At 45.7% G+C, this 288,358-nt stretch overlaps 1 long non-coding RNA gene across 1 annotated transcript; it reads left to right on the forward strand.

Moving 5' to 3' along the window:
- Positions 1-67,808: 67,808 nt before the first annotated feature.
- Positions 67,809-217,521, forward strand: LOC147725105 (uncharacterized). The gene is made up of 3 exons (XR_015310126.1): positions 67,809-67,954; positions 164,495-164,548; positions 217,287-217,521. It is a non-coding gene; the product is annotated as an uncharacterized LOC147725105 (long non-coding RNA).
- Positions 217,522-288,358: the final 70,837 nt, after the last annotated feature.

Here is a 288,358-nt window from a genome sequence, read left to right on the forward strand (position 1 = left end):
AATGTAGGCCGAAAAGAAGGAAGTAATGTGGCTCTCCAGGATTTTACCTAAGTAAGGGAGAAGGGAAATGGGCCTAAAGTTAGCAGGGAGAGTAGGGTCAGAGCCAGGTTTTTTCAAAATGGGGATAATTGTGGCTGATTTAAAGAGGGACGGAACTATGCCCTGAGAAATGGATGCATTGAGAAGGGATAGGGGGGATTGGGCAGCCAGAGAATAGCTCTCTTAAGAAGTGCCTACTTTGAGTGACGTTGCCTCTGATATGTTTGAAGAGATAACGGAGGAGAACTGGTAAGAGAGTGAGGGGAAGGATGATTTGTGAAGAACTTTGAGCAGTTATGTTTTAGATGGGTGGCCGAGGTAAGAGTTAGTTGCTCCAGAGTCTTTTTAGATGATAGTAGTAGTAATTTATTGTTCAGTTAATTAAAACTTCCTTTTAGAAGAAAAACATTACATTAAAACCACATACAATCCATCTAACTCTTTTGATTTATGCACCATGTGCGGTTTGCACCAAAATATAAGGTTGTTAACAGGGAGTTCACTAATAATGCAGCATGAGCGGAGGTCCACATTTGAGTCTCGATCCTAATATCTTGTTAGGCACAGGGAATAATGCCAAATTAAAGTGCTGATGCATCTAGATGTAAACATAAACAGTGCAGTTTAGCCAATCAATATACCTAATTGAACGTGCCAGATTAAAGTGCCACTGTATCAAATTATAACATAACCAGTGCTATTTAGCCAATCACTGTTCACTTTGGGACTTGCGAATTAGTCTCTTTTCCACTATATTGAAGAACTGCTCTGTTTAAAAGTTGGATGAAGTAGAGTGCGTCTTATGTCCATTAAACTTGAGCAAATACATATGACATGCACAAGATCCTTACTTCCCATTCCACAGAAGCAGCAAGTAGGCTCTCCTGAAGTCCATTTCCGGGGGGTAGGTGCGCGATATCGGTAAAATGTCAAACATAGCCTTGCAAATTTTTCAGTACATATTTGACATATCTAGGACATTTTAGTCACTACCGCAAGATGCCAGGTTTGCGTTGGTGTTAGGAGATTACCACTCCAAGTGGCTGGAGGTCATGTTTGTACCACAGGAAACCACAAGGGTGGTCATTGAGTTTTTTTTACAGAGGTGTTTGCCAGAGAATATTTTCCAGATGTGTCATGGCAAATAACAATATCCAACTTAAATCATGGGAAATGGAGAATATTCTCATACATTGCAGTATTAGGCATCTCACTACAGCCTTGTGTACACCTCAAGGGAATGGTCAAGTTGAGAGGTTGAATCGAGTTTTGAAGGATGGTATTGTGTGGGCACGGAAATTTGGAAGTGAATGGAAGGATTGTGGAGATATCGCATTATACCTCATACTATTATGGTAGCAAGTCACTTCAAATTACTTAAAGGGAGGGACATGTTCGAAGCTGTGTCTGGAGAGGTTTAATCAAGTTTTTAAGGTTGGCATTGTGTGGGCTCGGAAATTTGGAAGTGAATGAAAGGATATTTTAAGAGAACGATTGTAGAGATATCGCATTACACCTCATACCATTATGGAAGTAAGTCCCTTCAAATTACTCAAAGGGAGGGATGTGTTTCGGAGCTATGTACATGGTCAATCAGAAAAAAAAATTGTGGTGAGGGAACTGAGTTGGACCAAGTAGCTGTGAGAGTAAAAGGGAAACAAGAGAAGAATATATTTGGAAGAGCTAAAAAAGTGATTAAAGGAAACATGAATAGTGTTGTTGCTCAGGATGGTAAGGTGTGTAATGCAAGGAGAGTGGTGGGGTGTAGATGTAGAAGTGGAGTGAAGGAGGGGCACAGTGGTCTAGAATAGGATGAGTTCCTAGTCAGGTTTGATCAGAATGTTTTGCATGGATGTCAAGATGGTGGCACAGATCAATTTTGTCAGAACACGTCAAGGAGATGACTTTGATCACCATGGGTTTGATGTTGTTGTGCGTGATTCTGATTTTGTAGCAAGTGGAGTAAAGGGGTCAAGGCGTTTAAGACGTCTTCCTGTCATGTATGGAGATTATGTGGGAAGAACTAATTATATTAGCTGTTAGGGAAGAAATGTGTGGCACTCTTTTATATGTCTTTGTTCCTTCGAGTCATGTTGTATGTTCACAAGGATTGTGTTGATAATGGAATGTGGAATCCACTAGGATCAGTTGGGATTTAGTTCAGCATACCAGCAGGAGTGTATGCTCAGAGCTGTTCATTAAAAGATTATAAGTGGAGTGGTGTGGCTCACTGGTTAGAGGTGGCAGACCCAGAAGCAGGAGTCGGCCCAGGACCAGGGTTCAATTCCCGACGCGGCAGGGTCGTGGACCAGGGTCAGCGGACTCGATAATGCTCGCCTCGGTGCCTACTCTAACCAGGGGTCCCACTCGGCAACTCTGGGCATTAGCTTGCCTAATCTCCACAATGGCCCCTCACATACGCCGGGGATGCCTGGCTCCACCTTGGGGACTCCCAGTAGGGACCATCCCACAGGGAAAGCCAGGACGGGTTCCCCCGCGGTATACCGCGCCAGAATACTCCGGTAGTAGTTGTGCACATTACAAAACAGCATATAACATAACATCACCACATACTCATCGGGATTCTTGATTTCAACAAATGCAAAATCTGGTATCCATTCCTCAAGGTCTGTTACTGGTAATCTTCACTCTTGGTTGGACTGTTGCTGCAACACGATATGAGGACCTTACCATTGGTTTCCTCTTTCTTCTTATTTGTGGTTGTGTTGTGGTTAAAATACACATATGAGAAACTCTACCTAAACAAATTTTCAAATATGCTAAACGTCATATGTTTTTATTGACCACTCTTGCTAGACCATCAAACTAAATATTCACGTCATACAGAAAAGTGTAGTCATTGCTTAATTTATTATTTTTGGACTTTTAAATACAAATATTTTAGTACATTCATAGATACATAACCTAACTACAAAAATTGTTTTAGGAACCTCAGATTCCATTGCACAACTTCCGCTCAACAACATACATTCACCTTCATACCCAAACATCCTCACGCGAAACCGCAATACATGCATCACATATATACCAAGGAAGCATAATATGCACTAAGTCCTCTCACAGTATATACCAATGCACAATAAAGATTTTCCCTCAACTGGTGAATACAATAACCCACAGGTTTATTTTACAATTAATATGACGTCATTACAAAAGAGTCTTCAGAATAAATGTAAATAGACAGAAATATTTTCAAATCAATGGAAGACTTTATAACATAATAAATCAGTTTTCAAAACAGGTAAACCAGGTGTGTTCATGGAAAGAACTAATTCACAGCGCCGACACGCGTTTTGGTGAAACACCCTTTTTTTGGGTATCACAACAGAAAAGGCAATGGGACCTATCCTGTCTGAATAGGAGGATGCTGATTAAAAAACAGCTTTCCTGTTGTGGTTAAAGACAGACTGACAGCTTCATGTCGGACAGTTGTGATGTGCATGGACGCTTGCTCTATTTTAATTGTGCTGTCCCACAAGGAAGCATTTTAGTAGTTTGTTCTTGAGGGTTTTCTCTTCCTTTCTCTCTCACTCTGCCTCTCTTTGTGCACCGCCTGTCTCTCCCTCTACAGTTCCACAGATATTGAAAACTGCAGCTATTGTACAGAGAACAACACATCTGCATTCACTGTAAGAAGTAGAAACGCAGCAGCAGCAGTCCTAAAACTTAGTGTATAGTAGTGACACACCTCTACAGTCACCACAAAGGGTAGAAACACGTCACCAGCACTACTACAATCTTCTATACAATAACGACATAAATATGCACTCAGAGCAAGGAACAGAAATATGTGTCACTTGCACTCCTACAATCTACAGTATAGTAGTGGCACACATCTACATTCACCACAAAGAGAAGAAACACATTACCAACAGTCCTACAATCTTCTGTACAGCAGAGACACACATCTGCACTCACACCAAGGAGCAGAAATACATTCACCAGCAGACCTCTCTTCTACTGTACACCGGTGGTGAACTGCCTCTCTCAGATCTCTCTTTCTTTCTTTGAGCCACTCTGTCTTACACTGCCTCTGTCTTTCAGTCCCTCTTAATCTCAGGTTCCAAAGTAAACGTTTTGACTGTCTCCCTCTAAGCCTGTCTGTTGTTGACTATTTCTTTATGTACACTTTTTCTCTGCTTCTCTTACTCTCTCTGTCATCTTACCTCTCACTCTGACTCTACTTCACTCTTTCTCACTCCCTCACTCCTGTCTGTCTCTTCTTTTTATTTCTGTAATTTTTTATTGTAGAAAAATATATATTTACAAGGAGCATAACATATACATGGGTGGAGGAAAGAGAAAAGGGTGAGAGAAAAAGAAAAAGAGAAAAAAACTTCTTTCTGTGATTCTCACTAAAGTTTCTTCTACTTCTGTTTGACATATTCCGCAGTGTCCCTGTTCCTCTCGTTAACGCTCTCAGCTAAACCCCTGTCACTTTCACAAATGGACCCATCTGGGCTTTTGAGAAGCCCTTGTTAAACGGGCTACTCGGCCATTCTAGGGCACGTGGCTACTGGACACTGCTTCTACGTCGGTTTCCAGCTGTGCTGATGTGGCCTGTCCATGATGTAGTGGACTGGGTAATAGTTACTGTCGTATGTCGCCCTTCAAATCTCATAGTGCCCACACCGCCAGCGCTCGCTCCGCACTGCGCACGTTAACACTTATTTACCAAGGAAACTCATGAGACATATTTATGGGAAAGCAGTGATGCAGGTTTATTTCGTACAACAGGTAGCTGATAAGGTGGGTCATCTTACAGGGGATCCAATGCGGCAGCCCCTCGCTGATCCGCATGCCTAAGGAGCCATCTTGCACGACGAGGCAATGCTCTGGCGGTGCAGTAAATTATCACTTTATTTCATTATACTCCTGCCCCCCCTGTCAGGGCGGAGCGATGAGGCACACCCCCGGTCGGTTCAGGCCCCCCGACCGCCCAAAGGACTAACGGGGCGCCGACGCTGTTTCCTGGAACCCCCTCGGCTCCAGGTTCTTGGCTCAGGCACCCTTACTGTGCCAGGCAGAGGTATTTAGACTGTATCCTTCTACCGCAAAGGTACCCCTACTGTCCATCTGCTTCCAGATCGCCCTGTACTCCGCCACAGCTCTGGAGGAGGCCCACGTCGATGACAGAGCCCCCCCTATTGGCTGTTGGCGAGGAGGGCGGCTCAGGGGGGTTTGCGCGATGCAGGCTCCGCTCGCCCGTCGTGTGGGACTAAGGCGCTCTCCCGCCCATGCTCCCCTCCGTGTCGCGCGGCCAGCGGCAAAACCAGTTTTTAACGTAGTCCACCTGAGTGAGAGGGTTAATTGTAAGTGCAGGTATGCCCAGGGGTCTCTTAGTGCTAGGACAGGAAGAAGTACAGAATAAAGTGCTGTAAAAGAGAATGAAGCTAACAGATTTAATGTGATTTGAGCTCCTTGAAGATGGTTAATAGGGCAGGCTTAGGCTCCCATGACTGACAAACCAAAGGCTGGCTGTTCACCAGCTGCGGGGTGACCATTGAAAGAGCCCCAATGCTGATGAAGGGACACTTGAAGCAAGGAACAATAGCAGACCGAATCATGACGGTGGAGTCTTGGCCACAAATCAAGGGGCCAAAACACTCTTGCAGCGCTAAAGGGTTCCATATTCTAAAGTCGCTGCAGCTTCAACATCATCCCCAGGGGCCTCAGATGGCTCATGCTGCTTCCATAGAGTGCTCTGGATAGAATCCCTGCCCCCTCCCCTGGAGCACGCACATGCCAGGGACAAAGAGGAGGAGCCAGAGATGGCACAGGCTGCTTTCATGGAGTGCTCTGGGTAGAATCCCTGCCCCCTCCCCTGGAGCCCGCACATGCCAGGGACTAAGAGGAGGAGCCAGAGATGGCACAGGCTGCTTCTGCTGAGTACTCTGGGTAGAATCCCTGCCCCCTCCCCTGGAGCACGCACATGCCAGGGACAAAGAGGAGGAGCCAGAGATGGCACAGGCTGCTTCCATGGAGTGCTCTGGGTAGAATCTCTGCCCCCTCCCCTGGAGCCCGCACACGCCAGGGACTAAGAGGAGGAGCCAGAGATGGCACAGGCTGCTTTCATAGAGTGCTCTGGGTAGAATCCCTGCCCTCTCCCCTGGAGCCCGTACACGCCAGGGACTAAGAGGAGGAGCCAGAGATGGCACAGGCTGCTTTCATAGAGTGCTCTGGGTAGAATACCTGCCCCCTCCCCTGGAGCTCATACATGCCAGGGTCTAAGAGGAGGAGCCAGAGATGGCTCATGCTGCTTCGATAGAGTGCTCTGGGTAGAATCCCTGCCCCCTCCCCTGGAGCCCGCACATGCCAGGGACTAAGAGGAGGAGCCAGAGATGGCACAGGCTGCTTCCATAGAGTGCTCTGGGTAGAATCCCTGCCCTCTCCCCTGGAGCCCATACATGCCAGGGACTAAGAGGAGGAGCCAGAGATGGCTCATGCTGCTTCGATAGAGTGCTCTGGGTAGAATCCCTGCCCCCTCCCCTGGAGCCCGTACATGCCAGGGACAAAGAGGAGGAGCCAGAGATGGCACAGGCTGCTTCCATAGAGTGCTCTGGGTAGAATCCCCGCCCTCTCCCCTGGAGTCCGCACACGCCAGGGACCAAGAGGAGGAGCCAGAGATGGCACAGGCTGCTTTCATAGAGTGCTCTGGGTAGAATCCCTGCCCTCTCCCCTGGAGCCCATACATGCCAGGGACTAAGAGGAGGAGCCAGAGATGGCTCATGCTGCTTCCATAGAGTGCTCTGGGTAGAATCCCTGCCCTCTCCCCTGGAGCCCGCACACGCCAGGGACCAAGAGGAGGAGTAGAGATGGCTCATGCTGCTTCCATAGAGTGCTCTGGGTAGAATCCCTGCCCTCTCCCCTGGAGCCCGCACACGCCAGGGACTAAGAGGAGGAGCCAGAGATGGCTCATGCTGCTTCCATAGAGTGCTCTGGGTAGAATCCCTGCCCCCTCCCCTGGAGCCCATACACGCCAGGGACTAAGAGGAGGAGCCAGAGATGGCACAGGCTGCTTTCATAGAGTGCTCTGGGTAGAATCCCTGCCCTCTCCCCTGGAGCCCGTACACGCCAGGGACTAAGAGGAGGAGCCAGAGATGGCACAGGCTGCTTCCATGGAGTGCTCTGGGTAGAATACCTGCCCCCTCCCCTGGAGCTCATACATGCCAGGGTCTAAGAGGAGGAGCCAGAGATGGCTCATGCTGCTTCGATAGAGTGCTCTGGGTAGAATCCCTGCCCCCTCCCCTGGAGCCCGCACATGCCAGGGACTAAGAGGAGGAGCCAGAGATGGCACAGGCTGCTTTCATGGAGTGCTCTGGGTAGAATCCCTGCCCCCTCCCCTGGAGCCCGTACATGCCAGGGACAAAGAGGAGGAGCCAGAGATGGCTCATGCTGCTTCCATGGAGTGCTCTGGGTAGAATCCCTGCCCCCTCCCCTGGAGCCCGTACATGCCAGGGACAAAGAGGAGGAGCCAGAGATGGCACAGGCTGCTTCCATAGAGTGCTCTGGGTAGAATCCCTGCCCTCTCCCCTGGAGCCCATACATGCCAGGGACTAAGAGGAGGAGCCAGAGATGGCTCATGCTGCTTCCATAGAGTGCTCTGGGTAGAATCCCTGCCCTCTCCCCTGGAGCCCATACATGCCAGGGTCTAAGAGGAGGAGCCAGAGATGGCTCATGCTGCTTCGATAGAGTGCTCTGGGTAGAATCCCTGCCCCCTCCCCTGGAGCCCGTACATGCCAGGGACAAAGAGGAGGAGCCAGATATGGCACAGGCTGCTTCCATAGAGTGCTCTGGGTAGAATCCCTGCCCCCTCCCCTGGAGCCCGTACATGCCAGGGACAAAGAGGAGGAGCCAGAGATGGCACAGGCTGCTTCCATAGAGTGCTCTGGGTAGAATCCCCGCCCTCTCCTCAGGAGTCCGCACACGCCAGGGACCAAGAGGAGGAGCCAGAGATGGCACAGGCTGCTTTCATAGAGTGCTCTGGGTAGAATCCCTGCCCTCTCCCCTGGAGCCCATACATGCCAGGGTCTAAGAGGAGGAGCCAGAGATGGCTCATGCTGCTTCCATAGAGTGCTCTGGGTAGAATCCCTGCCCCCTCCCCTGGAGCCCGCACACGCCAGGGACCAAGAGGAGGAGTAGAGATGGCTCATGCTGCTTCCATGGAGTGCTCTGGGTAGAATCCCTGCCCCCTCCCCTGGAGCCCATACACGCCAGGGACTAAGAGGAGGAGCCAGAGATGGCTCATGCTGCTTCCATAGAGTGCTCTGGGTAGAATCCCTGCCCTCTCCCCTGGAGCCCGCACATGCCAAGGATCAAAGTGGAGGAGCCAGAGATGGCACATGCTGCTTCCATAGAGTGCTCTGGGTAGAATCCCTGCCCCCTCCCCTGGAGCCCGCACACGCCAGGGACCAAGAGGAGGAGTAGAGATGGCTCATGCTGCTTCCATGGAGTGCTCTGGGTAGAATCCCTGCCCCCTCCCCTGGAGCCCATACACGCCAGGGACTAAGAGGAGGAGCCAGAGATGGCTCATGCTGCTTCCATAGAGTGCTCTGGGTAGAATCCCCGCCCTCCCCCCTGGAGCCCGTACATGCCAGGGACCAAGAGGAGGAGCCAGAGATGGCACAGGCTGCTTCCATGGAGTGCTCTGGGTAGAATCCCTGCCCCCTCCCCTGGAGCCCATACACGCCAGGGACCAAGAGGAGGAGCCAGAGATGGCACATGCTACTTCCATAGAGTGCTCTGGGTAGAATCCCTGCCCCCTCCCCTGGAGCCCGCACACGCCAGGGACCAAGAGGCGGAGCCAGAGATGGCACAGGCTGCTTTCATGGAGTGCTCTGGGTAGAATCCCTGCCCCCTCCCCTGGAGCCCGCACACGCCAGGGACCAAGAGGCGGAGCCAGAGATGGCACAGGCTGCTTTCATGGAGTGCTCTGGGTAGAATCCCTGCCCCCTCCCCTGGAGCCCGCACACGCCAGGGACCAAGAGGCGGAGCCAGAGATGGCACAGGCTGCTTTCATGGAGTGCTCTGGGTAGAATCCCTGCCCCCTCCCCTGGAGCCCGCACACGCCAGGGACCAAGAGGCGGAGCCAGAGATGGCACAGGCTGCTTCCATGGAGTGCTCTGGGTAGAATCTCTGCCCCCTCCCCTGGAGCCCATACATGCCAGGGACTAAGAGGAGGAGCCAGAGATGGCACAGGCTGCTTCCATGGAGTGCTCTGGGTAGACTCTCTGCCCCCTCCCCTGGAGCCCGCACACGCCAGGGACTAAGAGGAGGAGCCAGAGAAGGCACATGCTGCTTCTGTGGACTACTCTGGGTAGAATCCCTGCTCCCGCCCCTGGAACCTGCAGATCCTGAGGAATAAGTGGAATGATCGTCTTGAATGTAGGTATACAATTGATTTATATGTTGTGTTTAAAAACGTTTTTTGAAAACAATTACATTTCTGGATATGTACTGCTAGAGCTTCATAGGTTGTTTGGGCCATATTTATAAGGCATTTGAGTGTCTATGATGTTATTTTTCCCATTTTAATTGAAGAGCTTTCTCCATGGGACAAGTTTCTTGTAAATATGCTCCCACCTGTGCTTGGCAAATTTAGATTTTTAAAAAAATTAATCATAAACATATAAAATATAATTTGGGATATAAAGAAAAAGACATTTTACAGCTACAGATATAAGCTTTTAAAAAACCATTGAAATTCACCGAAAAAAACCATAGGTTATAGACCATATATAGTTAGGAATTAGCATTTACAAAACCATATTTTACTCACACAAAACCATTGAAATTTCATATATAGTTAGTTGCCCTAACTATATATCGCGCACCCGCAATCCACTGCTGATGATGTCACATATTACATCATTCATGACATGGTCAGTGACATCACTGAGTAGTATGTGCCATTTATGTATTAGTGACCAACTGTTAGCACTATATAATTGCGATATTTGCACATTGTCTCAGTCACATGTTTTTTATAAAAATGTATATATATTTTTATAGATTACAATATATTTATTCTTTTAATCATAAAATAAATTGTATTCTGATTGTGATTTCAATAACGCATTTATGCTGTTATCTTAACCATGTAAATATCTTTCATGGCACTGGTTTAGAGGAAAGACTGCTTTAGCCTAAGTTATGTAGTGTGTCTTTTATGTTAATTTGTCACGTGGTTGTGAAAAAAATGCCCGGGAAAAACTTTTTGCATTTAAGCCATTGTGAACTTACTGACTAATGATCTGTGAACAAGGGCGGACGCCCGAAACGCGTAAGATCTGGTGGCCTTGAACGCTTAATAAATCGTTTTCAGCCCATAACGAACGTTGGAGTGGCGTGGCTTTTCTTTCCAATATTGCTGTGGCGGCTGCTGCGTTAGTTTGGTGAGAGAGCCTCATTTGTGCATTCTACATCGGAAGGAGGTTGCTTCCGAAGCCGCTTCACTCCCCGCAAGATTGGCTGCAGCTGTTCAACCAAAACGTGGTATCTTTTTCTAAGGAAATTATCAAGCTGCAACCCCCGATCTGGCTCTGGATTTCACTTCGCCAAGTGTCTGCGGTAACGGACCTGCATGGTTGTCGTTCAACGCGTGATTGACCTCGGCGGTGAGTGACTGTGAGCGAGCTGACGGAGGGGAGGAGTTGCTGGGCTTGGGCGTTCAGTGATCGGGAACTAACTGTGTTCGACACTGAACTGCATCAACTGTTTTTTGCGTAATTTCAAGGCACCGCGAAAATGTCAGCAGAGACTTTGAAAGACAGGGAGGCGGCGGCAGATATGCTTTATTCAAATCTCCCTACTATAACCAATAAACAAAGGGGAGTCAACAAACCTATGACGAATCCTATTGAAAATACAGATGAAGACAAAATCAGGGCGGCCATGAAACGCTTAGAGAAATGTATGCGGCAGGAACTCACTAAGTGGTGGGAACATAAATCGCTCACCAAGTATCTGGAGGAGGGGCGGGTGCGCCGTGGCCTTCGCATCCTCCTGGCTCCGAGTTATGAAAATCCCAATCCGGAGATGTTAAAGGAATGGGGGCAAATCAACCTCGATTCTTCGAGCAAGCTGATACAACTACTTGTAAAATACGCCGTAATTGATAGAGACGCCATAATGAAGGAAATAGAATCTATCAATGAATTCCTTGGTACGTTTGAACCCAACGATCTAATTGAAAAATTACGCAAAGAGATCGATGAGCGTCTTAAACAACAAGAAGAAAAGATCAAAAATCGTAAAATCTACAAATGTGCCCGTGATAAGGAGGACTACGCTCAAGGGCGAATATTCACATTCGCAAAAAAATACGAAAATGCAAAGAAAACAAGATTAGCGCAACAGGCATCCAAAAAGCCTGCTTCCTCCACTGAAACCCCAGCGGCGGCTTCCACCTCAGCTGGTATGGGCACAACGCTGGAAAACATCGACAACGAATCTCTTACAAGTAGCTCATCATGGGAAAATAGGAGCGATCAATCAGCTACAACTGAAATGGCGATTTTAAATCTTGGGGAAGAGTTTGATTTTTTATGCTCGGATCGGCTGCAAACATTGAGACCCAGAAATCGGAAACAGCAGCCTCAGAACAAGGCAACAAAGCAAGACGAAACAAACGCCGAAGAGAACGCCGCAAAAAACAAAAAATCTCCAAAAAAACAAAAGAGGCAGTATTGGTGAAAAAAGAAACAATGAAGAACGCAATCATCAATTTATCCACCGTTGTACTAACTGAGGCAGAAAAACAGCTTTTGAGCTTGGGACTTACCTATTGTCCTGTGTCAGACTTCAGCTATACAAAAACACGTGTGGATATTTTTCTTTACATTCGAAAACTAAAACTTATGAAATTTTTCAACATTAAAGATGGCAACAAGATCAACCCTTCCAAACAGTCTGGAATTGTAGCAAGCTCTCTCAATGTCCCGGCTGGAGACACTAGAGCCTTTCTAGCAATGCACCAACTGGCAATGAACGATGCACCGGCTGCTGAGGAGATGGCAACTCAGGACGAACTTCAAGCAGCACAAATATCACAGGTAGGAATGAATTTAAGTCCATTCAAACCTAAGTCTACCTTCATTCCAGTTATGCCTCGTGACTCAATAGACACATTTCATGATATGGTCATTGAGGACCTAAAACAACTGTACCATAAAGTAAAACATAAGAAAAGATACAGAAGCAACCAAGAACAAGCTTACACTACATTGGTCAAAAAGCTAAGCAAAGACCAGAGTATCATAGTGACCACGGCAGACAAAGGTGGCAACGTGGTCATCTGGCCACAGAGAGACTATCTCGCCGAAGCTTTGCGACAATTAAATAATGGGACTTGTTACAATAAATCCAATATGAAATCATATATTGAGTCAAAAGAGACCCTCAAAAAACTTTTGTTCAAATGGAAGAGGGAAAACATGCTTTCCAAAGAGGAATTTGATTTTCTTAATGTTGAAAACCCAGTACTACCTAAACTATACTTATTGCCCAAAGTGCATAAAATGGTGAGCCCTACCCCTGGGAGGCCAATTATCTCTGCTATCTCCAGTGTGGCTGAGCACATTGGGGAATACATTGATTATTTCCTTCAAAATCTAGTGCAAGCTCTGCCATCTTATATTAAGGATACTGGCCATTTCTTGAACAAAATCAAAAATGTTCCTTGGAGTGATGATTTGTTGTTAATCACTCTTGATATAGAATCACTCTATACCAGCATCAACCATCACGCTGGACTAAGAGCACTTGAACACTTTTTGGGAACCAGATCCATCAACTGCTACAATCATAATAAGATGTTGATAGAACTGACAAATTGGTGCTTGCATCACAACTATTTTATGTTTGGCAAGGAAATATACCTACAACAGAGAGGAGTGGCTATGGGTGCCTGCTTCTCCCCCAGCTACGCGTGTTTACACGTTGGCTGGTGGGAGGAGCGGGTACTCAATGTCACTTACAGTGACATCATGGCCAACAATATATTGCATTGGATGCGTTTCATTGATGATGTTTTTATTGTTTGGAGGGGGGACCAGATAAGTGCAGAAAACTTTATACAATCAATCAACATCAATAATGAGAATTTGCATTTTACATCACACATTGACAAATTAGAGGCAGAGTTCCTTGATGTTAAGATCTTTGTGAGAAACTCGAAGTTATGCACCAAACTGCATCGCAAGAGTACTGCTGGAAACAGCACACTCCATGCCAGCAGCTCCCACCCCCGTCATATCATTGACAATATCCCCTTTGGAGAACTATTGAGGCTTAAACGTATCTGTAGCACCGATGAGGACTATCAACTCTGTGCTGCTGAAGCCCTCAGCAGATTCAGAGAAAGGGGATACAAAGAATCGGTTTTGAAACAATCCATTGCCAAAGCCAACTGTAGACCCAGGGAGTCCCTTCTATCTAGTTCAGACTCCAGCTCTGAAGTAATTACAGAATCAAGCGGCAGTCCACCCAGATTGATTCTGACTTTCAATAGACAGGAACGCAAAATACGGTCCATCATCAACCAAAGATGGCAAGCCTTAAAAACTGATTTGGTGCTGGCCCCTAGAATAGCGGATAGACCTAATATCACTTACAGGAAAGGATTGAGCATGAGAACCCAGCTCAGTCGTGATTTTCCAGAATTGACCAAACAAGATAATTGGATGGCTAGGCCTGGTTTTACTCGTTGTTCTAGTTGTAGAGCATGCAAATTTGGGGTAAACACCACCAAATACTCCACACCCTTCAAACCTGACCCTGTGGAAATTAGGGGGAAACACAACTGCAAAACTGACTTTGCAGTATATGTTCTGACATGCACCTGTGGCCTAAGATATGTGGGTAGTACCGGCAAACAGGTGCATGTCAGAATTCTACAACATCTGCAAGCCATCGTGAACAACGACAGCACATACCCTGTGGCCCGTCATTTTAAAGCCATCCACCAGAATAATCTTGACTGCTTAACATACTTTGTCATAGCCTCCGTACCCAAACCTATCAGGGGGGGAGATAGGGATCTCATGCTCAGGAGATTGGAATCTCAGTTCATCCTCGAACTGGATAGTCGTTTCCCTAACGGTCTTAATACTACGGAAGACCTTCATGTATTCCTGTAATGTCCTTTTGTTGACCAGCTTATACTTACTTTAAGTGTCCCTGTCAGTACCTGCCTCTTTTGTCCCTTTCAAGGTCTCTTTTTAGAATTATATTCACTGAATCAATCCCTTTCATCATGGCACATATGTTGGATAGTGGTAAGGAGTTTTACTCCCATCCACATTGAAAATTAACAAAAAAAGAAAACAAAACTTTCCCAAAATTTTTTTTCCCTTTTTTATTCCCTTTTTTTGGGGGGGCACACACATTTCCAAAACCTCTCGAGCACTTTTATTCGGACACAGACAAAGGGGGCATGATTATAGGCAGTCATTAAACTCTTTCGTATTGCACGATTCACTCCAGTAACCATGCAATATAAAATAAATCACAATCAATACACTGAGCATTCATGCTGATATTATATTAGATAAGTTTCTTATCCAATAGATTTGAGACAGCACATTGTCACACATTGGTATTAGGTTCTAATGAATCAATATTATTATCTTTTTGTACATAGTGTGCCATTTATGTATTAGTGACCAACTGTTAGCACTATATAATTGCGATATTTGCACATTGTCTCAGTCACATGTTTTTTATAAAAATGTATATATATTTTTATAGATTACAATATATTTATTCTTTTAATCATAAAATAAATTGTATTCTGATTGTGATTTCAATAACGCATTTATGCTGTTATCTTAACCATGTAAATATCTTTCATGGCACTGGTTTAGAGGAAAGACTGCTTTAGCCTAAGTTATGTAGTGTGTCTTTTATGTTAATTTGTCACGTGGTTGTGAAAAAAATGCCCGGGAAAAACTTTTTGCATTTAAGCCATTGTGAACTTACTGACTAATGATCTGTGAACAAGGGCGGACGCCCGAAACGCGTAAGATCTGGTGGCCTTGAACGCTTAATAAATCGTTTTCAGCCCATAACGAACGTTGGAGTGGCGTGGCTTTTCTTTACAATATTGCTGTGGCGGCTGCTGCGTTAGTTTGGTGAGAGAGCCTCATTTGTGCATATATATATATATATATATATATATATATATTTTGCTGGCTTGGAATTATCACCGGGCAAAGCAACATCTTCTGACAACGATGCTTCTTATACAGCCGTGAAGAAGTCACAGGATACTTCCCATGTGTGACAAAACACGTGTTGGCTGGTTGTGTTCGTAAAAAATTTCATATCTGAGACACAATTGTGTGGATACTAATTGTCAGACCTTGTGAAATACAAGTGACTTTTTTAATAATACGGAATTTACCTAGCTTACCTGTGCCCGGGACTTCGGTTTTGTTGTTCCTGAGTGTACTTAAGGGCTTAACTGGGTGTAGGTTCCTAGATTCATCGTTGGACAAGATTAAATTCCAATACCACTTCAACTTTGAACGTCTGGATACGGTGGACTTTGCTGGACTTCGTAAGGGCCCAGCTTCATACCCCTATTTGTCTGCTGCATCATCTGCTTCATACAGAAACCCTACAAGGCCTGTGGGGCATCAAAGACACTTGAAGGAATCTCCCTTAAAGTGTAGTACTCACTTCGCTGCATTTGCAGGCACCTCAACACTGCTGACTGGTCAGCTGATCCCGAGTTCCTGCAGCCTCCGAAGGGTTCAACAACACAGGTGGTGGTGTTCTACATTCTTAAGGCTTGAGCTGGCCTCTCACTGAGTTTGAGGCCAGTATCCCTCGTGGGGGCTGCAATAACTGAAACCCTGTGTACTGAGTACTTGTGCAAGTGCAAAGGCTTGTTGGCAACTTTGCAACAAATGCAACAGACTTCAAGTAGCCCCAACATCTTCAGCCACATTGCATTGTGTGCACCATGGCCTGCTGCTTTGTTAAGCTGGCAGAGGTCCTCCTGCAACTCCAGTGCCTTCACACTGTAGGTCCTGTGGAGGGTCATCTACAACTTCTTTGAGCTCCCCTAATTGCTCAGGCCTGCCCTGACTCCATTGCTTTTAATGAGACAATGACCCTTCAGCACTCAACATCTGTCGTGGGACAGCTCGTATCCGGCTACTGGTCATCCTCAGCATCACCTGGTCCCCACAGCTATAGAGTCAAGGTCATTGACATCATCCCTGAAGCACTCGCAATCAGAGGGCCTTTGTCTTCAAAGTATCCTGGTCACTCCTGAGTGACATAGACTCTGTCCCCTCTGCTTTCAGGTGATCTACTTCAAGAATCAACATTTCTGACTCCCACAGACATTATCTCCTCTTCCATCAGCAGCTCTTACCTGAAGTCCTCCATTAGGTTCAACGGCGGTTTCCGAAACCACTTCACACCTATGCCCGGCTCCTGTTTTGTAGGTAACATGGGTACTAGGATATCCACTGGTGGGGTGGCTCTCCAACCTTCTGTCTTCCACAGGGTTTCTTCAGGGTCCACTGGGAAGGGTCCTTAATCTTTAAAAATCCAACTGTGACGTACACGTAGAGTTGTGCAGAGTCTATGGTTGTGTTCCCACACTGCGATCGCTCTCCTTGGAGTTTCTATCTACTTACCTTGGGTGGTTCCTTGGGTCCCCAGCATTTCTACATCCTCTCTATTTTGTCCTGACTGGAGTTGTGGTTCTTATACCACTTTCTTAGTATATCGTTTGGCCCCCCCTGGGGCTCACTGTGTCTTAGTGCCATTTACTGTGATTTCTGTCCTAAAGTATCGTGTGCTTTGTGTCTATCTCCATGTGGGAGATACTGTACAGTTCTAGAAGGTGTTATATAATAAACACATATTTTTATAAATACTCTGGTGGTTCTTTTTCATTTAATCTGTACTATAAGATTGCATTCTGGTAAAACAAGCTGCTTTACACTCCTTCTTGACTAAGCCTGAAGGCTGCTATCCACAGCTATCACTTCTATCACTTAGTGAACTGTCTAAGGTTATCTAAGACCTCTTAAATCACCATAAGGGTTGACTGGACTGGTGCAAGGTGCTCACTTACATTATTGGACATCATACACCAGGCCCGCTTCTCACAGAATTTATCACAGTAATCTAATTGCGAGGTAATATCTGCCCTAACAACTGCAGCCTCAATTTTTCTAAGACAGTTTGAGAATGAATTTCCCGTAATTCTTTCATATGGTAATAACAGACACAGACAGATCTACTTACCTGAGGCAAATAAATCAAGAAGCAAGCAAAGGGAAGAAAACCTTCATCAATAAATGCAAATGAAAGCTAATATTGAATGGGAGATCAAATCTGAGGATGCCCTAGCAAAGACTGAAACTGCAGAAGAATATTTCTAGACCTTAAACAATACGGGATTGGTGGAAATAGGTCAGATCCTAGTTAAGAGAAAACAAAGATACTTTACGTACCCAGACCTTTTCTAGCAACCTGGGAAAGTGATACTCATGTGAATATGTTGTTGAGCTGGCAGACCAAAGGAGCAGACAGGGAGGTGTCCTGCCCTTGGGGCCAGGCAGGGACTAGTCTTTTGCAGCAAGAGTTGTCTTTTCATGAGAAAACATGGAGCAGACTTCATCGACCACAGCTTCTTTCAGAAGGAAAGCAGGTATCTTAGGAGAGGCAAGGTTCCTACGCAAGCAGCAGTCAGAACTAACCAGTGGCTAGTTAGCAGTCACAGCAATTGTCAATTAAATGTATTTACCTATTTCTCAAGAAAAGAAGAAATATAAGTAATCGAGCTAATCATAAATACTCTCGATTCATATTTGAGGGGACCCTTGTGAATTGATTGACACTGGTCACCCCTTCCCAATATAGTGTTGTGTCGCTGATTTCACATCATTGACGTGATGTCCCCCTACCCAATACAGTGTTGTGTCGCTGATTTCATGTCATTGACATGTTGTTGGGGCATTTATTGGAACAAGTCCTAGCAAAACAGCAAGTCGTATCTATGTTGCCGATTTGGTAGGCTTGGATTGTCCTAATGGCTGGTGGAATGGCGGTTTGGGCATTGGGTGCAAACACAGAAAAAGAGACCCAGGTCAACCATCTCTAGACCAGGACACTGACAAACCAGCCCCAAGCTCAAACCACCCAGCCCCAATCGCAGACTTGAGCTAAACAGAAAAAACACACTGGCTCAAACCCCCGATGCCCTGTGTGAACCTGCAAAAGTTGCAGCAAATATGAAGCAGCCCTGGAGACACAGTGATAACCTAATTGGAGTCTAAGTTGTGGCCACAACTCACAAGAGGTCTCCAGGTCTTGAGAGTAGCCGCCCACTTGGGCATTGCCTGATATTGAAGTTGTGTCCATCCCCTTGTTGTTGAAGATTCTGGAGAGGAAGCTTCCTTCACAGCACACTTCACAGCTACTTACTATGGTCCTCTGATTTATATTCTGGACTCTTCGGCCATTGTCCCTCTTTAGTCTTTAGAGCCGCGTGACCTCCCGGAACAAGGCCTGCATCAGTACTGGACCTGAAGGAAACATATATGGAAGAAAGAATGAGGCAACGAGAGAAGATACTTCAATAAGGACATAAGCACCAATTTCCATATTCACCTTGGATTCAGACTGCTGTGCATTATAGGGCCGTCTGTTCTTAGTAAATCACCTAGAAAATAAAGTCACTCATTACTATTATTGATTGGCTGCGGGTGGAAGGCTTAGCCCAACAATTAACATCTCAAAAGCATCTGGACACTTTCATGAAACAAATGCAGACTTGTTTACTGGTTCTACTGAACTGAAAATGTTTCTGTGGAAGAACAAGTGTTCAAGGTTGTTAGGAAGCATGGTACTTCAATGACAGCTGGCTAATCGTGTACATTTCCTCCACACTGCAAGCATTCAGGAAGAGCTTTAAGATCTGGCTTTTCAGATGAGCCAGAGCTGCCCAAAAGCCCCACCCCAATGCCTTGAGACCCTCATGGGTGAGTAGTGCGCTTTACAAATTGATTGATTGATTTGTTTTTTTAAAAACAGCAACTTTATTGCTTCAACCATTCCATATTCATTAGAAAAAGGAGATATTTATCATGTTTTATTAAATGGTCACATCATTCTTAAATAAACTACAGTTCGATATTTTCTGGATATACTTCTGCAGGTTTTTGGAAAGTAGCATAATATTAAGCATGGGTGAATTTTGCAAATTCGCAATTCGCGAATTTGTGAATTTTCAAATTCGCGATCTGCAAAATCCGCGAATTTGCGGATTCGCGGATTTTGCGGATTGTGTAATAAAGGCCGGGCGGGAAAACTGTGCACATCGCTAGTGTGAGGGGCAGGGCCAAACGGGTGAGGCTTATATGCGAGTTAAAATATATAAGGCACCCCTAGGATGAAACATGGGCAGCCCAGAGGTTAGGGCTCAGTGTATTTGAAAAATAGGATAGGTGCGTTCAAGTTTTAAATGTCTTGGTAGAGAAAAACTAATATTTATTATTTAATTATTTTTAAATTACTTTTAAGACATTTAAAAAAATTCGATATTTTAACTAACTATATTTTTACAACAATATTTTTGATTCGATATTTTTCTACTTACCTGTTTGTAGATAGGAATTCGATATTTTTGCATTCTATATTTTGTCATTGATATTTTTGTAAGTCTATATTTTTGTATTTGATATTATGTCAGTGATCCGGTAAATATATGGCTGTGCCTCTGGGTGGGATGATAGGGGGGGGGAGTATGGGCGAGAAATGGATGCTCAGTTCTGACAAGTGATCTCATCAGTGATGTCATCAGTGATGTCACTGACCATGTCATTAGTAATGTCATAAGCAGTGCATTGCGAGGGAGTGAGTTATAGTTAACTCAGGTAATAACGGCTAGATTTCTCTGGTTTTCTATGATTAAAATCGGAACCTAACAATAACATCCCTGTAACCTTTTTTTCTTAACCACATGGCTGCTAGGCGTTTTCCCGTTCTGTGCTGAAGTACCAAAATACCCATTATTCATGACGAGCTGGCCTTGTCATCCGCGCACGGCAGGTAAGCGCCATGACGAGCCCAGCTCGTCATTAGCTTCGAAGGGGTTAAGTGAATTTCTAAGTTTTTTTTAATTCTATTTGCTAACTATATCATGCTTGTAACCTTTGTTTTTTCAGTGAATTTCTAAGTTTTTTTAAATGCAAATTCCTAATATAATGTCCCTATAACTTTTGTTTTTTTAGTGCATTTCTAAGTTTTTTTTAACTAGCAGTCCCGTTTGCAGAGTGGTGGGGAAAGGGGGGTGGTCCTCTGAGCAGTTCTCAGGAATTCCGCTGCAAAGGACTTACAGGAGGTAGCAGGAGGATTTCTTGCCTCCAAGGTCCCTTAGTTGTAAAGTGGACTTCATCCCCCAATGAGTAGTGCGTTTAGAGAGTGGTGGAGAAAGGGGGAGTTGGCTCTGACAGCATCTCAGTAATCCTGCTGTGTGGGACTTACTGGAGGCAACAGGAGGACTGCCAGTAGGTAATAAACAACTGTCTTCACCATGGAAGTTACAGGACATGGTTTATGTGCTAATAGTCACTGAATTGTGAATATTCCTGAAATGTTGTCAGTCTCACATGAGAAGAGAGGACACCCTTGAAATGTAAGAACACAGGACTGCAATAATGCCAAAGAGGCCCTGTGATAGGGCACTCAATTGCATGGATGGATGAGTGGATGGATTCATGGATGGTTTGACCTGCTTTAAGCCATGCCACTAGAGATTTTTTGATGTGAACATCTGATTTTTGGACCTCACTATTGGCGAGTTATAGCACTAAAATGTCACTCAGAGTATGCTCTGGGAAAAAAGGTCTAACTTACAGTGGTCACCTGTATGAAATTGGATTACATTTTGGGGCGGATATCCCCTGAACTGACTTTCATTAATAAAATGATACTACAATGATAAAAATAAAAGAAGGTAAATAGAAGATGCTTTTTAACAATTTTGGGGAAGATGTGAAAGAACTAATGGAATTCAATGAATGCAGTACTACATGTCCTAGGCATGATTTCAGGATGATGGCACTGGAGCATTGCTCAGATACTCCAAGCATGGTTTGACCAAGTCAAATGTTTTTCTTTGGGACTTAGGGACTCCTTTATATTTTATATTCTGGAGGACAGCCTTTGGATCTGACAGGGAAAGGGAGTAAATTATTCCATTGCCATGGTGTTAGTACTGCCCACCAGATTTATAAATGACCACAAAGAAGGTGAACATTTATGAAAGCATTGCTAGCAACAACCATCACAATGGCTCCTGTCAATGCATGTTTTTACTGTTTGCTGCAGGGGGGACACAGCCCTGTAATGAACTGTATTTTTTTTATTCTAAATATTTTATTATATGTTTAGAAACAGTGTGAAACGTAAAGCATGCAATACATACATACATGAAATCTACTAGAACATGCGAAATAATGTCAGGAAATATATACATTGCTTTCGCCTAGGACCTTGTACAAGGGGGAATATAGATAAATGGAGTGACATTTAAACTTGTCTGCAGACAAAAAGGATGTGTCACAACAGCAAGAGCACTGAGTTTTGCTACATAGAGCATATACAAGAGTAGTGCATCGCCCTGACAAATACAGATGTGGATGAGGGCTACAATAGACATACCCAAAATAAACTATAACGCTCCGCTCGCAATGGGAATCTTCTCCCATGACGGGGCAGCAGTACAATGATTTGACTATTCCTTACCGCCAGATTTATCCTAGAGGTAAGGATCAGAAAAAAATGACTACAAGTCCGCCTATCCAAATTGGGTGGGCGGACATGGAAGCATTTCTTAGGCAGCTTTTGCTCCTTGGGCCATTGGAGGGTGTGAATCAGACAGTCGTCACCGTGATTAACCTAAAGTTGTTGCAACAGAGCATACCTAGCGCCAATTTATAAATAAGACCATTAGTCTAAAAAATGAAGTAAATATCCATCAATCAATCAATCAATCATAGGCATTTATAGAGCGCTCTACTTACCCGGAGGGTCTCAAGGCGCTAGGGAGGGGGGGGTGCAGCTGCTACCCGAACAGCCAGGTCTTGAGCTTCTTCCTGAAGGCGAGGTGGTGTTGGGTCAGGCGCAGGTCGGTCGGGAGGGAGTTCCAGGTCTTGGCGGCCAGGTAGGAGAAGGACCTTCCTCCTGTTGTCGCTCTTCGGATGCGGGGGACGGCGGCGCGGGCGTGACTGGCTGATCGGAGGTGTCGTTTGGGAGCGTAGAAGTTGATGCGGTTGTTGAGGTAGCTCGGGCCTTGGTCGTGGAGAGCTTTGTGTGCGTGGGTAAGGAGACGGAAGGTCATTCTCTTGTTGACCGGGAGCCAGTGCAGGTCTCTTAGGTGTCCGGAAATGTGGCTGTGTCGTGGGATGTCGAGGATGAGTCTGGCTGAGGCGTTCTGGATCCGTTGGAGTCTCTTCTGGAGCTTGGCGGTGGTTCCGGCGTAGAGGGCGTTGCCGTAGTCCAGTCGGCTGGTGACGAGTGCCTGGGTGACAGTCTTCCTGGTCACGATGGGGATCCACCGGAAGATCTTCCGTAGCATGCGCAGGATGTTGAAGCACGACGAGGAGACGGCGTTGACTTGTCTGGTCATGGAGAGGGAGGAGTCCAGGATGAAGCCCAGGTTGCGTGCGTGGTCTGTCGGTTTGGGTGCGGTGCCCAGGGCGGGGGGCCACCAGGAGTCGTCCCAGGCGGAGGGCGAGGATCCCAGGATGAGGACTTCCGTCTTGTCCGAGTTCAGCTTCAGGCGGCTGGTCGACATCCACTCGGCTACCTCTTTCATTCCTTCGTGAAGGTTGGCTCTGGCGGGGTTGTTGGTCAGGGAGAGGATCAGCTGGGTATCGTCGGCATAGGAGATGATGTTGAGGTTGTGTTGGCGTGCGATGGCCGCGAGGGGGCTCATGTAGACGTTGAAGAGGGTTGGGCTCAGCGAGGATCCTTGAGGGACGCCGCAGATGACTTCGGTGGCCTCTGACTTGTACGGTGGTAGACGGACTCTCTGTGTTCTTCCATCGAGGAAGGAGATGATCCATTCCAGCGCCTTCTCCTGGATTCCAACGTTGCTGAGGCGCTGCACTAGGGTGCGGTGGCAGACGGTGTCGAAGGCCGCGGAGAGGTCTAGTAGGATGAGGGCCGCTGTTTCTCCGTTGTCCATCAAGGTTCGGATGTCATCGGTGGCAGCGATGAGGGCGGTCTCGGTGCTGTGGTTGGCTCGGAAGCCAGACTGTGAGGGGTCGAGGGATCCGTTCGTCTCGAGGAAGGCGGCCAGCTGCTTGTTGACGGTCTTCTCGATGACTTTGGCTGGGAACGGGAGCAGCGAGATGGGGCGGTAATTCTTGAGTTCGGTGGGGTCCGCTGTTGGTTTCTTGAGTAGAGCGCTGAGTTCGGCATGCTTCCAGCTCTCAGGGAAGGTGGCGGTGGTGAAGGAGGTGTTGATGATGTCCTGCAGGTGGGGTGCGATGACGGCGTCGGCCTTGTTGAAGACGTGGTGAGGGCAGGGGTCGGTCGGAGATCCGGAGTAGATGGAGTTCATGATGCGGACGGTTTCTTCGGTGCAGATCGGAGTCCAGGCGCGGAGGGTGGTGGTGGGGGGCGGTGGTTCGGTCGGGTTGGACGTGGCGTTCGTCGGTTGGGTGTTGAAGCTGTTGTGTATGTCCGCGATCTTGTTGTGGAAGTAGGAGGCGAGGGAGTTGCAGAGTTCTTGCGATTGGGTGATGTCGTTGTTTCCGGCGTTGGGGTTGGAGAGCTCTTTCACGATGTTGAAGAGTTCCTTGCTGTTGTGTGCGTTGTTATCCAACCGGTCCTTGAATGCAGTTTTCTTGGTGTCACGGATCAGTTGGTGATGCTTCCGGGTGGCAAGCTTGAGGGTGGTCATGTTGTCCGGTGTTGGCTCCCTTCTCCAGGCTCTCTCGAGGGCTCAGCAGTTCTTCTTGGAGCTCTTAAGTTCGTCGGTGAACCACGGGGCCATCTTGCTGCCGGGTCTGCTGGGCGGGGTCCTCAGTGGGGCGAGTTCGTCCGGTGGGGCAAGGCAGCAGGCTGCATCCAAAGACGTCTTCGAAAAGTCAGATAGCATTTGATAAGGTCCTGCTGAAGCGATTGGTTGTGCAAGAAATGCTCAAAAGACATTTGAATTTGGCACCCAGGCAAGTCCGATTCTGGACTGGATACTTTTGGCACTTTTGCCTGGTCAAGATATTTACCTTCAGACTTACTTGCTTTTTCGTGCACTGATTCTTCCAACACAAAAAGGTGGCAGGCTGTATCTGGCACTGAGATTCATGAGGCCAGATATCATATCAGCCAGGGCACGGGGAACCAGCGGTGGTGCTGGGGAAAGCTCTAAGTTGGAGAAACCTGTTTTCTTTGCTCAGCAAGGTCATGCCTTGGGTGGACATGCTGGGGGAGTGGCTTGGTTACAATCCTCTGGAAGGCTTGAAGTACAATAGAGTTTTATGTACCAGATTTCGAGTAGTGGTATGAGTCCTGTTAGACACAACCAATGATCCCAGAAACTTAGAAACAACACCTGGGGTCAGAACTCAGTCCCGCAGAGGCCAATAGCAAAGTCCAGGCAGGACCAGTTGGTACTGGTCTGCTGGGCACTTGATGAAAAAGGCCTCTTTCTTTTTGTGTGCCTCTAGCAAACTTAAGCGTCCACGTTCTTAGCCTGCATGCAAGAGGGATCAAGCCCAGTCCTTCAGGCTGACTCTCAGGTCACAGGTTGAAGGTCCAGTTCTCTCTTGTTTTTTCACAGGTCCATAAAGTGTTCTAAAGTGGGTGCCAGCTGGTGTCACATTTATACCTGACACTAGGTGGTGGGTGGGGGTGTTTCTGGCCCTCCCTAAACAATGGGGTAAAGGTTCCAGAGGTAAACATAACCAATTTTCAGCAGTTTCTGTTTGCCCTACTGCTAACTGTTCTACATTGTATCCCATTCTCAAAATCCAAAGAGGGGAAGATCTTTTTCTCTTGTGCATAGCCTGTATGCCTCTCAATTGTGTGGCCAGGGTAATGAGCAATTCCATCGGGTGTGGTTACTATAAAACCAGTTCTGAGGGAAGCTTTCCCTCTATTGGGTTTGGCTCCTGCCATTGGGAGGACAAATGATGGAGATTTTCCCGTGTCACCACTAACATGTGTTATGCTATCCCATGCTTTAAAAGAAATTGGGCCTGCCAATGGGCTGCTCCTTGCAAATGTGTCAGGTTTGGAGGTGTGGTGTGACATGTTTAGACTGGGTGATATATCACCTTCTAGAACTCTCTACCTCCCATTTATATTCCTGCAGAAGGGAGACACTCTGACAAGCACTGGGAACTACCGAAGAAAAGAACATATAGACCGCTTGTCAATGGACGCCGATTCATCAGGAGGGATACTCAGGAATTGTGCATTTTTTGCACTCTGTTGGACCATGTCTCCAAGGCCAGTGGCACTGCCCTCCCTAATCACCCCCATTAGAGTCCCTGAAGGAAATGATTTCTCTTGAACTTATGTGGGCCAGTTCTGGCTGGAGGTGCACTCACCAAGGGTGTAAAAATATCCTCAAAGACACACAAGTATCTTGCAAGTGCTTGGGAACCATTAGAAACTCGATGATGACAGGTCTGTCTAAAACGGGCAAAACAATCAGAGATAACCTAACTTTCAACTACTGCTTGGAATCAGTATCTTCACCTCTGCAGGCAGAAAAACTGACATTCTGCACCCAGCAGCCAAGGATTTTTTCCATATGTGAGGGCCAGTGACCCGGGATTATTTGGCTTAGCAAGAATATATAGTTGCATGCCATTCAATCCCTTTATTTACACAGTTTTGTACAGCACTGGCTAGACCCAAAGGTATGAGAGCACTTTACATAAGGTCAACAATGTTACAGCACAGAAAACAATTGCACGATACATCAAATATATGTGACACCATAAAGGGAGAGAAGGAGAGACCAGAGGGGAGAGGGGGTGAGGGGAGTGAAAGGGGACAGGACAGGGGGGAAGAAGGAATGAGAGTCGGGGGAAAGTCAGCCCAGAAACCGAGTGGGTAGGTGATGGCACGAGGAGGTAATCGACAGCCAGTCTCCCCTATAGCACGCAAAGTAGCTCCAATGGTCATTGGGCAGAGGATATAAGGAAAAAGCAAAAATGCAGAAATACGAAGAGGAGGGGGTGAGTGTGAGACAGGGAGATGGAGAGAAACTGTGCCCAAAGTGCTACTGGGCAGGTGACGGCCAAGGAATGAACCAAGTCCAATCTCCTCTTTAGCTGAATAGAGCAGCTCCACCGGGCTTCGGACATGGTGCTCGGACTCCGCAGTCGAGATAGAACTAATGTGCACTCAGGTACTCAGGGATAGATAGCTTAGTGCGGGGGAGAAAGAGCCATGGTCCCAGAGAATTACAGACGTTGTCATGAGGTCAGGCATAGTCCTGGATGGGGTTATGCAGGGATGAAGATCAGGAGGAGGAAAAAAAGAAAGTCACCACTGGCGGCCATGTTTGGGTCAGGCATCCTGGGACCCTTTTACAAACCATGAGAGTGCGCAAGAACTTCACAGGGAAGGAAGTGCCAGTCTCTCTTAGGTCTTAAAAAAGATACAAGACTTCCCGGGCGCTTGGGAGTAGCGCTGTCTCGGTAAGCGCAGTTGGGACGCATCTACAAGACAGGAAGCAGCACGGTAGGAGCCACCATATAGCTTCACGCTGGGGAAGCGGGCGGGGGGGAACCCTAACCTCAATCCTAGGCAACAAGTGTCTCCAAGGTCCAGGAAAATTCTACGATAGCTGCGGCCTCCAGATGCCTTCACACCCAGCTTTTGGACCACACAAGTGGAAGGAGGCTCACAACATGCCTGGATCGAACTGGGTGCAGGTCCACTGTACAGGACTGCGCCTACGGTGCAGTAGAACAAATTCCGTTGCGGGAACCCATCAGAGAGGCGGGTAGGCAGGATCCCAGGATTCAGCTCACCGATGTCGCAGTCCCAGCTTGAAAACATTAAAACACCAGATTGTTCTATCACAGGCGCCAACTTCAGGCGAGATTGTACGGCAAGACTTTAGACAAAATCCCAGTGAAGCAGGGTGTAGATGGGACAGCGGTCACAAGGATAGACGCTTCCACAACTTCCGATGACAGGGAATGGTTTGTTCCATCAGCTGGTTTGGTGGAGTTTAAGCACTGCGCTAGGTTGTATAACACAGGGCTTCTACAGAGCAAAGGCTTTGAGCAGCCATGTTCCCTGCCAGGAATATATGATGACTTGTGTCCCATGGGTAAACCAGAACAGTCTATTGATTTGCAGACTTTTCAAAATGTTCAAAATACAGACTGACATTTCACCGCCTGCCCTGCAGCACCTAATTAAACTGTCCTGCATTTTGAAGGGGTGGAATGGCTGTGGGCCGGATGCTGGGGTACACCAGTAAAAAAGAATTAAAAATGCATTTACCACTGGATAAACACCCACCTGGAGGGTGAGTCATCATTTCTCTCATAGTGAAAAGTTCTCAAATACTCTCAATTACATCGTAGTTTGAAATGATATTGAGCCCAGACCTAGCTGGATGCCCTCGAGTTGACGGCATCCAGCTATCCATCCATTGGTATCCCACCTGCTCCTAAAACTGTTATCTTGTAGCATTGAGAGAGACGCAACACTTACAAAGACAAAAGCGAGTCACTCTCAGTGAGTAGGATGCAAGATAGGTGGCATCACCAACCAATTCTCTGTTAACAAGCCATCAGCCACATGGCTGTCGAGCTGCTGCCCAAAGTGCTCATGCCTACCAGAGCTACTGACTAGAATCTCCTCTGCCTCTGGTGGTGCCCAGCCAGGTCATGCTGATCTGCAAAGGTAGTGGACCCCAACTCAGAGGAACAGGGCATGTTGGGAAGATCATGTGCCACATGGCACTTGGAGGAAGATTGCCATGGACCATACCCCATTCCTCATGCTAACAGCAGCAAAGCACATGCGCAGACATGTGCAGCTACAAAGCATGACTCAGAGAAAGACTTCCAATACATCAAAGTAAGACAGCTGCTCTGTTATTTTCCATGCACTGAACCAGAATCAGGTCAACTATGAATGATTTAGCACATGGTGACCGTGAGAAAGCAGTGCACTTAAGGTGATGGAATTCCTCGTTCATGGGAAACAATTGCAATTCCCAATTCCTCTTACAAAAGGGGTTCCATCGGGGTGCATGCACCTGTCAGTGAAGGGTAGACACATGCTAATCTATTCAGTGACCACTTGTGCAACCTGGAAAACTGGAGATATCTCATACCTGTATTTGCTTTATCTTGAGTGGCTGAAAGAATTGGTGCGTCTACGAATATGAATGACGACCACCGTGGCTAACGTAAGAAGCTAGCTATCACAGATAAGTCTAATTTATTATTATAAATATCCAGTCAAATGCCTCCCTCATGTATGAACAGCCGTGCACCTCCACCAACACAGTTGAGAAAGACCTTTCAATATTTCAATGTATTCCAAATCTGTGGTGAGTGAGGTTTCCCTTTACTGTATCAAAATAAGCCACACACTCCTCTCCTGGTGGTGCCCTTCTGTTATTCCTTCAGGTTTCAGCTCTGCAAATATGTTCTCCCAGAGTTTGGTTTCCCTGAGCCAGCTTTGTGGGTTATGGGAAATATGTCACTAGATCATTGGGTAAAATGGGTATTGTTGAAAGTACAAGGCTACCTGAATCTTGTTTGTGTTCCAACCTTCATTATAAATCAATGAAATCATTCTTGCTTTTGCTGACATTTGTCTCTTACTGGGCCAATATTTTCACCGCTAACAACAAAAAACGAATCCCCTCTGCCATAATTTTAAATCATTGCTTCTGTTTGAGAAAACCAACAGAACCAAAATCCTATCACACTTTATCTAGCTGAGGTTTCTTGCCTACAAATAACACTCATATGAACAAATTTTTTCAAAGTAAATGATTACAACTTCCAAAATAATCAGTCAAGAGCGCAAAGGTGCTGCTGAGAAGCAGGTGCTTGAGAGACCATAGATCACATTGCAGCAGTCCCCACCCCGATCTCAAAATTCAATTATGAACTGCAGAAGCCTTATTATATGCATTTGGAACTGGTGTTACTGTGACTGTTGGGACCATAGTTGCCTTTCAATCCATCCATGTTAAAGGACTCAACATGCATTAATTCCAATTACATGTTTTTGAAAGAGTCCTGTAGTTACTCTTTGCCTCTATGTACCTGAGTCAGAAGTGGGTAATTTGAATGCATGCTATCTTCATTGTATGTTGTGGTCATTTCTCATGCTTACTTTCTGAAATCATACCATATTACTCTATCACCAGTGGTTAACATAGAAGGTACAGAACCTTGATAGGGCAGACATCGAAATGTACTGTGACCATCACAGGGACGTATGATTGGCCCAAGACTATCTAGAGTCACAAAAGCCACCAGGCAAGCCCAGATTAGTCTTGGGCTGATAAACTCACATGTCCTTGGAGGTCAGCATTCATTGTCTTGTACTAGCTGTAGAATACCCATGGTTATCTCAGGAACAGTTACATTAATGGATTTAACATAACTGGTTTGAAGAGCTATTTGCAATTTCACTGTATAGACTATATGTACTGACACATGCATGACCCAATCTTTGAGAAAAGCAAATGCTACTAACAGGGTCAACCAGGTAGCCTCATAGACTATTCTGCCCATCATGTACCTACACTCGCACCCAGAGAGCCTTCAGCTTGATGGGCTGGGAGGAGTGGACAATCAGGTGGACACTATCAGCTAGAACATCCTGGTTAGAGCTATCAGCCTTAGGGTGGTCTTGTCTCAAACTTTTTGTGTTCCTCCTCCTTTTTTGCTGATCTTGTTTTGCTGGCACTTCACTAGGCATGGGCGGATTTTGCGGATTGGCAATCCGCGAATTTGCGGATTTGCGAATTTGCTTATTGCGAAAATCCGCAAAATCCGCGAATCCTCGCGGATTTTTTTTTTTTATGTTCGCACGGGTTTCTGCAAGTTTGCGAGGGTTTTGTACAATTTCGCAAATTGCGAAACTGTACAAAACGCTCGCGACCTTGCAGAAACCCTTGCGAACACAATGTGCCCAGTAGGGTATGTGCCTCTTGTGTGTATAAAAGGTCAGAGAAAGATCAGTTCAGCAGATGAAGAGAAAGAAGCTCCTGGTCACAGGAACAGCACGGGTATTGCGCTCATGAAAGTCAAGGATGCAAAGCCTATCCAGCATCACAGCTGATTTTCCACGGTAGATTTGGGAAGAAGGCACACCTGTCCAGCCTCGACGACGCTCACGATTGTTTTTGGGCTAATGAATGAGTCACTGAATTTGAGCATCAACTAGTTTGAGCGACCATGTGTGTGTTACTATGCAATCGCCCCGAATGGCGCAGGGGTCCCTTGAGTGAGCTGTGAGCTGTAACTATTTTACAATGGCGCCAGCAAGCTGCCAGCGCCGTTGTAAAATAGTTACAAAGTTAGCTTGCACAGGAAGCAATTAGATAAAATAAAGCAGCACCTGCTTCGTTTTATCTAGTGGTTCCTGTGCAAGCTAACTTTGTAACTATTTTACAACGGCGCTGGCAGCTTGCTGGCGCCATTGTAAAATAGTTCCATGAGTGGGGGTTCAACTTTTGAACCCGTTACGTCCGCGGATTTTTTTTTGCGGATTTTGCGGGAAAACCGCAAATTTCGCGGATTGCGGATTTCCCAAAAATCCGCAAAATCCGCGGGCGTAACGGATTTCCTGCTCACCCGTACACTTCACCACTGCTAACAAGTGCTAAAAGGCATGTGTGATCTTGACTTATCCCCAAAAGGCATATTTAATGTATGTATAAGTCCCTGGTAACATAGAACTATGTTTATCTAGGTCCTGTAAATTACATGCTGCTAGTGGACCTGCAGCACGGATTGTGCCATCCACTTAAGTAGCCCTTGGAAACATGTCTCAGACCTGTCATAGCATCCTGAGTGTTCAGTTTAAATTGCTATTTTGACCTGGCAAAATAAACCTTTTGCCAGCCCTAAACCTTACTTTTTAAAATATATAAGGCCCCCCTAGGATGAAACATGGGCAGCCCAGAGGTTAGGGCTCAGTGTATTTGAAAAATAGGATACGTGCGTTCAAGTTTTAAATGTCTTGGTAGAGAAAAACTCTTAAATTAGATTTTCACTATTGTAAAGCCTACCTCCTCCATAGGATAACATTGGAGTTACCTTATTGCTTTTAATAAGTGATAACTTCCAAGTAGGAACAGGTAACGTTTTATGTTATCTTATGGTAAAGTCAGAGATTAAATTACAATTTTGAAAATGCCACTTTGGAAAGTCTCATGCTGATCAGACAAGTAGTGCCAATAAGGAGGCCCTCAGTGACTCACGATTAATACTCGAGTTGCCCATCATGAAGCAATCCTTGCTAAATTCCAGAGACGTTGCTGGTTAAAACAAGAACCATTTGGTGAGCACTTGCCATTAGTAGTTTACTACCATATGATTTCTGAAACATGGAGTACCTTTAATTTGCAGCAGCTGCATTTAATTGCTCCTTGCCAACATAAGATCCTTTTGTGGGGTCTTTAGTCCACAAAAGAACAATGCATCCTCAAGATGGTCTTATAGATGTTTTCACACCAAAGACCGAAACATCGACCACCCAACCCATTTCCTTTGTAAACCATCATTTCAGGAATTGCTCATTTTAAAACTATTGATGATTTACCTGTTTTCTAATATGTGAAATATGTGATCTCAAAAGTGCTCATGAGAAAAGAGGTGCATAACATGTCCCTCTCAAACACTTTTGTTCATATTTGAATTGTACTGTGTACCCTTTTTATAACACAGCCTTTTGTACATAAATTTGAACTTTAACAAGCATACACCTGTCTTGTATTACTCATTTCAGTTAGGTTGTTGGTTTTGTGATTGATTCGCGTTAAGGTGTAATAATTCATTTTGAAAAGTAATTGGAATAAGCTACTAATCAGGGCTTACGTTAATTCATTTCTGAAATCACTAAAGATCATGATATAAAAAAAAATCCCTTGTAGGCACCATTACCTGACACTGAGTCTATATTGCCCAAGCCTCAAAGTGTCTATTGGGTTACCCATTTTCCTGTTGAACTTTTAGAAAACCAGCATTTTCCTTTCTTAGCTATTTAGTACCAGCAGCATCTCTCTGGGTCACATGATCGGGTGAAGTTGGCAGTTGGGCTTTGAGATTCCCTCCTAGCCAGCCACACAATAGAGCACTTGGGAGTGCCTGGATGGGCCATCACTGGGAGGATGGGAAGGCCGAGCGGCGCAAAGCCCTATTTATACATGAAAAGGCTGTGCCCTGACTTCATTCAAAGGGTTGCACACCATGTGTAGTTAGTCTGGAGCGAGGTCAGTAGAGGCAAGACACCTGTGCACTTCAAAGAGAATCCTCTAGAACTTTCTCCCACTTTAAGGAAGGTACCAGGTATGAATATTGGATCTCAGACACTTCTGGTCATGTGGAAGACTCTGCTGGAAGAAGGACTGCTGTGCTGCTGCAAGGATAGTCATTCTATTGAACTGCTGCCATGAAGGGCTCCCTTCCCCACTGTGCTGACCTGCTTTCTGTTACCCTCCTGCCTGGTTGAGAAGGACTGGACTTTAATCCAGGGCCACCAGACTGCAAGGGCCAGGTCTCTTGTAAACTCCACCTTAACTCTGCAAATGTGAATCCTAACCTGCTAAGTCATTCCATCCCAGTCCTGGACCCTTGGAAGAGGTCCTGAAGGTGCTGTTCAGGCCCCTCTGTAGATCTAGCAAAACTGAACCATCTCCTCTGCTGCACGGGGAAATCCCAAGCGGCATAACATGGGAACCGACTAATCGCTTTGGCTACATGACGCATCCTCAAAGTCGGACCTCCCAACGATTCGGAACCAGAATTTAAGGTACTCTTGTTTAGCAGGCCTAAGTAGGTCCCTCTAGCCTGCCTGTGCTCCATCATGGTTGGCCTGAGCCTCTGACTTTGTCCCAGCCTGGCGTGGCCAGATATCCACGGTGGCACATTGTACTTGTTGACACTATTTTTACTGACATCTTTAACATTGCATATTTCTGGTTTTACTGATTAGATTTGTGTCTGGTTGGTCTTGTTTTATTTACTCTAATTTTCCAAGCTAGTGTGGGATTTTTCTTGTGTTGTGTATTCACCTTATTACTGTTTAAAGTGCTGTTGTGTAGTTTCCACTAAACAGTAGAAACTGCATGTTTGTGGACAACATAAACTTAGGATGGTGCCAGACTGATTCCACCCACCCCTGCAGGATACGCTGTCCCTTAGATCAGCCACCTCACAGTGCCACCTTCAGCCTCCCTAATTTTAGCCAAGTGTGAACAGCTCCGGCAAATACTGAACATGACAACCCTGTTTCCTCAGGACCTGTGGGGACAGACCTAGAACTTTTCGCTCAGTCACTCGTGCTTTCTTCTGCTCAGAGAAATATGCAAAGAATGCACGAAGTGGCATTTTCAATATTTATTAAACCGAAAAGATTCTTATATAGAAAAGATGTGTTTTATTAATCAATAGACGGAAGTAGAAAAAAGTAATAATAAGTGTCATGACAGTGAATAAAATGAAGAGTTCCACCATCTTGCTGAGACAGCAGACGCAGGGCTGTCGGGCGCCATGACAGGGCCAGACTGGGAACCAAAACTGGCCCTGGAAAAGTGCTCAGCCGGCCCTCTCCCCTCCCCCCCCCCACCACCCCGGGGGTCGGGGGGGGGGGGGGGAGGTGCTGCTGAACCCTTTGCCTGGGCCGGTTTTCAGCCGATTTTGCAGCTATGCTGCAAAAACGGCCCTGTAACAAAAACGGCCCCCAGGGGCCAAAAACCATCCCACACCTGTGCCGCGTACCAGGGGATTGCTCAGTGTCCGCTAGCGCCAGGAATGCGCTGACAGAGCGAGGAGGCGGACTGATGTAAAATAAAGTTTCAATGAACTCAAAGACGAGAAAGGACAAACTTTCGGCGGTTAAAGGTTGCCCAGAATGCCAAGGGTCCTGGAAGTGACACCGTACAGTCTCTGATCTCTGACATCATGGCTCTAACCCCCTCACCCCTTCCCCCCCCCCCACACACACACACACACATACCACCAATGGCATCCTAAGAGCCACCTGTTTGTTGCAGAATGACAGGAGCAGGACCAGAGACCACAAACGGTAGCTGGCTCTCCGAGTTCTGTCATGACCCTTGAACTAGGGGCGAGAGAGATGGCGGCAGCCCCAACAGGGCTAGCCTTCCTCTGGGTACACTGGTTAACCTCTGTTGTGCCAGGGCCTAACCTTTATTCCTGAATGTTTCCATTCCAAACATGCTGGGAGGGTTCTAGGCGTTGTGGTGTCCAGGGGGCGAACTTCTCACCCCTTTCCTTTGGCCTCATCTGCTCCGGAGACAGGAAACCTCAGGTAAATGCTGGCCACCCTCCTCTGGGCACCCCGAGATGGCTGGCATTCCCAGCACCCCCCAGTCTCTGCTAAGCACTTGTTGAAGGCACAGATAGCGAGTGAGGAATGGAAACAGGAGGGTGAACATTAATATTAAGTAATGAGAATGTGTCATCCTAGTGAGAGATGATGGATCCGCAGCTACATGCGGAATTATGACCTTCAACTCCTGACCTCGGCTCAACATTCTGTGATTTTCGGAAACTCACTTAAGTTTCCTGCCTCCAGTGCTATAAAGCGCTTTATTGCCAGAGTGAACTGTAGAAATGGGGTTCCCTTTGTTTGATAAGCTGCGGGTCAGTGAGATGCTCTGGAAGAATGAACAAGAATTGCTCTTTTTGTTTCTTAACTCAATTTTAATTTTTAATAAAAAACATTTTTTGTCCTGTTGTCCTGTTGTGTGACTGATGACGCAAATGACCTGTATACCTCTGCGACTGAAGCTGCGTTACTGACCTGCGGCCACCAACACCTGTCTACGTTAGCAGAGCAGACTGTGGCAAGTAGCCCAAAAGGCCAGTTCATGGCATACACACATGACTCCAGCCGGTGCTCCACGCGCTGAGCTTTCTTGCTGCGAACAGCGGTCCGTCAGTTGTAGGAGACAGAGATGAGAGAGCGCAAACTGACCAAAATGTAGAAATGCATCACACTTACACGTAGTAAGCACAAATCATGAAGAGAAATGCCATGAGTGCTGATAGTAGCCACAGTTATATTCTGATGTGTAGTTAATATAGAAGTTTAAATAGAAGTGGAACTAATACAGAAATGTGTGAAGTAATAAGGCTTATTAAACTTGATTATTCCTGAATCCATGTTGTGTAGCTGCTAAAATGTAAGATGGCATACGGAAACGTTGAACGTGGTAGGCCTCAGGGCCAGAGCTAGGAGGGAGGGGGAAGGCGATTAAATTGCATAATATGGATTGCACTAATGTTTAGTAATAATGAGTAGGGTTTGATTTATAGATGTGTTTACTTAATCAGTAGAATAAGAGTATTAACATGCTAGCAATTAAAGAAGAAGTTGAATATTATAAAACTGTTGTAGAGCTGGAAAGCCTTAAACGTTGATTTACACATATTAGTCTGGGCCGGGGAATGTTGCAACGCGGTTGGAAAACCATGAGAATTGGGATTTGGCTCCAAATGTCTGTCTGGAAGAGAAAAGGGGGTATTCAATTATTAATAATGAATAGAAGCCTGTTCATGAAATGGACCAGACATGGAGGAGGGTTCCGGAATGTTTAAGGGGTATCAGCGGGCCGGAGAAGAGTCTGAGAAGCAAGGTCGACGCTAACCACAAGGCCTCATCATGGAAAAAGCCAGAAGCTACACCACGTGAGGGGCGTCTCACGAGGGGCGTCCTAAATGTTGTTGTATTTTTGTATTAGGGACAGCACCCCTGGGGGGAGTTAGAGCAGAAGCCTGAGGACCCTTTAGAGAGCGGATGGGTAGGCAGAGAGGGGCCATGACTGGAGGACTTTAGGTTTTCACCAAGAGTTTAGAGTGAGTGACTTCCCTCGGGAGTCATTCACTGCTGACACCTTTTTGTTAGGTTGAGACCTGGTTAAGTAGGGATACCATCTAGATCAGGGTAGGGAAAGCCTAACCTGTATTTTCCCTCCGCCTGTAATGACCGATAGATTTCAATATGTGTCTATGCTAATAGCACTATTGTTTTTAGAACTGGTATTGGTAATTTCCGTTGTTCGTCTGAGGGCTTTCAGAGAACACATGTACGTAGTTGGGCCTGTGTATCTGGTTAATCTCATTTTGAGATGCTTGTATCTGCAACTTATCTTGACTTTATAATAAACCTTTGAAAGCTAGAAGTTGTTTGTGATCCTTTGAGCAGAGTCCTTTATTGGGAGAACTAACTTGGTAAGAGATGCACTTTCTTTCCTCAAAGACAGGCAATAAAGGTTCAGTCGACCAGACCGGGGTTTTAGATCGATAGTGATAAGGTATTGATCAAAATCTCACCCTTCCAGTTGGTAGCAGAGGATGGTTGCCTTCTTGAGGAAGGTGATCTAGGCCAGGTTAGATTACCCCCAGGCCCCTAGAGATCGATGATCGGAAGAACCGCCCGCGGAAGAAGGACCGGATGACGTGAGACAGAAAAGCAGCAGTATCGGTCGAGAGTGAGTATAAAGGGTCATGCGTGTTAAGATTGCGGTGTTTTGTATTGTATCTATGTTGTAATGTCTGGCGGAGTTGAATGACTGTAGAGAGACTGTGGAACAGGTTGTGAGCGCGCGCAACCGGTGGAAATCTTAAGCTCAAGGAGAGCTTAAGTGGTTCGGGTGTATCGGACACTCAGAGTAATTGTTAACCAGTGTGAAGGGGGTCATGAGGTACCAATGATCACCTGAAGGACCAGATAGGGGGAACGTAAGAGTGAGTGCGTGAGTAACGGACGCTGGTCGGAAGTTACTGTGTGTGTAAAGAACCTATCAGAGAGACGATAGACATCTCGTCAGTTGGGTTGACAATTACAGATAGACTGTGGACGTACAGTCGAGGGAAGTGACCGCTTGGTCGGAAGTAGTCATTTTTCGGTGTATGAATGGGACGCATGCATGACCGCGAGGAGAGCTGAGAAAGGAGGGGTGCTGCTGCGAAGCGGAGACTAGTGACGTCAGGAAGTGCCGCGCTGGGATTGGCCGGCCGGTGAAAGACCGCACTGCGATAGGCCAGCTAGCAAAGCCGCGCTAGGATTGGTGGATTGTCATCAGGAAGTAAACAAAGTATTCAAGCTGGAAAGTTTGCGCATAATTATGAAGTGTTTTAAATGGTTAAGAGCGCTGTTTAAAAGAGAGCGCAGGGGATCGTATGAAGGGGAAGAAGCCCCGCCGGAGGGTACGCCAGCGCGTTTCATGGGGACAAATGTTGGGCTGCACACGATTCTGTGGATCTCAGAGTGGAGTAGGATGACAGATGGAAATGAGGAACTTACGTTCCCGAAATACGGGACGTTCAGATTAGAGGTGTTGCACAGATTAAAAGCAATTATGACCGCAACTAGACCCTTGCCTAGACCAACTCAGTTTGAAGCCCTTAATGCATGGATTAGGGCAGCGCATGAAAAGAACATGAACAGACGGCAAGAAAGAGTGAAACGTTCGGTAAGGGCAGTACAGGATGCCAAGTGGGATGAGGATGCTAAAAGATGGAGGGCGCATAACATGGAAGTAAATAAATTATATCCAGTGTTAGAGATGCCCGGGAACAAAAGCCCCCTAGAAGAGGATGACGAGAGCGAGACAGAGGACAGCCTGATAAACAGATTATTGACAGACAGGCCACCCCCGTATAACAGAGCCGGGGGAGATGCCGAGAACGGCGGGAAGGGGGGGGGCAATGCAGGAGAGCATGGGCCGCTTCCCAGTTCCGATTGGGATCCCGCTGCAAAGAAAGAACTGTCCCAGCCTAGCCAAGTGCAACAGGTGGTCGGGAGGTTTGTGGTACAAAGAGCGCCAGAAACGGCGTGTGCCACATCCTACGCATTACCTGATGCACTAAAGGTACCTGTTACCATAGGTCCTATAGTGTCGGTATATGACCCAGACAGGACTAGAGGGGAAGAACGGGTACGAAGGGACAGAGAAAGAGCAGAGATGGCAAGAAGGAAAGATACGATCAACTCCCCAAGTCAGTTGCCGATACCAAGAGATTGGAGCACCCCAGTACACACAACAGGAGATCTGGGGGACATTAGATGGCCAGAGGATATGAGGGGACCAGGACGGAAATCTTTTCAAGAGTTCAACGAGTACATGAGGAAATGGGATGAGGCAGTCGAGGCTCAAAAGAACATCATAGCGGCAGAAGCTGAAAGGGAAAGTCAGGACAGCAGAGCCCGGACTCACTGCGGGGCTGAAGAGAGCAGTCCGGAGTGGGACGGGAGGGAGAAGGACAGTAGGAGATTCACCCATTGGGCCCGGAGTGGAGATAGATCCGACCTGGAAAATGGGGGCCCAGAGAACGGGGGGGTGTCTCGCCCGATACATAATGAAGAAGACAGGAGGGCTCGGGAGTACAGGGACAGCTTTAAGTGCATCCACTGTGTGCCCGGCAGGAGAGAACAGAGTGGGGGTTGCATGAGACCACACCATAGTCCTTGTGACGACGGACATGAGCGCAGCCCAGGGAATACGGGAAACCAGGAAGGATCGTATCAGATACTGAGTGATACGAGGCCAAGGGAGAATGGAGACCGAAGGGAGAGTAGCAGAGAGACTTACTGTGAGAAGAGAGGAGAGAATGGGCAAGGTGAGAAGGGGGGTAACAGGCCCGTGTTCCATCACCTTCCAAGATCGGATGGCCGAGCATGGGATCTGGAGAGATGGGAACAAGAGAGAGCACTCCCCAACTCTCCAGAACCCAAACGTAGGGCCCGGAGTTGGGATGGGAGAGACACCTGTCAACCTCCCTCGAAGGAATTATTGCGGGCAGAAATAAAAGCCAAAAGACTCGATGTCTCCAGCTTAAAGTCAGATCTGGATGACATGGTAGACGGTACCCTGCCCTTAGAAAGAATGGACATGTATGAGCAGGATGAAATTCTGTTCATGGCAAAGGACGTAACTCGAAAGGCGAGAGCAATCCATGAGAAATTAGTCGAACTAGCAGGCAAATATAGGGTAGACTTGTCAAGAACCAAAGCGTTACAGGGCAACCACAGGCTACATTACACAGACCGAGATCTAGATGAGAGGAGGACCATCGGATTGAAAACACACATAAGGGAACTGATCACTGGAATAAGGACATGGAGGGCCCTAGATAAGTGGGAAGAGAGGTGGTCCAAGAGAGGGACCGTTAGGAGAAGTACACTTGGGATGACACCAGGAGGACAGCAGGGAGTAGAGACGTACCCTTTGAGGGAAGTCGCCAATGGGACCTATGTCCACGTCCCTTGGAGTAGGGGGGATTTAGCTGCTTTTACCACCTCTTTCCCCAAACTGCGGGAAAACCCTGTGGAGTGGTATAAGCAAGTTGAGAGATTCGTAAAAATCTCAAAGGTCCTATGGATAGATTTGAACACGCTGTTTGACATACTGGTGCCAGGAGATTTGTGGACCGCATGCAAGGTTAGCGCTGAGTGGCCCATCATAGAGCCAGAGAGAGATGCTAGGACTAATGGGCCGTCCGAGAGTGTGATGGCAAAATTCGAAAGAGTAATGACGTGGCTGAAAGAGAAAGTGCCAATGCAAGACATAGATTGGGTAAAAATTGACCGAACGAGACAGGAACCCAAAGAGACAGTACACGAATACTATGAGAGATTGCTGAAGGCGTTTAAACAGTATAGCGGTCTGGATGTCATGGATCCGAGGGACATAGGGCAATTTGTGTCCAAATTTGTCCTAGGCCTGAGACCGGATATTAGTTTAATGAATCAGCAACACTTGATTTGTTGGCAAAATAAACCCCTGGACGAAATACTGAGGTATGCCAGGTACTGCTGTGATGAGATAGATTCTAAGGCTAAGAAACTAAAGGAGAAACTGATGGTGGTACAGATGCAGGCAGCAGGGAAGGGGGGACAGCAGCAACAACAACCAGGAACCGGTACTGGAGGAAGGAAACAATACAGCCAGAACAAGGGCAATGAGGAGAACTCCACCTTTAGACCCAGGATAGATATAGCTACCTTAAAGAAAACGACTAGGTGCCACCAGTGTAACGAGGTGGGGCATTGGAAACGCGAGTGTCCCTATAATGTTGAGATAGGAGACCAAGAGGTGGAAGAGGAAGAGACCCAGAGTGCGCCTACGAGAGGGATAACGCAATACCAGGGAAAGGTGCTCAAAGGGGGGCCTCCTCCCCGAGCCCAGTTCCCGCAGGCACCCAGAGTAGGGACTATGGGTAAGACATATAGACAGATGCCCCTGTTTGTAGGAGGAGAGGAATGCTATTATGTGGACCCACTAACTGGACAGAGAGTGGAAAGAGATGACTGCATCCTCGGGGCAGCTCTGGAGGTAGACCAAAGGGGACCCTATGTTGAGGCCGAAGTGGCAGGGTTCCCCACGACATTTCTAGTGGACACAGGAGCCACTCGATCCACGATCAGATCAGCCGCAGTTCCAGGCCTGCCCATGTCGGGGGAGACCATACAAGTGGTGGGGGTCGCTAACAAGAGAATGACCAGTCCTTTGACTGAGCCCGTGCAGGTGAAAATAGGGAAGTACAGTGAGGAGCACCAGTTTGTGGTTTGCGATTCTAGTCCTGTATGTCTGCTAGGAAGAGACCTTTTGTGCAAATTGAACTGCACTATATACTGCACACCGCAAGGAGTGGAGGTACTGACAAATGATGATGATGCAGACTTTAAAGTCGCGAATTCCAGAATATGTGTGGAACTGTATCCCACTCTGACGGTAGACGAGCTTCCCTGGGATTTGAGGGAGACAGTTGCTCCAGAAGTGTGGGATTTCACTGGGGAAGAGATTGGGTTGGTGAAAGGGGTAGACCCAGTGAAAATTGTAGTGAAACCACATGCTGAGTTTCCAAGAACACCTCAGTATAAATTGACTCCAGAAACGATTGCAGGCATAAAACCCGTGATCGAGTCCATGATTAAGCAGGGAATACTGAAGGAAATCGTGGGTAGCCCATGTAACTCCCCGATTATGGGTTTGCAGAAACCTAATGGGAAATTTCGGATAGTGCAGGACCTCAGAAAGATTAATAACATAGTCGTTTCGTGTTGTCCAGTGGTACCGAATCCATCAGTGATACTGTTTCAGATACCGTTCCAAGCAGAATGGTTCACTGTGATTGATCTTTGCCAGGCTTTCTTTTCGATCCCTTTGGACGAAGAAAGCCATTTTCTTTTCGCATTTAAGCTGGAAGGTCGCGTCCTAACATGGTGTCGTATTCCTCAGGGGTATACAGAAAGCCCATCGATCTTCAACCAGCTCCTAAAGAAAAATCTTGAAAGTCTAGTGCTGCCCCAGAGGTCAGTTCTGGTCCAGTACATAGACGACCTCCTTGTGGCGTCAGAAACAGAAGAAGCTTGCAGGGAAGACTCTATTGCTTTGTTAAATCACCTAGCTGAAAATGGGCATAAGGTGTCCCCGGGGAAATTGCAGTACTGCCTGACAGAGGTACAGTACTTGGGACACAGAATTGAGAAAGGTAAGCGAAAGGTGTCACCAGACAGGATAGAGGCCATCATGAAAATGAATGCGCCTAAAACACAGAGAGAAGTCAGAATGTTCCTAGGAATGGTGGGATATTGCCGACAGTGGATTGCAAACTTTTCACTGAAAGCAAAGCCCTTGCAAAAACTGACGCACAAGGAAGTGAGTGATCCGGTACCATGGGACAAAGACTGTTTGATGGCGTTCCTGCAGCTGAGAGAGGACTTGTGTCGTGCTCCGGCTTTGGGAATGCCGGATTACGATAAACCATTCTTGCTCTACTGCTGCGAGAGAGAGGGATGCGCGCTGTCTGTGTTAGTCCAAATCCATGGGAATGCCCGTAGACCAGTCGCTTATTTCTCGGCTACTTTAGACCCAGTAGCCGCAGCGTTGCCCGGATGTCTCAAATCCGTTGCCGCAACAGGTGTCAGCATTGAGAGGTGTGAGAATATTGTTATGGGGCACCCGTTAGAGGTACATGTGCCCCACTCTGTTGAACTGTTGATGACCAGGACCAAAACACAGCATCTGACAAACAGCAGGCTCACGCGCTATGAGCAAGTCATTCTTGCTGCAGAGAACGTGACCCTAAGGAGATGCTCTGTTTTAAATCCTGCTACCTTGATGCCACTTCCAAACGATATTGAAGATGATGATGAATGTACAGACCATGACTGCCTCGATGTGACTGAACTATGCACCAAACCAAGACCCGACATCGTAGATGAGCCACTGACCGACCCAGATGAAATTTTCTTTGTCGATGGCTCATGTGTAAGAGACGAAGTCGGGCAGTTGAGAGCAGCTTACGCTGTTTGTACAATTACTGGAGTAGTGGAAGCTGGATGCCTGGAAGGAGTACACTCCGCTCAGGTAGCCGAGATTATTGCCCTGACGCGTGCCTGCCTGGCAAGCAATCAAATTCGAGTCACCATATACACTGACAGTCAATATGGTTACGGGGTAGTTCATGATTACGGGCAGTTGTGGTCTCAAAGAGGTTTCATGACCTCTTCAGGCTCTCCCATTCGCAATGGAGAGTTTGTGCGCCTGTTGTTAGAGGCATTGCAATGTCCAGCAGGTATCGCAGTTGTGAAGTGTACCGCCCACACCAGAAATATGGACTTCGTGTCACAAGGCAATAGATATGCAGACGAAGTCGCACGGTATTGTGCGGAAACAGGATACTCTTTCACAGAGGTGGAAGTGGGTGGAATAAATGTAAGGACTGAATTAGCCATGATTTTGGAAACTGTTGATACTTGGGACGAACTGAAGGAGATGCAAGAGAATGCTCCTGACTGTGAAAAAGAAACATGGCTAAAGGCAGGATGTGTGGTGGGTGAGGCCCATTTCTGGGTCTCAGCAGATGGCAGAGCAGTGTTGCCCAATGAGATGGTGAGCCCAATGGCCCGACACATACATGGTCCTGTCCACTTAGGAAGAGATGCTATGCTGAGAGTGTTTAGACAGACCTGGTACAACCCCAAGTTCAGAGTAGCAGCCGAAGCAGTGTGCCAGCGTTGTGTGACGTGCCAGCAGTTGAATGTAGGGAAAAAGACACCAGTTGCACTGAGCCACATAGGGAGGTCAGGAGGTCCATTCAATAGAATGCAGATAGATTTTATCGAAATGCCAAGGTGCAGCCGCCTCCGTTATATCCTGGTGGTTGTCTGCGTTTTCTCCAGATGGGTTGAGGCATATCCTACACGCAGGTGCGACACCCTCACAGTGGCTAAGTTACTGCTTAGGGAGCTTATACCGCGCTTCGGGGTGCCGGCCTCTTTGGAATCAGATAGGGGAACGCATTTCAACAGCTCGCTTGTGAAAATGATTTGTGCCGCTTTAAATATAGACCAAAAACTACATTGCAGTTATCGACCAGAAGCTTCAGGAATTGTGGAGCAAATAAATGGCACCATCAAGGCCAGAATTGCAAAGGTGTGTTCATCAACATCCTTGAGTTGGCCTGATGCATTGCCATTGGTTCTTATGAGCCTCCGCAGTACCCCAGACAGAAGAACGGGGCTGTCACCACATGAGGTGTTAATGGGAAGAGCAATGAGGTTACCATCTGTCCCAACTGCTGCACTGATTAGCATCACAGATGATATGATCCTGGACTATTGTAAGGGGCTGTCTGACGCCATTCATTCTGTGTCCCTTCAGGTGCAGGCTGCCGAGGTACCATCGTGCCAGGACCCTTGTCACGACTTGCTTCCTGGGGATTGGGTCCTGGTGAAAAAGCACGTGAGAAACAGCTGCCTGGATGTTCGTTGGCGTGGGCCTTTCCAGATCATCCTGACCACAAATACGGCAGTGAAGGTGGGAAGCCTGCCCAACTGGATCCACGCGTCGCACACGCGGAGAGTTCCAGCACCTCTGGAAGAAACAGCTCCTCTCTCGGATAGACGTCCAGCTGCGGACCGAGAAGCCATAGAGGGGGCTAGCCAAGCTGTAGAGGTGCCAGCGGAAGCAGGGAACGAATCTGACCAAGCTGAGGACGGTCAGTACAACAGCGAGACAGACGACGCTACTGAAGGGGAAAGTAGCTGGGAGTACGAGTCAGACGCTGACAGGTCTGACAGAGAGCGGGAAAGGACAAGAAGAAGACGGAGTAGAAGGGTACGTGGAGAAGCTGATTGGCCGCAAAGAAGGAGCTCTAGCCTAAGGTCAACTCCGGAGAGAACCCTTCCTCCGATATCAGAAGACTCAGACCCCGAAGAAGGTGCTCAGGGCGCTGAAGCACCGGAGTTGAGGAGGTCAAGAAGAGTGCGGGTGCCTAACAGAAGATACTCCACCCCTGAGTGGACATACCTGGCGACAGATGGCTTCGAAGCCAGTGACAGGGAGGATCCGAGCGGTGGTGGTGTCCAGTTCTGAGCCCATCGTAACAGTGGAGATACGACTGTTAGTACCCGGAATTGAACAAGAAGGGTCACTGACATTTATGCTTCCCCGACCTCCCCGCCTCAGCAAGATAAAGGACATGTTTCTCACAGAATTGCAATTCCCCGATTTTGGTACAAAGATATCAGCTGCAGAAGAGCACAATCTTCGTCTGGAAATATTGAATTTTGCTGTTGAAGCTGCAGGCGAGCGCCTGATAGTGGATGCTTAAAAGACTTTGTAAATAAGCGTGAAGAAAAGAAGATTACCTAGCGCCTAGGAAGCAGAGATTCTTAGGGACACTCCCTGAGATGATGGAGAAGGGCTAGGGTTGTCTGTATATGAACTAAAAAGAACTTTGGCGGAAAGGGTTGTCAGCTTCCAGTTGCGTGGTTCTCAGGACAAAGGGAGAAAAAGAGACAGTAAAGGAACGAAAAAGAAAGGAACTTTGTGCTGAGTTGGGAGAGAACCACACTGTCTGACGAAATGGAGGCCGGTACCCAGAACCGCAGAGCGAAATGTATAATAGGTACACTAATAGTAGGAGTGATAATACTAATAGCTTTAGTGGTAACAGTCTCTTATGTCAAGGGACGTGAGGAGGAGGCAAAGGTAACTGATGTGGCATCTGTAGAAGCGCTTACACCCACCATTGCTGGTGAGAAAGGGGAAAACACACACGAGAAAGCGTTATTGGCTGCAGAAGCCCGCAGGTTACACGTGGATGAGTCCCAAGGTGACTTTAGGTCAAATGCTTATGCTAAATTATTGTATGAATACGTGGATGCCATGGAGGTCAAGGACTGTTACGTCTGCATGCAGTTGCCGGCGTCTGTAGATGAAGGCATTCGATATCATCACCTCCCGCTGACATATGGCATTACATGTAGCTTGTTGCTTAGTATATTTTATGGGAGAGATAGTTTTGACTATTATTTCTCCAATTATGATGCAGTGTTACCAGAAGTCCCCAATTATAAACAAATGAATAAATGGGACTACTGGAAGAGTGAAGATAGGTTGGCAAAGTTTTTCATTCCTTGGATTACTTTAGATACTTCACATGCCCGCAGAAATAACCTGACATGCAAGGTGTCGGAAGTCGAGAAAAAGTTTATAGGGCAGGTGGATGATCGGAATAGGAGACAAAAGATTTTGAAGAAATCGGGACAATGGAAAACAGATTGGACCGAAGAAGAAAAGGCACACAAGAGAAAGGGTAGTAGTGGTCCAATAGCTTTAGATAGAACGCAGAGGGGAAAGTTATGTCTTCATAGAGCCAAAACGTATTATGAAAATGTATATGTGGGGGAGGTTAGCTGTGAACATGCTTTCAATTTGGAGTACTACACCAAAGACTTCCTGAAGGGAATGCAAGTGATTCCTAACGTATATTTTGTATGTGGGAGAAATGCCTACGTGAGGCTACCTGATAATTGGTATGGCTCATGTTACTTGGCAATTATCTTCCCTAAAATATATCATGCCCAAGACTTAGAGATCATTGAGGGCAAGACATCATCGAGGGGAAGGAGAGATGTGGGTGCAGAAATGGTTGGAGATGTCTTTGGAGCTGTGTTCCCACTTCTGGGATTAGCTCTTAATGATGTTAAAATTAGACGACTAGCAACAGTCGTAGACAGGTTGTCTGCCAGCACTGCTCAGTCCTTAATGCTAGTGGAGGGAGAGATGCAATCGATAAGGGCTATGGTTCTTCAAAACCGCCTTGCGTTAGATGTCCTATTAGCAAAAGAGGGCGGAGTCTGTAAGGCTTTGAAGGTCCAAGAATGTTGTACTTACATTCCAGACAATTCAAAGCCCCTTGAGAAAGTTATTAGAAATATAACTGATATTCACAAGGAGATTGAAGACCTGAGCAGAGAAAATGTCTGGGAAAAGGTGGGCCAAGGAATGAGTGAAGCTGGAAGCTGGCTCACCGCCTTAGGCAAAAGCTTTGTGTGGAAAATACTAAAACCTATCATCATAATATTGATCTGTGGAATCGTGTTATGGGGTTTGGTGAGGGTATTTAAATGGAACAGAGCCAGAAGGTCAGCGAGGGCTCAGAGAAAACAGCTGCAGAGATTGGCTGCCATACAAGATAGTCAGTACCGGAGTCTGAGGGCTCTGGAAACACAGAAGCGAGTTATGCTAGCAATCACCGCAGTTTAAATATTTAGTGATGACCCCGAGAGGTCATCAAAGGGGGGAACTGAGAGAGCGCAAACTGACCAAAATGTAGAAATGCATCACACTTACACGTAGTAAGCACAAATCATGAAGAGAAATGCCATGAGTGCTGATAGTAGCCACAGTTATATTCTGATGTGTAGTTAATATAGAAGTTTAAATAGAAGTGGAACTAATACAGAAATGTGTGAAGTAATAAGGCTTATTAAACTTGATTATTCCTGAATCCATGTTGTGTAGCTGCTAAAATGTAAGATGGCATACGGAAACGTTGAACGTGGTAGGCCTCAGGGCCAGAGCTAGGAGGGAGGGGGAAGGCGATTAAATTGCATAATATGGATTGCACTAATGTTTAGTAATAATGAGTAGGGTTTGATTTATAGATGTGTTTACTTAATCAGTAGAATAAGAGTATTAACATGCTAGCAATTAAAGAAGAAGTTGAATATTATAAAACTGTTGTAGAGCTGGAAAGCCTTAAACGTTGATTTACACATATTAGTCTGGGCCGGGGAATGTTGCAACGCGGTTGGAAAACCATGAGAATTGGGATTTGGCTCCAAATGTCTGTCTGGAAGAGAAAAGGGGGTATTCAATTATTAATAATGAATAGAAGCCTGTTCATGAAATGGACCAGACATGGAGGAGGGTTCCGGAATGTTTAAGGGGTATCAGCGGGCCGGAGAAGAGTCTGAGAAGCAAGGTCGACGCTAACCACAAGGCCTCATCATGGAAAAAGCCAGAAGCTACACCACGTGAGGGGCGTCTCACGAGGGGCGTCCTAAATGTTGTTGTATTTTTGTATTAGGGACAGCACCCCTGGGGGGAGTTAGAGCAGAAGCCTGAGGACCCTTTAGAGAGCGGATGGGTAGGCAGAGAGGGGCCATGACTGGAGGACTTTAGGTTTTCACCAAGAGTTTAGAGTGAGTGACTTCCCTCGGGAGTCATTCACTGCTGACACCTTTTTGTTAGGTTGAGACCTGGTTAAGTAGGGATACCATCTAGATCAGGGTAGGGAAAGCCTAACCTGTATTTTCCCTCCGCCTGTAATGACCGATAGATTTCAATATGTGTCTATGCTAATAGCACTATTGTTTTTAGAACTGGTATTGGTAATTTCCGTTGTTCGTCTGAGGGCTTTCAGAGAACACATGTACGTAGTTGGGCCTGTGTATCTGGTTAATCTCATTTTGAGATGCTTGTATCTGCAACTTATCTTGACTTTATAATAAACCTTTGAAAGCTAGAAGTTGTTTGTGATCCTTTGAGCAGAGTCTTTTATTGGGAGAACTAACTTGGTAAGAGATGCACTTTCTTTCCTCAAAGACAGGCAATAAAGGTTCAGTCGACCAGACCGGGGTTTTAGATCGATAGTGATAAGGTATTGATCAAAATCTCACCCTTCCAGAGACAATTCCTCTGGATGAAGCAGAAGGAAATTGGAAAACACATTTTGCAATTTTCTACTATTCTTAGGAATTTCTCACTAAAATCATGGAAGAAAGTCTGATTCCGTGCTGCTTATGGGAACTAAGGCCACTGAACTGTTTAGTAACTTCTCGTGATCGCTGAAAAGCATCTGCAGAGATCTTAGGTGTCTGGGGAGATTTTAGGCACGTGTGGCTCCCAGCACCCCCTCCCCAAAACATATGGACTTTAACAGTATATAGTAGTTTATTTTATAATGCAAATGCCAATCTTTTGCTTCCAGTAAGTATCATCCTTTGTATTTCAAGGCATGTGTGTTTCCAGATGTGCGCTGAACTTTAATGACGTATTTCCTCTGGAAGGCTGGTTAATATCATGGTTACACATTTGTTTAATAGTACAACCAGGTTAAAAGGGACTAGGTTCGAGATCAACAATGACACTGACCCGTGAGAATCCGGCGCATATCTATCTACTCGGTTGGAACGAGACTTGAAGCGCCCCCCTGCAAAAAAAGCCGTGGGTTATGCAGTGCTCACCTGCAGCAGTTCCTCTCAGCTCCGTCTCCTCGGATGTGGTTGTGGCAATGAACACTCACTGGCTGCAGGGAATAAATACCAGACCCGGCGCCGCCCTCTATCCAGAAAGATGCATTTAAACACGACGCAGGCCCGTTTCTCACCACAAGAGGGAACCAAATGCCCACACAACATTTTCACGTCCGGCGTCTCCGATACCCCAAAGTGGAACTTTCCGCAACATGCGATATATAATAAATCCACCCGTAATGTTGCATGAATATGTGTATACATAAAGATGTACACAAATGTCGGTAGCTTCAGCTGTGCTGGGATAAGTCTGTTATCACTAGTGCAGTCAGTGTAAACTGCAGGTCTACACCCTCTACAGACATGTAAACATGGGAGAGGAGTTGGCCTAACGGCAAGAGCGTCCGCCCTCCAATCTGGGGGTCCTGGTTTATACAGAGTTTATCAAATCGGTGAACCTTCTTGTGGATCTCCTTTGAGACCTTACAAAACAAGTTATCCTTGATCTCCAATACGATCAGCTCAAAGGTCGCAGGGTGATCCACATGGGGGGTATTTAGATCCAGACAGGTCATAATCTCATAATCCATTTTGCCACAATTCTGCCAGTGAACCCTTTAGAACCCACTCTTTCCCACTTCAAAACAGCCCTGTTTTCCTTGCTAGAGAGAGTTTTGATATCATTTCCCTGATGTTTTGCGCCTTTGAGCTATTGTTGTGTGTTAGGTAAGCGCGGCATGACCACTAAAAGCATTAACTTGGGTCTCGATGTTAGTAAAAAAGGATTTCATGCATTCTGTAAATAGAATATAGTCTATGGTCAAAACATAGGAGCCAGTAGAAAAAGTGGGCACTGCCTGGCCAGTCATAGTATTACATAAGTTAATTATCTTGAGGCTATTAGCCATTAAAACACTATGTAGGATATTTCCATAATCGTTCTGAGATCCTCATAACATCTGTCAGGCCAAATCCTGTCCCTCATAAACTATGAGCATTAAAATCGCCCATCCAGACGGTATCACAAAGTTTACGTGATTTGTTCCAAAATATCAGTAATTTCTGTTTCCAGGAGGTCCGAGACCATCGCCTGGTTGCCTTAGAAGTTATTATTTAAAATATTAACAATGATCCAATTACGTATTAGTCAGTAATGTTACTAGCCCTATACGTCCAGCCCTGGACCATAATGCGAGTGTTACAGAGGACCGATAACCATCTATATCAATCTGGTCAATTTCCCATGCTTCCTGGAAACATAAGGGTCTATTATAATGGCGGGAGGATCGCTACTGCCCGTATGGTGGTGGCGATCCACCCGCCATTATTCACTGCCCGCCTCCCATTTCACCCCGCCATATAAGGGACCCCGGCGGACGGAAAGACCGTCCACCGGTTTTCTGCCGGTCAAACAGGTGACCAGGCAGAAAAAGGGCTTGATATGGTGGCGTTGTCGGAAAGACACCGCCATCCAAATCAAGACGCAAGCAGAGTCCGAATGTGGGTGCCCTTTGCGGGTCCCCAGGGTGTTGTGGGGGTTGCACATGGGGGTACCAATGCATTTGCATGTATAACATGGCAGGTACTGTGCAGTGCCTGCCACGTAGTGCATGAAAATGCACAAATGCCTTTTTTACATTGCGGCAGGTGCTGCTAAAAGCACCACCTGCCGCATTGTAAAAAATGTGGGATGCACTCACCAGTGTGGCAGGGGCATCCTAATTGGAATTGCGGGACCGCCGCACACATAGTGGGCTTTCCCATTTGCCGATACGGCCATTGTAATAGACCCCTTAGTATATCAAATTGGGTCACCAAGGTCAGCCAGTTGGGAATAGACTTCTTCTGATTGGTGCCTCTCTACCTAATCTCTCCCACAGAGGTTCCAAAGAAATTTAGACAAGCAGAGGTTCTTGAGCACTAGAAAGGGAAGGAGTGGGGGTATCTTTTTTCTTTGGGGTTACCTGGTGCCGATTTTCCCAGTCAATCGCATGCATCAATATACCCTAATAAAGCAAATCTGTTAGAAAAAGGAACTGAAGCACATTTTTGTTTGTTATAAGTGCTCAAGATGGTGCAAGAATAGCAAGGGTAGCTCCTCTTCAAATTTACGGTTGTGTATAGCCTAGGATGTTTATAGAAGAAATCCAGAGGAAGGGCGCAAATATCCATGTCAAGGGAAGGAACATTTGGCAATGTAAATGTACATGTATTTATATAGCGCAAATTACCCACATCGCAGGCATCTAAGCGCTTGCTTAGGGAACCCGTCCTGGTATTCCCCTGTGAGATAACCCCGGCAGGGTATCCACAAAGTGAAAGCCAGGCATCCCACCGCGAGGGGCCGTTGTGGAGATTAAGCAAGCTATTGCCCAGAGTCGCAGAGTGTGAGCCCGTGAGTCGAGTAGGCACCGGAGCGAGAATTATCGAGTCCGTGGAATTATTGAGCCCAACCCCCGTCGAGGCGGGGAATTGAACCTTGGTCCAGGGCCGATCTCAGCTTCCGGGTCTGCCGCCTCTAACCCCTGAGCCACACTTCTCCACTATAATATATAATAATAATCTCAGCAAATCGCCTACAAGTTGATGGTCATTAAAATTCACAACTATGCAATCCCCTCCTATGACCTTTGCTGTAGGACCCGCCCAATGGACTCTTCTACACATAAATCAGATGTTGGTATAGCTCAAACCGTCCTTTTGAAAATATTAGAAGCCAAAACAAGGCCTTATACATCAGCTGCCCAGTAGACTCCCTCTGGTCAGATTTTAATATAAGGATTTTGACTAAGACAATGACAAAAGGGCAAGCAGCCGGGGGTGATGCAACCTTTCTCCTTGCACAAATGCCATGACCTCCTCATGCCTTAGATTACCTTGGCCATGCCCTGGAGGGGGCTCAACTGTACCCCTTTCACCAACTCGTTCAGTAACTAGGGTTGGGTCAATGCTGGTATCTACCTCCCCCAGTTGAGCGCTTTCATTAGTTACAATGGGGGGGTGAGCTCTCAGTATAACAAATCAACAATTCCCCTATGTTGCACAGTTACAGATCTCATTCAAACATTGTCCTAAAATTATAATAAATGTAAACAATTTCTAAATACTTTTTATCATCAACAATGATGTATCAATAAACATTAACCTGTATACTGTGGCAAACATTCCGCTGTGGTGAGGGCGTTTCGTTGAGTGGGCGGGGCTGCGCCGGCCAACGGTCGTGCGCAGCACCAGGGAGGGAGTGCGCGCGTCGGCCAACGGCCGGGTTAAGCCTGAGGAGAAATACAATGAACTATCTCCCATGCCCTGACTCACACTGTCAAAAACAAAAGTGTACACATGGGCTGCATGAACGCCATTGTAGAGTCAAGGGTTATTTATAGTGGCCATGAATCACAAGAAACGTAGGCACAAGCAACAATTCATGTATTGCAAGGTTCATCTACTGCCTGTTTACTAAGTTTCAATACTTCTGCTGAGACGAGACTAATATCTGTGAATTACAACATGAATGCACATCACAAGATTGTAAATCAAATGCCATATTTATTTCATGGCTTTTAAAAACTAAGAAAAATGAAAGTACTTGTACTTGTGTGAGAGCTTTATCATGTTCAATGTGTGTGGCCCCAAATATTATATCTTCAATGTAATTGAATGCATTTGCGCAAGGTTACATCTACTGATTGAAACATTTCAGCAGCTGATGGCACTGTGAAACTGAATTGTTTATATCCAAAGAAACTAAAATGTTTAGAAAAGATAGTATTGTACTTTCAATTCTCTTCTAGTTCCACATAATGATATTCTTTGTCCAGATCAAAGCAAGAAAACACGTTGGCACCATTCAGCTCTGTAACCATGTTGGTAATTTATTCTTGTTTAATCGCTTTGTTTGATTGCTGCATATCAACACAGATTCACACAGTACTTCAACTGTCCTTTGTGGGTATTACCACTATGTGCGAAACCCATGGCGTCGGACCAGTAGAACGCTCAATATTTTCATGATTTAGATGTGATTTAACTTCTTTTTCAACAGCGTTCTGTAAATGAAATGTAATTAATTCTCATTTATGTGCAATTGCTTGCTTAGCAGCAAGTAAAAAGTGGGGGTAACCATACTGAAGGATCCTTCCTTCCTACACATGCCATTTGTATGCCAGGGATTTTGAGGCTAGGTTAATGTGCATGGGTCCAGGTGAGACAGACGGGCATCTTTCATAGACATGTGGTGCAGCGCAAGGAACCATCTTGCTCTACCAAGCTGTGTGAATAGAAAAGCGCAGGCTTGCTCTATGTTTACAAGCAAACAACGCATCCCTTTGCTTTCCTCTATGCTGGTCACATTTGGCCTGCTAGCACCAATGCAAGTACCCGTGAACCATGGTGCAGGGGTGTCTGCTTGTAGAAATGGCACATTGCAGCCCTTTCCATTTGACATAGGCTAGCACAGCTAGAAGGCTTGTGATGAAGCCTATGCCAACAAATGAACCTTCCATTGATGACATTACTAACCAGAGATGAGCCAGGTGCCTACCATTTGTCCTGCAGACAGTGCCGCAGAGCGCAGGGACATAGCTGCCTGGACTGCAGATTTCGTAGTTCCCCACATTGGCCTTCATTGAAAGTTACTCTGTTGCTGATGTAGTTCATCATCGGCAGCACTGTCCTGTGCTGCTGTACCTCGCATCAACAAAACCACCATGGGAGGAAGATCCTTCTCCTACCTGGCGGCTAAAACCTGGAACTCACTCCCCACTCACCTTCGCCTTACCCAGAACCACCTAGCATTCAGAAAGCAACTTAAAACGTGGATATTCGACAAGTAATTCCCCACCCTTCTCAAAGCGCCTTGAGACCCTCTGGGTATGTAGCGCGCTATATAAATTACTTGAATTGAATTGAACTCCTCAGAGATGACTGTGGACATCTGCACCTCAAGGCTGCCTGGAGATTGTTGTTTAGCATCGTGCCAGCGCTCCTTACTGTCAATCACTGTCCTTTTGACTTCAGCAGCGCTGTTCACCTTGTTTACTATGAACAGCAATATGGTCTTTTACCTGCCCGCTTTGGAGCTGATGAAGAGCTTGAGTTGGTGCTCCGTCACCTCCGTGATCAAGATCTCATTCTCCCCTTGACCGAAGTTGAAATTCCTCTTCCTCTTCCCCTGGGACTCTGGCTGGTCATCCTATCTGGTATTGGGGTTGGTGTCCTGTCCTGTGCTTACTCTTGGCTGCTCCACAGATGCTTTCAGGTAAGGGCAAAGTATTATTTTTTTCACATAGTCATGTTTTTTTTTCAAAAGTGATGCTAGAATGGATAGTGTCTGTTTTTCTAGTTGTTAATAGGCTGAACGTCACTTTTTCTACCTCCACATGTATTTCTTTGTGACACAGCTCAGAGATCAGCATCAGATGTCCAACGCCAGACTCTTCCTAATGCCAATGAGGGCTGTATTGTAAATACTACGCTTACATGCGTTAGAAACTGGTGCAAAGCAGCAATAAAATTGTTGGCACTCCGCTGTGGCAAAACAGTGGAGCGCCATTTTTTATAAATATATCCTATAGTCCTACACCTCTAGTAGTATGAGAGACTACACCAACGAAACAAAGATACAGCCACAGGAGGGAACCAAACATCTGCACATTGTTCATGTGCTTGCGTGACATGGGCATGTGAACTTTAAAACAAACTGAAAGAGAAACGATTTCTGCTTAGTTGTGGCCATTCTTAGCATTCTTATCATATCAAAAGATAACAAAACAAGTCCTGTGGCATTCTTAGTATTTCTACACGTAGCAAATCAAAGACAGGCTGTGTCAAAGCCGGTTAGCGCCTTAGAGCACAGTGACACCAATGACTGACACCTCAGTGCATGGAGCATGAGGGAAGCTGCAACACATGAACTGCTGACATTGTCACAGCACTGGCCCCTGCATATAAATGCTACCCAGGAAGAACCACCTAAACACACAAGTCAATCATGAAGAGATATTAATCCTTTCCAGAAGGTGAGATTTCACTGCCTTGTTCAGAAATGCTGCAGAGCTGATAACAACCCAATGGGCAGATTCATCAAGAGTTTCCATTGCCACAAAGAGGGGCTAACTTTTGAAATTTGTTTTAAATAGTGCCCTTTTTTCAGACTAAATATCATTTTGAACTGCTCTCCACAAAGAGAGTGTAACACTGGTGGAAGCTTGTAGTTACAGAATAAGCGCCCAAGGCTTTTGATACAACACAATAGCTAAAAAGATTGTGAGACTTGGCTTTGCTTAATAAAATAACACCTCATGGAGGTAGGAAGAAAGTTGGAGGTAAGTTTATAATAAGGATAAACTAAAACACTATTCCTCATTACACCTGCATGGAGGAGGAGTAAGGCTTTAGTGTAAAATCTTGTCTACAAATGTTAGTAGACAGATGTGGGTCCCATGCTTATGAGACACTGGATCCAAGCTTGGAATAAGTCTAGGCACTGGCATAAGTTAGGGGAGCACTCATCATTCTTTTGCTCACCTTGCCCCTCAGTTTGGACCCAGCCATATACAAGTCAGTCTTGAACCTGCTCCTCCTAGAAACAGTCCAGACTAAACTGCCATGTTAGGTGCTCCTAAGTACTTCCCAGTTATTTAGTTGAAGTTTTACCCTGAGTAATGGACAATAATTAGTCTTAGTGCATGCCGCCTCTCATCGCTATTTTGTGTCTTTCATGTACCACACATAGTGGCCTGGGTTTACCCAGATGTAGGCCTCATGGTCACTTTGTCACTGGAACCAAGACGTACATGGCTGATAAGCCCACAATTGGGGTAAAACTGTTCCTGCGTTGCTTGTGTTCTAGTTCAAGAAGCATCTGGCTTGGCCGTTCATGCAGCCCGCTGACTCGAACCTTCATCCTGCAAAGGACGGTAGCCTGCTCTACACCAGATCGGCTGCATGATACATCAGACACAGGTATGGGTGTTCAATCAGGGAATTGTAAGCTTGCTACTCACCCCTGAGGGTCTCAAGGCACTGTGGGGAGTGGGGAGGGGGGCCGCAGGTCTGTTTAGCCAAAGAGCCAGGTCTTGTGGGTCTTCCTGAAGGTAGCTCGTTCCAGGTCTTGGCTGCAATGTGAGAGAAGCATCTTCCACCTGTTCTGACTCTGTAGATGCGTCGGATTTAGGCCAGTACGAGGTTGGAAGATCAAAGGTTTCTTTTGGGTACGTGGAAGTTGATTCTAACGTTGAGGTATTTGGGTCCGTTGTTGTGTAGGCATTTGTAGGCATGAGGGAGGATTTTTAAAGTAAAACTTTTCTCCATGGGGAGCCAGTGGAGACTTCGTAGGTGTTGAATGATGTGTTTGGTTCGGGGGATGGTGCAGATAAAAAGAGGCATCAAGTGTGGGAAGAATGTCACATTAAATCTTTGTGTTGAGAGAAAAAATGCAGCAAGTCTGTCCCTATTACATGCATAAATGCTTTTCTTGTTGATTGTAAAGGTGCGCCACAAAATGGCGGCCGCAGCATGTCTCCACATAAGTTCCAGAAGGATGGAATGAGGCTGGAATGCTGCGCAACAACAGATCTTAACCAAGTAGGAATATCAAAACCATTCTATGCTGGAGAATTTGGTGTGCACTGAGAAGGAATTCATACCGCCACTGAGTGAGGAAAGATAAGTGCTCACATCGCGCTGCAAGTGCACAAAATGGCCGACGTCAAAACGCGACTTTGCAAGCAAATGAAGCTGTCAGATATAGCGGAGAAACGGAGAGAGGGCTCATATCCTTGTGAGCGGTATCTTACATGGGAAAACCTCAGAGCAGCTTTACAATTGCAGGTCCCTGAGCGCATTGTTGAAAGTAGAACTCAGGAAGCAGGAAGTTAAACTGCGATTAAGTTTATTCAAATAACAGCCCCACACCAGGTCAGTGCGTGGTCAGGAAGATTATCAATAATGTGACAGTTAGGCAGTTCCTTGGGATAGAGGGAGAGGTGGAACGTTGGGGAACCAATGGGAAGGGGAAAGGTGACAATGGGTGCTCTCGCGCCAGAGAGATAACCAGGCCACAGGGGAGAACAGGGTTAAGATATAACACATCTTCCCCTTTGAGAGTTTTAAAGGATTAAACACTGGGTGGTGAAACATACAGTCATACGGGAAGAACAGTGAACATTAATCATATACAAAGTCTTCATAACGTTTTGGCTTACGAATGGTTCTACCAAACCTCCCCATGACACGGTGAGGAGAAGGAACACATTTGGTGTCAGAGTGAGGATCATTACTGGTTCTGCCTGACCTACCACTGAAGCTATGACTGTCAGACATGACTTCAGAGTCAGAGTGTGAGTCGCCATGACAACCCCGCATTGGTATCGGAGTGTGAGGACTGACATCAACAGACCGGTCTGATGAGTGACAATCAGCAAAGTCAGAGACAGGTGGGAGAACATGTGAAGTCTCATTGCTGGGCATGCAACTATGTTCAGAACTAGTCATATCATAATCAACCCGCAATTCTTTGCTATGCACATTGGGTTGCAATTGACTTGGAGCTTTGCCTTCCAGATGACATTTTGCCAATCTACTCATGTGCCACACTTTCCTATCGCTGAGCCTAGCGGCATTGTTATAAAGTTCATCGATGCGAAGAGGAGAGGTGAATCTGCTTTATCCTTTCCTTACTTTTTTTTCTAAACAAACTTTCACAAGATCCCCTACCTTGAATGAGTGTTCTTTTGCACTATGTTTCGAGTCATACCATTCTTTGTAGTATTTTTGCGCCTTGATTATGTTGTTCCTAATGACATCTGGCGACCATTCAAGTTGCTTTGAAACAGGCATCCATCCTAGGTCAATGCTCCGGGGCTGTCTGCTTCTCATGAGAACGAAAGGTGCATTGCGGGTGCTGGTACAAGGAGAAATTCTGAAAGCCCAGATGAGTTTGAACACTTCTTCTTCCCAGTTAAGGTTGGCATTTCTTGACAATTGTATGTGTCCCTTCAGGACATGGTTGAAGCGTTCCGTAAGGCCATTACCTTCTGGATGGTATAATGAAGTAGTGTGGTGGGTGATACAGTTCCTTTCAAGGAATGATTTGAACGTCATTGAGCAAAATTGAGGACCATTGTCTGTGAGAATAAATTTGGGTTCACAGCAACGTCGCCATGTTCGCTGGGTGCCAGGCCACGCCCCCATGTCCAAACTTCTAATGGCATTTTACATTTTGCTAACAGTTCACATTCATGCACACCTTTTAATGTATTAGTAATCAGCAGGCACCGTGTTTTAGAGTGTTTTTTTCGCTGGGCATTCACACTTCCGAGTAATTAAAACTTTTTTTTCCCTTCCTTTAAGGCTAGTGCTTCTAGAATGGAGGGATATTTTGGGGGTGTGCACTTCTTAATCTCAATACCCTGTTCCAAAACGTTTATTGACTATTTATTTGGAATTCCAAGCAGTAATAGTGAACTCACAGGCTAAATGTAGATGATTTGTTTAAATTAGACTGAAACATGATACGTCGACGTATAGAGGTTATTCCAGAAATTGTTGACGTGAGTTTAAGAATTGAACTCCGATTCAAACTGTCGTAGCTACCGCTTGATTTGTATAGGAGTGAAAAATTAGCTGAAGGTTGCTTTTCGGCTGGGTCCTTGTAAAAATAGCCAAGTATACTTCATTCATTAAATGGTTATATTAATGTCCTCCAATAAATGATGGACTGTGGGTAACCCCAGACCTAATCCCATCAGCCAAAAAGGCCCCAGGTAGTCTCTGATTATCACCTGCCTGTGGGGATTGATGCCAGATGGTGACTCCTCACCGTTCTGGAAAATTCAATATGTAAATTCTTTGCAATTCAAACAATTTCTTCAACGTTAACCATCTGTAATTGTCAGCAGTGAGACAGTAGTGAGACTTTTTCACCTAGGAATTGCAAAGAATGTACATATTGTACGAAAAATACGAATTTGATGGAGGAGCATCTGTGTTTGGCTCGCTAGTAGAGCAGTGCAGGGCTGTTCTGCTGTGGTTGTGGCTGTGTAGGTGTCCCATTTTTCAAAGGAAGAGCAACTCTGCAAAACTCCAAAGGTTCAAAGAATTAGCAAATAGATAGAACCTGAGCATAGAGATCAAGTAGTCGTTGTATTCTGCAAACTTGTCTTTAGTATAATCTAAACTTGTCTGTGCACTGTCAAAAAAATCCTCCAGCCTCTGAAGGTTCCCAGTATGTTGGATTGAACTGCAAGCTTTTCTTACATAGTCTAATTGTAAATATGTTCTGCCTGTCTTCTAGGGGTAGGGTCACGTAGTTTCCAAAAAGTTGATTTGACTGACCAATAATGGCTGAGTAAGTGGGTAACTAAACCAACTTCACAATTGGCAATAAGGTAACTGTTGATTATCTTAAAGTGAACTTAGAAATTGTTGAAAGTGTTTTCCTATCTTGCAGTTGTTATGGGAAACATGTCCAGGTAGACAATCCCAGAGTTTATGTACTTTATTCCCTTTAGGTGCCTTTTGAAGTTATGAGGCCTTCTGTGCCTGTTAGTTAAAAGTCCAGACCTCTTTCCCCACAACTAATCCTCTCAAAATCATTCAATGAACAAGATAGTTTTCATTTCTTTCTTTTTTTTTCACCACTTTTCTTCCCTTCTTTCGATGTTTCTGTCCTTATTTCCTATGATTCCCCTTCATTGCTCATCTCATTTATCTTTCTTTCTCTTCTGCTTTTTCATGTTTTTTAAATCTTTCATTCTTTGTTTCATCTTTCCTCTTCATTATAGTTGGTTGTAAAATGTATTCAATTCTTTCCAAAAGGACAATAAATGACAACTACAACCTGCAAAGGTGTGGCTTCCTTTGACCCACCAAAAGTAGATGCCTTCTAAAAACTGAGCAGTTTCCCCCTCCTTTTGCATTTCTGGAGTACTCTTCCAATAACTTCTTTGCTTATTCCCTGAGTATATTTGTTCAGCTGTATCCTTGCCTTTGTGTTGAAATTTTTTATTGGGTTATTCAATAAAATACAGAAATAGCAACAAAGCAATAAAATATCATAGGAAAAAGAGAAAATACAAGTAATAGTAAATTTTATGCAAAGTAGATCAAATATGAGAAAAAGAAAGAAAAAAAAAACAAGAAAAATGTATCAGCATATATTCCTTGACCAAATACAAAGTAATGTAAAAAAAGGTGTGGACATAGCTTGGTATCTAAGATTAGAGTAAATGAAAAGAAAAGAAAATATAGAGCAAAAAAGAAAAAGAAAAGAAAAAAGAAAGTAAGAAAGAAAGTAAGAAAATACCAGACTAACAGAAGGGGGAAAGGAGTAAGGGCAAGGAGGGAAAAATAACCAGAGCAAAGTAATATAAAAGTAGACACTGAAGGAAATAAGTTAAGTAGATATAAGTAGGTATAGCATGTGTTGGAGAAGAGGAAGTATATGCAGAATCATCATCTACCGTAGCTTCCAGAAATGGGGACCAGGTTTGAAGAAAGATGGCAGCTTGATCCTGAAGATTGTAAATTGTGCGTTCATGAAGAGCCGTTTGCATCATAGCCACTAACCATTCTTCCTGAGAAGGAGCCGAGGAAGATTTCCAGTGACGTAAAATACAAATCTTGGCTGTAGCCAAAGCAGTATGAAGAAGAAGTTTTGGGCAACTACGAAAATCATGTAGAATAATGGTGGCAGGTGTAAGAGGTAAGGTTAGGGACATTGTAGAATGCAATGTCTGTCCCACAAAGAGCCAAAAGGGTCTAGTACGTGGACATTCGCCAATATTGTGTGTTATGTCACAACCAGGAGCAGAACATCTCCAGCAAGAAGTATGCGATAATAACTTAGCTTGATGTAACTTAACAGGAGACCAATGCCATTCATGAAGGATTTTAAAGATACAGAATTTAGGACGGGCTTCCCGAACACCTTTATGCAATCCCTCTAAAATTTGATCCCATTGAGTGTTGGAGAACATAACAGATAAACGGGATTGCCATTTGATCTGAAGGGTATGTGAAAGAGGCTGTGAGAAGAGACGATGTAAAAACGTTTTATAGAGACCAGAAGTCACTCCTTTATCCTTTAGAATTCCCCCAGAACTGTAAATAAGACAAAATGGTAGATACTTGAAGCAGACATGGAGGAGAACCTGAGTGTTTTTTAATACATTGTTGAAGTTGGATGTATTTAGAGGATTGTAAAAGTGGGAGGTGAAATTCCTCACATAGTTGGGGAAAGGTTTTGAAATCTCCGTCATGGAGAAGTTGATCTACGGAATAAATACCAGCCTCTTCCCATAAAGGCCAAGACAAGATACGGCCACTAATGCGAATAGCTGAATTATGCCATAGGGGAGCTTTAACGTCAATTCGTGGGTTGGAGTTTAATATGCGATGACCCCTCTGCCAAGATTTATGCATGGCAGATAAGATAGGATTTTTATGATCAGAAGAACTGGTCCCAGTACCGTATAAGAGGGATAATCCCAAATCTTGAGTTAAAAGGCGACGTTCAATTGATACCCATTGAGGAATATCTTTAGAATTGGGTAGAAAAAATTAGAGTTGAGAAATATGAAGGGCAAGTGAATAATGCTCAATAGAGGTAAGACCCATACCCCCATATAACTGATGGGCTTTTAATTTAGCAATGGCGAGATGCGGTTTAGCCGTACCCCAAATAAAGAGTTTTATTTTGGAGTCAATGGATCTAAGAGTAGCTAAAGGAATGTTGAGAGGAAGCATACCTAAAACATAAAGGAATCTCGGTAAAGTGACCATCCTAACCGCTTGAACCCTTCCCCAAAGAGATAATCCCAAAGCTTTCCATTTGTCAAAGTCCCTCTGCATTTGGTTAAATAAAGGAGTCAAATTATCTGTGACCATATCGTCCAAGCCTCTGTTAATCTATATGCCTAGATACTTAAGACGTGACGGTTGCCAATGAAAAGGGAATCCAGAAATTGCTGTCTTCGTAGTACCAATTGAGATGGGTAACGCTTCACTCTTATCCCAATTTATTTTATATCCTGAGAAGGAGGAGAAATCAGTGATAATTTGAAGAAGGGCAGGGAGGGAACGGGGGAGGTCAGTAAGAGTAAGAAGAATATCATCTGCATACAGGTAAATTTTGGAATGACCAATTGGAAGAGGAACGCCTACAACTTCATTAGATTGTCGAATTGCCGCAGCCTGAGGTTCCATTGCTAAAAGAAAGAGAAGAGGGGATAACGGACATCCTTGACGGGTACCCCTGCGAATAGGAAATGAAGTAGATAGGAAACCTCCACAATTGACCTGAGCTAGTGGACTATCATATAGTAAACGCACTTTATTAATAAATTGGTCACCTAAGCCAAAGCGTTGCATGATTGTAAAGAGGTATTCCCATTCAATGCGATCAAATGCTTTTTCAGCATCAAGTGAGAGAACCAGAGCATCTTCTGTCATAGACTTAGCCAACCATAAAGTATGGGACAAAGTGCGAAGGTGATTCCGGGATGAGCGGCCCGGAACAAAACCCACTTGAGAATTATGGATTAAAGAAGGTAAAACTTTGCGAAGAAGGGATGCAAGAATACTAGCTACTATCTTAATATCAGAATTCAGGAGAGATATAGGCCGATAACTGCCGCACAGTAAAGGATCTTTGCCGGGTTTGGGCAAGACAGCTATAATTGCCTTGTTAGAAAGGGAGCCTAAAGAGGATTCTTTATCAGCTTCTAGGAACGCAGCATGTAAAGTATCTATCATACCCTGACCGGTCCATCTATAGAATTCGGGAGGGAAACCATCCTCCCCTGGGGCCTTATGATATGGCAAAGCAGTAATAGCCGAAGAGATCTCGTCTCTTGTAATATTACCATCAAGTAAAGCTCTGCCATCATCAGAAAGTTGTGGGAGATTAATCTGATCTAAAAAGATGGACATTTTATTTTTATATATTTGTTCACTTGGATAGTAAAGAGATCTGTAGAAGGAAGCAAATTCTTCAACTATGTCTTGAGGTCTAGTAAGTATGTCACCGTGGCTAGACTTGATAGCTGGGATTGCCATAGCAGCTTCCCTCTGGCGCAATTGTGCAGCCAGTAAACGACCAGCTTTTTCCCCTTGTTCGTAATGTCTCCCTTTCATTCTTTGCAAGGCATATTCAGCCGTAGATGTAAAAAGACTATTAAGAGACATTCGTGCTTGTTCCAGCATTGTGCGATTCTGTAAGGTAGGATGCGAAATATACAAATGAGAATAATTTTGAATGTCCTGTTCAAGGTCCGTTTGTTTAGCCGCATTGTTTTTGTTAATGAGAGCAGCATCGCGCATTAGTTGTCCCCTGATAGTAGCTTTAGCTGCTGCCCAAACTGTTCTCTTGGAAGAGACAGAGTTCTTATTAATAGTGAGGTAATCTTGAAGATGAGATTGTAAAAGAAGTTTACCTCCAGGCGTCTTGTAGTTGTGTAAACTCATTCTCCATGGTTTACGCCCTGGTCTAGAGAGACCTAAATCAAGAGAAATAAGAACAGGGGAGTGATCAGATATGGCAGCTTCTAAGATTATTGAATCTGTAACCAATTGAACTGTGTTTTGTGAAAGAAGGAAATAATCTAGACGGGAAAATGTACCACGCATGGAAGAAAAGAATGTATACTCCTTATCCTGTGGATGACTCAATGATCAACAAGACCATTGTCAGCGAGAATGTCTTGTAATATGGCCCTATCAGCAGCATTGGCATTATCAAAGCGACCAGTTTTGTCAAGGATAGGATCTTGAACCAAATTCCAGTCCCCTCCGATGAGGTACTGAGAGGCATTAATCTCTGTAAGAAGACGATTCAATTGGAGGAAAAATTGTTTTTTAGCACCAATTGGGGCATATATAGAACCAAGACAAATGAAAGAATTCCCGATTTTCAATTTAGCGAAAACATAGCGACCCTCCGGGTCAGACCATGTCTTAGAGATTGTGAAGGGAAGTGATTTTCGGACAAGAATGGCTACACCGCATTTACGCACAGGATTAGGATTGGTTGGATCAGTCTTGGAAACACTACTATGGATAACCTTCCCAACCCAGTCTCTACTGAGTTTATTAGATTCAATGTCATCTAAGTGTGTTTCCTGCAGTAGAGCTATATCCAGTTGTTTAGAGTGCAAATATGAGAGAACCTTCTTTCTTTTGATATAATGGGTGAGACCATGAACATTCCAGGAAACCACTGATAGAGAATGATTATGAAACATGATAGAAGAATTCAAGAACAAAACAGAGAAGAGGACGAGGAGTAAGAGTACAGGGAAAAATGGAAAAGGATGTTACTCTGGATATCAAATGGCAAAAGCTGAAAAAGTACAAGAAGCTGATGAAAGAGAAATAGGAAGGAAGAAATAGGAATAAAAGGATGTGAGAAAATTGGAAAAGTAAATAAAAAGATAAAAAATAAAAAAGAAGTGGATAGAGAAATAAGAGAATAGGAGAGTTAGAAAAACCTAGACTGTGAACTGCGGGTCCGGGCGCACCAAATCAACGTCGTGGGACAGGACCCCATCCGAGAAAAGCAAAACGCGGATCAAATAACCAGAGGGCAATATGAAATATATGAGAAATGTCATAAATATCAAATATTGAATGCAATACTATAATAAACCTAATAAACCTTAACATACAACTTCGCATTGTAAAGCAGTGACATAGGAACAATCAGAAGTACATAATGATATAACTTATAAGAATAAAGTAAGAGAATATTGCAATAGATGAAGACAAGAATTAAAAAAGTAAGAAAGCAACCGCATAAGATAAAAGAAAGATGAAAAAGAAAACAAACACGAACATCCATAAATAAATGAAGACAAAAGAATGAGATAGAGTAGCAGTTGATGAACAGGCTAGAGAAATATAAGAGATAACAATACAATAAAAAAGAATAAGATGTAGAATGAAAGAAATAGAGAAGAAAGAAGAAGGAGGGTTAAAAGAAGAGGAAAACATGTACGATAAAAAATATAAAGAAAGGAGACATCATAGCTTACCATAACAAGGAATAAAATTAAGTGGTGTTCAATTCGGAGGAAAAGGTCAAAATAGACTTAACATGTCACAAAGAAACTAATAACAAGAAAGAAACATACTATGTGTTAAGAGAAGAAGGAAGAGTATATATAGTAAAAACATTTGAACATGGAAAGCAAGTGAATATCCATATTAACTACACGCTTTGAGATAACTAAGAATAATAAAATGCAATACAAATAACGTTAATGCCTCCAAGGGGATGACCAATAATGAAGAAAAAATATGCGAAATGCTAGGTACTATATCAAAATATGCAATTAACATTTGAGTATTGTGAAAACATGTATCTCTTCTTTAAGAGAAAAGAAAAATAGTGCTGAGTACAAAATTACATATTAACTTTAGAGCAGATATTGCAACCTGAAAAAGGAAACAGAATTAAATACAATATATGAGCGAAGAAATAAGAAAGCACAAAAATGAACAAGTGAACAATAAAGAAGAATTCAGTCAGCATCTGAGGGTGTTTTAAGAGGCGATCTAGATTTGTCTCTCTGCAAATCCTTAGTAAAAGTAGAAACAGAGTGCAGGGCTGACACCCTATCATCCTGTGAGCGAGGAAGACGATTCAGATCTCTACCCCGCTGCCTGGAAGTACTAACATTGTGTGAATGTTGCAATGGCATATGTGAGGAGGAAGAAGAAGACGATTGAGACTGATCACATTGAGAAGAGTGTTTTTCCATGTTTTGAGTTGTGATGTCATCCAGAAATTGTTGCAGAAGGGCAGGATCATAGAAATCTTTGGATTCTCCATTCCTGGTAATACGGAAGCGTAGAGGTTTAAATAAACCGTACTTGATGTCTAGCTGACGTAATTGAGGTCTCATTGAAAGAAATGCCTTTCGTCGTTCATTCGTCTCTTTGGAGAAATCTGCAGCTATATGAATAGTATGACCTTGAAAGAGAAAGGGACCTCGTGAGCGGGCTGCAGACAAAATTTGTCTAGTTTGTTCGTGCCTAAGAAAACAAGCAATAATTGGCCTGGGACGCGCAGAAGGATCTGGACGTGGAGGGCCAAGTCTGTGGGCACGTTTAATTTCAAGAGGTGGAGCAAAAGAAATACCAGACATTAGCGGAAGAGTATCATAGAGGAACCGTTTCATGTCATTCTTTTCAATGTTCTCCGGAAATCCAAAAAAACGGACATTGTCTCTCCGACTGCGGTCTTCCAGGTCGACGATTTTACTGTGGAGAAAGAGAAGATCCTGATCCGAGGTTTGAACTAGATCTAAACGGTTCTCCATGGCCAGTATTTTAGAATCAAGAGTTTCAATTCTTGTATGAAAAGTGGTGAGGTCTGCCCTAATCGATTTGGTTTCTTCAGCTAAGGTTGTGATTGTGATGTCCAGCCCTTCCAATCGACGATTGACCCCAGAAATCTCTTGCAATAATTTTTGCATGGTGTCAGATACTGTCTGGTCAACGTGAGACAGCGAACCTTGGGTAGCAGTTGATGGCGAAGACAAGGTCCCTTTCGTTGATAAATTAACAGATTGCTTCGCAACTTCAGTAAAGAGTGGTTGTTTAGGTATTTTACTACCGTTCCTGTGGTTTGACATTGTCACTTTCCGCTTCGTAGATGTTCTACAGAAGCGAATTGATGTGGGAGCTCTGTACGAAGCAATGATGAGAGCAACTTCGTATTGAATGACAGGAGGTAAAGAGAGAATCACAATATGAAGTGCAATGACGTAAAGCTGTGTACATATCACTCAATAAAGAAAAAGTTAAATTCCATACAAGAAAAATACTGAGGGGAATTATGCACCATCAAAGAGAAAATCAGCAAGTACTCCGGTTTGTAACAAAGAATCATATGCAAATTGTAGCAAGTCAATAAAGAAAAGGCCTGCAATAAGAGAAGGGTTAGTGTCAGTATCAAATATCACATAACATCAGGCCTGGTGCTGTAATTCATAACGTATATATAAATGATACACGTCTAAAAAACAATAAGCTTGAAGCAAAGAACGCTGCAACATGTGAAAGACGTCAACCCCATGTCTGACGGAATGGGTGAACACCTCAACCATATTTTAGGAAAAATTGGCCCCTTCATATATACAGGCTGGTTATAGTAATAGAAATCATTGTACACTACAAAGCGTCATGGGGAAATGATAGCATACATAACAAGAGTTAATTAAGGCAAAAAAATAATAATATGTTTATGACAAATGAGGATAGTTGTGAAATTCCTGCATAAAGAAGGAAACGTTGTCATAAAGAGGCGCAATGTGAGCTTGAGGACACACAAAGAATGAGGGAGCGCGCTCTTGTGAGGTAATAAAAGCTAAGTGTTACGTGGCAGAATATCTCATAAAAGCAATATACATAACAAAGTTATCTTCCTCATAAGACTATGTCGTAAGTAACAGGCTGAAGTCAGTGGAGCCGGAATATGTATCAAAATAGCACAGGAAGAAGTGACTGAGAAAATAAGCACATTGCCAACAGTAGTTAATTGCTCTGCTCATTAATCATGAGGAGACTGCCCACGGCATAATGTGTGAGGAGAAAGTAATATGGTTAGTAATATTTCCCTTTTTCCAGAAAAGGCCATGTAGAGTTAAAGTATTTTAAGAGGCAAGAAGTAAAAACCCCCATAAGCTGTGAGGTTCCGTTGTGCAGAGGGGTACTGAATAAGAAAATTTCGCTTTTAGTTTAATTTCTCCATCTCCTTTATTGTTCCTCCTCTTTGTTGGTTTATATTGAAAAAGAAGAAAAGGCCCTTGCCGATAATGCAGAACCCTCTCCTACGACCGCAGTGTGAGGCACTTCAATGCCGGTACATGCACAATATTGGAAGAGGCGCTGCCTGACAGACGCGAGGAGGCACGGCCCTGTAGTAGAGAAGGCGCGGCCTTACAGTGCGAGGAGGCGCGGCCTCAGACGGCGAGCATATCCGGAGTGCGTGAACAGAACGGGCGGTCACCTCACCGGCAAGGAATGAGGGAGAAGCAGCGCCGCTCCGACGAGAATGAAAACACCAGGACTGCCACCATGCTCTCCGGGGACTATGGAGCACCGAATGGTAAGTCCGGCGGTCCAGGTGCGGGAAAGCAGCTCGTCTGGAGTCCGTCCCACAACGGAGCTCTGTCCTCAGGCGGCCATCTTCCTGCATGGCCAGACCACGCCCCCCATGACCCCTCGTTTTGATGTATAAATGATGAGCATCCCATTATCCCTATGGGCAGACTGGTGTAGAGCAGATGTCTGTATGTTGAGTTCCTATTATAATTATACTAAACGAGAGCCAGCAATAACTTTATAAAAGCCATCTCTGATTTCCTTATTGCAGACGACTTTTGTTACCAATAGTCACCTGTAAAAAAGAAACTACATAGACATTTTATTGTAATAACGTATTACAACTGATTTCTAACTTGACAACACCCTCTGCTAGAGCTAGCAGCAAGGGTGAAAGACAGGTCATAGGCCACAAGTACACCTGAGGTTCCAAGCAGGAAAACAGGAAGTAATTTTCCTTCAGCTGATACTTTTTCCTAAAGTAAAAATGTTTATCATAAAGGATATAGGTATGGAAATACTTTTATGCTTACTAATCTGCTATAGGTCATTTCAATATGTTTTAAATCTGCCTTAAATGGGGCTCTTCCTAATATTTTCTTTGCATAAACCACAAATTGCTATTTGATCATTTCTTTGTGTCTTCCATTGAACATAAAATACTTTAAGAATTTAAGAGGTTTGTGTGAAGGGTGTTGGTGTGACCGTGTGTTTGTAAGGAGTAAAATATCCTCTGCTGTACATCCAAAGGCTATTGCAATTCACCGCAGGATTGGGCCAAGGACTAAGAGATGGCTTAATGACCCTCATGTCCAACATTTTGGCAACTTCCACCTTAACATAACCCTAAACCTGGTCAGACATCCTGTACATCCTGTCCTTTACTAGCAGACTCCTTGCCTGCCTGTACCTGTTGCCACGCCCACAGCGCACCGACTGGGTAAAACCTGCATCATCCTCTGGCTCCAGTGGGATACTCCTTGCCTGCCTGTACTTCTGGAGAAGCGGAGCTGCGGTCAGCAAATCTACTGCTGGGATTAGTGTGGTGCACAACGCTACAGTTCGCCGGACCCGCTTCGCGGGTCCCGCTTCATCTGCATACTCTGTGGGGGCTTGTGGTAATTGCAGGGCTGCGAGCGTGAAGGCAGGGACTCAAACTTCCAGGAGTCCCTGCGAGGCCAATTGCTATCACCTGGCTCGCTCTCCCTGTTGCCACGCCCACAGCGCACCGACTGGGTAAAACCTGCATCATCCTCTGGCTCCAGTGGGATACTCCTTGCCTGCCTGTACTTCTGGAGAAGCGGAGCTGTGGTCAGCAAATCTACTGCTGGGATTAGCGTGGTGCACAACGCTACAGTTCGCCGGACCCGCTTCGCGGGTCCCGCTTCATCTGCATACTCTGTGGGGGCTTGTGGTAATTGCAGGGCTGCGAGCGTGAAGGCAGGGACTCGAACTTCCAGGAGTCCCTGCGAGGCCAATTGCTATCACCTGGCCCGCTCTCCCTGTTGCCACGCCCACAGCGCACCGACTGGGTAAAACCTGCATCATCCTCTGGCTCCAGTGGGATACTCCTTGCCTGCCTGTACTTCTGGAGAAGCGGAGCTGCGGTCAGCAAATCTACTGCTGGGATTAGCGTGGTGCACAAGGCTACAGTTCGCCGGACCCGCTTTGCGGGTCCCGCTTCATCTGCATACTCTGTGGGGGCTTGTGGTAATTGCAGGGCTGCGAGCGTGAAGGCAGGGACTGGAACTTCCAGGAGTCCCTGCGAGGCCAATTGCTATCACCTGGCCTGCTCTCCCTGTTGCCATGCCCACAGTGCACATCTATATAATCAGCACATTACCGACGTACGCGGGACGCGTGCGGGACAAAGCGCGGAGCGAAACCTGGGCAAAGGGCGGGCCGTTTGAGGCCGTTCGAGGACCTGAGAGACCGGACCGGGCCATCGCTCTAACTCATCAACTCTGATATATCTTTTTGACTATTTGTAAGTACTGGTCATACATTTAGCCAACACCTGTAACCTTCCAAAAAAGCCAGCCTCACCGATCGTTGCCTAGACAAGTAATTAACCTCACTGCATCTGCTTACCAAGTACAATGGTACTAACTAGAGGAATTAGGAGTAAAAGTAAGGCCACAGGGGGCGGGGGCAAACTACTAGGACCCATGGACGACTTTATCACCAAGGCTAACTTATTTATTGATCAGAGTATCACCTTGATAGAAGGCACGGTGTCCCTGGACCTAGAACACGCTAAGAGATCCTCCATGGGTCACCTAGCGAATGCAAGATCCCCTGCAATAGATAGTAATCCGGGGGAAGGGTTCCTTCATGAGGGTAGGCTTAGCCTTCCAAATAATGTGGACCTGTCGGTCTCCCAGCTCTCAGATTCCCAGATATCAGACGCCCAGATTACCTCAGATTTAGAAAGGACCCCAGAGCTCCCTCCCCAAATCACACCAGATGAAACAAGACAAGCAGAGGGAGGAGGGAGGGTGCAATAAGCAAAAGAAAAAATGACCGGAAAATCACCAATACCACTGAGATTGGAGATATGGCTACTATGATAGAGACTGTACTTCCTAGGCCAGAACAGATATTAGTCACTGCAATTGTAAACCATTCTGTACATGACTCATCCAACCTTATTAGCCCAGAATCTCCTATCCCTCTATCCTGTAGCAATGACACAATTGTCAGTAATAACCTACAGCTTTTAAATAACATCAAAGATATATTGAAATCTCTATTTGAGCCAGTAGAAGCAAGACTGGTGCATATAGAGAATCAGTTAACTAATCTTGCAAAATATATAAAACTGACGCAAGTCTCGGAGGAACAAAAAAAGGGGGGAAATAAGGTTAACAAACAGATTCTTCCCAACCACGCAGTCACACAAGACAATGTACCCACATCGTTAAACCTAACATCTAAACCAACAGTCCCCGAAAGGACAAATAAAAACAGATCAACAAAACTCCCCACTAACACTGTTATAACCATCCCACAGACTAATTCTCCGGTGGTGTTAGTAGCGACGCCCAAAACACCAGCGCCCAAGACATCTGTGCCTAAAAAACTGGCGCTAAAAACTACGGCACCTAAAACGCCGGTAGGCAAAACACCGGGCTGTAAACCACAAGCAAAAAAAAATCTGGCCTCAGTATCAAACAGAGGCGGCCCTAGAGGATCGCCCGAAGGTAGATTCCCTGTTGAGATGCCACCAGAAGCATCTCCCTTTGTGGTGGTAATGACAGGTGTCCCTGAACTAGTGGATCACAGAACAGAACCTACATGGTCACTGCAAAATAAGGCCCAGCATTGGTTAAATAATAATCACCCTATCCCACCATCCTGGCCTTCCAGGATTTTGATGGTTCGTAGGACTACTTGGGTGGGAAATGGTAGAAAGAGGATTCCGGGAGATTGTATTGTCATCACATTCGAGGACCCCCGAGTAGTAGATTATATCTGCTCTTGGGAGCACTCGAGTGTAAATGGGGGCATAAGCACGAAACCACTCTCCTTCTTTTACCCCGCAAGACAATGCAATGGCTTTTTTAACAATCATGAAACTCCCTGGGAAGTAACAGCACCACGGCCTTTTGAATATGGTAACATAAGACAAACAGTGGCCCCTCGCCGTCAGGAGTATGATAGCTCCTGGCACACAGTAGGACCACGCCATAGGAGGGGGGGATGGGATGATCAGGGCCTATACTCGCAGAGAATGATCTATAGTGAGCAACCCCGCTGGGACACTTGGTTTAACATCCCGATGAGGAATAGATTCAGTGGCCTCGAAATGGTCGATTGACCACTAGAGGTGATTGAAACAACTAGTTCCATTTCACCTCAAGCAATAAACTCACCGCCCCCAGAAAATGATGAAGTGGCGATAAATTCAGTCTCGCCACCTTTATCTATCTTCTTCTGGAATGTGGCGGGCCTCCGCCCTAAAATTGAGGACGGGACGGCTCTGTACTTTTTGGAACAGGGGAAAATAATCTGTCTACAGGAGACATGGTCCACAGTGGAACTTCACCTCCTAGGATATAAAACTTATTTTATCCCAGCTCTGACCTGCAACGCAGGCAGACCGAAGGGAGGGATCATCACGTATATCGCAAACACTGTGAACCACCTAAAAGTGACGATAGTTGGGTCTGACCAAAATTTCCAAATATTATTCCTGGCCTTTAAGAACAAGGACCCCATTCTTCTAATTAACCTTTATAACAACTTAGAAGAGGGACAATTTCTGACCCTCCTCTCTAACATACAGTAGAAAATAATCCAGTTCCGTCAATCTAGGACAGGAAAAGGGGCAATCCATCTTCTTTGGGGAGGGGACTTTAACTTACACCCATGCCCACACGTTGAGAAAAATCAATGTGGGATAGTGGATGAGCACGATACCCCTTTGATGCATTTTGTGCATACTAAAGTGGGGGCTGCCATGAATAACTTACTATTGGGTCTATTTCTCGAAATAGCCAACAGCATAAGTCCAGACACAAACTCCTACAGCCAACTTATGTCAGCAGAGGATCCCAAACGACAGTTGACTATATCCTCCTCTCACCTGGATTGACATGTAGAGCTAGATCTTTCGAGGTTAGGAATAACACCTTAAGTGATCATTCCGCCTTGAGGATAGATCTCCACTTAAATCAGACCAAACCCTCAATCACAATTATACAGGAAACCCTCGCCCAGGATAAATTGGAGATGGGAAAACAAAATGGATACACACTGAAATGGGAGAAGCTAAATCCGGCTGAAATTACTGGAAAACTGGTAAAAGCGGCCTATTCAAACATAATCAAATGTTTGGACTTGCAAGAAACGGATGAGGCTGTGTTAAACAATTTCACCCAAATACTGGAGAAAACTAAGAGTCTTCTCACAGCCAATCCAAAGGCTCGAATACATCCATTAAAGGATGGTTTAACCATAGCTGTACAGCGGCCCTAACCAATTTAAAGTTGGCCCTAAAAAATACTCCTAGAGACTCGGTTCAGATCCAACTCTGTAGACAACAATATAGTAGGGCACGCAAATTAAGAATACAAGAACTAAAGCAGAAGCTATGGGAAGATCTCCACACTAGTGCTCTTTCCAAAAACAGCTAGGCATTTTGGCGAACAGTTAGATCACCTTATCTAATAGACGATAACAGTCCCAGGATAGAAGTGGCTATAGGGGAAGACATATGGGTGTCCCACTTCTCAAAAATCTTTAAAAACACAGTAACATCTGAAGGGACAGAAAACACTCTCCCAACGGTTGAGTACCCAATATCTCTGCAGTTTGACATCTCTGAGGTACTAGTTGCACTAGAAGCCAGCACAAATGGGAAAGCCCCGGGCCCAGATGGGGTCCCTGTGGATCTCTTCAAATATAATTTAGATCTCTGGGCCCCTATCCTCACTAGAGTGTGTAGCGCAGCAGCAAAAGTGGGACTGATATAATCTTGGACTAATTCTATCATTGTCCCAATTTTTAAGAAAGGGGATTGCCAGGATGTTACATGCTATCGCCCCATCTCACTGCTGGACTCCTTGGGCAAAGTTGTAGGTAGGGTGATCCTCGAGAGACTCCAGCTTTGGGCTGAGGTGAAAGGCATTATTTCCGATCTCCAGTTTGGATTTCGAGAGGGGTTTGGTACGGTGGAGCAGGCCCTTAATCTTAGTCTGTTAATAGGCAAATACACTCAGGCAAAGAAGGACACGGTCTACATGGTGTACGTAGACCTGTCCGCGGCATTTGATTGTGTCTCGCATGCAAAACTCTGGACAATCTTGAGATTAATGGGAGTGGATTCTATCCTCTTAGATTTCCTGAGAGAATTATATTCTAGAGCTACTGCGAGGGTGCTTTTTGGCTTAAGGGGGAGTTGACGGCATCGTTTGGTGTGGAGCGTGGAGGCAGGCAGGGATGTGTCCTGGCCCCCTTCTTATTCTCTTTGTATACCAACGGCCTTGAGGAAGAGATGTTGAGGGGGGCACAGGACTTGCCACGGGTAAAAAAGTGTCTGATTCCCGCTCTGCTTTATGCAGACGCCGCCGCCATCTTGGCGCGCACTCCGCGCGAACTACAGAAGTCCCTGAACAGGTATACTGACTATATGGGCAAGCTGGACTTACATGTGAACGTTAAAAAAACGTTCGTCATGATAGCAGACAGTGGGAAAAAACAAGTGAGGAGCATTTATCTCAAAGGTCAAAAACTTGAGGTAACTGCCCAGTACCCGTACCTAGGTATTATGATTGATAGAAAACTGAACTGGCGGCCCGCAGTGGACGCAAGGTGTCATCTCTTTAAAAGAGCCACAGCGGCCTTGATGAGCTTTTCACAGAGACTGGGGAGAAGGGCTCCAGTAGAGCTACTAAAAATCTATAGCGCAATGTGTCAGGCGACTGCATTATATGGGGCGGGCCTCTGGGGTCATGTAGACGTAAGTACCCTTCAGGTCGCAGAAAACTCTTTTTTTAGATTCCTCCTAGCAACACCAAGATCCACTTCTATCTATGCAACTCATCTGGAACTTGGTGTTCCCTATTTAGAGGATCTTATAAAGATTCAGCCGCTACTGCTTTGGAGGCGTATTTGGACTTCCGATAAAAACACACTGACAAAGACAATTGCAGCAGAGTCAATGACTCTTAATCGAACTAATAATATATCATTGCTTCGATATATTAGAAACTTCCTTAAAGATCTAGGTAAGGAGAAGTACTATCTCCAACCCGAAAACATCATTGACTTACCAAAGAGAGCATTGAAACAACTGGCACTAAGTCATCTTGAGTCATTGAGGCTGACCTCTGAGTCCTCGAAACCTTCGGTTCTCCACGCTAATATGGTCCAGGCCACAGACTTCATCCAGCCCTATCTAACGCTGCAGATCAGTACCTATGAGAGGATGTTGCTGACAAGATTCAGGCTAGACCTTTTCTTCAGGCTAGTAGCCTTCTACGATGGAAATAGGTGGGACCTAACTCTCCCTGTTTGTCCTTGCGATGCAAAATCAAAACAAACTAATCTACACACAATACTGTTTTGCAAATTCCACCTCTCACATCGCAAAATATGGCTACTACCATTGTTAAGGCAATGGGGACTGAGACAATGTCGCCCTGCAATGCTTCGTCTCCAATTGCTAGAATCTGAATCCGCTTGTTATCATGTCCTGAACTTTTTAAAATGTGTCATGAGGCATAGGAAAAATCTGTAAAAATGTATTCTGGATGTGTCTTTAGACAACGCAATGAAATAATACCCTCCATCATTTTCTATGTAGTAGCTTGACTTCGCCCGAATTTTAGCATGTAACGCGTTTATTTTTTATTCTCTAAGATATGAAACTGTATTTTCAAAATGTTACTTTTATGGTTTGCCAATGTGTAAAACCGAATAAAGGAATTTATATATATAGTAGCAGACTATCTTCCCTGACTATGGCATGCAAACTGACTGGTGTCAAACCTGGAGTCAGCGAGAAGAGGTTGTCCAAGCGTCTCAACACCTTTACACTCTCTCGGCTGCTCATCCATTAACTCAACTGAACCTTTTCCATCTCTCCTGTCATGGTGTAGTAAGTCAAGAAGAGTCTCACTGTCTTCCTCAACTTACTATGTTGTAGCCATGACTTTCACTGTGTAACCTCTCAGCCTTCAGCCTGTTCACATGGAACCAGCTCTTGGGTTCTGGTGTGGAACCTGAGTCCCCAAGTAGGTAAAGTCAGAAATCTTCTGAAGTATGCCTTCTATGTCTCACACATCTTGACCACCAAAGTCCTGGGGAAATTAGAATTTATACCCAAACCCCCTGACCCTCCTAATTCCCAGTCAGTTTTGAGAGAAGAGCTAAGGTCAGTGAAAACCAAGTATAGAGTAGAGAATCTTATGTGAGTAATCAAAAGCTGAAAATAAAGACAGTCATCATACCGCCACTCTCCCCAGCAGTTGTTCCGGAGGTTGTGAATTCTGAGCCTTTGATACCTGAAGGGGACACCACAGCAGGTGCTGAGTGTGGCCCGCATAACTCGAAAGTCCTTCAGAAGCTGAGAAGTTCAAATGAAGCCAAACAAGTTCAGATTGACCATTCCATCCCTAAAGGAAGCATGTCGCAAGGACTTATTGATGGTAAATTGGTGCAAGTACAGGTGAACAGGATATACTTTTTACATCACTAAGAATAAAAGCTTGCTAAGTATGCAAAGGCTGCGGGAAAGAGAACCATTTTCTAGAGCGACATAAGATATCTTGGGAAGACAAAATGACTGCCAGAAGATTCTAGATGCGATGTTCTACATGTTTCAGCCAGGCCAAATGACAACGTTACCTGAAGGAAATCAACACAAAACACAGTTGATTGTCCCCTAAGTCCTCATCTAAGAGTTCTTCAAGATCATTATCAAGCAAGAGTGGGAAAGATGAATGTGCAATAATGATATTTATCTCAGAGAAACGTGCGCATGTCAGACGGGTTGTATGCAAAAACACATATGAATCAAAGAAAAGTTTACAAGTAAAATGAAAGGTGTCATTTAAACACTGTCCTAAAGTTACTATAATGTAAACAATTGCTTAACACCTTTTATCATCAACATTATTCCTTATCACCCCACCAGGCGGAGCTTCCCATACCATGGTTACTGATCAGTGGTGATTATCAAAACATTTCCAACGTAGCCTGAAAACAAAAACATTGCCTTTCTAACTAAAAACCATACCTCAGCGTATGGGTAAGCAGGTCAGCACCATCATACAAAAAAGAAATGACCGGTCCAATGTGTGTTGCTGTACTAGTAACCTACAAAACAGGACTCATGCAAAAAAGTGTGGATGAGTTACAACTGGCTGAGATACTCCCAACTCTAGACAGAATGTTACTCAGGGGGTAGTGCTAAAGGTGTGTAGTGCAGTGCTGTAGTGAAGTGAAATTAAAATTAACGACTTAGACCAAAAAATGTGTTTAATGAGGATTGTCTAATAGGATTAAGACCTAATCTACTTCTTCCAGTGAACATTGGGGCTCCATGTTCCTGAAAGATATAAACATTTATATATAGTTTAAACACCTATTTTTGTTACTATTTTGCACATTTCACGTCTTTTCATGTTGCAGTAGCTTGTTATCATCTAGGTCCTGGCGAAAGCCGGATAGATTTCCAATTAGGCTAAAACATGTTGACCGTCCTGCACAACGCCACAGTGTAGTTATAAGTTCAGACTACCTGGCGGGGTTTTAACCTTGACACTTAGACAATCCTCATTAAACAATTTTTTTGTCTAAGTCGTTAATTTTAATTTCACTTCACTACAGCACTGCACTACACACCTTTAGCACTACCCTCTGAGTAACATTCTGGCTAGAGTTTCTACTTTACATCCATAGCCGCACCGTCACTTGATGGTTTGGGCGGCTGTTTGGATGGATTAACAAATCCCACATGATGAGAATCCGCCAGAAGGGTGGGCTGATGGGAGTATCTCAGCCAGTTGTAACTTATCCACACTGTTTTGCATGAGTCCTGTTTTGTAGGTTACTAGTACAGCAACACACAGTGGACTGGTCATTTCTTTTTTGTATGATGATTATGCTTAGGGAAGTGAAATGACAGGTCGGTAAAGATATTCCCTTGACCCTCTTAAAATTCTGTTTTTCCTAAGCAGGTCAGCACTCCACATGAGAGTAGTACAAATACAACTGAAGAATGCTGTAACACCCATTGCTAATGAGTTTTTAATCAACCTCCAGGTACTTTGAAGGGACCTGATTACTAATTAGAAATCTTCATTGTTTGTTGGGCGCTGGGATTGCCGCTTTCCCTGACGCGGCCGGGCTTTGCTCCTCCCCTGTTTCCTCGACCGGCCGGACTTGGCTCCACCGGTCTCACCCCTGCTAAACGCCTACAAGCCCCAGGAACCTCAGGGGCAGGACGCGCTGTTTCTACGCGCCAGGAGGCGCATAAAGACTTGACCGGTGCAGAGTCCCTGGTGTTTGTTGGGCGCTGGGCTTGCCACTTTCCCTGACGCGGCCGGGCTTTGCTCCGCCCCCTGTTTCCTCGACCGGCCGAGCTTGGCTCCGCCGGTCTCACCGCTGCTAAACGCCTACAAGCCCCAGGATCCTCAGGGGCAGGACGCACTGTTTCTACACGCCAGGAGGCGCATAAAGACTTGACCGGTGCAGAGTCCCTGGTGTTTGTTGGGCGCTGGGATTGCCGCTTTCCCTGACTCGGCCGGGCTTTGCTCCGCCCCCTGTTTCCTCAACTGGCCGGGCTTGGCTCCGCCGGTCTCACCGTTGCGAAACGCCTACAAGCCCCAGGATCCGCAGGGGCAGGATGCGCTGTTTCTACACGCCAGGAGGCGCATAAAGACTTGACCGGTGCAGAGTCCCTGGTGTTTGTTGGGCGCTGGGATTGCCGCTTTCCCTGACTCGGCCGGGCTTTGCTCCGCCCCCTGTTTCCTCAACTGGCCGGGCTTGGCTCCGCCGGTCTCACCGTTGCGAAACGCCTACAAGCCCCAGGATCCGCAGGGGCAGGATGCGCTGTTTCTACACGCCAGGAGGCGCATAAAGACTTGACCGGTGCAGAGTCCCTGGTGTTTGTTGGGCGCTGGGCTTGCCACTTTCCCTGACGCGGCCGGGCTTTGCTCCGCCCCCTGTTTCCTCGGCCGGCCGGGCTTGGCTCCGCCGGTCTCACCGCTGCCAAACGCCTACAAGCCCCAGGATCCTCAGGGGCAGGACGCGCTGTTTCTACGCACCATGAGGCGCATAAAGACTTGACCGGTCCTTCGTCCCACGAGGACGCGCGCGGCACGCGCCGGGAGAAGCCCGGGACAAGGCCGGGCCCTCTTAGGCCCTCTGAGGTAATCAGTGGTCGGGCGGGCCACCCCCCTAAGTTGTTACACAAGGTGAGCCCGAAACATTCACAAACATAATGGGGAAACGAAACACTAGTACTGTGGCACAGGCACCCGAGGGATCTTCTGTTCTCCCGCCTTCCTTAGAAAGCATGCTGGAAAATGCTTTCAATATGGTAACAAATGAAATTGCCTACACCGAGAGGAGAATGTCAATGGGCCTCACAAACACACATCCAGAGTCATCTCAAGCAAATTGTAATAATGTTTTGCCGCTCTCCCCTGTGGTTACAGTTATGAAACCTACCCCACTTGTTCATCCATTGGTACCATTGCCTGGGGGTAGCTGCTCTACAATCATTATTGACTCTTTACCTGACCCTGTTGTACAAACTGTTACTGCCCCCTCGACCCCGAGCAACAAGTCTGGAGGTGAGAAAAGAAAAAGAGGCACCTCCAAATTAACAGTAAGCAAGAGGAAACAACCCCCCCTGCAATAAGAGCCAACCGACCCCACAGAGTATGTGGTCTAGAGGGAACAATCAACTACCTGGGGGTGGCACTGATATCAATGAGTCCACGCAACCTGACGATGTGGCTCCTGTTGCATCGCCAAAAATTTTATTAAATGAAGGACATAACTGCCTGCACACAGACTGAGTTGTTATTTGAAAATATCATCCAACCAAAGACTAATTGGAACCTTATTGAGACTATTGTTGATACAATTTTTAAACAAATGGAAAGTCAAATGATCAAACAGTTTAATTCTTTTTTTAAAAGACTGGATAGATTGGAAAACCTTGTAAAAAAGGAAGACGTAAAAAGAAAAGGGGTGATTAGCCTTGATCTAATGAGGGGAGATCACCTATTGAAAGATCTGGAGTCTGCCAGTAAGGTCATCTTGGGTGGTGGGCCTAATATCATTAACAGCAGTATACCAACATCTAATGCTGCACCTAAGAACAATACCACTGGGAAAATCCAAACTGCCACGAAACCACAGCACACCCCGGTTGTAGCAGCTGGACCCTCCCGTCCCATCAGTCCGGCTAGCGGCTTGCCTAAGGGTGGCCCTACACCAGCCAACACAAAATCAGGAGTACCAACTAACACTGGTTTAGATAAGGGGCAAGCTGCTGCTATTAGGCCCACAAAACTCCAGGGACCTGCCCTTCACCTACCCCCGGACGCATGCCCTTATGTTTTAATCTTAGCAGGCGTACCTCCACTTAAGGAGGGTCAAGGAGAGCCCTGGGTCCAGCTGAATAACAAATGCATTGACTGTCTGTGTAAACATAAAGGGGTAGGTCATGATATCTCGAATGAAATCTTGTCAGCACGTCGAGTAAGCTGGGTTGGCCCCTTACTTAAGAATATTAACAGTGATTGCATCGTAATTAATTTTAGACACCCTGGTACAGCTAAATATATACTCAGCAATAACAACATCTACCCCGGCCCATCAACTGTTATAACTCCTCTACCATTGGATTATTTTTATAGGCCCCCTCAGAGATCATTTAGCCAAGCCCCACCACCATATCCATTATTTAATAGATTCAGTGTACTATCTGAGCTTGATACCTTAGACTGACGATCACCACCTATCCTCCCCGATATAGCAGACAATGATCGCCTGAATGTAATTGATCCTATGGAGGAATTGCAAATCTGCCCCAATGTATTGGTACCTAATGAGCCTAGAGTTCCAGTGTTACCATCTATTCACCCAACATCACCCCTGGGCACCATTACTCCCATACCATCCGATGACCTGACCATTTTGAGTTGGAACATCGCCGGCCTTAACGCAAAAATGATAATCAAGGAGTGGATAGATTGGGTTACTAACTTCGATGTCTTAATGCTCCAGGAAACCTGGTGTACTAGCCCTCTGCTCCAAGAAGGATATAGTTGTTATAACCAAATTTTACCCATCCCGGCCATGGGCCGTCCTAGTGGGGGATTATCTATTTGGGTCAAGATCACGGCAGGAGTCAAAACTGAAACACTGTTCACTAACGATAAGAATTTTCAGGCGTTGATATATACTAGCAGGATAAAGCTATGCCTAATTAATTTTTATAATATTGACTTCACAACTCATCCCAATGCTAATTTTATAAGATTATTTGATTTTATTGATGAAATTGTTGATGGTCACAAATATGGTAAATTTGATGGTATTTGTATAGGAGGCGATTTTAATGCACACATTCACTCAAGAACTCCTAGCTGCAAAAGAGGAGAAGAATTGCTTAACTATTTAGCTACACGCGACCTAGTTAATGTTATGGAGAAGGCAAACATGACCGTGAACAAAGGATCTGAGGCCACCTACGTAGGGCGTGGTAGTTTAACTACAATAGATTATGTATTTATATCCTCTCTGTTAGGTGACCTCCTATTAAAGGGCGAGGTTATCAGTGCCTCATACACTGATCACTACCCGATCTTAATTAGACTTAAATCCATTAAAAAACAGGGGAACCATAGAGAAATCGGGGCAAAAAATCTGGTGACTTCCACAGACAAATTGAGGGTGATCTGGAGGGGGATAGATAATAAGGGGGTTTCAACTCGCATCATTAAAAAGCACCCCTTATTAGTGTCTGTTTGTCTATCCACCGATTGTTCTGAACATGCCATCGTTGATGCCTTCTCGGGTCTTTGTAAGGCCACAAAAAAGGAGATTTCTAAATCAGCCACAGACAGCAACCATAAAAACCCAAGGTGGTTCGACACCTCATGTTTCAAAGCAAATCGGTAACTTAGGGCTGCCCTCATAGCAGATCCACGGAATCAGTCTGCAGTGAGGAGACTGAGGTCTAGCTACAAACGCACTCTAAAAATAAGATCAGAGGAGTTACTAAAAGACCATTGGGAGTCCCTTGTGCGCACAGCGTTGTTGAGAGACGTCACCGGGTTCTGGAGCGAGGTTAAGACATTGAGATCAATGGGATCGAATATCACCCCCATAAATTGCAACTTATCAGGGGATGTGTGGGTGGACCATTTTTCAAAAATCTATGAGGCACCTCTTAACTCCATGGGTACTGCCCCCCCTTTAACCACACTGAACATCACCATAATGGAGGTGGAAGTTGCTATCTCAGAAAGCGCTGGGAATAAAGCTCCAGGGCCCGATGGTTTATCCATCGACCTGATTAAATCGGAACCTGACTTCTGGGCACCGTTATTGTGTAACATCTTCAATAATTTATCACATACCCCAATCCCAGTAACATGGTCAAATAGCATTATCGTGCCTATCTTTAAGAAAGGCGATAGATTGGACCCAGGCTGTCATCGCCCTATATCTTTAATAGATAACACTTTGAAGATCTTAGGTAGGGTCATTTTCAGCAGGATTAGAACCTGGGCAGAGGATAATGCTATTTTACACCCGTGCCAGTTAGGTTTTAGAAGTTACGTGGGAACTGTGGAGCAATGCCTAAATTTAAACTTATTATTGGCCACCAAAATCACCAAAAAATCTCCTTTTTATTTAGGTTTTATGGATTTAAGTTCTGTCTTTGATTTTGTTAACCACTCTCGTTTATGGTCAGTTTTGTTGAATTACGGTTTAGATGAACCCTTGGTTTATTTTTTGGCCCACCTACACAGCGATTTGAGAGCACGAGTTCGATTGAATAATGACGGTGAAGTCTCCAGTGATATTTTAATCGGCAGGGGGGTCAGACAGGGCTGCGTCCTGACCCCCTTGCTTTTTATCTTGTACATAAATGAATTAAGTATTTTTGTGTGTAAGCTAACAAGTGATGTCCCGCATGTAAATGGCAAACCACTTCCTGCCCTTCTTTATGCGGATGATGCGGTCCTTATGGGCCGCACACCCAATGCACTGTGCACTTTAGTATCAGGATTTGTCACGTACATGGCAGATCCTGGCCTTTGCACTAATTCTAATAAATCATTTATGATGTGCTGTGGCCCAAAAAAACATAAAATTAACCAAATTTTGTCAGGGAATAATGTTTTAAAAAGCACTCGCACTTTTCCTTACCTAGGCCTGTTGTTCTCTGACTCTGGATCATGGCAACCTCATGTTGACTTGGGGAGGAACAAACTGGGCAAAGCTATCAATTCTATAACCTCCCTCCGCCAACCTAAACATGCAGAGGTTATCTCACCATTACTACAAGTCTATAAGACCCAATGTTTACCCACTGGAACCTATGGTGCTGAGGTGTGGGGATACTCGAACTTTACTAATATACAGTCCGAGGAGAACAGATTTTGTAGGAAGGTTTTGGGGGGGGTTATTTCTGCCCCAACTTATGTGTGCCATAGGGAATTGAATCTCCCCTACACAGAGGACTTCATAAGAGCTAGACCGGCCCTGTTTTGGCTGAAAATATTGCAGAACTCAGCGGCTTCTCTGACCCGTGATATTATCTTGGACTGTCTAAAAAGTGAGCGGGCCAATTATATACCTTGGCTCAGGGCTGTGGAGAAAAGCCTAGTAAGTGTGGAGCAGGGGCATTTATTTACAGCTCCCCAAACTATCGACCACTCGCACAAGAACTCAGTAAAAAGGGCTCTATATGATCTTTACAGAAATGAGAGGGAAAAGAGCAGTTTGCGAAACCGGCCATTATAAGGTACATACCTCTTTTGGTACCATGCGACAGGCCATATGATATGCACCAAGGCTATTGGTGTAAAAAGTTGGACAAATGGAACAGGAGCCTACTGTTCCGGTTCAGGGATGGGAGCATTAAAAATCTATTATGCTTCCCATTAGGCTTTAACAAAAATTTGGAAAACCTAAGTTGTCCCTGTAACCTAGGCGGGAAAGAAAGCCTTTTACATTTTACGCTTTTTTGTGGATTTTATGTAAAATACACTAAACATTATTTAATCCCATATTTTCGAAAGTTTGCCCTGATGAATTTTAATTTAGCTTTTGGAGATTTACTGATGTTAAGCTCTGACGAAGTAATTTTCAGAGTCATTTGCTTTCTCAAAGCTGCTGTTCGATCACGAGCATCATTGAACATGGACTGATATGTTTTGCACTATTTCTTGCCTAGTTTGCACACTGCTTATTTGCACCAGTGGTTGTTCTCCTGTACATATTATAGCCATTGATTCCGCATTGTTTTTAATTGTGCGTATTTGATTTTAAGCTTTGTATACTTTCTGAAATCACCATCTCTGCTTGATATCTGCATTTTATGTAATGTATATTGATGGTTAACCATGTCATTTTTATTAGTTTTTAATGACTGTCTTACTGTGTTTTATGGATGATTGTTGTGATTCACATGTACTTTTATGGATGTTGCTTATATCCGAAAAAAGATCTTTGACTGACTGACTGAAATCTTTATTAATCCAAGTCCAACCTTCTTTGCCACAACCTTTGCACAGTGTGGTAAATGCCCTTGTGACAGGTACTCTTTATATCCATATAATAGAGAAAAACAGGCCTATATCTTTACATAGTGTGAGAGACTTCCCCAACAAAACATGGCTTTAGCCACAGGGGGGCACCAAATATCTGCACATTGTTCATGTGCTTGTGTGACCCCGTGGTGTGAACTTTAACACAAACTGAAAGAGAAACAATCTTTGCCCAGAGGTGGCCATTCTTAGCATTCTGAGCATACTAAAGAGAAACAAATCAAAGACAGGCTGTGAAAAGGTAAGTTAGCGCCTTAGGGCACAGTCACACCACAGTGACAACTCAATTCATGGAATCTGAGGCGGCTGCAATGCATGAACTGCCAACAATGTCGCAGCACTGGCTCCACAAATTCCCCAACATAAACACTGCCCAGGAGGCATCGAGAAGAATCACATGTCAATCATGAAGAGACATGAAACTTTTCCTGATGGCAAGATTTCACTGCCTTATTCAAAAACGCTTTATTTAACAACAAGGGGTGGTGATGGACAGAGTTTCTGAATTAAGCAGAATACTCTCACCCAGTCAAGAGATCAGGGCTAGATCCAACACCGTTTTTTAGCTCACTGCACCATCCCAGCTCAGAACCTGGCTATATGCAAATTAGTCTGTTCCTGTCCCAGTGCATGATGGGAACAGGGCAAACCAAACTACCAAGCCAATTCTTACACTGGGAAGGAAACAAGCTTCCGGGGACCGGTTTCTGAATTTCAGCCATCGTCGGCCCGGCTTGCTTGAATCCTGATGGTGCAATGAGCAAGGGACTCACATCTGAGTATGCCCTTCCACGCTTATGGTGGACAAAATATTTACCAACAAGGGGTGGTGATGGACAGAGTTTCTGAATTAAGTAGAATACTCTCACCCAGTCAAGAGATCAGGGCTAGATCCAACACCGTTTTTTAGCTCACTGCACCATCCCAGCTCAGAACCTGGCTATATGCAAATTAGTCTGTTCCTGTCCCAGTGCATGATGGGAACAGGGCAAACCAAACTACTAAGCCAATTCTTACACTGGGAAGGAAACAAGCTTCCGGGGACCAGTTTCTGTCATTTCAGCTGTCGTCGTCCCGGCTTGCTTGAATCCTGATGGTGCAATGAGCAAGGGACTCACATCTGAGTATACCCTTCCACGCTTATGGTGGACAAAATATTTAACAACAAGGGGTGGTGATGGACAGAGTTTCTGATTTAAGCAGAATACTCTCACCCAATCAAGAGATCAGGGCTAGATCCAACACCATTTTTTAGCTCACTGCACCATCCCAGCTCAGAACCTGGCTATATGCAAATTAGTCTTTTCCTGTCCCAGTGCATGATGGGAACAGGGCAAACCAAACTACCAAGTCAATTCTTACACTGGGAAGGAAACAAGCTTCCAGGGACCGGTTTCTGGCATTTCAGCCGTCGTCGGCCCGGCTTGCTTGAATCCTGATGGTGCAATGAGCAAGGGACTCACATCTGAGTATACCCTTCCACGCTTATGGTGGACAAAATATTTAACAACAAGGGGTGGTGATGGACAGAGTTTCTGAATTAAGCAGAATACTCTCACCCAGTCAAGAGATCAGGGCTAGATCCAACACCGTTTTTTAGCTCACTGCACCATCCCAGCTCAGAACCTGGCTATATGCAAATTAGTCTGTTCCTTTACCAGTGCATGATGGGAACAGGGCAAACCAAACTACCAAGCCAATTCTTACACTGGGAAAGAAACAAGCTTCTGGGGACCGGTTTCTGGCATTTCAGCCGTCGTCGGCCCGGCTTGCTTGAATCCTGATGGTGCAATGAGCAAGGGACACACATCTGAGTATACCCTTCCACGCTTTTGGTGGACAAACTATTTAACAACAAGGGATGGTGATGGACAGAGTTTCTGAATTAAGCGGAATACTCTCACCCAGTCAAGAGATCAGGGCTAGATCCAACACCGTTTTTTAGCTCACTGCACCATCCCAGCTCAGAACCTGGCTATATGCAAATGAGTCTGTTCCTGTCCCAGTGGATGATGGGAACAGGGCAAACCAAACTACCAAGCCAATTCTTACACTGGGAAGGAAACAAGCTTCCGGGGACCGTTTTCTGGCATTTCAGCCGTCGTCGGCCCGGCTTGCTTGAATCCTGATGGTGCAAGAATTGGCTTGGTAGTTTAGTCTGCCCTGTTCCCATGATGCACTGGGCCAGGGACAGACTGATTTGCATATAGCCAGGTTCTGAGCTGGGATGGTGCAGTGAGATAAATAACGGTGATGGATCAAGCCCTGATCTTTGGACTGGGTAAGAGTGGTCTGCTTAATTCAGACACTCTGTTCATCACCACCCCCTTTTCTGAATCGTTTTTGGCCACTATAGGTGTGGCAGGGTATACTCAGACATCAGTCCCTTTCTCACTGCACCATCAGAATTCAAGTAAGCCGGGCCGAAGAAGGCTGAAATGCCAGAAACCGGTCCCCGGTAGCTTGTCTCCTTTCTGGTGAAGAATTGGCTTGGTAGTTTAGTCTGCCCTGTTCCCATAATGCACTGGGCCTGACTGATTTGCATATAGCCAGGTTCTGAGCTGGGATGGTGCAGTGAGATAAATAACGGTGATGGATCAAGCCCTGATCTTTGGACTGGGTAAGAGTGGTCTGCTTAATTCAGACACTCTGTTCATCACCACCCCCTTTTCTGAATCGTTTTTGGCCACTATAGGTGTGGCAGGGTATACCCAGACATGAGTCCCTTTCTCACTGCACCATCAGGATTCAAGCAAGCCGGGCGGAAGAAGGCTGAAATGCCAGAAACCGGTCCCCGGTAGCTTGTCTCCTTTCTGGTGAAGAATTGGCTTGGTAGTTTAGTCTGCCCTGTTTCCATGATGCACTGGGCCAGGGACAGACTGATTTGCATATAGCCAGGTTCTGAGCTGGGTTGGTGCAGTGAGATAAATAACGGTGATGGATCAAGCCCTGATCTTTGGACTGGGTAAGAGTGGTCTGCTTAATTCAGACACTCTGTTCATCACCACCTCCTTTTCTGAATCATTTTTGGCCACTATAGGTGTGGCACGGTATACTCAGACATGAGTCCCTTTCTCACTGCACCATCAGGATTCAAGCAAGCCGGGCCGAAGAAGGCTGAAATGCCAGAAACTGGTCCCCGGTAGCTTGTCTCCTTTCTGGTGAAGAATTGGCTTGGTAGTTTAGTCCGCCCTGTTCCCATGATGCACTGGGCCAGGGACAGACTGATTTGCACATAGCCAGGTTCTGAGCTGGGATGGTGCAGTGAGATAAATAACGGTGATGGATCAAGCCCTGATCTTTGGACTGGGTAAGAGTGGTCTGTTTAATTCAGACACTCTGTTCATCACCACCCCCTTTTCTGAATAGTTTTTGGCCACTACAGGTGTGGCAGGGTATACTCAGACATGAGTCCCTTTCTCACTGCACCATCAGGATTCAAGCAAGCCGGGCCGAAGAAGGCTGAAATGCCAGAAACCGGTCCCCGGTAGCTTGTCTCCTTTCAGGTGAAGAATTGGCTTGGTAGTTTAGTCTGCCCTGTTCCCATGATGCACTGGGCCAGGGACAGACTGATTTGCATATAGCCAGGTTCTGAGCTGGGATGGTGCAGTGAGATAAATAACGGTGATGGATCAAGCCCTTATCTTTGGACTGGATAAGAGTGGTCTGCTTAATTCAGACACTTTGTTCATCACCACCCCCTTTTCTGAATCGTTTTTGGCCACTATAGGTGTGGCAGGGTATACTCAGACATCAGTCCCTTTCTCACTGCACCATCAGGATTCAAGCAAGCCGGGCCGAAGAAGGCTGAAATGCCAGAAACCGGTCCGAGGTAGCTTGTCTCCTTTCTGGTGAAGAATTGGCTTGGTAGTTTAGTCTGCCCTGTTCCCATGATGCACTGGGCCAGGGACAGACTGATTTGCATATAGCCAGGTTCTGAGCTGGGATGGTGCAGTGAGATAAATAACGGTGATGGATCAAGCCCTGATCTTTGGACTGGGTAAGAGTGGTCTGCTTAATTCAGACACTCTGTTCATCACCACCCCCTTTTCTGAATCGTTTTTGGCCACTATAGGTGTGGCATGGTATACTCAGACATGAGTCCCTTTCTCACTGCACCATCAGGATTCAAGCAAGCCGGGCCGAAGAAGGCTGAAATGCCAGAAACCGGTCCCCGGTAGCTTGTCTCCTTTCTGGTGAAGAATTGGCTTGGTAGTTTAGTCTGCCCTGTTCCCATGATGCACTGGGCCAGGGACAGACTGATTTGCACATAGCCAGGTTCTGAGCTGGGATGGTGCAGTGAGATAAATAACGGTGATGGATCAAGCCCTAATCTTTGGACTGGGTAAGAGTGGTCTGCTTAATTCAGACACTCTGTTCATCACCACCCCCTTTTCTGAATCGTTTTTGGCCACTATAGGTGTGGCAGGGTATACTCAGACATGAGTCCCTTTCTCACTGCACCATCAGGATTCAAGCAAGCCGGGCCGAAGAAGGCTGAAATGCCAGAAACCGGTCCCCGGTAGCTTGTCTCCTTTCAGGTGAAGAATTGGCTTGGTAGTTTAGTCTGCCCTGTTCCCATGATGCACTGGGCCAGGGACAGACTGATTTGCATATAGCCAGGTTCTGAGCTGGGATGGTGCAGTGAGATAAATAACGGTGATGGATCAAGCCCTGATCTTTGGACTGGGTAAGAGTGGTCTGCTTAATTCAGACACTCTGTTCATCATCACCCCCTTTTCTGGATCGTTTTTGGCCACTATAGGTGTGGCAGGGTATACTCAGACATCAGTCCCTTTCTCACTGCACCATCAGGATTCAAGCAAGCCGGGCCGAAGAAGGCTGAAATGCCAGAAACCGGTCCCCGGTAGCTTGTCTCCTTTCTGGTGAAGAATTGGCTTGGTAGTTTAGTCTGCCCTGTTCCCATGATGCACTGGGCCAGGGACAGACTGATTTGCATATAGCCAGGTTCTGAGCTGGGATGGTGCAGTGAGATAAATAACGGTGATGGATCAAGCCCTGATCTTTGGACTGGGTAAGAGTGGTCTGCTTAATTCAGACACTCTGTTCATCACCACCCCCTTTTCTGAATCGTTTTTGGCCACTATAGGTGTGGCAGGGTAAACTCAGACATGAGTCCCTTTCTCACTGCACCATCAGGATTCAAGCAAGCCGGGCCGAAGAAGGCTGAAATGCCAGACACCGGTCCCCGGTAGCTTGTCTCTTTTCTGGTGAAGAATTGGCTTGGTAGTTTAGTCTGCCCTGTTCCCATGATGCACTGGGCCAGGGACAGACTGATTTGCACATAGCCAGGTTCTGAGCTGGGATGGTGCAGTGAGATAAATAACGGTGATGGATCAAGCCCTAATCTTTGGACTGGGTAAGAGTGGTCTGCTTAATTCAGACACTCTGTTCATCACCACCCCCTTTTCTGAATCGTTTTTGGCCACTATAGGTGTGGCAGGGTATACTCAGACATGAGTCCCTTTCTCACTGCACCATCATGATTCAAGCAAGCCGGGCCGAAGAAGGCTGAAATGCCAGAAACTGGTCCCCGGTAGCTTGTCTCCTTTCTGGTGAAGAATTGGCTTGGTAGTTTAGTCTGCCCTGTTCCCATGATGCACTGGGCCAGAGACAGACTTATTTGCATATAGCCAGGTTCTGAGCTGGGATGGTGCAGTGAGATAAATTACGGTGATGGATCAAGCCCTGATCTTTGGACTTGGTAAGAGTGGTCTGCTTAATTCAGACACTCTGTTCATCACCACCCCCTTTTCTGAATCATTTTTGGCCACTATAGGTGTGGCAGGGTATACTCAGACATGAGTCCCTTTCTCACTGCACCATCAGGATTCAAGCAAGCCGGGCCGAAGAAGTCTGAAATGCCAGAAACTGGTCCCTTGTAGCTTGTCTCCTTTCTGGTGAAGAATTGGCTTGGTAGTTTAGTCTGCCCTGTTCCCATGATGCACTGGGCCAGGGACAGACTGATTTGCATATAGCCAGGTTCTGAGCTGGGATGGTGCAGTGAGATAAATAACGGTGATGGATCAAGCCCTGATCTTTGGACTGGGTAAGAGTGGTCTGCTTAATTCAGACACTCTGTTCATCACCACCCCCTTTTCTGAATCGTTTTTGGCCACTATAGGTGTGGCAGGGTATACTCAGACATAAGTCCCTTTCTCACTGCACCATCAGGATTCAAGCAAGCCGGGCCGAAGAAGGCTGAAATGCCAGAAACCGGTCCCCGGTAGCTTGTCTCCTTTCTGGTGAAGAATTGACTTGGTAGTTTAGTCTGCCATGTTCCCATGATGCACTGGGCCAGGGACAGACTGATTTGCATATAGCCAGGTTCTGAGCTGGGATGGTGCAGTGAGATAAATAACGGTGATGGATCAAGCCCTGATCTTTGGACTGGGTAAGAGTGGTCTGTTTAATTCAGACACTCTGTTCATCACCACCCCCTTTTCTGAATAGTTTTTGGCCACTACAGGTGTGGCAGGGTATACTCAGACATGAGTCCCTTTCTCACTGCACCATCAGGATTCAAGCAAGCCGGGCCGAAGAAGGCTGAAATGCCAGAAACCGGTCCCCGGTAGCTTGTTTCCTTTCAGGTGAAGAATTGGCTTGGTAGTTTAGTCTGCCCTGTTCCCATGATGCACTGGGCCAGGGAAAGACTGATTTGCATATAGCCAGGTTCTGAGCTGGGATGGTGCAGTGAGATAAATAACGGTGATGGATCAAGCCCTTATCTTTGGACTGGGTAAGAGTGGTCTGCTTAATTCAGACACTTTGTTCATCACTACCCCCTTTTCTGAATCGTTTTTGGCCACTATAGGTATGGCAGGGTATACTCAGACATCAGTCCCTTTCTCACTGCACCATCAGGATTCAAGCAAGCCGGGCCGAAGAAGGCTGAAATGCCAGAAACCGGTCCGAGGTAGCTTGTCTCCTTTCTGGTGAAGAATTGGCTTGGTAGTTTAGTCTGCCCTGTTCCCATGATGCACTGGGCCAGGGACAGACTGATTTGCATATAGCCAGGTTCTGAGCTGGGATGGTGCAGTGAGATAAATAACGGTGATGGATCAAGCCCTGATCTTTGGACTGGGTAAGAGTGGTCTGCTTAATTCAGACACTCTGTTCATCACCACCCCCTTTTCTGAATCGTTTTTGGCCACTATAGGTGTGGCAGGGTATACTCAGACATGAGTCCCTTTCTCACTGCACCATCAGGATTCAAGCAAGCCGGGCCGAAGAAGGCTGAAATGCCAGAAACCGGTCCCCGGTAGCTTGTCTCCTTTCTGGTGAAGAATTGGCTTGGTAGTTTAGTCTGCCCTGTTCCCATGATGCACTGGGCCAGGGACAGACTGATTTGCACATAGCCAGGTTCTGAGCTGGGATGGTGCAGTGAGATAAATAACGGTGATGGATCAAGCCCTAATCTTTGGACTGGGTAAGAGTGGTCTGCTTAATTCAGACACTCTGTTCATCACCACCCCCTTTTCTGAATCGTTTTTGGCCACTATAGGTGTGGCAGGGTATACTCAGACATGAGTCCCTTTCTCACTGCACCATCAGGATTCAAGCAAGCCGGGCCGAAGAAGACTGAAATGCCAGAAACCGGTCCCCGGTAGCTTGTCCTCTTTCAGGTGAAGAATTGGCTTGGTAGTTTAGTCTGCCCTGTTCCCATGATGCACTGGGCCAGGGACAGACTGATTTGCATATAGCCAGGTTCTGAGCTGGGATGGTGCAGTGAGATAAATAACGGTGATGGATCAAGCCCTGATCTTTGGACTGGGTAAGAGTGGTCTGCTTAATTCAGACACTCTGTTCATCACCACCCCCTTTTCTGGATCGTTTTTGGCCACTATAGGTGTGGCAGGGTATACTCAGACATCAGTCCCTTTCTCACTGCACCATCAGGATTCAAGCAAGTCGGGCCGAAGAAGGCTGAAATGCCAGAAACCGGTCCCCGGTAGCTTGTCTCCTTTCTGGTGAAGAATTGGCTTGGTAGTTTAGTCTGCCCTGTTCCCATGATGCACTGGGCCAGGGACAGACTGATTTGCATATAGCCAGGTTCTGAGCTGGGATGGTGCAGTGAGATAAATAACGGTGATGGATCAAGCCCTGATCTTTGGACTGGGTAAGAGTGGTCTGCTTAATTCAGACACTCTGTTCATCACCACCCCCTTTTCTGAATCGTTTTTGGCCACTATAGGTGTGGCAGGGTATACTCAGACATGAGTCCCTTTCTCACTGCACCATCAGGATTCAAGCAAGCCGGGCCGAAGAAGGCTGAAATGCCAGAAACTGGTCCCCGGTAGCTTGTCTCCTTTCTGGTGAAGAATTGGCTTGGTAGTTTAGTCTGCCCTGTTCCCATGATGCACTGGGCCAGGGACAGACTGATTTGCACATAGCCAGGTTCTGAGCTGGGATGGTGCAGTGAGATAAATAACGGTGATGGATCAAGCCCTAATCTTTGGACTGGGTAAGAGTGGTCTGCTTAATTCAGACACTCTGTTCATCACCACCCCCTTTTCTGAATCGTTTTTGGCCACTATAGGTGTGGCAGGGTATACTCAGACATGAGTCCCTTTCTCACTGCACCATCAGGATTCAAGCAAGCCGGGCCGAAGAAGGCTGAAATGCCAGAAACCGGTCCCCGGTAGCTTGTCTCCTTTCTGGTGAAGAATTGGCTTGGTAGTTTAGTCTGCCCTGTTCCCATGATGCACTGGGCCAGGGACAGACTGATTTGCACATAGCCAGGTTCTGAGCTGGGATGGTGCAGTGAGATAAATAACGGTGATGGATCAAGCCCTAATCTTTGGACTGGGTAAGAGTGGTCTGCTTAATTCAGACACTCTGTTCATCACCACCCCCTTTTCTGAATCGTTTTTGGCCACTATAGGTGTGGCAGGGTATACTCAGACATGAGTCCCTTTCTCACTGCACCATCAGGATTCAAGCAAGCCGGGCCGAAGAAGACTGAAATGCCAGAAACCGGTCCCCGGTAGCTTGTCCTCTTTCAGGTGAAGAATTGGCTTGGTAGTTTAGTCTGCCCTGTTCCCATGATGCACTGGGCCAGGGACAGACTGATTTGCATATAGCCAGGTTCTGAGCTGGGATGGTGCAGTGAGATAAATAACGGTGATGGATCAAGCCCTGATCTTTGGACTGGGTAAGAGTGGTCTGCTTAATTCAGACACTCTGTTCATCACCACCCCCTTTTCTGGATCGTTTTTGGCCACTATAGGTGTGGCAGGGTATACTCAGACATCAGTCCCTTTCTCACTGCACCATCAGGATTCAAGCAAGCCGGGCCGAAGAAGGCTGAAATGCCAGAAACCGGTCCCCGGTAGCTTGTCTCCTTTCTGGTGAAGAATTGGCTTGGTAGTTTAGTCTGCCCTGTTCCCATGATGCACTGGGCCAGGGACAGACTGATTTGCATATAGCCAGGTTCTGAGCTGGGATGGTGCAGTGAGATAAATAACGGTGATGGATCAAGCCCTAATCTTTGGACTGGGTAAGAGTGGTCTGCTTAATTCAGACACTCTGTTCATCACCACCCCCTTTTCTGAATCATTTTTGGCCACTATAGGTGTGGCAGGGTATACTCAGACATGAGTCCCTTTCTCACTGCACCATCAGGATTCAAGCAAGCCGGGCCGAAGAAGTCTGAAATGCCAGAAACTGGTCCCTTGTAGCTTGTCTCCTTTCTGGTGAAGAATTGGCTTGGTAGTTTAGTCTGCCCTGTTCCCATGATGCACTGGGCCAGGGACAGACTGATTTGCATATAGCCAGGTTCTGAGCTGGGATGGTGCAGTGAGATAAATAACGGTGATGGATCAAGCCCTAATCTTTGGACTGGGTAAGAGTGGTCTGCTTAATTCAGACACTCTGTTCATCACCACCCCCTTTTCTGAATCATTTTTGGCCACTATAGTTGTGGCAGGGTATACTCAGACATGAGTCCCTTTCTCACTGCACCATCAGGATTCAAGCAAGCCGGGCCGAAGAAGGCTGAAATGCCAGAAACTGGTCCCCGGTAGCTTGTCTCCTTTCTGGTGAAGAATTGGCTTGGTAGTTTAGTCTGCCCTGTTTCCATGATGCACTGGGCCAGGGACAGACTCATTTGCATATAGCCAGGTTCTGAGCTGGGATGGTGCAGTGAGATAAATAACAGTGATGGATCAAGCCCTGATCTTTGGACTGGGTAAGGGTGGTCTGCTTAATTCAGACACTCTGTTCATCACCACCCCCTTTTCTGAATCGTTTTTGGCCACTATAGGTCTGGCAGGGTATACTCAGACATGAGTCCCTTTCTCACTGCACCATCAGGATTCAAGCAAGCTGGGCCGAAGAAGGCTGAAATGCCAGAAACCGGTCCCCGGTAGCTTGTCTCCTTTCTGGTGTAGAATTGGCTTGATAGTTTAGTCTGCCATGTTCCCATGATGCACTGGGCCAGGGACAGACTGATTTGCATATAGCCAGGTTCTGAGCTGGGATGGTGCAGTGAGATAAATAACGGTGATGGATCAAGCCCTGATCTTTGGACTGGGTAAGAGTGGTCTGTTTAATTCAGACACTCTGTTCATCACCACCCCCTTTTCTGAATAGTTTTTGGCCACTACAGGTGTGGCAGGGTATACTCAGACATGAGTCCCTTTCTCACTGCACCATCAGGATTCAAGCAAGCCGGGCCGAAGAAGGCTGAAATGCCAGAAACCGGTCCCCGGTAGCTTGTTTCCTTTCAGGTGAAGAATTGGCTTGGTAGTTTAGTCTGCCCTGTTCCCATGATGCACTGGGCCAGGGAAAGACTGATTTGCATATAGCCAGGTTCTGAGCTGGGATGGTGCAGTGAGATAAATAACGGTGATGGATCAAGCCCTTATCTTTGGACTGGGTAAGAGTGGTCTGCTTAATTCAGACACTTTGTTCATCACTACCCCCTTTTCTGAATCGTTTTTGGCCACTATAGGTATGGCAGGGTATACTCAGACATCAGTCCCTTTCTCACTGCACCATCAGGATTCAAGCAAGCCGGGCCGAAGAAGGCTGAAATGCCAGAAACCGGTCCGAGGTAGCTTGTCTCCTTTCTGGTGAAGAATTGGCTTGGTAGTTTAGTCTGCCCTGTTCCCATGATGCACTGGGCCAGGGACAGACTGATTTGCATATAGCCAGGTTCTGAGCTGGGATGGTGCAGTGAGATAAATAACGGTGATGGATCAAGCCCTGATCTTTGGACTGGGTAAGAGTGGTCTGCTTAATTCAGACACTCTGTTCATCACCACCCCCTTTTCTGAATCGTTTTTGGCCACTATAGGTGTGGCAGGGTATACTCAGACATGAGTCCCTTTCTCACTGCACCATCAGGATTCAAGCAAGCCGAGCCGAAGAAGGCTGAAATGCCAGAAACCGGTCCCCGGTAGCTTGTCTCCTTTCTGGTGAAGAATTGGCTTGGTAGTTTAGTCTGCCCTGTTCCCATGATGCACTGGGCCAGGGACAGACTGATTTGCACATAGCCAGGTTCTGAGCTGGGATGGTGCAGTGAGATAAATAACGGTGATGGATCAAGCCCTAATCTTTGGACTGGGTAAGAGTGGTCTGCTTAATTCAGACACTCTGTTCATCACCACCCCCTTTTCTGAATCGTTTTTGGCCACTATAGGTGTGGCAGGGTATACTCAGACATGAGTCCCTTTCTCACTGCACCATCAGGATTCAAGCAAGCCGAGCCGAAGAAGACTGAAATGCCAGAAACCGGTCCCCGGTAGCTTGTCCTCTTTCAGGTGAAGAATTGGCTTGGTAGTTTAGTCTGCCCTGTTCCCATGATGCACTGGGCCAGGGACAGACTGATTTGCATATAGCCAGGTTCTGAGCTGGGATGGTGCAGTGAGATAAATAACGGTGATGGATCAAGCCCTGATCTTTGGACTGGGTAAGAGTGGTCTGCTTAATTCAGACACTCTGTTCATCACCACCCCCTTTTCTGGATCGTTTTTGGCCACTATAGGTGTGGCAGGGTATACTCAGACATCAGTCCCTTTCTCACTGCACCATCAGGATTCAAGCAAGCCGGGCCGAAGAAGGCTGAAATGCCAGAAACCGGTCCCCGGTAGCTTGTCTCCTTTCTGGTGAAGAATTGGCTTGGTAGTTTAGTCTGCCCTGTTCCCATGATGCACTGGGCCAGGGACAGACTGATTTGCATTTAGCCAGGTTCTGAGCTGGGATGGTGCAGTGAGATAAATAACGGTGATGGATCAAGCCCTGATCTTTGGACTGGGTAAGAGTGGTCTGCTTAATTCAGACACTCTGTTCATCACCACCCCCTTTTCTGAATCGTTTTTGGCCACTATAGGTGTGGCAGGGTATACTCAGACATGAGTCCCTTTCTCACTGCACCATCAGGATTCAAGCAAGCCGGGCCGAAGAAGGCTGAAATGCCAGAAACTGGTCCCCGGTAGCTTGTCTCCTTTCTGGTGAAGAATTGGCTTGGTAGTTTAGTCTGCCCTGTTCCCATGATGCACTGGGCCAGGGACAGACTGATTTGCACATAGCCAGGTTCTGAGCTGGGATGGTGCAGTGAGATAAATAACGGTGATGGATCAAGCCCTAATCTTTGGACTGGGTAAGAGTGGTCTGCTTAATTCAGACACTCTGTTCATCACCACCCCCTTTTCTGAATCGTTTTTGGCCACTATAGGTGTGGCAGGGTATACTCAGACATGAGTCCCTTTCTCACTGCACCATCAGGATTCAAGCAAGCCAGGCCGAAGAAGGCTGAAATGCCAGAAACTGGTCCCCGGTAGCTTGTCTCCTTTCTGGTGAAGAATTGGCTTGGTAGTTTAGTCTGCCCTGTTCCCATGATGCACTGGGCCAGAGACAAACTTATTTGCATATAGCCAGGTTCTGAGCTGGGATGGTGCAGTGAGATAAATTACGGTGATGGATCAAGCCCTGATCTTTGGACTGGGTAAGAGTGGTCTGCTTAATTCAGACACTCTGTTCATCACCACCCCCTTTTCTGAATCATTTTTGGCCACTATAGGTGTGGCAGGGTATACTCAGACATGAGTCCCTTTCTCACTGCACCATCAGGATTCAAGCAAGCCGGGCAGAAGAAGTCTGAAATGCCAGAAACTGGTCCCTTGTAGCTTGTCTCCTTTCTGGTGAAGAATTGGCTTGGTAGTTTAGTCTGCCCTGTTCCCATGATGCACTGGGCCAGGGACAGACTGATTTGCATATAGCCAGGTTCTGAGCTGGGATGGTGCAGTGAGATAAATAACGGTGATGGATCAAGCCCTGATCTTTGGACTGGGTAAGAGTGGTCTGCTTAATTCAGACACTCTGTTCATCACCACCCCCTTTTCTGAATCGTTTTTGGCCACTATAGGTGTGGCAGGGTATACTCAGACATGAGTCCCTTTCTCACTGCACCATCAGGATTCAAGCAAGCCGGGCCGAAGAAGGCTGAAATGCCAGAAACTGGTCCCCGGTAGCTTGTCTCCTTTCTGGTGAAGAATTGGCTTGGTAGTTTAGTCTGCCCTGTTCCCATGATGCACTGGGCCAGGGACAGACTGATTTGCATATAGCCAGGTTCTGAGCTGGGATGGTGCAGTGAGATAAATAACGGTGATGGATCAAGCCCTAATCTTTGGACTGGGTAAGAGTGGTCTGCTTAATTCAGACACTCTGTTCATCACCACCCCCTTTTCTGAATCATTTTTGGCCACTATAGGTGTGGCAGGGTATACTCAGACATGAGTCCCTTTCTCACTGCACCATCAGGATTCAAGCAAGCCGGGCCGAAGAAGGCTGAAATGCCAGAAACTGGTCCCCGGTAGCTTGTCTCCTTTCTGGTGAAGAATTGGCTTGGTAGTTTAGTCTGCCCTGTTCCCATGATGCACTGGGCCAGGGACAGACTCATTTGCATATAGCCAGGTTCTGACCTGGGATGGTGCAGTGAGATAAATAACGGTGATGGATCAAGCCCTGATCTTTGGACTGGGTAAGAGTGGTCTGCTTAATTCAGACACTCTGTTCATCACCACCCCCTTTTCTGAATCATTTTTGGCCACTATAGGTGTGGCAGGGTATACTCAGACATGAGTCCCTTTCTCACTGCACCATCAAGATTCAAGAAAGCCGGGCCGAAGAAGGCTGAAATGCCAGAAACTGGTCCCTTGTAGCTTGTCTCCTTTCTGGTGAAGAATTGGCTTGGTAGTTTAGTCTGCCCTGTTCCCATATGCACTGGGCCAGGGACAGACTTATTTGCATATAGCCAGGTTCTGAGCTGGGATGGTGCAGTGAGATAAATAACGGTGATGGATCAAGCCCTGATCTTTGGACTGGGTAAGAGTGGTCTGCTTAATTCAGACACTCTGTTCATCACCACCCCCTTTTCTGAATATTTTTTGGCCACTATAGGTGTGGCAGGGTATACTCAGACATGAGTCCCTTTCTCACTGCACCATCAGGATTCAAGCAAGCCGGGCCGAAGAAGGCTGAAATTTCCTGAATCCGGTCCCTGGTAGCTTGTCTCCTTTCTGGTGAAGAATTGGCTTGGTAGTTTAGTCTGCCCTGTTCCCATGATGCACCGGGCCAGGGGCAGACTGATTTGCATATAGCCAGGTTCTGAGCTGGGATGGTGCAGTGAGATAAATAACGGTGATGGATCAAGCCCTGATCTTTGGACTGGTTAAGAGTGGTCTGCTTAATTCAGACACTCTGTTCATCACCACCCCCTTTTCTGAATCGTTTTTGGCCACTATAGGTGTGGCAGGGTATACTCAGACATGAGCCCCTTTCTCACTGCACCATCAGGATTCAAGCAAGCCGGGCCGAAGAAGGCTGAAATGCCAGAAACCGGTCCCCGGTAGCTTGTCTCCTTTCTGGTGAAGAATTGGCTTGGTAGTTTAGTCTGCCCTGTTCCCATGATGCACTGAGCCAGGGACAGACTGATTTGCATATAGCCAGGTTCTGAGCTGGGATGGTGCAGTGAGATAAATAACAGTGATGGATCAAGCCCTGATCTTTGGACTGGGTAAGAGTGGTCTGCTTAATTCAGACACTCTGTTCATCACCACCCCCTTTTCTGAATCATTCAGAAACGCTGCGCAGCTGATAACAAACCAAGGTACAGATGCATCAAGAATTTGCACTGGCACAAATGGGCGCATTGTGGTGCAAACTCTTGAAATGGATTTAAAAGGTGACCTATTTTCAGAGCTGATAGCGCTTTGAGCTGCATGTAGGAAGAAGGTTGGAGAAATGTTTTTATTTCTCCAAATATTTCCCTTACTGGGGCTTAGGTTTACAGTGCCACATCATAGTAGAGCAACCAAAGTTGCATTAACGGGAAAGAGGAAAGAACACTCTGTCTGCCAAAATATGGTGTCTCTCTTTCTCTTCCCCTGCGCTGGTGCACATTTGGGTGCCATGCGCTAATGTACACACCCTTGCACCATAATGCATTAATACTTGACACAATGCAAAGGTGTGCTTTTCCCCAGTAATGCATTTATCTCTATGGGACCGTCTAATTGTTGGCTTTGTATAGGAATACTCTTGTACCTGTAGGTGTGACCACTTCCTCCACCACACAATACAAAAGTCTACTTTTCCTCAATAATTTATTTTTCCCACTAAAGTGTCCGACTAATCGAGCAGCCCAGACATTGTAGACTCTGTCTGAAGTATTCTTGCGCGTATTGCTTATAGGATGCCCTATTGAAGGTCCCAAGATTCCACATCTTTGAGGGAAATTTTGTCAGATGACTTTTGTTCTTAGGACATCTGAAGACTAACTACATGTAGAAATGTGAACACCGCCCCCTCTAAGTTGCTTTCAAAACATGTTATCATTGACCAGGAGGTACCATATATGAACAGACAGGATGCCAGCTTGATTTTGGTTTATATCAAATCCTAGGTAACCTTGGAATCTGTTCAGAGTCTTTTTCTACATACTTGTTCATAGTCTGAGCACTGTGTTATCTGCACTAATTTGGATACATAAGGAAAAGTGTGGCTCGCTGGTTAGAGGAGGCAGACCTGGAAGCAGAGGTCAGCCCGGGACCAGGGTTCAATTCCAGGCTTGGCGGGGTCTTGAGTCCTAAAAATGTCCATGGACTCGACAATTCTCGCTTCCGTGCCTACTCGATTCACGGGTTCACACTCTGCGACTCTGGGCAATAGCTTGCTTAATCTCCACAATGGCCCCTCACGGCGGGATGCCTGGCTTTCACCTTGCGGATACCCTGCCGGGGTTATCTCACAGGGGAATACCAGGACGGGTTCCCTAAGCAAGCACTTAGAAACCGCTCGGTGATTTGCGCTATATAAATTCCTGTACATTTACATTTACATTTATATTGTCCATGAACAAAAGATGTGAAAGCAATATTCATACAAGATAATGTATCCTGTACCCATTTTCAATAACAAAAATGATGTAAGTTACTTATTAAGTTTGCACACTTTCAAAGCAAATCGAAATGTTGGTTAATAAGGCACATGGGACATTTGTTTGACCTGTCTCCTCTTATTACACCCCTAAATTCAGTATTGTGGTGGCACCTCAAGACCTGAACATCAGATGTTTTGGACAAGACAAGACCAGGACAAATAAGACCTGCTGTTTGAGAAATGAAGCCCTGCTGCAGAAGAAAAAGTCAACATCCCCTGCCTGCTGCTGCCAGGTCTCGACATTCACTGATGCTGTGTCTTCCTTAAACCATAAAGGACTCCTAGAAACCCAGAGCATGCCAGCCTTTGAGAAATCACTGGGAAGCTCCCTTGAAGGTATCACTTCCCTGCACACCGTAGGCACTAATCCCATGAAGTCAGGTTTGTTGATGTGCTTCTCCAACACAACCTGGATGCAGCATTGAAGCGAGAAAAGGTACAACAGCTCTGGAGGGTCTGATCTGTTCCACAACCATGAATGTAGGTGCCAGGACCTACTGGAGCCACGGTGTACTAATACCCAGTGTACCAAATACCCATGGCACACACCTAGAGGAAGATTGCACTCCAGACTCCCAAAGCGCTAGAAGCAAGCAGCCATTGAGGGACATCAATGCACCTGAGACCCACTTCCTGAGTGGCCTAGCTGTCATGTGATTGCCTCTCCAGAGCGGCTGTCAAAAAGTGCCTCGGAGGCTCTTCAGTCCAACTGTCCTGCAAGGAAATAAAACTTTGCAATATAGTGGCAAAAGTACTTGAGAAGAACGAGTGTTGAAGCGAACTTTACAATATAGAATTGCTTTGTTTATCGATTCAAGATCAAGCTGCTCAAATCTTCTCAGCACTTGCACTTTATAATACCCTGGATTTTTATTCAATTTCCCCAGAAGTTTGTTTTATTTTACATAAATGCATCTTCATTTACTTCTTTTTTGTAATTTGAACTTTATAGTTTTTTTTGATATTTTTGTACCCTGGTGGTTCGCTTTAAAGAAGTCAAATATAAGTATTTTTTACTCGTGCCTCCCTAAGTTGTCTGATCCTGACCATGAGGACCTTAAGAAGCCTGGATGACCTGTTTGCTCTGCACTCACCCCCACCGGCACGAGCACTGACCAGCCAGCCCACCTACTGTGGTCCCCAGGCCCTTTTCACTTCATCCTTCTAAGGAGACCCACCTGACTTTCATGTCTCTCTGTGCAGTGCTTTTTCAAGTTGTGCCTTTGTCTTTGTGTACCAGCTTCCAAGACCTCTGCACCCCTGATCCTGGTAGATCTGGGACGCTCCTGAATTTCTCCTGCTGGAACTTAAGCCCTGGTCCTGCCTTCAACCTACAATCAGAGGGTGACCTTTGTGAAAGCATTACCTGAATTTCTATGCATAATTGTGCGTGTTCCCTATTGTGTCTTATGGTGTGTAATTATGCATAGAAGTGATATATTTATCGAACTTTACAAAATTGTATCTCCAAAAGTACTTACCCTAGAATTGTGGTCTTATACATTTTATAAAAACCATTGTTGTTTTTATAAATTGGATTGAGTCTTGAGTGTGTGTCTCATTTATTGCATCTCTTAGTACAACAAATGCTTAGCACTGTGCTCTGATAAGCCTAACTGCTCGCCCCCACTACCACAAAAGAGAGCATTAGTATAATCTCGTTTTACCCCTCCAACTACCTTTTGGGGATTTATCACACTCTCTACATAGTACACAGTACAGAGTGGTGGTTTCCTGCAAGTGACTTGGGTGATGACCAGAGAGATCGTACTATAGAGTTACAATTACCTGCATTTAAGCAAGGAGTAGGGAGAAGAGGAATGACAGCTACAATTGTTTAAACTTACATAGCGTCATTATGTATGTTTGGATGGGCATGGGTTTGAAGTGTGGCCTAAGTAATTCATGTTTTGGTATTGTGCCTAATGAGAAGAGGGCTTCTCTTGTCTACGATAGTGTGGCTACCATACAGTGGTAAGACGTGGAGCTTTCAGAACTGGTAGTGAAGTGAAATGATTAGAGTCTTTGCTAATGGGAAGGGCCACAGTCTTGTATCTTCACAGAGAAGGATTCCACTGATGCATGAAGTCTTAGAGGGAGAACAGTAAGTAGGAGCGATAATCCAGAGTGCAAGATTTTGTTATAAATGAAAGAGTGAATCTTTATTGTATGAATACTTATAATCCTATACAAAACATTAGCATAAAGGCACAATAGATATAACAGCTAATAGATAGCATAAGCTATGCCATAAAATTGTTTGATATCAAATTAAAAAAACGTGTTAACTTTATTGCCTGGCAAAATTAACAACTCCCGGGGTACACGGTTGAAGGTGGTTTATATGGTGAGTGTGAGGTGAGACGACGCTTGCACAAAGCCCAAACTATGAGGTGTACAAGCATGCAATGTTATAACGTGTAAACATGCAGAAGGTTAAGATATGCAGAGCAGGGGTCGAAGATTGGTTCGACCAATAAAAAGCGGTGCTCTACCCGGCTTAATAAAAAACGAGTGGTAAAATTGCCAATTCCATGCTCAGTAGAGTGTCGGTCTGTTTGGTGCACCAACAGAGAGATTATGTAGGGTTGGTAGTGCGGACTCCTAGAGTGGTAAGATCTTTACCCACGTAGGTATGTGCCAGTGCACTTCCTGTGTGGTGTTGGACTTATTTGGTGGGAAAGGGCCTCGCCAAAGGTAGTGTGGGAAGCTTCATAGAAATTCTCAACCATGTGCGGGCCCTTAGGGTAATCTGTCCTTCATGCAGGCCACTGTACACCATGGGTATCAGAAGTGCATTGTGCGTAGCTTAGGCCGTCGTAACCAGTTCATGTAGGGTGCATCTCCATTTGATGGTGCCATGCCTATTAGTGGGCTGTGGCTTGCGGGTTATGGGCTTTTGTCTTTGTTGCTTAGGCAGTTCTTAGGGTCCTTGCTGCTTCTGCGTGGAACTTGCCAATTCATGCGAGGGCCGCCTGCTCCGTGATGGTGAAAATAAGTCTTATTGCCTCTTTGCACGTTCTCACGCCATTTTGCAAGAACAGAGATCTTAGATATAGTGGCCTTTGACCCTGTAACACTAGGCAACAGCAAATGATGTGCTCTGCTGATTCTCTATGGTAGTGAGTTAGGCGACACACCTCGTTTCCAGGCACACTGTGTTTCCAATGGGTCCTATAGTCCTGGATTGGCAATGTGAGGAGCCTAGTTTTCAATATGTTTTGTAGGGCTGTTCCCCCCAGCCCTGCTTTCAAATAAGGTTGACTTACTGTGATTTTGTAGGACTGGACGAGGCCCTCAGCTCCAGGGATGTAGCTAATTTGTTCGAGATCCTGTAGCCTTGAGATACATTTGCCCTGTTTCTTTAACAGGCCTTTCAGGCTGGCCTTTGTGAGCGGTGTGTCAGTTATAGTCTCTGGTGGTCAGCTCAGGGTCTTATTAGCCTTTAGCCTTTGGGAGATACCTGGTTCTAGCACTGTTGCTGTCTTGGAAGACTAGTTTTAGTGCTTTTCTAATTTTATCAGGGTCCCCCTTGGTCACCCTGTGGTGCAGTTTGATGATGTCTTTTTTACATTCAATGTTCATCGCTGGAATATTGAACTCCAACCAAATCATTGTGCACCAGGTTGAGTAGGGAAGGTTAAATACCTTTCGGTATGCCTTTATGTGTAGTCGCTCCCTTTTATCAGTTACTTGGCCTGGGAAAACAAGAGGGCCGTAGCTCAGTGTAGGTATCAGTTTAGTTTGCATGACCCATCGGATACACTCTGCAGAGTGACTTTGGAGCTTATAGTTTAATTTACATAGCCCGTATGTGACCTTAGCTGCCTTTGCTTTAACTGCCTTAGCCTGCAAGTTCAACCTCCTATTTACTGTAATTAATATTCCCAAGTAGTTCTAATTGTTGGTTGGTGGGGGTGAGCCTTAATGGTCCCAGATGCCAGCTCTAGCAGGAGCTTTTTGGGATTGTGGCCGAAGACCAGGACCTTCGTTTTTGAGGCGTTGGCGAGGAGTATGTTATCCATATTTTACAGATATAGTGCCTCCAGTGCCCTTTTCATGCCAATTCTAGTATAGTCTGGGGGGCCCAGGATTCGCGATCTTCATTGAAGATACCACCCAGTAAGCCATTAGGTCATGGTGCCCCATTCTTCCAGATGCCCTTACTGGCTGCCTCAGGTTCGCCTGGGTGATTACCCTCTTCCTTCATGGGGTCATCCAATGTTTTTTCTAGGTTGACATAGAGCTTTGTTGCAAGAGTTACCCGTTCATTGGCGGGTGCAGCTTTCTCTATGGGGCTGCACTGTGGAGGCTGTTAACGTAGCTCCAGAGTTCCATATTTTTGTCACGTGTAGATATGTTTTAATTTCTCCTATATGTCATTCTGTTTCAGATGCCAGATTGTTTTTTTGTGCAATGTTCTAGCGGTTTGCAGTTTTGTTTTGTTAGTGCACACTTTCTCATCCTATATTGTGACACTGACTGACTGAGCCTCCTTTTGTTCTGTCAAGCTCTTTACTGTGTTGAAGGGGGGTGGACCCTTTTCCAGTAGGTCTTCCTTTGTGTAGTGGTACCCAACCTGCTGTCACCGCTTTGAATAGTGAGGCCATTATTTCTGTCCAACTGGTCCCAATGCCCGTTGTAAATATAGCCTGCTTCCATTGGCTATATATCATACCCATTTGGATATTTTATTGGCACCAAGGCATTGGTTGCTGCGAGCATTTGGCCAGCCGGAAGATCGGCCTAGTGCATTGTGGCACTTACTTTCACATGAATGGATAATGGATGGTGGTCACTCGCTGTAGAATGGTGCACCCTATATTCCTCACACCATATCAGCATGACTTTGCCCAGAAAGTTGTAATCGAGTGTTGCGATGTCTTTAAAGGTGGGTTGTGTTTTCATGTTCGGCTGTCTTGTTTGACTCGCCCTCCCCAGCTTACATTTGTTGATGCAGGCCTACATGATTCCCCGCCACCTCCCCCCTTTTTCATCTAAGCAGAGGAGGTCTCTCAAGTTAAAGTCCCCCTTCATGATGCATTCATGGTCCGGATGCGCAAAGAGATACTCTCAGATCTGGTCTGTGATTCTCTTAATGTTCTTGGATGTTTCCTTCTTATTTGGATTAACATAGTGATTGATTACTACAACTGTGGTCGGTGTTCCTTTTAGGGTTAATACGGTTATACTTATGATCTGTACGTTGGGTGAGTGCGTGGGCCAATCCTTAGCTCTGACTTGCAGGTTGACTTTTATGTGAGTCGAAATCCCGCCAGTTGGTCTTCCAAAAAGGTCTTTCTTGTGTGCCGGGGTGTGAAACGCCTGAAAGCCAATGATCGAGCTTGGTGTTGTCAGCCATGTTTCTTGAAGAATGTAAAGAAGGATAGATCCAAAATAGTATTTCCAAGTATGTTTATTGGAAGGCAAGCAGGTACACCTTATCCTGTCCAGCTGTACTCATTAACTGACTACAGTCCCCCCATTCTAGAGTCTAGCTGCGTGCATCTTCCATCACCATGGTACCAGGAGAATGCACTACACCAAGACACCACATCTTCCCTCTTTATTTTAATAACACAATTAAAGCAAAACACTCTACATGAGTTAGCAATTCAAAACAATTCATTAACCATTCAAAACAATTCAGTAACGGCTACACAGTGGTAAACTTAAGTTAGCAATTCAAAACAATTTATTAACCATTCAAAACAGTTCAGTAATGGCTACACAATGGTAAACCCACATCTTCCCCCTCAAATTAACAACCAAAAGAGAGAAAAAAATTTTTTTTTTTAGAATACACATTCAATTTTGCATTGCACAATTCCTGAGACAAGCAGGAATTCATTTATCAACAAGTGCATGTGGCGTTTAAATAAGATTAGAACTGTGTAGATGGTGTAAAAGCAGATAATTTGCAATAATATAATTCAGCTATAGTGCTAATTCCATAGACATTTAACAAGGTAGAAAGAACACAACTCCAACAAGGGTATGGAAGCACACAATATGTCATTACCCAACTATATTTGTACCAAAATCATTAACATACGCACGACTCAGAATAAAGGTCCAATGGAAGACAAGTTTGGAAGCAACACCAATTTTACAATTAAATCTTTGCATATGAATCTTCCCACATCTTATTCCTTATTAGATGTAACACATGACTATTCGTATTATTCTCATGTGAGATGACTACGTCCAACCTCATAATACGTGTCCAAAGTCATCATTTAGACTCTTTTCCCCATTAATAACAATACCTAAATTGGTTTGATCAACCCTACCCAAGATTGAGTGGCCAACCAAGGAAACATATAGTTTTCCAACACACTTCCTGCCTTGAAATTCAAAAATCATCTCTATGAACCCAACCATTGGAATCCTTTCCCCAGAAAAGCTGAAAAGTTGAATATCAGGGGGCAGCAACTCTTTCCATAAGGTATCAGCAAAAAGTTCCTTCCAAACCTCAATATTGATAATTGTGTAGGGTGTGCCAGAATCAAGTATAAAGTTAACCTCGACTCCCCCTATAACAATGTTAGAACAGGGCCCCATTTTTGATCTAGGATTTACATTTGACACCAAATTATTCGTGTCAAAATAATCATTGCAAGAAGAATCAGAGCTGACAGCGTTAGCAACATTAGATCCTTCAATATATTTGACCGACTCTACTCCTACACTACAGCAGTATTTGCACATAGCTTTTAAGGATGGACATATCCTATAATTTGCACAATGCTTAATGTGTCCACATCTATTACAAATAGGAATCACATCAGACATATTTAAAGAGGACACTGGCAAAAATTATATGATAAATATCGCAACGTCACTCAATACTCTAAGAAGAAAAAAAAATATTCACCAAGCTCGAAGAATTACAGTTGAGGTATGAACATCACAGTGTTAAAAATACATTTGAAAGAATGAAATTTCATCCTCAACACCGTGTTAACCTGTATAAAACCTATATAAAAAATGATAACAACATCTAGTTTTAAGGTGTGCACATCACTGTGTTAAGGTGCGTCAAAATGGATAATTTAATTCAGGTACCTTGTTAAACTGTAAAATATAGTAACAATCAACAATTTTCAAAGTAAGCACATCACTGTGTTAGAATGCATTAAAATGAATAAATTGTATCCGCCTCACTTGAGTTAAACAATTTTTAAGCTACCACTGTTGTCAACAGTTCAATAGTTGTTAAAATAACAAACTAATGGCAAGTCAGTGCAGGTGTGTAACTTACCCACATTTATAACAGATAAAATCTTATCTTAATAGGATATAGCAACAACAACAAAAATAATTCTTGATAAATATCATAGCATTACTCTCATAACATCAACTCCCAGTGAAAATATGCAATTTATAAGGTGTGCCCACGACTGTGTCAGGAAGTGCTAACCTAAAATTGCACACAATGTCAAATAATGTAAAACAAGAACGATCTATAATTTTAAAAATGAGCACTTCACTGTGCCAAATGCATTTAAAATGGAGAGCACTTTCTCCACACCACCAAGTTAACTAATCAAACTAAAATATTCTCAGATGACTACACAAAAATGTGCACGTCATTTTAAAAATGTGCACATCACCGTGCCAAATGCATTTAAAACGGAGAACACTTTCTCCACACCACCATGTTAACTCTTCAAACTATAATATTCTCAAATGACTACACAGAAATGTGCACGTCATCATGTTAAATGTATTAAATGGATGAGTTGTATCCACACTACCGTGTCAAACTATTTAAAATATATCAATGACCATCAGTTTTAAAGAATGCACTTCACAGTGCTAAATGCATTAAAATGGAGACATTCCATCCACACCTCTGTGTTAATTATTCAAACTACGATATTCTCAAATGAACTACTCAAAAACGTGCACAACACCATGTAAAAATGTATAAAAAGGATGAATTATCCATACCATCGTGTTAACCAATTTGAAATGTAACAACGACCTATAATTTTAAAGTGTGCATCTCATCGTGTTAAATCCATTAAATGTATAGAATAGAGAAATTCCATCCAAATTACTATGTTAACTATTTGAAATATAATACCCTTAGTAACCTACTTAAAGAATAAGTAAGTACCATGCGATTCTTGGATGTAACACACTACTGTAAATAGTGAGTTCAAAGAAAAGTTCTCAGGGGCAAGGCGAACCACTCCTGAAACTTAATTTTTAACAGGTGCGTCAAATAAACAGTGAACAAGTCACCAAGTAAAGATGACTAAATGTGCCAAATTTATGATGCACCATTCCAAAGGACTAAATAAATACAACATAAGCAAGAGTTGATATGCAAATTAGTTACCGAGTGCACAACACCATGGTAATTCCAATGTTGAACAGAATAAGGTAAAGAATGAGGTTATATTGTATACTTAAATTATGAATTCAATAAATTGTCAAAATTAACTCTCATGTGATGCCTTAATATATACTTATTTAAAAATATATTACTATTGTGTGGTATACTTATACAAAGTCAGGAAAACAAAATTATGCTTTTAAATAATGTAATACATTTAAACACCAATAAAGATGTTTAACGTCACAGTGGATCAGTATTATCACAATTGATGTTTCCTAACAACTGTCAGAGAAGAATAGAAGTATGGTGTGCACATCACCAATAATCGTTTGCACCACCGACGAACTTGTGATAATAAGTGTCAAGATGTGCAAAATATAATATGTACTTTGCTAACAACCTGTGATAATAAATGTCAAGATGTGCAAAATATAGTATGTACTTTGCTAACAACCTGTGATAAAGTGATCCTTTTTTTTTAAACAAGTGAGAAAAAAGAAATGCAGGTTCACGATGCTTTTTTAAAATTTTAAGTACCCTAAAGGCGATCGGCAATGCTCTCCGTGGCTGTAAGTCTTCCTCAAACAACACAAAACGGAGACACGTTGCGTGACGACGTTCAAATAATCTTATACTTGACGTCACTTCCGCAGAGAAGTTCATAGATCCACAGACTCAGTTCTAGAAAACTTCTTACTCTTGAGTGATGTAACAACTCAAGGAACCCAAGTCATGTGATCCTTGATGTGCAGTTGATCTTTGATGTGTACTTTGGTAGATAATACCATACCAGATTAAATCACGACTCCATATTTTCATACTTAGTCTTGCACATCACGCAAAGAAGTAGTGTATCGTATCATATAAATCACTTGAACTTCCTATTTAACATAAAGTTGAACAACATGCTGTTACACCAGGTGTGCACGTCACCGTTAAAAACAGGAATCCTGTAACATGCGCAATAAGATTGGCAAATGTTAGGTAGCGGTGTGATGAATTGGACGACTAGTCCAAATCTAAAATGGAGGCACGTAGCGTGACCCGCGTCAAATGATGACGTTAAACGCTGCGTGATGTAAGTTCCAGTCCGTCGTTTCTCAACAATCTGGGAAAGACGTCATGGTTGAAGATCAAAGCATTCTCAGCGCGATCATGGATCTTGGGGAAAGAACACTCAACCCCACTTGAAGAATGCGCGGAGAAACGGACGTTGTTCAGGTATCGTTATTGAATTGGATGGTAGAAGTAAAAATCGATCATTTAATCCATATACTGATTGCAAGGATAACGATGCAGCAGCATTTGACTCTTTTTACAATCCAGGCTTCATTCACGAGTGTTCAAACTGCTTAATGCTGGAATATCCGACTATCACAGGAACTTCCAATTTAAAAATCAAGAGTCACACGAAGTTCATTACGCAACGTCGGATATGTTCATTAAGCATTCCTTAAACATAACGTTTCCCAACCATCAAGTAAATGAAAAGGATACAGAGTAATATTTCCTCCTTAACTCACAGAGCACGGTAAAGTCCAGAAAAGTTCTGCCTTTGTTATTTATCATGAAAAGTTTTTTCAATTCTTTACTCACGGAGTATTGCAAAGTCCAGAGTGGTTCTTCCTCCGTTTATTTTTTAAAACAAAGTTTCTTCTTCAAAAGAATGTTCAAAACCAGGAAAGGAGTTCGCTTTAAATATTAAAAAAATTTTTTGCGTAGGTTCTTTAATCTTCCTGCTTGCTGCTGTTCAATCCCGACCTCAGTCGCCAAAATGTAAAGAAGGATCGATCCAAAATAGTATTTCCAAGTATGTTTATTGGAAGGCAAGCAGGTACACCTTATCCTGTCCAGCTGTACTCATTAACTGACTACAGTCCCCCCATTCTAGAGTCTAGCTGCAGTGCATCTTCCATCACCATGGTACCAGGAGAATGCACTACACCAAGACACCACAAAGACAAACGATGGCTCCTGATTGGAGAAGTTCCATTGCGTCATTGTTGGCTGCTGTTCTGAACCCAGCAACGTTCCACCTTATTATTCGAATCCCGGGTCTTATTTTCTCTTCCATTTGGCCTCTAGTGCCAGATGTCTTCGCTTCCCTCCGCATCTGATGACGTTGATGCGCACGAACGCTCAGATACTTTCATGTGCTAGTACTGTCTTCTCCCTTTTGTATGCAAAGCAGCTGGGATCCAGGCCCAGTCATCTGGCGTCCTTACGACATTGGTTGCGTATGCCTCTGTACAATATCTAATTCCACCACTCTTGTTCAGATGGATTTTGATGTTATTCTCACAGCTGTAGTTTGGGATGTGTTTAGTGTCTTTTAATACACATTTCCATCATTGTAGTGCCTCTTCTGTTTGTGACCTCTGCAGTAGGATGTTGGGGTATTTCTCCGATGTGCAAATGTCTACACGTATCCCCCTCTCCTTAAGTGTGTCTTTTATGCCATGATGTTTTGAGCATCCACCTGGGTTGTCCACTTTGTCAGAGTTGACTCTCTGTGTGTCTTATCCAGGTTTAGGTCTTGAGGTGCACAGATGCTAAATGTGTGGTTGTTATGTAGGCCAATGAGGGTTTGCTCGTCAAGAGATATAACATATTTGACCGATTAAGGGTATCACTTATCACCTGGACCGCTTGTTTCACATTCAGGAGTGATAATCAGTGCAAGCGGTGAGTTGGCTGTTGGGACATCATCCATTCTATTTTTTTATTTTATTTGTATGCAAGGTCGTTGTTCGTGTGTCTTTGTTCTAGAGTCCCCATCTTGATGTTACGCTGTCTCTGCCCCTCTTGTGCTGTTTTATCCGTATTAGCTTTGGGGAGTCGTTTGACCATCCATACATTTTTTTTTGGGGGGGGGGGGGCGGGGGGTGTCATCGCCCATGCTGATGCTGTTTGCGATGAGGGGCTGTGTCCAAGTCTTTGTATTTTGTTTTTTATGGATGATGTTTGCGTCATTCCTGTGCCAGTTGACCCTTTAGATGCGGGGGACGGCAGCACGGGCTGTGCGCATTGTGGTGAATCTTCAGGCATATGAGCAGTTGCATTGGCTGACGGGCTATTCCTGACATTGGGAAGTCCATGTGGTTGCCCTTGAGGTTCCATGCATGCTGCTCCTTTCGGTGTGCTATCACTGGTAGACATTACTGCCTCCGAATGTAGTTTTACCTGAGGGTTGGTGTCAGAATGTGAGGAAAGAGGGGTTGGGCTCACCTATTTTTGCCATCTGTGTGTGATGGAATAAGGCTGTTAGGTTTAATTCATCATCATCAAAAATGTTTCATTCGGTTGAAACAAACCATGAAATATACATAAACAGATATATAATTGTTAAAGCCAGGATTGCTAGACTATTTAAAATTTTCAAGACCCTTTTTACAGTCAATTAATCATAATTTCGCTCTATAAAAGGTAATTGTAGTAGTTTAATGGATTCCTGGTGTTTTTTGCCTGTCCCACTTCATTCAAGGTTTTGGAGTTTGTTCGAAAGATTGGATAGTTTGCTGTGCCCCTAGAGGTACTGTCTGCTCTGATCGTTGAGGGGTTATGGGCTGCATTTGGAGGTTTTTCAAGCTTCTTTTGTGCATGCGCCAGGCTCTTATTCCTTTTGCTTGTTCCGTAGTTTTTTCTTTTGACATCTAGAGAGCCTTTTTTTTCTCTTTGGGCCCACATGTCGATTTTTGAATTGAGCATATCCACTTTTTTATTGATCGTAAGTACGCTTTGTGCCAGCATGTGTATTCGTTCCACTTGTATCTTTAATTTATGAGATTGCCAGCAGGGAAGAGTTTATTGTATTCAAAATATGTGTTGGGCCGTTCTTGTCATTGGAATCTAGGTTTTGGGGCTGGTGCCGGTAAGTTGGCCCGTTGGTGCTCCTTTACGGATGTATGATGGTACAACGCGTGGTATTACCACGCGTACCGTTACCACGCAGGTTTTACAACGCAAGTCGTTACAACGACTTGCGTTGGGGGGCGAATAGTTACATTTACTATTCCAACTCCAGTCCCTGTGGATAGTAGGGAAGGTTTTGGATAGTAAATTAAACTATTCCCTATCCTACAGCGCCCTCCAGCGCAAGTCGTTCTTACGACTTTCGTTGTAAAACCTGCGTGGTAACGGTACCGGGTTGTAAAAGTTCCGTTGTAAAGATGTTCCCCTCCTTTACCTGCATCTGTCCTGTTGTTGCGATTAAGCTTCTTCTGATTTGAGTGCGGGGCTAGAGCAAGTCTGGGTGATCCCTGGATGCTTAGGTTGATAGGGTTGACAGGTTTGACAGAATTGTCTGAAGGGTCAAGTTCCTGGTTGTTGATATGATAGACAAGGGCCTCAATTTCAAATGCATTCTCTATTTGAGAGGAGTCCATGAGTTTTTTGTCCTGGATTTTAGCTGAAATGCTGCCCTCATTTATTGTTGATGATACCTCGGTGATGTTGGTTGCGGCTGATGGCACTATGGAAGTTTCCCGAATGCTGGATTACATTGATTGTTGGTAGTGCTTTGGGCGCTGAAGCTGAAACTGTCCGCGGGCAGGCCTGCCCTATCTGCCATGTCTACAAGTGATGGGTCTTCAGGGCTGCTACAGGCTGCATTAGTAGGGGCGCTGGTGGACACTTCTCTCTGTGGTGTAGTGGCTTGGACAATCATTGCTAGGCCAGGGCCTGGACTTGAGTCTTCCTTGGATCTCACAAACCCCGTGTGCAGCCTCCCTCTGTTCCTGCCTCCAATCTTGTGAAGTATTGATGAATCTGGATACCTGTTAAGGTTGGGGGCTGGCGACCTCTTGCAGGACTTTGTCCCCTCCGTCCGTTACTCTGCACTTGTGATGCTCTTTGTGGTCTGTCATAGTCCACCTGGGCTTGCTTCCCTGTCCTCTTTGTATTTCATCTTGGGGTCTTGTGCTTGAACCTGATGTTCCTGGTTGTATTCCAGGCGTTGTTGGACGCACTCGGTGCCTGCCCTCCTCATTGCTCTCGCTGCTCTGATTATACTTTTCCTATGGACCTCGAATGCCCTGTGTGATTACTTCCATTTAGTGTGAGATGCAGAGGCCTGCTGTCTCAGACTGTCAGCTCACTCTATTGACTGAACTCTAGACTTTAGCCGCCTGGTTTGGCTGTGCTGGTTGTACTGGTCGGTTATGCAGGCTGTTGATACAGGCGCAGGCGCGAGCTGTTCTGCCACTGGCATCAGCCTCATTGATAGGTCGACCAGTGGTTTCCTTTAGTGTGCTTACGTTTTGATATCCTATGCCTCGTGACTAGGTGGCTGACTGGACTAGGTGACTGGACGCTGAAGGCGTCGGCGGGGCAGGGTACAGCAGAGGCCGGCCCCCAAAGGGGGCCTCAAGGGCCGGCGCCTTAACAGCCGCCGAGGCCCACAAGGAACAAAACCGGTTGGCGCAGGTTAGCGCCACCAGGAATGGCCGCGTGGCAAAGAGTTTTAGGCTCTGCTTTCTGGCCTCTCCAGGGCTGTGCTGAAAATACCTATAACCACACCTTGTGAACTTCCTCAGAGTTTGAAGTATAGACACAGACTGCTAAGTCAGTTCAGCCGGGGCGGGAAAGGAAGGGGACAGCAGGGAGGGAGATCTGCAATGACAAACAACAGGTATTTAGAAGACACCCCTCCCATGACCTTCAATGCTGACCCTCCCACTGTAGTCCCTTAAGTCAAACAATACAAAGGAGCCCCCTCGTACCTGTAAAGGAAAATACAATGGCCTTGTTCTAAGGAGACTTAAAGCGAGGAGATACCAGGGACTCTACCCAACTGTAGATACAAAACAGAAAGACATGCAATGAAGCCTGAAACCTAAGCGTGTTGTGTGCTATTGTTAACGTGGATTTCCTCACGTACCCTAGTCCTGAATAAACACACTTAAATGGGTATGAAACAATCCCTCTGATGTGGTACCCCTCTTGTCTCCTACTTTGAATGAAAAAAGGCAGACAATGTTGTGGAAGGAATTCGGGAGAATATAACAGCAGACAAGAATACTCTGACTGTTCCAATATGTCTGCTTATGCTGGTTGTGCAATTTCCAAGGGTGTTACCATCACACCATCATCATCGCACACGCAACCAATAACCCTGGAAGCCTGCCTTCATTTGCACAGAGAGTCTGTGGCAAACAGGGCAGTTTGAGAGTTTCACCAAAGTTAAGGAACGTCTTTCACTAGCGGAATGAGCTTCGCTATAAGAACACAAATGTCCGCTAATAAAAGCGGCTGCAGCGTTTCCCTCTCAGCCGAGTGGAAATTCAACACCTCACAGTGTCATTCACGTTGTTGGGACCATGACACTGAACACCAAGTATATCCGCGAGAGATGTCAACTCAATTAACGGGGCTCCGTAGGGGCAAGAGAATACAATCGTACCGCTACTCCAGGATACAAACCGACAGCCAGGAACTGGAACAAATTATCGGCGCCGCCCATCCTCATCGGCGTCTATTTGTTTCCGGGGATTTGTGCGCACCTTGCGTCGCCTACGTTATGCGTCTCCTAGCATGTTGGGCGTTGTAGTTTCATCGTAGGGGCGCGCACCAGTTGATTCACCGCGCCATACCATAGCGGATTATGACAAAGAGTGCCCGAGGCCCTCCCCCTCCCCAAGAACAAAGGGAAGGGGAAAAGGGGGATATAAGGGGTGCTCCCCCTGGCCAGCTCACTCTTTTTGCATCAGGGAGTTGGGGGAGCGGCACCAATGAATTTTGAGTGCTGCAGAGGAGAGTCGTAAGAAATCATCACCCCCCAAGCAGCTGCAACCAACAGCAACGGGTCAGCAAAACTGCCTGTGTTCTCCGCAACTTACTGCATTGACCCAGGAAGCTGATGGCCAGGTTCCCCTGCAACACGACGCAAGATACCTCACCAGACGGAGTGGAAGGAGCGAGGAGGTCAGCTTCAGCCCGAGATATCGATCGGGAACTAAGGAACCGGGACTGTCACCAGCAATGGCGCAATGACCAAGGGCATCCGACTTTTGTTGGCTGACGCCCGAGTTGCAGGTAGATGGAGGTGACAATCATCGTCGAGGCCCACATCTGCGTGGCACTGAGAGAGCCTGAGGAGGTCACTGGGAGACTTCGGCATGGTAAGGTGAGCATGGCCCGGAAGTGTGAGTAAGGCTCTAAAAATCCAATCACTTAAACAGGGAGCATGGTATATAGAGGGTGTTGCGGGTGAGCACCGAACATGTGCGTATGGATATTTGCTAAAAAGGCGAAAAGAGAGTGTGCCCAGTTGAATAACCCCAGCTAGGTAACGTTGGTAAGGTTGTCGCATAGCGCCGAGAACTGTGCTGGCCTTGTGAGTTCGATAAAGCCGGCGCGGTGGAGGAGCCACCATCAGGGGGCATAAGGAAAGTGTGCATACAGTGCTTATGGTCATTTGCGCTATTTCCAGCCCAGGCCCCCACGCACCCCAGCCGAGCCATAAGGTTACTGTTCAAAACCACCAGCACAGAGCGCGCGGCTCTGCATGTGCCTGGTGCCCAGGGTATTGTGAATATGGTGAAGTAGGTGCTGGCCGGCATCCGACTTGCGCAAGGGCGTAGGGAAAGCGAGCACTGAGAAGCTGCAGACAGCGGCAAATTTGATAAACCCCCCGTTTTGCGGTATGATATGACCCAGAGTACCCCAAAAACGTGGAACACGCTTAAGGTCACGTTTCTGGGAGGACCTGGGCTCCAAAAGCCGATCTGGTAAACAGCAGACATAGCGTAATGAGGGTGCGTAGGGGGGCGGCGTGCAGCTCTCCGGGACGAAGTGGCGCAATGTTACGGAAGCTCATTTGAAGTGCTGCTAAGAAATAGGAAACGAGTCAGCGGCCAAAATAACTCCGCCGGGAGAGCTCCAGGGCGAAGTGGTGCAATGTCGCTTATTGTGAAGCACTGCACAGAAATAGAAAACAAGTCAGCAGCAAAAAATAGCTCAATTGGGAGATCGTTAGGCGGAACAGTTAAGGGCCCCCGGTTCGATCCTGGGTTGCGGCGAATGACTTATAAAAAATAAAATAAATTACATCATCCAGGGCGCCCCTTAAGAAACGGAAACATTAAAATGTTAATTTATCGACAATAACCTTTTGCAAAATATTCTCATCACTGGGGTGCAAAGAAAAAGGCAGTATCAGAGGCGTGAAAGCAACGGTGTGCTTTGTACCCCTGAGTGGTGACGGTTTCAATTTCACGAAATTCTCCCCCCTTTACTCATATCCACCTGGCGTGTGGGTACTGTGCTTACTGATTATGGTCGGCCTTATCCGCTGGGGTCAGTAAGTGCGGTGACCCCCCCGCCCAACCACGGCAGGTTTCAGCATTATCCTGCGTAGGGATTATTTGCCGCCATTTTCTTTCCCCCATCATAGCGAAACAGATATTGTAGCCCCCGTTGTCTTATTGTGCGCAAAAAGCACAGAGAGCGGTTTTCAAGGTACAGGGAAATAGATACTAAATGACCACAAATTCGATTGGGTGGCTAACCTGTTACATGTATCTTAGAAACGTCTGGAAATGCTAAGTATTGCCACATGCCTGCAAAGGGGACACCAAAAGGGCATGGGGTGACGGGCATAATGATCACGGGCTTCTCCAGAGGTAAATTAAACGGAGAAGTGCTTGTGGCCTTAAGGTCACAGCTCCCGACGGTGGAGCAGGGGAACAGAGTTCAATCCCCAATGCAAAACAACAGTTGATGGACAGAATGCATAGCAATGTCATACATTCACCCCAGTACAGAGATCTGGGCCTAAATCCATTGTTTTTTTTGCACTCCACACCACCCCAGTTCAGACATGGCCATATGCAAATCAGCCTTGACCCTGTGCCTCATGGGAACAGACCTGCACGAACTGCCAAGCCATGTCTTTCCTGGACCGGAATCAAGCATCCTAGGACCGGTTTCTGGCTATCAGCCGTCTTCAGCCAGGATAGCTTAACTCCAGTGGTGTGGAGAGCATGGGACTCTCGTCTGAGCATACCCATCCCACTCGGGGTGACACATGCAAAAAACAACAGTTGATGGACAGAATGCAGAACAATGACATACATTCACCCCAGTACAGAGATCTGGGCCTAAATCCATCGTTTTTTTCTGTTAGCCAGAAACAGCATCAAACCAGCATCCCTGACACATTTTCTAATTTCATTAGTCACGTTTTTACGGAAAGCATGCGCGATACACTGGCTCAAGGGGTTGAGCCCTGTTGCCAAGTCTTTGTTCTATCGTACAGCACAAAAATGAGGGCCAGCAAAACGACCTGCTTTGTTTATCGTTCCAGTAGTTAAGATAAGGAATAAATAACACAGCAAACAGTTGCTTTAGGATACTAATAAGCAGAAAGTCATGCATAACTATTTTTACACAACGAGCTTCACCAGCCGGCGAACAATTAGCAAGAGTGCCTGCCACAGAAGATTGGTGTGATGAGTGGCACCTGGTGACGCTGGTCAAAGCAGTTACATCCCCCAACCCCGCCTACTGTCCAGCTCTCCGTAGAGCGTGATCCAGTTATGGGTACTTCAAGAATCAGTACATTCAATGGGTAGCAATAAACTTCTGTTATGCAGCGCTAACGCCCCCCTTGGGTCCCGATTTCAAGAGGGGAGGACAAAGCCAGTTTCCCGGGGCCGCCTTCCCGGGGACAAGGGCTGAGAGCGCCACCTGGGGCGGCCAGGTTACTAGAGGGACTAGCACAGGCGACTACTGCGCCAATGCGGAGAGAAGGGAAGTGGTATTTAAAAAAAAAAAATAATAATAATAATAATAATATATATAATAAATAAATAAATAAATAAAATAAATGAATAAAAAGAGCATCGTAGTAGGCTTACAAGCAGGCTGGCGGGCTTCACAAGTAGCCTCCCAGAGTGGAGCAGACCGGTACATACCGGGGCAGCCTGCCAGGACAGGGACAAAGTAGAAGGAGTAATTAAACAATGTATGTGTACCATGCCTCCACGAGTGGTATCTGACTATCTCCCAATTTTGTTTTGATTGCATGGAGGACACAAGCATGCCACGCTAGAATGACAAGGACGGAGCAGAGCACATCATGACGTTTGGGGGAAGATTGCCGTCAGACCTTACTAGATGTCAACCTCCCGGAAGACACAGCAAGAGGTGGGTGTCCTAGAGCTCAAGGGGTACAGCAGCAGAGCAGCGGAGGCGCTAAGAGACGACACGGGGTAGGGGGAGCCGCAGTAAGACGGAAGTCTCTCTGGCAGCGTGGCGGAAAAAAAAGGTTATTGTTTTGGTTATGGAGACACACCGACAGGGCGGTGTGGACATGGAGGGCCACTCACTCTCGGATGCCTCACGGCTGGGTGAGTACGCCCGATGAAAAATCGGGGTAGCAAACGGAGACGGCACTCGCAGCCCAGCCCCGGCAGACGGCAGGGCGCAGGAGAGACTAGCAAGGTAGCGAGTTGGGCCTGGCTCTGGGAAACGGCTACTCCCCACATGCAAAGGGTCGTGGAAAACAACAAAGAACAATCTTCAAGCTGTCAGGGTGATTTACGACCATAGGATATGCCAATGAGCAAATGACAAACCAGTGATTTATGGTCAGCCGATAATTTATGGCTGATGATTTATGATGCCCATGCAGAATCATTTGTGATAACAAAATGATGACAGATTTGTGACCAAATGATTTATGATAACCCGATGATTTATGACCATGATTTATGGCAACAGATTTACGACGATCAGGTAGAGCGATTTATGATAACAAGATAATGACCGATTTATGACAGAATGATTTATGATACCCGATGACTTATGACCCATGATTTATGATGTCCAGATGACACTGAGCGATAACACATTATGATATGTATGATAATGATTTATGACACCGGCCTGAGAAGGTACCCAGGGGAGTTGTACAAATATGGCGTGGGGCATGAGTAATGAAACTGCGGCCAACAACCACCACAAAAACAATGTTTGTTGGCTGTGTGTAGTTATACATGTAACGGGTATAGTACAGTTCCGGGAATGGGGCAGTGCGGCCGTTATGTGGGCTGTGTTAGCTGGCCCCCTTAACGCTTGCCTCAGCTTGTCTTCTGCACCACACCACAGCCACACGCCCCCTCCTACACCAAGACGCCCTTAGGTGCCCACAAGCCCACTGAGTTAGATACATCAGCTCTAGAGGCTGGTTCGGTCTAGTCGCTCCCCATTGCAGTGATGCATCTGTTCTCCCTTACCCTGTCTGGTGAGCTTGGACCTGGATTGGACCTCTGCGGCCTCTGCGCCCTGGCACCCTTCTACTCACTGCTTCTGCTTCTTCCGGGCAGCAGTGTCCTGCTGCAAGCACTCAATGCACGTTGTTGCATGACTGGAGTGCTGATCTGCTGCAATCTCTTAGCCCTGGCCTCCATAGGCTGTTTAACGGGGTGCTGGGGACCTAGGAGGCGGGCCGCCGGTTGGGGGACCCGGACCAGGATGTGGTGCCTGTTCTTAGGTGGCAGGTGAGCAGCAGATTGGCGTTCGTATTCGTGCGTTTGTGTGTCCGCCGCTGTCTGGTGTGAGGATCGGCGTGGTGGGATCTTTCGCAAAAACCTTTGATTATGTAAACCTTTTAACTTACACTTGAATAGGGGATTATTCTGTTTCATAAACAACACTACGGCAAACTGAGGACTTTGATGGAGGAGCATGTGTCTTTGGATAGCCAGTAAAACGGCGCAGGGCTGTGCTGGTGTGGTGCTGATTTGAAGTTGTTGGTTTTTGCTAAACAAGAGACGCTCTGCAAAAACTGTTTGGGTTTGAAGAATTAGCAAAATAATTGAACCTAAACATAGAAACCAAGGAGTCGTCGCCGTCTTGATGGAGGCCTTTGCATCCTTGACTTTCACGAGCTCTATCCCCGGGCAGTTCCTGTGACCACAAGCTTCTTTCTCCTCATCTGCTGCTCTGATCGGTGCCTGTCCTTTTATACACACAAGAGGCATGTGAACTCGCATAGAAGCCTCCCCCGTTTGCTCCCCCCACACACACTAGCGGTGGTGCAAAATCGCAAAAAAATCAGCGATTTCGTGGGGAAATCCGCAAATTCGCAGATTTTTTTGTGATTTCGCGCGAATTCGCGAACCGCTGATTCGCAAAATTCGCCCATACTTACTTTAAATGAGTCCCCGGCTAATTCCCATGTTAGCGGGCACGATTCACAGAACTAACTTAAGACAAAATCCTAAGCTTTCTACCATTTTGGTATTCACAGAAGGCACTTACTCATTTTGCTAATCACAGAAGTTAGGAGTCCGAACTTTACTACTCCTAAACTGAGAAAAATCTTAACTTTTAGACTTTCGGTATTCAGAGAGGGAATTTAGGAGTCTTAAAATTAGGACTCATAACTTCTGTGAATACCGAAATGAGTAAGTGCCTTCTGTGAATAGTAAAATGGTAGTAAGTTTAGGATTTTGTCTTAAGTTAGTTCTGTGAATCTGGCCCAGCATTTCTAACCATTGCCTTTTTCTCATTCCTTTACTCATATGGAACCACTCATGGCTATAGCTGTTGCATGTTCTCATTACTGAGCCTTCTCTGATGAACGCTCTTTTTGCTGTTGTGCAGTTGTCTGTATGTTTAGTTCCTATTATAATTCTACTTAACGAGAGCCTGTAATAACTTTATAAAAATCCATCGCTGATTTCCTTTTTACTGACGACTTTTTTCATCAATAGTCACCTGTAATGATGATATTGCATAGCCACTCGATTGTAATAACATATTACAACTGAATTCCTACATGAAAATACCTTATTCTGGAGCTAGCAGCAAGGGTGAAAAGCAGGTAATGGAACCCAAGTTTAGCTGAGGTTCCAAGAAGGAAGAACTGATTTTCCTTCATCTGAAATGTATTCCTAAAATAAAACATTTTCAACATAAAGTAGATAGTGGCAATATTATTATGTTTACTTGTGCTATAGATAATTTCAGGAACGATAGAATCTAGCCATGTTTCAACACAGTATTTTCAAAATCTGCCCTACATGGAACCATTCCTAAAATCTTTTACCATAAACCACTAATTGCGTTTTAATGTTCCTAATGCAATACCGAAATTGTGATTCTTTGAGTGCCATTTTCCTAAATGAAGTTATGTGGTTTGTGTAGTTGGTGATGGTGTGACTGTGTATTTGTAAGGAGTGAAATATCCTCTGCTTTGCATTATAAGGATATTGCAAGTCACCTCGAAAATACCTGATTGCTCATTGCTGATCTTCATTGTTCCAAGTCCAACCTTCCTCGCCGCAGTCTTTGCACAGTGAGGCAAACTGCCTTGTGGCAATCACTCTCTGGGCATAGCGCAACCAGAACATCACTTTTAGCGACATTCTGGTGGTGCTGTGTCCTTCTCCATATTTACAAAAGAGTGTTAAGGCAATATTGTGGCTTAACAAATCCTTATGAATACAGCCCATTTACACGCATCAGTTAGCGTGAAAGGGTTGTGGAATGGATGTTGTTGTGGGGAGTACACCGAAACACCCAGTGCTTTATGGCGCTGCCCCAGATTTTCAAGCATATGTAATTCTGAGACAGCGGCAATAACTAATGCCATGGCAGGCGTTAGATTGGCGCAACAAGGAAAAATACTTTTATTTCACCTTGTTTTTGCTTTTTCTATATCTGCTGTATTGTACAGCACACATAGAAAAAGAAAAACACCATTAACCATTGTTTATGTGCAGCAAGGTGCCCCTTAGGAGTGAGCTGTAAGGTAAATATGGTGCAGCCCTGCATTTAATGGCAGAGCGTGACACTGCCAAATTTGGCACAGCTCTGTGCTCCGATATTTCCTTGTAAATATGCCTCTGTATATCTATATATTGGAGAAAAATGAAATGAAATGAAATAAAATGGGTTTTTGTAGAGCGCAGTAGCTACCCTGAGGTGTCCTAGGGCTATGGACAGAGCGGATGTGAAGAGGAGGCAGATAACTATTTGAAGAGGAAGGTTTTCAGAAGTTTGCAGAAAGAGAGTAGGTTGGGCTCTGCTCGCAAGGGAAGGGGAAGTGAGTTACACTGCTTGGCTACATTGTAGAAAAAGGATCGGCCACCACATCTTGCTCTCTTGATCTTGGGAACGAGGGCCAGATGTGATGAAGCCCATCGAAGCTGTCTTGAGGGCTGGTAGGGTGTGAGGAGTGATTGGCAGATGGCCGGGCCGATTTACCGGAGGGTCATGTGAGCAATGCACATGGCCTTAAACTGGATTCGTTCCATGACTGGGAGCCAGTGGAGGTCTTTTAGTCCAGAGCTGATAGGGTGTCATCGGGGGATTTGAAGAAGGGTGCGAGCAGCACAGTTTTGAATGATCTGGAGCGTGTGGATAGTGGATTGGGGGGGGGCTCCAAAATACAGGGCGTTCCCGTAGTCAAGACAAGACAAAATGAGGCCCTGGACCATAATCTGTCTTGCCTGAAAAGGGAGCAAAGGGAGAATTTTGCGTAGTAGCCTGAGTAGTTCATAGCAGGAGGCAGATAGCACCACTGCTTGATGGTTGAAGCTAAGGGACTGGTCCAGCCGGATGCCCAAGCTTTTTATTGTATTTTTGGGGGGTGGTGGCAGGCCAAGACAGGCGGGCCAAGGTAGGTTGGCTTTGAACGAGGGGGTGTGTCCCAAGAGCATGAGCTCAGTTTTTTCCCTGTTCAATGTTAAGCAGGAGCAAGTTATCCAGTTGGTCACCTCCACGAGACAGCCACTCAGGTTGGGTGAAGAGGCGATCTGCTGGTTAAGAGCCACCACTAGTGTCATCGGCATAGGTGACTATTTTTATGCCGTAAGGATGGACGATCTCAGCTAGGGGGCTCATGTATATGTACCGGCGTACCTCAGGGCTCAAGGAGGAGCCCTGAGGTACGCCGCATCTGAGTGGCAGGTCGGGGGAGATGAAAGTCGCCTTCAAAGACCTGAAAGGAGCGGTCCGCCAAAAACGATTGGTACCAGGTGATAGCTGGTCCAGTGACACCTAGGTTGGTGAGTCGGTGAAGTAGAATGTCATGGTTTACAGTGTCGAAAGCGGCACTTAGGTCGAGGAGAATAATTGCGGCGGAGCCTCCATGGTCTAGCTTCCTCTGTTACTGTGAGGAGGGCTGTGTCAGTTCCATGTTTGGGATGGAACCCTGTTTGAGAGGGATCGAGTAGGTAGTTGGACTCCAGAAATGTGACCAGTGATGAGTTAATGTGTTTCTCTACAATCTTGCTTAACCACTAGCATATCTATATATTGGTGAAAATAGGGGCATATATACAAGGAGAAAACACCACTGCAGCGTCACATTTTTGAATCTACAGCCTTTTTTCTTTTTTAGCTTTCCTATTTACAAAGTGACGCTAGTGCCCTTTAGCTTTACTTTTCTATCGCTAGTGCCTAGCTTTTTTCAACGGAAGATGTGCTGATGAAATTTGCCGGTAATGATATGCGAGGTAGGTGTTCCCTCAGAAAATCCATCGTAAAACTGATGTGCCGTATGTACAAGGATTTTCCAAATTGGCGCAACTTTTGAAAAACAGGACCTGAGCCCCATTAGCTTTATTGGTTTTAATACTAAGGAAAAGATGGTCTTTAAAATGACACTAATAAACTGGAATAAAAGGAGAATAGACCCAAATAATTTTTATAAGCTCAACTACATCATGGATCTAATGCCGCTCGGAGGCAGAACTTCTGTGAGACTCTTCTGGGGCATTTTCTGGAGCACCGGCGGGACTGCGAGGACCGGCAGCCCGCGCGGCAGCGCTCCGTCCTCTTCCCGACCCCACCACACCTGGCAGGTCAAAACAGCACCTCGCGGCCCCCGCTTCGCGGGAGCTGTTTGGAGGCAGAACTTCTGTGAGACTCTTCTGGGGCATTGTCTGGAGCACTGGCGGGACTGCGAGGACCGGCAGCCCGCGCGGCAGCGCTCTATCCTCTTCCCGCCCCCACCACACCTGGCAGGTCTAAACAGTGCCTAGCGGCCCCCGCTTCGTGGGAGCCGCTCGGAGGCAGAACTTCTGTGAGACTCTTCTGGGGCATTGTCTGGAGCACCGGCGGGACTGCAAGGACCGACAGCCCGCGCGGCAGCGCTCCGTCCTCTTCCCTCCCCCACCGCTATTTCCCTATATTATTGGCTCAGCATCCTGCGACGCGGGACACGCGCGGGCACGCGCCGGGCAAAGCCCGGGCCAAGGGCGGCCCGTTTTAGCCCCTTCGAGACCGGCAGAGACCGGACCGGGCCATACCTCTTGGCTTCCACATTCATCTATCTGAGGGGGACGCTATAAGAACTGTAAGTGTAAGCCTTTTTACTTGACTGGGGGTTCCTGCCCTACAAGATGGCTGGCCGCGAGCTCAGGAGTAAAACCATACCTGGATCAGCAACACAGCAGGAACTCTGGATAACTATATTACTAGAACTACCTCACTCATATCCAATGAAATTTCCATCCTGGAAAAGCGCTTATCCAAAGAACTGTTAAATACCAAAAGATCTTCACTGGGAAATATTAGGAATGCTAAGTCACCAGTTAAGGGTGTGGTTACAATTAGCAGCTGTATTGAAATGTTGGATAATGTGGTAAACAAGGGGGCAGGTGACTTGGGGGAGACCCCCTCGCAGTGTAGTAACAGTAACGATCGAAGCATTTCGGAACTCAACCTCGCACCTATTGTTAGCATTGACCCTGTAAAGACAATTCAGGGGACACAGAATGATAACAACCCAAGGGGACAGCGAGAGGGGGCCATACCTAAAAGGAAACACACTGACCTCAAATTAGGCAGCCGCAAGGCCAACATTGCTAAACAAGCTGGTGGTCTAGATCCCCCCGGAGATAGAACCCCTACGTGCAATACGGTCAATTTAAATAGTGAAAATTCTTTTATACAAGAAGAAGATCCAATGTTTACTAAATAAAGCATGATATGTAAAGCTTTGTTAGACCCCCTTGTAGCCAGACTAGCCCAGATAGAGCTAAGGCTGTCTAGTATCGAGAAGGCTACTGCCCTGGTTGGAGATGGTATGGATAGGGTCAAAATGATGTTGAGGGAGGGTGAGAATGGTGTTAAGGAAGCTCAGAGGGGGACTCACGCTGATACCATTAATGCCCTAGGAAGTGTGGGACACACAGTACAAATGTCATCTAGTAAAACCAGTACCATTGCACCGAGACGTTCAGAAGCAGGGGTCACCATGACAGAAAAAGAAACCGACTCTGCACCAGTTGTCCAGAGTAAGGCAAGCCCGGTTGGCCGACAGCACAATAAGTTGGTAATCAATTTACCCCCAGAATCAAGCCCCTTTGTTGTTGTATTAACAGGGGTAGCTGTACTGGAGGACCCAGTGCGGGAATCTTATCATTCTCTAAAAAATAAAGTTACTAACTGGTTGAATAGGAATAGGCCTCTGCCTCCCCAATGTTTCAGTGAGATTTTGATGGTACGAAGGATACACTGGATAGGTAACACCACTAAAAGTATCAATGGGGATTGTGTTCTGGTTAACTTTCGAGACCCGAGAACAGTCAGGCATATATGTTCCTGGCCCTACCGAGTCCTTGAAACTACTATCCAGTCTTTCCCTCTGTCTTTTTTCTACCGGCCTGCCCCCCAGACTTCCAATGGGGAGCTAGAGGATGGTTGGACGAGGGTGGGTTCCAGGGGAGGGAGAATTGGCACTGGGTTAGGGAAGGCCAATATGGATCACTGAAATAATATCGAGGGACAGAATATCGACTAACAAAAATATTGTTGACAAAATATCGACAGACAGAATATTGAGTTTGTATCTACAAACAGGTAAATACAAAAATATTGAGTACAAAATATCGTTTACAAAAATATAGTTTTAAAAAATATCGACTTTATTAAAAACAGTGTTAAATTAAATTAATATTAAAATGTAATTACTAAAACATACTTAGAAATACTTAAATTAACTTATAATAATTAAATAATTAATTAAATTAATAAAAATATTTTTTTACAATCATATTTGTTAAAACATATATATATAGTAACATAATATAATTAAATAATATACAATATTATTACTGTACGATAGCAGAAGTGTAAAAAATACTATTCCCACTCCAATCTATATTCTGTCCTGTCGATATTTTGTCCAGTCTATATTTAAAACTCGATATTATGTCCAGTCGATATTTTGGAGTCGATATTATGTCTGTGCACCGGCCAATATTAATCCCCCGGGCCCTTGTTTGACCTGTAATCGTTTCAGCCCCTTGGACATGGTTGATTGACTCCCCCCACATTTGTTCCGAGAGGGCGCCGAGCGACTGGCCTGTTCCAGGCCTACAAGATATACTGGGCCCTCTACAATGAACTTTGACGAGGATTGCTGCTCATCCAAGGAATCCATTGGGTTGGACGCAAGTACTAACACAGTAGCCCCAAATTGTATAGTCACTCCTCCTTGTACTTTAACTCTCCAGTCCACAGTGCTGGGAAGCTTAGTTCCTTGCGATGTGGTACAGGAGACTATGGAACCCATCACGAGAGAATATAATAGGGAGGGAGGAGTGCTTCTAACCCTGACAGCCACGGCATTTTAACAATCTTGTCATGGAATTGGGCTGGCCTTGGTAACAAGATCGACTGCCCAGAATTGGGAACATTCATAGATGGGAATGATGTGTGTCTTTTCCAAGAAACATGGGCCAGAGAGGACAAGACACGCACTGGTTATGCTGCCTATTCTGTACTAGCGAGATGGGGTGGGAGGGGACGCCCCTCGGGGGCCTTGCAATCTGGGTGGGTTCCCACCTAGGCTGCACGGTCAAGACCCTGAACACATCATCAGATGATGTGTAATGTGTGGTCCTGGAATGGCCTAATGGCACTAAGCTTGCACTGGTGAATGTATACTCTAGACCGGTAAGTTCCACCGCAGAGTCTAACAGAGTAGAGGAACTCTCTTATTTTATAAGTTCCATACCCAGGGGCACCCAGTTTGTGATTGGGGGACGACCTAAATTGCAACTTCGAGCCGCTGGCAGGGCTTGCAGATGGAGGTTTCCTCAAGGAGGACGCTTGTTGGGCTATACCAACTCTGGAGTCCTCGCCCCCCAGGCCTTGGACATCATTGGCGGTACAAATCACGTCCTTAACACTTAAGCACTCTATTAGGGCGTGCAATGGCAGGGTTAACTTAGACAGACCCCCTAAATGCACTTTTAATAAGCAGGGCCAAGAGACCCGGTTGGATTACATATTTGTGGAAACTAGGTCGTGGGCCACAATAAGGGACTTCTGTGTAATACCACGGGTTGACAGTGATCATAACGCCTTAAGCTTAAAAATAACTATGCCTAGTGTTGCTAGGGGGACTCTGGATGCGAATGTCTACCCAGACTCGAGAATGATCCTACCCAATGATAGGAGAAGAATAAAGTGGACAAAAATAGTAGAAAGACCAGAGCGAGTCTCGGAGCTTTATGCTCTTACCCTGCCCATTTTAGAGGAAATTAGTGTTGCACTAAATGATGGATCCATCTATGACAGTTCATGTAAGGCAGGAATCCTGCATGAACAGTTAATAAATACCTTGTCAGATGTAAGTATGGGCAAATTTTGCGAATCTCGCGTTCGCAAATTTTGCGGATTTGCGAACTCGCAATCTGCAAAATCCGAGAATTCTCGCAAATTTGCGGATTTTTTTTTTTGTGTTCGCAAGGATTTCTGCCAGTTCGCGAGGGTTTCGTACCAGTTCACAATTGCGAACTTACATTTCGGCTCGCAACGGTCGCGATTATGTTGTTTCTACGTCTGGTTCATCATCACAGGTTTCCAGCACCCTCTGTTTCACCACTGCCACCCTCTGTTACATCAATGCCACCCTCTGGTTCATCATCACTGTAGATTATGGGGGGGAAAGCAAGCACACCAGCCCTTCTTCAACTGACATGAATTAATTTGGGGTTAGTTTATTAATGTGTCACTGTTTTAAAATTCCAGTCTGGCACCTGCTTCCTTATCTGTAATTTGCTTTCTGTTGCAGTGAATTTTTTTTTTCCAGGACCTTTGTGGCCTACTTGTAGCTATTCTATGAGCCTGGTGTGAGGGTCAGAGCAGGGTCATACAATTGTTGCAACTAGCAACTGAATTCTGGAGGGGCCCCAGTCAGGAAGCACTACAGGGAATTGTTACTAATGATGAGTTTGAACTCTTGCACCTGCCGAGTGCTTTCAGTTTTGCAAAACTCGTTTTACTGCAATTTCGCGGGATTTGCGGGGCGCGAACACTCGTGAGATCGGATTCGGAAGCCGCGAATTCGTGCGAATATGCAATTTGTTTTTTTGCGGCGTGTTAGTTCGCAAGGTTTTGTGCGTTTTTGCGAGCCGCTCGTAGCGCAAGGCGCGAAGTTACCCTCGCGGTCGTTCAAGGGCGCGGCCATCTTGTTTGCCTGACGTATTTCCGTTTCCGGGCGCGAAGTGTAATCTCGCAAAGTGTGCGGCTCACCAGTACAGTTTCGCGAGTGTTCGCAAGGAAAATCTCGCGCGAACTTACCCGCGCGGTCGTGAACGGGCGCGGCCATCTTGTTTCTCATTCATTGCTATGGTTCTGGGCATGGTCTTTGTATCCTCTCTAAATCTCTGCCATCCTTTGCTTGTTTGAAGTTTTTTTTGATCTATTTTACTTATTATCTATCCCTCTATTTTTCTAGCCCTATATTTTTGTGTTTACTGCTACTTTTGGTTAATTTTAAACTACTTTTTTAAACTCTTTTCTTTTCTTCTCTTCCCTATTCTATTTTCTTTATTCCTTTCCGCCCAGACCATGGTGAAAGGGAGCCGGGAAGCATCCCGAGAAGGGGAAGGGTCCCGCACCCCGTGTCCGGCTCCCGTGCGGGCGTTTGAGGGGGGAGGAGGTCGTACCCAGGGAGATCTTTAGCCCGGAGGAGGTGGGCCAACTCATTTTTTATGTTCAGCGCCGCCTCCCCAGGACCATCATGGGAGGCGGCAGGATCAGTGCCGGGTACGGGATCCGGGAGCACCGGAAGCGGTGGGAGAAGGTGTGCCAGGCCATTTACCACCACTCTCGGGTCTGGCGCACCTACAACCAGGCCACCCACCGCTGGACGGATGTCCTGACCCGTGAGCGAGATCTGCTCGACCTCCTTGGCCTTGAGATCCCCGGGCATGGTGAGTAGTAGTAGCTATTTCTTTACTACTATGTTTTCTCCTGCTGTGTTATTATATTGCAAATTTGTGTTTTTTACCAAGAGCAATAATGCTGCTCATTACATTGTAGGTAAATTATATTTCAAAATCTTCTGTGCATTTCAGGTACACTGCTCTCCTTCTTCTCAGTAGTGTTGCTACTATGCTTATTTGTTTTAGATTTTGTGTTCATTTCATTGGCCTGTGAAATTATGTATGAGTGTAGTTTAAAGAACTGCGTAATGATACACACAAAGGTTCAGATTTTTAATTACCGGCGCATCCCTGCAAAGTAGCAGGGATGCGCCAGTAATTGAGCGTCACGCCACCATCACCCATGGTGCGCCGTATTTACAATGCGGCGCACCATGGGCCCAAAACGTCACCAAAGAGTTACGCATCTGTGCCGTAAAGGCGGCGCATTGCTGGAGTTGCGTCGCAACGATGGTGCAGCTCCATCAATGCTCTGAGGTGCCCTATCTCCCCAATGCTGCGTCAAGCCGTACGTCTGCTTCAAGCAGGCGCAGGGTTTGAGTCAACCATCATTGTCCTCAAAGTGACTGATTGAAATCTTGTAGATTTCCCTCAGCCACTTTTAGGATGCGTTCCTGCGCAGGAACGCCCTCCCTTGCGCCGGAACGCCCCCTATTGGCGCAGGGCTTTACAACGTGATGCATCTCCCATATGCGCCACGTTGTTAATATACGCCGCACCATTGCGCCTCTTTTGTGGTGCCGCTGCGTCACAAAAGTCACACAACAATGGAGCAAAAGAGCCGCAAGGGGCTTCTAAATCAGCCAATACAGACTCAAGTCCAGTCCTTCCTTTGTACACATGGCGATAAGAAGAAATAGTGGTGGTGGATTGATAGTTTGAGTATTTTAATGACTGGTTAATGTAGTAGGAAACTTTAGTGTTGTTGCTGATCTTCAATCACGTTGGACTTTGGCTGTCACTTCGCGTGCTGCGGACTGCTGCCTGCCAATCCTAGGCAAACCTTTTTAGTACTTTGTTTAGTGAGTTACATAAGGTAATTTCCAATTCAACGGTCCGCAAATCAAGCAATACTAAAGTAATAACATAGTCGACCACATGAGATTGGTCAATAATATATCCCGTGGAGTAGTTGTCTATTTGCTATTTCGCAAAAATATTTTGTTGGTTCTTTTGAAATGTTTGATTTGGTTGACAAATATCATCCATGTTTTCTGTTTTTCTTTCTTTCGTGTTGTACATCAGCTTCCCCCAGGGGCAAGAGGAGGACACAGGAGGAGGAGGAGGAGGGTGCTGTTGATGATGCAGGCCAGGACCGGGCAGGCTTTGATCTTCTTGTAGACAGGATCTAAATTCTTATCCTGCCTCGACTATGACTCCGTGTGGTATTACTAGATTATTCTTATTAGTCTGTCTGTGTAGCTAACTAAGATTGCACATTTGGCATTTACATTGGACTCCCATTCTAGTCAGCAATAGCTCTATGCACTGAGTCCAGTCCTCTGGGATTGTCCATAATGTCTTTTCAAGTATTCTAAATGTTTATGCTTTGACAATTGCCAACAATAAAAAGGTGAATGACCACCAAGAAAGAATAAGATACTACTTTACTTTTGGTTTGGATAGGAGGACAATCCATTCTACTACTGTTGCAGGGACAAATCTGCACAAACAGAACTATGGACACTAAATAATGCATTGCTTAGCTTATCAATTATAATAGGTGCTGTTAGACTTTCCACATACCTCAGTGATAACAGACTTTGTAGTTGAACCCCCAATCTCCTTACTGACTAGATAGTGTGGCAGAGTCATTTAGCTCCCAAAGTCACCGATGGCAGAGGCACGGACTTATGCTTGCAAAAATTCCAAAACCTTTAGCTCATCCACTCTAGTCTGGAGGACCAAAAACCACAGAGTCTATTTAAGTTTAAAAGCTTTATTAAAAGTAAACACATTTATTGAAATCAAGTTTGTCATAAAAGTAAACGTTTAACTGGAAATGGAAAAGTGCTTAGTGCTGACGATTAATTGGACACATTTCTTGTGGTCGAGCCGAGCTCTCACCTGGTTTGAACTTGATCCTGCTCGTGTTCTTAGAAGTCAAGCTTCTGTCTGTTAGGAGAAAAAGTGGTGCGTGTTAAAAATAAAAAGCAAGCATTCATCAGTTGTGCCAAAAAGTGCAGCAAGACAACAGCCTTCCCTGGAAAAAAGGGACATTTTTACTTTAGAGTAGACAGTCACAAATTATTAAATTGTATACTGTTTTTTTCACATTTCTTTCTTCCTCCTAGACCAAATATTATATAGTAGTGAGTGGTGTATTCTAACATTATTAAATGTACTTTGTAGGTGGAACATCTGGAGGCGGGGCCAGCGTCGAGGTGGTGGTGGCATTCGACGAGGACAACTCTGGGAGGAGGCGGTGGAAGTGCCGGACAAATCTGTGGGGGATGACACGGTGGTGGCGGGCAGAGGTAAGCTATACATTCCTTACTCATTTGAGATTGAAGACTGCAGAGTGTGCTTTCTGCACGGGTGTATTATAAATAAACCAGGTAGTAGCTGTAGGAGAGTAGGGCCTGCAATCCTATGATCACCCAGATTTTTTGCTTTTGTTTCACTGGTTTACGACTTTCTCTGGCTGTGGGCCTGCCAATCAGACCCACAGCCTAGCTGTTCTCTCACTAAATTGACATGTGTACCTTAGGTGCATTATCCAATTGGAACTGGGCCACCTTATCAGACCCTGTAACCCAGGGCATAGGTGTACCCAGGACCTACCAGGGGCTGAAGCATGTATTATGCCACCCCTGGATGGCCATCTTAATCTGACACAACTGGCTGCACGACAGCTGGGGCAAGGTGGTGTAATCACCCTTTGCTTTAGATATAGTATACCTATATCTAACCCTAAAAATGGACACACAGATTCCTATCAGTCACTCCTATGACAGGCCTTAACAATCCTGAAGGCAGAGTGCTTGGAATCGTGTGAGATGGTGCTCTGGCATGAGCTGAGCCCGTCTGCAGCTTGCGGAACCAAGTCCTAATAGCTGTTCCATGATAACGCATACCATATACTCTTAAGTGCATTATAATCCTCGCCGTTAAATTCTATCTTTGGTATTGCTTTATCAAAACATGTCGAGTAAGGTGTCATACGAATTGGAATACTAACCCCTCGCCAATTCTGGCGACGGGGTTAGCATTCCACCCTTCTAGAGGGACACGACATGTATGTAACTGTGAACCCCGGTTAAAGTTAAGCGAAGCCTCAGCTCCACAAAATGGACGCTGCCACCACAGACACAAGTCTGACCCCCTGCAGCTGGGAGTCCTTCCAGCGAGGGGAGCCTGGACAAAGGGTTTCCTGTCAGGGGCGGTGCTAGCACCATCCCAGACAGGGTTTTGTGTATCCTGGGTAGGCAGGGCTTTACAGAAAGGTGACTGCTGAGTGGCACCCCGGTGCTCACTACGCATAGGCCGGTCAGAACCAGTTCCAGGGGCACACCAGCCCCTGGCCTGGGGGAAGTCCGGCATGGGAGAGGGGTGTAACCACCCCCCTCCTAGTCCCACCCATAGGCAGGACCTAGTCACCGGGTCAGCCCCTTTTCTTAGTATAAAGATAGGAGCGGGCCCCCTGTTCAAATTAGATCATCTTTGGAATCAAGACACGACTTTCTTCGAAAGGACTTCAAGATTTCTTCTTCAAGATTCTCCCTTGTGGCTAAGGAGTAGTCACCCTGCATCAAGCGGGCACCATCCTAAGAAACACTGCGGTCTGCTGCAAGTCCTTCCTCCGGAATCCGACTGCCCAGCTCGACGAGAACCGGCTTCCCTGGCACCTCTGACCTCTACTCATCTCTTCAGCAAAGCTGGGAATCGTGAGTGCGACGAGACCTCGAGGGACCGGCCATCTTCAAGACTGCACGACATCTTCACAGCAAGCCCGCCGAGTAATCCACTGGTGAGTGCTATGGGGTCCGAGAAGCCCCGACCCTGAGCAGCTCCAGCACCGAAGATCAGCCCTCCAGCATCTCCACGATCTGCGTGGGGCCCTTCTGCTTTTTGCTGCTCACCGCGTTGTTTGGCTACTAGCCCGCTGGCTTGTGGCCTTCTCTAACGACGCCCGACGACATCACTGCTGCTGGTCTGGTTGCTCCAGACTGGCCCTTGCTCCCTTCCAAAAGAGGAGCACCCCGGACCCTCCTGGTCCACTCAAGACGCCATTTTAGGTCCACCGCGTGGGCTTGAATTAGCCAAGGCTTTGTTGCCCAATCCTGGGTCCAGCGACGCCGACAGCTTCAATCATCGTGGGACAGCTCGCTCCTCCATCCTGGTCGCCGACAACGCCTCCTGGTCCGTGAGATCTGCAGAGCCCAGCGTCGCCCACTTACCTAGTCGAGGTGACTACCACCCGGTGCCCTCCTGGTGCCACCTGACTACTGGCTAGTAGTCACGAACTTGGTCCCCTCTGCTTTCAGGTATCGTCCATCTTCAAGATCCAGGCTTGGATCACTCCGAACTCTCTTCACTGGTCACCGGCCAGCATCTTTTCTTCCGGCTCCTGGTCCGTCTACGAGGATTCCCGACGTCTTTTCAGACCTATGCAGCTGCAGCCCCTGGGCTAGGTAACTTCGGCATTTCGGTGCCCCAGCATAGCCTCACTATCCAAGGGTCAGAATCCACTTTCGTTTTCCTCCTACCAGGTCGGGTTCGCCCGAGAACCCTAACTCTGTGAAATCTAGCTACCATAGACTTTGTCCCGCATCACGCGTGAGAGTGCACACTCTGCACCCGAGTCCCCTGGGTCTCCTAGAAGTAATCTAACGATTCTATAGTCAAGTCCTAGCGATTCCAAAGCCTATTAGTACTGTACTTACCTGCTAGTAATTTCGCATCCCACTTTCAGAGTATATGGTTTTCCGTGCCCCTCGGGCATTTGTATATACTGTGCTAACTTAAGTATTTTCGTAAGAGTTTTGTTTTGTGCTTAGTACCCTGTCCTCATAAAGAGTACAGGGCTGTTGTGATTCTAATAAATACACTGTTTATTTTCATAACACTTGTGTGGTGTCCTTTTACTTGGTGTTCAAGGGGTATATGTGTGGTATAACAGCTGGCTTAACACGCCCTCTCGAGTCTTTAGCCTTAGACTGCTCGTATCCACGCTACTAGGATAGCTGGTCTATAAGGTTGACTTACAACCAATCATCAATAAGGGTTGCTGGACTGATACATAGTGTTCACTAGAATAGTGAGCACTGCATATCAGGCCACCTTCTCACAGTAGCCTCCTCTAAATGTACTTCGACTTAGCTGTGAAGTTTTTGGCGAGAAGAATCCCATTCAGATCTGATGTGAACTTGATGGAAGGGATGAACGAAAAGCGAAAGAAGGGTGTAAGTAAGTAAGTAAGTGTGGAAGGACGAGAAATGTAATGATGACTGGCAAAGAAGAATGATATGTGTTTGCTTGGTCCCCGAGGTGGCTGGGAAGGAAAGAATATGGTATGGTGCATGGCTGGGTGAATGATGAAGCAAGGATGGGTGGAAGGAGAACAGCCTGGGTGGGTGAAACAGAAACTGTATGTGTGCATATACTTTGAATGGATGGATGCCTGGATCATTCATGGTACTATCTGACTCTTAGATAGCATATGTGTATCTAGAGAGAGTAGACGGTCACTGGATGAACTAAGTGTTACTTTGAAGAGCATGTAACACCGCACCCGCACGTCCGTTCCAGTGTAGGAAAGGCAAGGAAAAGAAGTTGTAATTTTGTCCAAATACTACCATGAATAGTAGTAGTAGTTTGTATTGCAACTGCAAGCACTGCATATATCCGGTTATTACGGTGGACACTCCCTACCTCTCTTAATAACTTTAGTTTAGTAGTAGTACGTCATTCATGTGTGGGGGTATCACTGTTCACTCAATAATAAGCAAAGCACCTAAAGTCATCCCATATGTCATCAAATACATCCCATGTGAAGTGATAGATAATCAGATTATTTAGCTTCTTTATTTTCCTTTTCTAATACTCATTTGCACTGTAGGGTGAAAGCTAAATTAATTAAGCAGTAGCCCTTTTAACAGAGTATTCTCTGTGCCACCCGTAATAGAAAAGTAAGAGCTTCACCACCTGCATGTACTGGACCGGTACAGTAACGCAAGTCTGTCTCACTCACCATGGTGTGCGTCTGTTTTTCTCTGGTGCAAGTTCACTGCGCTGGCATTATGCCGGCTTGCATAAGATAACGTACCAATTTTCCTAAACAAGAGAGAAGAAGAAGAATAAGACTGGTGTACTGTCATAGTCGACTGTAATGGAAGTCCATAGTGCTTGTAGAATTTGTTCCTTAAACTCCCACTAATGTTAGAGCAAGGATGAAGAAGTCGGAGGTTACATAGATACTGTCCTCAATAGTTATGTACTGTGCTTTCAATTTGCTACTTGTACTGTGACAACTTTCTGCTCAATCATTTTGTGTTAATCTTAAGGAGCATTTGTTACAGACTATGTCTTTCTTTCTTCATGTAGTTGCTCCTTCCAAATCCAAGAGACCATCAAGGAGGAAGGAGCTGGCTCGAATGGCCCGGCAACGGAGGCTGGATGCCACTGTCTCTGAATATCGGCGGCTGGTGGCCCTGGAGGAGGAGGAGACGCAGTCTGGTACAACAACAACGTCCACGGGGACAGCTGCATCCTCCTCCGTGCGGGCTGCCAGCCAGCGCAGTGCTCCAGCGGTACGGAGCCGGGCTACCAAAGCCAAACGCCACCGCCGAGCAGCAAAGACAGCAGCTGCCCCCCACAGGATTTGCAAGGCACACCGGCGCCGCTTATCCCTCAGACTGTCCTACCTGGAGCAGGAGGTCCTGAACTATACGAACTTGGTGGAGGGCCTCCGCTTCGAACTTGCCACCCTCCGCAAGGAGCATGATGCCCTGGCTGCTAAAGCCAACAGCACCCTGCCATAGTGTCCCTTGCCCCTTTTTTAGAGACTTTTGGGGGGTGGGAATTGGGAGTTGGGTTTTTTGGGGACTTTTGAAGGACAATCGTTGGGGTTAGGGAGGGTCTTGCGGGAGATTATTTTGTTAGGGCTATAAAAATATACTTTTTGAAACTTTATCTGACCATACCTGTTTTTTACTGCTTTTGAGTCTGGTGGGTGGGGGTTTAACAGTAAGTTTGTTTTCCTGACTAGTCCTAGGACTTTAGTAGTACTACCATCAATCTCTCGTCTCTCCTAATACTCCGTTATACTACCTCCAACCAAACGCCTATCTTACCTGTAATTTCTGTTTGCAAGTAGGGCTAGGCCCAGGGCTGGCTCCACGGGAAACAGCGAATAAGGTTGGCAATCCTGGGCGGATAAAATTTCCTCATAGCGGTGGTACTAGTGGTGTGACACAGTGGCAGTTGCATGCCTATGAAAAAAAAGAAAATGAAATCTGGTTTGTCCTCCTGAGCAATACAACGGTACAATAGAGAATATAGCAGGTGACAGTACACTAGAACAGTGCCACATTGTAGCCTAACAAATGGTAAAGTATAACTACTAATTCGGTTGAAGTTCTTTGACATTAGCCATGGGTCTTTGTCAAGCAGAGTAAGAATATATCCTCGGATTTCTTCACCAGCCTGTTGGTATCACCTTATCTTCCCCAGCAAGTGTGTGGAATTATTGCTGTAATTTAGTCACACATCAATCAAAACCACACAGCCCGGGGGAAGAGGGTTAGGGTTTGAAAAATGGATGGGTACGGGGGTTTTTGGGAAAGGTTTTGGGAGACAAGAAAAAATAGCACAGCATGGACAAACAATTGCGAACATAAACAAATCTTTGGGTACAAACCTATCCATCAATCTTTGAAAGTGCATGCACTACTGCATGCATGTCAGTGAAAAGTAAGTAGTACTTTCGACAACTGTGGAAGAAAGAATGCGACAGTACAGGGCGTGTGTGGAAATATTGATAACTATATTCAAGATAAGGTCTCTGTTGCCAGAAACCTGAGAGCCTTGCTGGTCACTATAAATCCATTCACAACACTCAATGGGGTTGGTCTGGAAGGTATAGTAGATAGAAACAGAGAAATTGCTCTTTTTCTAGGTGTCCCCTCACTCACCAGGGTTGCCCCTTGGTGACATGCTTCATCATTGGGGCCATCCCAGTCCTCTACGGGCTGGGGCGTGCTGCGACTTGCGAATTACGTAGGAGCACTTACAAATGACTATGTGTGGTGCAGATGTGATAGTGGAGTGGACTAAGTGATGTGTTAAAGGATCAATTTAGAAGCAGAGAGAGATCCAAGAAATGCAGTCACAGTCATAGAAAGAAACAATGGATACTGTATCTGTATGTTGTTGTAGTTGTCCTGTTGAAATTGGTAAGTAAGTTGCATGCAGAAAAAAATTCCTCTTATTAGCGGCACTCCTCCATTCCATCTGACGCTTCGTCCATCAATGTTGGTGACCAGAAGACACCCTGTCCACTGCCTGCCTGGCGGATGCTGAATTGCGGCTCGCTAATGTGAAGCCTGATTCCATCCTTTTTTCCCCATTGCACAGACTGAAACCCGTCCTGTAATTATTCAACGAAAAACAGGAAGTGATATAATATTACAACACCACTGATAAATAAATATAAGGTATGTAGGCTGTGGAGTGCAAAACGTCACACTTTGATTTTCCTAGTAGACAGTACAATATTTTTGACAGTGCGTACTCTGTCTGAGTCACCTTTTGAAGGATAAATAAATATGGGCAAATTAATGTAGCGGATCTTTCCCCTCAAGCTAGGTGTACTGTAAACTGTGTTTTAGAACAAAATTAGATCTTCCCAGCAGTGCTCCCACCCAGACCCTTACTAAAGCCAGTCGCAAAAATGTAGAAGACCCCCAATCAAATCGCAAAAAACGAGGCCTAGCAGAAAACTGGTGACAAAACATACTTTGAAAGTAAAAGTAGGCCCAAATACCCCCTTACCCACCGTGGATTGCATTCAAACCACTTGCAAGCAACCAAGCAAAAGGATCCATAGCCAGCATTGCTCCAAGACTCGAAAACCCCCCCACCCAAACACATGCAATAGAAATACTGCTAACCCTAACGAACCCTAAGTTAAGAATAGTGGCAAAGGCTTTCTTTAACTATGCCAAATCCCCCCTTTCCCACCATGGATTTTCTTCAAATGACTTGCAACCAAAATTACACATTCTCACGAGTGCTCTAAGACCCCAGAACTCAGTTGCAAAAATCTAGAACACCCCGAAACACATGCAATCCTGCTGCTAGGGCTAACCCTAACGAACCCTAAGTTACAAAAAGTGCCAAAAGGCTTTTCGGCGTGGAATTTGTCCCAACCACTTCTACCCGGTATTAAACCTTCCCAGGAATGCCCCAAGACCCGCCAACCCACCCGCCAAAAAGCATAACACCCCCAAACAGGCCAAAAGCAACATCTCCTACTTACAATATTTCTCGGCCTTCGGTCCAAACGCGCTGTGTAGCTAGGCCATAAGTCCGGCTTGCCACCACGGATTTCCTGAAAAGCGAATGCAATCAAGATTAGAGTGTCCCAGCAGTGCTCACAGACCCCGAGATTCACCCACAAACAGACGGAACCCCCCCTAAGAGCACCTCAAAGGCAAGCAAGTCAGCAAAAACACAAAAAAAATTCCGCCTCGGATTTGGTCCAAACCACTTTTATCCGGTTTTAGAGCTTCCCAGCAATGGCCCCAGAGCTGTCAACCCAGGAGAAAACGAGTAGAAGACCCCCAAACAGCCAAAGAGCAAAAGTACAAAAATGGGGACTTAGTCATTTTTTTCCAAATTTCCCAAATCACTCCGCGCGCGCTCTGCAGCTAGGCCCTAACTCCCCTCTGCCACCATGGATTTGCTTCAAACCTCTTGCAAAGTAAAGTATCCATAGCCAGCAGTGCTCCCAGACCCCGAAACACACCCACAAACACCAGGAAGCCCCCCAAACAGGCCCCCGAAAATGCTACATTGAGCAAAATGTCAGAAATAGCACAAAAAAAATCGGCGTGGATTTTGTCCCAACCACTTCTACCCGGTATTAGACCTTCCCAGGAATGCCCCAAGACCCGCCAACCCACCCGCCAAAAAGCATAACACCCCTAAACAGGCCAAAAGCAACATCTCCTACTTACAATATTTCTCGGCCTTCGGTCCAAACGCGCTGTGTAGCTAGGCCGTAAGTCCGGTTTGCCACCACGGATTTCCTGAAAAGCAAATGCAATCAAGATTAGAGTGTCCCAGCAGTGCTCACAGACCCCGAAACTCACCCACAAGCAGACGGACCCCCCCCCTAAGAGCACCTCAAAGGCAAGCAAGTCAGCAAAAACACAAAAAAAAATCCGCCTCGGATTTGGGCCAAACCACTTTTATCCGGTATTAGAGCTTCCCAGCAATGGCCCCAGAGCCGTCAACTCACCTGCAAAGAGGTAGAACAACACCCCCACAAGTGCTGAGTCTTTATTCATTGGGCGTAAACCAGCCCTCTGCTTTGATGGAAATAGGAGTCTGGAGGAGGAGGATAGAGGAGCATGTTCTTGTGAACTTGTGAACCTGAGGAATGCAGACTGCGGCACCTTCAAATCAATTAGCAAACAAGTGAAGACAGTTCTGCTGATGGGCTTGTTTTTGTGATTATGTGATTAAAGTTTGAATTATATTAACTGTGCACAACAAAGAAAGACAGACACACAGGAATAAAAGTGAATAAGGACGAAAAAGAAAGTTATTGATTCGTTGTCTCATTTTCAGGGCTCGGTATCACGGTCCATGAATAAGAATAAGGCTTCGTCATCAAACTCTGCGAATTCAGGCAGGGTGAGCTCAGTGTCACCTGAGAAGAAATTCCCTCATCTATGTTGCTGTCCACCTCGTCTTCATCCGGCGCGCTTTCTCGTACTCTGAAATCTGGTGGTATGAGGTGCTGATTCATCTTGATCATTGTTAACCTCTCCACATTTTTGGGCGAGAGGCGGCTCCGTTTGGAAGTTACAATGCCACCAGCAGCACTGAAAACACGTTCAGAAGACACGCTTGCGAGTGGGCAAGACAAGTAGTTTAAAGCCAGGTTGGAGAGCTGTGGCCACAATTCTTTTTTCCCATGCCAATACGCCAATGGGTCAGCATTAGCATAGACCTCTGTTGAGTCATTCAGATAGTCCTTCACCATCGACTCAAGGTTCTCCTCCAAGGTTCCTCCACTTTGCTTAGCTGTTGCTGTGACCTTTTGAGAACCAAACCCAAGCCGAGCTAGCCAATTCTCTTCAGCCTCCAATGTTACTGTTGTGTCAGGTGGTGCAGATGATCCGGTTGCCGGTCTCTTTAACGGCTGAGAGGTCACTTGTGCCGCAGCCACAGGTGCAGAAGTGGATTGTTGTGACTGGGGATGGCCTGCTGATGCTGATGTACTGCCTTTTCCTTCAATTTGCTGCCGTTCTCTTTCAAACCTCTTGGCTGAGGAGGCTAGCCACTGTTTGTACTTTGTAACATCTTCATCAGCAAAAGGAAAGAATGCTTGGCCTGCCAGCGCCTTTTTGTAGCGTGGATCCAGAATAGTAGCACAAATGTAATGCTGGTTTGAGTGAATCATTTTAAGACGTTCATCACCTTGTAGGTGCTCTAATAATTTCTCAGCCAGAACAAAAGGGTCTTGGTTTTCTTCATCTTTTTCAAACACAGAACACATCTCCTTCAGTTGGTGCTCCAGCATATACAACAATGGGATAGCTTTTCCCAAATTACAGTCCTCCTTGCTGACTGCACGCGTGAAGAACTCAAAAGGACGAAGCATGCGTGTCAGGCTTTTAACTATGTTCCATTGCGCCGCACCCATCCTCAGGTCCTCCTTCTGAGCTGTTCCCTGTGTTAAGAAATAGTGATCGAGTACCGTATACTGCTCATACAGACGCTCAAGCATGTAGAAGGTTGAGTTCCAACGTGTTACCACCTCCTGGTGAGTGCTTTCACTGGCATTTGACGTTCATATAGCAGGCTCCTCAGATGCTTCCGGGCCTTAAAAGAATGGCTGAAATGGTTGCACATTTTTCGGCAGGTGTCCACTACTCTGTACGCTGCACTGTCTTTATCACTCAAGAATTTTTTGACAACCAGGTTTATACAGTGCGCCAAACACGGCACTCTGAAATAGTCACCCAGCTGCATGGCCTTAAGTATATTGGCGCCATTGTCCGTGGAAACATAACCAACCTGGCGTTTTTTGGGGGACAGCCAGTCAAGGACCTTTGTGTTAAACAGATCCAAAATGTTTTGTGCTGTGTGACGTTTCTCCAAACCAAACATGGCTACTGTTGCATGTTTCCGAGCAGCTTTAAAAACAATGTCCGGGTAAACACCTGCGTTTAGCTTTGCTTTAACCCCTGAAAAAGAGACCCAGTGTGCAGTGATGCACATGTAATCAGCGCCTGCGCCACTGGTCCACATGTCTGTTGTCAGATGTATAGTGTGAACAGCACTCTTCTGCAAAGCTGCCCCAATCACCTCCAGAACATCTTCATGTAGTGCTGGAACCGCAACTCGGGCAAAATAGAACCGGCTAGGAACCTTCCATTTAGGGCAGAGCGCTGCCACTAATTCTAGAAAACCAACCCCTTCTACAAAAGAAAAAGGGAGAAGGTCCAGAGCTAGCATTTTAGCCAGCTTAGTGTTATACAGACGCGTCAGTGGGTGGTTGCGTTCATATTGCGCTTCTGTAGACAACATCTTTTTAATGTTGCCCTGGACCAAGGATTTACGGGATGATGATGATATCTTCGACCCAGTTACGCTCGCTGATGAACTTTTTCGCATTGGTGTCTCACTCTCTCCCACACTCTTAGTGTGCCTCACATGGGGTGTGCTGCTGACAGGGGTACAGGGTGTAAGTGAAGTGTTTGAATCGTCTTCTTCCTCCTCGTCATCATCAGATGAAAAATCAACGTTTTCATTACGTGCAATTCGGGCTTCCTTGATCGCGTCTAGGTGCGCAAACCATTGGACAGCGTGCGTTCTCCTAAGATGACCTCTCTGGCCTCCGGTACCATAGTTGGTACCAAACTTACCACGACTAACTCGAAGCTTACAAATGCTACAAATGGCTACGTTTTCCTTTTTTGGGCAAACACTAAAGAAGTCCAAAACTGGAGACTTGAAATGTCTTTGGGGGCCGGAGGAGGCGGCGATACTGGTGGTGGTGGTCCTGCTGCTAATGCCAGATGAAGTGGAGGATGTGGATTGCCGGACTTCAGTACGTTTTGCACTTTCACCACCACTAATTGAGGTCGAGGTGGATGGAGGTCCCTTCTTGCGAGGAAGAAATATGGAAGCGGTAGGTGTTGGTGTACTAGTTAACTCCAAATCCAATGATTGTTGTGTTTCCATTGCCTCCTCGTCGACATCATCATCACGCTCAGCAGCTTCTCGGGATAGGGTCAAAATGTCTCTTTGCTGCATGCCCGCTGGGGCTGCAGTGACCTTTATGATGACTGGCTCGTCGTCATCGTGAGAGGCTTCATCAGCAGCAGTATCCGTCACTTCTTGTTGAGTCTCATCACACTCCATAGCTATGAGTTTTTCGACGACCTCCTTTTACGCTTAGGTATCTTTGTCAGATCATGGTGTGCCTCACTCTCAGTCTGCCGTGATGATGGTTCCCAATCTTCATCCAGATTAAGATGGAGTGGCTTCCTCAGATGATACCTCGGTTTGATTGTCAATTTCCTGATGTGCCCCTACTTCGGGAGGAACAACTATTGTGGGCACTTGTGACCCTCCATGCACCTCTGCTTGCGCATCTCCTTGCGCTGCCTCTCCTTCCACATGTACTTGGGCTTGTACTTGCACATGGTGTTGTTGTTGCGGCTGTGGTTGTTCAACACTTGTCAGATGAGTTACAACAACCTGTGTTGATTCAGGGACATTGCTGCTACTTTCTTGCGATGAGCCAACATCACTGGTCGATGGTGATTGATGAAGTACACTGACTGCCTCTGAAGCACTCAAGGGCTTTGACTTAAGTTGGCGTGGTGGTGGAGGCACTGAACCCAATGGAGGGGGGGTGCTGCTCCCAGCTTGGTCCCCAGCAGATCCTGCTGCTGCTGCAGGCGTACTTTTTTTTTTGCTCCCAAAAAACGCGGCGCCCGGCACACCAGCCTCCTTGGTAACTTGCTTCTTCTGCTCCTTACTAGCAACTTTCTTGCTAGAGGAGCTACGGAGACCTTTTTTTGGGGCCATCTTCTTCAGAGCAGGTCAGACAGCAGGCCGCAGTTGCACGAATTGTAGAGTTGTCTGAGGCCAGACGTGACGTCGCGTAACGTTATGCTGCACACACACACCGCTGCAGGACTTCTTCCTGGCACTGGTGGTTCTCTTGAGTCTTGTGCACCTAAAAGCATTGGAAGACCGAGGAACATCAGTTCAGTTATACACCCCAAAAAAATCGAAAAAAATCAGAAAAATAAGCACAATCCCATGCCCTCCATGATGCTTAAATTCAAGACACCCCACAGAAAGACTAGGCACATGCAACACTCACTAGTCACTACCCCTGGTGAAAAGGGCACAACAACAGGCCAAAAAAACGAAAATCACAGAAAAATCAGCACAATCCCAAGCCATCAAGCCCCTCCATGATGTTTAAATTCAAGACAACCCACAGAAAGACTAGGCACATGCACCACTCACTACCCCATGGTGAAAAGGCCACAACAGGCCAAAAAAACGAAAATCGCAGAAAAATCAGCACAATCCCAAGCCATCCAGCCCCTCCATGATGTTTAAAATTCAAGACACTCCACAGAAAGACTAGGCCCATGCACCACTCACTACCCCTGGGCATAATGGATGAAAGCTAGGCAAAATGGGTGCAGGCCTGAGAACACTGCCTGCATTCAAAATGGCCCCCTCCATCACAGCACATGGCCAGGGCCTGTAGCAGCACTCAAAATGGCCCCCAACCACATGGCCTGTCTACAACAGGCCCAAAAAACGAAAATCACAGAAAAATCAGCACAATCCCATGCCATCCAGCCCCTCCATGATGTTTAAATTCAAGACAACACACAGAAAGACTAGGCACATGCACCACTCACTACCCCTGGGCATAATGGATGAAAGCTAGGCAAAATGGGTGCAGGCCAGAGAACACTGCCTGCATTCAAAATGGCCCCCTCCATCACAGCACATGGCCAGGGCCTGTAGCAGCACTCAAAATGGCCCCCAACCACATGGCCTGTCCACAACAGGCCAAAAAAACAAAAATCACAGAAAAATCAGCACAATCCCATGCCATCCAGCCCCTCCATGATGTTTAAATTCAAGACAACCCACAGAAAGACTAGGCACATGCACCACTCACTACCCCCTGGTGAAAAGGCCACAACAGGCCAAAAAAACGAAAATCACAGAAAAATCAGCACAATCCCATGCCATCCAGCCCCTCCATGATGTTTAAATTCAAGACAACCCACAGAAAGACTAGGCACATGCACCACTCACTACCCCTGGGCATAATGGATGAAAGCTAGGCAAAATGGGTGCAGGCCTGAGAACACTGCCTGCATTCAAAATGGCCCCCTCCATCACAGCACATGGCCAGGGCCTGTAGCAGCACTCAAAATGGCCCCCAACCACATGGCCTGTCCACAACAGGCCAAAAAAACGAAAATCACAGAAAAATCAGCACAATCCCATGCCATCCAGCCCCTCCATGATGTTTAAATTCAAGACAACCCACAGAAATACTAGGCACATGCACCACTCACTACCCCTGGGCATAATGGATGAAAGCTAGGCAAAATGGGTGCAGGCCTGAGAACACTGACTGCATTCAAAATGGCCCCCTCCATCACAGCACATGGCCAGGGCCTGTAGCAGCACTTAAAATGGCCCCCAACCACATGGCCTGTCCACAACAGGCCGAAAAAACGAAAATCACAGAAAAATCAGCACAATCCCATGCCATCCAGCCCCTCCATGATGTTTAAATTCAAGACAACCCACGGAAAGACTAGGCACATGCACCACTCACTACCCCTGGGCATAATGGATGAAAGCTAGGCAAAATGGGTGCAGGCCTGAGAACACTGCCTGCATTCAAAATGGCCCCCTCCATCACAGCACATGGCCAGGGCCTGTAGCAGCACTCAAAATGGCCCCCAACCACATGGCCTGTCCACAACAGGCCAAAAAAACGAAAATCACAGAAAAATCAGCACAATCCCAAGCCATCGAGCCCCTCCATGATGTTTAAATTCAAGACAACCCACAGAAAGACTAGGCCTATGCACTACTCACTACCCCTGGTGAAAATGCCACAACAGGCCAAAAAAACGAAAATCACAGAAAAATCTGCACAATCCCAAGCCACCCAGCCCCTCCATGATGTTTAAATTCAAGACAGCCCACAGAAAGACTAGGCCCATGCACTACTCACTACCCCTGGGCATAATGGATGAAAGCTAGGCAAAATGGGTGCAGGCCTGAGAACACTGCCTGCATTCAAAATGGCCCCCTCCATCACAGCACATGGCCAGGGCCTGTAGCAGCACTCAAAATGGCCCCCAACCACATGGCCTGTCCACAACAGGCCAAAAAAACGAAAATCACAGAAAAATCAGCACAATCCCAAGCCATCGAGCCCCTCCATGATGTTTAAATTCAAGACAACCCACAGAAAGACTAGGCCTATGCACTACTCACTACCCCTGGTGAAAATGCCACAACAGGCCAAAAAAACGAAAATCACAGAAAAATCTGCACAATCCCAAGCCACCCAGCCCCTCCATGATGTTTAAATTCAAGACAGCCCACAGAAAGACTAGGCCCATGCACTACTCACTACCCCTGGCCATAATGGATGAAAGCTAGGCAAAATGGGTGCAGGCCTGAGAACACTGCCTGCATTCAAAATGGCCCCCTCCCTCCCAGCACATGGCCAGGGCCTGTAGCAGCACTCAAAATGGCCCCCAACCACATGGCCTGTCCCCATTGAACACCCCCAAAAAATCGAAAAACACAGAAAAATCAGCACAATCCCAAGCCATCCAGCCCCTCCATGATGTTTAAATTCAAGACAACCCACAGAAAGACTAGGCCCATGCACTACTCACTACCCATGGTGAAAATGCCACAACAGGCCAAAAAAACGAAAATCACAGAAAAATCAGCACAATCCCAAGCCATCCAGCCCCTCCATGATGTTTAAATTCAAAACACCCCACAGAAAGACTCAGTCCACCCACCACTGAGTACCCCTGGGCAAAAGGCCCCAAAACAGCCCAAAAATCGAAAATTCCAAAATTGTAGTTGCAGCAACTATAATGCCCCAAACAAACTTACTTGTGAAATTTCTAATCCAAAAGTGATCCAAAGAAAGTCAAAAAGGCCTCAAATCCAAATATCCAGCAGCATCCACAAAAAGTAATCCTTCCAGCTCCAGATCCAAATGAAAAGTGACCAGGAGATGGACAAAGCACTGGGAGGAGCCTGCTGGACAGGAACAGGAAGTTGAAGACTGTGAGGCACTTCCTTCCTCCCACCCCCCCTCCCCAAAATGGACTCCTCGCAAAAAAAGTGTAGGCAAATGTCAACCTGAGGAGTTATTCAGATAAAAATCATCATTTCCAGAAGGTTTATGCTGCTTGCTGGTGGATTTCTTGTGCAGAATTGCAAATTTTCTATTTTCGCGAGTGCAAGATTGTTGCTGCACGCCGCATCTATAAGCTCGCAATTGCGAAGTACCGCGATACGTGATCACGGCGTACTCGCGTTGACAAACTCTCGCTGTGCAAGTTGGCAAGGCGCGATGACGTAATCGCGCTCGCCAAATTCCCGCGGGATCTCGCAGCAAGATCCAAAATGGCGCAGCACTCGCAAAATATCGAGAAAAACAACGCTGAATGACGGTAAGTAAACGCCACGCGCCGCAAAATTGTATCACCAAGAAAAAAAAATCCGCTGCGTGCGGATTTTGCGGGAAATTCGCGAATCTCGCGGATTGCGAATTTACCAAAAATCCGCAAAATTCGCGAGCGGAACGGATTTTCCGCCCATGCTTAGTCAGATGTATTTTACCCTCCCGCGGCTAAGCGGCCACAAAAAGGTATAACCCCCAACTGGTATAACTCCACTTGTAGAAGAGCTAAGACCGCACTTGTCACCTCTATTAAAAATAAGGCTAGCAAGTCAATAGTCCAGACCTTGAGAGCTAATTACACATGCGTAATGAAGTATGCAAGAGAGGAATGGAACCATGATAATTGAACTGACTTATCTAACGCCCTCGCAACTAGAGACCTACGAAGATTCTGGTCCATTGTAAACAATGGCTCAGCAGAGCCAGCTGCAGCTGTGGAGGCTAACATAGCCGAAGGTGTTTGGGAAGGACACTTTCACACCCTCTACACATCAGGACCTGCCATTCCGCAGGGAGTTTTAGGGGAGATGCCGTCAAATCAGACATGTCAATTGGATACCATTGACTTCACGATAAAGGAGGTCGAAAATGCTATATCCATATTGGCAATTGGGAAGGCCCCGGGGCTGGACAAGCTACCGGGGGATCTTTTTAAACATCAACCCGCAATTTTGGCCCCATACCTCCTAGTCATATACAGCACAGTCCTGAGAGGGACCCCAGTTCCTGGTACTTGGCAGGGCGCAGAGATTGTCCCTATATTTAAAAAGTGTTCACCTCTGCTCCCAGTCAACTACAGGGCGATCAGTTTGATCGACGTCCCGCAAAAGATCTTCGGAAGACTAATACTGGACCGTCTTCAGTACTGGATGGAGGAAAATTCCATACTAAGCCCATATCAGGTAGGGTTCAGAAACAAACTATCCACTATGGACCAGATACTTCGGTTGCATATGTTATTTTGGAAGTCGGTTAACTCTGAGGGGGGCAGTCTTTATACCGTGTTCGTAGATTTACGAGCAGCTTTTGATTTGGTCCCAAGACATAAGCTTTGGGTTGTTCTTGCCGAATTGGGCGTCCCACACCATTTGTTGCACATTCTAATACGCCTACATCAGGACAATTTCGCACGGGTTAGGTGTGGAAGAAACAGCCAACTTTCAGCAAAATTCTCTGTTGACAGGGGGGTGAGACAGGGTTGTGTGCTAGCACCTACCCTGTTTTGCCTTTATGTCAATGGGGTAATTTCCTACCTAAATGGTATAAATCACACCGACGCGCCCAAGCTCTCTGGCAGCAGGGTGCCGGCGATAATGTTCGCAGATGACACCCTGCTGCTTTCAAAATCCCCAATGGGAATGCAGAGGGTTTGGATGGCTTTGTGGAATTTTGTGTGGATAGGGGGTTGGAAATCAACGCCACGAAAACCAAATTTATGATTTTCAACCCCCCTGCACGGACTAGACCTAACCCGTGCATTGGAACAATAAGGCTGGAAAGAGTTCACATTTTTGAATATTTAGGGAGAACTCTTAACGAAAATATGACGTGGGCCCCTCACCAAATAAAGTCCCAACTCAGGCAATCCCAGCTCATAGGAGGCATCCTAAAACTCTCTAATAGCTCCACAATAAAACCTATTCGACCTGTAGTGGAGATTTATACAACAAGAGGGAGAGGGGCTGTCTGCTATGGGGGTGAGCTCTGGGGGCACGCCTGTTGTTCAACGATTGTTGTCACAGAAAATAAATTCCTAAGGCAACGGTTGATGCTCCCTAGTAGCTCCCCCTTGCTACCCATTAGACTGGATATGGGCATTAGACCGATTGATGAGGTTGTGGGCTTGAAGCCTTTAATGTTTTGGAGGAGATTATGGAGTACCCCGGAGCTTTCTGTTTACAGACAGGAACTATTAGAGATTTTAAATACAACTTTTATGGGGAAAATTCCCTGACTAGCTTACATTAAAGATGAATTCATCAAATTGGGCATCTCGGAAATGTGGTTTAAACCTGAAACTGCCAGCCCGAGAACCTCACGAAAAAGTCTGTCTAAACTTTTTATGAAAGTAGATTAACAGTCTCGATATCTAGCACCCACAGTGGCACTTTAACAGACTCTTTTTTAAAGGTGAAGGATTTTTACCACTTTGAAACTGTCCTAGATGTTATCTTCCCGGCTTTTACAAAAAAGTTGTATTTGCAGGGGAGGTACGGCACACTACCAATTAGAGCTTTCACATGCAATTGGCGGCCAGCTACTTCGAAAAACTGTCCCAATTGCAGTTGTGATATTGAGAGTGAAGTACATATTATGTTCTTTTGCCCTGCATATCGGAGAGCGAGAAGGTACTGGTTGGTGCCCTTATGTAAAAACATGCGAATCACACATTGTATGCAAGCCTTACGCATACTTAAAACGAATTTGTCATCTGTAGTTGTTTTTGCCGTTGCTAAATATCTGGCGGCGGTGTGGCTAAAACGTAGGGGAGTGCTGAACGTTATTCAAAACTGTTAATGCACATGCACTTTATAAAAATATCTATTTAATTGTTTTTTGTAAACACCATGGACTGTTTGGTAATTCCTGTCCTGCAGATCTTTGATAGCTGAAACTGATACTGTTTTTAATGTTTTTATGAATTGACAAATGTGGTTTTTAAGATGGTATACTTGTCTATTATGGCATGTACTGCCGAAATAAAGAAATAAAAAATATATATATATATTAATTTTAATGTATTGGTATTTATTAATAATAGTTTTGTAAATTGATTTTAATATGTTATTCTTTTGATAAAAAATTATTTAATTGATAAGTATCTTAATATAACCCCTACGCTATCCAACGCTTTCCCTACTGTTGCACTCACTGGAGTTGGAAGAGTAATTTTTACCCCTATGCTATCCAGCGTTTTCCCTACTGTTGCACTCTCTGGAGTGGGAACAGTCATTTTTACCCCTAAGCTATCCAACGCTTTCCCTACTGTTGCACTCTCTGCAGTGGGAATAGTAATTGTTACCCCTACGCCATCCAACGCTTTCCCTACTGTTGCACTCACTTAAGTGGGAATAGTAATTGTTACCCCTACGCTATCCAGCGCTTTCCCTACTGTTGTACTCACTGGAGAGGGAATAGTAATTTTTACCCCTATGCATCCAAAGCTTTCCCTACTGTTGCACTCACTGGAGTGGGAATAGTAATTTTTACCCCTACGCTATCCAACGCTTTCCCTACTGTTGCAATATGTGGCGTAAGTATACTTATATTAATTTATATGTAGATGTTTAATTAATTTTTCCATTATACGTATTAGTTATTATTCTTTAAATATGTTTTAATATTGATAATTTTTTACATGATATGTATTTTCTACTTATTTTTACATTATTTTTAAAACATTTAAAAAAACAATATTTTTAACATGAATATTTTTGTACTTACATTTATGTAGCTAGGACTTCAATATTTTTGACTTCGATATTTCTGTGTCGATATGTTTGTAGGTCGATTTTCTGTCTGTTGATATTTTGTCAGACATTCGTCTTAGAGCAGTGCTGCACTGGTTCTGCCAGTGCAGCCAAAGGACACCAATTGATGTGGGAGATATAGCCTCAACTGTCCACAACACATGTGGTACTGTGGTGTCTACCAGTTGACTGTACAGTTAAAGATTGACATATAATTGTATCCCCTTGTTTACTGTCACCATTGTAGACACTATGCACTGCCATCTATATCCACTCACTATCCTTCCCATGGCTGAACACATTGAACAATATTGACTCCAACACTCAATGCAAACTATGTGTGATTAAAGTAACACACATCACCTGCTCCTGGTACATACTTTCAGATCAGACAGGTATCAGTTCAGGAATGGCAATAGTAGCCAAGAATAGACTCAATTGATGAATGTGAGACATGTGTCTATTTAATGGCGACATGTCTCTCTTTACAGTTGACAAATCATCTCCTGCATAGCATTGGCACTCACCAGAATGACAAATAGTGGGTAAATAACAGAGGGCATCACAGCTGTATGTGCAGCTCAGTGTCTGCCATTACCAATCCCTACTTGCATGTCTGCATCACAATGTCATATTTATTTATTTATAAAGTTTTATATAGCTCGAACTTGATCCAAGAGGGTATCAGAGCGCTTTACATTTAGAATTGTTGCGTTACAGGTTACATCAGATACAAAAGCGTAGAAGGAACAGTCCACATAAACAATGTTACCGTACTTCGAAGGCGGGAGGGGAGGAAGGAGTGATCGTGGGAAGACGAGGAAGAACAATGCCCAATGTCTGGCTGGGTAGGTGACGGTCAAGGGGGAAAACAAGGGCCAGACTCCTCATTAGCTGTCAAGCAGCTCCACTGGTCATCAGCCATGTTGCTCCGGTCTCAGTGTTCAGGAAAAGCCAATTTTAGTTTTATTTGATATGCGAAGGTTATGAAGCGCTATCTAGACCCAGAGGTATCACCCAGACCAGATTGGAAATTAGTGTTGGGCTATCCCTTGTCATGAGGCTTAACTAATCATCATCATCATCATCATAATAACTTTATTTTGGCCAGTATGGCCATAAAAGTACATTGGAAAAAAGTGCAGCTTTTACAATCAAGAGAAATTAAAAAAAGAAAAAAACAATGAAGATTCCAATTTACAGGTGCAAAGATATAAACACTGTAAGAATACAATATTTCCAAATAGGGAGAAAGGCCATTAGTAGCAGCCATCTGGGAAAAGGTTATAAAAATATGTGTTAAAAATATAAATTAATATGTGAACATTAAAATTGAATTAGAAAAATATTATAAAAACATCCCAAGCATAAAACGCCCAACCAGTAGATAGTGTACGATAAGGATAAGATAAGGAAGTCCATTCATCATTTGCCCTCATTTTAGGCAGAATACATTTGGGGGGTGGGGGGGGTTTAAAGAAACTACAGATAAAGCCCTCTTCGTTAGCACATTGCCATAAATAAAAGTCTACATACAGGTTATAAGTTCACAGAAACTTCAGCTAGCAGATACCTTCTCTTGGACCACATTGCAAATAGAAATTTCGATATTACAGCAACAGTAACTGGGTCAGTATCTGATTTTAAAATTCTGAAGGTTTGTCTATAATTACTGATGCCCATATTTTTACAAAATTGGATCACCCATCTTGTTCTGGGACTCCTATATACTGGACAGAAGACCACATGTATAGCAGTTTCTTCCTCCACTGAACACCCAGGGCGGAGGCGGCCTACCCCGCCTTCCCACTTGTTTGTGCGAGCGTTGAGTGGGAGGGTCCCGTACCTAAATTGTAGATAGAGCTTTCTAGGTAATACTGGTTGCATAGTGTTGATAGCTTCTTCGAATTTGTATTGGCACTTATAGTTCAAGAATTCATAAGTTTAATATGAGGCATCAATTGTCTGCACAATACGTCTCAAACTGTAGTCTTTCAAGGCAGGTGCTAAGGTTTTTTTGGGGATTTCAGGGCATGCAGTTTCATGTTTAGACCAAAGATCTCCCATCCCCAATGATCTCGCCGTGTCCCTTACAAATGCCAACCAAGGGATTTTACCTGCCCTCATAATGGACAGCACAGCTTTTAAGTCGTCCCTATAGTGGGCCAATTCTGGAGTGCTCCAGGAGCATCGCCAATATAACAGTGGGCGCGATGAGCTCAAATCTGCTATTGGATGAATACCCAGGTCCATTCTAAGCGGGGTGGTAGGTGTATTCTTAGGTAAACCTAGAATCTGCTCATAAAATTATTTTCAGTAACTCTGAGGGCACTGACCTGACGGTGCCCCCACAACTCTGCCCCGTATATAGCTGATCCCCTACCTTGTATTTTATAAATTTCTGCTGGGGGGCTTATGATCTTTGAGGTCGAGGTTTTATAAAGCTTTAGGATTCTACCGGTGGCCTGAGTCAGTTTTAGGTTAGCCTTAATAATTTGGGAGGACCTCCCCATTTTATCATTTAGAGAGAGTCCCAAATAATCAAAAACAGAGACTCTCTCGTGGTCTTCCATCCAATGTGGGATGAGGGCAATTGGTGATGTTTGCATTGAATACCACATATTTGGTCTTTGAAATATTAACCATCAGACTCCTCCTTTTATAGAACTGACCAAATTCCTCTAGGATACGCTGCATCCCCATAGGTGATTTCGAGAGGATCAGGGTATCGTCCGCAAACATTAATGCAGGGATTTTGTGTTCTGCCTGTTTGGAGGGATATATATCTTTGACAGGAAGGAGATCTTTGATTAGCCCGTTGAGAAAGAGGGAGAAAAGGGTCGGCGCAAGCACACACCCATGTCTCACCCCCTTCTCAATAGGGAAAGGAGAGGTCAAATTGCCATTCTTACCAAACCTCACTCTGGCGTAGGTCCCTACATGAAGACGCCTAAACTGGTGGTATAGATATGAAGGAACTCGCATGTCCAGCAATATGCCCCACAATTGTTCGCGATCAACCATGTCGAAGGCTGATTTCAAACCAGCAAACGTGAGGAACAGACTTCCACCCTCCCAGACTATTTGTTTCCAATGGATCAGTTGTAACCTAAACAGCTGATCAATGGTCGAGGTTTTGCTTCTGAAACCCGCCTGGAGGGGGGTCAAAATGTTGACTTCCACCATCCACTCGTTTAGCCTAACTAGTAACACTCTAACATAGATTTTTTGGGATACGTCTATCAGACGTATTGGTCTGTAGTTTACAGGATCATTTGGGGACCCCTTTTTGTATATTGGGATGATTTCGGCCCCAGACCTAGTGGCTGGGTGCAGCATCCCGTTTAAAATTGCATTAAAAAGGATTTGAAAATATGGGGCCCACACTGCCTGTTCAGTTCTATAGAGGTCCCCGGGGATTCTATCTAACCCAGGGGCTTTGTTTGGTAGAGTCCTCGCGATTGCAGTGGAGGCCTCGGTCAGAGTACAGACAGGTTGGTCTACAGGGACAGTTATGAAAAAAGTTTCAGTAATATTGTCATTGAATATAGTTGCTTAAAGTGAAGACGCCAAGCGTCCACAGAAATGTTGGGCTCTATAGCGGACTTACACTCGGCACGTCCCGAGTGGATCAAGTTCCAAAATCCTCTAAAGTCTTTTTGGTATAAGGCACTTTTTATTGCCTGCCATCTTTCCAATTCCCATTCTGCCTTTGCACTTAGAATCGTCTTTTTAAAAATAGACCTTTTTTCCTTAATAATGGCGCCATCGCCCTTTTTTAGGGATATCAAGAGCACCTTTTTGGCATCTCTACAGTTCATATTGAACCAGGGACTTTTGCCCCTTGGTCGGTTACTCTTCATTAATTTATTAGTGTAAAAAAATGATGCCAGTGATGTAACAAGTTCCTGGTGGAGGGTTGCTAGCTTTGTATTAAACATCTCACAAGTTCAAAAGTTGGCAATAAGGTTTATATTTTCCAGCGTGGAAATGACACATTGATAGATTTTACTTATTGTTTCTTGGGACTGGAATACAGCACCCCAACGGATGCGTCTGCCTCCGCCGACCACTATTAAATTATCCTGGTCCACGATTCTGGGACTAATATGTCCAGACACAGAACCAGAGGGTTGTGGTCACTTTCTGGCCGGGGGAGGACACAGAACTTTAGAGCCGTATACCAAATTTCAGTATGTAAAAAAATATAATCTATAGTGGATTCATGGCCTGGGTAATTGTAGGTAAAGTGGCCCGGATTATTGTCAGCAAACCTGCCATTGCAGGCCCTCTATAAGTATGTGAGAGTTAGGGAGGTCAATTGGAGGATCAAGGGGGTCATCCCCTTATTGGATAAACATTTGCTGCAGGGATCGATAGGATTGCATATTCCTCAGACAGGATTGATAACGGTAGCCCATTTAGGGGCTCGAAGTGGCAATTAAAATCGCCACCTATGATGTAGAGTTCTTCCCCTGAGAGTAATTCCAACAGGGCTGCCAAGTTATCCAACGTTGGAGAAGTATACCCATACTTTACCGGTCTAGAGTATAAATTAATTATAGCTAGGTTGGATAGATCGGCCTTCGAGATAAGAATACATTGGATGTCCTGCGTATGAGTATCAAGGCACTTTACTGTAAACCCCAGATGGGATGCAACTCAAATGCATAGACCCCCAGATAGTCTACCTCTTGTCCCCTTCACTGCTGGCACATTGTTTGTTGTGAATCCAACTCTATGTGGCATTTTTAGGGCCCAGGTTTCCTGGAAAAGGCATATTTCATGTTAGTCTATGAGGTTGCCCCAATCTGAGTGCTCTAGTTTGCCCCAGAGTCCTGCTATATTCCAAGACATAACCCTCATGCCCTTAATGGTTCCTTCCACTCCACCCTCAGGTGTAGGGGCTGTTTTTTGCCCTGGAGGGATAGCTACAATCTCCATATGGTCACATGAGGAGTCGGTGAGCCGGTGGTGTATACCCTCCTCCATAGCTGATGGGCTGTTAGAGTTGGATCCATCCACCAAATGACGAGCATCCCCAGGTACACTGGAGTAGCTTGTGTGAACAGCCCCTTTACGCATATTTACATTCCCATCCCTGGTTGGGTGGCCCGAGGACTTAACCGCTATACCCGGGATAGGAGCAATAGGGTGGTTATGGGTAGTGGGCAGAGGTCCCTGAAAAGGCTCCAGTCAGTCAACCATATCCAGGATGCTATATCTATTACTTAAAGGAATGTTAGATACAGGATTAAAGCCATCCAGCCCCAGCGCATTGGTTCTAATTCCCCTATAGTGTCGCCCTTCTGCAAATCTATCCTGATGCCCCAGTCGCTCGCCTTGTGCAGAGGTAGTATAGAAGTTTTTGAGATCCAGGGCCTGTATAGAGGAGTTAGGGGTAGACTGTGAACCCTTACAGATATTGGGGGCCACCCACCTATCTCCAAAGTTGGCTATTATACAGTCCACTTGTATATCCTTCTTCCTCCTACCAACCCAGTTGACTCTGCATGCAAACAAGATTTTACTCTGTATATTTAGGGAAAGGGGCCTATGAATATTTAGCCAATGGTTGGTTTTATTTTTCAATTCAATATAAGATTCTTGCCTACCCTTGGCTAGCTTAGGGACACCGGCCAATACAACCACATATGGTACTGACTTCAAAGGTAAGTCAATAGGAGATAAAGTATTCACATAATTATCAGAGCCATTCAAACCACCCTGTGCCCTTAGTCCAGAGTCCATTTCCTTGGATTGGGGTGGTTCAATTCCTCCCCTCGAAGGAGTACTGTCTCCCGTAGGCATTCTTCCATTGCCAGTCATTCCACTTGCTGCGTTGTTTCCATCCCCTTTCTTTACAGTAGACCAAGGTTACCCTCTGATGCCTTGGGTCATGACTCCTGTGAAGAACCCACAAGCAGAAGCCCAGCAGGCCTGCAACCATGGCCCGTGCTGCCAAGTTCTATCATTAAGTGGACAATTGGTGTATTAAAATCCAGCTTCCGGAGCCTTGGCGTATCTGGGGCAGATTGTTCTACTCGCCACATATGGTGTGTAAAATAAATTTGGGTTGCTGAGTTTTGCACAATATATGTGTCAGGGCAGATGTGCCATGGGGAGTAGATAATCGGGATCAGAAAAGGCCGGGCATAGGGGAGGACGAAGATGAGGAGCCGCAGCAACCTGGACCATCAGTTACTGCAACACAGCGGAGGGACAACATCATTAATAACTTATTTTCAGAACTGTGATGTTTAACATGCTATCAAACCATGATGAAAGATAACACAATACTCATCTATCTGTAAATATATTTCTGAGCACTATCACTGTGTATGCATCTTATTTCCATACTCACATTAAGCAAATAAACATTCACACTTTGACCTACTACTAATTGTAACAAAGATAATGTATTTAGCATTTTATAACAAACAGCATTGAGCATCATCAAGTACAATTGAACCTGTAGCAGATAGTCCTCCATGGACAGCTATAAATACCATGGTGTGGTAAAGTACATAATGTGCAATGACTGTGTGTGTGTGTCTTCTGATGCTAGCTATGTGTACAGCCTCATACAAGTGGACGGAAGTTATGTTATGTTATGTTAAAATCAATTTATAAAGCGCTCGTACGCCCGTGGGCTTCATGGCGCTATAGGAAGTGTGAAGAATCCGAACAACATAACACTAAGCTAACAATGGCTAATGGTAGGCTTGAGAAAACAACCAGGTTTTTAGTCCCTTGCGGAAAGTGAGCAAATCCTTACTCTGCCTAATCGGTAAGGGGATGGAGTTCCAAAGTGAAGCTGCTAGATGGCGAAAGCAGCAGCCACCCTGTCGCTTCCTTTTAGTTTAGTCTGCCCTGTTCCCATGATGCACTGGGCCAGGGACAGACTGATTTGCATATAGCCAGGTTCTGAGCTGGGATGGGGCAGTGAGATAAATAACGGTGATGGATCAAGCCCTGATCTTTGGACTGGGTAAGAGTGGTCTGCTTAATTCAGACACTCTGTTCATCACCACCCCCTTTTCTAAATCGTTTTTGGCCACTATAGGTGTGGCAGGGTATACTCAGACATGAGTCCCTTTCTCACTGCTCCATCAGGATTCAAGCAAGCCGGGCCGAAGACGGCTGAAATGCCAGAAACCGGTCCCCGGTAGCTTGTCTCCTTTCTGGTGAAGAATTGGCTTGGTAGTTTAGTCTGCCCTGTTCCCATGATGCACTGGGCCAGGGACAGACTGATTTGCATATAGCCAGGTTCTGAGCTGGGATGGGGCAGTGAGATAAATAACGGTGATGGATCAAGCCCTGATCTTTGGACTGGGTAAGAGTGGTCTGCTTAATTCAGACACTCTGTTCATCACCACCCCCTTTTCTAAATCGTTTTTGGCCACTATAGGTGTGGCAGGGTATACTCAGACATGAGTCCCTTTCTCACTGCTCCATCAGGATTCAAGCAAGCCGGGCCGAAGACGGCTGAAATGCCAGAAACCGGTCCCCGGTAGCTTGTCTCCTTTCTGGTGAAGAATTGGCTTGGTAGTTTAGTCTGCCCTGTTCCCATGATGCACTGGGCCAGGGACAGACTGATTTGCATATAGCCAGGTTCTGAGCTGGGATGGGGCAGTGAGATAAATAACGGTGATGGATCAAGCCCTGATCTTTGGACTGGGTAAGAGTGGTCTGCTTAATTCAGACACTCTGTTCATCACCACCCCCTTTTCTAAATCGTTTTTGGCCACTATAGGTGTGGCAGGGTATACTCAGACATGAGTCCCTTTCTCACTGCTCCATCAGGATTCAAGCAAGCCGGGCCGAAGACGGCTGAAATGCCAGAAACCGGTCCCCGGTTGCTTGTCTCCTTTCTGGTGAAGAATTGGCTTGGTAGTTTAGTCTGCCCTGTTCCCATGATGCACTGGGCCAGGGACAGACTGATTTGCATATAGCCAGGTTCTGAGCTGGGATGGGGCAGTGAGATAAATAACGGTGATGGATCAAGCCCTGATCTTTGGACTGGGTAAGAGTGGTCTGCTTAATTCAGACACTCTGTTCATCACCACCCCCTTTTCTAAATCCTTTTAAAGCGAGGCACCTCCAATAAGGATTTTTGAGCAGAGCACAGGCTTCTAGTGGGAGTATATTTAGAAACCAGACTGCGAATAAAGGCAGGGCCTTTATCTTGTGTGGCCTTGAAGGTGATACAGCCGGCTTTAAAGGCTATGCGTTGGGAAATCGGAAGCCAGTGTAGCTTTTCTAGTCCTGGTTTAATAGAAGACCATTTTGGCTGTTGTAAAATGAGTCTAGCCGCCTGATTCTGGACTAGTTGAAGTCTCTTTGACAGGCCCACTGGAAGTCCCAGGTAGACGCTGTTAGAATAGTCCAGGCGGGACATGACCAAGGCAATAGTGACCTGGATTAAGGCAGACTGAGTGAGTAAGTGAGCAATTTTTTTTATTTTCCTCATTTGGAAAAAGCTTGCGGAAACCACGGCACCCACCTGGGTTTTTAAGGACAGGTCCGTATGGAGCGTGATACCTAGGCTCTTTACAGCAGTGGACCTTACAGGAGGAATGCCCAGGTCTGCTGGCCAGTAGTTGACACTCCAGCTGGATAAACTGTTCCCGGGCAAAAGTAGTTCTGTTTTGCCCGGGTTAAGCTTCAGATGGTTTTCGTTCATCCAGCATTGGATGTGTCTCATGGTGTTCTGAAATTCGGACACAGCATCAGGGATGTTCAGTTGGAATAATAGCTGTAAATCGTCCGCATAGTTGAACACTGTGACTTTAAATTTCTTAAGGGAATGAAGAAGAGGGCGGAGATAAAGATTAAACAATAAGGGGGATAATGACGACCCCTGCGGGACTCCGCAGGTGGATGTATGCCTAGTGCCTGTAAAGCTGCCAAGTTGAATTGCCTGAGTCCGGCCCTCGATAAAGGAAGTGATCCAGCTCAGCGCTGGTCCTCTCAGGCCAGCCTGTTCGACACGGTTGAGCAAGATGTCATAGTCAACCGTGTCGAACGCAGCCGAGAGGTCAAGCAACACCAAGGCTTGGTGTGTATCGGCATCCGCATTGGCTCTAAGGTTGTCTTGAAGCGCCAGGATCACCGCCTCTGTTGAGTGACCTGGGCGGAACCCCGCTTGATTAGGCTCCAAGTAGTTGGTGGTCTCGATGAAATTAGAGACACTCTTAGCAACATGAGCCTCCAATACCTTTGAGAGGTAGGGCAGCAGGGAGATAGGTCGATAGTTTGTAAGATCCGAGGGATCCTTCCCTTGTTTTTTTACCAGCGGTATAAGGAGGGCTTTTTTAAAATCTGTGGGGACTCTGCCTTGTCTGAGGGATTCATTGAGAATTGGCAGGAGTGCCTGTGGGAGAGATAGGCCTAATTCTCTAAAGATGGAAGGGGGGCAAATATCATTAGGTGACCCTGATTTGATCCGTTGAAGGAGTTCCGACAATTGTTTGGGATCAATCGGAGGAATGTGGTCTAAAATCTCTGGATTCTTGTATGCGTCCTCAATGGTGTTGCTGGCAGGGTGTAGTGGTATACTTTGTTTGATTGTAATGATTTTATTGATGAAATAGTTATTCAAATCATCACATAAAGCTTGAGAATGTGCGATAGGTAGTGACGTACGCTCATCGTTACAGAGGTCGTTCACTATTCTAAAGATGTCTTTAGTTTGATTCTGAGATTTCAGAATTATGCCTGAAAAATAATCGGTCTTCCTCTTAAGAATGGTTTTTTGGTAGAGACGTCGGCTAAGGCAATAGACCTCTTTGTCTTGTGGAAGATAATTTCTGCGCCAAATTCTCTCTTTTTGCCTAACCTCTAGTTTAAGTTGTTTGAGGTCCGCAGAGAACCAGGAAGCATATTCCACTCATTGTACAATGACTTTGAAGCATTCTACATAGTATGTGAATTGGAAAATACTCCAAAAACTACATCGGCAAAGATAATCACATGTCAAATCCATTAGGTGATCTCATATCACAGAGACATATTCAACATACCATACGTTGCCAGTGCAAAAGTAATGCAAATGCACACCCACTGCTATGCACAAGCAACACTGCCTTGATGCAGAGTGTTGGTATGGTGGTATTTACGTAGCCTTACTGTCAGCAATGTATAGGAAGTCACACCAAGGCATGCATGTTGATCTACCATAGCACAATCACCATAATCGAGGATTATGTTGGCCACACATGATCACACTGTCACTTTCCTGTGGGATATGGCCCTTGGATATGAAAATGCAAATACTCAAACAATCAAATGACACCATCCATACACCCCCTTCCATGTGTTTGCTGCCAATCGCTGCAAACTCTTAAATTCTACTACAGCCTTATGCCTACACCGTGAGAAATGGTGATGTTTGGCCGTAGGCTGAGGAGTTGTAGATGTGGGTGCACTGAACCCAATGGCAGTGGTAGCCTCATACATCCACGGGGAATCTAATAAAAAGCCATTGGGTGCTATGAGTGACTTAGCACACAGGGCAGCTCTGTTAAGGTACTCTATTGTACTACCACAGTGTTTCAGGGCTATGCATAGTATAATCCATGAACGGGATTAACCCAGACAAAGGTTTGCTGAAAAACACAAATAATAAACAAATGCAGACTGTAAACAGGTCAACTCCACTATTCACATCCCAACACTGCAATCCCTGAATATTATTGCATGCATTGCACACCCTGTACACCAAATAAAAAACACTTTTGATCTATTGCGTCAAAACGGAATGAGGATACACCATTATATGGGATATTTTTCTGCCAGCACGTAAGCTTAAAAAAACGATTCCCAGCCAAAGAGTGATAAAACCAGATTGTCCCTTATCAGACCTTTTATGAAATTGACACATTGCCTGGTAGCATCAAAAACAATACGCATAGGCTGAAAATAAGATGGAAGCTGGTGCTTTGTGTCGGCTGTACCTTTTGTGTTCCTTGAGTCCTTTTTGCATTCATTTGTCGTATATTGTTGTGTACTGTTCTGTGTGCTGTTGGGTATTTGTCATTCTTTGGGTATATTAGTTATAGGGATAATAGTGTATTTTGACTTTGTAGTGTGTTGATTTGATTATTTTGGCTGGGATCATGCCAGTGAAGAGTTGTTGTCACCCCATAAATAAGGAGGTGTTTGAGACTCTGCTTTGGCTGGTCTGCCATTACCTGCCTGCCTTGCTAGACAGTGGTGGATGCGTAATGCAGGGCTACTCCATGAAGGTCAAGAAATTGCGATGGAAATCTATACGCCAACAGATGTTGAGACTGTACGGAGTGGACCGTGACACCCACCAACTTAAACATCTCTGGGCCAGCAGTAAGTCAGAGTTTCTGGACTATATGGGCATAGATATTGATGAAGCAACTTGTAAGTACCCATGGTTTGTCTGCATCCTATGTGACTCATGTACACATTGATGATGTGTGGTAACATCAAGTATGGCTCGCATGACTTTTGTTTCAAATTAGCCGTACCCCATGCAAAAGCTGGAAATGCTGTGGCTTTATGGCTGGCACAATCTGTGCACCAGTGCTATCTGTGACATTGAGTGGGCCACACATGTATTCAAGTCCCTGTAGGTGATGTAGATTGGTTCCAGGGAAGCATTGAGCTGATGTACATGCAAATAGTTTGTCCAAACTAATATTATGATGTCAGATCAGGAAGATCAGCTCTGCTCCAAAGCTGCTTATTTCACAACATACATTTGGCAGGCCCAGTTCTGATGGGCCATTACAGAACATATGTTACACATAAAGGGGCTTATTTACAAGGCTCTTGTACTGCTGGCATGTCACTTCCTACAATGTCAAAAATGATGCACTGGCTGCGCTAGAAACTTGCAAAGAAGCCCCATAGTGATGTGCTCCTCCTTGGCAAACCTCCACTGAGTTGTCAAGCATAACTGAGGCCTGCCATGGCCTACACTGCTTAGCTGATCTCTGAATGTTGCAATACACATTCCACTGATCTTGAACAGCATTACTTATGTACTAGGTTTAGTTCCTTTATGTTGACTATGCCAATGCTGTGATTAGCATTGGCTTGACAGACTACATACTTCTGACTGCAAAGCAAATCACACATGCTGCATTTGCATGGCCTCATGTTGGAGTTTTTGAGGCCGAACCAGTGGAGCTATCCTTACATATGAAACTGACATGGTACATGCTGCTAGTATGATAGGCCCAATGTCTTTTAGATGTGAGCCCACTCATGATGCTGCATCTAAGGGTATGCTAGCCTGAATGAGACACATCTCAACCTATACCATATATGTGAACGTTCAAATATGTAATTTTTAACTGAGAAATTCCTGAGACACATGTGAACAATATCATGCACAAAGCAACACTGACATATACAGTACTCACCTAAATTAGAGAACAAGTACACATGAAGTTGTACCTAGCATACTCATTTCCTGGTGTCAGCATTTAGGAGGGCCTCCACAGAACATACTGAGTATGGTATGAAAATTATGTAGGTGCAGAGCAACATCAAAGTCAGCTGCCATAGTTAAATTTTATAGTGATGAATTTCATAACCTGGTTCTGCAAATTGGCCAACCGGTGCATGTTTTAGTTCTTCATATGTATATTCTTCTCAGCCAGACTGATGTGTATCATTTAGGCATGTCAACTGTGTCATTTGAACACTTAAAAGCTGAAGAGGTACATAGCCAATAGCCCTGCATATGTACTGTGCTTTTCTTTGCATATCAAAGAAGTGTAGAAAGGTTACTAATGTGATTTACATGTTATGTCTTGTAGATGCACCCCACATGCGTGCTCAGGTGGAGAACTTCAATGACCCCAGCTTCACTGGTGAGTCCCTCCATCAATGCTAATGTGATGTCAGATGCTGCTGGATTTGCCAGATTTAACCTGCATCCCTGTTTTTGAAGGAGATAAATAGGTTACATGGTGCATGTCTATCAGCCTTTGACTAATGTCAAGGCGAACACCTTGCCAATCTGGGATGGGCCACATGATAGTGGATCCATGACAGCAGTGGCATATAATGCAAATATATGTGATAGTGGATTCAGATCACATTGTAGGATGCAAAAGGCTGCATAATATACAGTGAAGATGAAATGTGTACCATTTCATGGATACTGAAGAGATTTGTTCCCAAGCATACATGGTAGTAACATAGTCATATCTAAAGGTGCCAATGGTGTTGCAATTGCATTGTGTTACTTTTGACCTGCCTTTGCAAATAGAGATGAGGACATATGATAAGAAAAATAATAGGTAGGTGTATGGTCACTCTAAGCTGCTAGATTAATTTAAGCTGTAGGGGCTGCTACCTTAGATGTAGTATAAATTATCATATTTTAAGATGCTGATACCTGCTCCTAGTCACACTTTATTGTCATTCATCCTCATTGTGTCAACAGACAACATGACTGCTGAGGAGCTGAGGCAAACCACCTTTGACCGGCCGCCAAGGCACACAGGGCCATGTGTTCCAGGGGCAGGGCAAGTTGTCAAGCTTTCCACTGTGACCACCAACTATCACCAAGGGTAGCTCTGCCAAACATGGGCAATCCGCGACAGTTACCTCCCAGCCAGCCATACCCAGCACCTTCACTAGCAGCCCATCTATACCACCTGAACACACACCTCAGGCCACAGGAGGGCCCATAAAGTTTGCGATGGACATCCGAAAGAACATATTGGACCAAAAATTATGAATGGCAGTCCTGTAAAACAAATGGACCAGGTGTTATCCATGCTGCAAAAAAATATTCAGCCAATGGCCAGATTAAAGTGCACAAAGCCACAGGGACCCTTTCTGCTCTTACCCCACATATTTTAGCTTTTTATTGCTTAGTTTAGGTTAGAGTAGTTACAGTGTAGGGATAGTGGTTTTAGAGGGCTTTTAGGGGTGGGTTAGATTGTTAGTGGGTAGGGGTACTTTGAGTATTTAGCATGAGACCAGTTGAATTTAATGCTTGCAACCTCGAGTAAGCACCTGCTAGTTGTCACACAAACTGTGATTACAAACTATTTTACACTCTCACTGCCTAGAATTATCCTGGACTCCAAAAAACACATGTTCCTTTGGCAAGTAGTTGGTGTAGTTGCCTCACAGAATGGCCAATTGTCAACCTGGTCCTGACTCCAAGAGAAAGACAACACACAGGTAGTTCTAAGGGCATTTCTTTACATGTGCAAATGATGAAGGTGCTCACAAGTTAAGGTTGCTGGACAGCAACCCTAAATGACGTTTAGAGCAGTGGACATAAAGGCATAGTCTATGTGGGGAAAATGTCATGGGACATGTTGAGGAGAGGAGTGCTCAGTCAGGACAGGCCACATTGACAGTCAACAATTGGTGAAGGTCAGCATGGCAAAGTCAAAATAAGCACAGTCACAGCAGATGTTTTCTGGCATGTTATTCAGCACAGGGCTAAGGAGAAACTGTGAATGTGGCACAGATGCATGCTACCGCAGACTTCTTTGTTGGAAATAGGTACGGTCCACATCTTTCTCCTTTGAGGTGTGCAGTATCTCCTGTGAAAGTGAAGTTGTACATGTGGCAGCCGAGAAAGGCACACACACACCAGGGGCAGATGATGTGGATCCTGTGCCTGCAGCAGCATTCAGTTCAGTTTGTAAACTTTATTTCGATTCAAAAGCAGAATCATAAAAGTATAAAGAGATTAAAATAAACATTACACATTACACAAATAATTTAAAAAGACCATACAGTTATGTTGACATCCATAAATATATTATATATCCAGAAGTTGATTTGCAATACATTTAGGATACATATAAGTTAAAAAATCACATATATTAAAAGAGATTTTGTAAAGTGCATGTCTTACACACTAGTCTCATAGATCAAGGAATATTCCATAAAGATAGTCAATATCGATTTCTGATGGTGAGCGCCAGTCTAATAAAACTAAGCACAGCACTTCATATGGCTGGAGTTGATAGTGAGAGTAAATGTTCGTATCCCTCTTATTTAATAGCGGGATCCAAGGGTTAACAAGACAGGCCTAAGAAATCGATTTCTTGGATCTTTGTACAAAGTACAAAAAAGAATAAGGTGCACAATGTTTTGTGAAACTTTGTTGTTACAGGGGCAAGTGGGTAGTCTCTCACACCACCCAACTTGCTTTGGAAAAGCAAATAAGAAATGCAGTGTGTTAAGCCGAAACCTAGTCAGGTAGAAGCACCATTGGATATGCGCAATATATGAAAGGTAAGGCTGCTGCTGCAACCTTCCCCTATCATTTACCACACTCTCACTATTTCTTAACATGCCTAACTTGGTGCGAAAGGCCTCTATAATTATTTGCTTGGTCTCCCTACCAACAGTTTCTGTGTTTAAATAAATGTGACCCACGCCTATCTTAAAAAAGGTTTCCCTAACATATAATAACCATGGGATCTTCGCAGAATACTCAAGCGTAAGGCAGTCTTGCAATATTTCCTTTGTGAGTTTCAATTCTTCAGAACTCCAAACCTTGCTCCAAAGCAGCAAGGGGGAGACATGGATAATGTCACTCACAAATTCGAGGCCCGCCTCAGTGTGGCAGAAGATGTTTGAGGTACTAGATGGGACAGATAAGAGGCGCTTTATAAACTTATTTTCCATAATTTGGATATTATTACAGGTTTGTGTACCCCACACGCCCGCGCCGTATGTTGCAACAGGGATGCATTTTGCTTTATATAAGGATTTTAGTTCTGCAACCGGCTTCTGACCCAATTTGCTTGAGAAACGGCAGATATCCTCTATGGATTGGGTAGCCTTTTGTACACGGGCTGATATTAGAGGATCCCAGCTCAAGGTTTTATTAAATAGATTCCCCAGGTAGTTAAAACTATCATCTTTCACAATAATTGAGTCCTTCACCATAAGCCTGCGAGATTTTACCCCTTTTGGCCGCAGACCATGGTAAAGGTCTTTGTGAAGTTGACCCTTAGATCTAATCCTTGCATGAAAGTTTCAAAAGCATTCAAACAAGTTTGCATGCTGTTGACAGTTAGGGTCATGAGCACCGTGTCATCTGCATAAGATAACATCGGAATCTGTTTACCATTAACCTGGGGAAAATCTACACAACTTTTCAACAGAAAGGCTTCCAGACCATTGGTATACACCAGGAACAGGAAAGGGGCCAATATACACCCCTGGCGGACTCCTTAGGTCGATGGAATGGACTTTGTCTTCTCCCCGCCTGGGCCAACTCTGATCCTTACTGTTGTAGCAGCATGCAGTCTGCGGAGGAGGGTGACCAACGGTTCTTCAAACCCCATGGACTCTATCATTTGCCACAATTTATTTCTACATACAGTGTCAAAGGCACTGGATAAGTCCATGAAGGCCAAGTGGATACAACGACGCTTAGCCCTCATGTACTTACCCATGATTAGAGCCAAATTTAGGCACTGCTCAGTGGTTCCTTTTTCCCGCCTAAACCCGTACTGGGAATCCACAATGATACCTGATGACTCAGCCCAGGTTTCCTGGCGAGCCAAAATCACCCTACCCATCAGCTTACAAGACGCATCTGTTAGCGATATTGGTCTGTAACAACATATGTCGCCCTTTTTAAATATCGGGACCACTACCACCTCTTGCCAGGAAGTCGGAATGCGTCCTACCACAACTGCTCTGAACAAGAGTAATAGGAGTGGTGCCCACACCTAAATATTATGTTTAAAAAGGTCCAAAGGGACTGAGTCCAGGCCTGGGGCCTTTAATGGGGTGCCTTTTCTAAATGCAGCCTCTACCTCTGAAAGGGTCAATGAGAGGCTAAGAGTATTCGCTGACTCCAAGTTGAAATCACAGATCCCCTCATTAGCAATTGGGAGGGGCGCCCCTTTTGGGGTAAAAATGTTCCCATAATGTGCTTCCCAGGTGTCCCCTGGGATGTGGACCAGCATGTTATCCTTTTCGTCACTTCTTAAAAAAGGACGGTTTATTACTTCCCAAAAGAGTCGACTATCCTTTAGTTCTGAGGCTTTTCCTAAATCATCCCATGCCTTTTTCTTTAAGTCTAATTTACGCTTTATAATAGCATCTCTGTACATTTTTCTTGACCTTCTAACTAACTCTCTATCCCGTGGAACTTGGTGTAGTGCCTTCGTTAGTCTAGTTTGCGCTCTAGAGCATTTTGCATTGAACCATTTACAAGCATTTCCTTTTTTCCCTCCCACAGTTTTTAAGAGGTGAGAAGCCACATTATCTAGAAGAGCCTCAAAGTTCTTAATTATTACATCCGGCTCATTAGAGGGGGTTAGGCAAGCATCTATCTTTTCTTTGTTTGTTTTAAAGATCTCCACCTCCAGATGGCTTGCATCTACCTTATCCCATTTTAGGGTGACCCCCTGGTTCTGGCTGAATTTGATTGGGTGGACCGGAGTCTGTTCTCTCCTAGAAACAGGACACGGACTCAGAATTAGGGGGTTATGGTCACTAGCTGGGTTTGCCTCAATCTGAAAATCATTAATAAGATGAATATAATTTCTAGAGACCAGAGCAAAGTCAATTACACTCATCTGACCTCCTGTACAATGGAAAGTAGGTATACTCAAAGATCTTGAAAAGTTGGGCATATCCAAAACAGAAAGGTCATTAAACATAATATTATTTAAAGCCTCTCCTTGTTTCGAGTGCTTAAAATGTGCCAATGGCTGGTCACTTAGATCTACCAAACCACAAACTCTGGAACCACTAAGTTTACACAAGCTACAATTAAAATCTCCTACCCACATAACAAAAAGAGGAAATGTAGTATTGGTTACTTTAACAATCTTGTCCTGTAATTTTTCAATAACCACTGTAGCATGGGTATCGAATATGTTATAGTACCAATTAATTAAAAGTAAAGGCACTAGAAATAAGTCCTTAATAATAGGCAGTAGGTACCAGGGAGATTCCACCAATGTAACAGTTTTTATCATACTATGCTTTACAGAAATAGCTGTCATGAGACCTTAGCTCTACCAGCGGGTGAGGGTTCGGCACAAACATTAAAGATTTGATATCCATCCAGGCCAAGGTCCCCTCTGCTCCAAGTCTCCTGGAGGCAGATTATATTGAAGGATTCGACAAATTTTAACCTTACCGGGTCCTCCAGCCTCCGTGAGAGACCAGCTATATTCCATGAAATCAGGCGGAAAGGGTAACCCTCAGCCAGACTATCAACTTCCCCCAGGGGTGTTGTTACTTTCAACTGGGTCGCGTCACTCTCGATCGGAATTGCTACTATTGAGCTAGTGTCTGCAACCAATGAGACCGATTCTACCTGTCTAGTATTAACTTTCCCACCCTGTGGTAAAATGCGGTCAGCTTGCGCCCGACCACCAATCAAAGGCCCCTTTGACATTGGTGGTCAGTCAACCATCTCCAGACAGCTATACCTGTTCATAGTTGGGATTCCTCTCCAAATATCCCTATAGAGTTTCTCCCTAGTAGGGTATCTGGTAGGGTTACCTCCCCAGTCCTCCCACTCTCTTCCTAGGTCTCGCTGGCCTACTCTATGCCAATTCTCTTTGTTGACTGGATCATTACGGGTCCCAGGGGGATAGAAAAAGGAGAGCCGTTTTGTGTCTATGCCTTCGTTGTTATCTTGGGTTCCCCATGAACAGATGTAATTCACTGTGCGTTGATCATTAAAATTGACTAGAACGCAGTCACCCTGGATTGATTTCCTTCCATACCCCACCCAGGGGGCCCTGCGAACCATTAGGATCTTACTCGACCAGTAGAGTGGTAATGGTCGGTTCTTATTGAGCCAATATTGGACCTTATTCTTTAATGCCCAGGTAGGTTCCTCTGTGGTGTTTAGCAATTCCGGAACGCCAGTCATCACCACCACGAAGGGACTAGCCTCGGGGGGGGGAGATTAACAGCGAGTCTGCTATTGGGGGCTCCCCTATGAGAATCCTTATTGACATCTGTAGCAGGTACTTTGGGGGTGTTACTAACCATCCTGACCTGCGCAGTGGATTCTTTGGGGTTATCTGCAATTTTCTTCTCTGCTGCTGCAGGGGTTTTCGATGGTACATTTGGCCCTGGAGCCACAGTTTTTGTTACTTGTAGACCGGCTGATTAATCGGAAATTAGTTTAATATTTCCCCCGGTCTTTGATATCCCAGGATTTGATGGATTTTTTTTTGAGAGGGTAATTAATTTAGCTAACTGTTTTTCGACATGCTGTAGTCTAGTTTCTATCGGGGAAAGATAAGATTTAAGTAACTCTCCCATTTTTATGAAAAGTTGATTATCTACCACTTTATCATTTTCTCCCCTTACCGTGTTCGTCAATGCCTCAAAGCTTTCGTTTCCCAAGAACTCACTTGTTACAGGATTTAGTGGCTCAATGTTCCTGTTTTTTCCCCCTTTCTGTGTAGTTTGGTTTGAATTCTCCCCCTGGTTTTTGAGTAACTCATGTGTCTTCTTGGCCCTTGCGGTTTTACGTTTGTCCCTTTTTTTCCTTACATCGCCCTCCCTCTTTCCCCTCAGCTGTCTCGTTGGCTCTGGTGTGGTGAGCGTGGATAAATTTGGAGTTCTTTCCAGTTCCAGACTTATTTGGGAGTCAGACAGAAGTTTTGATGCTGATAAGTCCACCACATTTGGTAGGCTATGCACATCGGCACAAACTTCTATCGGGGGAGCTTCCTGACCTGCTCAGGGGTTCTGGCGGTCGCAAAGTGGCCCAAGGATGATCTTTTTGTCATAGCCAAGGTTAGGTCTTGGGACACTCTGCGTTCCAGGTCAGAAATACCTTGCTCTATGAAGGAGTTCGCCCTTATGAGAAAGTTATCTATGGGGCCTACTATCTGAACCCCTTCTGCAGCTGTTTTGCTCCTGCTTCCTCGTGTAGTCATGATACAAGGGTAATCAAAATATATACATTCCCAAATTAACACTTGTATTCATAAACAAACTTATGAAATGTCAAAAGAGAGGAGGAGCATACGTACTGTTCATTAATAAAACGTATAGTACACAGGCTTAGAGAGGGGGCCCGGTCCGGTCTTACACGGTCTATAACGGGCTTAAACGGGCCCGCCCTTGGCCCGGGCTTCGCCCGGCGCTGCCCGCGCGCGTCCCGCGTATCGCGGGACTGCTGACCATCCCCGTATCCAGAGATAGTGTCCTCATGGAGTCCAGAAATTCTTGAAGGGTATCCTTGTCAATGATTGGCAGGTTGTCATCAGCACCATCATCATGGATATTCTGGACAGGGTGCTGGCCAGGAGGTGAGGGTTCATCCTCTGCAATTAGATGGGGAAATGCTATATGTGATGTCTTCTACATGTTAGACAACAGTACAGGGCCTTGACTCGAACTCAGTCAGGCTGAGTCAAATACTTATAGAACAAAACGATTGCTAAAACTGAGAAAGACTCCCAAAAATTATTCTACAACACCTCTATGAACAAAACATAAAAGTCTGCTTTATAACTTGCATCATCTAATGATTTATTCAACTTTTTTTATGCTTTCATTATTTTTTGCAAGCAACATGATTTTGTGTGCATATTACATACAAAATATGTACAAAACAGATTATATACAGAAAAATATATACATTACATTTACAACCGACAGACCCACGCAAATTTCACACCTCTGGCCAACAACAACCAAACCTCTTACAAACTTCAAACACTCATACAACATAAAGGTCCCAGTGTCATCACAAAAGTTGAACGAAACAAAATCTCAAGGCCAAACAGATTTACACGTTTGTTTTTGTATATCTCTTTCAATTTAAATGAAACTTTAGATTTGCTCTTCTATATCACAAAACTCATTCTATGTGACCGGGGACCAGGTCGACGCGTTTCGAACCCGAGAATTAATGGGGTTCTACTCAGGACCAAACAAGACTCTACAAAACGAAACAACAAAACAAAATTTTAGGTTCCTACTCATCTACCCCTGTGGCCAACAATATTAGTGGTTCTCCGTTTTGCCTTCCCTACCTTGAATCTTCAGGGTGACTCCCCTCTTGTGTAACTGTAGCGTATCAGTATCTGCAAGCCATACAGACAACAATAAGACCAAAGTTGACATAAATCACACCATCACAACACTGCGTTAGGAACAGTCTATGTGCCAGACACTTACCCCCAGTTTGCTTGTATCGTATCTGATTGGACAACAGGAACCCCTATGGATTTAAAAGATGCGGCTAATGAAAACTTATCCATTCATAATTTAATCCAGACAATCCCTTCAGATGCTTGCTCCGACTTACCTAGTCATGAACTGCTGTCTCCATGCTGTGGGTAAACTGTAACGATTTCTTAACTCTGTCTGCTGAGAAGCTGTGGGGTGGAGAATGCGCTCCGTTATTCCTGTGTACACTCAGTTACTATGGTGTATGTCTTATTGTTGTCTGTATGGCTTGTAGATACTGATACCCTACAGTTACGCAAGAGGGGAGTCACCCTGAAGATTCAAGATAGGGAAGGCAAAATGGAGAAGCACTAATATTGTTGGCCACAGGGGTAGATGAGTAGGAACCTAAAATTTTGTTTTGTTGTTTCGTTTTGTAGAGTCTTGTTCGGTCCTGAGGAGAACCCCATTAATTCTCGGGTTCGAAACGCGTCGACCTGGTCCCAGGTTACATAGAATGAGTTTTGTGATATAGAAGAGCAAATCTAAAGTTTCATTTAAATTGAAAGAGATATACAAAAACAAACGTGTAAATCGGTTTGGTCTTGAGATTTTGTTTCGTTCAACTTTTGTGATGACACTGGGACCTCTATGTTGTATGAGTGTTTGACGTTTGTGAGAGGTTTGGTTGTTGTTGGCCAGAGGTGTGAAATTTGCGTGAGTGTGTCAGTTGTAAACGTAATGTATATATTTTTCTATATATAATCTGTTTTGTACATATTCTGTATGTAATACTATGCACAAAAAATCATGTTGCTTGCAAAAAATAATGAAAGCATAAAAAAAGTTGAATAAATCATTAGATGATGCAATTTATAAAGCAGACTTTTATTTTTTGTTCATAAAGGTGTTGTAGAAGAATTTTTGGGAGTCTTTCTCAGTTTTGGCAGTCTTCTATATGTTGGCATGGGTAAAGCACTTGACAAACAGTATATTACACTTTCAGTTCCTCATTGATACATAAGACAGCTGCTATGCAAGGGTATGGAAGAGGTGTGGCGCCGCGGCCAGGGCGACTGACTCCGGAATCTGGGGATCACAGTTCGATCCCCGGCACCGGCGGCAGATTAGCCCAGCACCATGTGACTCTGGGCAATAGCTTGCTTAATCTTCCTGATGGCCCCCAGCGCCTAGAGACCCTTACGGGTGATTGTGCGCTTTACAAATGTGGATTATTATTATTATTATTGCAAGTAGTGTTGTATGCCCCTTTACGATGACTGGATTTCAGAATTGTTGTCACTACAACTGTCTGCCTACTATGAGTGGATGGGCCCTGTCATGGTAGTCATATTCCAATCACTGATGTTCATGGCATTTCATCATGTTCAGGGTCGGGTATCACAGGTGACACCATTTGCTTGTAAGTGTACATGTTTCCTTTGCCTGTCACAAATTTTACCCTGATAGCCGACTTACTGCCACATAGTGTTGGCACCCTGATCATAAATTAACTCTTGTGTGCGTATGACACCTACATTATGTGTGACCATCTCCAATGGACTGATATAGCAAGCTGTACATGGGTCCAGGTGAGACAGGGGGCATCTTTCAGACGTGATGCGGCACAAGAAACTAGCTTGAATGCACCAAGCTGTATGAATAGGAAAGTGCAGACTTGCACTGTGTATACGACAATGTAAAGCCTCCCTGTGCTTTCCTTTATGCTGGTGCACATTCAGCTGGGTAGCATCTATTCAAGTGCCCTTGAATGAAGGTGCAGGGGTGTCTGATTTGGTGAACATCTGCTGATTGTTCACCAACGCAGGCAGTTAATGCAGGAATGTACCGTGTTCATGCCCTTTCCTTTTAACGGTGGATAGAACAGGTAGAAGGCTTGCGACGCTGCCCTTCGCCAACATCGGATCAAAATGCCCATGATCCTTCCATTGATGACATTACTAACCAGAGATGAGCCAGGTGCCTACCGTTTGTCCTGCAGACAGTGCCACAGAGCGCAGGGACATAGCTGCCTGGACGGCACATTAAGTGGTTCCCCACATTGGTCTTCATTGAAAGTTACTCTGTTGCTGATGTAGTTCGTCATAGGCAGCACTGTCCTGCCCTGCAACTCCAACCACTGACTCCTCAGAGATGACTGAGGACATATGCACCTTAAAGTGATCAAGTTCCTCCTGGTTATCTGGACTACCACCTCCGGTCTTCAATGCTGCTGGAGATTCTTTGCTAGTTTTGCACTTAGCATCGTGCCAGCACTTCTTACAGTCAGTCACTGTCCTTTTGACTTCAGCAACGCTGTTCATCTTGTTTACTATGGACTGCCATATGGGCTTTTCCCTACCCTCTGACTGGTCATCCTGGCTGGCAGTGGGGTTGGTAGGGGTAGCTGTCCTTAGCTGTGATCACTCCTGGCTGCTCCCTAGCTGCTTTCAGGTAAGTACAAATGGTTTTTTCCACATAGTTATGTTTTTTTTTTTCATTCGCTAATTTGCACAAAAGTGAAGCAAGGATGGATAGCGTCTATTTTTCTGGCTGCTAATAGGACAAAAGTCACTTTTTCTACATTTGCATTCATTTTTTTGGCAACAGAGCTCAGTGATCAGCATCAGATTTCCAACGCCGGACTCTTCCTAACGCCATTGAGCGCTGTATTATAAATACAATGTTTACATGGCGTTAGAAACTGACGTTCCGTGGCAGCAAAATCTTTGACACTCTGCTGCGGCAGAACAGCAGAGTGCCATTTCTTGTAAATATATCCTACAGTCCTACACCTTTACATAGTATGAGAGACTTCACCAACAAAACATGGATTCATCCACAGGAGGGAACCAAACATCTGCACATTGTTCGTGTGTGGGTGACATCAGGGTGGGAACTTTAACAGAAACTGAAAGAGAAACTATTTCTGCCCATTCTTAGCATTCTTATCATAACTAAAGATAACAAAGCAAAGAGAGTCCTGTGACATTCTGAGCATCTCTAAACATAACAAATCAAAGCAAAGCCTGTGGCAAGGTTGGTTAGTGCCTTAGAGCACAGTGACACATCAATGACCCCTCAGTTCATGGATATTGAGGAAGGCTGCAACGCGTGAACTGCTGACAATGTCACAGCACCAAGCCCTGCATGTTCTTCAACATGTACACTGCCCAGGAGGCACCAACTAGAATCATAAGTCACTCATGAAGAGGTATGAATCTTTACCTAATGGTGAAATGCTGCAGAGCTGATAACAAACCAAGGTCCAAAATTATCAAGAGTTTCCATTGCCACAAAGTTGAACAAAGAGGGGTAAACTCTTGTAATGGGTTTTAAAGGATGCCCTTTTTTCAGAGTAAATAGCATTTCGAACTGTTTTGCACCAGAGAGTGTAACACTGGTGGAAGCGTGTAGTTACAGATTAAGCAACCTAGGCTTCTGATACAACGCAATATCTATACAGATTTTCAGACTTGGCTTTACTTAGAGGTAGGAAGAAAGTTGGTGGTAAGTTTTTATTTCTCCCAAAATTTCACAGATTGGAGCTTAGATTTACTTTGTTGCAACATAGCACAGCAATCAAAGTTTCTGAGCTGCAGTGCATTAAAGTGAACCAGGGAAAAGGCTGTATTTAATAAAATATGGAGAAAAAATTCTCTCATTGTGCACTGGTGCACATTTGGCTGCTATGGGCTAATACTAAGCCTGGGCGTAGTTCGCGTAGCCGCACTCCGCGGAGCTACGCGAAGATGCACTTGCACTCCGCGAACTACGCATAACTCCGCGAACATGCGTAGTATCTTGCTTGACCCGTTCGCGAGCCGTTTTTCGTCTTCGGGAGCGCCGTGGAACTCTGGAACCTGCTTGACACCACATCTCCAGACGTCGCCTTCCTCACGGAAACATGGATGAACGCCTCCTCAGCGCCCGACATCGCCGTCGCCATCCCGGACGGATACAAGATCACCCGGAGAGACCGCGTCAACCAGACAGGAGGAGGCATCGCCATCGTCCACAAGAACACCATCCGCATCACGACCAACTCAGACGACACCCTCACAGCCGCCGAACATCTTCACTTCCAGATACACACCGACCCCAAGACCACACTCAGAGGCACCCTCATCTACAGACCCCCAGGACCTCGCACACAATTCAGCGAAGACATCGCAGACTTCATCAGCCCGCACGCCCTCGCCTCCGCTGACTACATCCTCCTAGGGGACCTCAACTTCCACCTGGAGAACAACAACGACAACACCACCACCACCCTGCTGGACAACCTCGCCAACCTCGGACTCATGCAACTGGTGAACACCCCCACCCACTACGCCGGACACACGCTTGACCCAGTCTTCTCCTCCAGCAAGTACATCTCCTTCAGCCACTCCACCGGACTCCACTGGACAGACCACAGCTGCGTCCACTTCAGCTTCAGAAAGACCACGACTCACCACCACCCACAACAGGTTCCCCGCAGGAACTGGAACAAGATCACCACCGACCAGCTCACCACTTCACTGAGCCAGAACCCTCCCGCCAGCTCAACGGACCCCAACCAAGCAGCCAACAACCTCACACAGTGGATCACCAATTGCGCTCACCCAACCAGCCTCGACCACTCGCAGTCCGGCTTCCGCGCCAACCACAGCACCGAGACCGCCCTCATCGCAGCCACTGACGACATCCGAGCCCTGCTCGACAACTGGGAAACAGCGGCCCTCATCCTCCTGGACCTCTCCGCAGCATTCGATACGGTCTGCCACCGCACCCTAGTGCAGCGCCTCAGCAACATCGGATTCCAAGAGAAGGCACTGGAGTGGATCATCACGTTCCTCACCGGAAGAACCCAGAGAGTCCGCCTCCCCCCGTACAGATCCAAGGCCACCGAAGTCATATGCGGCGTACCACAAGGATCATCACTCAGCCCCACCCTCTTCAACGTCTACATGAGCCCCCTCGCAGCCATCGTACGCCAACACAACCTCAACATCATCTCCTACGCCGACGACACCCAGATGATCCTCTCCCTCACCAACGACCCAGGAACCGCCAGAACCAACCTACACGAAGGGATGAAAGACGTAGTCGAGTGGATGAGGAACAGTCGCCTGAAACTGAACTCAGACAAGACGGAAGTCCTCATCCTTGGATCATCACCCTCCGCCTGGGACGACTCCTGGTGGCCCCCTGCCCTGGGCAGCGCACCCAAACCAACGGACCACGCACGCAACCTGGGCTTCATCCTGGACTCCTCCCTCTCGATGACCAGACAAGTCAACGCCGTCTCATCATCATGCTTCAACATCCTACGCATGCTCCGAAAGATCTTCCGATGGCTCGCCACCGAAACCAGGAAGACGGTCACACAGGCACTCGTCACACCATCCGACTGGACTACGGAAACACCCTCTATACCGGAACCACAGCCAAACTCCAGAAAAGACTCTAACACATCCAGAACGCCTCCGCACGACTCATCTTGGACATCCCCCGACACAGCCACATCTCCGGACACCTGAGAGACCTTCACTGGCTCCCCGTCAGCAAGAGAATCACGTTCCAACTCCTCACCCACGCACACAAGGCCCTCCACGACCTGGGCCCCAGGTACCTCAACAACCGCCTGACCTTCTACACGCCCACCCGCCAGCTACGATCGACCAGCCATGCCCTCGCCGCCGTGCCACGCATCCGAAGATCCACCATGGGAGGAAGATCCTTCTCCTACCTGGCAGCCAAGACTTGGAACTCCCTCCCCATCCACCTCCGCCTGACCCAAGACTACCTCTGCTTCAGGAAGCAACTCAAGACATGGCTGTTCGAGCAGTAGCAGACCCCCCTCCCCCAAGCGCCTTGAGACCCTCTGGGTGAGTAGCGCGCTATACAAATATCCTGATTGATTGATTGATTGATTGCCTGCAAGCTCGGGATGTGTAGCGCGCGAAGTTACCCATGAGGTTTGTCCCGCCCGCTCGCGTCCCCTTATTAATTTTCCGGTCACTACTAACGTGTTCTCGAGTTATTCTGTGCCAGATTGCAGTTTCTGCGTGTTCGGCAACTCTATCTTACCGACAAGCATCCTCGCGCACGCGAAAATGCTATTGAGCGCGCGAGAACTACGCTACGCAGCAGTTTGCGGAGTATTCGACAACTTCGCGTTCTCCGCGGAGCGCGGAGTTGCCGAAACTCCGCAAACTCCGCGAACGGAGCGTAGTCCTTCACCCAGGGCTAGCTAATACACACTCCCTTGCACCGTAGTGCATTCACTAAATCATAGGTGCAGGAAGGGGACCCTTTCACACAAACATTATTGTATAAGTCTGTTCCCACTGTGTGTGCTGTACAGTGCAGCACACTTGCAAGTTTAGAAAAATAAGGAGAAACTAAAACACTTTTCCTTATTACACCTGCATGGAGGAGGAGTAAGGCTTTGGTGTAACATCTTGTCTACAAATGTTAGTATCTAGACATGGGTCCCATGCTTACTGAGGCACTGGATCCAAGCTTGGAAAGAGGCTAACCATCGGCAATCGCTTGGGTAGCACTCCAACCTATTGTTCTTTTGCTCATCTTGCCACCTCAGTTTGGACCCAGCCATATGCAAGTCAATCTTGAACCTGCTCCTCCTGGAAACAGTCCAGCCTGAACTGCCGAGTCAGGTGCTCCTTGAATACAAGCCACCCAGCACCGATTTCTCCATAGGCTGTTCCCAGTTAGTTAGTTGGAGTGCTACCCAACCAATTGCCAATAATTAGGCTTATTGCATGCCGCCTCTCATCGCCATTTGTGCGTCTTTCATGCACCACACTAAGTAGCCTGAGTTTGCCCAGACTTGAAGTCAATGCTCTCTCTGTCACTGGAACCAAGATGTACCCGGTTGATTAGGCCACAATCCGGGCAAAACCGTTTGTGCATTGCTTGTGTTCTCCTTCGGGGCGGACCTGGCTTGGCAGTTCATGCGCCCCGCTGACTCTACGTTCATCCTGCAAAGGACGGTAGCCTTCTCTACACAAGATCGGCTTCATGAGACATCAGACACAGGTATGGGGAGTTGGGTTACCCCAAGAGATCTGGCAGTGGGTACTCCCAATATGCTCTCGATAGTGTAGGTAAAATTTGGATAGGTGTATACAAATAATCATAATCAAACTGTAATGTGATTATAGTCTTTTTCACCATTATTGCAACACTGGTTAGAATGCTTTGTTTTATCCTACTAATAATTGAAACTCACACTTTTTACACAATAATTCAATTGTATTAATTAGTTTATGAAAAGCCAATTTGCATCCTTCTTGTGTATCCAAAAAGCATGCCTGAGTAGTAACAAAAGGGTAGATCTGTTTTCACGATTTTCTTGGGGAATTAGAGTTCTAGGATTTAAAATACCATATGGTAACCAGGCATGGTTAGGGGCCTAGATGGGGCACAGTGAGCTAGCTAGGAATTAAGCCAACATTCTCTGATGATGTGTGGATTCAGTCCCCATATTCTGATGGTTATATTGTCCGGATCAATCAATCAATCACAGAATCTGTAAAGTGCACTACTCACCCGTGAGGGTCTCAAGGTGCTACGGGGAGAGGGGGGTGGGGGGGTTGCTCTTACTGCTTGAAGAGCCAGGTCTTGAGGAGCCTCCTGAAGATGAGCAGGTCCTGGGTCTGCCACAGGTGGGTGGGGAGGGTGTTCCAGGTCTTGGCAGTGAGGAAGGAGAAGGATCTGCCGCCGGAAGTAGTACATTGGGTTCGCGGGATGGCGGCGAGGGCGAGGCTGGCGGAGCGGAGCTGGCGGGCGAGAGTGTAGAAGTTGAGTCTGTTGTTCAGGTAGGCTGGTCCGATGTAGAGGAGTGCTTTGTGTGCGTGGGTGAGGACCTTGAAGGTGATCCTCTTTTTGACGGGGAGTCAGTGCAGGTCTCTTAGATGGTGGGTGATGTGGCTGCGTTGAGGGATGTTGAGAATCAGGCGGGCCAAGGCGTTCTGGATGCGTTGCAGTCGCTGTAGGTGTTTCGCCGGGATTCCTGCGTAGAGTGCGTTGCCATAGTCCAGCCTGCTGCTGACGAGGGCTTGGGTCACCGTTCTTCTGGTTTCGGTCGGGATCCACTTGTAGATCCTGCAAAGCATGCGGAGGGTGTTGTAGCAGGAGGAGGAGATGGCGTTGACCTGCTTAGACATGGAGAGGGAGGAGTCGAGGATGAATACCAGGTTGCGTATGTGGTCCGTGGGCTTCGGTGCTGTTCCTAGTGTGGTCGGCCACCAGGAGCCGTCCCAGGCAGAAGGGGTGGGGCCGAGGATGAGGACTTCCGTCCTGTCCGAGTTCAGCTTCAGGCGGCTGCTCCTCATCCACTCAGCGACGGCCTTCATTCCCTCGTCGAGGTTGGTTTTGGCGGTGTGCGGGCCCTTGGTGAGGGAGAGGATGAGCGGGGTGTCGTCGGCGTAGGAGATGATGTTCAGGTCGTGTTGGCGGGCCACTTGTGCGAGGGGGGCCATGTAGACGTTGAACAGGGTCGGGCTGAGGGATGAGCCCTGAAGTACGCTGCAGATGAGGTTGGTTGCTTAGGATCAGGAGGGTGGAAGGATGGATGCCAGTCCAGGGATTTCTCCTGAATTCCGGCTTCTTGGAGGCGTGTTCTTAGTGTGCCATGGCAGACCATGTCGAAGGCGGCTGACAGGTCCAGGAGGATGTGGGCTGAGGTTTCGCAGTTGTCTAGTTGACGTCGGATGTCGTCTGTGGCGATGATGAGGGCTGTCTCAGTGCTGTGGTTCCGTCTGAATCCGGATTGCGAGGGGTCTAGGATGTTGTTTTCCTCGAGGTGGCGGGTCTGCTGTATGTTGGCGATTTTCTCGATGACCTTCGCCGGGAAGGGGAGCAGGGAGATAGGCCAGAAGTTCTTGAGGTCCTTGGGGTCCACCTTAGGCTTCTTGAGGAGGGCGTTGATTTCGGCGTGCTTCCAGCATTCCGGGAATTTTTTCTGTGTTGAAGGAGATGTTGATGACCTTTCGTAGTTGGGGGGCAATGGTAGCGCCTGCTTTGTTGAACACATGGTGTGGGCAGGGGTCTGCTGGAGAACCCGAGCAGGTGGAGATAATGACCTTCCGCATCTCGTCGTCGTTGACAGTTGGTTGGTGCAGGTGGCATTCGGGGTGGGGTCTGTCGTGGTCGGGCGGACGGGGTGTTGAAGCTGTCATGGATGTCGACGATTTTGCGGTGAAATAAGGTGGCCAGTGAGTTGCACAGTCCTTGCGAGGGCGGGATGTCGTTGGTGTTAGTGCTGGGTTTGGAGAGTTCCTTCACAATGCTGAAGAGCTCTTGCAGTCGTGTGCGTTGTTATCCAGGCGGGCTTTGAAGGAAGATCTCTTGGCTGTTCTGATGAGTTGGTGATGTCTGCGGATGGTGTCCTTGTGGGCAGCGTGGCTGTCTGGTGTGCGATTGTGGAGCCATTTCTTCTCCAGCTTCCGGCATGTGTGTTTGGAGGTCTGGAGCTCTTCGGTGAACCAGGCAGCTTTCTTGCTGGGGTGGTTGATGGAGGGTTTCTTTAGCGGGGCGAGAGTGTTTGCGCAGTCTTCGATCCACTGTCTGAGGTTACGGGCGGCGGCGTCTGGGTCGGTGGGGTCGGTGGGTGTGTTCAGGGTGAGGGTGGTGGTTAACTGGTCCTCTGTGATTTTGCCCCAGCAGCGGCAGGGCAGCTGTTGTGTGCGGTGGTGCGTGGTTGCTTTCTTGAATGTGAAGTAGATGCAGCGGTGGTCGATCCAGTGGAGTTTGGTGGTGTTGTTGAAGGCAACGTGGGTGCTTGTGGACAAGACGGGGTCGAGCGTGTGGCCGACGGCGTGGGTGGGTTCGGTGACGAGTTGTCGGAGGCCGAGGTTGGCGAGGTTGGCGATCAGGGTGGCGGAGTTGGCATCGTTGTTGTTCTCGAGGTGGAAATCCAGGTCCCCTAGGAGGATGTAGTCCATTGAGGCGAGTGCGTGGGTGCTGGCGAGGTCGGCAATGGAGTCGCTGAACCGGGCCCGGGGTCCGGGAGGTCTGTAGATGAGTGTTCCTCTGAGGGTGGTGTTGGGATTGGTGTGGATCTGGAAGTGGAGGTGTTCGGCGGAGTTGAGGGAGTCGTCTGCGAGGTTGTGGACGTGCAGGGTGGACTTGTGGACGATGGCTATTCCTCCTCCGATTCCGTTGGTGCGGTCTCTGCGGGAGATCTTGTAGCCGTGTGGAATGGCTATGGCGACGTCCGGAGCCGAGGTGTCATTCCACCAGGTCTCGGTCAGGAATGCCACGTCGGGTGCAGTGGTGTGGAGCAGGTCCCAAAGCTCAACGGCGTGATTGTGTGCAGAGCGGGTGTTGAGGAGTATGCAGCGGAGGTGGTTGGGTCCGGTCCTTGGGGGCTTGGTGGTTCTGTCGCAGAGAAGCTGCAGGTGTGGAAGGAGAAGGGTCCGCTTATGCGTTTTGGGGCAGCCTGGAAGCAGAGGTGGTCCCGGCCGGTGTTGAGAGCGTGGAGGGTGTTGGCGTCGTATCGGAGTCTGGCGTTGTGGATACACAGTTCCACTTAATTTGTAGGAGCCTTATACAGTAGACCACACAGCAAGTCAATTGACCCTTACTTCTGTACTGGAACCACAGGACTAGACCAAGGACTAAGAGATCTCTCATTGCCCCCCATGTCCTACATTTTGGCAACTTCCACCTTAAGATATCCCTGGACCTGGTCGGACATTCTGGACATCTTCTCCTTTACTAGCAGACTGTCTCCCATATATATGTCATGCACACAGACTGTTACCAACCCTGGAGTCTTTGAGAAGAGGTTGTCTAAGCGTCCCAACACATCTAAACTCTCTCTGCTGCTCATGCATTAACTGCAGTTAAAATCCCTTTGGAGGATAAGAATAAGGATGAAACCGAGAAGGACTCCAGCAAATGTTTTTTTTCTATGTCAGAAGAGGCAGAATGGTCAGATGATGCAGTAAGCACCTCGCAGGGAGCAAGCAGTTTAGAATCAGACCCTGAGGATAGCGAGGAGGACCATCAAGTATCAATTAAGAAAACGCTGATTCATAGGGGAAAGGAAAAAAGAGAGAAGAAGAACCTCTCATGGGATTACTCTGCAACTACTCCACTCTAATGGGTACCTGGAACAACACCTGCAGGTTTAGTGGCCGAATCGTCATCCACTTTGGAGATCAATCACCAAGCTATCCTTGCCCATAGGGAAGAGGCTCGACAAGATAGTCGTAAGGCACAGACAGGGATGCGAAAAATGCAGGGGGTGGTAGGAAAACTTTTCAAAGCATTTTCAAATATGGAAGAAAGAGTGGTAACTCTGGAGGAAAGAATGGTGGTTGTTGAAGCTGATGCAGCTAATGCAGTAACCCTGGTGGAGTCTCATGAGGATCGGATAATAGACATCCAATGTAAGCTAGAGGAGTCTGAAAACAGACAAAGAAGAAATAACTTAAGAGTTCTAGGTATTCAGGAGGGTCTCGAGGGGTCTGACACCAGGGCCTATATGGTCACCCTTTTCTCGACAGCCTTTCCAGAGCTTTCTGAATGGAATTGGGCCTCTGAGATTCAGAGGGCACATTGTATACCCTTTAAACAAAGAACACTGGTCAAAGAGGGTGATAAGCCTTGGACCATACTAATCTTTCTCGGAAACTTTCTGCTAAGGCAGGCCATAGCGGATAAGGTTAGGCCAGATGCAAGGAGGACAGTGGGGGGGTTCATTTTTCGTAAGACAAGATTTCTGCCATGTAGAAAGGAGGTGGAGATTAAGTCAGTTACTGAAACCCTTCCAGGACAGAAAGATTCAAGCGTATCTGATCAACCCTTCTCAGCTCAAAATCATCAATCAGGGAACCACCCGATATTTCTCCTCGGAAATAAAGGCGAAAGAATATTTGTGTTCTCTAGATAAATAATTTGTTTAATTGATGTGTTTAATCTGTGATATGCCTAGCCAGTGGGGATGCGGGTGGACGGGGGAGATGGGGGAAAGGATGATATTTATCTTTATCTGAATTTACTGAGGAAATGGCGTGGGGAGGGCAGGATTGGGTAGGGAAAGGGGGGTAGGCTTGAAACTGTAATGTTTTGGTTTGGCACAACTTATAGCGAGAACAGTAATTAGGAGCGACAATCCAGAGTGCAGGATTTTGTTATGCTAAATCTTTTTTAATTTTCACTCAAATGGTGGATCATTCTGTATCATAATTTACAGTAGGGGAATAAAGTGGGCTTTGTTGGAGGAGTGTCTGTGTTTTGATTGGCGAGCAGGGATGGTCTGGTGTAGTTGTGGCTGTGTAGTTGTTGATGCTTGCTAAGTAAGGGAATCTCGGCAAAACTCTATAGGTTTGAAAAATTAGGAAAAAGATAGAACCTCAACACAGAGATCCATTAGCTGTTGTCATCTGTGTCGTGTTTTGTGAGATAGCAAAGTTCTTTGCTCTTTGATGAACTCCGCAGAACAACAAAACAGTGATGTAAGTCTTTCGGTGGGGTTAATAAAAATGCATATCTCTGAATGCTCAGACTACATTTAATGTTATGGACAGTGCAGAGTAAAGACCTGTATAACAAGTGCAATGTGCAGATCATTTATATACACCTAATCTGTGGTGGAAGTTACAACTGGAATGAGTAGTGGATTCCGTAAACCTCTTAGCCTGAAGAACAAGAGCTCTCTCCCAGAGAGTTTGCTGACTCCCGCAAACTGCTGGTGCATGCCACGCATGCCTCATTCGAAATAAGGAAACTAGACAGTCAGCATATATGGAGTCAAAGTGCCCCTCCAGTAAAAAAGGAAGTGTGTTACACTGGGAAGACAAAATGACCACCAGAAAATTCCAGAGGTGTCGTTCTACATGCACCAGCCAGCCAGGCCGAATGACAACATTACCTGAGTCTAATTGACATTAAACAAAGTTGATCATCATCTGAGTCTTCATCTAAAAGTTCTTCAAAATCATGATCAAGTGAGAGTGAGAAAGATGGATGTGCAGTCTTGATGTTTACTTCAAAGAAGCATGCGCATGTCAGACGGATTGCATGAAAAGACAAATATGAATCAAAGAAAAGCTGACAAGTAAAATCACAGATGTCATTCAAACATTGTCCTAACATTATAATAAATGTAAACAATTCCCTATTACCTTTTATGATAGACAGTGATGCTTTAATAAAGATTATGCCGTGGGGGAAATGCAATGAACTATCTCCTGTGCCCTGACTCACACCGTCAAAAACAAAAGTGTACGCGTGGGCTGCATGAACGTCATTGTAGAGTTAAGGGCCATTTATAGCGACCATGAAATGCAAAAAACGTAGGTACAAGCAACAATTCATGTATTGCAATGTACCTCACCTACTGCCTGTTTAATAAGTTTCAATACTGCTGCTCATATGGGACTAATATCTGTGTATTACAACATGAATGCACATCACAAGATTGTGAATCAAATTCTATAATTATTTCATGACTTTTAAAAACTAAGAACAATGAAAGTGCAACTACTCATAAATGAGAATGAATTGCATTTCACTTACAGGAGGCTGTTGAAAAAGAACTTGAGTCACTCCTAAAACATGGCATTATTGAGCCTTCTACTGGTCTGACGCCATGGGTTTTGCCCATAGTGGTATTACCCACAACAGACAGTGGAGATGATGTGTGAATCTGTGTTGATATGCACCAATCTAACAAAGCGATTACACAAGAACAAATTGCCAATATTATTACATAGCTGAATGGTGCCAAAGTGTTTTCTCGCTTTGTTCTGAACAAAGGATATCATCATATGGAACAAGAAGAGAATTGCAAGTACAATACTATCTTTTCTAAACATCTTAGTTTCTTCAGATATGAACAATTACGTTTTCACAGTGCCAACAGCTGCTGCAATGTTTCAAGACATCAGTAGATGTATATTACAACCTGCCACAAATGGTTTTAATTACAGTGACCATATACTTGTCTTAGGGGCCACACGTATTGTCCATGATAAACCTCTCACACAAGTGTACTGATTACTGATGTGGTTTCTAACTCTAAATGCAGAAAAGGTGAGTTCCACCACTAAAGATCAAATTCTTTGGAGCTATTTTCACTGAAGGGGAAACAACTCCAGCTAAAGCACAGGCTTTGTCAGCTACTTGTTTCCCACAAAATGTAACTATGCTATGCTCTTTTCTTGGCATGGCCAGATACTGCTGAAGATTTATACATGACTTCGCCACATTGAGTGCTCCTTTGAGAAACCTAACATAACAAAGATTTTCATTTCAGTGGTCACATGAGTGGGAAGTGAGTTCCAAGAAGATTAAACAAGCATTTGAGAATACAACTAAAATGTCCAACTTTGATCCGAAGCTACACACTGAAGTTGTTGTTAATGCAAATCTAGTTAGTTTGGGTGTGAGTCTTACCCAACATAATGGACATCCAAATACTCAAAGGCTTTTTGTGGTTTATGCTGGCAGAAGTCTGTCCCAAACTGAACGTGCCTGTTCACAACTTGAAAAAGAAAGCCTTTCTGTGGTTTGTGCCTGTTAACATTTCTATGTTTTCTTTCATGGAAAATATTTTATTCTAGCCACTGACCATCAGGCATTGCTTACTATCTCTGGCAATCCTATTGCTAAGATACATCCAGCAATTGAGAGATGGGGGTTAATACTGCAGGAATATGATTACACTATTATGCACCAGCCGCGGAACTATCAAAACCCAGATGACTTATTTTCATGATTGCCGGTACAGAGTGCAGCTGAGGCCTACATCAATTGCATTGTAAAGCCAAACACGCCTGCTGCTGTATCCTTAGATCAAATCATTGCTGCTTTGAGCACCAATAGAGACATACTAATACTTAAAGACATTATTACTCATCAGTCCTGGAACCAACACACTCAAGTTCGGCTCTTATTAATAATAGTGAATATCAGAAATTTAGGAATGTCAGAAATTACATTTTTGTTACACAAGACGGAATCGTCTCTCAAGAAGTGTAAACCCGACAAATCTGAGACAGCAATTTATTGAAGTGGCAGATGAAGGGCATCATCATGGAATTGTTACCACCAAATAAGCTCTTTGAGACTGAGTATGGTTTCCTCATCTTGATGAAAGAGTTTAAAGGGCGGCAATTCCTTGTCTCCCAAAATGACTCAACATCCATAGAACATGCCTGATCTTCCCAAACATGTGTGGAGAGAATTGCTGTTGACTTCTTTGTACCCCTTGACTATGGTCATCACCTGATGGTTGTCATTATTGAGTATTCAGTTTCCCCTTGGTGGAAGATCTCCCGTTGACTACACATGATAAAGTTATCGAGAGTCTAGATAGTATTTTTGCATAATTGGGTGTTCCTTTAGTTCTGAAGTCAAACAATGGCACACCTTTCAATAGTTGAGATTTCAAATATGTTCCTACTCATCTAAACATAAAGCCTCAGAAAAGCACATCTCTCTGGCCACAAGCAAATAGTTTTGTAATGCATTTTATGGGCACTCTCAAAAAGACTGTTCAACGTGCTGTGCTAGAAAATATCAAACTCAAGTCAGCTCTTCGTTCTGCTGTTTTTGCTTACAGGTTGACTCCACATTCGACTACAGGTGAAAGTCCTGCTACCCTGAGGGAAAATCATGCAAACCAAATTGACGTAGTGGACCATCGGTGGAGAAACTAATGATAATGAGCTTTGCCAAGCTCATTCCTCTCACAAATGGAAAATGAAGACATAAGCAGACAGAAGGCAAAATGTTTGGAACACTACTTTCCAGAAGGGAGATTGATTAATTGTTTGGCAAAGATTTAAGCAGATTAAAGAGGCCAAGAAGAGTTATTTGCAGACTAAGATCGAGACCGCTACCAATAAGTGAAAGGAGATCATTAGCAACATAAAGTCATGTACTTTCCCCAAGGCGGCTGCTAATGAGTCTCCGCACCCTGCTGAATGGACTAGCCAGTTGGCTTCATCCCTCCAAAGTAAGATTGTTGCGTTCCAACAGTCTTTTTCTGAGGAAACCTTGGAGAACCCTGCTCCATGTCAGAATCTAGGCAGGGAGTGCGACCCTCGGCAACCCCCTTCTATACAACCGGAGGTATTGCTTGCGACTCTCAAGGGCCTAAAGTCTGGTTCACCTGTGGATGCTTGTCCAGAAAAGTTAGTCGCATCTGTGGCCTGCGCTGTAAACCCCATAGTGAATAAGGTGGTGAATTAATTCCTTTCCTTGGGCATTGTGCTGTCGGTTTGGAAGCGTGCAAAAATTCTTCCACTCCTTAAAAAACCTTCCAATGACCCGAACGTACCTGAGCACTATAGGCCCATTTCCCTTTTCCCGGCTCTCTCTAAGGTAGTGGAGAAGCATGTCAACAGAGCTATCTCTGACCATGCAGAAAACTACAAGCTCCTACATATAACTCAATCTGGCTTTAGGAAATGTTGCTTTCCCCAAGCCCAGCATGTAAGTAGGAGTCCCTCAGGGCTCCATCCACAGCCCTTATCCTTTTACCTTGTACATGTCTCTCCTTTCACCCTGGCAGAGGACCATGTGGCTAAAATAATCTCATATGTTGACGTCGCACAGCTAATTTTTACCTGCAACAAGGGAGAGGACCTTGAAGGGTATGAAATTAGATCTTACCTCACAACAGTGTTCAATTGGCTCAAGGCAAACCAACTGTAAAGCAATCCCGAAAAATCTGAGATTGTCTTCTTTGGCTTGGCTTTCCGTGATCCACTGGAGTCATTGGTGGCCTGAGGTGTTGTCTCACCCCTCTTAGCCCAAACCCCTGCTCACTGTTCAGGAAAATCCATTAGGCAAGATGGTTTGCATTTCAAACATTTTCCTCAAAGCTCATGTCTAGATGTCAGCAGTGAGACTTTTCCACCTAGGAGTCTACATATTATATATGTGGCAGTGTCACCTGTGCCATCTATGGACACTTCTGTAGCGTCTCCACAGTCTAAAGTGACACAATTTGGACAATTGGTTCAAGCGCAACAACAAGTTATTGAAGAGTTGTAATGTGTATATCTTGTATTGTTTATTCTTTTTATTTAACAAGGGGGAAGATGCTCTGTCTTGTAAGTTAGCAAAGATTGGATTCCACTAGAACAGTGACGTACTTGATTGGGTGTGGTTAATAAAAATGCATGCCTCCAAAAATTCGGAGAACAATTAATGTTATACACAGTGCAGAATAAAAACATGTGTAACCAAACTCTCTGTGTGGCGTGATAATAATCTATATGTACCAAGGCTAGGGGGAGGACGCTGCAGCCTGAAACCTTATCTTTAATACAAGCTGTACTTTTCTTTGCATTGGCTATAAAAATCCTCTAGGTTCTGAATTTTTCCAGGAAGTTGGGTTTAACAGCAGGCTTTTCGAAGGAGCCTAATTGTAGATATGGGGAGAACAGTAAGTAAGAGTGACAAGGTAGAGTGCAGGATTTTGTTATGCTAAACCTTTTCATTTTCACTTGACTAAGGGATGGTTCTGTAACATATACAGCCCTATGACAAAAAAGAGGACTTTGACTGAGGAGCATCTGCGTTTGGATAGCCGTGCAGTGCAGGGCTGGTATGGTGTGCTTGTGGTGGTGTTGTTGTTCATTGTCTAACCCAGGGTGGTGTGGAGTGCAAAAAAACGATGGATTTGGGCCCAGATCTTTTGACTGGGGGAATGTGTGACATTGATCCACATTCGGTCCATCATTTGTTGTTTTTGCAATTGCCGCCCTAAGTGCGCTGGGGATGCCCAGACGTGGGTCCCAGGCACTCCACACCACTTGGAGTCAAGCTAGCCGGGCTGATGAGAGGTGTTACCTCGAAACGGGTCCGGTCCTCGGATGCTTGATTCCGTTCTGGGAAGGACATGGCTTTTGTAGTTCGGACTGGACTGTTCCCATGGGGCAACAGGGTCAGAGCTGATTTGCATATCGCCATTGTCTAACCCAGGGTGGTGTGGAGTGCAAAAAAACGATGGATTTGGGCCCAGATCTTTTGACTGGGGGAATGTGTGACATTGATCCACATTCGGTCCATCATTTGTTGTTTTTGCAATTGCCGCCCTAAGTGCGCTGGGGATGCCCAGACGTGGGTCCCAGGCACTCCACACCACTTGGAGTCAAGCTAGCCGGGCTGATGAGAGGTGTTACCTCGAAACCGGTCCGGTCCTCGGATGCTTGATTTCGTTCTGGGAAGGACATGGCTTTTGTAGTTCGGACTGGACTGTTCCCATGGGGCAACAGGGTCAGAGCTGATTTGCATATCGCCATTGTCAAACCCAGGGTGGTGTGGAGTGCAAAAAAACGATGGATTTGGGCCCAGATCTTTTGACTGGGGGAATGTGTGACATTGATCCACATTCGGTCCATCATTTGTTGTTTTTGCAATTGCCGCCCTAAGTGCGCTGGGGATGCCCAGACGTGGGGACCAGGCACTCCACACCACTTGGAGTCAAGCTAGCCGGGCTGATGAGAGGTGTTACCTCGAAACCGGTCCGGTCCTCGGATGCTTGATTCCGTTCTGGGAAGGACATGGCTTTTGTAGTTCGGACTGGACTGTTCCCATGGGGCAACAGGGTCAGAGCTGATTTGCATATCGCCATTGTCTAACCCAGGGTGGTGTGGAGTGCAAAAAAACGATGGATTTGGGCCCAGATCTTTTGACTGGGGGAATGTGTGACATTGATCCACATTCGGTCCATCATTTGTTGTTTTTGCAATTGCCGCCCTAAGTGCACTGGGGATGCCCAGACGTGGGTCCCAGGCACTCCACACCACTTGGAGTCAAGCTAGCCGGGCTGATGAGAGGTGTTACCTCGAAACCGGTCCGGTCCTCGGATGCTTGATTCCGTTCTGGGAAGGACATGGCTTTTGTAGTTCGGACTGGACTGTTCCCATGGGGCAACAGGGTCAGAGCTGATTTGCATATCGCCATTGTCTAACCCAGGGTGGTATGGAGTGCAAAAAAACGATGGATTTGGGCCCAGATCTTTTGACTGGGGGAATGTGTGACATTGATCCACATTCGGTCCATCATTTGTTGTTTTTGCAATTGCCGCCCTAAGTGCGCTGGGGATGCCCAGACGTGGGTCCCAGGCACTCCACACCACTTGGAGTCAAGCTAGCCGGGCTGATGAGAGGTGTTACCTCGAAACCGGTCCGGTCCTCGGATGCTTGATTCCGTTCTGGGAAGGACATGGCTTTTGTAGTTCAGACTGGACTGTTCCCATGGGGCAACAGGGTCAGAGCTGATTTGCATATCGCCATTGTCTAATGGATTTGGGCCCAGATCTTTTGACTGGGGGAATGTGTGACATTGATCCACATTCGGTTCATCATTTGTTGTTTTTGCTTCACAAGGAAGAGCCACTCTGCAAAACTCCATAGGTTCAAAGAAGTATCAAATGGATAGAAGATGAACATAGAGACCCAAGAGTTGTTGTCATCTGAAAACTTATCTTTAACATAATCTGACATTTTCTGTGCACTGTTTATAAAAATCCCACAGCTTCTGAATTTTTCCAGCATGTTGGATTGAACAGTAAACTTTTTCTAAGCTAGTCTAATTGTAGAATTGTCTGCTTCTCTTCTAGGGATGGGGTCAAATTGTTTCCAAAAAGTTAATTTGAGAAAACTGAAACTGGCTGAGCCAGTGTGCCCCGGAACCAACTTCACATTTAGCAATACAGTGATTATTGATTTGTCCCAATTGATCCTCTCAAAATATTCCCTTGAACAAAATGTTTTGTTTTCTTTCTAGGATCTAGGCGACTGTAGCTGAAAAAAAGATCCCGGCCTCTCCCCAAAGGGGCACAAATGTATGACATCCAGAGTCTTTGTGTATGCTGTCGACAAGACTCTGGCGCCTCTAGCCAGGTGCTAATGGCTAGATCACCGACCAGGGTACGGGGGAAATCAGCTCACCTCATCCAACCTACCTGTACATCATATTGTTAATCATTGGACCAGTGATATAACATAAAGAACAGGGAAATAGGAAACGAGTTATATGCAAAGAAAAAAGAAGAAAGAGAAAGGAAAGAAAACAAATCAATGGCATGATGTTTTAACCCAATTATCCCATAGGTCCCGAAATTTGCTATTTTCTGTACTGATCTCACCCACTCTACCTCTGGGGGCATTGGGCAATATTCATTTAATACAAAGCTCTCTACGTGCAAGGAGAATTAATATAAATACAAGGTCTATGTGTGCTTTTGAAAAAAAAACTATGCCCCTCCCCATCTAGCATCACCCCAAAAATTACCAGTGCCAAGCTCACCTTAATTTCTTGACCCAAAATTCCCAATAATGTCATACCCACTTTCTGCCAGAAGATCTGGATCGAGGGACACTGCCAAAACATGTGGACTTCGTTTGCGTTGGCCTTGCCGCACTTGGGGCACTTCTTCACCGCATGATCGAGTTCCCAGTTTAGAAAGTCTCTGAGGCATCCAGTAGGCCTTGTGAACAGTAAAGAGATGGTTCTTCCTGAGTGGGGCAGACTTTACATATGACCATAGATGAGACGTAGATACTTGCTATTAAGCATGCCAGCGCCATTCTAAAATAGTTACTAAAATAAAGCAGGTGCTCGAGCACCTGCATTTTATCTATTAGTGCTTCCTGTTGAAGCTAACTTAGTAACTATTTTAGAATGGTGCTGGCAGCTTGCCAGCGCCGTTCTAAAATAGTTACAAGCTTGAAGCTTGAACTTTTGCCCCCGGATCCGTTCCGCTCGCGGATTCGCGGATTTTTGGCAAATTCGCAGGAATTCGCGGATCGTGAATTTGCCAAAAATCCGCAAAATCCGCGAGCGGAACGGATTTTGCGCCCATACTTACTTGCTATAACTGGTCGAGGTCACAAGCCAGCGGTACCCTCCTCCAGGTCACTACCAACAAAACTTGCACCTCATCTGAGGCCTGTATCACTCTGACAGCTCTTTCCTCAGGAGAGGACGTAAATACATCTTAGACTCCCAAAATTGGTTCCCCTTTCCATCTTTGCCCAATGTTTTTGCCAAGCTCATTAACTGGTAATATTTAAATTTGTATACCCCCCTCAGAAATCTCCGGCATTCACTGCCTAGAAATTAAGTCTGAGTTGTCTAGAAGTTGGTCCCATATGAGGATGCAGCACACCTTTAAAGGGATTGCAAGAGAGTCTCGGTGACTATCTGGCATACCAGGTGAGGTCCAAATAGGTGCATTATGACTAAAAGAGGGTATTTTAAAGATAGTCTTAATTGATACCAAACCTTACATTGCTCTTAAACGGACCTTTAGCATAACTTTTTTTTAAAACTTGGGGTGACTAAATTTAAAGAGAAAAAAAACTCTGGGGGACCAGCTGTGAGAGCTCGGAAAAGTGGGGACACAGCTGGGGTGTCTCTAAACAGCTGTCTAAAGATCTTCAGGTGGAAAGCTTGGTAGTACTGAAGAAGATCCGGGCTGGCTATGCCACCCCCTTCCTTTTTCTCTCTGAGTTTTCTCCAGGCGATTCTAGGTCTTTTGTTTCCCCAAATGAAGCTAGTAAAATCCACTTACAACTTCTTGAGCCACTCTTTCCTAAATTCCAGAGGGATGGTGTTAAACAAAAAAGGTAATTTGGGGAGAATGGACATTTTTATAAGATTTGATCTACCTAGAAATTATGAAGGGAGAGTAGCCCAGGCCTGTAGTTGTTTCTGCACACTAGACACTATACTGTGAAAATTCACTTTTACCAAATGTTCCAAATTATGCACAATTTGAATGCCTAAATATTTCATATAATGTCTAATTAGGTCACATGGAAAATGAGTGTTCCACTGCAGTATCTCTGTTTTATGTTGGTTTGTGGCGTAACCCGATACCTTGCCAAAACCCTCAAGTGTTTACCAAATTGCTGGTAGTGACGGAGGTAGGTGACCTGTAAAAATAATCAGGTCATCTGCGTACAACCCAATTTTTTTGTCCCAGCCTTTACACGGAAAGGGGAGGATGTTCCCACTTATTTATTTATTTATTTATATTTAAACCTATATTGCGCAACAGCTACCCGCAGTGGGTTTCCCGGCGCAAGGGATAGACTGAAGAAGAAAAACAAACTTCTCAACAGCACCATGAATCAGCTAAAGCGGCATGAAGATCATTGGAAAAGTATGGTTTTCAGTTTTTTCCTAAAACAGTAAAGGTTGGTTTCTGATTTCAGAGTGATGGGTAGCGCATTCCAGTATTTAGGGCCTAGATGGGACTTGCTTTTAGTTTGGCTGCTAAAGGCTCAATGTATAAATTAAAGAGAAGCGGGGATAGAGGCCAACCCTGTCTTGTCCCCCTCCAAATCTTTAAGATTTTAGACAGGTTCCCATTGACTAGCACTCTGACGGGTTCTTATACAGAGCTATAACTGCTGAAAGAACGGTCCCTCCTTAATGAAAGAGTTGGATCGTCTCGTATAAAAAAGCGCAACTGACCCTTTTAATAGCCTTTACCGCGTCTAAGGTCATTACTGACAGTGGGTTGCCAAACTCCTTAGCCAAGTCAATTGCCCCGATTAGCTTGTGGGTAAATTCCTGAAACTGTCTCCCTTTTATGAAGCCTTTCTGTTCAGTATGAATCAGGGTCCCCACTATCTTATCTAGACATTTGGTTAGTATCTGGGAGTAGATTTTATAATCACTATTAAGGAGTGAAATAGGTTTGTACGAGTCAAAAGCCCCCTGGTTTTTGTTTGGTTTAAGATGGATAGATATGGCGGTGGCATCCCAAGAGGATGGTAGAACATGGTTAGAGATAAAGGTGGAATTACAAAGTTGCAACAAAATAGGGGCTAACTCTTGTTTTAATATATTTTATATTTCATTTGGGAGAACATCCAGGCCAGCAAGCCTTTCCTGTTTTTTTAAGCTACTTATAACTTTAACAACCTGATATGCAATTGCTAGATTTGTTACTATCAATTGCGGTCAAAATTATATTAACGGAGTGGACATACTTTAAGTCTAATCCTATCATACGTGATGTGCATGGTTATCGTTTCTCCGAGGGGCTCATACTTCTGTGGAGGACAAACACTATACACCCTTTCTTTCTAGTGGGGTCTGGAGATCTCTTGATAAATATATGAACTTAGCATCACAAGGCTTGTTGGCGCAGTATCCCTTTGTGTCTTCTTCTTAATTTACCCTCTCTATTGTAGCAGGTGTCTCGGTCTCTCTTTTTTTTTCTCCTATTCTTCTTCCCCGCTACCCTCTTCTATCTTTCTGTTTTCCTTCCTCTCGTTTTCCTCATGATCAATTTACCCAAGTGGTACAACTGATTTTATCGTATGCCTTACTTATTCCTTTTTCCACCATATTGATTGATACGTTGGTGATATATACAACATTGATTATATTTACACTGATGAATGCTTATTTATTTATTCATTGTATAAATCTCTTTTTGGTTGTATTGCTTATTATGGTATTTTTATTATTTGTACTTCTTGTCTTCTTCTCCTAAAGCAATAATAATAAAATAACTTTAACAACCTCTCCCATGTAAATAGGACTATTGATTTTTTCTTTTGAGGCCCCCTGGAGATATGGAAGATCTAGAATTTAAAAAAATGCCTTGATTTGTTCCTTGCTCATAAATCTTGAAAAAAAACGTACAATGCGTTTTTAATTTCACAGTCACCGGAGATTATGTTGCCTTAATTCTGACATTTTAAGTCTTTAATAAAGTTCCTGGACTGGTTAGTTGATCTTCCAAGCTGCTCTATCGGCGGCGCGATGGCCCCAGCTGAGCCGCGCTATAGCCTTCGCACACATGCCTCTTTGCGGCTTCGTCTCCATTGTGTTTGGTGTGGGGAAATGCTAGCGAAGAATATTTTGAAGGAGGACCCCAACTGCAGAGTGCGCCAGCAGCTCTACTACCATCGCTTTCCTCTGCCTTTGCTGCTACACATCGCAGTCCTTAAGGCACAGTGCACCAGGCGAGCAGGTTCTTTCTGCCTAACGTGCAAGAGATCTAGCGACCGGCACTAGCTTTTGGCCGCCATGTTACCCAGTACTTATCGTCTTAGATCGTTCTTTGTGTTATACTTTTCACCATTTCTATTCTCTCCTTCCGATATGTCTGTCTAATGCTTCCCCTTATTTCTCTCGACCTTTATTGCTTATCTCATTTATCTCTATTTCTTTGTCTCCTGTTTTTCTATCTTTTTATTTTGTTTCCTCTTTCCTTCCTTCTCTTTATTCTAATAGTTTTTTCAACTTCATTCAAGATTTTCCTCAAGGACAGTAAATGACACCTACATTCTTGGGTTGTTTCAGATCTAAGGCCTCTTGCTAGAGGTGAGATAAAACATAACATGGAACATAGAGGAGACAGGGAAAGGATGAGACAGTGGAGATCAAAGGGAAAGATGTGAATAAATATAAAAGGTGTTTTCCACAAGGTTTAGAAGACAACAATAGTTTGTTTAGCGCTGAATCAAGTGAGAACTGCCAAGTTATAATTAATTTTTTGGGGGAGCTTTATATAACGCAAACCAGACCCAAAGGTATCAGGGCGCTTTACATGTGCACCAGTTGCGTACAGATGGACAAATTCATTTTTTTTGCTCTGGTTCGGCACAGGGAGATTAAGGGGCAGATGTACGACCATTGCATTTCACAAGTCGCAAATTGCGACTTTTTACCACTTGAAAAATGGAATGTACTGTCTGAGACACTGTTTGAGATTCTCAAATGGGTTGCAAGGGACCTCTTTCATTTTTATTCATGTGGTAGGTTGCAATTTTTGACCCATTGGTAATGGCCTGCAAAAACAGGGATGGTGGCCTGCTGGGGACAACAGATCCTCAAGTCAAGTCAAGTCAAGTCAGAAATTTATATAGCGCGCTACATACCCAGAGGGTCTCAAGGCGCTTGAGGAGGGGAAGGGAGTTACTTGTCGAATATCCAGGTTTTAAGTTGCTTTCTGAATGCTAGGTGGTTCTGTGTGAGACGTAGGTGGGTGGGGAGAGAGTTCCAGGTTTTAGCTGCGAGGTAGGAGAAGGATCTGCCTCCCATGGTGGATTTATTGATGCGAGGAATGGTAGCAAGGGCTTGGTTGGAAGATCGAAGCTGGCGAGGGGGGGTGTAGAAGGAAAGTCGTGTGTTGAGGCTCTCGGGTCCAAGTTCGTAGAGTGCTTTGTGTGCGTGGGTTAGGAGTCGGAAAGTAATCCTCTTATTGACGGGGAGCCAGTGGAGGTTTTTCAGGTGGCTAGAGATATGGTCTTTGCGTGGGATGTCTAGTATGAGTCTGGCTGATGCGTTCTGGATGCGTTGGAGCTTTTTCTGGAGTTTTGCGGTGATACCGGCGTATAGGGTGTTTCCGTAGTCCAGGCGACTTGTAACCAGTGCATGGGTGACTGTCTTTCTGGTTTCGGTGGGGATCCAGCGAAATGTTTTTTTGAGCATGCGGAGGATGTTGAAGCATGAAGATGAGACTGCGTTGACTTGTCTGTTCATCGAGAGAGAGGAGTCCAGGATGACGCCCAGGTTTCGTGCGTGGTCCGTCGGGATGGGTGCTTTTCCAAGGGCCTCTGGCCACCAAGAGTCGTCCCAAGCGGAGGGGGAGGTGCCTAAGATAAGGACTTCTGTTTTGTCTGAGTTCAGTTTCAGACGGCTGTGCTTCATCCACTCTGCTACTTCTTTCATGCCTTCATGTAGGTTGGTTTTGGCGGTGTTGGGGTCTTTGGTGAGTGATAGGATCAGTTGGGTGTCGTCTGCATAGGAAATGATGTTGAGGTTGTGTTGGCGAGCGATTGTTGCGAGGGGGCTCATGTATACGTTGAAGAGGGTGGGGCTGAGTGAGGAACCTTGGGGTACGCCGCAGATGACTTCAGTGGCCTCGGACTTGAATGGTGGGAGGCGGACTCTCTGGGTTCTTCCGGTGAGGAATGAGGTGATCCATTTCAGTGCTTTTCCTTGGATCCCGATGTTATTGAGGCGCTGTAGGAGAGTGCTATGGCAGACTGTGTCGAAGGCTGCGGAGAGGTCGAGGAGGATGAGGGCGACTGTGTCTCCGTTGTCTAGTAGAGTTCGAATGTCGTCTGTTGCTGCGATGAGAGTGGTCTCCGTGCTGTGTTTGGCTCGGAAGCCGGATTGTGAGGAGTCGAGGGATTTGTTGGTTTCGAGGAATGCGGCTAGCTGGTTGTTGACCGCTTTTTCGATGACTTTGGCCGGGAATGGAAGGAGTGAGATAGGGCGGTAGTTTTTGAGTTCGGTGGGGTCAGCTGTGGGTTTCTTCAGGAGGGCGCTGAGTTCGGCATGTTTCCAGCTTTCCGGGAAGGTTGCGGAGTTGAGGGAGCAGTTGATGACGTCTCGGAGGTGTGGTGCTATGATGGAGTCTGCTTTGTTGAAAATGTGGTGAGGACATGGGTCTGTGGGGGATCCTGAGTGGATGGAGTTCATCAGGCGGATGGTGTCCTCGGTGGAGATTGGGTTCCAGTTGTTAAGGATGTTCGAGGAGGGTGCAGGTACGGCAGAAGATTGGGTGGGATAGTTTCCGGGTTGGATGTCGAAGCTGTTGTGGATGTCTGCAATTTTGTTGTGGAAGAATGAGGCTAGGGAGTCGCAGAGGGCTTGCGAGGGGGTGATGTCGTTGGAGTTGGCTGAGGGGTTGGTGAATTCTTTGACGATGTTGAATAGTTCCTTGCTGTTGAGGGTGTTGTTGTCTAGTCGGTCTTTGAATGCGGCTTTCTTGGCAGTCCGGATCAGTTGGTGGTGTATGCGGGTGGCGTTTTTGAAGGCGTCCCTGGTGCTGGTGTTTGGGTCTTTTTTCCAGGCCTTCTCCAGGGAGCGACAGAGTTTCTTGGATTTCTTAAGATCATCATTGAACCAGGAGGCGTTTTTGCTGCCAAGTTTGATTTGACGTTTTTTCGGCGGTGCTAGGATGTCGGCGCTGTTGGATAGCCATTGGGTGAGGTTAAATGCTGCTTGGTCGGGGTTTGAGGAGTGGGTAGGTGGGTTTTGAAGAAGCGAAGAGGAGATCTGGTCGATGGTGATTTTGTTCCAGTTTCTTCGTAGAGTAGGTTGAGGTCGGTTGTGAGTGGTGGTTTTGGTGTAGAAAAAGTGTACGCAGCTGTGATCCGTCCACTGGAGGGTAGTGGTGTGACTGAAGGAGACATGTTTGCTGGAGGTGAAGATGGGGTCGAGTGTGTGACCTGCGATGTGGGTGGGCGTAGAGACAAGTTGTTTGAGTCCGAGGTTCGCGAGGTTGTCCCGAAGGGAGGTGGTGTTGCTGTCGTTGCTCTTTTCCAGGTGAAAATTCAGGTCTCCCAGTAGGATGTATTCTTCGGAGGGGAGGGCGTGTGGGGTGATGAAGTCGGTGATAACGTCGCAGAATTTTGCACGGGGTCCTGGAGGCCTGTAGAGGAGAGTGCCTCTGAGTGTGGTCTTGGGGTCGGTGTGGATCTGGAAGTGAAGGTGTTCGGCGCTAGCTAGGTTGACGTCTGAGCTGGTTGAGATGCGGATGGAGTTCTTGTGGACGATAGCGATGCCTCCTCCTGTTTGGTCGATGCGATCCTTACGGATGATCTTGTATCCTTCCGGGATGGCAATGGTGATGTCAGGGGCTGATGAGGCGTTCATCCATGTTTCTGTCAGGAAGGCGACGTCGGGTGAGATGGTGTCTAGTAGATTCCAAAGTTCGATGGCGTGTCTGTGGACTGAGCGGGTGTTGAGCAGGATGCATTTTAGGTGGTTGGTGTCGGGTCTCTGCTTGGTGTCGGTGGATGAGGAGTTGGTTTTGGTGCCGTCGAATTTGCAGGAGTTGCATGAGAAGGGTCCATGGGTGTGTCCAGGGGCGGCTTGGACGCAGTTGGGGGAGCGGCCGGGGTTAAGGGCTAGGAGGGTGGAGGCGTCGTAAGTAATGCGGGAGGGCTGGGCATTGCGAGGACCAGGGGCTCTGGCGCTGGGCGCGGACCAGGCGCGGACGAACGTAGACGGCCTTACCTTTGGCGCACCTTCGGCGTGGCCGTAGCGCGTGGACGCTGCGCGTGGGGGCATTGGCCATAAATGGATGGTGGAGGGGGCGGAGCGTGGGAGGGGCAGCAGCTGGGAGGCGGTAGCAGGGAGGAGGGGCCGGCCAGGGAACAAGTCAACAAGATGGAGGGTCAAAGGGAGAGTAAGGCAGGGGCAGCAGATGCACCACGGCACCGGGGGCACAAATCAGTTCCCAGCGCGACCTACAATTAAATAAATAAATCCCAGCGCGAGTCAAAGTAATTATTTAAATCCCAGCGCGACTCAAAATAAATAATTAAATCACAGCGCGAGTCGAAATAAATAATTAATTCACAGCGCGAGTCCAGTTAAATAAATAAACAACAGCGCGAGGTGAATTAAATAAATTAAAGCAGTTACCAATCTGCAGTCTCGGTCTCACCAGCAAGCCAGAACGAGAGCAGGAGCTGGGGTCAGGGAGCGTGGGGGGAGCGACCGTGCTGGATCGGGTCCAGGTGATCACAGCGCGTCAGAGGAGGTAGGGAGCCCTCTATTCGTGGGTGGGAGGGGCAGCAGCTGGGAGGCGGTAGCAGGGAGGAGGGGCGGGCCAGGGAACAAGTCAACAAGATGGAGGGTCAAAGGGAGAGTAAGGCAGGGGCAGCAGATGCACCACGGCACCGGGGGCACAAATCAGTTCCCAGCGCGACCTACAATTAAATAAATAAATCCCAGCGCGAGTCAAAGTAATTATTTAAATCCCAGCGCGACTCAAAATAAATAATTAAATCACAGCGCGAGTCGAAATAAATAATTAATTCACAGCGCGAGTCCAGTTAAATAAATAAACAACAGCGCGAGGTGAATTAAATAAATTAAAGCAGTTACCAATCTGCAGTCTCGGTCTCACCAGCAAGCCAGAACGAGAGCAGGAGCTGGGGTCAGGGAGCGTGGGGGGAGCGACCGTGCTGGATCGGGTCCAGGTGATCACAGCGCGTCAGAGGAGGTAGGGAGCCCTCTATTCGTGGGTGGGAGGGGCAGCAGCTGGGAGGCGGTAGCAGGGAGGAGGGGCGGGCCAGGGAACAAGTCAACAAGATGGAGGGTCAAAGGGAGAGTAAGGCAGGGGCAGCAGATGCACCACGGCACCGGGGGCACAAATCAGTTCCTAGCGCGACCTACAATTAAATAAATAAATCCCAGCGCGAGTCAAAGTAATTATTTAAATCCCAGCGCGACTCAAAATAAATAATTAAATCACAGCGCGAGTCGAAATAAATAATTAATTCACAGCGCGAGTCCAGTTAAATAAATAAACAACAGCGCGAGGTGAATTAAATAAATTAAAGCAGTTACCAATCTGCAGTCTCGGTCAAGGCAAACTTCTATTTTTATTTTGTAGGACAGGCAGTAGTCCCTGGGAACACTGCCTGTTCTTAAAAAATATTTTCTCACCCATTCACAAAGGGAAACAGAACCCCTAGGTACCTCTTCCCTTGTGCAAGTGGCTTTCCGCCTACTTGAATTTCTCGGGAATCTGCGAGAGTTTTGCACTCACAAATAAGGTTGCAATTCAATGGTACATACCATTCTTACTCTGTATTATGAAGGGACGCCCTTAACAAGCCCCTTTCTAATAGTGACTCACAAAATAGAGTTTGTACATACCACCACTCTTTTTTGCAGTTGCAAACAGCCCTATTTCCCTTTGTGACTCCAAAACATGGTCGTACATCTGACCCTAAGTGATTTTCCCAGAAGCACAGATTGATGATCGTCCCTGCTGAGACTCAAACCTGGTCCTCCAGCTTTGAAGTCGACTGACCCAGCCTTTATGCCACATCCTCTCTGCAAATCTGTGCCATACTCTCTTCCTAGCTTAAACAACGGAAGCAGGGCAAGGCTCCTATTACCTCATTGTCACTTTTTAGACATCTAATGCCATTCACTTCCAGTAGTAAAAGTGGGCATAGTCTGGGCGAATTCTAGGTGATGGACTCCTTCTGTAAGCTAGAAAGAGCCATGTACTCAGGAAATCTATTAAAGTAATTGGCACTCATAGAAGTGTGAAGACAAAAGGGTAGCATGGGGCAGGGAGATCCGCCCTTGTGCTGTTCAGGCAGCAACCTTCCAAGTGCTTCTTCTCTCTCCCTTGAATGTGCAAGTTGACAGACGGTTTAGGGCCTGTCCCCTGACCTTTCTAGGGCTCAGCCGACTGGTGGTTGTCTTCTTTTGGAGGCCTTCAAGAGCTTAAGAGGAGCCAGGAGTGTAAACCCTTGTTCAAAGGTTTGGCTCCCTTTGGATTACAAGATGGAGATGCCTTTTAAAGATTGTGCAGTGTCTGATTTCATTACTAGAACGGAGGCTACATTATGCATTATTCCTTTAATGCAGTCCAAGCAGCCGCAAACCTCACAATATTAAAAGGTTCCAGAATAGAACAATAGCAACACATGAAAGGCATGAGCCATTAACAATCTGCCTCTTTTAAATGCGGCTCCAAGCACATAAGTTCATTTTCCTTCATTACCATTATTTATTTTTATTTCTATTTTGAAGTTCCCTTGTGTGTGGCTTAACCTCATCCCCCCTTCCTACTGCCTCTATACCGATCTCCAGTTTACTGAGATCTCCCTACACTCCTTCCCTAGACCCATCCTTGCATGACTGACCAGATTAACCTGCCTTTTCTTTCAGCTTATGACCTATTTCTAATGTTTGAATATATTTAAAGATGTTTGGATGTTTAATCGAACCTTAATATTTTGTTTTTCGTGTAAACGATTATTCTTCAATTTCATCCTTGTTCTACTTCCTCATGCCATAATGAACTTACCTAATGTCTTCGTTTAACTCCCGTTTTTTACCTCTTTCCACCCATTTAGGCCGCGCACTCCAAAAAGGCTCTGCATCGCTACCTTTTATTATTGCGGATTTCATCCACAAGTAGTTATTGTTTTACAAAGTTATTCAGAAAAAAGAGGGGTTTTAGCAGGAAATCCTCATTTAACTGGCCTTTTCAACATTCTATAACAAAATTAATTATAATAAGAGAGGAATTATTCTCTTGACATTCCTTCATCTATAAACCTTGTCACTATTATTAAGGGAAATCCTCCCAAATTATCTTTCATTAAAGGGATTTACCACTTTTTACAAGTTAAAATTTCCTATATACCATGCCTCAGACAAGGCTTCTGCCCCTACTTCTAACATAGACAACGAAGCCCTGCAAAAAATCCTTAATATGGAATTGAGGTCCTGCATGTTTGAGACCTTAAGTCAGATCTGGTCCTCTAAAAGGTCCTGATGAGGATGAAATCTCAAAAATTCCAAACCCCTACTCTGACAAGATCACTGAATTAAGAGGTAAAAGTACAAACATTAATAAGAGCAATTTAGGAGGTCCAAGCACCTCATCAATTCAGGGACGTCTTAACACCTCAACTTCTAATAGAGGTTCTCACACCTCAAACTCCCAAAGTATCCCTAGCAGCACGACTTATCTGGGTGTCCTTAGCGGCATGAAACATCTGGGTGTCCCTACCGGCACAAAATATCATAATGCTCTTTACACTATGGGAGATAACTAATCTAATGATATAGAATCCTCAGCACACCTGATGGGTATGTCCTTAATCCTGATGAAGATGATCAAGAATTTTACAATCCATAAGAGGAACTCCCATCATCCTCTAAGGACATTATCCTCAACCCCTTATGGGAAGAAATGTTTTCCCCATTAAATCTGAAACACCCAAGAAGTTCCGAGTGGTTCTCTCAAGACCACATTGCAACATTATTAAAAAAATGGATAGGAAATCTCTTAGAAAGGGACACTCATAATATCCTTAGGGCTGACCTCTACTCAGGATAAAAGCTGCTATACCCCCAATTTGGACCCTTAACTCATTAAATTCCTATTCAAACTTGGTCGTAATCCAAGAAAAGGGATGGAAAAATCCCTGAAAGGGTGCCAATACCATCAGGAATCAATCTATCCTGGCTGATGAGTGCTGAAAGCACAAACTGGTCCTAAGATGCTTGATTCCGGTCCAGGGAAGACAAGGCTTGGAAATTCGGGCTGGACTTTTCCCACGAGGCACAGGGTCAAGGCTGATTTGCATATGGCCATGTCTGAACTGGGGTGGTGTGGTGAGCAGAAAAACAATGGATTTAGGCCCAGATCTCTGTACTGGGGTGAATGTATGGCAATGTGCTGCATTCTGTCCATCAACTGTTGTTTTTGCATTTGTCACCCCTGTAGGAAGGTGGATATCTGACTATGGTTACCCCCAAACTTTTTGCCTGGTGTTTAGCTGGTTTGTGACTTAGTTGGCCTGGGATCCTGCTATTCAGGGCCCCAGGCTAATTGCTCTCTCCTTAAAATGGACTCCATGTACCTTAGGTGCATACACAATTGGAACTGGTTCACCTTATAGGCCCCTGTAAAGTGTACCATAGGCACCCAGGGCATAGGTGTAGCTAAGGCCTACCAGGGGCTGCAGGATGTATTGTGCCACCCCTGGCCTGGCCTCCATATTTGACACAACTGGCTGATCACTCAGCTGGGGTAAGTTGGTGTAATCACCTCTTACTTAGATATAGTATCCCTATATCTAACCCTATCTGGACACATAGTAACCTATAAGTCACTCCTATGGCAGGCCTTAACAATCCTGGAGGCAGAGTGCGTGGTTTTATGTGAGATGGTGCTCTAGCATGAGCTGAGCCTGTCTGCAGCTGTCGGGAACAACTCCCTTAGCTGTTCCGGGATATTGCCATACCATATACTCTTAAGTGCATTATAATCCTCGCGGTTATATGCTAACTTTGGTTTGGCTTTATCAAAACATATCGAGTAAGGTGTCATACGATTTGGAATACTATCCCCTCGACAGTTCTGTTGACGGGGATAGCATTCCACCCTTCTAGAGGGACACGCCATGTACATAGCCTTAACCCCAGTTAAAGTTAACCAGAGCCTCAGCATCACAAAATGGATGCTGCCACCACAGACACAAGTCTGACCTCCTGCTGCTGGGAGTCCTTCCAGCGAGGGAGGCTTGGACAAAGGGTTTCCTGCCTTGGGAGGTGCGAGCACCACCCCAGACAGGATTTTGTGTATTGGGTAGGACAGGGCTGAATAGAATCAGACATGCCCGGGGCACACAAGGTGTCCCCGTGCATAAGCCAGTCCAAACCGGTCCTGGGACTTTCCAGACCCAGGCCTGGCGAGGAGCTGGACAAAGGAAAGGGGGTGTAACCGCCCCCCTTCCTGGTCCCACCCAGAGGAGGGACCTAGCAGGTGATACACCCCTCAGATTGGGAATAAGAGTGGGAGCAGTGCCATAGCACCTCAAATCATCCTGAAATCAACTTAAAACTAAGAAGATGCCGGACTTCGACATTCTGCTGCACAGAAGACTGAAGAGCATCTCCCGTGTGGCCTAGGAGTGGCCACCCTGTGAACACAGGCACCATCCAGCAACTCAACGTCTGCTTTGCCACCGCCTCCCGCCAGAGCCCGAGCCCAGAGCTTGACGAGACCCAGACTCCCAGACTTCTCACTGCCCGATCCACAGTCCTTGTAAAGAAGGGACCCATGGAGGCACCGAGAGACGTGGGACCGGACATCTCGGAAGACCCCTGAAAAGCTGACTACGCAGCACCCGAGGCACCCTCGACGCTGTGCTTTAGGGATTGAGAAGCGCCACAACCGGGCAGCCCTTGCACCGAAGATCAGTCCCCCAGCCTCTCCCCGATCTGCGTGGGGCCCTTTTGCATCGTGCCACACGACGAGCCATCCAGGCCACTTGCCACGTGGTCAGCGGCCATCTTGGTGAGGAAACCTACAATCTACACTGCGGGTCTGGTTGCTCCAGACTTGCCCTCGCTCCTGTAAAAGGGAGCACCCGCTCTGACCTTGCTGGTCCGAGTGATAAGCCTTTTTCACTTCCTGCGTGGCTTGCATTAGCCAAGGCCTGTTTGCTCTGATCAAGTTGCCAACACCGCCATCAGCTAGAGCCTTTGTGGGACAGCTTGTGATCGACTCCTGGACGTCCTCGACCTCTTCGTGTCCACATGGCTGCTGAGAGAAGCTACACCTCATCACCTGTTTGCACCCGACATCGCCTGGTTCCAATCTGGTTTCACGGTAGTCACTGGCTAGTGACTTTGAACATTGTCCCCTCTGCTTTCAGGTCTTCACCACTTCAGATCCACCCTTGGATCCACCGGAACTCTTCACATCGAGCCGTCTGCAGCATCTTCAGCTCCAAGCACCATCGACCTGCGTGACGAAACCCGACACTACTTCGCACCTGTGCACCCGCTTCCTGTGGGTGAGGTAACTCTGCAACGCCGGTGTTCCCACACTGTTATACACCTCTAGTGTCTGTGTCTAAAGTTTCATCCTTATAGGTCACTCAGAAGGTTCTTAAAACACTAACTTTGTAACTTTTACGCACCATAGACAATGCATTGGTGAATGCGTGCACTTTAAACACTGCACCCGAGTCCCGCAGGCCTTTCCCGACTTAGTCACTGCTAGTCCCGATCATCTCCAGCGATTCCCAAGGCCCTAGGCCTACTTCCTTTTTGATTGGTATCTCTTATACCACTTTCTTAATATATGGTTTGAGTGGACACCCGCCCTCATCCATATTGTGCAACTTTTGTGTATTTCAACTGTGTTTTGTTTTAAAGCTTGTGCTTCTGTGCTCATAAAGAGTATAGGGGATATTTGTAGTTAATAAATATATATATATTTTCAATATATATCTATATATCTGTGTGGTGTCCTTTCATTTGGCATTCAAGGGGGTTGTATATGGTAAAACAGCTTGCTTCACATGCCTTTCAGAGTTTAGCCTAAGACTGCTTTGTCCACGCTACCACTAGGATAGCTGGTCTATAAGGTTGACTTACAACCAATCATCATAAGGGTTGCTTGGCATGGTACAAGGTGATCACTAGAACTAGTGAGCATCATATACCAGGCCAACTTCTCACAACCCCGAGTGGGACGGGTGTGCTCAGTCGTGAGTCCTGTGCTCTCCACACCACTGGAGTCAAGCTATCTTGGCTGAAGATGGCTGACAGCCAGAAACCGGTCCTAGAATGCTTGATTCCGGTCCAGGGAAGACATGGCTTGGCGGTTCGGGCTGGACTGTTCCCATGAGACACAAGGTCAAGGCTGATTTGCACATGGCCATGTTTGAACTGGGGTGGAGTGGTGAGCAAAAAGACAATGGATTTAGGCCCAGATCCCTATACTGGGGTGCATGTATGACATAGTTCTGCATTCTGTCCATCAACTGTTGTTTTTGCATTTGTCACCCCGAGTGGGACGGGTATGCTCAGACATGAGTCCCATTCTCTCCAGGCCACTGGAGTCAAGCTATCCTGGCTGATGATGGCTGATACCCAGAAACCGGTCCTAGGATGCTTGATTTCGGTCCAGGGAAGACATGGCTTGGCACTTCGGGCAGGACTGTTCCCATGAGGCACCGTGTCAAGGCTGATTTGCATATGCCCATGTCTGTACTGGGGTGCATGTATGACATAGTTCTGCATTCTGTCCAGCAACTGTTGTTTTTGCATTTGTCACCCAGAGTGGGATGGGTAAGCTCAGATGTGAGTACCGTGCTCTCCACACCACTGGAGTCAAGCTATCCTGGCTGAAGATGGCTGATAGCCAGAAAGCGGTCCTAGGACGCTTGATTCCGGTCCAGGGAAGACATGGCTTGGCAGTTCGGGCTGGACTTTTCCCATGAGGCACAGGGTCAAGGCTGATTTGCATATGGCCATGTCTGAACTGGGGTGGTGTGGTGAGCAAAAAAACGATGGATTTAGGCCCAGATCTCTGTACTGGGGTGAATGTATGACATTGTTCTGCATTCTGTCCATCAACTACTGTTTTTGCGCTGGACAAGGCACAGATTTGATTTGTCCACTTGTAAAGCGCGCGAATGCCCGAAGGCGTCTTGGCGCTATGACAGATGCTAGTCTCTCAAGAATGTTATCTAGAGCTGTGCAGAAAACAACCAGGTTTTTACTTCCTTTCTACAGGATTCCAAGGATGGGCTGATTTTTATAGCAAAAGGCAGCTGATTCCAGGTTCGTGCTGCATGTACCAGGAAGCTTCTTCCACCCCAACTGGCTCGTCTAAATTTGGGAACCCTAATGAGCTTCAGTTGGCCGGATCTAAGAAGTCTGGTTGGTTCATATTGTTTTAAATGTGACTTCAAGAATTGTGATCCTGTTCCCTGAAGTGCCTTGTAGGCCAGGCACAGTGATTTAAATTGCACCCTTTTTGCAATTGGCAGCCAATGCAGGGTTTTTAATTTGTGACTGATTGGCTCAAACTTGGGTATGCCTAGAACTAGCCTGGCTGCTGCGTTCTGCAGGCGTTGTAATTTGGCTATGATTTTTGTCCTAGCTCCGGCATATAGGCCATTCCCGTAGTCCAGTCTTGACAAGGCTAAAGCTGTCACTACTGTCTTACGCGAATCCTGTGGTAGGTAAGGTAATATCTTTTTTTATCATTTTTAAGATGTACCAGAGTGTTGATGCTAGCTTGCTGGCTTGGGCGTCAAAAGAAAGATTGGTGTCTAGAGTAATGCCCAGATTCTTCACTTTTTCTGATGAATCTGGGCATCTACCCAAATCATTAGGCCACCAAGCGGGGGACCAGATGTTTGTGTCACCCCCTAGTATCATCACCTCACTCTTGTCCCCGTTAAGGTTTAGACAATTCTTTTCCATCCATTGGCTAACCTGTGTCATGCATAGTTGGAATTTTTCTGCTGTGTCTTCCACATCCTTGCTGATAGACACCACGATTTGGGTATTGTCAGCGTAAGATATTGGGGTGAATCCACAGTCCCTTATAATTTCTGCAAGAGGGGCCACGTATAAGTTAAAAAGGGTGGGGCTCAGTGAGGACCCCTGCGGGACTCGGCATGGTGAGTTAAAAGATTTAGATTTTGCTCCTCCTACTTCTTCTGAGAAGGTTCTGTTTACTAAGTAAGAAACAATGAGGGTACATGCTGAATCATGTATTTCTGCTGGTCTTAAACGAGTTAGGAGAATCTCGTGGCTGACCGTGTCGAAGGCCGCCAATAGTTCGAGTAACACCAAGGCATCCTTCGCTCCATTATCCAGCACTTTCCTAAGTTCTTCCACAGCTGTGATTAAAGCAGTTTCTGTTCCGTGTCCCTCACGGAAACCGAACTGAGAATGGTCTAGCCAGTTACCATCCATCAGGTAACGGGATAACTGTTTGTTTAAAAGTTTCTCTAAAATGTTCGCGGCGAAAGGGATCCTAGCTATTTGTCTATAATTGCTTGGTTTTTCACAATCCAGATTTGATTTTTTCAGTAGAGGTCTAATCGATATCCTTTTCCAGTCATCTGGAAAGGTATTAGTTCCAAGAATTTGAGCAAATAATTTTTCTAGTACCAGGCTCAGCTGTTCCGAGCAAATTTGCATTACTTTGGGTGGGCAAGGGTCAGTTGGGCTGCCTGAGTTAGTGGTGAGCAACTCCTTCTGGATTTGTTCTGCTGTCAGAGGAGTAAAGTGGAACAATATGGGTTGGACTGATTGTTCCACTAAATTTATTGGGTGTAAGATAGCCTGATCTGCCATATCTGTGTTATGGCTTTTAAAAGAGTCATAGACTGAGGATACTTTGTTCACAAAGAATTCACCTAGTGTATTGCAAAAGTCTGACGACATTTCTTCTGAGCTACTGTTTTCAATTTTTGATAGTTTTTTTACAGTAGCAAAGAGAGCTTTACTAGAGTTTTTTGACTCGTTAATTTTCTGAACAAAGTATTTGCTTTTTTCCATTGTTATTAATTTTTTATAGCTAGTTAGAACTGCTTTATATTCTTTTTTTAGCTGGGTGTCATAGTTGGTTCTCCACTTTTTCTCTGCTCTTCTGCACGTCTGTTTTTGTGCCTTCAGAGCTTCTGAGAACCATGGTTGTGAGGGAGTCTTTCTTTTGAAGGTGACTCTCTTTTGTGGAACTGTGAGTTGAACTGCAGCATCCAGCCACTCATTAAATTGTTTACAGGCTTTGTTGCTGTCTACATCGAGAGTTGGATATGATGAGCAGAGATTGTCAATGAAAGCCTGGGGATTAACTTTAGACCAGTCAGGATATGTGGTTTTCTTTATAGTTTCAACGGGTCTCCCCGTATCTTCTGTGATTTCCAATGAGAAGCAGACCATCTTGTGATGTGACCATGGGACCATGAGCGTATCAATTTTATTTAGGCTCTGATATGAGGTGAAAATGCCATCTAAGGTATGGCCAGCGCAATGGGTATCTAGATGTACTTTTTGTTCCAAATCAAAGTTTGCCATTTCATCTTTAAGTAAGACTACCTTGGGGTCAGAAATTTTCTCCAAGTGCAGATTAAAATCTCCTAAAATTGTATAGTCAGGGCCTGTCACACTTGATTCTAAAAATGGACTTAAAAGCTCAATTAGAGGTGTCTTGGCATTAGGCGGTCTATAAATTAATAGGCCATTAAACGTGTAGTTGTTCATAATCTTAATTTGAAAGGTCAAAGTTTCACAATCCGGGTTGCTTCCTTTTTCTGAACTTTTGATCCTGAATTCCTCTTTTGCTATGATTGCTAATCCTTCCCCACGTTTCATTTTTCTGTTGGCTCTATAGATATAAAAGCCCTCGGGGATCGCAAAAAGCCCTCGGGGATCGCACAGCAAAATATGCGCAGAGTTTTCAATCCTAACCTTTTTGGGCGGGCCAGAGGATGGGGCCTCTCTTCTGGCCGCTTCAATCAAAGGCCATTACCAAGATCCTGTAGTTTCGGAAGAGGGTATCAGCAGTACAACATGCCTCAAATCTACCCCCCAGAGAATTAGAGGCCAATACATCAGAGAATTTAGATCTTGTGGAACCTTCCATCTCAAACAACCCTGCAAGTGAGAACTCTCTCCCCTCCCCCTTTTCCTTCTTTTCTCCCAAAAGCGGGTGACAGACTCAAATACTTCAATCAATCAATCAATCAATCAATCAATCATGGAATTTGTAAAGCGTACTACTTACCCGCCAGGGTTTCAAGGCGCTGGTGGGGGGGGTGGAGCAGCAGCTAGTGGTCAAAAAGCCAGGTCTTGAGCAGTCTTCTGAAGGCCGGGAGGTCTGCGGTCTGTCCTAGGTGGAGGGGGAGTGTGTTCCCGGTCCTGGCGGCGCGGCGGGAGAGGATCTACCCCCGGAAGTGGTTCTGTGGATGCGCAGGACGACGGCCAGGGACAGGTCGGCAGAGCGGAGTTTCCTGTTGGGTCCGTAGAAAGAGAGTCAGTTGTTGAGATAGGCTGGGCCGGTCTTGTGGAGTGCTTTGTGTGCGTGGATCATGAGTTTGAATGTGATTCTTTTGTCAACGGGGAGCCAGTGCAGGTCTCTCAAGTGCGGGTTGATGTGGTCCAGGTGTGGGACATCTAGGATCAGGCGTGCAGAGGCGTTCTGGATTCTTTGGAGTCTGTTGATGAGTTTGGACGGGGCTTCAGCGTAAAGGGCGTTTCCGTAGTCGAGTCGGCTGCTGACGAGGGCATGGGTGACAGTTTCTCGTGTGTCCGCCGAGATCCATCTGTAGATCTTGCGGAGCATACAGAGGGTGTGAAAGCAGGAGGAGGAGACTGTGTTGACTTGGTTGGTCATGCTGAGCTTAGAGTTGAAGATGACTCCTAGGTTGCGTGCTTGGTTGGTTGGTGCCGGGGGGATCCCAATGAAGCTGGCCACCAGGAATCGTCCCACGCTGAGGGGTTAGGTCCAAGGATGAGGATCTCTGTCTTGTCCGTGTTCAGCTTGAGCCGGCTTGTCTCCATCCAGTCAGCGACGTCCTTCATACCCTGGTGCAGGTTGGATTTGGCAGTGAGGGGGTCCTTGGTGAGGGAGAGGATCAGCCGGGTGTCATTGGCATAAGAGATTATGTTGAGGTCGTGTAGTCTGGCGATGCGAGCGAGGGGAGCCATGTAGGCGTTGAACAGTGTCGGGCTGAGGGAGGATCCCTGCGGGACGCCGCAGATGTTTTTAGAGGTTCCGTATTGGAACGGGGGAGGCGGACTCTCTGGGTTCTGCCGGAGACAAAGGAGATGGTCCAATCCAGGGCCTTGTCTCGGATCCCTGCGTCGTAGAGGTGTGTGCGTAGTGTGTGGTGGCAGACGGTGTCGAAGGCGGCAGGGAGGTCCAGGAGGATGAGGGCTGCTGTCTCGCCGTTGTCGAGTAGGAGTCTGATGTCGTCTGTGGCGGTGATGAGGGCGGTCTCGGTGCTGTGGGTGTTGTGGAAGCCTGACTAGGAGGGGTCCAGGATGCTGTTGTCTTCTAGGTAGCGGGTGAGCTGGGTGTTAACGATCTTTTCGATGACTTTCGCTGGGAACGGAAGCAGGGAGATGGGCCGCCTTGGGTTTCTTTAGTGGGGCATTAATCTCGGCGTGTTTCCAGCTTTCAGGGAAGGTAGCAGTTTCGAAGGAGAGGTGATGATGTTCTGCAGGTGGGGTGCGATGAGTCTGTCGGCTTTGTTGACAATGTGGTGGGGAAGAGGATCAGATGGGGAGCCTGAGTGGATGGTGCTCATGGTCTTGATTATGTCTTCGGTCCATGTGGTCAGAGGGTCGTGGTTGGTAGGGCTTGGGGAGTTCGTCGTGGCGGGGTCCGTAGGGTTCAACCGGGGGTTGAATCTCTTGTGGATGTCGGTGATCTTGCAGTGGAAGAAGGCGGTGAGGGTGTCGCACAGGGCTTGTGATGGCGGGATGTCGTTGGTGCCGGAGTTAGGATTGGAAAGTTCTTTCACGATGTTGAAGAGCTCTTTGTTGTTGTGGGAGTTGTTGTCGAGGCGGTCTTTGAACGAGGCTCTTTTGGTGGTCCTGATAAGGTGGTGATGGATGCGGATGGCTTCTTTGTGGGCTGCGCGGTTGGCGGGTGTTCTATCGATGAGCCAGATGTTTTCAAGTTTCCGGCAGGTGCGCTTGGAGGCCAGGAGCTCCGGGGTGAACCAGCTGGCTCTCTGGTGGTATCTCTGTCAGTGGCTTGTTTTACTGGTGCTAGGGTGTTGGCGCAGTCTTCCAGCCAGAGTCTGAGGGTGCGGGCCCCCTCCTCGGGGCCGGTGGGGCTGGTCGGTGGGTTGAGTGCGAGGTGTGTTTCCAGTAGTTCCTTGGTTACTTTGCCCCAGCGACGGCGGGGGATCTGTAGGGTGCGGTGGTGTGTGACGGATTTCTGGAAGGTGAAGTGGACGCCTTCACAATTGGAGATTGATCACTCAAGATCCTTGGTTCTTAAACACTGACAATGGGCTTGTGATCATTTTGACTCATATAACTTTACAAACTTATTTTCTGAGAGACATGCCTCTCTCTCCAGAGCAACAAAAAATAATAGAGGAGGAGATCTCCTCTATGCTTCAGAAAGGAGCCATAATAGAGGTCCCATTAGAAACTTTAAGATTTTTAAGCACACTCTTTCTTGTAAAAAAGAAGGACAAAGGTTGGCGACCTGTCATAAACTTAAGAGAACTAAACAAATATTTGGTTTACAGACACTTCAAGATGGAGGGCATTCATCTCTTGAGGGATTTACTTCTAAAGAGAGACTGGCTAGTCCAACTGAACCTAAAAGACACTTACTTCACCATTCCTATGGCCGAATCCCACCAACCCCTTCTTCAATGTGTCTGGAAAAATCACCTTTACCAATTTCAGACTCTCCCCTTCAGACTCTCCCCTGCCCCTTGGTGCTTCATCAAGGTCTTGAGAGTTGTTGCCTCATCTCTAAGAATAAGGGGCATTTGTTTAATCATTTACTTTGATGACATTCTTATAATGTCTCAATATCCTTCACAACTAGCCAAAGAGCTGAAGATGGTGATCGATCTCCTATAAAGTTTAGGATTCACCATAAACAAAGAAAAATCAATTCTGTCCCCTTCCATGTCTCTCGAGTTCAACGGTTTCACAGTAGAGACATTGAAATGTCTCCTTTTACTACCTTCCAAAAAGATTACCAATATCGGGAAGGAAATAAGACACGTCCTGAAACAGCAAGACTTACCTCTGAGAGAGCTAGCCAGACTTTTGGGTTTCCTCTCCGCCTCCATCAAATCCATTTTTCCCGGTCCCCTCAACATTTGGGCCTTACAAAGGGTAAAGGCGAGAGCCCTAAGATCGGGCCTCTGGAACGGAGATCGGATCTATCTGGGTCAAGAAGCCAAATCAGAACTAGCTTGGTGGCTCGAGGACCTAGATACGTGGAACGGAAAAGCAATCTTTGGTTTAAACTAGAGTTTGTTTTAGAATCATATGCAAGCCTTCATGGCTGGGGAGCTTGCCTTCTCAATCAGAACACTGGTGGTATCTGGTTACAAGAGGAATCATCTCACCACATAAATTATTTAGAACTAACAGCTGGGATTTACGCCCTCATGAGCTTCAAACACTGCACTCATTCTAAGGGAGGTCAGTCATTCTAAAGATAGACAACATGTCAGCGGTAGCCTACATATATCGTCTAGGAGGCACCAAATCTGCAGACCTCTCAAGTCTAGCAAAGAAACTTTGGATGTTCTGTCTGGAACACAAGATCGCTCTCAAAGCGGAATACCTTCCGGGAAATTGAACATCTCTGCAGACTGGAACTTAAGATTCCTGATTGATCACAGCAATTGGAAACTGAATGTTTCCATGTTCAGTACCCTAAACAGGATCTATAGGTAGACTTATTTGCGAGCAGACTAATCTTTCAACTGGAGAACAACTTCAGCTGGATGCCCGACCCGGGTGCTCTAGCAGTCAACGCCTTACCACAATCTTGGAAAGGAGGCAAGGTGTACTCATTCCCTCCCTTTGCCATGCTTCAGAGAATTCTTCAGATAGTGAGACAGGATCAGTACTTCCTTGTCCTAATAACTCCCTTTTGGGCATCCCAAGCATGGTTCCCCACCACTCTAGAACTAGCTTGCAACCCCCTTCTTAATTCCTACCCTAGAGAATCTTCTGGCAGACGTAGACGGAGGAGTTCACCCCCTAATTCAGAACAGGAGTTTAACCCTTCTTGCCTGGAGAGTGTCAGGAGATCCAATGAAATCTCAGGACTTTGGTGACGGCTGCAACTCTCCTCAGAGAGTCTTGGGCCTAAGGCACTTACTACAGATATAACATATGGAGAATCTGGGTACGTTGGTGCCTGGAAAGGAACCTGGATTCCTTGGAAGCACCTCTTGTTGACTTAGTTAACTTCCTTGTTAAACAATTTGATATAGGCCTCAGCTATAGAACTATCAATTGCTATAGATCGGCTATTCCTGCTGGTCATGTCCTTTTCAATGGTAAAACGGTAGGTAAAAATGTCATTGTTTGTACAGTGATGAAAAACATTAGTTTAAGAAGACCTCCTAAACCTAAATATGAAAGTGTTTGGGATGTCAAACTAATCCTTGATCTTTTCAATAACTGGCCTGTTAATATTTATTTATTCATTTATTCAGCTTATAAAGCACACTATCACCTTGCAGGCATCCTGGCACTAGGCGGCTCAAAAAAGGCAGGAGGATGTATCAAGGACATGGTCAGGCATCTAGGTCTTGGGGAACAGCCAGGATTTTACACTTTTTCTGAATGGAAGGAGCTCCCTAATTTGTCTGGTCTCCCAGTCTGTTCCACAGTTTGGCCACTGCTCAATAGAAACAAAAAACCTTTCCATTAAGCTGGCTACTCTACTACGCCTAATCTTATGCAGAAGGGTCTTTCATGTCAAAGCCCTGGAGATTACGAATAGATCTTATAACATGTTTGGAGTCAAATTTGAGATTTATAGAAGAACAAGGACTATGTCTGATTCAATCTTTTATTCATGTTTTGATTTATGTCCAAAACTTTGTGTTGTGGACTGCATGAGAGAGTATGATCGCAGAATGTTTGCTCTTCACCCAATGACTTATTTCCTTTGTTAAACCCCACAAAGGCATCACCTTGACCTCTATTGCTAGATAGGTTAAGACTGTTATGAGTTTAGGTATTGACTTAAAGACATTTTTCAAGCTCACTCCCTTAGAGGAAGGCTTGGGCCAGTAAATATCTCTGGTCTGGAGGTAAGTTGGACAACATTCTCAAAGCTGCTGACTGGTCAGATGCTACCACCTTTGCACGTCATTATTGCGAGCCTATTGTGTATATGTCTGATGTTGTTTTACAAAGTTACCAACATGCATAATGTAGCCTCCGTTCTTTTAATGAAATTGCGATTCTCACATTACCATGACTGGAGAATCTGGATTTCATTAAAGACAAGGAGGCTGACATTATCCCCCCCATCCCACCCCTTGGTGGTCTTACAATGATTTAATGCTGTTTTTGTTACTGTTTATTAATGTACTTTTTATTAACAGTACTCGTTTAATCGCTTGTTACTTTTAGCTTGATAAGCTTGACAATAATTTTTACATTCAAGAGATATTTACTTCTTTCTGTTTTCAGGTAACGCTCCCTGTGTGTCGTCTGGCCTTTGATTTACCTTCGATCTTCCTTCTCCTTCATCCTCCTCATCAGAAGATCGTTTTGATGTTTCAAGTTTCATGAACTTGTTTTCCTCCACATTTAAAAGAGGCATATTGTTGATGGTTCATGCCTTTCATGTGTTGCTATTGTTTTATTCTGGAACCTTTTAATATTGTGATGGCTGCTTGGACTGCATTAAAGGAATAATGCATAATGTCAGCCTCCGTGTCTTTAATGAAATCCAGATTCTCTAGTCATGGTGATATGAGAATCACAATTCTCCTATCTTTTTGATGTACACACAATAAGCATCCCATTGCCCTCATGGCCAGGTTGGTGCTTTACAGTTGCCTGTATTTTTATTTGTAGTAAGGTTATACTACACGAGAGCCTGCAATACTTTTATAAAAGGCCATTTCTAACTTCCTTATTACAGGCGACTTGTGTCACCAATATTCACTTGTAATAAAGAACCTGCACAACCACTGTATTGTAACAGTTTATTACAGTTGAGTTCTGATTTGACAATACCCTCTGCTAGAGCAAGCAACAAGGATGAAAGGCAGGTCATGGAACAAAAGTACAGCTGAGGTTCCAAGCAGGAAAACAGGAACCGATTTTAGACAGTCATGGCAATACTGTTATGTTTACTTGTGCTGTAGGTAATTTCTGAAATGATAGACTCTAGCTATGTTTTAACACAGTATTTTTCAAATCTGCCCCACATCTTTTAGCATGAACCACTAATTGTGTTTTGATGTTCTTAATGCAATACTGATTCTGTGTTTCTTTTTGTGCCATTTTCATAAAAGACAAAAAGGATATAAATGTTTTGTGTGATAGGTGATGGTGAGACTGTGTATTTGCAAGGAGCGAAATTTCCTCTGCTGTACACTATAAGGATATTGCAAGTCACCTCTAACCTACATGACAATAAAAAGCATTTGTTCCTAGACCTATATTGTATGGCAGGGCGTGCTTCATCCAGTATATTACTTTTACATATATTTCGCACATACCCTCACTTATCACCCCACCAGGCGCAGCTTCCCATACCATGGTAACAGATCAGCGGTGATTATCAAAACATTTCCAACGTAGCCTGAAAACAAATAAAATGCCTTTCTAACTAAAAACCATACAGAGTGTAGCCTGCTCTGCGTATGGGTAAGCCGGTCAGCATTCCACAGATGAGTAGTACAAATAGAACTATAGAATGCTGTAACACCCATTGTTAATAAGCATGTAACCTACCTCCAGGTACTCTGAAGGGACCTGATGACTTATTTGTAATCTTTATTAATCCAAGTCCAACCTTCCTTGCTGCAACTTTTGCACAGTTTTGTAAAAGCCCTAGTGATAGGCACTTTGTATACCCATATAATAGAGAAGAGCAGTCCTATACCTTTACATAGTGTAAGAGACTTCCCCAACAAAACATGGCTTTAGCTATAGGGGGCACCAATCCTATGCACATTGTTCATATGCGTGGGTGACCCTGGGGTGTGAACTTTAACACAAACTGAAAGTGTAAAACAATCTCTGCCCAGAGGTGGCAATTCTTAGCATTCTGAGCATACTAAAGAGTAACCGTGACACCACAGTGACACCTCAATTCATGGAAACTGTGGCAGCTGCAATGCATGAACTGCCAAAAATGTCAAAGCACTGGCTCCAGAGATTCCCCAACATAAACATTGCCCAGAAGGCATTGAGCAGAATCACATGTCAATCATGAAGAGACATGAAACTTTTTCTGATTGTGAGATTTCACTTCCTTGTTCAAAAACGCGGCAGAGCTGATAACAAACCAAGGCACAGATTCATCAAGAATTTGCAATGGCGCAAATGAGTGAAAAGTGGTGCAAATTGTTAAAATGGATTTAAAAGGTGACCTTTTTTTCAGAGCAGATAGCGCTTTGAGTTGCTTTGCATTAAGGGAGTGTAACATTAACGGAACCTTGGCACTACAGCATAAGCACCCATGACGTTTGATACAACATAAGATCTAAAAATATTGTCAGACCTGGCTTTTCCTGAAAAAATAACTGCTCCTGCAGGTAGGAAGAAAGTTGGAGAAATGTTTTTATTTCTCTGTATCATAGATTTCATACACAACAAAATGCAAAGGTGTGCTTTCCCCAGAAGTCCATGTACCTCTATGGGGCCATCTAAGGAACTAGCATCCTTTTTCGCATTGTTGGGTTTGTATTGTAATATTCTTGTATGTGTAGGTGTGACCACTTTATCCACACAATACAAAACTGTACTGAATTGTTTACCCCACCAAAAGTGTCTGACTAACCGAGCAGCCCTGTATACATTGTTGACTCTGTCTTAAGTATTCTTGCCCATATTGCTTACAGGATGCCATATTGCAGGTCTCAAGATTCCACATCTTCTAAGGAAGTTTAGTTAGATGACTTTTGTTTTTAAGACACCTGAAGACATCGAAGGGAAAGTTAACTTGTGTTTGATTGATATAAGACCCTATGTAACCCTGGAATCTGCTAGGTGTCTTGTTCTATGTTGTTGTATACATACTTATTCAAAGTCTGAGCATTGCATCATCCGCACTGATTTGGATACATAAGGAAATGTATATTGTCCTTAAACTAAATATGTGGAAGCAATTACCATACAAAATAATGTATTCTGTACCCTTTTTCTATAACAAAGATTATGAAGCAAGTAACTAATTGAGTTTTCACACTTTCAAAGCAAGTAGAAATTGTTGGTGAATAAGTCAAATGGGATATTTGTTTGACCTGTCTCCCCTTGCAAAACCCCTAAATTCTGTTTTTTGGCATCACCTCGAGACCTGAACCTCAGATTTGATGGACAAGAGAAGACAAGGACAAAGAAACCCCACTGCTCGAGAACTGGACCCCTTCTGCAGAAGAAATAGGCACCATACTTTGCCTGCTGCTGCCAGGATTCTACATTCAATGATGCTGTGTCTTCTTAAAACCTGAAAGGACTCCAAGAATCCCAGAGCATCTCCAGCCTTCGTAAAATCACTGTGAAGCTTCCTTGAAGATATCACTTCCCTACACACCGTAGGCACCAATCCCATGGACTCTGGTTTGTTGATGTGCTGCTCCAACACAACCTCGATGCAGCATTGATGGGAGAAAAGGTACAACAGCTCTGGAGGGTCAAATCCGTCCCGCTTTGGAAAACGATGACACTGGGCCCAGTGTATTTTACAATAGGCTGGCATGTCAACTCTAGATTAGTTACACATACAGTGAAAAAACTAAATTCTAACCCAGGATAAATATGATCAGTTTCTTATTATTAATATTCACATCTCTTTTTAGAAGTTTTTTAAAACTAATATATAAACAAATATAAATATATTTACACTATTAACCCCTTCGCTGCGGGGGTAATTCCCCCATGGTGTTGGGGCAGGAGGGGTCCACGGTGCCGCTGTGCTCGTGACTAGCCCAGCTCGTCATGAGTTGCAGTGGAGCTGTGCTAATGATGAGCTGGGCTCGTCACAACCCCGCCCACTGATTAATTCTCCAGCACAGGCGGGGAATCAATCGCGCACAGCTCCACTGTAACTTATGACGAGCTGGGCTCGTCGTGAGCAACGAAGGTGTTAATACTAATTTATGAACCACATGTGTTATCTTCCTTTGACGGTTGGTACATTTCATCTATTTTCATATTTCTCTATTTCAAGTAGCAGGATTGTCATAATTTCAATTCATTTGTACACATATAATTTTTTTCTTTTTCAACTTGGTGAAAAGAAGTGTATATTAAAACCCCATCAATCACAAAAAACGTAATGCACAGAGACTGGCGGCTTATTGACAATCATCGTGTTTCGACTAGGCCTTCCAGGACTGCGTTGCGGTGATTACTAAATAAAAATAAACATCATTATAGTCTAGAGTTTAGATGCCCAACTGGATGAATTAAAAAATATATACTGCAATGCTAGCTACCCAATTGATAGAGGGATCTAGTCTGAGGTTTCTCTCCATGAGTCATTATCAAACAATGACAGTTTATAACAGTTACATGCAAATAGAAATTAAACTTACAAAGTAGTCAAGGACAAAGATCCACATATTATCAGTGTAAAGTATAAAAAGATTGTGCCATCCAAGGAGGGAAAAGATAAAAAGATAAAAGTGCCAATAATAAAAGTAGTGATCGATCAGACCCTAACTTTCCAACATCAGTGAAAATAGTGAATAAAATTGATAGATATCTCCTATCTACCTTTTATCACGGTTTTCACACAATAAAGCTATTCTATGCCTGACACACCCTCATAAGCTTTCTCCAGTTAAAGATTCAATTGAAACCATGCAGTTATAGGCCTACCTCATACGTTTCCGGGAAACATTGTCCTCGAGTAATTATAGACATGTAATGTCTCTATCCTGGATATATGGTGGCTGTATTAATAGAAAAAAGACAGGCAATATTTTAACCTTCAATTATACTGTAAAACTCCCAGTACTCGTGTGATTCAACACAGACTCTTTTAGATTTGATGTTTAGTACCTTCTTTTTAAGTCTTCCTTTAAGTCTTCCTTATATGCCCTGTATAGGTGTTATTGCGATGCCACTGCAGGTACACCTCGTCAAGATGATATCAGTCAGTCTTCCTTCCTAGATAACAATTTAATGGACAGTGGTATTCAATATAAGTCATGTACCTCTCTCCGAGAAAGTGGCTTAAGAAATGAAAGGAGACATACATCGTTCATTACATGACCTTTAAATACAAGCAATGGATATTGCGATAAAAATCTAAAACAGCTGTATGTCTTTTACCTCTCAACAGGCGTTCAGGATATTTCTGCCAAGTGATTGCTCAATATTGATATATGGGCTAAAAAAGGGAGGAAGGTTACCTAAGGAATTGGAAGATATGATTGTAATTTCTATAAAACGACCAAACCTAAGACAGACTGGGGCATATTACCAAGGGGGGCGATAGGCAATTATTGCCGGTCTAGCGGCCGTTTTTGGCCGCTAAGCGGCGATAATTCTATTGCTCTATTAGCAAGCTGTCGCTAACGGATGTTAGCTACAGCTTTTAGGCGATAGCGAGCGGTTTGGGGCCCGCTTTGCATGTCAGCGATATTTATCACTAATGACATGCAAAGTGGGCGTACCCAACCTGTTAGCGACTGAAAGCAGTCGCTAACATCGCTATCGCCTATTAGCAAGGTGGGCGTAGCGAGGGAAATATTCCCGCTATCGCCAAAAACTAACGCCTGCTCAGACCATTTCTTAGCCATGTTATCCAATGGGAGTTGGATAACATGGCTAAGAGCATTTTGTCGCTAATGCATGAATATCGCTGTATTCTCAGCGATATTCACGCTATCGCTGGAAAAATGATTGCTTTGGAGATAACCGTTGCTAATAGCAAGTTATCTCAGCAATAATTTCCGGCGATGCTTAGCGATAAAAAAATCGTTGCAAAGCCTAGTTAGAGATAAATTTCGCTACTCGCTGGTAATATGCCCCACTATGTCTTAAAACTGATACTAACAACTATCTTGATGGCTTTGAGGTGAACTTTATTTTTGCACTATCACAATGTGTTTTCCGGTGGGTCAGGATAGGTTCTCTATTTAGATCGCACTCCTGTACCAAATCTGAAAGAGAGGGGGAGAGTATATTTGTATTCGTTATAATGCGAACGGGGGGTTGTTACAATATAAACCTCCTTATTATAACCAAGTTCCGTTGCCTATCTAAAACTTGGCGGTGCGAGAATTGTATGCAGATGTATACCACCAGTCCCCAACGTGCGATTACAAAGCTCCAAAGCTAAATAATGTGGACAATACTGCAAATTTATTATTAAAGCTCCTCTTTCTCGAAGAGCATGCGCCATAAAACACCTCTTTCTAGAGATGCATGCGCCTTATTAAATTGCTCTGACTGCACCTATGTAAATGAAAATAGGGCCTGAATGGTTAAAGATAATATAGATGGGCCCCTGCGTGCTCTTTACTGAATGGTTACATAATAAAAGGGTCAAGGTGTCTGCACATCAGTGTAATGTACATGTTTTCTTCTCTAACGTGCTGACTTATCATTTCAAGGATCGATATTGGCCAAGTTAAAAAACCTGTTAAGATTCAAAATGACCCCTGGCCGCTTATTATCACTTACCTATATTCTCTGGCATACATGCTCCCTGCTCGCCCAACACCTAAACAGAGTGAAAAGTGTGGCGCTTTCTTTTAAACTCGCTCTCACCCATCTCAACCCAGTGATGTCATAATTGCAGGCCATATTGTACTGGAAGATACTTAGGGGCCGATTAGGATGGCGGACGGAAACGTGTTCCGTCTGCCATGGTCGCGGTAAAAATACTCCTGACCGCTCTAAGGAAAATCCACGGTAGCGATTAGGATATAACTGACAGCAAACATCCGACACGGTAGACGGACCACATCAAACACCGTCCACGGCGTACGGATAACATGAAAGACCGCCACAGGCGGACGGTACTACATAAATTCCCACCGCCCCGGACGCAAAAACCACGGAAACATGGCCTACCGCCGCACGACCTGCGGAGGGTCCGGCAGCACGATTAGGATAACCCCGCCACCCCAACGGAACTCACCAGCTCCCACGACCGCCGCGGAATGATCAGAAAATGGAGCATGACTGCGGACGGACCAAACGAACATCACCCCTGCCGTCAAACCGATTCCAAAATGGCGGACGGGAGTAAATACACAACACACAAAACAGGACACACACCCACCTGAAACACCCACCACCACCAACTACACGCCCCAAGGCCCACCCCCCCCACAAACCAGAACATCCAAGTCACCACACCCACAGAACACCTGACTGACAACAACCATTGGGACACAAGAACCACACAGAGTATAAAAGTAATCCCTCCCATGACCACAATCCATTGCATCATAGCACACCTTGAAGAAAGAGGCAGAATACCACGAACAGCAGAGACACACACACACACACAACCTGCAAACCAGCACACCCACCACACAAACCTCCACAACACCATCCCTACATACCACACACCTGCACACCCCACCCCACCCCACCCACACCTTGCACAACACACACCATGGCACCCAAGAAAAACCCCAAGTTCACAGAGACTGAGTTGAAGGTCATGGTCGATGAAATCATCCGGGTGGAACCATATCTATTCGGCAACCTAGTCCAGCAAACCACCTTGGCAACCAAAACCAACATGTCGGACAGGATAGTGAGTAGAGTCAATTCTTCAGGGACCATGCCACGTACCAAACACGGGATCCAGAGGCTGTGGCATGACCTCAAGACAAGGGTGAAAGGCATCAGGGCCAAGAACCACCTGCGGGCACACCACACTGGCGGCGGCACTCCCCCGGAGCCCATACCATTCACAGAATAGGAGGAGAAGGTGCTGGGCACTGCACCCAGAGAGCCTGGAAGGAATCGAAGAGGGACTTGAGACTGGTAAGTACAAACCAATGACCACTATCACACAGCACTAGAACTCCCAACAGTCCCCCATGTACCCAGGGAGGGTGTTAGGAGTGTCGGGAGGGTGGGGGGTTTGGTCCAGCACTACGACTCCCAACAGGCCCCCATGTTCACAGGGAGGGTGGTGGAGTGTGGGGGAGGGTGGGGGGTTTGTTCCAGCACTACAACACCCAACAGGCCCCAATGTTCCCAGGGAGGGTGTTAGGAGTGTGGGGGGTTTGTTCCAGCACTACAACTCCCAACAGACCCCCATGTACCCAGGGAGGGTGGTAGGAGTGTGGGGGAGGGTGGGGGTTTGTTACCAGCACTACAACTCCCAACAGGCCCCCATGTTCACAGGGACGGTGTTAGGAGTGTGGGGGAGGGTGGGGGTTTGGTCAAGCACTAAAACTCCCAACAGGCCCCCATGTACAGTCCCACAGCAAAATAGAGTCCGCATACCATGTGCAGACCACTGCATCACCCTCTGCAAACTCATATGTAGGTAGCATTCTTCACAGGGGCACCATCGAATAGCAGGACAGACCCACACATATCCAAGTATTGTCTACCCACCTCCCCACCACCATAATGCCCATTACTGTGGAACACTCCAATTTTAAGACACCAACAACCATGTCCTCATGCCCTACAAAATAGAAATGTCACAACAACAAACCGGTCATGTCTACAGCATTGATTATCATATTCTTGTCCCTCAGGTGAACGTGAACTCAGAGGAGAAACCAGCAGCCGCCAGCACCATTCGCACACCTCACAGCATGGACTCTCTGGTGATGATCCGGTGGACACCTCGGGTGCGGAGGATGATGCCGGCCCAACTACAATCCCAGCGCCATCATGCTCACAGGACAATCTTGTCTCCACCGCCATCAACACTGCACCAACAGCAACTACTGCCACTGTGACCTGTGCAGCTACCACCACCAACACCACCACCACCACCACCCCCACCACCACTCCTGCCACGGATATCCTGCCTGACCCATCGGACGATGATGGACCTTCTACATCACAGCTTAGCAGGCAGAGTGGACGGAGGAGGACACAGGTGACGGCCCAGGTCACTCACAGGAGTGCAGCTGCAAGGCGAGGCCGTGAACAACACCCAGCCCATCCTGGGACAGAGACCCTGGATGCCATTGCCAGAGTTGAAGCCTCCTATGAACGGTCTCAGGCACATGCCGATCGTGCCCACCAAGACTCTATAGACACCTGCCAGCTGTTGCGGTCAGTGGACACCCGTTTGGGACAACTAGTCGACATCTTTGGTGAGCTAACAGCTCTTTGTAGGGAGTGGTTATCCCGCACCACACCACCTACCCCTTCCCCAAGTGGCCAGCGGGATAGGGCACCAACACCACCCCCCCTCCCCCAAGTGGCCAGCGGGACAGGCCACCAACACCACCACCACCATCACCTGAGGCCTTTGACAGGGAGGTTGGCCCACAACAACCTGCCCCCACATCTGGCCCTGCTCCGGCTCCAAGACGGAGGGGTCGTCCTAGGCAAGATACAGCTCACAGCAGTGGCAATGCAGCAACCATCCGCTCAAGGAGGGGCCACCACTGACTTCACCCTTCCTTGAGCTTGGCATGCACTTTGCGAACTATCCTGCACCACAATGTCAAGCATTTGCACACGTCTGTTGGACTAGGTGTACATCACACAATGTGGTGTACCCACAGTGTTTTCATCTGACGTGACCTTCAACTCTCACTTCCCCAACAACACCTATTTGTAAACATGCACTGACAGTAAACCACACCCTGTAAATAAACACCCCGTAAACACTCAAAGCTGTGTGAACTCCATGTTTCATTCAAAGGTTTGTTTTATTACTTGTCATTACCAGGTACAGGTATCAATGTACTTGTCAATCATGTCTCTGTGGGAGTGACCTAGGGAAAATGAGACAACAACAAGCACAGGTTAGGAAACGGATTCACAACACAACATACAGCAACATCCCACAAACCACACTCATCTCAAATTAAGCGGATCACAGGACACACATCATGGAGCATTTGACGTACACCATCTCCCACACCCATTTGCAAACAGAACATACCAGAACAGGCACCATCCACACACCACATCCAGACATCACCAGCTAACATACATCACGCTTTGAACATCAGCACAAGAGGAAGTAACTCACATTTAACTAAAGTAGCGAGCAATGAGCTGACGCCTCCGGTCCACACCTTCTTCCTCACCACTATCCTCATCACTGGACATGGGTGGTATGGGAGGCAGAGCAACCTGTTGGTCTGCAGGGTCCATGATCAGTGCAATGTTGTTGCGTAAGGCCAGGTTGTGGAGCATGCAGCAGGCAACCACGATCTTGCATACTTTTCCGGGTGAGTATGGCAGGGCCCATCCGGTTTTATCAAGGCAGCGAAACCTAGACTTCAGCAGACCAAACGTACGCTCCACCACCCTACGTGTCCTCCCATGGGCATCATTGTAGCGCATTTCTCCTCGGGTAGTTGGATTCCGTAGTGGGCTCAGCAGCCACGGTCGGTTTGGGTACGCTGAGTCGGCTAGGTGTGGGGATGTCAGACACATACATTACTACCAGGATTGGTGGGAACAGCATGTCATTCATACAACACAGTAGTCATCAGAGCACACTCACCTACAAGCCACGCATGTTCTTGACGCAAATTAGCCATCAGTTGGGGGACATTGCTGCTCCGCAGGATGTGGGAGTCATGTGCGGACCCAGGAAACCTTGCACACACATGTGAGATGATGTTGTCAGCCAGGCACACTACTTGCACATTTATAGAGTGGTAGTGCTTCCTATTACGATAGACAGCTTCACATGCCTGTGGTGGAATCAGACCAATATGTGTCCCATCAATGGCACCCACTACGTGTGGGATCTGGGCCAGGACATATAAGTCACCCTTCACTGCAGGAAGCTCTGCCGGTCGTGGGAAATGGATGTATTCATCTTTGTAAGACATCATGGCATCCAGCACATCACGCAGTACCATGCTGAACATGGATTGGGACATCCCCCCGGCATGTCCAACTGTGTACTGGAAAGTGCCAGTTGCAAAGAAGTGAAGTGCCGCCATCACCTTTGCTGTTGGTGTAATTGAACCTGGATATGTCCTGCGTGGCTGAAGATGAGGTGACAATTGGCCCACAAGGTCCTGCAACCTCCGTTTGTCCAGCCATCACCTCCTCCTCAACCATGTCCTCCAGCACAGTGTATGGTCGATGCACATTTTGAGCCCTCCTGTGTGGGATTAGATGGGAGCATATGTCAATTCAACCACAACGTAAATCTGGGCCACAACATCACATCTTGACCAACACAATAGAAAATATACATGTAGCAGACACTGATTGTATGTGTGACGTGAGTAAAATATGAGGCACTACAGCTGACTACACACACAATTTACATCCTGAAACAACATCCGTTTTGCTAAAATGTCGAAGGTCATGTGCAGACAAGTTGAAAGGACTGCCAACATAACATGACAGATAGCCCAAGTGTGGAGAAGCGTTGCCACAGACACACCATGACGTGCACACACAACGCGAACATGGACCACACCCTCATTGTCATCATGCACCCATTAACCCACCTACAATGCTCAGCATCCTCACATGACAGGCATGTGCATACAACAAGCAACACACATACGCATACCCAGTAAGCATCTATTCCACCATAAATGCGACTTGCACACACAAACCACACACTCACGCCAGTTCCTGGATGTGGGTACACAGCCGTGATGTACTGTGTAGATGTGTACCAATAGAAATGTGTGACCCCAAAACCAAGACGTAAACACATAGCCATGCACATGTGACGCAACTTGGGCTCACATCACGGGCCTATGTACAACACTGGCTAGGACAATAGTATGGACACATATGTCAACAATGGACACAACTGATACACATGTACACGTTCCATTGACATGACATAATGTTTACTATCAATTTACGGACATGTCTTGACACACATGTACAACATTGAACATGACATGTGAGTGGCGACATGCATTGTGTCGACACACGACATCTGGGTACGCCTTCCCCCAACACATGAATAGATACTTGGAAGTGCAATAGTGCATTACATTTGCTGAGTTTGCAAGGACCATCACGGTCACACACAGGCAACCGCATGTGCGCGCTACCGCGATGGTGCATCATTTGAAATTAAGCACTCACTGGCGTCGCAATGGCGGACCACGCTTTCCGCGTGGGCGGGGCAGCATTACACATACATTTGTATGCGCAAGTGGGAATGGCAGTTTGAACCCCCCCTTACAGTCACATTGCAGCACTCACCGCACACCACCGGGCCTGCCCGATCACCGACCGCCGGGTGCAGGCCGTGGCTGACCGCCATGTGTACAGATGGCAGCCTGCCATGGTTGCCCCTTCAGCTCACACTCCGCCGGGTGCAGGCGGTGGCTGTCCGCCGGGTGCGGGCGGTGGCTGACCGCCATGTGTACAGATGGCAGCCTGCCATGGTTGCCCCTTCCGCTCACACACCGCCGGGTGCAGGCGGTGGCTGACCGCCAGGTGTAGGCGATGTGTGATCGGCCAGGGGCAACCATGGCAGGCTGCCATCTGTACACATGGTGGTCAGCCACCGCCCACACCCGGTGGTCAGCCCCCGCACCCGGCGGTCAGCCACTGCCCACACCCGGCAGTCGGTGATTGGCCAGGGGCAACCATGCCAGGCTGCCATCTGTACACATGGCGGTCAGCCACTGCCCGCACCCGGTGGTCAGCCACCGCCCGCACCCAGCGGTCGGTGATCAGCCAGGGGCAACCATGCCAGGCTGCCATCTGTACACATGGCGGTCAGCCACCGCCCGTGCCCGGTGGTCAGCCACTGCCCGCACCCGGCGGTCGGTGATCGGCCAGGCCCGGCGGTGTGCGGTGGGTGCTGCAATGTGACTATAAGGGGGGGTTCAAACTGCCATTCCCATGTGCACATTCAAATGTATGTGTTATCCTGCCCCGCCCCCGCGGAAAACGTGCTCCGCCATTGTGACGCCAGTGAGTGCTTACTTTCAAATGATGCACCATCGCGGTAGGGCGCACATGCGGTTGGCGGTGTGTGACTGTAACGGTCCTTGGACATGTAGCCAATGGAAACAGGTTACGCGGGGCGCATAAGACATTTCAAAAAATAGCGGAAGCCGTGCACCGCCACAGCAGGGCCAGTCATTGGCTCTTTTTGAAAGAGGCAGCCCGGGAAAACCAATTGCAGCAGACGTGTGCTACTGATATCAGCTCAGGACCCTATATGTGTGTGAATCTCTGCAGCGCACATCCACTGCTTCCAGCCTCTGCCACCTGCACCCATCACCTCTACCTGCTGCTGCTGATCACTCCGCCAACTGCTGTCTGAAACCATCACCTCTACCTGCTGCTGCCGACCACTCCGCCAACTGCTGCCTGCACCCATCATCTCTACCTGCTGCTGCTGACCACTCCGCCAACTGCTGCCTGCACCCATCACCTCTACCTGCTGCTGCTGACCACTCCACCAACTGCTGCTGTTGTGCCACAGACAGGGACCCTGCAATGTCGGGAGTCAAAGAGATCCGGTCTCGTCCCTTCATCACAGCGGAGCTCGATGTACTTGTGGACGGTGCGATCCGACACTATGACCACCTCTACGGTGCCCCCGGACAGGTGGTAAGTGCAGTGGGGGACATGTTGTTGTGCATGGGGTGGTCACTGACTCCTGGCTTCTGCAATCTTGGTGATGTGCTGTGGGACCTTCACATGTGCTGTACTGTGCATGGCTGCTGCAGGATACGTGTTGTTCATATCTGTGTGGCTGTCCATATGTCCACTGACTGTCCCATTTTGTCTCCCTTCATGGTAGGTCAAGCTGCACCTTCGAAAGGCCGTGTGGAGGACCATAGCACGTGATGTACAGGCAGTGGGGGTGTGCAATAGGCGACACACACACTGCCACAAGCGCTGGGACAACATCTCCAGGCTCAGCAAGAATGTGGCGGAGATGACAGTGGGGCATATTCCACAGACATCCCGGCTTACATGACGCACCATGACCCCTCTGATGCTCCGTATCATTGCAGTGACGCATCCTGACCTGTTCGCCCGTTTGAGGGGGGATCAGCAGCAAACTAGCAGTAAGCACACAGAATGTGTCTGTGACTTGTGAGTGCATGTATGTATTGATGCCACACGCAGTAGTGACATCCGTGGTGTGTATGTTGTGCTGCAATAGCATGTTGGTGCCATTGTCTGAGTGTGCGTTGGCACCCATGTCAGGCAGGTGGACACACCAGTTTCAGTGTAGTGCAGGGACACAGGACATGCCCTTGAGGTCGGTGTTCTCATCGCGACACATGTGTGGTGTTCGGCATGCACTTGCCCTGCTAGCTAGAAGTACATGTTTCACAGGCACCCCGGTTCTTTGACATGAAGATGTATGGTAGGGGTGGTTCTTGTGCAGGATGGGGGCTAGATGTTGGTCAGCAGTGAAGGTGTTATGTGTTTAGAATTTTTACGGACGTGAGTGTGTCACTTACGTATACCTCATTTCTCTCTTTCAGCTTTGGCCGAGGGCACTGACCCACAAACGACAGAGCTCAGTGGTGGCAATGCATCAGAATCCGGAAACACACACACGCAGACTGAGACTGAAGAGAGCAGCCCCAGAGAGGGGGACAGGACTGTCCCTGAGGACTCACATGTGGAGACTCCGTCGTCCTCATCTTCAGACGGTGTTGGTGAGTCAGCACTGTTGGTAGACACAGGGAGTGGGCAATCTACACCTTCAGTCGGTACACAGCACACAGGGCCAACACTGCCAACAAATGCAACAAGTACTGCTCGTGCACGCCAGAGTAAGGGGAGCAGAGTGGCCTTCGGTGCAGGCACCGCTGCCCCTGTGACACAAAATGCACTTTGTGCTGAGGCGGTTGATCTGCGGCAACAGCTGTGTGTAGGGCAGACCAACATGATCAATGCATTCCTAGACCACAATAGGAAGTTGGGGCAGGTGGTAGCATTCATGGAGGGGATGCATGGCGATGTTGCTGGTCTACACAGAACAGTTCAGTCGTTAACCAGCACAGTGTCTGCAGCCATTCAAAAGTCGCAGGCACAAGCTTCGACTTCAGTTCCCCCATCCACGCCACTTGATGTGTCAGCGGAGAGTGACAATACTGAGCAGGGCTCATTTTTGGAATATTGCACTAGAAGCAGCCACAGGCAGCAAGGCAGGGTACGGAGGGCACAGACACCATCCCTAGGACAGGGAAATCTTTGACAGACCACGACATCAGCTACCCTGGAGTTGACACACAGAATGATCAAGGGGTGTTGGGCGACAGGGATTCACATGTAACACAGGCATCCCCCTCTAAAGGTACTCCCAAAGAAAGGGCATCTCCCAAGGCCAGGCACACTCCCAAGGACAAGGACACTGCAAAGGGAAGGGCCCCTCCCAAGGCCAGGGACACACCCAAGGACAAGGACACTGCAAAGGAAAGGGCACCTCCAAAGGCCAGGGACACACCCAAGGACAAGGACCACTGCAAAGGAAAGGGCACCTCCCAAGGCCAGGGACACTCCCAAGGACAAGGACACTGCAAAGTAAAGGGCACCTCCAAAGGCCAGGGACACACCCAAGGACAAGGACACTGCAAAGGAAAGGGCACCTCCCAAGGCCAGGGACACACCCAAGGACAAGGACACTGCAAAGGAAAGGGCACCTCCCAAGGCCAAGGACACTCCCAAGGACAAGGACACTGCAGAGGAAAGGGCACCTCACAAGGCCAGGGACACTCCCAAGGACAAGTACACTGCAAAGGAAAGGGCACCTCCCAAGGCCAGGGACACTCGCTAGGAAAAGGACACTGCAAAGGAAATGGACACTACAATGGACCGGGACACTACTAAGGACAAGCCAACTCCCAGGGAAAGGGCACCGCCCACGGTTGAGACACATTCCAGAGACAGGACACATCCTGCAGGCAAGGCACCTCCCAGGGACAAGGGTTCTCCCATTGACACGAGCACCATCAAGGACAGGCATACATCACCCCTGGATGCCCTGAGGCTGATGTTGGAGAAGGAACGTAAAACACATGTGTCAGCAGTGGAATAACCCCATACCTCTACTCCCATCCACACCCCACAGAAGCAGAGGAAAGTGTACACTGTTGTTGCATCCCCATTACACATGATGCAGAGGGCAGAAGGCAGGGCCACAGCAAACGTCAAGCAGGGTCCAGCACATCCCCAGAGAGCAGACCCACACCAGCACATGATCCAACTTTGTTGGGTGATGTTCATGATGAGGCCACACCACTCACCAGTCCAGTCATGTCCAGGGTGCCCTTCCATATCCCAAAGAAACGGAGACACACACCTGTGACACCTGCCCACCCCAATGTCGCTCAAGTACAGCTGTCCCCAGCTCCCAGAGCCACCCTGCCTCCTGGCCCATACAGCCCTGTGGCTCATCATTTCAGTGGTCCTAGTGGGTCAGCTGCAGTTCACTCTCATGTGTCAGATAGTGGCACTGTGTCTGTTGTTCGCTGTCATGCCTCATGTAGTAGCAGTGTGTCAGTTGTGCCCTCCTGTTTCAGGGACTACCAATGTGTGTGTCCGCCACTCTCATGTCTCAGATGCTGGCATGGTATTTGTTGGTCACTGTGCACGGTCATGTCCTGGCAGTGCGTCTGGGTCTATGGCTCATGTGTCAGTCACTAGAGCTGTGGCTGTTTCTCACACTCCTGTATCTGGTGCTGGCAGTGTGTCTGGGTCTATGGCTCATGTGTCAGTCACTACATCTGTGGCTGTGTCCCACACTCCAGTTTCTGGTGCTGGCAGTGTGTCTGGGTCTATGGCTCATGTGTCAGTCACTAGAGCTGTGGCTGTGTCCCACACTCCTGTTTCTGGTGCTGGCAGTGTGTCTGGGTCTATGGCTCATGTGTCAGTCACTAGAGCTGTGGCTGTGTCCCACACTGCTGTTTCTGGTGCTGGCAGTGTGTGTCTGGGTCTATGGCTCATGTGTCAGTCACTAGAGCTGTGGCTGTGTCCCACACTCCTGTTTCTGGTGCTGGCAGTGTGTCTGGGTCTATGGCTCATGTGTCAGTCACTAGTGCTGTGCCTGTGTCCCACACTCCTGTTTCTGGTGCTGGCAGTGTGTCTGGGTCTATGGCTCATGTGTCAGTCACTAGAGCTGTGGCTGTGTCCCACACTCCTGTTTCTGGTGCTGGCAGTGTGTCTGGGTCTATGGCTCATGTGTCAGTCACTAGAGCTGTGGCTGTGTCCCACACTCCTGTTTCTGGTGCTGGCAGTGTGTGTCTGGGTCTATGGCTCATGTGTCAGTCACTAGAGCTGTGGCTTTGTCCCACACTCCTGTTTCTGGTGCTGGCAGTGTGTCTGGGTCTATGGCTCATGTGTCAGTCACTAGAGCTGTGGCTGTGTCCCACACTCCCGTTTCTGGTGCTGGCAGTGTGTCTGGGTCTATGGCTTATGTGAATGTCACTAGTGCTGTGGCTGTGTCTCACAATTCGGTATCAGACCCTGCCACTGTGTCCGAGGCTACTAGGTCGAGCACTCCACCAGATACAGTGCTGTGATGTGTAGTTCACATCACTCAGATGCCATTTTACTTCGTGTGTAGATAGTCCTTTTTATCCACCCTTGCATTATTTATGTCCATGGGACGAGCCGCTTAGCACTCGTCCTTGTGCTGCCTCTGATGTCCCTGCTCTGTTACGTACACTGCCCTGTTGCTGTTATGATGCTGCATTGTGCCCTCTCATGTGCTGCCTCTGATGTACCTGCTCTGTGCCTTGGACTGTTGATGCACTTAGCCCCTCTCATGTGCTGCCTCTGATGTACCTGTTCTGTGCCTTGAACTGTTGATGCACTTGGCCCCTCTCATGTGCTGCCTCTGATGTGCCTGCTCTGTGCCTTGAACTGTTGATGCACTTGGCCCCTCTCATGTGCTGCCTCTGATGTCCCTGCTCTGTGCCGTGGACTGTTGATGCTCTGTGCCCCTCTCATGTGCTGCCACTGATGTCCCTGCTCTGTTACGCACACTGCCCTGTTGCTGTTATGATGCTGCATTTTGCCCTCTCATGTGCTGCCTCTGATGTACCTGCTCTGTGCCTTGGACTGTTGATGCACTTGGCCCCTCTCATGTGCTGCCACTGATGTACCTGCTCTGTTATGAACACTGCCCAGTTGCTGTTATGATGCTGCATTGTGCCCTCTCATGTGCTGCCTCTGATGTACCTGCTCTGTGCCTTGGACTGTTGATGCACTTAGCCCCTCTCATGTGCTGCCTCTGATGTACCTGCTCTGTGCCTTGGACTGTTGATGCACTTAGCCCCTCTCATGTGCTGCCTCTGATGTACCTGCTCTGTGCCTTGGACTGTTGATGCACTTAGCCCCTCTCATGTGCTGCCTCTGATGTACCTGATCTGTGCCTTGGACTGTTGATGCACTTAGCCCCTCTCATGTGCTGCCTCTGATGTGCCTGCTCTGTGCCTTGGACTGTTGATGCACTTAGCCCCTCTCATGTGCTGCTTCTGATGTCCCTGCTCTGTGCCTTGGACTGTTGATGCACTTAACCCCTCTCATGTGCTGCCTCAGATGTACCTGCTCTGTGCCGTGGACTGTTGATGCACTTGGCCCCTCTCATGTGCTGCCTCTGATGTACCTGCTCTGTGCCCTGGACTGTTGAGGCACTTGGCCCCTCTCATGTGCTGCCTCAGATGTACCTGCTCTGTGCCTTGGACTGTTGATGCACTTGGCCCCTCTCATGTGCTGCCACTAATGTACCTGCTCTGTTATGAACACTGCCCTGTTGCTGTTAGGATGCTGCATTGTGCACTCTCATGTGCTGCCTCTGATGTACCTGCTCTGTGCCTTGGACTGTTGAGACACTTGGCCCCTCTCATGTGCTGCCTCTGATGTACATGCTCTGTGCTTTGGACTGTTGAGGCACTTGGCCCCTCTCATGTGCTGCCTCTGATGTACCTGCTCTGTGCCTTGGACTGTTGAGGCACTTGGCCCCTCTCATGTGCTGCCTCTGTTGTACCTGCTCTGTGCCTTGGACTGTTGAGGCACTTGGCCCCTCTCATGTGCTGCCTCAGATGTACCTGCTCTGTGCCTTGGACTGTTGAGGCACTTGGCCCCTCTCATATGCTGCCTCGGATGTACCTGCTCTGTGCCTTGGACTGTTGAGGCACTTGGCCCCTCTCATGTGCTGCCTCTGATGTACCTGCTCTGTTATGAACACTGCCCTGTTGCTGTAATGATACTGCATTGTGCACTCTCATGTACGACCTCAGATGTACCTTTTCTGTTGTATCCAGTGCCCATGCTCCTGCTTACTCTTGGAGTTATTTAGCAATATGTGCAATAAACAATCTAATCGTGTGTAGTGGTTTCTGTGTGTCATTCCTGGTTGTCTACTTCCATTGTTGATATATTGGTGGTATCGTAAATGCTGTTTACCCAACATGCACCTTCTCTCCCCACGTCACGGCCCCGGCAGGTACTCTCCTTCCAGCATTGATTGTTGTGTTTGCGTACCTGCGGTGGCGTCGGCGACGGTCCATGACTTGTTAGTGGTGGAGCACGAAGAGGATCGGAAATGTGTTCAGAGCTGGGTCCATGACGGAGATCTGCCTGTGGTGGGTATCTCTGCAATGTCTTGGCTTTCTGCTGAGGTGTATCCGCCGTGTTCAGGATGGTGGTTTTTCCGCTGCAATTTGCTGTGTCTTATCCGCTATCGTAATTACGTGGACGGTCGGAGACGTCATTCCGTACGGCAGTGTCTCTGGTTGGTTACGTCCGCCGCGGGGTCGGTTGTATTTCCGCGACAGTGTTGTTCTTCCGCGGCGTACGTACTTTTGACAGTGATTCCCATCCTAATGTGGCGGACGGACAGACCGCGGCTGGCGGACAGAAAAAAGGCATTTTCTGCCTACTTTATGCCGGCGGACGTCCTTCCGTCCGCCATCCTAATGACCCCCCTAGTTTCTGGATAATTGGGCACCATCTTGGAATTCGTTTGCTGCACTAATTTCAATAGAAATATTAACTATCTTGAAGGGATTACTCTGCAATATACATGTACTGGTCATATCTGTCCGGCCACCATGATTGGAGGCTTCAGGGCCTGCTGGAGCCATGGCCCACTAATACCAGGGGTGCCAAACACCCAATGGGAAACACCAAGAAGAAGAGTGCACTCCGGACACCCAAAGCATTAGACTCAAGCAACTGTTGAGGGACATCAATGCACCTGAGACCCACTTCCTGAGTGGCCTAGCTGTCCCAAGATTGCCTCTCCCAGTTGTTTGATCCTGAAAATATGACCTGTTTGCTCTGCACCCAGCTTTAGCAGCAACCAACCAGCCCTTCTCTTGTGGTCCCCAGGCCCTTGTGACCTCCTCCCTCTAGGGAGACCCATCCAACATACCAGTAAATCCCTTTGTGAAGTGCAATTTGAAGTGGCCCCCTTTGTCTTTGTCTGCAAGCTTCTAGAAGTTCTCCTGCTGGAACTTTAGAACTGGTCCTGCTATCAACCCCCAAAGAGAAGGTGACCTTTGTGAAAGTATTACCTAAATTTCTATGCATGATTGTGCTCTTTCCCCATTGTTTCCTATGGTGCATAATTGTGCATAGAAGTGATATATTTATCGAACTTTGCAAAATCGTATCTCCAAAAGTACTTACCCTAGAACTGTGTTTATGGTCTTATATATTTTATAGCAATCGTTGTTATTTTTATACATTGGTCTTGGATTTAATCTTGAATTAGTGTCTCATTTATTGCATCACTGAGTACAAAATGCTTAGCACTACACTCTGATTAGCCTAACTGCTCGCCCACACTACCACAAAAGAGAGCATTAGTATTATCACCTTTCACCTCTACCTACCTTCACAGGATTGCTCACACTCTCTACACAATGCACTGTACAGAGAGTAACTTGTGTGATGACCAGAGAGCTTTTACTATAGAGTCACACTTATCTGCATTTAAGTGAGGAGTAGGGAGAAGAAGAATGACAGGTACATTTGCTTAAAGTTACATAGCGTCATTATATCTGTTTGGATGGGCATGGGTTTGAAGTGTGGCCTACGTAACTCATGTTTTGGTGTTGTGCCTGATGACAGAGGGCTGCTCTTGCAAGTTTCTACGATAGTGTGCCTACCATTCAGGGGAAGATATGGGGCTTTCAGAACTCGAGGTGAAATGAGATGATTTGAGTCTTTGCTAAGGGGAAAGTCTAGAGGCTTGTTTCTTCACAGAGAAGGATTGCCCTGATGCATGACTTATTATAGGGAGAACAGTAAGTAGGAGCGATAATCCAGAGTGCATCATTTGATTATGTAAAAAATGTAATTTCCACTCGAATAAGAGATTATCAAGCTTCTTTTGTCTCAGGTCTAAGGCCTCTTGCTGGAGGTGGGAGCCAAAATAACATGGAGAGAGGGAAAGGAAGAGACATTGGAGATCGAAGGGAAAGTTAACTTGTACATTTCGAAGGTGTTTTCCACAATGTTCAGAAGACAACAAATAGCTGATCTAAGGCTGGAGTTAGTAAGAGCCGCCAAAGCTGTGCCATGCTCTCATCCTAGCTCAAACAAGGGAAGCAGGGTAAGGGTCCTGTAATATCCTGTGTTTGTGTTTATACTGTTTCTATGTACCTGGTTCCTCGCTGCACAGCCAGTGGGAGTGTTCTGTATGGAATGTTTGTCTGATGGACATGAGTGGAATGTTTGGGTGCCTGGTGTGAGTGTTGGCGGTTGAAAATGGGCGGAGCTGAGGAAGGCTGCTCCTGTTGGTGCTGTTCTACAGGATATTCATAACTTGAAACTACAACTTAATAAATCTACATGAATCTAGACCTCAGCCAAAGACTACCTTACCACACATTATTGGTGACGACTTGGAGACTAACCCATTGCTTACAAGTGGATTTCATTGTACCTGGCTCTTAGAAGAAGATACAAAAAGGAAGGAACATACAGTAACTACTAATGCTTACAGCACAAAGCAGATTTACAAGAGGAAGACGTTCACCGATAAGCAAACAGCGCAGAGTACATTTCCAGGAGGAAATGTTTCAGAAGAGATCAGACAGACAGTGCAAAATAGTTTTGCAAGACGAAGATGTCCACAAATGAGGTATCAGTATAGAGTACAGTTCTTGGATGCAGTTTCTAAAAAAAAATCAAGTGTCCACAAGAAACCAAGACGGTCCACAAACAAAAGCACAAATGTTCACAAGGAATAAAAGAAACTGGAGCAGCATGCCTCGCGGCCCCACCGGTGTCCGTCACATTGGACAGCCCCAGCCCATGCGTGCCATGATCACCAACATCCTCTGTATCTCCTGCGACAACTTGTGTGATTGTGAGCATATTCACCATTCTGATGTCAGGTACATCCTCATCCATGGCTACAGGGTTTAGTCAGGTGACACTGCTCAACTGGTAATAAGCTGATCAGCTCAGGCATTCAACCTCTCTGATGGTTGGTTTATTATTGTTACTTTGCTTTTGTCTGGATCAACAAGTTACCGGAAAGCTCTTTTTTCCTCATAAGCTCCTCTCATCCTTTTATTTTTATGTTCACGAAAGACCCATGGCGCGGGTTTCATTTTGTTCATCTCTTAAAGAGCATAGAATCGAGGGAATGCGACTGTGAGCTAGCTGTCATGATTCTGCTTTCAATCTGTTCAATTTCCTTTAGATCTTGTTGCCCCCAGCGCCTTGAGACCCTCACAGGTGAGTTGAGTAGTGCGCTCTACAAATTGATTAATTGATTGATTCTGCAGATGGTGTGCCTCCAAAGTGGAAGGGGCGTGGTGTTCTTCCATTTGCTTTTGATGCTAATCGGGCGGCAACTTTGTTTTTCAGAGTTCTGTAAAAGCTGTGAGTTGAGATTCCTGTAAAAACTGCTTTTTCATTTGCCATGGTTCCTAAGTATCTTTTTGCATCAGGTCATACTTTTGGCTTCCTTCTTTTTCTATGTATTCTGCAATTTTAGACTCAGGAGTTGGAGGAAGCCAATACTCTGAGCTTGACCTTTTTCGGAAGTCCTGTGCATGTTGCCTTCTTATTGGGGGGCATATTTACAAGCCCCTTGCACCACTTTTCCGTCACTTTTCCCATGTTAAAAGTGACGCAAAAGTGGAGCAAGGGGCTTGTAAATCTCCCCCTGGATATTCAGGCAGCCTAGTTGCTGGTCGAGTTTTTTTTTTATTTCGTCCTTTCCTCTTTTACATCTGTTCATTTTTTCTCGGAGTCCCACTATTCCTTGACCACCCCAAATGCTCAGGTTTTCCCTCGTTGTGTCATAAGACTTAGTCCACAGACTTTCTGCACTCCAGATATAGCTGGATCCTTCGTGCCGGATTTGCCTTCATCTCCCTCACAAGCTGAGTCATTGTGTCCAGGAGTCTCACCTGTTTGTCTAATACCGGTGAGCAGGTACAAATTGCTGAGTCATTGTGTCCAGGAGGCTCACCTCTTTGTCTAATACCGGTGAGCAGCTACAATTTGCTGAGTCATTGTGTCCAGGAGGCTCACCTCTTTGTCTAATACCGGTGAGCAGCTACAATTTGCTGAGTCATTGTGTCCAGGAGGCTCACCTCTTTGTCTAATACTGGTGAGCAGCTACAATTTGCTGAGTCATTGGGCCCGATTCACAGAACTAACTTAAGACAAAATCCTAAACTTACTACTTTTGGTATTCACAGAAGGCATTTAGTAGTAGTAAAGTTAGGATTTTGTCTTAAGTCTGGCTTAAGTTTGTCTTAGACAGACTTAAGACAGACTCAAGATAAAATCCTAACTTTACTACTACTAAATGCCTTCTGTGAATACCAAAAGAAGTAACTTTAGGATTTTGTCTTAAGTTAGTTCTGTGAATCGGGCCCATTGTGTCCAGGAGGCTCACCTCTTTGTTTGTTTGTTTTTGTGAGCAGGTACAATTTTGCTCTGCCCTTTGTGCAGCGGATTGAGCTCTTCTAATCAAGTTATATCAATTGGCTTTTTTCTCGTCGATTACCGCAGTGTATATAGTCAAGGTATTTAGGACACTGATCTGAATATCCTTTTTATTGCATGGTAGTTTTAAGCCTCCAGTGAGCTTTGTAACGTTTTAAGAAGTAGCGCCAATGACCTCCAATTTCCATCAGGTCATTACTGGTGTGTGGTGGTGGCTTTTTTGCGTATGTGTTGAATACGTTTTCCCATTTCTTAGTGTTCTAATAGGAGATGTCTTTGTCCAAATCTGGTGTGTCAGCAGTAATGTTTACTGTCATTTTATCTACTTAGATCATTGATAGTTATTTCTCATTTAGCTCTTGAGTATTGATATTTCGCTCTTATTGATGGTAGCCCACTTGATGGCTTGAATGTCTTCTTGGGTTTGTTTTTTGTCCTGCCACAGCCCGTTCTTGTTTTCTTGAGACTGTCACCCAGGCTCTTCCTCTTCTAGGTGATTTATTGAGTGGGATGCATCCTCCACTCCCACGGATGAACTCAGTGAATACGTGTAAACAACCACATTGATTTTTCCTTTTTCCTGGCCTTTTCTACTTTTGTTCCCTGCATTTCTATGCTCTGATTCGGTGCCTTTGATCCATGAATTTGCACATTCATAGAAGAGTTCCAAATTTCCTCTGATGGGAGTACCGGGATTGTTGTATGTATTATTATTACGGACTCCTCGTAAGGGCTTTTATTCTCCTTCTGTACCTTCTTTTCTGCATCTTTCTAATATTTAAATTTTTCCGTTTTTAGGTCTCGCACCTGGCGAAGCAGCGCAAATCGCTGTGGTCTGCGAGACCTATAGTCGTCGACTATGCTTTCAAGGGCATGCAAGGGCGACAGGAGATGGGCACGCGCAGGCTGCATGTCAAATCTGATCGGTGAACCCGCGTTCACCATGTACACTCATGCACTGTGCCCATCTCCTGTCTCCCTTGCAAGCCTTGTGGAGTAACTTTCACTTTCCTTCCCCCTTTTGCCGTAGGCTCCACGACCCGTCAACGCGCACCATACACGTGCCTTTAAGACTGGCTCCCCGCAAGACCAAGCCCCCCCCTGCCAAGAGGAAACATGCCAACTCACCCGGTGTGGCGCATCATACACACGTCTCTAACACCGGCTCCCTGGAACGACCAATCCCCCCCCCTGCCCCCACCCCCGACCCCGCCAAGAGGAAACATGTAAACTCACCCGGTATGGCGGCTGGCTGCGGCACAGTACTGGAGCACTCCAGCTCCTACGAATATTTGGCAGCACGATGCAGGGGTTCCTCCTTAGACATGGGAGCCCACACTGCTATTTGCTGCTCTCCCAGGACTTAAGCTCCTGCACTTCACTTCCTCTTTGGTGCTGGGACTCCCTCTTCATCACAGGAGCCCCAGAAGGTGACAGGCACTGCCTACACACCGGCCGCACGCGTGAGCCGAAGGGCATGCAAAAGTAACCAGTACCGTGCATGCGCGGGCAGTGTGAAGTTTTTGTACAAGTGCATCCCTCCTCCCCCACCTCATCTAGTCTGTAGATGAGGTTTAAAATGACAGCGCATCCCAACACAAGTAAGTGCATGTCTGAAATGGAGGCGACTCTTAGACTGGAGGTCAGGAGGGGCGGATCAGGAGTAACAAAAAATATCATTTCTTGTGTTTACTAGTATTCCATTGTTTGAGGTGACAGCCCAGCGAGCGCACCCTACAACGTGTGGTGCAGACTGCATGTCAGTTACTGGCGCTGCAGGTCATGATGAGACTGAAGTGCACCGTGTGACAGCCATACTAAGTAACGTAGACTGCACCCACACTCTGCCAGACTACACCCCAGTGACTGCATTGGGACTGTACTTATTATCAGAACATGGCCAGCGCTGCTGTGCGTGAGACTCGAACCTTCAACGCACGCAGCCATCACTCTCTTGCCCTCTCTGCTGGGAGCTGCTGGTGAGTACGTGCCTCTCCGTCAGGGCCTCTCCCTCTCCGAGATATGCCAGGCACTGAATCCAGCCTCTGTGGCGCCCGAGTGAAGCCATGCCCGGGAAGGTGAGGAATGAAGACTTTCCACTTCTGAAAGTTCCGGAGGTGCCCTGAGAGGCGACGGCCTCTGACGGCTTCCGTAAGAACAGTATCGAAGCCGGCGACAGTTGCTGTCTTCATGCTGGTGCAACAAAGAGGGAAGGGGCCTCTCATCTGGGAGTAGTGATGGAAAGGGCTATGATGTGTGCAGGGCCCACCGACGACTTAGAAAAAACTTTTTAAAGCTAGAAGTAGTGAGGTTCCGTGACAATTGTAAGTGGTGTTTTCGACTCATTCGAATATGGACGAGTTTGGTATCTATGAACCGCAAATGACGAGTTTAGTGGGTGTACGCGTTTTCGCTATGATGACCTAAACCGTTCGTCTGTTTCGTGGGTTTCTTCATCTGAACCCACTGGTTCCATTTTAGATACGGAATCCATTTTGTCTCTTGCCCTCAAGTAGCCAGCGAACGGACGCTGTCCGCTTCGTGACCCTGGGAATCCCAAGATCTTGCGGAAGACATGTGTTCCTTTGAGGGTGTCTTTATGACGAGGGGGATGACACTGCAAAGGCAGATGGCCCCGCTCGAGGCTCATCTTGCCGTGCCGGTCTATTGTTTCAGCCGTGCATTCATTAGGCACGTCTCCTTTGATCCTGCAATCGTGTTTCCGATATCACCCCCTTACACTCTTTTCAATCTGTTGACTATCTTTGTCTTCCCTTGCACCTGTTTCTGTCTTCTACTTTAACTCGTTTACAGCCGGAATGGAATGTACTCATGGTGGGATAATGTACTTTTACAGTTGGGAACCGGCGATGCCACTATAATTATGTTCCGGGACCCTGAATACATGAAAGCGACCCTTTTGAACTTTACTGTGGGAACTGAGTCGTAACCTTTTGTTTGCCATGTTGTTCTATGACAAAAAACTGTATAAAAGGAGCGATCCACAGTTGCAATTTGAAGCAGACTCCTAGAACCTACATATGCTGTACTTCTTGTGACTTCTGTGTTTCCTGCAGTAAATAAACCTCGATCTTTGACGCCGAAGGAAGTGTCCCGTGTCTCTGTCATTTGTACGCCGGAACAGGTAACCCACGAAGGTTTCAGGTGTTGTCCCCTGGCACCGCTGGGCCTTAGAAAAGCCCAGTCCTTCAGTTGGCGCCCAACGTGGGGCGACATCAGCGGTACCGGTCCAAAGCCCGACTATCGTGAGGAACTTCTTGTGAAATCTCCGAGGGAAGGTGCACCCCGCTCCATCGAAATAAGTGGCCCAAAGACTTTTCCCGCGAAGATCCCCCGCCTCCTGACGGCTGCGACGGACTGATGCCCTGACTGTCGACCTGTTTTGGCGCCTGGCGTAGACCTTCGTACAGCGAGACGATAGACGGGCCTTCCTGGTGACGTCATTGTTCTTTCAGTTAAGTATTTGTGGGTCGCTCCCAGAGTCCTTAGTTGTTGTTGGTGCTTAGTTGTTGCATGGTTCCATTGCATTTGTGGTTCTTCGTATTTTGTTCTTAGTTGTTCTATTTGACGATTGCAATCGCCAAAGACCAAGGGTCTTGCATTTTCGTGAGGATATCGTAAATCGATAACCCTTGAAGTTTGTGAAACTCGGTTAGTGTGCACTATGCCTGGCCGTAGTACTTTGTTTAGTTGCTTTAAAGGTTGTGGTGTGGATTCCCGATTGGAGGACTCATGTCCGATACCTCCAGTTGGAACTCCGGTCTATGAGTTATATAGTCACCATGGTGTGGGTCCTATCACATTTAATGATTGCTGGGTTCGCTACACTAAAGATGACGGTGTCCTTAGTTGGCCACCTCATGGTAGTTTCGAAACAGCAATTTTGGATAATCTAGAAGCAAAATTGTTCAAAAAGAAAGCAAGGCCGGCCATGTTCGATTCCTTTCGGTTATGGCGTAAAGAAGCCAAGCAGAAAGAAATCAAACAGCTTAAACGTAATAAGCGGGAAGGTATCGTTACGATGATGAGAAATGCAGAGCAGTTTCAGCGAGATAAAGACGAGAAGGAAAAGGAAGTTTTTGATAGATTACAACGTATGGCGGTGGATAAGTGTTATCCCGCTCTACCATCGAGAACTGATAAGAAGGGAGAGGAAGCAGTAGAGGACTCTTTGTTGTCCTATCTACTGAAGTCGCCACCTCCATATGCGCAGGATACTACAGTTCCTGTGGTTCCCCCTGTTCCTCAACCTGTTGTTCCGGCAGCTGCTGGTCAGCATGTCGCTAGTCCTGTTCTTGCGAATCCTCCTGCCCCTATTCCTCTACCTGCTCCTGTTCCTACTGCTCCACTGCCTATACCTTCTCAACTTGCTGTTCCCGCTACTTCTGCTCTTGTGGCTACTCCTACCACTCCTACTGCTCCTGTATTTAGTCCTCATGTTGTTGCTCCTGTACTTTTCTCCTCTTCTCCGTCTGTTCGAAGACGCATTCCTAATGCTGTTGCTAATCTTTACTCTCCTTTTGGACCCCTTCTTGGGTCCGATGTTTCTGATGTTCCCCAACGACGAAGCCAGCTTCCTGGTGGTAGGGAACGTGAGACGTTAATCCGGATGGCGCGTAATTGGATTAGGTACCCCCTTAAAAAACCCCCGCGCATAATTTTTGAGACCTTTTCTCAATTCAATGAGCCAACACAGAGATTTGTGTTTGATGAAATGTGCAAATTTTTACGTGAAGCGATATCAAATGATGAAGTAAATGAAGTACCGATCGACGTAACTGAACTTCAGCTTCAGTTTTCAAGTGGTATGATTGTGGGTAGCAATGTTAGACGTGCTGTAGAACATCTTCTATATTTTCGTCCCACTGTAATACCTTGAGCATTGTTTAAAGATGAATCTGAGGAGTGGATGGCAACGCCTGGTCAGTATCCCATGCGTGAAGTTCCCCCAGTGTGGATGCCAGGTGATGCTAATGCCGTTCCTATTATTCCGCCACACTTCCAGAGAGTGTGGATGCACCTCCCATGGAAGCGATCGGAAGTCTTGCAGGTTAAGCAATCTTTGCCTGACCCCCGCAAAAATCCTGCAGGATACTATAAAGAGTTGTCCCAATTAGTGGATGCTACGATCATGAATCTTGCCGACATCGACATGTTGTTCGGCAACGTAGTACCTCAACCGGTTTGGGCGAAAATACGTCACGAAGATCACGCAGCTGAGTTAGGCGGTGATTGGGCTGCACTTACAGCGGCTGACGGATTGCAGGTTGGTGGGGCTAAGCCTGAGCAGTTAATTACGGCTTTGCCTCAAAGAATCATTGCCCTAATGAAGACACTTATGCCAGCCATGAAAGTTAACTGGGATAAACTGTCTGCCTGTAAGCAAAAGAAGGACGAGAGTGTCTCCGATTTCTTTACGAGATTTGAGGAGGCATTCATTGATCACAGTGGTCAGGATATGAGTACTGAGGGAGGTCAGAGGTTGTTCGTAGATAAATTTGTAGCGAATTTGTTGCCTGACCTTAGCAACAAATTGAAAAACTCTGAGAGCTCAGATATTGGCCACGGCTCAGTATTACGAAAATAGGGAGAAGGAGGAAAATGATCGTGCGGATAAAAAGACTAAAGATCTCAAAACAAAAGTTCTGTTGCAGCAAGCGTATCCTCCGCGCTCAAATCAAAATGATTCTCAACAGCGGAATAGATCGCAATCACAATCTGCTAGGTCGCAGTCGCGGAATGACTCTTCCATGCAGAGATCTATGCTCGGATGCAACCAATGCGCATATTGTAGAGGTGAGGGTCATTTGAAGTTTTATTGTCCGGTTTTGCGCGACCGAAATAATGGTGGTTCATCTAGAGGAGGTCGTAGTGGTCCTCAGCAGGCTTCGCGAGGTAGAGGTCGTGGTGCTACTCAGAATCAAAATGAGCGTTCTGATAATTCGTCTGATTCCAATAATTGCTTTGATCAGCGTGGTTCATCGTCAGGTAGATCTGCACAGCATCACGTGGACGGTTTTTATATCGAGCGTGATATTGATGACAGTAACTACTAGGACAGCCACAGACAAAGAGAGGGAGTAGTATCAGTTCCGGTTGATCAGAGAGGGCCTTACGTCGCAGTTGCCACATCGGGCGTAGTTGAGCCTTTTCTGTTGGACACTGGTGATGCGAAAAGTTCCATTATGCATTCGAAACTCCCTGGCGCACATTTGTCTGGCTTAACGAATGCTTCCGTTGGATTCTCTGGCGCCCCTGTTAGCAATCCGGTTTCTAGCCCTTTGCCCCTTACAATTGGGCCTCGTGAGCTGAAAGCTTCTTTGATTTTGACTACTGGTTGTGGTGAGAATCTTTTGGGCCTGGATTTGCTGAAACGGTTATATGCGACTTTGTACTGTTCTCCTGCAGTAGTGGAGCTTACTTTGGGTCAGAGAGTGATCTCTCCCATGTACTTGTCATCTGATAAGCTCCCATCGAAATTGAGTTCTCTTCCTGCATCTTTGTGGGCAACAGGTCCCAATGACGTGGGCCTGCTTGACATCTCTCCTTATGTTGTTCAACTGAAATCGAACGTGCGATTGCCACATATTCCCCAGTATCGTATCTCCCTTGATGGTGAGCGAGCGTTGTTAGCGATCATCTATGATTTGATCGAGAAAGATGTTATCGAGGAGACTCGGGGAAACGTGTGTAATAGTCCTGTGTTACCCATTTTGAAACGCACTGATCCATCCAAGCCTCCTGTTTATCGTTTTGTTATTGACTTACGGGAGGTGAACAAAATTGTGATTCCGCAATTTACTGTGGTGCCTAACATTACGGCTTTACTGACTCTGATTCCAGCCTCAGCTTCTTGGTTCTCAGTGATCGATCTGAAGAATGCTTTCTTTAGCATTCCGATTGCTGAGGAAAGCAGAGATCTATTCGGCTTCTCATTAGGAGGTCGCAGCTTTAGGTTTAAACGCGCTCCTCAGGGCTACTGTGAGAGTCCATCGATATACAGCCAAGCCCTGAAGAGTCAACTCGATGCGTTTGTGTTACCGGCTGGTGCAGCTTTGGGTACACAGACAAAATATCGAGTTTTAAATTTCGATATACAATTATATCGAAGTTTAAATATCGATGGGACAAAATATAGAAGGTAAGTAATATCGACAGTCTTAATATCGATATTAGTATGATATCAGTAATATCGAAGTTTTAAATATCGATGTCAATAATATCGAAATAAATAATTTCGATGTTACTAATATCAATTTTTAAATACATTTAGTGTATATTATATTGTATTTATTATGTTTTATTATTTATTTTTAATGTAATTTAATTAAATATTGTCTTTTAGTACTGTAGCGGGTTGTGGGTTTATAGGGGAATAGGGTGGGAAGTAATTTAATTATGTTAAATTAATTATTAATTAGTAGGAATTATTAATTAATTAATTGAGAATTAATTTTTAATTAATTGTAATTAATTGATTAATTGATAAATATGTTCTGTAGCGGGTTATGGGTTTATAGGGGAATAGGGTGGGAAGTAATTTAATAATAATTAATTAATTAATATATGTTTGTAAATATTTTAATTGCTAATTAATTGGTAATTAATTTATATTAATTAGTTATGTAATTAATATAATTTTCTACATATTTTTAATTATTAATTAGTTGGTAATTAATTAATATTAATTAGTTAATTACATTAATTAGAGTAATTTTTTATATATATTTTTTTATTCTTAATTAATTAATTGGGAAAAAATAATATTAATTATTAAATTAAATTAATTACAGTAATGTGCTAATATATTTACTTTATTGTTATTGTTAATTATTAATTAATTGGTAATTAAATAATATTAATTAATTTTGGGTAAAGGAGTATTTTTAGGGTTCAGGGTCAGTTTTCAGTTCTTGGGTAAAGGGGTATTTTTAGGGTTCAGGGTCAGTTTTCAGTTTTTGGGTAAAGGGGTATTTTTAGGGTTCAGGGTCAGTTTTCAGTTTTTGGGTAAAGGGGTATTTTTAGGGTTCAGGGTCAGTTTTCAGTTCTTGGGTAAAGGGGTATTTTTAGGGTTCAGGGTCAGTTTTCAGTTTTTGGGTAAAGGGGTATTTTTAGGGTTCAGGGTCAGTTTTCAGTTTTTGGGTAAAGGGGTATTTTTAGGGTTCAGGGTCAGTTTTCAGTTCTTGGGTAAAGGGGTATTTTTTGGGTTCAGGGTCAGTTTTCAGTTCTTGGGTAAAGGGGTATTTTTTGGGTTCAGGGTCAGTTTTGGGTTTTTGGGGTACAGGCGTACAGGGTAAAAATAAAATAAATTTACATTAAATCAATTAAATGAAATAAAAAAAAAATACATTAAATGATTAAGTGTTTTATTTATTTTAAATGTATATGTATTAGTTTTAATTTTGTTTTAATATTTTTATTTCATATTTGTAAAATTATATGTATTTTAAAATTATTTTTACATTATTATTAATACATTTAAAAAAACGATATTTTTAATTTCGATATTTTTGTACTACGATATTATTTTTTCGATATTCTTGTACTTACCTTTATGAAGATATGACTCTGATATTTTTGATTTCGATATTTTTGTGCCGATATTTTTGTATTTCGATATTCTGTCTGTCGATATTATGTCAGACATTCGCGGCTTTGATCCAATATGTGGATGACTTGCTGGTGGCTGCTGATACAAAAGACATCTGCAAAATTGCTACAGTGTCGTTATTACAACATCTGTGTGACTTACATCACAAGGTGTCACCTTCTAAACTGCAATATTGTTGTCAAGAAGTAACCTATCTAGGTCACTTATTGTCAAAGGAGGGAAGAAGGTTGACCCCAGAGAGAATTGCAGCGATCGCTCGAATGACTGCGCCAACAACTCAGAGAGATGTGCGTGCCTTTTTAGGTATCACGTCATACTGCAGGCAATGGATTCCAAATTTTTCATTGCTAGCGAAACCATTGGTAGCCCTCACGTGCAAGGATGTTTCAACTCCTTTGCCATGGACGGAAGAGTGTCAGAAAAGTTTTTCTGAATTGCGTGATGCGTTGTGTTCGGCTCCTGTGTTAGGTACTCCTGACTACAGTAAGCCGTTTACACTATACGTTCATGAGAGAGAGGGTTGTGCGTTAAGTGTTTTGACGCAGCAATTTGGCCGCAAACAACGTCCATGTGCATATTTTTCCTCGACATTGGACCCAGTAGCTAGAGCGCTGCCGAGTTGTCTAAGAGCGACAGCGGCGGCTGCGGTGTCCATTCGGCAATCTGCAGGATTGATCATGGATAATATGCTTACGGTGATGGTTCCGCATGCAGTTGACACTCTTTTAAATCGTACAAAAACCCAACACTTGACGAGCGCAAGGTTGTCCGGTTACGAGTTGACGCTTTTGGCAAGTCATATTCAAATAAAACGCTGTAATGTCCTAAACCCGGCGACGTTGTTGCCAACCAATATGGAATCAGATGACGTACCACCACATGATTGCTATTTGCGAACTGAGGAAGAAACGAAGGGTCGTGTTGACCTAAAAAACACTCCATTGGCAGACCCCGATGGTACCTTGTATGTTGATGGTTCGTGTTTTAAGTTGCCAAATGGTGATGTGACGACTGCGTATGCTGTGGTAACATTGAGTACGGTTGTGGAAACTGCGAGGTTGAATCAGAATTCTGCGCAGGCGGCAGAGTTGATTGGGTTGACGAGAGCGTGTGTTTTGTCGAAGGGAAAGCGAGTGAATGTGTTTACTGATAGCCTATATGCTTTTGGCGTTGCACATAGCTTTGGTCGATTGTGGCGAGAGAGAGGCTTTATGACATCGCATGGCACGAAGATCCAACACGGACAGCTCGTGAACGATCTTTTGGACGCACTTACATTGCCCAAGCAGGTGGCAATTATTAAATGTAGTGCGCACCGTAAGGTGACGGATGATGTTGGTCGTGGTGATGCGTTTGCGGATGAGATTGCTAAAGAGACGGCTAGAAATCTCGCAACTAGAATGTACGTGACGAGTTCAGTGAGGTGGCCTGCAGAGACGGGTATGTGTGAGGACACTGTTGAGAGTGTGAAAGCAATTCAGAATGAGGCCACCAAAAGTGAAAAGACTAAGTGGAAGGAGAGCACAGGAAAGTTGGATGCGAACGGATGTTGGATTGATTTGTCGGAAAGTCAGAGGTGGATGTTGCCGGATGCATATGTGCTGGCTGTTGTGACTATGGCACACGGCTTGTCACATATTAGCGCGAAAGGTATATGTAAGTTGCTGTCCCCTGTATGGAAGAATGATGGTATTGCTAAATGTGCTGAGACAGTGGTTAAGAATTGTATGGTATGCATGATGTACAATCCCGGCAAAGGCACCCCTACACCACCTGGCCATTTCGCTCCTCCTACATGTCCCTTTGAGGTTATCCAACTAGACTTCATCCATATGGAGAGATGTAATAACCTGAAGTACGTTTTAGTTGTGGTTTGCGCATTCTCCAGATGGATCGAAGCCTATCCTCTCAAAGATAATACAGCCCTGTCCACAGCGAAAGTCCTGCTGAAGGAATACTTTCCTCGGTATGGAATGCCACAGATTGTATGGTCTGATAACGGAAGTGAGTTTGTGGGGAGTGTGATGAAGAGTGTGTGTAAGGGCCTTGGAATTACACAAAAATTCCATAGTGCCAATCATCCCCAGTCAGCAGGTTTGGTTGAAGGGTACAATGGTACTCTAAAACTGAAACTTGCAAAGATTCAGGCTATGACTGGTTTGTCATTGCCTGATGCCTTGCCCCTGGCTCTCTTGTCAACCAGGGCGACTGTACACTCTTGAGTAGGGCTTAGCCCATATGAGATTGTGTTCAGCCGTCCTGCAAACATTTGGGGGGTCCCTACACCTAGGTCCATCGACAGTATGGAGTATCCAATGTTAATTGACTATCTTCATGATCTGACTGCTAAACTGAGGTTAATTCATCAACAGGTCTTTGAAGCACTGCCGGCACAGACAGAGGGTCCTGGACATCGGCTCCAACCGGGTGACTGGGTTGTCACCAGAAATTTTGGCCGGAAGCGGAATTTGGAGCCGAGATTCGTGGGACCCTACCAGATTCTACTCGCCACGAGAACTGCAGTTCGTTTGGAGGGCCGCAAAAATTGGGTGCACGCCACCCACACAAAGAAGGTGCCAATACCTTTACCAGCGGATTCGTGGGTGAGAGCCGGCATCGCCGCATCAGAAACAGAAACTCCGGTGAAATTTGTGCCGTTCAGTGATGCTCAGCCTGTAGGAGACACTTCAGTGCAATCAGATAACTTTGTTGAACCTTCATCATTGGGAAACTCAAAACTTGAACTATCATCTGACCGACAGGACTCTGTTCCGCAACCTGAACAATTATTTGAAGAGCAGACTCGTCCTGGAAGAAGCAGATATTTTCTTCGTTCTCATATCAAAGACTAATAAATATCTTTTTGCTTTTTCCCCTTTTTTGAAATTCATGTTACCCCCCCCTCATTATCATCTTGAACATTATGAACAATTGCAGCATTCATTAATTTTGAGTTCTTTTCCAAGTGTGTTTTTCCACAGCTAGGAGATTTTGTATTACACTGTTTGATTAAAGAACCTTACATCCGGGTTGACCGTAGGGCTGTGCGGGTACTTCCTTCTGTTTAGCAGGTTCCTAACACTAGGTCGGTACTTTTGTCGATTCCTAGGAACTCCTGGGGATTGATAATCGCTACTCAGAACGAAGTGCGTCAAGAACGTTGCGGACGGTTTTTAGAGGATGGAATTCTCAAAGTTGTCGGAAGTGGAGAAGACTCTAGCGCAAAGATCGGTAAAACACAGGGTCGTAAAAACTAAATGCTTTCTGTTTCAGGTGTTCCTGCTGTTCTTGACTGTTTCTATGCTATTGGTGGGTGGAGTGTATTATGGAATACAATCGTTATTGCCTTCTGCTTCACCTACTTCTTCCTCCGAACCAAAATCTGTTCCCACCGTTTCTCCTCATTCCTTTCACCCTCTACCTCAACACGAACAGGTTAGACGTGCGGAATTCATGAACAACTCCTTTGTCCAACTTCTTCATCAACATCAGTTGGTGATAAATACTACCAACTGTTGGGTGTGTGGTTTAATGCCACATACCATGGATAGGGGAATTCCGTACTTGGTCCTTCCTTATAGTTCCCAGGGGTCAGCTCGAGCATTCCAAACTATGTTTCGTAGTGCACTAGATTCCTACCCCGATTGAGAGCCACGCACTGCAGATCATGGTCCTGGCCCGTACCACAAGCCTTTGGCAAGAGCGATTGCCGATTTAGATAGAGATATTTTTGACGCATCGCTTATCCCAGAGGAAGAGGTGCTAGCATACAGAGATCTGAGTGAGGCTGAGTATAGCATTTGAGTGGGTGATCGGCAGCTTAAAAGCTCGTCTCCGATCTGGATCGTACCCCATCTCGGTAACTTCTGTTTGAAAGGTCTTGGCCGAAGCCAGCGAGCCCAGCTCGGGAGGAGTGCCTGTACCGAAACGTATGTTTTACCAACTGCCTCTTCCCCTGTTCTTTTGACTGCCAAGGGTACATATTTTGTGTGTTACGACCGCGCATATACATGGTTGCCTCGTGACTTCTCAGGCACCTGTTATATTGCGAATCTGTTGCCACCGACTTTCACCGTCGGATCAGACTATCACAAGACCAGAGTTGTGAGAGGTGTTATTAGCGAAGAAGACACTGCCGGTCAAGAAGCAGGAGACTTCTTTAAGGGTTTCTTGCCGTTTTGGGGACCTATGATCAATAGTAGGAACCTGAGACAGTTGACTCGAGTGGTGGAATCAACTGCTAATATCACTGCAAGTGCCCTTGGTAATATAACAGCAGAGCTTCAGGCGGACAGGCTTATGACGTTGCAAAACCGTATAGTTTTAGACGTTGTTCTTGCAGATAGAGGTGGTGTATGTAAGGTGATCCATTCGAGTTGCTGCATTTTCATTCCTGATAATGCTCCAACTGTCTATCAAGCCATCTCGAAGTTGCACAAGATCTCCGAGTCCATACACGTGGACGTAGGTGATTGGACGCTACTAGGATGGTTTTGGGGCCTGATGTCGACGTGGGGTTGGAAGATTCTGATGATCATTGGGGTTGTTGTAGCATTTCTGTTCACGTGTTGTCTTTGTGTGCAGTGTGGTCCTGCCTTATGTGGCCTCTGTGCTACGACGTGTATAAGACGGCCACCTGTTACCAAGGAAACATTGATGGATAGAATGATGTTGCAGCAACATCTGGATGGTCTGATGAATATCGAGATCGATTCTGATATCGACTAGTGCTTGCCTACATGAGGACAAAAGGAGCGTCTGAGGTTCCGTGACAATTGTAAGTGGTGTTTTCGACTCGTTCGAATATGGACGAGTTTGGTATCTATGAACCGCAAATGACGAGTTTAGTGGGTGTACGCGTTTCCGCTATGCTGACCTAAACCGTTCGTCTGTTTCGTGGGTTTCTTCATCTGAACCCACGGGTTCCATTTTAGATACGGCATCCATTTTGTGTCTTGCCCTCAAGTAGCCAGCGAACGGACGCTGTCCGCTTCGTGACCCTGGGATTCCCAAGATCTTGCGGAAGACACTTGTTCCTTTGAGGGTGTCTTTATGACGAGGGGGATGACACTGCAAAGGCAGATGGCCCCGCTCGAGGCTCATCTTGCCGTGCCGGTCTATTGTTTCAGCCATGCATTCATTAGGCACGTCTCCTTTGATCCTGCAATCGTGTTTCCGATGTCACCCCCTTACACTCTTTTCAATCTGTTGACTATCTTTGTCTTCCCTTGCACCTGTTTCTGTCTTCTACTTTAACTCGTTTACAGCCGGAATGGAATGTACTGATGGTGGGATAATGTACTTTTACAGTTGGGAACCGGCGATGCCACTATAATTATGTTCCGGGACCCTGAATACATGAAAGTGACCCTTTTGAACTTTACTGTGGGAACTGAGTCGTAACCTTTTGTTTGCCATGTTGTTCTATGACAAAAAACTGTATAAAAGGAGCGATCCACAGTTGCAATTTGAAGCAGACTCCTAGAACCTACATATGCTGTACTTCTTGTGACTTCTGTGTTCCCTGCAGTAAATAAACCTCGATCTTTGACGCCGAAGGAAGTGTCCCGTGCCTCTGTCATTTGTACGCCGGAACAGGTAACCCACGAAGGTTTCAGGTGTTGTCCCCTGGCACCGCTGGGCCTTAGAAAAGCCCAGTCCTTCAGTAGAGTGTATGGCCTCTTCAGTAGAGTTCGAACGGGACCTGATGGAGGCCCTCAAAGGTACAAGTAGATTTGGAAATGGGGTCAGGGCGAGGCAGGGCCTCACATTGAAACGGATTTGGAACAAGGGAGGGGAGGCAGGTAGGATCTCTTAGCTGGAGGTAGAGCTTGAACTGGTGGTCACACATGGTTGCCTAGCGGAAAGTGACAGGAGGTCTCTTAGTCAGAGCTAGAGGTCAGGCTGGAGGCTACACATGGTCTCTCAGCTAGAGTTAAAGTTTATTTATGTATTTCATATTTTAATTTTTGCGTTTTTATTTAGCCCCAACTTGGTCCGTGACCATTAGAGCGCTCTGCAAAAGCGCCAGATTACGTAGAAGTGGATACAGACTTCAGCGCCTCGCCATTCGCAGTAAGCACTGTCAAAATACAGTTACAATACTCGAAGCTAGAAGCAAAGTTCACACAGAGGTGAGATGTGGGAATAGGAACAGAACAAAGGTTGAAACATGGCTCCTCAGCTGGGAGTGCATGGCATTCATTGCCTGTGAACTCAGTTGTGCTCACCGCTTGGGAGTCTATCCTTCAAGGCTCAGTGTCCACATGGAAGGAAGGTTAAGGGGCGGGAGGTGTCTCCAATGGGCACCTGCCCTGGTCTGGTGCCAATAAAGAGATCAAGAGCTCGCCTCACCCTGTGGGATCCATAAACAATAACATTACAGAGGATAAGTTAGAGGAAAAAGACACAGTTAGAGACATCAGTGCTCTGCCCCTCCATGCCCCCCACACGTCGAACAAAGCCAGGGCCCGGAGAAGAAACAGCTCAGGGTAAACCTTTTATATTCCACGCCAGCACCTTCTGTGCAGAGAGGCTTTGATCTGCCGCGCCCATGTTGCTTGTTTTTCCTAAAAGCAGTTCACGACAATCGCCTATCTGAACCCCCTGCGAGTCACCGGCAAGTGGAAGTCTGTAAGCACATTTAACGACAATGAACTGAACAACGGACACCATTTTGGTAATGGATTTCTCTGAGGACTGGATGTCTCCTGAGTGTGGCTTTCTGTCCTGGGAGCCGCCTGCTTCAAGGAGAGTACTAGGTTTCAAGAACCAGGGGTGGGAGGTATGAGAGTTGTCTTATCAATGTTACGCTGATCCACTCTCTGAAGGTGAGAACTGGGTTCAGACTTATTACAAATGTCACAAAAAGATGTTAATATTTCACTTCTGTTCTTGGATTTTCGTCACAATAAAAAAAAACTTAACATAATCTTCACAAAAGTTATTTACAAAAGTTTAAGCTATTGCCATTGTAAATTACAATAACTTTTATTGAAGTATTAATTATTAAAAAAAATTAAAAGCCATTGTTATTTGTAATATCAATACATCTAAGTCAGGTAAATACAACACATATTGCATTACAAATGCTATAGGTGTAACATTTGCGAAAGTTAAAACTATTGGCATTGTAAATGACAAAGCTATTAATTTAGCTATTTTCAAAACCAACACATTAATAAAAAATGTCTCATTTACAATACCAATAGCTCAAAGTTTCCTAATGCGAGACCTATTGCATTGCAAATACTTGTTTTCAGTTGCGTGGGCTTGATTCCATGTTGGGTAGCGAAGGTTCTGGTGATTTGAGTGAGCTGCTTTGCTGATTGGTTGTAACTTTTTTTGAGTCAGGTTGATTATTAAATTCCGTCTCCATGTTTCTCATGTTTTTCTGCAGATTTGGAGATGTTATAGGTACACGAGTTCTGCCTGAACGCACTTTTCATTTTCCATATGCCTATCACCAATATTGAATTCAAGCACAGTCAGATAGGTGTTTTATGAGTTTTTAATTTCCTGTCATCAAATGTGACTTCCTCGAGGACTGGTTTTAGTGGAAATTGGCTGTGATTACTTTTACTGTGTTGTTTTTTCGCTATTCTCCTTGCTGGTGCAAAGTATTGCAGCTTTACTTAACCCCTTCGCTGCTGATGATGAGTTCAGCTCGTCATCAGCCACGGTGGTCGTGTGCGGATGACGAGCTGAGCTCGTCATGTAAAGCTGCTTTTCGTAATTTGCCACACACAGCGGGAAAAGCCGCCGCAGCAATGCGGTTAAAGAAGAGGGCATTCTGTTGACTGTTCTCTTTATCCCTATAAGGGAGGCTATAGGCATTAAAGAACATTTGAAACAGCGGACTGAGAGATGGGAGTCCCACCATGGGCGAAAGTCAGATTTAACTCTGCGTTTAGGGGACTGATGAAAGCAACTGTAATGGGCTGATTTTTTCTAGCCTTCTTGGCTCTTGCCAATATCAGACTCTGTAGAGTCATGTTTTCCTTTTGGGCAACCCACAAGGGCCTAGGAACACAAGTCTTTAAATTAACTTAGTTTAGGTGGAATGACGCTGGGTCTATCGGTGGGGGTGGCAGGTTGCAGTTTCCAAGGCTTGTGTTGAGAGATGGGGGAGGGGGTTGCAGCATAAAAGGGGGTGTCCAGAGTCCCACTCACCTGATAGTAAGGTTAAGAAGCCCTCCCTCCGTCCCTCCGCAGCAATAGTGCACAAAACAGTCACCCCCTCTTCGGCTGGTCCTAGCCTGCTTCGGGGTGTTACTGGTGCTGGCAGAATATTTCTCTGATGCCTGAGGTCCAGCCTCAGCCTCCAGGCTCCTTCCGGCCACGACCAAAGAGGAAGCTGGAGGGGAGAGCCCCCCCACCTGACCAGGAAACATCCCTGCCCTACTTGAACACAGTGCTACCAAGTGCCATCATCTTTTGAGAGAAGGGGCTGCAGAGTCAGTAATTAAAGTGGGCTCTACAATGTGATTCTAAGAGAGGACTTGCTTAATACCTTTCTCGAAGAGCTGCTCAAGCACCCAATTTTTAGTAAAATCACTGACTCCAGGGATCTTGCAAAGAAGGAAAGACAAATAGCAAGCAAGCGCAGGATGTTGAAGCACGACGAGGAGACGGCGTTGACTTGTCTGGTCATGGAGAGGGAGGAGTCCAGGATGAAGCCCAGGTTGCGTGCGTGGTCCGTCGGTTTGGGTGCGGTGCCCAGGGCGGGGGGCCACCAGGAGTCGTCCCAGGCGGAGGGCGAGGAGCCCAGGATGAGGACTTCCATCTTGTCTGAGTTCAGTTTCAGGCGGATGGTCGTCATCCATTCGGCTACGTCTTTCATCCCTTCGTGAAGGTTGGCTCTGGCGGCGGCGGAGTCGTTGGTCAGGGAGAGGATCAGCTGGGTGTCGTCTGCGTATGAGACCCCCAAGGTAGGACCTAAGCGGTCCATAAGGCAGATTGCACTGTATTTAAAAGGTTGAACAATTGCCTTTAAGTTTTAAATGTCCTGGTAGAGAAAAACTCACAAATGTGTTTCTCACTATTGTGAGGCCTACCTCACCCACAGGGTAATATTGGGATACCCTATTAACATATAATAAGGGATAACTTATGTTTAGAATCAGGTAGATACGTCATGTTTAGTTTTTAAGAAATTGTCATTTAAGACCCTCTTATTGGTAAAGTCTGATTTTATTGTACAATTATAAAACATTTAGAAAGTTGCCATTTTCTTGGCATTAGCATTTGGTGCCTGTAGCTCGTTTCCTGTGTCACATGACTAGGTGTAATAGACAGTAGGGGCGGGCGTAGGAAGGTGGAATCTGACTGCATGGTTGCCCCCATTTTTTCCTGGTGTTTTGATGATTTTTGACTTAGTTTGGCTGGTATGCTGCCATTCAGGGCCCCAGCCTATCTCCTTTCCTCTCTAAATTGATTGCCTATACTTTAAGTGCACTCCTGTTTGGTTACTGAGGTACCCTTCTGAGTTCCTAGTATATGGTACACTAGGTACTAAGGGCATAGGTATCCCAGAGGCCTACCAGGGGCTGAAACATGTATTATGCCACCCTGGGAAGCCTTCCAAAATGGCACCGCAGCCTGGTTAAGGTGGTACATGCACCCCTTACCAAGATATAGATTACCTATATCTATCTTTAATCACTGACACATATAAGCCTATAAGTCACTCCTATGACAGGCCTTATCAATCCTGAAGGCAGAGTGCTTGGTTTTGTGTGAGAGGGTGCCCATGCATGAGCAGAGCCCCTCTGCAGCTTTCGGAGCCTATTCTCTGAGGCTGTTCTGTGATGCAGCCAGACCATATACTCTTAAGTGCATGATAACCTTGCGGTAAATGCTAAATTTGCAATGGCTGCATGGAAACATGTCATGTTTGGTGTCAAGCACTTTGGAATCCTAACCCCCCACCAGTCCTGGCGGTGGGGGTAGAATTCCACACTGGTCTTAGAGCCCTGGCATCACAAAATGGATGCTACAGACACAAGTCTGGCTTCCTGCTGCTGACTGAAACTTCAGCAGGGGAGGTCTGGACAACAGGTTGCCTGTCACAGGGAGTTATAACCACTTCCTAGATAGGCTTTAATGTATTCGGACTGGGTGGGTGCACTCTGAGAGTGCTTTGAAGTCTGCACTGGGGGAACATTTGGTGTCCCTGTGCATCGCCCAGTTCAAAACCCAGCTCAAACAGGTTGCAGGGGCTACCAACCCCAGCTCTGGCATGAAACTGGACAAAGAAGTGGGTGTAGCCATCCCTCTTTCCAGACCCTCCCATAGGTGCCTCCCCAGGGTATGTCCAACCCCCTTTCTTAGTGTAAGTAAGGGAAACCTGGCAACAGGACTTTTGAGTACACCTGGGCGAAACTCTGAAAATGAATCCTGGAACTTCGACGCTCTACCACAGACTAGAGAACAGAAGAATCTCCCTTGGGGTCAAGGAGTGACTCCCCTGCTTAAGTAGGCACCAACAAAGCATTTGCCAGTCTGTATCTTCGAAGCTCCGACCGGACTCCAAAGTATTTGCAGCCCAGAAAGAGGATTTCCAGACTTCTCGAAGGCCAACCCGAGTCCCCAGCAAAGCTGAGAGCAGTAGCCCTTACGAGTGACATGGAACCAGAACCCCTAGACAAAGTACACATTTGCTAAGTGCCTTGACTTCCCGAGCTTTCCTGAAGTTGTGCTTTGGGTTACTTGTAGCACAAGCCCTGAGCACCATCTGCACTGAAGATTGTGGGCCTACACTGAATGAGGGTTCCGTGAGCCCGCTTTTTGCATTTCTGCTCAAAACACCTTCACGATCCATGGTCCATCGACTGGTGGGTCCCCTCGAAGATAACGCTACTTTTCCTTGGGCTTCCCTGGTTGCTCCAGATGTGCCCTGAATCCCTACCAAGGGGTGAGTCCCTCAGACCTTGCTGGTCTGCACAAAAGCATTTCTTTGATTCCAGCGTGGGTTGCTGTCCAATAAATCGACATCCTTTGTGGGACAGCTCAAATCAACACCTCCTGGTCCTCATGGTTGAAGAGTCAAGCTTCACCTTCTTCATCTGAAATCACCCGACATCGGTAGGCATTCGACTATCATGCCCCTTGTCACTGGCAAGTGACTCAGACTCTGTCCCCACTGCTTTCAGGTTCTTCTCATCTTCGATCCAGGATTGGTTCACACCGGACACTTTCCAATTGGACACCAGCAGCACTTTGCAGCAGATCGCCATTGAAAATTACGAAGAAACCCGACACCAAAAGACACCCATGTACCCGGCTTCCCTGAGTGAGGTAACTCGAGTACTCCAGTGCTGTAGTGGGTGTTGACTGTAGAACCTCCTAGTTCTAAAGGGGTTTGCTCCAAGTCCTCTTTTAAGTGTCCTTTATCTTTGAAATTCCAACCGCGATTTTCTGCCTTGAAGTTAATGGTGATTTGCGGCTGTGTTTAGACAGTGCACGCGTCCCCCGTGGGTCCCTTGTGTCACTACCTTGGGTGGATCCTGGTGGCCCCAGCGGTTATACAGGCTCTAGGCCTTGTCTCTATTCAAGTCGTGGTCCTTATACCACTTTATTTATATATGGTTTTGTACGCCCCTAAGTCTCAACGTATATTGTGCTAATTTACTGTGTATTATTGAGTTACTGAATGTACTTTTGCCTCCAGCCTCGTAAAGAGACTAGTGGGATGTGTTTAGAATAAATACTTATATTTTATATATACATCTGGTGTGGTTCTCCTTTCTTTTGGTCATTCACAAGATTATAGACTCGTAAAACAAGCTGCTTTACGTTCCTCCAAGACTTAGCCTGAACGCTGCTCTCCACAGCTGCCACCAGGATAGCTTTCTATAAAGGTTGTCTTTAACCTACCATCAATGAGGGTCATTTGGACTGGTGCAAGGTGCCCACTAGAATAGGCCAACTGCTCACAGTGGGGCTATGCAGAGCCCCACTTACACTTCAAACCTCTGGCTCAGCACACACATAAATAACTCCATACTAGCCTTTTGTTACACCAGACCTAGTGGAGCCTGGGTAGGGAGGCAGGACATTTCAACAATCTTTAGGGATGGGGAGCTCCAGAAGTATCTTCCTTTTCTAAACTTGCACTGAGTATAACAATATGAACCTTAGACCCACTCTTCAGTACGCCTCTGGACCTGTAAAGTCTTGCCTGCCATTTTATTTGAAAGGGAAGACTTTCCCCGCTCCTTACATCCCAGTCTACCTGAAGTAACTCCATGGGTCAGCTGAATGACCTCCTGTTTAGAGGCACAGGGACATAACAAGTTCTAAAGGCCCAGCTGACTTGCTTGGACCTGTCTGAGCCCTGATGGCCTCTGCTGAAGTGAGCTTCTGATCCCCAAGAGGTGCCACCCCAGGTTCTGGGAAATTGGCTGGAATTAGTTGAGCTCCATGTGAAGTTTTGAGCTTTTTGGGACAAGACCTTGCTCCCCAAATCAACCACCAACAAGAAGCTCAGGGGAACCTGATTCCTTGCTCCATGACAATCGCCAGCAACAAACTTCATGCAAAAGCATTGATATCCGGCGCTGAACGCCAATGCATAGATCCAGCCTTGACCGTTAGCAACGTCCGACTGGTCCTTCACGCTACAGTGGCTAGCCTCTGTGACTTCTGTCCTACTTTTTGTGCTATAGACACGATGATCCATGATGCTCTCCTTGCTCTCTGCAGCCCCCTCCACCACAACATGGACTTGTTGGTCTGGAATTTGAGAAGGTAACTTTTTCAGCAGTACTCACCCAGTCCCTGTATCTTGCCCACACTCCATCAACATCAGCCTGAACTTTTCACATTCATCCAGTCTCACGTGATCAGATAACCGAGTGTAGTACTGTGTTCTTCTATGCACTATACGTACCTTAACTCTTAAAAAGTGCACATGTTCAGTTCTACTAATTGTACTTGTCATTTTTGTGTCAATTTATTTATTAAATTGTATTCTATTTTTCTAATTTGGTGTGGGACTGTTCTTTAGTTGTGTTTTCACGTAATTACTGTGTGTACTCATAGCCTCTAAGTTAAGGGTGAATGCGTTACTGCCAAGCTACCAGAAGGTTAAGCACAGCTTAATTTAGCAACTTTTGTGGTCACACGGACAGGGATTGTGGCTGTTGTTTGAAAAGGGTTCACACCCCCCCTCAACAAACAATCCACTTTCTCACACTGGTTAATACACATTTAAGGTAAAAGAAGAAGGTATTTCTGTCACATATGACCTAAGACAAGTAGATTATATATTTTCTTTTAGGTTACACTTATGATAGATTCAAATTTACATCAACTATGAGATCTTGATAATGCTGCATTTTGATTTTTGAAGGCTTTTAATTTTGATATATATAGTTAGATTTTACATCATGTCATGTTTCTTTATTATATATATGAATATTTTATTTGTGTACAAGATATAGATGCACATGAATGAGGCATTGTTCTGTTCTGAATGGCACTCCTGAATTAGCTATATTATTTAGTTGAGGTATGTTTCAGAAGTTGCGGTAGGGTGGAGAGCTGACCTCCAGTCAGAGGTGAATCCATTCAGGTTGGTTCGATCATTGCCACTTCCTCCCTCGGAAGAGTTTGCAGAGGGTGGTGGAGGCAGTCCTTACACAAAAGCTGTTACTTTACTACTCACTTGCCAACTGTTACTTAGAGACAGTGCCTGGTAACATTATTCTTACTGATGTCAGAATCATCTTGTAATAAGAAAACAATGACACACCTATAATCAGGGGCACTGCCAATTATCACCTGGGGTTTATGACGGTGCATACATTATTAGTAGAACCTAGGCAAGACCCGCTGTGCTCTAAAAGGACTTAGCTCCCGCCTGATGGCTTCCCATTGGCTCAGTGCAGTGTAAATCTTTATTGATGCATCCTAAATGGCTCAGGCAGTGAAATGTTACTTCTGTTTTCTCCCTCAGCAGCAGTGGGCAGGTACGTTCCACTTCCAATGTTCTTGTGCTACTTTGGAGAACTCTTTTTTTGTCGGTCGACACTGAGCCAGCGTGCAAGCACTGCTCTGCGGATGATCTGTGGTAGTTCAGTACAGGAGGGAAGCTACGCCCACACCCATGCCCATATTTTTCATTGGCTTCTGTCTTTGTCCTTTGTAAATGCTGTCTTCTGATTCCTAAATAGGCCTGTTAGTCCTTCCTTAGTAGGGCCATGTCATCATTTGTATCCTCCCATGGCTACTGGCCCCTCTACTTGCTTGTTACACCGGGGTGTACAATTTCCTTTTTTGAGTTTCCCCATTAGGTGTGACAATGTGCCTTGTTTACATTTAGCAGGCCATGCCGGCTTTCACTTTTGAAACAGCTGGGATAATGTCTACCGTTTGATTATTTGACGTGTGGCTGCTACTCCATACCCTTCAACTGAGCCTGTGCCCGGCTGCAGGAGAGGCGACCAGTGCGCGGAATGCCAGTGCTGGACCGGGGCCTCTCCTCGGCCGAGCTGGGATGGAGTTGGGGGGCTGCCAACGAGGAGCCGCTGCTTTGCTCAGTGGGCAGCCTGACCACCTGGCCCTGGAAGCTGCTGGAGATCGTTCGGGTGGTGCTGTTCCTCTGGAAGTCCAATGCTGTGCTGCAGGACCCGAAGCCCAGGGAGCAGCTGGAGCTGGAGCCGGAGCCCAAAGGCAGGAGACGGACTAGGTAAATGTGGAGTAAGTATATTCACGCAGCTTGTCAAACAGCTTGGGGCTGTGTGGGGTCTAGTTTGACATTATATGCCAGTTTGAGATCCTTTCCAAAGCATTTACACTCATAATGTGTTTTCCCCTTTGTGATTTCTTCCCTCTACGCACATGTTCTCCCCTTCTTCAACCTACCCAACGTTTTCTTTCCCACCCTTGGCTTCTCCTGGAAAGAGTGTACAAGCACCATCTCCTTTCTGAGGGGAGAAGGGCCGTGTGAGCCCCAGGAATGTAGGGGTATCATTCGTATCCACGTTAGCCAGATTTCAATGCACAAAATGCCCCCCAAACATGGTCCTTTACTTTGCATGAAACGTTAAGCAAACAATATGTGTGCGCCTAGCATTATATGTGACAAAGGTGAATAAAAATGACTTGTTTTGAAGGTAGTCTCACAATGCAGTTTGTTTCAAACATCTTTAAATACAGAGCTTCAACTGCCAAGAATTTGAAAAGGAGAAAAGCCAGACCAAGTGCTGACGTCAGCGCTCCCCAGATGTATGGCACAAGTATGGAATTTGTGTTGACTCGATTTTTGGTGAATCTCAGTCCAAAGCTGGTGAATATATTGGCGACCCATGACTACCTGAAAAGTTAAAACTGACAACCGCCTTGTGCTTTACGCTACAGAATTTAAGAAGTATCTCCACAGCTTAACATTTATCGCAGAGATATCTTCCCGGGTGAGCGCGTGCCAGATGTGAGGTAAAGCAATGCAGGGGAACAGCTTAGCAGGGACTGGGAATCTGCACAGAACAAAATGTCGATTCAGTGTGTGCACAATTCATGCTTCCGTGGACATAGGAGATGCCTCCTCACTCATCCACCAGGTAAACACAACCACCAATGCTTTCTGATAGGGTAATACAGGGCACCTTACCTACACTCTCAAAATGGACACCGATCGCACATGTGCTGGTGGGAAGATGCCAAACAGGTCCAGTCATACAGTTAGCATAAGAAAGAGAGCCTGTAAGCCCACCATAAGATACAGTGCAAGATCGACAGCCTGGAGCAAGGTGGTGTATGGCCTGCTAATGTCAATACTGGACAGTGATTGGAAAAATGAGAACTAAAGGCTTGACAGAAAGCATTAAAAAATTGCACAAATGATATCCCGGTTAAAGGCTTTTCAGAGAATTTGGTCTTTCTTCCGGGGAAGGAAAGCAATGAGCATCAGAAGGGAGGGAACTGCATGAAGGCACCTGGAAGCCGACCGTTGTGAGTGAGACATTAAAGAAAACGCTGACATTGTCACAAGGAAGTAGCAAGACTGCTGTGCGGAGGATGGACAACGCCTATATATTTATTTTTGCATTTTTATAGAGCGCAAACTTTACCCAGAGGCGTCAGAGCGCTTCACAATTAGGCGAAGTAAATTGGACAAAGAAGGTGAGTAGCATGGAAGTAGGTAAAATACTTATAGGTACTCGTGGTGAAAATTACATATTAAGAAGTTAGGGATACATTTAAGATTATATAATATGAAAAGGTAGAGCTATTAGGGTAAAACAAGTACCACTCTCACACACGTCCTTCGCAGAGATTCTAGTTGAGAATTTTGTTCATTGTTATTTTGGGAGAGATGTCATGTTCGCATTTGTGGTGCACAACTCTCTCTCCTTATACTGTCCCCTCTTTCCTTATTCTCACTTGGCTTTCCTCATAGTGCTGCTTGTTCTCATAGTCCTTCCTGTCTTCTTAGTCCCCCTCTGTCCTCATTGTCTCCTCTGTCTCCTAATGCTCCCCCTTATTTTTATACTCCCTCCTCTTTCCTCTTAATCCTCCCTCTCTCCTTATACCTCCCTCTAAACAATTCCCCAGTCGGTATACGTAGACTGCTGCATACACTGTTGGGCATATTTACAAGCTCCTTGGGCCTCTTTCTTGTTCTATTGTGTCACATTTTTGGATGTATTGTTGGCAAAAAATAATGCAGCAAATTGGAAATGTATTTTGAAAATGAGTCGGGTTCTCCACTGAAATGTATTAGTTATATACGTGGAATGTGTTCAGTCACTTAAACATTTCAGTGTAGTAAATGTGTTTTGGTAAAATGTATGGTTTTACATTTTTTGTCTAGAATCTCACTGAGCGTCTATGTACAATAAGGAATTATACTTGCCCATTTTTCTGTAATCTCTCCTGTCTCTCCTCACAGTCTACCTCTCTCTGTTTATACTGTCCCCTCTCTTCTGATATTTCCTTTCTTTCCTTATTCTCACTTGGCTTTCCTCATAGTGCTGCTTGTTCTCATAGTCCCTCCTGTCTTCTTAGTCCCCCTCTGTCCTCATTGTCTCCTCTGTCTCCTAATGCTCCCCCTTCTTTTTATACTCCCTCCTCTATCCTCTTAATCCTCCCTCTCTCATCATACCTACCTCTTAACAATTCCCCAGTCAGTATACATAGACTGCTGCATACACTCTTGGGCAGATTTACAAGCCCCTTAGAGCTCTTTCTTGTTTTATTGTGTCATATTTTTGGAGGACTTGTTGGCAAAAAATAATGCAGCAAATTGGAAATGTATTTTGAAAATGAGTCAGAGCTGTCCCCTGAAATGTATTAGTTATATACGTGGAATGTGTTCAGTCACTTAAACGTTTTATTGTAGTTAATGTGTTTTGGGTAAATGTATGGTTTTACATTTTTTGCCTAGAATCACAATGAGCGTCTGTGTACATTAAGGAATTATACTTGCTCCTTTTTCAATAATCTCTCCTGTCTCTCCTCACAGTCTACCTCTCTCTACTTATACGGTCCCCTCTCTTCTGATATTTCCCCTTTTTCCTTATTCTCACTTGTCTTTCCTCATATTGCTGCTTGTTCTCATAGTCCCTCCTGTCCTGTTAGTCCCCCTCTGTCCTCATTGTCTCCTCAGTCTCCTAATGCTCCCCCTTCTTTTTATACTCCCTCCTCTTAATCCTCCCTCTCTCCTCAAACCTCCCTTTTAACAATCCCCCAGTCAGTATACATAGACTGCTGCATACACTCTTGGGCAGATTTACAACCCCCTTGGGCCTCTTTCTTGTTCTATTGTGTCACATTTTTGGATGTATTGTTGGCAAAAAATAATGCGCCATATTGGAAAAGTATTTTGAAAATGAGTCAGGGCTGTCCACTGAAATGTATTAGTTATATACGTGGAATGTGTTCAGTCACTTAAACCTTTCAGTGTAGTAAATGTGTTTTGGTAAAATGTATGGTTTTACATTTTTTGTCTAGAATCTCACTGAGCGTCTATGTACAATAAGGAATTATACTTGCCCATTTTTCTGTAATCTCTCCTGTTGCTCCTCACAGTCTACCTCTCTCTGTTTATACTGTCCCCTCTCTTCTGATATTTCCTTTCTTTCCTTATTCTCACTTGGCTTTCCTCATAGTGCTGCTTGTTCTCATAGTCCCTCCTGTCTTCTTAGTCCCCCTCTGTCCTCATTGTCTCCTCTGTCGCCAAATACTTCCCCTTCTTTTTATACTGCCTCCTCTGTCCTCTTAATCCTCCCTCTCTCCTCATACCTTCCTCTTAACAATTCCCAAGTCAGTATACATAGATTGCTGCATACACTCTTGGCCAGATTAACAAGCCCCTTAGAGCTCTTTCTTGTTTTATTGCGTCATATTTTTGGAGGACTTGTTGGCAAAAAATAATGCAGCAAATTGTAAATGTATTTTGAAAATGAGTCAGAGCTGTCCACTGAAATGTATTAGTTATATACGTAGAATGTGTTCAGTCACTTAAACGTTTTAGTGTAGTTAATGTGTTTTGGGTAAATGTATGGTTTTACATTTTTTTCTACAATCACACTGAGCGTCTGTGTACATTAAGGAATTATACTTGCCCCTTTTTCAATAATCTCTCCTGTCTCTCCTCACAGTCTACCTCTCTCTACTTATACGGTCCCCTCTCTTCTGATATTTCCCATCTTTCCTTATTCTCACGTGTCTTTCCTCATAGTGCTGCTTGTTCTCATAGTCCCTCCTGTCCTCTTAGTCCCCCTCAGTCCTCATTGTCTCCTCAGTCTCCTAAAGCTCCCCCTTCTTTTTATACTCCCTCCTCTGTCCTCTTAATCCTCCCTCTCTCCTTATACCTCCCTCTTAACAATTCCCCAGTCAGTATACATAGACTGCTGCATACACTCTTGGCAGATTTACAAGCCCCTTGGGCCTCTTTCTTGTTCTATTGTGTTACATTTTTGGATGTAATGTTGGCAAAACATATTGCAGCAAATTGGGAATGTATTTACAAAATGAGTCAGGGCTGTCCACTGAAATGTAGTAGTTATATACATGGAATGTGTTCAGTCACTTAAATGTTTTAGTGTAGTAAATGTGTTTTGGTGAAATGTATGAGTTTCAATTTTTTGTCTAGAATCACACTGAGCGTCCGTGTAGACTAAGGAATTATACTTGCCTTTTTTCAATAATCTCTCCTTTCTCTCTCTCTGCTTATACTGTCCCCTTTCTTCTGATATTTCCCCTCTTTCCTTATTCCCACTTGTCTTTCCTCATATTGCTGCTTGTTCTCATAGTCCCTCCTGTCCTGTTAGTCCCCCTCTGTCCTCATTGTCTCCTCAGTCTCCTAATGCTCCCCCTTCTTTTTATACTCCCTCCTCTGTCCTCTTAATCCTCCCTCTCTCCTCAAACCTCCCTTTTAAGAATTCCCCAGTCAGTATACATAGACTGCTGCATACACTCTTGGGCAGATTTACAACCCCCTTGGGCCTCTTTCTTGTTCTATTGTGTCACATTTTTGGATGTATTGTTGGCAAAAAATAATGCAGCAAATTGGAAATGTATTTTGAAAATGAGTTGGGTTGTCCACTGAAATGTATTAGTTATATACGTGGAATGTGTTCTGTCACTTAAACATTTCAGTGTAGTAAATGTGTTTTGGTAAAATGTATGGTTTTAAATTTTTTGTCTACAATCACACTGAGCATCTGTGTAGACTAAGGAATTATACTTGCCCTTTTTTTCAATAATCTCTCCTGTCTCCCCTCACAGTCTACGTCTCTCTGATTCTACTGTCCCCTCTCTTCTGATATTTCCCCTCTTTCCTTTTTCTCACTTGTCTTTTTTTATTGTGCTACTTGTTCTCATAGTCCCTCCTGTCCTCTTAGTCCCCCTCTGTCCTCATTGTCTCCTCAGTCTCCTAATGCTCCCCCTTCTTTTTATACTCCCTCCTCTGTCCTCTTAATCCTCCCTCTCTCCTCAAATCTCCCTTTTAACAATTCCCCAGTCAGTATACATAGACTGCTGCATACACTCTTGGGCAAATTTACAACCCCCTTGGGCCTCTGTCTTGTTCTATTGTGTCACATTTTTGGATGTATTGTTGGCAAAAAATAATGCAGCAAATTGGAAATGTATTTTGAAAATGAGTCGGGTTGTCCACTGAAATGTATTATTTATATACGTGGAATGTGTTCAGTCGCTTAAACCTTTCAGTGTAGTAAATGTGTTTTGGTAAAATGTATGTTTTCACATTTTTTGTCTAGAATCTCACTGAGCGTCTATGTACAATAAGGAATTATACTTGCCCATTTTTCTGTAATCTCTCCTGTCTCTCCTCACAGTCTACCTCTCTCTGTTTATACTGTCCCCTCTCTTCTGATATTTCCTTTCTTTCCTTATTCTCACTTGGCTTTCCTCATAGTGTGGTGTTCTCATAGTCCCTCCTGTCTTCTTAGTCCCCCTCTGTCCTCATTGTCTCCTCTGTCTCCAAATACTTCCCCTTCTTTTTATACTCCCTCCTCTATCCTCTTAATCCTCCCTCTCTCATCATACCTACCTCTTAACAATTCTCAAGTCAGTATACATAGACTGCTGCATACACTCTTGGCCAGATTAACAAGCCCCTTAGAGCTCTTTCTTGTTTTATTGTGTCATATTTTTGGAGGACTTGTTGGCAAAAAATAATTCAGCAAATTGGAAATGTATTTTGAAAATGAGTCAGAGCTGTCCACTGAAATGTATTAGTTATATACGTGGAATGTGTTCAGTCACTTAAACGTTTTAGTGTAGTTAATGTGTTTTGGGTAAATGTATGTTTTTACATTTTTTGCCTAGAATCACAATGAGCGTCTGTGTACATTAAGGAATTATACTTGCTCCTTTTTCAATAATCTCTCCTGTCTCTCCTCACAGTCTACCTCTCTCTACTTATACGGTCCCCTCTCTTCTGATATTTCCCCTCTTTCCTTATTCTCACTTGTCTTTCCTCATATTGTTGCTTGTTCTCATAGTCCCTCCTGTCCTGTTAGTCCCCCTCTGTCCTCATTGTCTCCTCAGTCTCCTAATGCTCCCCCTTCTTTTTATACTCCCTCCTCTGTCCTCTTAATCCTCCCTCTCTCCTCAAACCTCCCTTTTAACAATTCCCCAGTCAGTATACATAGACTGCTGCATACACTCTTGGGCAGATTTACAACCCCCTTGGGCCTCTTTCTTGTTCTATTGTGTCACATTTTTGGATGTATTGTTGGCAAAAAATAATGCAGCATATTGGAAAAGTATTTTGAAAATGAGTCAGGGCTGTCCACTGAAATGTACTAGTTATATACGTGGAATGTGTTCAGTCACTTAAACCTTTCAGTGTAGTAAATGTGTTTTGGTAAAATGTATGGTTTTACATTTTTTGTCTAGAATCTCACTGAGCGTCTATGTACAATAAGGAATTATACTTGCCCATTTTTCTGTAATCTCTCCTGTCTCTCCTCACAGTCTACCTCTCTCTGTTTATACTGTCCCCTCTCTTCTGATATTTCCTTTCTTTCCTTATTCTCACTTGTCTTTCCTCATAGTGCTGCTTGTTCTCATAGTCCCTCCTGTCTTCTTAGTCCCCCTCTGTCCTCATTGTCTCCTCTGTCTCCAAATACTTCCCCTTCTTTTTATACTGCCTCCTCTGTCCTCTTAATCCTCCCTCTCTCCTCATACCTCCCTCTTAACAATTCCCAAGTCAGTATACATAGACTGCTGCATACACTCTTGGCCAGATTAACAAGCCCCTTAGAGCTCTTTCTTGTTTTATTGTGTCATATTTTTGGAGGACTTGTTGGCAAAAAATAATGCAGCAAATTGGAAATGTATTTTGAAAATGAGTCAGAGCTGTCCACTGAAATGTATTAGTTATATACGTGGAATGTGTTCAGTCACTTAAACGTTTTAGTGTAGTTAATGTGTTTTGGGTAAATGTATGGTTTTACATTTTGTACTACAATCACACTGAGCGTCTGTGTACATTAAGGAATTATACTTGCCCCTTTTCAATAATCTCTCCTGTCTCTCCTCACAGTCTACCTCTCTCTACTTATACGGTCCCCTCTCTTCTGATATTTCCCATCTTTCCTTATTCTCACTTGTCTTTCCTCATAGTGCTGCTTGTTCTCATAGTCCCTCCTGTCCTCTTAGTCCCCCTCTGTTCTCATTGTCTCCTCAGTCTCCTAATGCTCCCCCTTCTTTTTATACTCCCTCCTCTGTCCTCTTAATCCTCCCTCTCTCCTTATACCTCCCTCTTAACAATTCCCCAGTCAGTATACATAGACTGCTGCATACACTCTTGGGCAGATTTACAAGCCCCTGGGCCTCTTTCTTGTTCTATTGTGCTACATTTTTGGATGTAATGTTGGCAAAACATATTGCAGCAAATTGGGAATGTATTTACAAAATGAGTCAGGGCTGTCCACTGAAATGTAGTAGTTATATACATGGAATGTGTTCAGTCACTTAAATATTTTAGTGTAGTAAATGTGTTTTGGTGAAATGTATGAGTTTCAATTTTTTGTCTAGAATTACACTGAGCGTCCGTGTAGACTAAGGAATTATACTTGCCTTTTTTTTTCAATAATCTCTCCTTTCTCTCCTCACAGTCTACGTCTCTCTGCTTATACTGTCCCATTTCTTCTGATATTTCCCCTCCTTCCTTATTCCCACTTGTCTTTCTTTATATTGCTGCTTGTTCTCATAGTCCCTCCTGTCCTGTTAGTCCCCCTCTGTCCTCATTGTCTCCTCAGTCTCCTAATGCTCCCCCTTCTTTTTATACTCCCTCCTCTGTCCTCTTAATCCTCCCTCTCTCCTCAAACCTCCCTTTTAACAATTCCCCAGTCAGTATACATAGACTGCTGCATACACTCTTGGGCAGATTTACAACCCCCTTGGGCCTCTTTCTTGTTCTATTGTGTCACATTTTTGGATGTATTGTTGGCAAAAAATAATGCAGCAAATTGGAAATGTATTTTGAAAATGAGTCGGGTTGTCCACTGAAATGTATTAGTTATATACGTGGAATGTGTTCAGTCACTTAAACATTTCAGTGTAGTAAATGTGTTTTGGTAAAATGTATGGTTTTAAATTTTTTGTCTACAATCACACTGAGCATCTGTGTAGACTAAGGAATTATACTTGCCCTTTTTTTCAATAATCTCTCCTGTCTTCCCTCACAGTCTACGTCTCTCTGCTTCTACTGTCCCCTCTCTTCTGATATTTCCCCTCTTTCCTTTTTCTCACTTGTCTTTTTTTATTGTGGTACTTGTTCTCATAGTCCCTCCTGTCCTGTTAGTCCCCCTCTGTCCTCATTGTCTCCCCAGTCTCCTAATGTTCCCCCTTCTTTTTATACTCCCTCCTCTGTCCTCTTAATCCTCCCTCTATCCTCAAACCTCCCTTTTAACAATTCCCCAGTCAGTATACATAGACTGCTGCATACACTCTTGGGCAAATTTGCAACCCCCTTGGGCCTCTTTCTCGTTCTATTGTGTCACATTTTTGGATGTATTGTTGGCAAAAAATAATGCAGCATATTGGAAAAGTATTTTGAAAATGAGTCAGGGCTGTCCACTGAAATGTATTAGTTATATACGTGGAATGTGTTCAGTCACTTAAACCTTTCAGTGTAGTAAATGTGTTTTGGTAAAATGTATGGTTTTACATTTTTTGTCTAGAATCTCACTGAGCGTCTATGTACAATAAGGAATTATACTTGCCCATTTTTCTGTAATCTCTCCTGTCTCTCCTCACAGTCTACCTCTCTCTGTTTATACTGTCCCCTCTCTTCTGATATTTCCTTTCTTTCCTTATTCTCACTTGGCTTTCCTCATAGTGCTGCTTGTTCTCATAGTCCCTCCTGTCTTCTTAGTCCCCCTCTGTCCTCATTGTCTCCTCTGTCTCCAAATACTTCCCCTTCTTTTTATACTCCCTCCTCTATCCTCTTAATCCTCCCTCTCTCATCATACCTACCTCTTAACAATTCTCAAGTCAGTATACATAGACTGCTGCATACACTCTTGGCCAGATTAACAAGCCCCTTAGAGCTCTTTCTTGTTTTATTGTGTCATATTTTTGGAGGACTTGTTGGCAAAAAATAATGCAGCAAATTGGAAATGTATTTTGAAAATGAGTCAGAGCTGTCCACTGAAATGTATTAGTTATATACGTGGAATGTGTTCAGTCACTTAAACGTTTTAGTGTAGTTAATGTGTTTTGGGTAAATGTATGGTTTTACATTTTTTGCCTAGAATCACAATGAGCGTCTGTGTACATTAAGGAATTATACTTGCTCCTTTTTCAATAATCTCTCCTGTCTCTCCTCACAGTCTACCTCTCTCTGTTTATACTGTCCCCTCTCTTCTGATATTTCCCCTCTTTCCTTATTCTCACTTGTCTTTCCTCATATTGCTGCTTGTTCTCATAGTCCCTCCTGTCCTCTTAGTCCCCCTCTGTCCTCATTGTCTCCCCAGTCTCCTAATGTTCCCCCTTCTTTTTATACTCCCTCCTCTGTCCTCTTAATCCTCCCTCTATCCTCAAACCTCCCTTTTAACAATTCCCCAGTCAGTATACCTTAGACTGCTGCATACACTCTTGGGCAGATTTACAACCCCCTTGGGCCTCTTTCTTGTTCTATTGTGTCACATCTTTGGATGTATTGTTGGCAAAAAATAATGCAGCAAATTGGAACTGTATTTTGAAAATGAGTCAGGGCTGTCCACTGAAATGTATTAGTTATATATGTGGAATGTGTTCAGTCACTTAAACCTTTCAGTGTAGTAAATGTGTTTTGGTAAAATGTATGGTTTTACATTTTTTGTCTAGAATCTCACTGAGCGTCTATGTACAATAAGGAATTATACTTGCCCATTTTTCTGTAATCTCTCCTGTCTCTCCTCACAGTCTAATTCTCTCTGTTTATACTGTCCCCTCTCTTCTGATATTTCCTTTCTTTCCTTATTCTTACTTGGCTTTCCTCATAGTGCTGCTTGTTCTCATAGTCCCTCCTGTCTTCTTAGTCCCCCTCTGTCCTCATTGTCTCCTCTGTCTCCAAATACTTCCCCTTCTTTTTATACTCCCTCCTCTATCCTCTTAATCCTCCCTCTCTCATCATACCTACCTCTTAACAATTCTCAAGTCAGTATACATAGACTGCTGCATACACTCTTGGCCAGATTAACGAGCCCCTTAGAGCTCTTTCTTGTTTTATTGTGTCTTATTTTTGGAGGACTTGTTGGCAAAAAATAATGCAGCAAATTGGAAATGTATTTTGAAAATGAGTCAGGGCTGTCCACTGAAATGTAGTAGTTATATACATGGAATGTGTTCAGTCACTTAAATGTTTTAGTGTAGTAAATGTGTTTTCGTGAAATGTATGAGTTTCAATTTTTTGTCTAGAATCACACTGAGCGTCCGTGTAGACTAAAGAATTATACTTGCCTTTTTTTTCAATAATCTCTCCTTTTTCTCCTCACAGTCTACGTCTCTCTGCTTATACTGTCCCCTTTCTTCTGATATTTCCCCTCTTTCCTTATTCCCATTTGTCTTTCCTCATATTGCTGCTGGTTCTCATAGTTCCTCCTGTCCTGTTAGTCCCCCTCTAATTGTTCAAAATGAGTTAGCAACTGCTATGGAAGAGGTGGAAACAGCAATGTATCAAGCTCAAGAAGATGTAACAAAATTAGGAAACTTGGAATAACAACTAAATGTTGAGCAGAAAGAAATATATGAGCAAATGAGAGAACAGATTAACCACGGATTACTTCATGAAAAGAAAGAGTGCTCTCGCTCATCGTTTCAACCTATCCGAATGTACAAGAGTGGACCAGCTGGAACAGGAAAATTAAAGTAATTTCAACTTATCTACACAAAACAACTGAGTCACATTTGCCTTGTGTTGTTACTGCTCCAACTGGGTCGGCGGCACACAATATTAAAGGAATTACTTTACATTGTTTATTAATGCTACCAGTAGAGCATGAAAACAAATTGGAATACCACAAGCTATATGGAGAAGCTTGTTGTGAAGTTTCAAGAGTCTTGAAGAAAATGAAACTTCTCATTATTGATGAGGCAAGCATGTTATCAAACTTAATGCTTGCCTTTGTGCATTTAAGAATGCAGCAAATTCTTAACACAGACTATGACGTATTATTTGGAGGTAATCATGTCATAGTTTTTGGAGATCTACTACAACTTACTCCTGTAAAAGGACAACCAGTGTTTAAAACACTAGCACATGAAGATACCAGAAAGTCTTTGGGGAGTATTGGAAATGTTAACATTTGGTCATTTTTTCAATATAAGGAACTTATTACAAATATGCATCAGGCAAATGATGCAGATTATGGAAATATTTTTCAAGATTTAAGAATTGGAAAAGTGACAGAACATGGCAAACAAGCTTTACAGAGACGATTACTTCCCAATTTGTCTCTAAATGAAAATATTGTTCCTGAGAAAATATATATGAGAATTGCAGAAAACGAATATGTAATCTGCTTAATGCCAACACTCCGTGAATGTTCTATATTCAATGAAGACATTTTAAAGTTGGAAAATTAAGAAATTTTAAAATTGGAAGCTATTGATAAAATAGAACATGAAGGAATCACTGTTATTTTGACTGAAAAGTCGAAGAGGAAATTGGATTCTTTAGAGAAATCGATAAGTAAAACTGCTGGTTTAGAAAAGAATTTGTACGCATGGTGTAAACTGTAGGGTAATTTTACGATGTAATTTGAATGTGGAAAAAGGTTTAGTAAATGGAGCAATGGGTAAAATTGTTGATTTTGATAATTATGTAAATAGAGATGGGATTGAATTTTTGAAAATCAAATTTGATGAAATTGCTGAAGTACAACAATTTAGTCGTTGTTCAGCTCTGTTTTTGCTTGTAAAAGATTTGTATGTACACAGGACACAGTTTCCTATTTCTTTGGCATATGCGGTGACCATTCATAAATCTCAAGGTTTAAGTGTAGATAGTGCTTTAGTGAATATTGGAAGTACCTTGATAAAGAGGGTATGGCATATGTTGCTTTGTCTCGAGTGAGAACTGTATCTGGATTGTACTTGATTGATTTTGATGAGACAAAGGTTAGTGCAGGTGCAAATTGTGTGAAAGAGTATAATAGGTTAAGAAGAGAATATGCACCCAATTTAGGTCAATATCCAGTATTTGAAAAGCGTGTGGTAGGTAGAAAAAGAAGATTTGAGAATATCTGTAGTGAAACTGTAGAGAAAGAAAAAATACAAGATGAAGTTGCGCCTGCAAGCAAAAAGAAAAAGGACAGTGTTGAAGAGAATATTGGCTATCGGTTTGAAAATCAAGTCAAGTCAAGTCAAGTCAAAAAGGCTTTATTTCGACATATAAAATATCTTAAAAAGCGTACATACAAGTAAAATTCATTTCAGAGCATTAAAAACTAAATTCAAGTTTTTGTTAAAAAAAACCCTTGCATGATTTAAGACTGCAATTTATACTATTATTATTTGGGGGAAAAATAATTAAATTACCTAAAATAGTGGTTTTAAAGCAGACCATAAAAATAAAAACTTAATTAAACAATTTGTTTGAGTCTTTTTGACCGAATCCGCCATGCCCACCCAAGATACTTCGAGGTGGCGCATACATAAAAAGTACAAGTGTCTGAAAGAAGAATCCTTAGTGCCACATTACAGTGTCTAGTTCCCAGTGTGCGACACATGGGTTTTAGCCATTTTGACCGTGGGACTTTATAGGCAGGACACTCGAATAAAAAGTGAGGGACCGATTCGTGGCGCTGTGGGCAAAAAGGACACCAAGGAGCAGTCTGGTAGGGAATTTTCCAATGACTAGTAAATTCCATGACGGGGAGAAGGCCAATTCTAAATTTAAAATACAGAGATCTTTCCCAAGGGGCTGAAATAATGTCCAAATACAGTTCTCTAATGGGGACATCTTTGGACTCCAAGAAGATTCTGGTCGACTTACAAATCGAGGTAGAAGAATTCCTTCTATTCGCCACCCAGTTCCAATAAAGCTGTTTTATCGTTGATTTGGGCGGGGCTGTCTGTTGGTACCATGCTTCTTCCAGCCCCAGATTGGTGAGTAATGCTTTGATATCCGTTAGCCACTTTATTTTCGCCCAACCTGTCGATCTTAATATCTCCCGCAGACCATCCGCATAGCTTGAGAGTTCAGGGACTCTCCAGATGCGGGCCCACAGAAGCAAAGGGCGTAGCTTTGCTAGATCTTCAATCGCCCTACAACCCATGTCCATTTGCAGAGGCAAGATGGGGACAGAAAGGCCAAGGGACATCAAGCTTCTCAAGAAGGTGTTCTCAGCTCGAGTAAGATCTTTCAAGTTCGACATTCCCCACAATTCCGCCCCGTACAAAGCGGCGCTTACTCCTCTGGCTGAGTAAATATCCAAAACTGCAGCTATTGGTTTGGTTGAGGCTGCTCTCTGCTCTTTCAGCAGGGTCCCGGTTACTCTTTTCAAATTTAGCAACATTTTGGACAGATGCTGGTCCCATTTCATGGAATCCACCAGCCAAAGGTCTTGGTCCTGTCCAGTGCGACAGAGCCCAATGTTGGTGGAGGGCCATGTTTTTGCGGAGGATTCAAGATAAGATACTTTGTTTTGTCTGTATTTATACAGAGACCTCTTTGTCTGCAAAATTCGTCAAATCCAGAGAGAAGCTGTTGTAGGCCCATTGGCGATTTTGACAGGAGCAAAGTATCATCCGCAAAAAGCAGGGTGGGAATTAAACGACCTGCCAGGCGAGGGGCATCTGCTGGTATCCTTGACAAGTGTTCCACCACCCCATTTACATAGAGCGAAAAGAGTGTTGGGGCAAGAACGCACCCTTGCCGCACTCCTCTATTCACATCTATTCTTCGGGTCTTTTGGCCATTCGGACCCCAGCGAATTTGGGCATAATTGTTTTCGTGGAACTTCATGATCAAGTGAAGCAGATAAGGTGGCAGGCCAAGATCACTGAGAACTTTCCACAAGTTGTTTCTGGGGACCAAATCGAAGGCCGTCCGGAGGTCGATAAAGGCAAGATATAAAGTGCCCTTCCCAATCGTGACGACCTTCCAGTGGATCATAAGTAGCCTTAACGATTGTTCAATTGTTCCTGTACCAGTTCGGAACCCTGCCTGGAGATCCGAGAGTATCCTGTTTTCATCTGCCCACTGCTGTATTCTGGTTAGGAGGACCTTGCCTGCTGCTTTTTGCGAACAGTCTATCAGGCTAATCGGCCTGTAGTTCGCTGGGTCTTCTCTTGAGCCTTTTTTGTGCAGAGGGACCACTTCGGCGGCCATCCAGGAGGCGGGGAGAGGAGCACCCGCCATGGCAGCGTTCAAAACAGATGAAATTAACATACTCCAATCGCCTAGGTCTGCACGGAGCAGGTCGCCCGGGAGACCATCGGGACCAGCCGCTTTACGCGGGACAAGAGATTTTATTGCACCTTCCGCTTCTACCTTGGTGAACAGACTTTCCTCAAGTCTCTCCTTAACTCGAGGGAACTGAGGTAATACGAAATCCATTGCTTCAGCTGCAGTTGCCGTGTACAATTTCGAGAAATGTGAGTACCATAGATCCTCAGTTATGTTGCAGGTGATGACTGTGTCAAGGGGTCTGTTTTTCTTACGTAATAAGTCCCAGAAACCTTTTGAGTTTTTTCCAACACTGGCGATTCGAAGTTCCTGCCAAAATTCGTCTTCCCAGTCTCTCCTTGCTGTTTTAAGCTCCGCTTTATAGCTCTTTCGTTTGGTAGCTATTAAGGATGCATCTCCACTTTTTACAGCCGATATCAGTGCTCTCTTTCTAGCACGACACTCCTTCGAGTACCATCCGGGTTTGCCCTGCCGCTTGTCGCGGTTAGTGTTTCCCTTTTTTACTTTAGCCTTGAATAGGTCCCCAACTGACAGCGAGACCTCGCAGAACAACGCTGTAATCCGATTTGGGCTGACAGGCTCATTTTCTAAAATGGCGCAGGCTGTAGAAGTAACCGCTCCGATACATAACAGTTTCTCTTCATCTATTGCCACTTTGTCCCATTTCAGGCGTCTTAAGCAGTTTGAGGGAACCACCCCTCCCAATGGCCCTGTCGCTAATGTATCATGGTTTCCACAAGCTGGGTGAAACTTCCTCCACCAATATGATAGGGTCAGGGAGAGAGCGTTGTGGTCGCTATCCAGGGAAGGTAGGACTATCATATCCTTCATGTGAGCCCACAAGGAAAAGTTTAGAAGGATATAATCAATCCGGGAAGAGTGACCAACCCTATTATATGTGTGTGCCCCCGCTAAGTCTGAAGGTGTCCTCCCGTTGGCTGCTCTCAGGCCATGCTCCAGTGTGAGAGAATTTAGCTGGATGATTCTGGGGGTCCAACTGTTTATAATTGGAAGATCAAGTGACGGGACACCTCTCCTTGAATCTTCGTCATATAAATCCAGGGATTCATCGGGCAACAAGGGCTCGAATGTACAATTAAAGTCCCCCATGACCATAATTAATGAGTCGCTGCTACACTCACCCAAAACTACCTCCAGGTCCGTGAGCGTTGGTGACAAGGCTCTCCCAGAAACCCCTCGAGTGTAGATGTTAATAATCTCCAGTTTTTCAGCTCTCCTCGGGCATGTTACGGTGAGGCGCATCAAGTCTGGAGATTTTTGGGGATGATGGTGTACCCTCCAACCCAAGGAAATGTCTACCCAAACTAAGAGACCACCATAAGGGCGACCTCTTCCCGATGTTGGAATATTTGCCGGGACAAAAAAGGAGGTATGGCCCACTCGGTGCCTTGGTTCTACGCACCACGTCTCTTGGAATGCACAGACTGAGCGGGGTTCAATAAGTGCCACCCAGTCCGGGACATCTAGCTTGCTGTTTAAACCTGCCACATTCCAACTAATGGCTTTCAGGGATGCATGATGCAGGGACTCATCGCATCCGGCATTCCCACCCTGTGGACCGGGAGTTTGAGCTCCATCCACTAACTCAATGTTCACTGACCCGTCGCCTGGGAGAGAGGACATAATTAAGTTAGGCGGGGATTGGGGCACAACAGTGCTGGACAAGGGTACCTCCCCAACTAAGCGTATTGTATTGACCCTAGGAGGGGAGGCATTGGTTACCGCTAAATTATCAAGTCACCAACCCCAACCCTGTGGAGGGGCTGCTTGAGTAGGTGTCCATGCCCTTGCTCTGGGGTCCAAAGTTGGATAATGCGGGAACCATGCTCCTCTGCCCCCACCTTGAAGGGATTTTTTAGGCCCCATTAGAGGAGGGGGGTGATAGAAGTACCCCAGATCCCTAGTTTGTATGTCGCAGAAGTTGTAATACGACTGCTGACTACAAATCATGCCTGCTGCTCTGGGGTCGTTGAAATTGATCAACACACAATCCCCAGTAATATCCTTACGTCTGTTACCAATCCAACCCACGCGTCGGACGAAGGCTATTCTACCATCGATATGCCCTGGGAGGGGTCTATTAGCCTTGAGCCAGGAGAGCGTCTTGTGTTTAAGGTCAGAATATGACTCACAAGAACCCTCTTCAAGCTCAGGGACCCCCGTTAAAATTACCACATAAGGCTTACAGCCAGGGGGAAGGCTAGCATTTGGCGTGTGCCTTCTTGCCCTGTCTTTAGCCGGAGATTTTACAGTGGTTTTTGTTGAAGGTTTGGGCACGGCCTGCTTAGCAGGAGTTGGAGGGGATGGGGTTGTATCACCCTTCGTTGCGATCACTGTGCTTCCAGGAACCTTGGTGTTAGGCACTATAGGCTTGGGATTTACAGCAAAGTTAACCTTTAGTGCCTTGGGAGCCTGGGTACTATCTTTGTTCCTTGGTCGGGCCAGACTAGACTCAGGGGTGGGAATTGGTGGCAGGGGTGTGGTTCCGGAGTTGGGTTGCTGCAATTGGGGAGCCTTTCCCGAGGCAGGCGTCTTTTTGCAAGATGTAGGCTCAGGGTGGGCTATAGAAATAGAGGGGACTAAGGGGACAGCACCGCTCCTTAGCCCTCCATTTTCTTCAACCTGGGCCTTCGCGTGAAATTTGACTAATGATTTCACCGCGTAAAAGTTGTCCAGCATTGACTGTTCAAGTGAGGCTAGTTTGCGAGTGAGGCCATCAATCTTGTCTACGAGAGGCATCACCACAGACTTAATTATGCTCTCAACTTGAGGGAAAATGCTAATATCTATAGGAGCCATTTGGCCAGGGGTGCCCTCCAATAAGAGATCTCCGGTGTGGGTCACGTGTGATTTTGGGTGAGAGACCTGATTTGAACTAGTGCCCCCTTTAGGTACAATGTTCCTACTTACTTTACTCTTTGGCTTTAGAGAGCCTCCCCTGCGGGGGCTAGCGGGACGCTTTCTCTTCTTTTGTAAGACTGGGCCCAAAACTAGGTTCTCTGCAAGTGTGGTTTGGGGAACTACAGCTCTAGGAGTACTGACTTCGGTGTGTCCTACAGTGAGTGGGGAATTCACAGCTTGCCTAGAAGGCACAGGGGGGCTAGAAACTTCATGGGTTTCAGGATTGCAATCCAGAATTTGTCCCCCAGGTGGTGAGATGCTTTGGACAGAGGAATTGGAGTGTGTCGGGTCAAGTACAATGCTTGGTGCAGTGGTAGTAACCCTTTCTAAACTAGCCCTAATCCGACTTACTCTCTCGTCAATTGTTGGGGAATCAGTAATCAGCAATGGAGTTAGGGGAATATGTCCAGGGCTAGCAGCTAGGGCAATGGCACCCAGAGATGAGCGCTTGTTAGACATACTCGTAGAATCCCGGGATAACCTTCGTTCTGCAAGGATTATCTCCTTTTCGACTATGGAAACTGCTCGAGTTATAAACTGGTCCATAGTGCCTAGAACAACGTCTCCAGCAGATTTCTTTGTCTTACAGGATCGAGTACCTGAAGCCATTGTCCAGTGCGCTGGGTGCACACTTTACGGAGCCAAGGGATATGGCCCAGCCCGGCCTCTTCCGGCCCCGGACGGCCACAGACGGCCCGCCCTTTGCCCGGGCTTCGCTCGGCGTCCCGCTAGCGTCCCGCTAAGCGTCAGGCAGTTTGTTATGTAGAGGGCGTTGCAGGTGGGGGCGTGTCAGAAGGTGGGCGCGTCCGCTCTCCGGTCTGGGGAAGCAGGGACTCCTGGTCTACTGAGTCCCTGCTTAGCGCCGGCGAGATTGAGCTTCCAGGCGCCTCCCAGGTGCAGCACGCAGATCACCTCTCCCTTCCTTGACCGCGAAGCGGCACCCGCGGAGCGGGTGCGGCGAGGTGCAGCGGTGAGTTCAACCCCAGCAGCAGTGGGAGTAGTGTGGGTCCAAACGGGTCCAAAACGGCAGCAAACAACCACTTTCAGGTGGGTCCCAGCGGCTACTGCACACACCCGCCTTTTACTCCTGGACAGGCGGGGGCGTGTCAGAAGGTGGGCGCGTCCGCTCTCCGGTCTGGGGAAGCAGGGATTCCTGGTCTACTGAGTCCCTGCTTAGCGCCAGCGAGATTGAGCTTCCAGGCGCCTCCCAGGTGCAGCACGCAGATCACCTCTCCCTTCCTTGACCGCGAAGCGGCACCCGCGGAGAGGGTGCGGCGAGGTGCAGCGGTGAGTTCAACCCCAGCAGCAGTGGGAGTAGTGTGGGTCCAAACGGGTCCAAAACGGCAGCAAACAACCACTTTCAGGTGGGTCCCAGCGGCTACTGCACACACCCGCCTTTTACTCCTGGACAGGCGGGGGCGTGTCAGAAGGTGGGCGCGTCCGCTCTCCGGTCTGGGGAAGCAGGGACTCCTGGTCTACTGAGTCCCTGCTTAGCGCCGGCGAGATTGAGCTTCCAGGCGCCTCCCAGGTGCAGCACGCAGATCACCTCTCCCTTCCTTGACCGCGAAGCGGCACCCGCGGAGCGGGTGCGGCGAGGTGCAGCGGTGAGTTCAACCCCAGCAGCAGTGGGAGTAGTGTGGGTCCAAACGGGTCCAAAACGGCAGCAAACAACCACTTTCAGGTGGGTCGGTTTGAAAATAGTTGTCATGTCAACTGCTATGCTAATGTAGTTTTTAATGTTGTTTTTTTTCTTGAAAGATTGCAACAGCAAATTGTTGAAAATCGGGACGAAAGGTTGTGTTCATTGTTGTATTCTGTTTATGAGAAATGTAGTAGTGATAAAAGTAAAATACAAAGTGTTTCTGATATTCGAAATGTTTTGGACATATGTTCTGGTTCTACTCAATTTACGCAGATTATTCAGTAAGATTGTCAGGAACTCTTAATTATTATGCTTGGTGTATTGGAAGATGAAGGTATAGATATTGAAAAACATTTTGGCCTTTCTTATAAATGGCAAAATGACTGTAAAAACTGTTTGTTTACATGTAGCACTAACATAGACACAGAAAGATCCATATATTTGACTTTACCAGACAGTGAATCAGTGTCTTTTAACAATCTAGTTAGAGGAGCAAGTCAAAACATGGAGTGTAGCCAATGTAAATCAGAAATGTCATCAACAATATTTACACAAAGATATGGACAGTATGTAATTTTAATGCTGCAACATTGTGGAGCTGATGGAAGAAAATTGGAAACTTTAATAAAAAATTGTGTAGCTACTCAACTATCAATATCAGGAAAAACTTTTTGTAGCTGTTGCAATTATTTTTCATGAGGGACCTTCTACAACATCTGGACATTACACTGTTTATTTAAAATGTCTGAAAGGTTTGATACATTGTAATGATAGTCAATTAGTTTTTAAGCAACGTTTGCCTAAAGAGTTACCAAATGCTTACCTAATATTTTTAAAGCCAAAATTGTGAGAACGAAATTTGGCCTTTCAGGATTACTGCTGTTAAGGTAGATTAGTCTGGTGTTGTAGAGTATTTTGTAAGTGAGGGTGAGGAGCTTGAAGGTGATCCTCTTGTTGATGTTGAGGCAGTGTAGGTGTATCAGGTCATGGGTAATGTGGCTGCAGCAGGAGACATTGAAGATTAGTCAGGTAGAGGTGTTTTGGATTTGTTGTAGTTGTTGTAGGTGTTTGGCTGGAATTCCTGTGTAGAGTGTGTTGCCACAGTGTAGTCAGCTGCTGATGAGGGCCTGTGTTACTGTTCTTCTTCTTTTGGTTAGGATCCACCTGTAAATGCTGCGGAGCAGGTGGAGGGTGTTATAGCAGTATGAGGAGATGCTGTAGACTTGCTTACACATGGAGAGGGAGGAGTTGAGGATGAATCGTAGGTTGTGTACATGGTCGGTAGGTATTGGTACTGTTCACAGTGTAGTTGGCCAGCAGGAGTCATCCGAGGCTGAGGGGGCGGCTCTGAGGATGAGTACCTCCATGTTGTGCGAGTTCAGGTTTGGAGATCTTCTCCTTATGCAGTTGGTGACGTCCTTAATTGCGTTGTGGAGGTTGTTTTTTGTGGTATGTGGCTCCTTGGTGAGGAAGAGGATGATCTGGGTGTCGTTGGCGTAGGAGATGATGTTGAGGTTGTGATGGCGGGCCACTTGTGCGAGGGTGGCCAGGGAGATATTGAATAGCGTCGGGCTGAGGGATGAGTACTGGGGGACAGTGTAAATGATGTCATTGGTTTTAGATCTGAAGGCTGGGAGGCAGATGCTCAGGATTACTATTGAACAACTTTCAAACTAAGAATTTCACACATACTATTTGGCCGTGAGGGAAAGTATCTGAAACCATTAAGGACTTTTTGCTGTACATTTTGTCAGCATATATTTGTAAGTAACATTATCTACAGTGTATGAACATTAATGATAGTGTTTTGGTATTTTAAGATTGTTTGATATACCTCATAGTTACGTAAGAAATTGGTCTTAGAAAAAAACATTCAACATATGTTTTATTTCTATTCTTTAGATTGTTACTGAGAATGTTGAATGTTTTTTTAAGATAATCCTCTTGATAGTCTTTTTTTGCCCGCTGTTATGTGATGAGAACTATTGAACTTGCTGTTTCTAGTGAAATTCAATATATTCTGAGAACAGCAAAAAAGGCACATAAAATATTTTACAAATTATTTTGTGTTGTAAAAGATATATTGTAACTGTATTTTTTTTGTCTTCTACAGATGCTAATTTTATAATATATATATTTTTCAATTTATTATTTTGAAGGTAAGTATAAGTAACTGTTAAAAATGATCAATGGGATGTACTTCTACAGAGCTGAAGTAACAGAACGTGGATGAAGTACATAAGTGTGTAAAGATGGTTTGTATCTTTTAAACATTTTTGAAGAAATTAAAATATATATACTGAGTGTAGCTGTATTCTTCGCATTTAACTACAAACCATCTACTACTTTGGAACTGGTAAGGTGAATAAACATATTGTCGTTTTTTTAGTACTGCATTTTATTGTAACAGCCTTAGTTTTTTCCTATAGTGATAAGGGGTGACTGGTTTGAAATTGTAAGAAAATTTTATAACTAAAAAATCATATAAATAATTTTATTTATATAACCTTATAAAGTAGTTGAGAATGGTATTTGCATTATATTTTTTAAAGGGCAGACTAGTTGATAAAGCTAGTTTTGTATTATGTAATAGGAAAAACGATAAAAAGAAGTGTTTATGTTTTTGTACAAGGATCTACAGCATAGAAAATTCACTATGGAAGAAGAACAGAACAATATAGAGAACGGTTTCGAAATTATTAACACTCTCATAGAAGAGCTAAATATACCTTTCATGGGCAGCGAGAATGAAGATGAAAATTTTAGTGCTGCAGATATCAGCTGTGATTTTTTAGATGAAACCTTGGATGCTGATTTTGTGCAAGCATTAGAGGACATCGAGTTTGATCATATGACTTTTGAAATTGATAATGAAGAAAATGAAATACCTGATGAAATTATTTTAGAAGCGCCATTAAATTATGAGATGTTACAAGAATAAATGTATTATTATATAATATTAATGGTTTGAGAGATTCTTCTTGCAGAATTGTAATCATTCAGCTAGTACCCAAGTACTCATGGTGCAAAGTGGGCCTTAGGGCATGGACTGCTTCAAACCCCTATAGACTATGCATGCACTCTTCTATGCACCGGCAAACTTGTCTTTTATAGCTTCTATTTCCCAGTCTATATCCTTTCACTTCCAGCAAAGTCTCTGTGATTGCTGACTCCATATTGTACTGAGCTTTTCAACAAAAATGTACTTATGTATGCACTGTGCTAAAAATGAAGGTGTTTTAAATTCAGTCAGACACTCTCCTTGCAGAACTGTAATTATCCAGTCAGTACCCAAGTAATCATGGTGCAAAGTAGGCCTTAGTCCATGGAGTGCTTTACACTCGTATAGACTATGCATACAGTCTTCTATGTACCTGCAAACGTCTCTTCGATAGCTTCAATTCCCTAATCTGTATTCTTACACTTCCTCTAAACACTCTGTCACTGTTGTTTTAGTTTTGTAGAGTCATTCATTAGTGTGTAGTAATCCATTTACTACAGTAAAACACTAATGAGCAGATGTACAATAACTGGCACTTCCCCAGGGATATGGCAGTTATTGTGCACTGTGACACCATGTGGACGTGGGTGAAGGGACGACCGTGACACCAACTGTAGGGTTTAAGGAAGGTTTTATTTTGAGAGTTCTTATGGGCTTATTAACCAACGTCTTTCGTGTCCTGAAAGTTAGTCTTTCCCGGGCGAAGGTATTGGAGTTCGTGGCGCTGTTCGTCTATAGGCGTTTCCCCAGGAAGTGAGTTCTTTCTCCGGGCGTCAGGAGTCTCTCCACATGTAAGAAAGAAGACCAACAGGGCGGGAAGTCGTTAGGTCACAGTCCTCTAAAGGGATTGCACCATGGGGACCCAGGGAGTGTGTGGTTTACACCCGGTGTATCTATTGGTAATTACAGTGCTCAGTGCAGGAGGGGTAGCGGTAGGAAAGGGTAGGGTGAGGGGAAGGGGAGATAGGTTGGAAGGTCGGTTTCAGTGGGGTGGGGGAAGGATTATACACAGCTGCGCTCTACACGCTAGCATTACGCTTTCCTAGCCAAGCCGCCAAACGCCGCCATACCTGTGTCAGCCACACTCCTCCCTCGGGAGTGTGGCACGGCGGTCCGCAGGGTCGTTGGCCTCCTGGCTCGCCTTGTAGTTCAGCTTCTCCGCTAGCTCCTCCGTAGGCTCCTACTTCGGTCCTTCCGGTCTCTGCTTCCGACGTACTCCGCTTCTCCGTCTCCTCGGGTTCCGCCCTCTTCCTCGCGGTGTCTCCACACACGGTGTACAGGACTTCCCCTGTTTTAACCAATCCAGAGTCAGGGACGTCACGGAGGGTCGGGGCTTCACCCTCGTATGACGACGCCCACTTAAAGGGCCCGTAGTCTTCGTACCCGCTAGCAGTCTCGTTTCCGTGTACCCACTCGTGATCCTGTGAAGAAGCCGGAAACGACATATCAGTTGTGGTTGGGCTCCACCATTCCCGAAGGGTAAGGTCGCCAGCTTTACATTCCTCCCCCCCTGGATTCTCCCGATCGGGGAGAATGGGCATTCTGGAGAGAAAGTCAGCGTTCCCATTGTCAACCCCCTTCCGATGTGCAACCTTGAAGGCAAATGGTTGCAGGAAGAGAAACCAGCGGAGTATCGTAGCGTTCTGGGACCTGTTTCGTTGCATCCACTGGAGGGGAGCATGATCGGAGTATAAGGTGAACGATTTACCCTCCAGGTAATACCTCAGTTTGTCAATGGCCCATCGGATGGCGAGGCACTCCTTTTCCACTGTGGGGTACTTCTGTTCCCTTGGATGGAGCTTTCTGCTGACATAGAGCACAGGATGTTCAACACCGTCATCCCCTTCCTGTGATAGCACAGCTCCTATGCCCGTGTCAGAGGCATCAGTTGCCAGTGAAAAGGGTTTCTCAAAGTTAGGTGGGATGAGAACCGGACTAGTGGTAAGGG

This window comes from Lissotriton vulgaris, chromosome 4_1 (assembly GCF_964263255.1).
Source record: "Lissotriton vulgaris chromosome 4_1, aLisVul1.2, whole genome shotgun sequence".
Taxonomy (NCBI): Eukaryota; Metazoa; Chordata; class Amphibia; order Caudata; family Salamandridae; genus Lissotriton; species Lissotriton vulgaris.